A 288,358-nucleotide genomic window follows, 5' to 3' on the forward strand; every position below is an offset into this window, starting at 1 on the left:
AACGTGGGCATAGGCTAGCACCATTTGAGTGCTGCTAGTCCTCTAATGCCTTCCCGCAATCCCCACCATGTGCTCAGAAAGGGCCAGACTAGTTCTCCCGCAGTTTCCTGGTAAACAATTCATAGAGTGGCTCAGCTTATGCAGGGCTAGGCACCATGGGATGTGTATCTAAACGGCTTAGTGCCACATCTGAGTGAGTGCAGTGCCTATGGGCGGCAGGTATAATAGGCCAGAGGAAGCTAAGCCTCCCCTGGCACAGCCACTGCTGACTGGCTGCCAGGTGCCTGGGCGGTGTGGTGGTCCCGCCTGCACTCCTCCTCTCCACTCCACCCCTTCCCTGAGGCCCCCACTGCCTGCCCATGCCTGGTGAATCTCTCCTGTCCTCCACTCCGCCTCCTCTCTCTGGAAGTCCCAGCCACTCGCCACGTCCCTCCTCTCCTTCACCCCCCTCCCTGAGAGGTCTCCCTGCCCGCTACTTGCCCCATTCCTCCTCACTCCGCCCTCGGATGAGCAGATGTCCCGATTTTATAGGGACAGTCCCGATTTTGGGGTCTTTTTCTTATGTAGGCTCCTATTACCCTCCACCCCATCCCGATTTTTCACACTTGCTCTCTGGTCACCCTGCCCCCCTACCCCTCGATGTGGAGGACAATGGAGGAGAAGAGGAATGAGGGGAGTGGTGGGCGAGGAGAGGAGCAATGTGGTGAGTGGTGGTGGCCAATGGAGGGTGGAGTGGGGAGGGGGCAGAGGCCTAGGGCAGAGCAGGGGCAGGGACGGAGTGTGCGGGGGCATGGGAGGAAAGAGGCAGGACAGGGAACTATCCTCCCCCAGGGGAAGCTTCACCTGCCGCCCACGGCAGCTCCAGTATCGACCCAGGAGCTGGAGTTTTGTTTCACAGCATGGCCACTTTCACTAGAGCTAGGCAAACTTGAGAAGAGTAACTTGAGTGTAGATAACTTCAGTTAACTCTGCAATGAAGACATAGCCCTAGCTTCCTCTAACCAAAATAGGATTAACCCTTCCCTTGCCAACCTCTGATTGGAATCTATATACTTTGTCACAAAACCCATAAAAATACAACTGCAGCTCATATAGTGAAAGAAAACCATCACAGAAACTACGGTGTATATATCCTATGCACCTCAACTGTAAAAACAACGTGTCCCAGCTCAGCTTTGGATTGTCTGCATTCAACCAAAGTGGCATAGTCTGAACATTTAGGTCCCAAGAACAGTGTGAGGCGAAAGGGATAAATCTGACACACCTGCCCTATACTTCAGCCTTAGGCATCATAAAACTGCACCCCCCTCCCCACCTATTTGATCATTAAAATAACATGCTGGATTATTTTCCTAGTGTTAAGATGTCACTTCTATGGTTTGGGCATCTTTCTGACTTCCAAAAAACCCCTGCTACCATCCACTTTGGCATTGGATGAATGGAGCAACCACCTTTTTGATATGACAGCTTGAATGGATGGACTGTTAAATTTAAAGTGATACCTTGGTTTGCCTCCCTAACCGTCAGACTGACACAAGCTCCTTTTGCTTCCTCTTTAACTGACTTTGTTCAAAGGATTTCCAAACCAAGAAATAAACTCTTGTTAAAAAATTTGTCTTGAAATAAAGAAATCCCACCTGAAAGGCCAATTTGTCCATGCTGTTTAAATTTCCAAGTACTTGTGTGTCATGCTAGAGAGACTCATGGTGCTAGAACTGCAGTCTGGTTACATTGGCAGTACCTGCCTAGGACGGGGTCGAAAGTTCACAAGGAAATTGAAATATATGGAAGAAAGGAGAAATTCATTTCATTACATTTAGAATCATTTAAACTTAGGTTTTCTATTCATTATGTACATCGGTGGGGAGAGGGCTGACCTACCTACTGCTCTAGTGGCATTCAGAGAATACATCGACGAGGATGATATAAGATATTATAGAGAAGAGAAGAATATAATGGGAGGATGTGGAGCTCCAGGTACCACTCACCATCTCCCTGAGCTAGGACTGTTCCAGTGATAGTGTATATGCTGCTCTTTGAGAAGTTGCACTCCGTATTTCTCTTAGGGGCACTCCCTTCTAGCCAACCCAGGAGAAGTATTGATGTGCCTCAGAGTATTGATGTGCCTTCTTCGCTAGAAAGACATAGGCTTACAAAAGGGAATAAATGGAGGGAACTGACAGCCTCCCACTGCAAAAATTGAAAATAATCCAAAAAGAGATTTGCTGTGTGAACAGCAAAGACCATTTTTTGCTATGAAAAATGAAACTGCGTGCTATCAGTTTTCATTGAAGACAAATCAACAAAGGGTCTGAAATCAGTCATGTTTGATATGTTTGAATAAAACCATTAACATTTATTTGACCCTGTTCAGATGTTAGGATGATAGTGATCTGTCCAGCAACACAGGGCTTTAATGTTTCTCACATATTAGCTTCAACATGTGTAAATTGCAGCCTGGACTTAACGGTAGAATTGTCTCTAACAGTAATTCCTGCTTGCCTTACTCAAGTAGTCCCAGTGAAGTCAATGGGAGTAATCATGTGAATAAGGCAAGCACCATTTGGCCTGAAAATCCCTACCACTCTAATTTGTGGGTCAAAGTTTCTTTGCCTGAGGAAAGGCACAATGCAATGCCAACAGTGAATGGCCTTTACGTGGTCCATTTCCAAGAGATATAATGATACCACCAAACCAATGGGACTGTATCCACATAATGAAATGTGACAATGCATTCATTTGTGAAGGATAAAAGAGAGCCATGGTAGTTAGGACAGCATTTGCATAATCACATTAACTTCAAGGACCTACTTTAAGATTGACCTAACAATGCTTCCTACTGTTGAGAGCCACAGCTGTCCATGCTGATCTGGCAATATGCTGGGGCAACCTGTGTCGCAGCTATCATCTCCCTGAGGATTCAGAAACCCAAACGGAAAAATTGTGGGCTCAGAGATACCCTGTGAATATTTGGCTTCCCCTGGAGGTTTTAGTGTCCATAAAGCCCTGGGTTTTGAAGCTCCATTTATGTAGTATGTTCCTCTGTGAATTATGTGACCTCAAATACAATATTCTCTATTTTCCACAACCTTTCAGAGCACAAAGTGTGAAAGTACACACATGAGGCTGGAAATTACTTATTAAGAATGTTGGAATAGATAGATGTCAGATATGTTTGCGTAGCTGGGGGCATGTTGATTCTGGGCTTAAAAGAGATACAGAGATGATATAACGATTCAGAACAAATATTCTATATCTTATGGATCCTGGTGACATACATGTTGGCTTTAAAACATAGTTAGGGAAGGTTGGTTTGTATTCATTTTAAATGTTCCCTTGCACAATGGTTCCTGTACATAGATGTAGATGGCATTCTGTCCAAAAATGTATTTGGCAAGGACTATTTCATAGGAGAACTATTCACTTAAAGTATTGGTGAATTTCATGTTAACTGCTGATAAACAGAAGTACAATAATCTAAATTCTGATGAAACAACAGCATCGCAACAGCTAGTCCCAAAGGCTGCTTTTTGACAAAGACAACCTTGTCCAATCCAAAATGTGACATTTGTTTTAAATATATCCAGAATTCTGAGATAAGCAAGGTGTTTCAGGATTAGCTTCTGGGAACCTGAAGCTTTAGAGTGAGTCTTCTTTCACTAACACTAGCCATGTCACAATTAGTAAGAAGGTTAGTTCTATTGCAGGTAATGAAATTACTTAATGCTCCTTCTGTATTTGAAAACAAATAAAAGGGATCAATCAAAAAACAAAACAGTTTTAGCAAAAACGGTTCAGCCATTTCTGAGAATGAGGGTAGGGACTATTTTTTTATTTTAATTTTTGCTCACCTTAAAAAATAATAATCTTGCAACCATTTAACTGAGAAGTTCTGGTGCCTCCATGCTTGGGATCAGGGACTTAACATTTGGCAGAGTGATTGCTCTGCTGTCCGGGATGTGCCTTTTGTGAACCAAGTTTGGCCAAATTATAACACCTGAAAATCTGAGTTCACACATGCTCAGTAAAGATTTTTTGAGTTTGGTAGCTAAATTATCTGGAGATTCTGTCTGTACAGAGCATGCTCCATCCCAGGTTGCAGGGGCTGAGAAGGATATCCCGGAAAATGTTCCTCCCGCTACAGAGGGCCGTTGTGGTGCCAGGCATCAGAACTAAGAGAAAGAGGATTGGCTCTCCCGTGCTCAGAATGCTTCCTCTGATAGCCCCAAGGCAGTGTAGAGGAGAGGGAGGAAGCAACCTGACTCAACTACTGAGGGATGAAGAGCAAAGTGGGAACAAGGATAGGCTGAGAGTGGTAAGAACTGGTGGAAGTGATCCTGTAATTTAAGACTGTATCATAATGCATACACACCAGGGGGACCACAGCCAGGGCCGGCTCCAGGCACCAGCTTTCCAAGCAGGTGCTTGGGGCAGCATTTAGAATGGGGCGGCAGTCCGTGTCCCGTGGCGGCAATTCGGCGGCAGCTCCGCCGCTCTTCCTACCATGGCGGCTTTCGGCGGTGACTGCGACTGCTTGGGGCGGCAAAATTGGTAGAGCTGCCCCTGACCACAGCTGTGGTATCTCCTGAGTGCCTGGCTTTACAACCTCAATGATCTTTTAACATAGTTTTTGGGATGTAACTTTCTTTTTATGTAATCAAAAAAGGGGAATATTTTACACTAGAGTTCATTCAAGTTGAGAAGAGTAACTGAAAAGACGCAAATGGTAATCAAAGGTTATGCACTGTTTATATGTGAGCTAATTATTGGTAAAGTGTATAAGCACATTTACTTAACCGGGATGTTATTTATTTTGTGCAAATGTTTTACATCATTGGTGATAAGAAAAGGAGTACTTGTGGCACCTTAGAGACTAACCAATTTATTTGAGCATAAGCTTTCGTGAGCTACAGCTCACTTCATCGGATGCATACTGTGGAAAATACAGAAGATGTTTGTATACACACAGACCATGAAAAAATGGGTGTTTATCACTACAAAAGGTTTTCTCTCCCCCCACCGCACTCTCCTGTTGGTAATAACTTATCTAAAGTGATCACTCTCCTTACAGTGTGTATGATAATCAAAGTGGGCCATTTCCAGCACAAATCCAGGTTTTCTCCCCACCCCTTTTCCACACACGCAAACCCACTCTCCTGTTGGTAATAGCTTATCTAAAGTGATCACTCTCCTTACAATGTGTATGATAATCAAGGTGGGCCATTTCCCGCACAAATCCAGGGTTTAACAAGAACGTCTGAGGAACGGGGGCGGGGTGTAGGAAAAAACAAGGGGAAATAGGTTACCTTGCATAATGACTTAGCCACTCCCACTGTAGGGTGGAAGTGGAACTGGGAACAGACACGAAGGCAAGACAACTGACTATCAATTTTCATGTATATTTTAGTAGTGGATGGGTGGAGGAAGATACAGGTTATGGATGAGATTCGTTTGGCAGTTCTTAATAAAACTGCCCATTTGGGAACTGTTAATCCTATGAGGAGATGCAGCTTCAGATGGCTTAGATTTGAAACGAATCCTTGAGTTTGGTCCTTGGCTTCCTGGCAGTACCAAGGAGTGCTGCAAAGCAAACTCTGTAGGAAGGGGAGGTCTCAGTCACCCTGCAGTGACCCCTTGTAGTCCATTGAAGGAATAATTCTAACCTTCAACACACTCCTACAGCACTATCGGGATACATTGGGGCTATGTCTGCAAAACTTATGAATTTTGATTGATATTATGAAGTATACTGTGGAAAAACTGCTATATCATGAGTGCCTACATGTACGTGGATCCACTGTTGCCAAAAGGGCCTGGAGCAGGACACACCAAACAGGGACAATAAGAAATACTTATTAACAGTGGTACTTATTGCTCACAAAGGTTATGCTAAAAAGCAGCTGGCGCCTTAGAAATCCAGTTTTAGCACAACCCCTCTGAAGGGAGTGGGGAAGGCAGGAGCAACAGAAAGTTACCCAAAAGATAGAACAAAGGCTGCCAGGTAACCAGGAGGAGTTTGAATAAGGGAGCCACACAGGAATAGGGAGTCGGATAGGAAGAGGAAGTGCACAGCAGGAGAGAGCAAGGTCACAGCATCTGGGTAACAGGCTCCAGGAGGGAGAGACCACCCATCATGTAACAACCTCATGATGCAGAGGACACCCCCACTTGCCTTTCTGAACCCCAATAGTGCCACAGGACTCCCAAGGAAAGGGTGAGGTAGACAGGGAAATGTGAGTCCTGTTAATCAGTTTTGTATGATCTGTACTCTCTTGTGCTTTTGTGTGATTAAGAATAAAAGAGCATAAATGGGTTAGCTCTGTGCAAAGTGTGTGTTAGCTGCTTTACAACTACTGCATGCCCCTGAGAGTCTTAAACTAAACAAGAAACTTCACACCTTAGGGCAGAGTTCTGGGAAAGAGGTGGGGTTCAGCACTGGTCCTAGAGTCAGTGCCCAGGAAATATGCCAGAGAGGCTAAGGATAGAAATACAGCGGCAGCCTGCTGAGGCTTTAAGCTTAACACACCTCAGGGGATCCAGCTCATACAGGCTTGGATTCCCCCCACAGCAGTCCTAGTGGGTGGCCAGGATAGGTGCTCGCTAGGATTTGTGAGAATTATCATTTAATTTACCTTAATTCAGGTGCTACAATGGCGAGAGCCACAGAAATGCATGTGGATTCATTTATCAATATACGGCTAGATTATGTAACACTCATGTTGATTATCATTAACTCATGCAGCTAGCTCCAAGGATTTCAAGGAGAGTACTCCCCTGAGTAAACACTGCTCAGTGTGAGTGTGAATTGCAGAATCTGGCCCCATGTCAATTGATTAGATATTCTGCTCCTTAGAAAAATCTCACACATTTTACAGCTCTGGGAGGGGAACCAGGGAGATTGCAGGGAGCATATGAGAAGGAGAGGGACTTGTACACAAGAGCAATTTTAATGTATTCCCATGTAGAAATCAAAGTGTGAAAAGCCTACAAAGAGAGAAGGATTTATATTCAAATAAACTAGAGATTCCATTAACTTGCTCCATGGGCATAGTAGCTAATCAAACCCTTCCTAATATATAGCCATAAACCCAGGACTCACCACGCTCTATACCACTGCAGAGTACATTTCCACATTCACTACACAAAGACTGCGATCAGGGGTCATTCCCAACTAGCTCTCAGACACAGTCCATACACAATGGAGAGTCCTAACTCACCCCTTTCTGGAGAGTTGCTAACATAGAAATTAACAACAGTACAACACATGATTCAGCTCAAACCTTCTTCTCAGGCTTGGCTGCTCCTAGAGTTCCTACCTCAGGACTGCTCAGCCCTCCCCTCTCTTTAGAGCACCTCTCCCACCTTTTCACTTACGTCAGGCAGAGATAACGAGCCACCTGTTTTAGTCAGTGAGCGCAGAACCCAATACATTCCATGTCAGCAGCAGCAACATCTGCTAATCGGGTGGGCTGGTTCAAGTGACAATCCCAGCCTGCCCCACAGACAAGTTAATACCAGTTATCAAAATCTGTGCATGCAATGGGAGAAGATTTTGAAATTATTTCACTCATGCATGCATAGTCCAATGAAATGGCTGGTCTTATTTATTATCTTTAGAACAGTATAAGCATATTAGAGCAAATTAATCCTGGCTGTAACACCATTGAAGCCAGGATAAATCTGGCTCACAGAATAACCTGTCCAGAGCCTGCATGCAACAGCACCACCCAAGTCAAATATTTCTTTTAATACAATAGGTCATGTGCCTTAATGGCACTAGTAGTCTGCCAAGCATATGATAAAGCTGAAGGTCATTAATGGAAAGCTGGGCAGCTTGTTCATGCTTCAGGCAGTCCAGAGACATGTGTCAGGTAAGTGCTCATCTGCCATAGGTGGTGGAACAGTGACTCATTTACTGTATGCGGTGCACAGGAAAAGTAAGAGTTGTCCCATGACCACATATGAAACTAGTGTTGACGTTTGCCCATTGACAGACCCCTCCTACACGCGGGTCTGTGGCAGCATCCACAATACTGCATCAGAATGTCCAAATACCAGAAAATGCACAAGAGCATACAATTTACTAAACCAAATAAGACACTTGGTCCCTCTATCCTGGTATCTTGCCTTTCACAGCAGGCAACACCTGTTACTTCAGAGTAAGGTAAGCACCACCCATGATGCAACTAATTCCTTGTGGGTCCTTTCAGGGGAGATTTCGTTATCCTTACATGCAATAGGTGATGTTACCTAGATAACATTGTGATTATCATGGCATACCATGATGAATAGATTGACCTTCTAACATTTGTCTGCTATGTAGCCACTTCTAAAAGAAACCAACCCCCCCCCAACATACTTATTTTCAGCTGCTGTAACCCGTTGATCTCCATTTAGCAACTTCTGTATTTTTTCCTCTTTTTCTGTCACTTTGGAGGCGTGGGGTCATAGAGCAGTGATGTAAAACAACAACCTAAGAAAACAACCTAAATTAAGCAGCTGTTTGTGTGACTTAAAAAAAGAGCAAATGTCCCTTGCTCCTACTAGCATTTACAAAGCCCACTCCATTGGTGCATGGCTCTTTTACATTTAACCTTTCCATCAGAACTGATAGTTCTCTCCCCTCTTATTAATGGTTTTTTATGTAGATTCTTTATATTTCTTGTGACTTACTCACACTGAGTTCTTACATTGCTATCAGAGGATTATTATTTATTTCTATCACAGTCACACCTAAGCACTCCAGTCAGGACTGTAACCTGGTGCAAGCCACATAGTGTCTCTGTGCATCAGTTCCCCATCTGTAAAATGGGGATAAACCTCACAGTGGCGTTGATTGTGAAGTGCTTTGAGATCTACTGATGAAAAGCACTCTATAAGAGCTCAATATTATCATTATTACTAGGCAATACTCATAGCACAAAGGCAGTTGTTGCCCCAGAGAGCTCCCAGAGGATCAAGCGATTAGATAAATCTCAGTTAAAAGATTTACTTCACAATATTACTCTCACAATCTGAGAATAGGTCTAACCCCTTTGAAAAGTCTGGACGGTAGCTTGTTTTTCCACCACAGACAATGAAAGTGCCTCCAGGAGCAGGTAGGGCTGTTTATTATATGCCAGCACGTATGACTTGACTCTGTAGGGTCCCTCAGAGTTGCTTTGTCAGACATACACCATGCCATATACGTAGCGTTCCAGGGCACTTCATTTCCGTGTACTGGATTATTTGAACAAATACAACTCCTCCTTAGTGGAGGAAGTACGGTCCTGATACTGCCTGGCATTGATTTGAAGTGAATGCTTGTCCCTTCTGTGTATAGTTGCTCAGTTTGGGATTCCTTCCATGCATCCATTATGTCTTTCAAAAAGAAGAGGAATATCTCCCGCTATTTCTTTGAATAAAGTGTCCCTCACAGTAGCTAGGCATGTAGCCTGCAGCTTGTTCTGTGCTGCTTTGCCATGTTATGTAGCAATACAGTAACTTTGATCCCCTGGGAGGTGAAGCGGAAGTTGGTCTTCACCATTAAATTTTTTTATAGATAGCAAAGTCCATCCTTCCACCTGCATCCAAAGCACTGAGGCAGCTGGCAGAACAAAGCACTAGAGAAAAATAGCTGACCAGAATCTAGCTGAAATTGCCAGCATACAGGTGCAGTCTTGTTTTTCATCTCAGTTTAGTAGTCTCTAGTGACTGTCAATGTTTTACTGAGACTTATTAACCCTTTTTTCCCCAAGATGGACCAAAAAAAAAAGCTAGCTAAAAATTGCATAAATAAATAGCTAAACTAATGATATGACAGTCCAAAAACTGTCCCCCAGATTAATCATAGTACTTTTGCAGTTTCTTTTCATTTCCATAGTACTTTTCTTCTTCGGCTTTTAGAGCACTTTCCAACCATTAGCCAATTAATTACAAAACTTTCCTTAAATAGTTAAGCTATACCAAGGTCACTTCACCCTCCCCCCCCACTGAAATGCAGCCAACTCTGGGGTGGAAGGCAGCAGTCATTTAACAGAGGTCAGTAAAACTATGCAGTAGTTTCAGACAAGCACTTTGGGACAGGAAATGAAGAATATAAGCAATTGGAAATGAAGGTGGGATTTATGGAGCAGATTGGAATTCCCCAGACTGAAGGTTGATTGAGACATTAACATTAAAATAAAAAGTTCCATGGGGTCTTTAAGGAGCACAAGTGGTCAAGGAGACCTACAATTTATTATTCCTTCCAAAAAACAAAGCCCTGTTACCTCATCCAGTCCCTGGCCCTGCCAATGCAGGATTGTTCCCTAAGGTGCCATGGCTAGTGTTACTTTCCTGTCTCGTTTTCAGCGGCTCAAACAATGGGATGTCTATTACTCCCCTGGGGGCACTATTCCACAGTATCAAGGCCAGGATGTTCCCCCTGATAGTCTGCCTACCTTTTCCCTCTCTTAATTTCATCCAATTCTGGCTAATTATACCCCCAGCTATCATACAAAATCATAATTCTACATACTTGGTGTTTACACTCTTATACATTGCCATGCCCATCCCAGCCTAACGAGCTGTCACAATGCCAAGATATACATATTTAGCTCCTTTAAACTTCCCCCAGGGTCCTCCAACCCGTTGATCATTTTTGTGCTCTGTTCTAAACGCTCTCAAATTTTCCAGGTGTCTCTCTGGTAACACGGGTCTCAGAAATGAATTCAGCATTCCAGGTGAAGCTGCACCTGACCCATGCAGAGTGGGACTCTCACATCCCCGCGCAATGATGTGAGGCCGCTGCATAGGCAGCCCAAAATTGCACTGGCCCTTTTTGCTGCCATATCACGTGGTAAAATCTTGTCACATTTGCGCTTCGCTGTCACCCACACAGTTCCTCCCGCCCACTGAGTACATGTGGGCCAGATAATTTTTCCCTACATCCCTTTTTCCACACTGTCTCTCATTATTCTGATCTCTCACCAGTGGTCACATACTGAAAGCTTCTTCCTCGCTCTCTGGAGCCAGCAACCGGCATGATTTAAGGGGCTAAACAGCCAGACTCACTCTTACCTTCCTTCTTCAGTGTGACCAAGCCAGGAGGAGGGGCAGGAGGAAGGGGAGGAGGGGTGGGAGATAGCGTCTGTGTTTCCCAGCAGGCTGTACTCTGCATTGCTCCCTTGGGCACCCTAGCTTCATTTTCTATGTCTCTCGCTCTCCAGCCCGCTGGGTGGGAAGGGGAGGTGGGAAGGATGGGCTTGTGCTGCTCCCCAATCTTGTCTTCATTGATGAGAGCCAATCTTAGCCCCAGCCAAGCCTCATTAGCCACAATGAAGAGCGGATAATGCATGGGGAAATGTGGAGATCACCAGAGCTCTGAGAGGGCAAGACTGGGTACCTGAGTTGCAGTGGAGGGGGAATGTGGAATAATGTTATTATTGACTGAAGCTTGTACTAGCGTCAGGCAGGCAGAGTGTCAGCTAATTCACTTGGAATAATGAAATTAAAAATAACTTACCTCAGGCAGTTTGACCTTGCTAGCCTGCCGTTGTATTCCTGCCCCCAGCAATGCCCCCTTTTCCTTTCCCCTTTCTCCTGAGCGTCGCCATCGTCACGTAAAACAACGCCTGAGGTTTTGTGAGGTGGTAGCTGGCCATGCTGCTACAACTACTTGGGGACTCCGGAAAGCCGAACAAGGCTATGATGCCATTGTCTGCCACTAGCCTGGATATGCTACGTTCAAGCTGCAGCCCTGTGCCAGCTATGGCTTCAGTGGCCTTCATTTGGAATGCCCATGCACAAAGCCTCTCCATCGCGCAGCCAGGGAAGTGAAAACCATTTCATCTGCCGGCCAGCCTGTTTTTAACAGTGAGGCTTGGATGTTTTCTTGGTCATACTAATACATTCCCCACCTTATAAATTGGGGTGAGTTTTAATTCATCAGACACTTAGAAATCTTCCGCTGAAAGGTGCTATAAAATTGCAAAGTACTACTATTATTTTTGTATCCGTTATTAACAAATTGTAAATAATACTCTAATACTGCCGGCTCTTCGCTGGCTAAATTGGACTCTCACGGGTTAGAGTGGAATTCCATGGCGAAGGGAACGTTAGCCTTGTAAAACCATTTCCTCCCACTCTTAAATCAAATCATTTTGCATATATTTGTATGCCCGCACAGCCATGACATAATTGGCTGTTTCATTAACGGGGATAACAGCACATAGTGATTGTAGGTGAAGTAAAACTCCTTTATTGTGCATGGACGGCAGTCTTAGCACCATGACGACAATCTAATGATACAAAACTTGGCCGCCCTTCAGTGGCATCAGAACAATAGGTGCTGTCAGCATGACATAGCTAGGTACAAACAACGGAGAAACCAGAGTGGGAAGTTACACTCTCCCTCTCTATTTATGGACACTGTGTAAGTACAGTATCTTACTATTTACCAAGCAAAAGTTGTACAAAGAGAATGCTAATGACTAAGGGCCTGAGCCAATTCCCACTGAAGCCTAGTTATGGTAAAACTCCTACTGACATGGATCAGACTACATTAAAGATGTTGCATGGTAGATAAGCCTAGCAATCCCCATTGACTTCAGTGGGACTTGTAGTGTAATGAAATATTTAAATATTTATGCTTTCAAGCCCTTTACGCTTTGAAATCAATGGGCACTTGGTCTGGGTAAGGACTTGGAAAGTTTTTAGCATGGAAAATAATTGCAAAAGCTACTCCAGCACTTGAACTTGGATCCTGGAAGAACTTTACCTCTGGCCCAGCCCAAAGCTTATCCAAGTCAATGGAAAAAATTCCTACTGAATTAATTGGGCCTTGGATGGGGCCTGTAGGAAGCAATGTCTAGCTCTAGTGGTTTTCTATCAGGCACCAAGTTGTTTTAATGAAGTTTTGAATGGGGGAAAGTGGTTCAGTGGCTTTATTTGCAGTTCGCAGAGTCATATCGCTCTGCACTTAGTGCCGTGCAAGCACATTTTGCTTAGAGGCAAAATAAATAATAATAAATAAAATAAAATAATAATAATAATAATCTTGGACTCTAATCTAGTCTTTGGAATGGATTTGGCCATGGTCTGTGTTTTGTGGAAGTTGGAAAGTGTGGGAAATACCAACAATCAAAACATTGTGATCATTATTCCCCCCCACCCCTCCCCAAAAATGGTTGCATTCACTAACTACATTTTCTAAACAGAAATATCTTTGGGTCTGAAAGGTAGGATTGTTTTTTTTTTTCAAAATAGACAAAAATGTGATCTCATAATGTGTTCATTGACACTTTAAAAAAAAAGCTGGTTTCAAGTTACAAATGAACAAAAAGGAAGTTGTTAAAAAACGAAAGTAAGTCTTGCACTCCAATAGCAAAACATCTCAGACTGGATCAGTGTGTTTTTTATTTAATAAATTTGTTTAACGAATGAGTCAGTTGGAGTTGCACACGTCAGTACCGCTCAGGATTTGGGCCTACGATTACAATTGTATGTGACATATTTTAAAGAAACGACCTGCTAGGCGGAGCCTTTGTTAGCCATGTTCCAGCCCGAAGGAACTCCCATTCCTCTATTACAAAGCCCTGAAAATAGAGACTGATGCTGGAACGGCTGGATCATCCTTAGATCTTCTGATACCGCTTTCAGACCTGACATAACGAGCAGACCAGCTCTTTGCTCTTCATCACTTTTTTGTAAAATAAACACTTCATCCAGTGTCATATGCAGTGTCATTGTAGCCATGTTGGTCCCAGGATATTAGAGAGACAAGGCGGGTGAGGTAAAATCTTTTATTGGTTCCACCTTGTATCTAGCAATGACACTCTTGAGTTAGTTTCCCAGACCTGAAGAAGAGCTCTGAGTAAGTTCGAAAACTTGTTTCTCTCACCAACAGAAGTTGGTCCAATAAAAGTTATTACCTCACCACTTCATCCAGTGTGATATATAGACAGTCCCGTTTGTGGGGAACAACTGTCTTCTTCCCTGCCAGCATCTCCAGCATTCTCCTCTCCTTCTCTTGATCACTAATTTAGGAGTTCAAGAAAACCGGAGGGAAAAGGCAACCCCTTTGCCTTTAAATGGAACACGCTTCAGGGCTGTCAGCTGTTCTGTCCCAGCTGCATCCCAGACTTCAGGAGCTTCAGCGGGGCCTGCTCTGGAGTCTGTTGTGATTGCCAGGGGAGACTGTGTTGTAATAGTGGGATAGTCTCCAAGTACAGCTGAAAAATCCAAACTTGCAAAGTAATGGCTCTTGCAGTGCTGCTCTAGGATTTTTCATCCCATGTCCAGTTCTGCCAGCCCCAAGGGGACAAAAATTCAGTCAACCCTCCAAAATCATGAGACTGGTTTAAAAATCATGAGGTTTTTTAAAATTAACTAGTTCTGGGTTCTTTTTATTTGTCTTCTGGTTTTTGAGCCTTTTGGCTTCACTCTGGTCATGTTTTCTAGTCTCTCTGTAAGCATGAGGGCGAGAAACTATTTTTTTATATCAAAGTTGATATGTTCATGCAATCACTTGAATCAAGGAGCTGGGGCTTTATAAAAAAGCACCAAATATTGCAAGACTCACGATAAGCCTAAGAATGTTGGCATCACTGCTCGTCTGCAAGGGGCTTCACATGGCAATGCTCTGCAATCCCTGCAGATGTTTGTCGGGAAGGAGAGAGGACTCCACCAACAATTAAAATAGTAATAATGGGCACCATGTATTGTCAAAGTGCTGTATGCCCATCAACTAAACAGCCTTTCAGCCATACCCACGAGAGAAGTATTAGTGTCCCCACTTTAAGATTAGGGAAACTGAGGCGGAGACATTTGACTTACCCAAGGCCATGCAGAGAAGCAATGGAAGAGCAGGGATAGAACTCAGGAATTGCTGGCCTCTGAGTCCCTGAAAAAGTCTGAGGTGAAATCCTAGGTCCATTAAAGTCAATGGGAACTTTGCCATTGACTTCAAGGGGGTCAGAATTTCACTCCTGGCAATTAAGATGTGTTGAAATAATAGATTTATGACAAAGTCATGAAAAAACTCTCTTATCAGCATGCCCTAAGATTAGTGATTAAGCATCAAGATAGACTTGGTGGGAAATTATAGATCCTATTTTACAGTGTGAAAAAGGGTACTACATGGGAGACTGGAACATATAAGAGGAAAGGAAATAGGTAATCTGTAAACTGCCCCACAAGAGGCAGATTTAAGTATTCAGCGGAGATCAATATTTTTCAAACACAAACATTTTTTTCCATTGAAAAATGTCCTTTTTTTAAAAGAAACTTTCTGTAAAAAACTATTAACAGTATCAAAATTTTGGTGAAAGTTTTTATCCATATTTTATCGTCATTTTTAAAAGCACACTGGAAATTTTTCTCTTACCAAAAACTGCGTCAATAAGAAAACCTGGCTTTCGGTATAGAAAACAATGGGCATAATGATTTTAACAACAGTTAACAACAGCATGAAAAGCTTCATGAAAAACAGCTCAGGTTCAAACCCTGCAAAATGGAAACATCCTTTCAACATATTTTGTGACACTGCTGGTTTTCAACGAGCTCTAGGATTCTACAGAATAGCTTTAGGCTTTTATTCAACTGAATACTTTGCCTCCTGGTACACTATCATACTGCAGAAAGCCCTCTTCTGCATTCCTTTACCTGCTTCCAAAGATACAGTGACAAATAAAACAAAACACCCCCTCACATAAACAAAGCAGCAATATAGATATTTGCATAAATGCATCCCAGATTGAATAAATGACCTGTGTTACAGAAGGCATGAGCGTGTGAAGAAGCTTGTCAGCTCATGGATGCCTGGATGTCTGTCAAAGGGTGTTTGCTGCATGGATGCCTGGCATGTTGCCACCCATCGGCTTACACAATTGGAGTTTGGAATTTTAAAGAAGCTGCAAAAAAACTGAAAGCAGATGAGTGTGAAGGGGAGCAAAACGACAAAGTGCAGGTACCTCAGAGCACACTTGATTTAAGGTGATGCCCTTCACAAAGATATATATGTGTGTATATACACATATACACTCTGCTGCTCTGCATTTTGTGTAGTCGCTTACACCTGTGCAAAGTGGGTGTCAAAGGCAATGTCTGAATTGGTGGAGTTTCTACACTCACTTTGCCCAAGGTGAAGGGTAGTGGAGAATCAGGACCAAATTCTCTCTCCCCACCTCTTTGTACCCTTATTCATGTGGAGCCCAATCCTGCCACACGTACTCATGCAAGTAGTTCCACTGAAGTCAAGAGGACTATTTGTTTGAGTAAGGGTTACTCATGTGAACAAGTGTTGCAGGAACAAGAATGAGAAATGTATCGAACAGTATCCCTTTGTATTTGTTGTGCTGTTGTCACACTAACAGGCACCAGGGGGGTCTGTGTCTGGACTTGACTGATCTCAAGTCTGGTGGAGCAAGAAAGTCCTCTGGAGAACAATGCTAACTGTTTAAAGAGGAACAGGTATCCTGGATGGTGCCAGGACAAATTGCCAACATGCAGTACCATAAATCCAAAAAGAAAGTAAACAAGATACACAAAAATATACCCCCTTAGCAGGGTAAATCCGCATGGCTTTACTGACATCAATGGAACAACTTTGATTTACAACAGCTCCGGATCTGGCTGTGATGGTATTTGAAACATATACCAATCCCAATGTACTGAAGTAATCAGATCCTCCCCTCGCCCAACGCACTCCTTACTGTCGTAAGTAGACTGGGCTAAAAACCAGGCTTTATAGCCCTTGGCTGGGAGCTCATCAGGGGACTTTAGCCTTAAAACTTTCTTCCAGAAACCTCCCTGTTCTCCTCTGCCCTGAGGCAATCTCAGTTAGCAGTGGTGGGTCTGATCCAAACCATTTGAGAACAGAAATTGGTGTTTTATTGCTCTCAATTTTACTGGCACTAAAATCCCAGTGCTAAGTATCATCGGGGCAATACCACCCAAAAAGCCTCAATCAAGATAGGTTGCATCCAGATAAAAGTACCAACAAATACTTTGGGGGTAATGGTTAGAGCAGAGGACTGGAAGTCAAAACTCCTGTTCTACTCATGGCTGCTACTGCCTTGATTTGTGAATGTTGGCCCATCGCCTAGGTCCAGCTGTTAACCTTGGGTAAAATCAGACCACTTGTTTGTATATAGGGTGACCAGACAGCAAGTGTGAAAAATCAGGATGGGGGTGGGGGGGTAATAGGAGCCTATATAAGAAAAAGACCCCAAAATTGGGACTGTCCCTATAAAATCAGGACATCTGGTCACCCGATTTGTATAAATCGAGGGGGCCTAATTTTAGGCAGGCAAGTTTGTCAATTTTGGCCCAGGTGACTTATTTAGAGTGACATGGTGGCAGACCCAGGTCTCCTGACTCCCAGTCCCCACTGCTCTAATCATGACCCTATGCTGCCTCAATCAATAACTGCAACCAAAAATATTTGTTTGTACTTTCCTCACCCTGCACATGTGAATAGAAAATGTGTATTTAAATTCACCGTCAATTAAAGCCTGCGGTCATCAGCTATGTCCTCACTGGGTGGTTAGTCAAAAGGGAATACTGGCAGGGGCTGACTGGCTCCTTCTGCTGCACCTTCCACCCCCTGAGTTAGTCCATTAGATATGCAGAGTCCTGCACTTAGGATGCAAGAATCCCATGCACTGCTAAAGGCTGGGGACTGACTGGCTAAGCAGAAGTTCTGCAGAAAAGGACCTGGGGATTACAGTGGACGAGAAGCTGGATATAAGTCAACAGTGTGCCCTTGTTGCCAAGAAGGCTAACGGCATATTGGGCTGCATTAATAGGAGCACTGCCAGCAGATCAAGGGAAGTGATTATTCCCCTCTATTCGGCACTGGTGAGGTCACATCTGTAGTATTGCGTTCAGTTTTGGGGCCCCCACTACAGAAAGGAAGTGGACAAATTGGAGAGAGTCCAGAGGAGGGCAATGAAAATGATTAGGGGGCTGTGTCACATGACTTATGACGAGTGGCTGAGGGAACTGGGGTTATTTAGTCTGCAGAAGAGTGTAGGGGGATTTGATAGCAGCCTTCAACTACCTGAAGGGGGGTTCCAAACAGGATGGAGCTTGGCTGTTCTCAGTGGTGGCAGATGACAGGACAAGGAGCAATGGTTTCAAGTTGCAGTGGTGGAGGTCTAGATTGGATTTAGGAAACACTATTTCATGAGGAGGGTGGTGAAGCACTGGAATGGGTTACCTAGGGAGGTGGTGGAATCTCCATCCTTAGAGGTTTTTAAGGCCCGGCTTGACAAAGCCCTGGCTGGGATGATTTAGTTGGGGTTGGTCCTGCTTTGAGCAGGGGGTTGGACTAGATGACCTCCTGAGGTCCCTTCCAACCCTAATCTTCTATGATTCTATTATGTGGGGGAGGGGGAATGTTGATTTACCTCATTTCATGGACTTTTTGAATGTCACTTTCTCATTATGACATAACACCAAACCATAATGAGGATTAGCCACCCACTTTTATAAGCCTATTATAGGCTTATGCATGTTGTTATAGCTTAGCTTTAGACAGCATTTATTTTAATGAGTAGGAGGCTGATGTCATATACAACTAAAGCAGCCGTGAGTGTGTTGTGACAAGTTATCCCCAACAAGTGAAGATTAATGCCTTACACAGAATTAAGCGATTACAGACATTTATACAACGATGCTATTAAAATATGAAAGCCAGATATATTCGTGAAATTAACAGCTGATGGTATTCTGGTGAAATAAAAGCATCAATAATATTGTAGAACTATGCATTTAGGGCCCACTACAAATAACCAATGCTAGGCGAATATTAATATAAACACATGGTGGTAATCTTCATATAATAGGTTACATTTATTATGCATCTCTGGCTGCCTCACCTACACCCTGCCTATGAATGCATCTGTGCTGGGACTTACTCGACCACTTGAATCTATGAACAGATTCAAACTGCTGCCATTAAAACAATGAACCAACCAAGCAAAACAGCTGGCCAAGCAATTAAGCAAAACAGCTAAACATGTTATCACATGTTGTGAGGGGAAAAAGACTTCCCCTCAGATCACACACTTCTGAGGTGCAGGGTGGGCTGAATTTAGTTCTACACCAGTGACAGATTCAGGGTCTAATAGCTTGTGACCGATCGGCTCCAGCAATGGGATTTATAGCATCGGATTGAGGAGAGCCCCACGAGAAGACAAAGTTCAGTATTTCTTGGTTTAAATTGTGAACTGAGGTGAAGTCAGGAGGTGCAGTTGGATGAACAGAGAGCCTCTTCAGACCTTGTTTCTAAACTGGACCAGCCATACCCCCAAAAACCTTTTGTAGTTTTGAGTATTAATTTTTTTCATCTCTTGAAACAAAATAAATGGTGTCCTCTTCTAATATTATTGAACAAAACTGAATGTGTCCAGCATCCAGATGGACAAAAACATCCCCCCCCCCCCAGGCTGAGCCTGGCCTCACAAAACGTGTGGGGTACAGTTGCTTTTGTTGAACACGGTGTGGGGACTAGCTGACCTCTTGAAGTCCCTTCCAGCCCTACGTTTCTATGATTCTGCCCGGTCTATCACTTTGACTCCTTGTGGAGCAGGATCCAAGTCTGTATATTCTGGAGAATACTGTCTATATATACTTACCCAGGGCCATTCTGAGGGTTTGAAGATGTGGATCTGGGAAGGATTGATACCTCTGGAGAAATAATGTATCAATTTAATATTCCCCTGCTGTATTTTTTCAGCTATACCTGCACGTTATGTGACTACAGAGTTTTCAAACAGCTATATCATAACAGTCTGTTGCAAGTGTATTGGGTGTTTCAGTTTGCCAGACCTGTCATAATAAATTAATTACAGGATGTTGCAGAAATGGCTAAGTTCCAGCAGCATCTTGCACAGTTTAATATAGCCCCATTTCCCCATTTCAATGTATTTGTGGTTAGATAAATCCTCAGAAAATTTACAGCTGCTGCAGACTAGTTTGTTACCCTCCCTGCCTGTGCAGGAGATAGGAGGGTAACAAGAATTTGATGTCTTCTCAGTGCATAGATTTTACTGATATTTCTTTACCGGTGTGGAAACTTTTTTCCGCTAAAAGTGGCATCTGCAGTTTCTACTGAATATTCACCTCTGAGCATTAGACAGGAATTGTAAAACTGGTTGGCCACAGCCGACCCTAGTGCAAAGAGCACAGTGACAAAACATAGGTGGTGGGAGTTTGTCAGATGAAATACAAAGTTGCCATCCACATCTGTCAGAGCGAAATGGAAACGCAGCCTTTTGAACCTGAAGGATCACCAAATAACATGTAAACCATAGCCCCTCATTCTGAAGTTTTCCAGCCACGGTGAACCCTCTGCTCACACATTGATTCCCCCCGATTTCAATGGGCTTCTCCTTGGGCACAGGGGCCTGCTCACACAGAGTAGCTTGCATGGTCGGGGGGACATGTCAGGGGCAGGGCTGTGGCACCAGAGCATCAGCAGTTACTGGCGGCACCCATCGAAGTTATGACAGGTGCCTCTCCAGGGCCTGGAGCAGCCTAGGAGTGGGAGGGCACAAAGCCACCACAGCCCCTTCCCCCCTGGCCTGAGAGTTCCATGCTGAGCCTCTTAGAGGCCCGGCCCAGAATCTCCCTCTTGGTTTCTAAGGTTTAGTCTGAAGGACCCCAGTAAATAGCATGGAACTCAGCGTACACACCAGAGACGGATGAAGAGCTTGGTAGGATGATTAAAAGGTCTTAGCTCCGAAAGATTAAAACACATGACGGAAGCCACCAAAGCTCTGTTATAATGAGCCTTTCCACTCTCTCCTGTTCCTTCTTCTAAAGCTCCAATTCCTAGTTGCTACATTCTCCTAAATCTGCCCCAGACAGCAGTTTTCTTCTCAAGCTGCTCATTTACTTCTTTCAAACCTCCTCTCCCTTTTATTCCTTATGCTCAGTAGTTCTGTTCCAAATGCACACATTGCCACTTTTAAGCAATACAACCCTTTGAATTGATGCAGTATGTTTTTACAGGCACAGTTGCACATCCATAAATTATTTCCTCCAAAACATTCTGGGTCGTTTTAGGACAGAATGCTAAGCAAAAAAGGTGAAAGACCTGAAAATTAACCTCTCATCTCCTTTAACATTCAGCAAATGCTTCTCATTTTTCCCTCACTTCCAGACTACTACAAGTACTTTTTTTAAGACTGTACGATATGCATGGAAAGTGTGCCCAGTTTTATACTTTGTTACGGAGGTAACTTTTTCTGGCACTCTAGGTTACCCCTTCAATTGGAGAGAGTATGTATTTTATAAAATGAATAGTTAGGATAAGCACTAACTCGGCCTTTAAGTCAATGGTGGAAAACTAATTAAGCTGTTACATCAGCCCTGTGGAAAACTGAAACAGTTTAGTTGGGGATTCAATTTAAAAATTATAGCGGCTTTGTTTTAAGAAGTTGGAGGCAGTACACTTTTAAAAATATAATCCTACAGTACAACTAGGACTGTACTAACACCCATTGTACTTGGAGAGGAAACTTTGAACAGGCATACACGCTAACGCAAAGGTAAGTATGAAACTGAAGTTCATACTAATTTCACAGATGCTAGAAAAGAATCATTTAAAAAAAAAAAACTTCTGTGTTTACCAAACAAGTGTTTTTGCTTTAGCTTGTTCCCGCCTTAGATGAAGTATTTCCTATTCACCTTAGTAATTAGAGCAGAAAGATGTGGTGAATGAAGTGCCTCATTATCAAGTTTGCCTCCATGGTCTCTGCAGAATGGCTACCATGCCGGCTATTTTTCATAGCTGTCTGCTTTTGCTTGTGTTGGACCATTGTTAACCCTAAATGATACTGACATTCAATTCTTCATCAGACAATCAGGTCCAGCCGGCAGATTTAGTTCACTAGTCAGAGACTTTCAATTGTCATATTCTTCTGTGTTCTCATTAGCCCTTGTTTGACTGTGATCCATTGCCTATTGCCTTTTGAGTTAAGTGATGCTACAAATATACAACTTGCGTTTTATGATGTCCATTCCTTAAAACATTAAAAGAAAAAAGAAATGCAAGCTGATGGTTATGGGGGAATGCAAGGAAAAAATGAGTCGTCTCTTCCTTTCCATTTTAATTGTTCACATTTGTGTATTGTTCAACATGTCTTTGCTGACCCACACATACATGTTACAGATGGAGAAATGTATGTATCCACACAAAAACATATACAATAAAACCCCAAAACAACAAACCACTATACTCTCACTGGCCAGGTAGTTATAAACTTCTGTAATGTTTCATCTCCTTGTATAGATTTCTACCTGCTTTGTTCCACCAGTGATCGCCATTGTCATTATTCCACTGACACTATTTGTGCCACTAGATCAAAGTTAAGTCTGTGTTTCCTGTAGAAACCCCTCATTATAACGCTGCCACTCTGGGCTGTAACTTAGTGAAAAAGGTTTCAGCTCACTCACATTTGGGATGTTTAATGTGCAGCGCTAAAAAAAAATAAGGAGAGGGGAAAATGTTCAGATCATGTGTGCAGTATGCATTCTCAACCCTTCCCCCCCCTTAAATTAAAATTTCATCCCTCTAAATGTCTAGAAAGTTGCCACCAAGCGTGTGAAGTTCACCATTTTTAACAACTTTTTATGCGTGTGCTGCATTATCATGAAAAAGGCACCATGCTACACAAGGACACAAAGTTTCATTTCCAAGATTAGTTTACTAAACCATCCCCTTGCTACTACAAATTGACTTGACAAATAGAAAACTTATTCTTTTATGCTTGTTTGTATATTTAAAATAATCTGAATGCCGGTGGGGAAAAAAGCGTTGCCATTTCTCAGACTTCAACACCACTGAAAAGAAAAATGAGATTTTTTAAAATGAATGCATTGGCTACATTTCTAAACACAGGTAAAAACTACAAGTCCTTGATATTATCTCCTGATATGTACTAGTTTAAAAGGTTAATAATAATCTTAATCTGACTCTCCTAATTTGGATATTGAAAATGGCTCAGAAGAGTTGTTTTGTTAAATCCAGATCTTTGTTCTTTCTCATTTCCTCTGAAGTAAATGCAGTTCACTCTAACACTGCACTGAAGGAATACAAAGCAGTAAAAGAACCTAACCTTCATGAGGCAGGGAGAAAAGGATAATGCAAATAAAGCCAGTGATTCTGTAATAATGAGAATAGTAACAAAACAGTTTTTAAAAGTATATTTCCAACTCCATAAATTTTCATGTTGGGTCTTTTATTGGATTTCTCCGCTTAACTGTGAGTTGGAACCATGCCTTGGAAGACACGTCTTCTGCCTCTCCTCTCTCAATTTGGAAAGTGTGGCAAAGCAGCTCTGTTTAGCTTCAGAGCAGTGAACATAATTGGAGCCCTAGTTCCAAGCATGAAAGGAGGCACTGTGCCTTTGATTAGAACTACCATTTCTCTCTGGTGTGTATCTGAAGTGTTATTTTTATCTTCAGCATCCACAATGCCAAATCAACATTTTACTAGGCTTTCCAAAGGAGCACCCAGCTCTTGGCTACTGCTCTGCTCACCCTTACATCAGTGGTGTAGCCTGATGTCATGCTTTGCCCTTATCTTTAAATGTGACCAATGACATTTTTAAAGTCAGAAGATGCTGACATTTTCCTTTCATAAAGCATTAAATCCTACACACCTCACTGAAGTGGCAGCTGGGCTGTATTTCAACAGCAGCTTGACAAGAAGCCAGGCTAAAATATTAAGCAGTTTCACTACACAGGAATAATATGCTTTTATAATATATGGCTAGGGAAACACACACATAGGAGTTCATTATCACCCCAGTGCACACATGTAACTCCTGTTTAGGATAATATGGGATTTGCATACACACACACACACACACTGGGCAAACAGAGCATTTAACAATGCCCCTGAACAAAGGATTTTTTCCTGAGGAGTTTTACCCAACCGAAACATGTTTACATATTTTATGTCTTCAAAACATGTGCAGGGATGACACTATAATATATGGCAACTAGTCCTTTGCATCTGGGTGCATTTCACACATCAGTGCCCAACATGGTTATTCTCACTTCTTTTTTTAATGGAATCAAGTGCCCTGTCTACTAAATAAGGGTTTTCTAATTTTATATTATTTATTGCTTCAGAGGGGGAGGGGGAAGATTTTCCTAGCAGAGTAAAAATAAACTGGACACCATCAGTCAGAAAAAATACCAGCATTAACTGATGGAAAGTATTTCATTTAATGTCAAATGTAAAATGATAGTATTGTAAGAAGTTATTGAAATAATTAATAATGGTTCACAACATAGTGCCATTATTTTCAAAAATAAACTAAACATATAAAGGAAATAAATACTACACACAGCATAAAATAAACTACCCATTTTGATATGAAACCTTTCTTCAAAATAAAGTAAAATATATTTGGCAATGCTGCTCTCAGTGCAGCAAAAACTGAGTTTTACAAAGTTTTAGTGCACATTTATAGATGTATAAAAAGCCTTCATTTTAAAAATCAATGTACCAAAAAGATGAAGTTTCCAATCCTTACTCATGTTGGTGAGCTTTATTTGAAAGTTGTTCCACTGAAGTCAATTTACTTGCATGAGTAGGTGTTCACCAATAAAAACAAGGGTTGCAAAATCTAGTCCAAAGTGAATACTCAACAAAAGGAAGACATAAAAAGTGTGTTTTCATGTAGACCCGTGTAAGATTCTTTCAGAGTGGTCACATGCTACATACAGAATACCGTCTGTCTTTTTACTTGCAAAAAAATCAAAATTGCTAACACAAAACCTTCTATTGTGGTCAAGCTTGTTTAATTTTAGGTCACAGAGTACTAACAACTTTGGACTTCAGTCTATCACCTTTGCTCATGCTCAAAAATGGCCTGGATCCAACGCCCATTGAAGTCAATGGGAATTTTTCCAACAGTAAAATTCTAGTCAGCATGAGAAAGGTAGCAGAATCGGGATTTAGATTATTTCAGAATGCATCTGTAAATGCTGCTTTTGGGAAATATGAGAGCCAAACTTCAGGCTTGAACTGTCCAGGAGCCCAATCCTGTGAACTGCTGGATACTCCAATTTCGTTAACATCAGTAAGAGCTGGAGGTGCCAGGTTCCTTGCAGAATTAGGCTCTATATGACATGGCATGTCTTGAGAGGAGTATGGGGGAATTTTGTGTGTTTGTCTATGTTTAATGTTTTGGTTTTCAATGTTTTTTTATCCTGAAAGTGAGATCATCATTTCAGCATAAATCCCATTCAAATCCATTTTTTTGCATACAATATTCTGAATGCGACACCTATATCTGGAGTTAAATGATGACTACACTTCAACTGTCAGGCTCAAAGGCAACATTTGTCTTTCCACTTGTACTTGAGCTTTTCACTGCTCTTTTCTTCTTCTTCAGTTCTAACCCATGTGTTCTAGGATTGTTTTCAATGCTGTTAGCGGTAATTGATGATGCAAGGGTGTCAAGAGCCATTACATTTGGCTGACTCTCTATTGTTTCATTCTTCAGTATCCTTTTCTTCTTCTTCTTCGTAATTCTATTGGGGGAGGGGGAGAGAAGGAGGATAAGAAACATACAGAATTAGCTAAAGTTTAGAGCTATTTCCAACCACAGCTGACATGCTAAAACAATTGTCTGCCTTTCCCCCTTGAGTATAGTGGTGAAACAGCTGTAAGTACTACTTTGCTACTGCAGAACCAAAACAGACAAAAGCACTAGAACCAAGTATGGTAGTCTCTATTCCAAATCCATTGCAACATATGTTCTAACTGTCCTGTTTGATGACAGCTGCCCATGATTTTTAAAACTAACTAGAGCCTTGAGTAATCAATAAGTTTAATTATTTTAAAAGTGTCAAATTATCAATCCTCTGGCCCCCTCCAAAGAGCCATTACAGAATATTGGTCATCCTCCAACTTTGATTTCCACAATATTCCAGTCAAAGAGAGATTCCCGGTTTATTTATTCATTCACCCACTCTAGGAAAATCATGCAGAGTGGAATAACTCATCTGGTCATTTTAAGTATCTGAACTAGGACGTATTTACAGAAATACAAGCTGCTTTCATGTCCACTAATGTACTGGGCACTTCACATAAGCACCAAACACACCATGAATCAAGCCAGTTTTCTTATGTACCCTCCCCAACTGCTGCCACCCAATTACGGGTTGCGATGGCCATCTGCAGACCTGCAAATGGAGCAGGAATTTGAGTGCATTGTAGTGCTGCAACCCTCATCAAGGCAAAGTCATGGACCCTCTGTTCTGGGAAGAAGTTGATGTAACCTTACTTAAATAATGACTTAGTTTAGACTGTAAGTTCTTTGGGTCAGGGACCATCTCTTTGATCTGTGTTTGCATAGTGCTCAGCATTATGGGGTCTGGGTCCATGACCAGGTCTCCAAGTGCTACCACAGTACAAATGAATAAATAATAAGCGTGGATGACTGAAGTCCAAAGCACATAAAGAGCTTCATGTAGCTGCCCTGGAGGTTGCAAGGCAGAACAATAGTTGATGTTGGTGATACTGCTTTAGTGCAATAAGCTTTCATATGCAAGCCCTTCAAATGGTAATCTTGCTAAAGAAATGAAGGTTATTCTCCTGTAAACGCAGTTCTTTTGAGATGGACTGTGCACAGCCACACCCCGGGATGTGCTAGCAGTGCAGCTCCGAGCACAGGTGCTGACTTTTGTTTTTGCCAGTGGGTACTTTCCACCTTCCAGTTTCACTGTGCGCCATGTATATGCTCCTGCCACCTACTGGTGTCTTGTGGGTGCTCAGCACTCCCTTTTTTTTTTCAATGGGTACTTGAGCCCCAGAGCACCCAAAGAGTCGATGCCTATGGCTCTGAGCACGAAATATTTGACAGCAGTGCCTCGTGGAGAGCCCTCACCGTCACTGATCCTGAACATTCTGAGCAGGAGGCTATAAAAAAGGGGCAAGGCATTCTGGCCACCACAACTCTTTGTACCACCTCCTCCTCAGGTCCAAGATTACACTAGGACTTTGGAGAAAATAGGAAGGTAGGCAGGGACTGTGAACGTGCAGGGTCCATCTTTAAGATCTCTAGTTCCAGGTGAGTGACCTTCATTTTTAACTCTTCTTCAAGTGGCCTGTGTACATCCCCACTCATGGAATAATTTGATATGCAGTTCTGACATGTGCGGAAGGTGGGACATGGAGTCCTAATTATATAATGACTGAAGTACCATTGTACCAAAGTGAGCATCTGAATGGGAGGCTGGGTCTACTGCATAATGTTTTGTAAATATGTGGATAGAATTCCATGTAACATATCTTCACACTCCTGCAATTGAGAGCTGAAATCGAAGCCACTGTGACAAACAGTTCATGAAACTGAATGGCATCTTCTGATAGGGAAGATGCCGGAGCAACTTCTACGTTATCAGGAGAGGTCTCATCAGCAGGCTCTAGATGTGTGTCCTGGAATTCCATGGGTCCCATTGGTTCTTTCTCTGAAAGGGTTTCTGGGACTACTGATGGGAGGGGATCCTATAGCCCAGTGACGCAGATTGATATGGGAGCAGAAGATTCAATGTATGAAGCTTCCCCTGACCTATATGAGGGGACTGATCCCTGTAAGGACAAGTGTGTTCACCATCCCCATAACACCTAGGTGAGAACCAGTAAGGTCATCTGGCACAAGGAGGGAATTGCCAGTCCTGCCAATATTTTGCTTCAGGTTCCTTATCATAGTACTTACTAGGGTAAGAGCATGGTCTGTATCTATGTGAACTGTGTAGAGCATCAGTGTAGCATTTGCCCTGATATGCTTTCTTGGGAACCGCAGTGGTAATTTAACCTGTCTGTCACAATCTAATTCTACAATGTTACTACAATGTTAGACTGAGGATCTGATATCTGTTGATGGCACCAAGGAGTCAGAACCAAGATCCAGAACGGATATTGTTGTTGCATTAGTGGCATGACACTTCTATAGGCATTTTCACTGTGCCATAGCCTTAACCTTTTGCCCCAGGTGTTTTCACAACTGACCAAAGGATCCAAGAGGGATCTGGAATGGTGCTCAGCCCTGCTAACAGGTGCAATATCTCAAACCATAATCTTATCTGGAACAGAGGTGCTGGATGTGAAGGGGTGCTCCCACTAGGACTGGCTCTGCTAACACATATGGGGTTCCATTTGTGTCTCGAACTGGGATCTGATGGCTTAGGATTCCTTTGGTACTGAAGATTTTGCTGTCACTCAAGGAGCAGAGGACATTACTCAGCAGCATCTTGAGCTTTTTATTGCCTGAGGGGGTAGGGGCTGACACGGGCCTTTCTGCACTCACAGAGGTGGGTAGGGTTTGGCTGCTTGGGCCTCCTGAAGTACTAAGGCTTGGTGCTGGCTCTGACGCTCTTTGTGAGCTCTTGGGATGAAGGTGTTGCAGACTGCGCACCATGCAGGAGAGCATTCCTTCCCCTAAGCAAGCCAGACGCCTGGTATGGGCATCCAAAGTGGGAATACAGCACGACAAGTGGCACAACTCTTAAACCCTGGTCTCTTCATCTTCAGATCTGCCATGGATACCTGAACTGAGGCGTTGGTTCTAATAAACACTAAAAAAAGAAATACTCTTAATAAAGAAAACAAATAAGCTAAAATTTCTAATATTAATCCTAACTAAAAAAAAAAAATCTAACTAAGGCACCAAGTCCTCAAAGAGGATGGATCAATCTGGAGAGGTTCTTGGTTTTTCTGCTTCTGTGTTTGGAAGGAACTGAGGTGGCTGGAGTGCCATGACTCCTTTTAATAGCCTCCCTCTCAGAATATTCAGGAACAGTGAAGGCAGGAGAGGAGGGGGCATAAGAGCACTCTGGAGAAAACTTATGAAATGTTCCACCACCAGGAGCTGTACTCCAGAGCATCCCATGAGTGGGAAAGTGCAGGAGCTAGTCGAAGAACAATTAGAAATGCATGAATGACATCATCCTTCCATACTGTCTCAACAAGGTAGGCACTGCTGTCTTAAGAAATCATGAATCTTGGCATCCAGTCCAGATCATGTATTTTCAAGGACTCTGACCCACAGATCAATCTCCTGAATCCTGCCTGTGTTTTTATCTCTCATGGCTGAACTCTTGTCTAAGACATGAATTTTTGTGTGGAATAACGTCACAATCTCTTTCTTTGCAGCTATATTTACATGCACAACTGGCTGCTTTCCTGTTTCTTTCAAGATGGCACAGGAACTTGAGAAGAATGTTGTTTTAGGCTCAAAAGCAGCTCTCCCCATGATGTCAGAAAAGGCAAAAAGAAAAGGAGGACTTGTGGCACCTTAGAGACTAACAAATTTATGAGAGCACAAGCTTTCGTGAGCTACAGCTCACTTCATCAGATGCATGCAGTGGAAAATACAGTGGGGAGATTTTATATACACAGAAAACATGAAACAATGGGTGTTACTATACACACTGTAACAAGAGTGATCAGGAAAGGTGAGCTATTACCAGCAAGAGAGTGGGTGGCGGGGGACCTTTGAAATCATGGTGGAATTCCTCAAAGGCTTCTTTTCCATGGGTCCAGATGATGAAGATGTCATCAATGTAGCGCAATTAGAGTAGGGGCATTAGGGGACGAGAGCTGAGGAAGTGTTGTTCTAAGTCAGCCATAAAAATGTTGGCATACTGTGGGGCCATGCGGGTACCCATAGCAGTGCCGCTGATTTTGTAGTCCTACCAAGACTACAAAAAGAAGGATTCTGGGTGGACTCCTCCTGAAGGTCGAAACAGAGTGGATTTCTACATAGAGTGCTTCCGCCGACATGCACAGGCTGAAATTGTGGAAAAGCAGCATCACTTGCCCCATAACCTCAGCCATGCAGAACACAATGCCATCCACAGCCTCAGAAAAAACTCTGACATCATAATCAAAAAGGCTGACAAAGAAGGTGCTGTCGTCATCATGAATAGGTCGGAATATGAACAAGAGGCTGCTCAGCGGCTCTCAAACACCACTTTCTACAAGCCATTACCCTCTGATCCCACTAAGGGTTACCAAAAGAAACTACACCATCTGCTCAAGAAACTCCCTGAAAAAGCACAAGAACAAATCCTCACAGACACACCCCTAGAGCCCCGACCAGGGGTATTCTATCTGCTACCCAAGATCCATAAACCTGGAAATCCTGGAAGCCCCATCATCTCAGGCACTGGCACCCTGACAGCAGAATTAGTCACATAAACACCACCCTATACCGGAAACCTACTGACCGCTAAACTTACCTACATGCCTCCAGCTTTCATCCAGACTACACCACATGATCCATTGTCTACAGCCAAGCTCTACAATACAACCGCATGTGCTCCAACCCCTCAGACAGAGACAAACACCTACAAGATCTCTATCAAGCGTTCTTATAACTACAATACCCACCTGCTGAAGTGAAGAAACAGATTGACAGAGCCAGAAGAGTACCCAGAAGTTACCTACTACAGGACAGGCCCAACAAAGAAAATAACAGAATGCCACTAGCCATCACCTTCAGCCCCCAACTAAAACCTCTCCAACGCATCATCAAGAATCTACAACCTATCCTGAAGGATGACCCATCACTCTCACAGATCTTGGGAGACAGGCCAGTCCTTGCTCACAGACAGCCCCCCAACCTGAAGCAAATACTCACCAGCAGCCACACACCACAAAAAACACAACAAAAACACTAACCCAGGAACCTATCCTTGCAACAAAGCCCGTTGCCAACTGTGTCCACATATCTATTCAGGGGACACCATCATAGGGCCTAATCACATCAGCCACACTATCAGAGGCTTGTTCACCTGCGCATCTACCAATGTGATATATGCCATCATGTGCCAGCAATGCCCCTCTGCCATGTACATTGGCCAAACTGGACAGTCTCTACGTAAAAGAATGAATGGATCCAAATCAGACATCAAGAATTATAACATTCAAAAACCAGTCGGAGAACACTTCAATCTCTTTGGTCACTCGATTACAGACCTAAAAGTGGCAATTCTTCAATAAAAAAACTTTGAAAACAGACTCCAATGAGAGACTGCTGAATTGGAATTAATTTGCAAACTGGATACAAATAATTTAGGTTTGTATAAAGACTGGGAATAGATGTGTCATTACACAAAGTAAAACTATTTCCCCATGTTTATTTCCCCTCCTACTGTTCTTGTAAAGTGCTGGAAATGGCCCACCTTGATTATCACTACAAAAGGTCCCCCCCGCCCCCCCCGCCCCGCTCTCCTGCTGGTAATAGCTCACCTTTCCTGATCACTCTCATTACAGTGTGTATGGTAACACCCATTGTTTCATGTTCTCTGTGTATATAAAATCTCCCCACTGTATTTTCCATTGCATGCATCCGATGAAGTGAGCTGTAGCTCATGAAAGCTTACGCTCAAATAAATTTGTTAGTCTAAGGTGCCACAAGTCCTCCTTTTCTTTTTACGGATACAGACTAACACGGCTGCTACTCTGAAACCTGTTAGAAAAGGCAAAACATCAGGAAGAAAACTAAAGGTTTAAAAAAACCCTAATGTGTCCCTGAGAAACTAGCACTGTACAAAACTTGCCTGCTCATTTTTTAATGTAATCCCCTTCCCTTCTAAATTAGCTCCTTCCTGTCAAGGTGTAGCAGCAGATTTTGAGCCGGAGTGTCTCTCCCACTCCTATTATCACGTTCAAATGGCCTCAGCATCCTTAAAGCCTGAGAACTAACCCTCTCTGCAGCACTGCTGCCTGCCCAAACAGGACAGTAATGACACAGAATCACAGAACTGGAAGTGACCTTGTGCAGTCATCTAGTCCAGTCCCTTGCACTCAAGGCAGGACTAAGTATTATCTAGACCGTCCCTGACAGGTGTTTGTCCAACCTGCTCTTAAAAATCCCCAATGATGGAGATTCCACAATCTCCCCTAGGCAAATTATGCCAGTGTTTAACCAACCTGACAGCTAGGAAGTTTTTCCTAATGTCCAACCTAAACAGCTCTTGCTGCAATTTAAGCCCATTGCTTCTTGTCCTAGCCTCAGAGGTTAAGATTAACAATTTTTCTCCCTCCTCCTTATAACAACCTTTTATGTACTTGAAAACTGTTATATCCCCTCTCAGTCTTCTCTTCTCCAGACTAAACAAACCCAGTTTTTTCAATCTTCTCTCATAGGTCATGTTTTCTAGACCTTTAATCATTTTTGTTGCTCTTCTCTGGACTTTCTCCAATTTGTCCACATTCCTGAAATGTGGCACCCAGAACTAGACACAATGCTCCAGTTGAGGCCTAATAAGCGTTGAGTAGAGCAGAATTACTACTTCTCGTGTCTTGCTTACAATACTCCTGCTAATACATCCTGAAATGATGAGGTTTCCTTTTTTTGCAACAGCGTTCCACTGTTGACTCATATTTAGCTTGTGATCCACTATACCCCCAGATCCCTTTCCGCAGTACTCCCTCCTACGCAGTCATTTCCCATTTAGTATGTGTGCAACTGATTGTTCCTTCCTAAGTGGAGTACTTTGCATTTGTCCTTATTGAATTTCATCCTATTTACTTCAGACCATTTCTCCGGTTTGTCCAGATCATTTTGTATTTTAAACCTGTCCTCCAAAACACTTGCAACCCCTCCCAGCTTAGTATCATCCGCAAACTTCATAAGTGTACTCTCTATGCCATTATCTAAATCATTGATGAAGATATTGAACAGAACCGGACCCAGAACCGATCCCTGCAGGACCCCACTCATTATGACCTTCCAGCATGACTGCGAACCACTAATATCTACTCTCTGGGAATGATTTTCCAACCAGTTATGCACCCACCTTATAGTAGCTCCATCTAGGTTGTATTTCCCTAGTTTGTTTATGAGAAGATCATGTGAGATAGTATCAAAAGCTTTACTGAAGTCAAGATATACCACACCTACCACTTCCCCCCCACAAGGCTTGTTACTCTGTCAAAGAAAGCTGTCAGGTTGGTTTAAAACGATTTGTTCTTGACAAATCCATGCTGACTGTTATTTATCACCTTATTATCTTCTAGGTGTTTGCAAATTGATTTCTTAATTATTTGCTCCATTATCTTTCTGGATACAGAAGTTAAGCTGACTGGTCTGTAATTCCCCCAGTTATCCTTATTTCCCTTTTTATAGATGGACAGTATATTTGCCCTTTTCCAGTCTTCTGGAATGCCTTCCGTCCTCCATGACTTTTCAAAGATAATTGCTAATGGCTCAGATATCTCCTCAGTCAGCTCCTTGAGTATTCTAGGATGCATTTAATCAGGCCCTGGTGATTTGAAGACATCTAACTTTAAGTAATTTTTGACGTGTTCTTTCCCTATTTTAGATTCTGATCCTACCTCATTTTCACTGGCATTCACTATGTTAGACGTCCAATCGCCACCAACATTCTTGGTGAAAACCGAAACAAAGAAGTCATTACGCACCCCTGCCATTTCCACATTTTCTGTTATTGTCTTTCCCCCCTCACTGAGTAGCATGCCCTTCAGTCCCTCTCATGTTTGGAGTGGCATCTCTGTGACATGCCTACTCCCTGCTGCGCAGGAAGAGAGACTGCTAGAATTTAAAGTCTGATGACTCAGGCATCCAACACCTTTCTGAACTGCAGCTGAAAGGTTTCTTCGGCCTGGTCTACACTGGGGGGGGATCAATCTAAGTTACGTAGCTGAAGTCGACGTAGTTAGACCTACTCACCGTGGTGTCTTCACTGCGGTGAGACGACTGCTGCTGTTCCCCCGTCGACTCTGCTTGCGCCTCTCACGGCGGTGGAGTGCAGGAGTCGACGGGAGAGCGCTCGGGGATCGAGTTATCGCATCTAGACTAGATGCGATAAATCGACCCCCGCTGAATCAATTGCTGCCTGCCGATCCGGCGGGTAGTATACACATACCCTTAGGCTTTTTATTTCCCTCATATGATCCAGCATCTGAACCAGATTGCTAATGTGACCCTACTCTCATGATGTGTTTAGTTCTCTTTTAAATGAACATTTTATACCTAGTAATGCCCCCCAAACCCTGAATTAGATCATATTCTTTGTGAATTCCATATTTCATAAATCCCTGGTCCTACACTACTCTGCAGATGCTAAAAAAAAAATCACCTTTGCTGAATTTTTAACTATGCAGTCCTGTCATACCGTGGTCCGAGTCCTGTCTTTAAAAAACTGTATCAAGTTTGTTTGTACTCCTCCTAAACCATGTATTTTCTTCTTGAACACAATCCTTTTAATACAATTATGCTCAAAATGCAACCTCATATTGTGTCACGGTGCAGTTGTATAGCCCCTTTTCTTATGGCACATGAGTGTTAAGCAAACTTTCCCTTAACCATTTATTTCTGAATATAGACACAAAGATGGAGCCCTAGCAATGACGGTTTTGAGACATGGTTAAAATTAGAGATAAAAAACCATCTCTAACACTCAAGCATAGGTTATTATATGATCAGCTCTCCCTTTCAGTAGGTGGTTTGCATTTATGTATCGGCTAAAAAAGTTAATGACAAGGAACATAAGTATTTTCTAGGTATTCTTCAAAAATAAACGAATGCAGATACTTAAAATAACAGTTAGGATAACATGAAGATGACATGGAAAAGCAAGTATTTATGCATCCACAAGGAAAATCTTGTGCAAAATGTTTAGATCTTATTTATTTCAAAGTTTCACACATTGTGTAGCTACATATATATGTGTACACACACACACTTAAAATACAAATGTAATAATGAAAGATGCTGGTTTGTTTGTCTTCCTTACATGTGACAAACTCATTCAATTTACATTAATTAATTCTTAGAAGGTGCAGAAAGTAGTTGGCAGCTCATAACAATATGGGTTAATCAAAAGAGCTGAGGGATGTTTCAAGGCAATCCCGCACCTCTGGATTACAGCTCAACTCCCTTACACTATACTCCTTACAGTATCTCTGTAACATACCTATGCAAAAAAGTACAACAAACCATTATTTCCTTTTCACTTTATTTTTCTTAAACACTTCTCTAGACCAATTATCCTAATTTTAACTTCTTGTTTTGCTGTCTCGCTTAAAAGAACAAAGTAACCTCCCCTCCCCCCCGGACAATATCTCAGTTTCTTAAGAGGAGTTGTAGAAATAACACTGCAAATTGCTTTGAATGATTTGTTGCTTACTGTGTCACAGGTGAGTCTATATCTGTGTCATGCTCTGAGATAAATTTCAGGTCCCCTGACTCGGTGATGACTGCTGACATCTGCAAAAGAAAACAAGCAGGAAGGTAGAAAGAAGAAAGACAATGGGGCTAACACATGTACATTGAAAAGCCACCAGCTTCCTGAATAAGGAGAGAATATACCCAGTCTGAAAAAAGAATGTCTATCAGCCATGAAGTGTTCACTCCTATGTGGTTAAAAACAAGGAAACAGCCCCCTGCTTAACAACTCCTTGCAAACAAAGACAGTTTTCAGGTGTGTGGCAAAAACAACGGGTTATGAATCTTTGCTTGAATGAATCTTAAAATGCACATAGTCTGTAAGGGATTAAATTTATTTCAGCTACTGAATTAGTAACTGAAGAATGCTGAGGAGTCATCCCATCTCAGCCTTAACTAGTGCAAAAGCGGCCTGCTTCACTTCATAGCAGATTTTGTTCAAAGTGGTTCAAATCTCTTCTGGTTCGTTTGGAGGTTAGGGTTCGTACAGACTCAAAACGCAACGTGAATTCACGCAAAATTCTCTAGTTTCTTATGAAACCAGTGAGTGTCAGCCCAGTTTGCACTTCACATCCAAAAACCTCTTCTACTCCTAATAGGACTGGGACACTCCTTTACCACAAGAACTCCTCTTAGAAATAGGGAGGAATGGCTCAGTGTGGCTTGTAACTTCCTCCTCCCAAGGTCTGAAGTCTTCCAAGGCAGAGGACACTACTGCCTGCTCCTCCTCCTGGAGTCTTCACGGGCCTCTAGTGGCCGTTCCTTACTGTTGAATTTTCATGAAGGAGAGAAGAGGGCACAACTGGAAAGCCTGCTGCTTCACTCTCTCTCCCCAAATCTTACTCAGAACAGCTGTCCTGGAATGCAACACATACCTCTCACCATGCAGCACTTACTCCCACAACTGAAGTACTGAGTCTTAGGTTAAGTCTACACCGCAGCTGCGGGGTGTAATTCCCAGCTCAGGCAGATGTACACATGTTAGTTCTGATCAAGCTCATCTGCAAAAAATAGCAGCATGGCCATCGTAGCATGGCCAGCATCTTAGGCTAGCCACCTGAGTATGTACCGAGGATTTCAGATGGTACTTGAGCAGCTAGTTCAAGCCACTGCAGCCACACTGCTATTTTTAGCATGCTAGTTCAAACAGAGCTAGCACATGTACATCTACTGAGCTTCAAATGACCACTTTCAGCTGCACTATAGATGTACGCTTAGGGTAATTCCGCATGACCATCACAGGTGTGACTACAGCTTGAATAGGAATACCCTCACTAGCTTGAATCTAGCAGTGATGATGTACTGGCATGGACCCTGGCACAGGCTAGCAATGTGAGTACCTACCCAGGGTTCCAGGCGGGGCTGTACACAGTGAAGCTAGGGTGGGTATGTCTGCCTCAGCTGCAATTGCACCTCTGTTTGCAGTATAGACACATTTAGGCCTAAGAAGCTCCACAGTGCCTTACACGTTTAGCTAAAAAAACCATGCAAAGACGTTTGGGGCATCTCTTGTTCCATGCTTAACAACATAATGGTGGCAACAGGAAGCTTTCTTGTCTCTCTGCTGCAGATTGACAGGGCTCTGCACCCTAGAAAAATCTTTCTGGGATGAGACGGGTGGGCAGAAAGACAACAGGCCTAACAGGCGAATCTCTGAAAATTGGATAGTGCTCTCCATGGAGATTTTCAGACACCGGAGCCTGAAGGAGGGCAAGGGGTTAAGTTGAAAAAGAAGTTTTTCCAGGTAGCTTATGAGAAGCGTGGACTTAAAGTGAACTCATCCAATAAAACTTGGACCAAGCTTATGATTTAACAAAATCAAGTTATGTTTTGAGTTCAAAATGAAACTAAGCAAAACCCATTCCATTGTGTTTTATTATGGACATTTCAAACAACTCTAGTGCTTAAAATCACCCCACCACACCCAGTGATTTACATTAGAGATCATGATGGACCTACCCAGCTACTCTTATCTGCTCGTAAATCTCACATTTCACTCTCAACCCTCATCTCTCCAGGAAATAGCCGTGCCATTTTCTCTGACATTACTCTCTTTGAAATCCTCTCTCTAGAACCACCAATAGTATTGGGAGAGAAAATGCCCTTAAGATCCTCCTGAGTGGCTGACACAGTGATGTAACTACTGGAAATAGCACTCTCAAAGTCAGCAAGCACCTTCTGGGAGGATGTCAAGAAAGAAAGGACAACTTTTGATAGCCTGCCAACTGGTAATTAGCATTTGTATGGGCTAATAGGTGAGGTATACCATTGCCATGCCATCTCTAATTCAAACAAATAAGAGAAAACAAATATTGCCTTCAAGGCAATATGATCTTATTGTAAAGTACAACTTAGGCTTGCTTCACTATTATAGAATGAAATAATAATAATAATAATAATAACAACAACAACAACAACACTTTACTCTTCGATACTTTCATAGCATTTAAGGCAAGAAGAGAACATTATATCACCCAGTCTGACCTATTGTATATCACAGGCCCTTAAATATCACCCTGTAGTAAGCCCAATTACTAGTATTTGGCTAAAAGCATATCCTCTAGAAAAGGCATTCAGTTTTGATTTTAAGACATTAAGAAATGGAGAATCCACCCCTTCCCTTGGTAATTTGTTCCAGTGGTTAATCACCCTCAGTACTAAAAATCTGTGCCTTATTTCTAATTTGAATTTGTCTGGCTTCTGCTCACCATTGGCTCTTGTTATGCCTTTCTCCACTAGATTGAAGAGTCCTTTTGTAGTTAATATTTTCTCCCCCTATAGGTACTTATTCAGTGTAACCAAGTAACTTCTCAATCTTCTTTCTGATAAGATTAGCAGATTGAGCTCCTTTAAGTCTCTCACTTTGAGGCATTTTCTCCAGCCCCTGAATCATCTTTGTGTCTCTTTTCTGCACCCTCACCAATTTTTCAACATCCTTTTAAAATGTGGATATGAGAGCTGGATACAATAGTCTAGTCTCACTAGTGCTATACACAGGGTTAAAATCACCTCCCTACTCCTACTCTCCTGCTTATACATTCAAGGATCACACTAGCCCTTTTTGCCACAGCATTGCACTGGAAACTCTTGTCGAGTTGTTTGTCTTTTATGACTCCTAGATCCTGTTCAGAGTCACTGTTTTCCAAGACACAGTTCCCCATTCTATAGATCTGGTCTGCATTCCTTGTTCCTAGATGTATAACTGCATTTGGCTGCATTAAAATACATTTTATTTGAATGGGTCCAGTTTACCAAGTGATCCAGATGACTGTGCTGTTCTCACCATTATTTACCACTCTGCCAGTCTTTGTGTCATCCACAAATTTTATCAGCAGGGATAATAAAGCTTTCCATCAATGATCTTAAAGTCCTTCACAAACATTAATGAATGAAGCCTCACAACTTCCCAGTCAAGTATTATCACCCATATTCTGAAGCTGCGGAAACTGAGGCACGGATGTTAAATGACTGGTCTTACAGTAAGTCTGTGGCAGATCTCCTGGGTCCCAGTCCTGGACTTTAATCAAACTACTAGATCATGCTTCCCTATAACATTAATTAAAGCAAAGTAAACAAAGAGATGTGTAAGCTCCTAATTCTATGGCTGATTCTGCTCCCTTCATGTCAATGAGACTTTTATTACTGACTTAAATGGGAGCAGTATCAAGCCCCTAATGGCCAGAGAATTAATGTATACACATTGCTAACAAGGGCCATGTTCAGACATGAGCCATCACCACACATGACTTGTGAAGCGGTCCTAACAGTTTCCTTGGCCAGTGCAGACAGGATCACAGTGTTAGAAAATACCATACCCAGTCAGTGTATGAATGTGTAAGAGTACTGGTTATGACAGAAAAAAGCCTCTCTGTGTTGAATTTACACATAAATCTACATTAACATAATATAAAATTTGGGACTGCACACAAAAGAAGGAAACATACTGTCACTGTCTGATAACGATATACAATGGAGTGCATTAAAGGGAGTGCAACTATGAGTGATTACTACATTTTTCAATGTTCACACCCTCCTGATGTTTATTTTTTCCTTTTTACACTCCCTTTTCTTGTAGTCAGAACTGGGCCAAGTCACTCTCTTGGAGTTTCTCACATGAAAGAAGTTAAGGCTTTTCATCTTCCATATTTTCAAAAAAGGAAAACACAGACAATCTTTAATAATGGAATCTCTCTCCTAACTCTGTTAATATTGCAATCAAACATGTTGCTTTACAAGACAGGAGAACCTGACTAAACTGCACTGCAGCAAAATGCGAACCTAGTCCAAAAACGGATTGTTGAGTTTTTCAGAATGAAACACAGCCAAATGAGGTTCTGCCAGAGTCATGATTGGTGCGAGTAATATCTAGTTCTCCATGAGACATGGGGCAACACACCCATCACCTCCTGGTCACTCCCTGAAATACATTATAAATATATATTAATTCTAATTAGCCCTCAATGCTGATGTCTCTTCCCCAAACTCAAAACTCTCTAGTATAAAGCTTCACCAATCTACAGTGGGCCTTTCCCCCGGGTATTGATTAGTGACGCTCTATCATACTTCTGTCTGATACAGTATTCTTCATATTTTTAAAAATCACATTTTTGTTAAACTTAAAAGCTGAGTAATCTGCACGCGAATGGTCTTCCTGTCGTTCCTGGGGAATTAAAAGGGTTCTGTGCTGGTGAGGACCAGCTGATGATACAAAGAAAACAAATAAATCCCATGTTAGTAAAGATTATAATGATGGGATATGCAAATACACTCAGATACTCCCACTTGTCAGTGGAGTGATCCTGGATTTGTTTACAGAATCTCAGAAATTCTAAATGGAATGTAACACTAGAACAGTTCCTATTTTAGAAAGGAAGTTATTGGCCATGCAGAGGAAGACATAATGAAAACTTGTCTAAGGAATAAGCTATTTTTTATTCTTCTTATAGAAACAAGGGGGAAAGCATCAATAATTAATTAAAGCCTACTCCTTATCACAGACAATTCCAATAAGATACTTCTAAGTTTTTTTCTAGAAATAATAGTGAACACTATTAAGGTTGTAAAGTCAAGTACTCAAAGGTTAGGAAATGCTAGAATGAAGGTTTTAATTCCGCCCCCTTGTGCCTATGCATTCGGGTAGTTTTTCATTACATGCTCACATACGATATTTTCCAACAGGACCCCTGCCTCATTCAGTGCACAGGCTGGGCAGTGCTCACTTAATAAGCAGCTATTCAACATTTTGTTTTATCCTCATTGTTCAATATGTGGCCTTAGGCCTTATTTACTGCATATTATTCAAAGCCTGCTATAAAGTCAGAATGATTAATTTCCTCATTGGCTTTTCTATGGTTGTCATCACTATACGATCCAAGTGCCTCATAAACATTAATTTATTCATCTTCACCAAACCCCTTGAGATGAGATGGTGGTGTCCCCATTTTACAGATGGGCGCTGGGACACAGGGAGATTAAAGTATCAAAAGTATTCAATAATTTTGGGTGCCCAATTTGAGATGTCTATGACCTAATTTTTCAGAGATGTTACTGTTATATAGCACTTTATATATTCAAGCAGAGCTCCCATTGATTTCAGTTGCAATTGTGAGTGCTCAGCATGTCTGCAAATCAGACCCTGGAGCCTCAAGTCAGGCGCCCAGAAAATAAGGAACATGCATTGAGTGAACACCCATTGGAAAGTTTGGTTTAAGTGACTTGCTTAGCATCACAAAGGGACTCTGGCAGAGGCAGGGATAGAACCCAGTTCTCCCAGGGCAGCATTCAACTGCCTTAAGTCCCCTAAGGTAGGTTTTCCATTCCTCTGATCACCCTAGTAGCCCTTCTCTGCACATGTTCCAGTTTGATAGAAATAGGATGAATTTAGTTTAAGCCGACAGGAGAGAGCTCCCTTGTTGGTTTAATACTCCACCTTCACAGGAGGCGGTAGCTATGTCAGCTGGAGAAGCTCTCCCAACTACCTATCACTATCTACATGGGGGGTTACGGTCGGCATAATTATGTCACTCAGGGGTGTGGATTTTTCACACCCCTGAGCAATGTAATTATACCAAAGGTCTCACGAGTGTCTTGTAGAACGGTAATAACACTTTCCTATCTTAACTGGCAATACCTCACCTGATGCATCCTACGATTGCATTAGCTTGTTTCATGGTTGCATCACATCGGTGGCTCAGTCATCCTGTGATCAACCAAAACACCCAGGTCTTTCTCCTCCTCTGTCGCTTCCAACCGAGTCATCCCCAGTTTATAGGAAAAATTCTTGTCAATCCCTACCTGCATGACCTTTCACTTTGCACTATAAAAGTTCATCCTATTTCTATTACTCCAGTTTTTTGGACATTCAAATCTGCTTGTGATATTCCACTTCTCCTCCACATTGGCAATACCTCCCAACTTTGCATCATCTGCAAATTTTATTAGTACACTCCCACTTTTTGTGCCAAGATTAATTAATGAAAATGTTAAATAAGATTGGTCCTAAGACTGATCATTGAGGAGCTCTTCTAATAACCTCCCTCCAGTCTGACAGTTCACCTTTCAGTATGACTCATTGTAGTCTCTCTTTAACCAGTTCCTTACCCACCTCTTGATTCATATATTAATCCTCATCTTCTCCAATTTAACGAATAATTTCCTATGTGGAACTATATCAAATGCCTTACTGAAATTAAGGTAGATTAGATCTACTGCATTGCTTTTGTCTAAAAAAAATAAAATAAAAATCAATCCATCTTCTCAAAGAAAGAGATCAGGCTGGTCTGTCATGATCTACCTTTTGTAAAACCATTTGATATTTTATCCCACATACTGGTATGTTCTTAACTATTTTCTCTTTCAAAATTTGTTCCAATACCTTGCATACAACTGAGGTCAAACTAACCTCATGTAATTAAAGATCTTATTACTGTCACCACAAAATGCTTTCAAAACTGACAGGTTTCAGAGTAGCAGCCGTGTTAGTCTGTATCCGCAAAAAGAAAAGGAGTACTTGTGGCACCTTAGAGACCAACAAATTTATTTGAGCATAAGCTTTCGTGAGCTACAGCTAATCTGTAATCAGTCTCCCTGTTGCTCATGAGAAATTAATGAGCTTCTGTGTTGGTGTCCCATCCCCTCCAACCTGTCCTTGTCCCAAGTCTCTCTTCTCCATACCTGGCACCTTGTCCCACTCTCCACTACTCAGGCCTCTCATGCCACCCCAGTGCAAGTCTCCTTGCCCAGCAGACCCATTTCCCCCCTCTTGGCTCCTCATCCAATCTGTGTTTCCTCTCCCACTATCCAGACCCAGTCTTCCTTCCTGGGCTCCTCATCTAATCTCAGATTTTCCCCTGGCCTGACTCCATGTCTCAGTCTCTTTGCCCAGTCTGTGACAGTTCTGCCCCTATACTACAGCTCCTTGTCAGATTCTCCTTCCCCTGCCGCCACCTCCTTCCCACAACTGGTTCCTAGTCCCAGTCTTCACCTCTCCCCAGAACCTACTCTAATCTCCTCATCTGGCATCAGTGTTCCTCCTATCCCCCCCAAAAGCCAAATAGCTCCTGGTCCTACCCCCATTTCCTTCACTAGCTCCCAGTCTCCCCTAACACAGCTTCCAGTCCCAGCTGCTCCCCCCTTGGCTCACAGTCTCTTTGCCCAGCCAGTCCCAGTTGATCCTCCAGCTCCGAGTCCACTGCCCCAAGTCTAAATCACTGTTTCTCTCCCCCAATCATTTGGGAACATGGAATGCAGGCCAGACCCCTACTGATCAAATTTTCTGATGACACAAAGCTAGGAGAAACAACGAGGAGTCCTTGTGGCACCTTAGAGACTAACAAATTTATTTGGAGATTTGTTAGTTTCTAAGGTGCCACAAGGACTCCTCGTTGTTTTTGCTGATACAGACTAACACGGCTACCACTCTGAAAGCTAGGAGAATTGTCAACAGTTTTGAGGAGAGAGCTAAAGTTCAGAGGGATCTTGATAAGTTAGAGAACTGGGCTATAGACAACAAAACGAAATTCAACACACACAAATGTAGGGTGCTACACTTAGGGGAGAAAAATCAAATGCACAAATACAGAATGCGGGATAACTGGCTTGGCAGCAGCATTGCTGAGAACAATCTGGGAGTTGTGGTGGATCACAACCTCAACATGAGTTAGCAATGCGATGCTGTTGCAAAAAAAGCAAATGCAATTTTATGGTACATTAACAGAGCTCTAGCATTCAAGTAATGGGAGGTGATAATACCACTCTACTCAGTGCTGGTTAGACCTCAAATGAATTATTGTGTCCAGTTTTGGTCAGCAGTGTATAGAAAGGATGTGGAGAAACTGGAAAGGAGGTGAACAACAAAGATGATCAAAAGGATGGAATACAAGCCATATGAGCAAAGGCTGAAGGAAAAGACTGTTACCGACCTTTTCATAACTGTTGTTCTTTGAGATGCATTGTTCACGTCCATTACAATTAGGTGCACGCGCGCGCCGTGTGCACAAACATTGGAAACTTTTCCCCTTAGCAGCTCCCCTCTGGATGGCAGGGGAGCCCCCTAGAGTGGCTCCCTCATGGCAGTGTATATATTACCCTGCTGGCCCGACATCCCCCCTTGGTTCCTTCTTGCTGTTGACTCCAACAGAGGGGAAGGGGGGTGGGTATTGTAATGGATGTGAACAACACATCTCGAAGAACAACAGTTACGAAAAGATAGGTAACCGTCTTTTCTTTGAGTGTTTGTTCACGTCCATTCCAATTAGGTGACTTCCAAGCTTACCATAGGAGGAGGGTAGGAGTCATGGAATGAATGGAGAACAGCTCTGCCGATGGCCGCATCATCCGTGGCCTGTTGGTTAATAGCATAGTGGGCTGTAAATGTGTGTACTGAAGACCAGGTGGCAGCTTTGCGGATCTCATGGATAGGGACCTGAGCCAGAAAGGCTGTCGAAGATGCCTGTGGTCTGGTTGAATGGGCCATGATTGCTGGGGCTGGAATCTTGGCCAACTCATAGCACGTGCGAATGCAGTCTGTGATCCAGGACAAAACAGGAAGACCCTTCATTCTGTTGGCTATGGCGACAAACAATTGGGTCGACTTGAGGAAAGGTTTTGTTTGCTTTATGTAGAATGCCATGGCTCTCCAGACATCCAGGATGTGCAGGCTGAGGTGTCTCGGGCTCGTGTGCGGTTTTGGAAAGAACACCGGTAAGCAAATGTCCTGACCCATGTGGAATTGGGAGACCACCTTGGGGAGAAATTTAGGGTGAGGTCTATGCTGCACCTTGTCCTTATCAAACACTCTGTAAGGTGGTTCAGAGGTGGAGGGCCCTTAGCTCGGGCACCCTCCTCGCTGATGTAATGGCCACCAGGAACACCACCTTCCAAGAAAGGTAGAGGAGGGGGCAAGAGGCCAGGGGCTCAAATGGTGGGCTCATGAGTTTGGAGAGGACCAAGTTCAAGTTCCAGGTTGGGAAACAGGGGCGAGAATACAGGAACACCCTTTCAGGACCTTTGAAGAATCGTCCCACTATAGGATTAGAAAACACCGAGCGCCCAGAGTCCCCTGGATAGAAAGCTGAAATGGCTGCCAGGTGTACTCTGTTGGAGGAAGGGGCTAGACCTTGATGTTTAAGGTGTAGGAGGTATTCTAGAATAATTGGGATGGTAGCCTGGAGTGGTTGAAGGCGCTTGGGTTCACACCAACGGGAAAACCTTTTCCATTTCGCCAGGTAGGTCGCCCTAGTGGAAGGTTTCCTAGTGCCGAGGAGAATGTGCCTCACAGACTAAAAGCACTACCCTTCCGTGGAATTTAGCCACACAGTTTCCACGCCATGAGGTGCAGGGATTGCAGGTTCGGGCGAAGGAAGCACCCGTGGTCCTGTGTGATCAGGTCTCGGTGGATGGGCAGTGCAATCGGGGCCTCCACAGACAACTCTATAAGGGTTGTAAACCAATGCTGACGGGGCCAAGACGGGGTGATCATGATTACGTCGCCCTGTCTCTGTGAATTTTGAGGAGGACCCAGTGGACAAGCGGGATAGGAGGGAATGCATATTTCAGACTCCCGCCCCATGGTATTAAGAATGCATCGGCGGCTGAACCCAGACTGTGGTTTTGGAAAGAGCAGAACTGAGGGCACTGACTGTTGCTCTTGGTGGCGAACAGGTCTAGCTGGGGATAACCCCACTTCTGGAAGACTGACTGTATGAGTCCGACCTGATTGATCACTTGTGCATGTGGTAAGACCTGCTGAGGCAATGTGCAAGCTCGTTCTGCACTCCTGGGAGGTAGGATGCTTCGAGCTGAATGAAAGGCGAAAGTCTCTCTCTTTATTGGTGCGTGGCTTAAAGGCCTTGCAGATCTTGCAGCACTCAGCTTGGTGAGACTCTCCCAGACACCGGAGGCAGGAGTCAGGGGGGTCGCTGTTGGACACAGACTTCCGGCACATGCCGCAAGCTTTAAAACCCTGAGCTTGCAGCATGCCCCGCAGCCCAAGGCTGGTGCTGGAAATAGCTTCCAGACACCTGAAACAAAGGATTTCTAAACTACTGATAATTAACTGATAACTATGTACGAGGGAGAGAACGTTCCAACACCGCCATGGATGGTAAGAAGGAACTGAGAGGGGGTTGGGCCAGCAGGGTAATAGATACACCGCCATGAGGGCGCCACTCTAGGGGGCTCCCCCGCCATCCCGACGGGAGCTGCTAAGGGAAAAAGTTTCCGACATCCGTGCACACTGCACGCACACACCTAATTGGAATGGACGTGAACAATCACTCAAAGAAGAACTGGGTATGTTTCATTTGGAAAAGAGGAAATTGATAGCGGTTTTCAAACACTTGAAAGACTGCCATAAAAAGACGGAAAAAAATTGTTCTCTCTTGCCACAGAGGGCAGGACAAGGGGCAATGGGCTCAAACTACAGCACAGCAGATCTAGATTAGGAAAAACTTCCTAACTGTAAGAACAGTAGGACAATGGAACAGACTGCCTTGGGAGGTTGTGGAAACTCCTTCACTGGAGGTTTACAAAAGGAGGCTGGATAGCCATCTGTCTTGGATGGTTCAGGCACAACAAATCCTGTATCTTGGCAGGGGGTTGGATTAGAAACCCTTGTGGTCCCTTCTAACCCTATGATTCTGTCCCAGTCTTATCAGACTTCTTGTCCCAAACTATTTCCTCCCTCCACACAGTTTGGCTTTTGTCCCCTTTTCATTTGAATCAGACAGTTTTCTTTTTCTCATGGCCTACGTGCCAACAGAGGGTCACCGAGAGCACAGGATGCTTTTCAGTTCCAGTGCTCAACTCCACCATAGGTCAGAGCAGCGGGGAGCAGCCATTACAGGGAAAGTCCTTCTAAGCCTCCACAGCCCTGGGCTGGAGTATATTCTCTGTTGCTCTGTGGGGATAATGCATGCATAGGCTGGTCAGCACAAGGAGCTGTGAGCGTCTCAAGCATACTCAGTGAAGATGGAATCATCTGAGGTTTTAGCTGTTAAGCTCTAGCAAGTCTCTACTAAGCAATTTTTAACATGGGCAAAATAATATATTTTTCCTTAGCCTCATTCTCCTTGTTGGTAGAAATGACTGAACTGTGCTGGCTGAAGTAAAATGAATAAATAAATAAATAAAAAATTTCAGCCTGAAGAGGACATCCTCAGAAAATTTCAACCCAAACAGCTAAAGTTTGGCAAAGTCATAAACAACTGAAAACAAGGTCTTATAATGGGAACATAATAATGGCTATACTGGGTTAGACCAATTGTCCATCTACCTCATTATCCTGGCTTCTGACAGTTGCCAATGCTAGATGCTTCAGAGGGAATAAAGAGAACAGGGCAATTATGAGTAATCCATCCCTTGTTTTCTAGTCCCAGTGTCTGGCAGTCAGAAGTTCAGGGACACCCAGTGCATGGGATTGTGTTCCTGACCATCTTGGCTAATAGCCACTGATGTACCTATGCTCCATTAACTTATCTAACTTTTTTTGAAATCAGTTATACTTTTGGCCTTCACAACATCCCCTGGCAACGAGTTCCACAGGTTGACTGTGCGTTGTGTGATGAAGTACTTGCTTATGTTTGTTTTAAACCTGCTGCCTGTTAAATTCATTGGGAAGTTTTAGGCAACCTTAATAATAGGTGGTGCTACCAGCCCCGACTATAAGAAAGACTCCCTTCATTCGTCATAGGCCATTAAAAGCAATTTTCCTTCATAACTTGAAGTCAATTGAGACTCATTGTGTCCAACATTCTAACATACTTAGTATTAGTGATTCAAGGTAATCCAGATTCCAACAATCAAACGGCTAATTTGTAATTGCTAGGGCCGAGATTTTCTTGATGTCAGATTGGTAACACAGGTGTCTGAAGTTTTTCTATCCACAGAACACATACCATATGATACAGACAGCAAGTTCCCTCATTGTGCCCTTCCTCAACCAGTGTCTCCACGCCCTTTTAATCCTTTGCCTTTTGACAGAGATTGCCAATAGAACTGCCAATTAGTATCAACTGTAAAGGGGTATTTTTTCCTTTTATTTACTTTTTAATCTAATGATGTGGCCATTTGTTCACTAGCAGGTATATGAAGATCATCCCCAGTCTAGTATGATGGAATAATAATAAAAAAATACTTTGCACTTCTATAACACCTTCCATTCCAGGATCAAAAATGCCTTCCAATCTAATTGGCCTTGTAACATCTCTGTGGTAGGTATTTTTGTCCCAATAATGCAGATGGGGCAACAGAAGTAAGATACTTTCCCAAGGTCACACAGAAAGCCAGTAACACAGACTTAAATAAGAGGACCTAGGTCTCCTGGATCACAAACCTATACTCAATTATAAGACAATCCCTTCCTCCCCTAAACTACAGTTTAAGTTTTATGAGTTGCAGATTGTGACCTAGAGCATCTCCCAGAGATCTAAGTGTGTGCGGGGGTCCTCTGAGTGCAGATCCCTCCATGCCTGCTTGGAAGGGGAAGAAGTTTTTCTCTCCATGGCAATATACTCTTCCTGCCTAGAAGCATGTAGATGGCTCCTGTGGAAAATGCTGTCATGAGTTTTGGAGACAAGGTTGGGAGGAGTCCATGTCACCATTTCCTGCTAATTCTGCCTTATTTCTCCAAACACTTCCCCATTGAATGGACAATTGGCTGGAAACTCTGTAAGGTGAATCCTGTGGAGTTTTCTTTCCCCTCTGGTCTCTTTATTGGGATTTAGTATGGCCCAAAATTACTTTTATAGACAGCTGATGTTTTAAAATTAGACTTACCCTGGCATATATATTTCTGAAACTATCAGTTCAGTTTTGGATGTCTAGTAAAGCACAGGGCTTCAAACACAGTGGAGATGTGGAACTCTGTGTTAATCTAACTGGAAAAGTGCAAATTAAATGTTAGTAATAGTGGCTGCTTTTGAATAGAGACATTTCAGCATGACAAGAGAATTGAATAGCATCATAACAGATCAAAAACAAAAAGGTGGAGTATGTTAGGGTCTTATCTTGTCCATCAGAGAAATACCATTTACAGATAACAAAAAATGTCTGTCCTCTCTGGATGGATCTTAGTATAATTTCTTTCAGAAAACAGTATGACTATTTTCCCAAGAACAAGAGATGTAACTATTCTCTCAAGAACTGGATTTGCTGAGGTGTGTCTATCGTACACAATGTCTAGTGGTAATCTGTGTGCAAGATCACTCAGAAGCTTTGCAGATCTATTCTAGGGAAGCACTGTCTCTTTCAGTCCAGGAGGCGGCATTGCTTCTAGAAGAACAGAATTTTAAGAGTACTGGACAAGGCTGGACCTTGCATTATTGAAACACATTCTGATCTGATTGGATAACACATTTTTGTGGGGCTTCAGCCTCTTCTTTGGCTCTTCAAAATGCATGAACAACTTCCATGAACTTCCAAATCTTTTGTTCTGTTTAAAGATGAATGTTAGAAAGGCCATGAAGTTAAGTCATGGAGGTCCTTCCTTGTTCAGCTGAGAAAAGGCACAAGGGAGGGAGGATTATATTCTATTTTTGATGAAATTCAGTGAAAAACTCTAGCCATAATATGTCAAAATAGTCTTGAATAATGTTTCCAATCACTCTCAGTTAGGAGGCCTGATACACTAAGCCCTATCTGCAAATGCACCCAGGAGGATGGACCCTACACCATGAAGAGCCCCAGAGACTTCAGGGGTCAGCCCACATGGACTCAATTGCAAGACTGGGGCCTTAGAGAGTTGATGGCAATACCTGCTTCTGGTGGTGGGGAAGGGAAGAGTATTATTCATGTTTATTTAGATTTATAAACATAGAAAGTGCTTATCCTAGGCTCTGGTCAACCTCACATAATTAACTTTCAGAATAACACTAACATAGATTTAGAGAATGATTAGTACTGCCCCTCTCCTCCCACAAGAACAGAGCAAGTTCAAAAGTGTTTATAACAAAAGGGGCTCCTAACTAAATTTTAAACTTTGTTTGATAAAAAGAGCCCTGGAACTGTAGGCCATGAAGATTCTGATAGAATTTTATATTGGCAGTTAGATGTATGTTGTAAGTAAAGATGAATATGAGCTAATTTTGTGGCTCAGGAGTTAAGTAATTCAAAAGGCAGGAGAACAAAGTTTTGCATCAAGTTGTTAGATTATATATACAAAGTGAATAGTAGAAAGTGATGATACCCTCCCAAAAAACACTAGTGGATCGTAGACTGCAAAAAAATGGTCCGTATTCGCAGGACCCAAAGTGGTCTCTAAGAAGTAACATACTTTGCCACTGATGTGATTGTATTAGTTCATTATAAAAGTCTAGAGCTCAGACTGATGATTGTAATCAGGGCCGGCTCTAGGTTTTTTGCCGTCCCAAGCAAAAAAAAAAAAAAAAAAAAAAAAAAAAAGGATGGCTGGAATTGTGCCGCCCCAAGCATTTGCTCGTGCCTAGAGCTGGTCCTGATTGTAACCAAACCATCTCAACAGTATCTTTTTTTTGAAGGGTTTAGCCATATGTGCAATCTTGTGTGACCCAAACCACATTAATCGTCATCTGCTTTTTTTTGAAGGTTCAGCCAGTCAGTCAGTTAGGACTTAAAAATATCAGAGAACAATCACACGTATGACAACTCTCATATTCACGATACTTGTAATCAGAATTAACTTATATATTTGAGGCACCTTAGAGCATAAGCTTATGCTCAAATAAATTTGTTAGTCTCTAAGGTGCCACAAGTCCTCCTTTTCTTTTTGTGAATACAGACTAACACAGCTGCTACTCTGAAACCTTATATATTTGAGCATTTCTCAAAAAGCTCATAACAAAGCACATAAATGGTAGAGTTGGTCAAAACTCTGTCTAAACATTTTTTATCTTAGGTGGTTTTTTGGCCCCCCCCAATAGTTTTGATCATATTTTTCTAGTTTTCAGTGAAAAAAAAAATCAAAGCGTAACAAACATTTCAATGAATAGTCAAATGTCAAAAAATGTCACATAATGTTGGTAATTTTTTGTTTGTTAGTTTTTTGTTTTTATTTGTTTTGGGGTGAAATTCATAGAATATTTAAAAATACTTTTTTCCCAAAATTTCCCATGAAAAATAATTAGCACTATTTGATTTTCTCTAATAAAGGCTATATTTATTGACTTCTTTAGAAAGTTTAGGGGAAAAAATAAAAGTAGCAGCCAGAATAACTGCTGTGTACTTGCTATTATATCGGGATTTCCATACTAGTTCAGGACATCAAGCTGTGGACAATCTAGTCCAATATCCTCTCTCTGACAGCGGTCACTACCAAAGGCTTCAGAGGAGAGTGCAAAAAACTCCAGGAACAACAGTTAAAGCATAACCTGCCCATAAGGAAATTTCTTTCTAAGATTCCCTAGTTAGTGGTTGGCCGATGTCCTGAGGTATTATGGTTTAGGCCATATTTACAGGATGGGGGACTCTATTCTGGGAAGGAGTGACTCTGAAAAAGATTTGGGGGACTTGGTAGATACTCATCTGAATATGCTCACCTAGAGTGACGCTGTGGTCAAAAGGCCTAATTAAATCCTTGGATACATAAATGGGGGGATCTTGAGTAGAAGTAGAGCAGTGTTATTACCTTTTTTACCTCTTTTGAGATTACACTGAGCTCAGACCTAAACAAGAGCTCTATGTAAACTCGAAAGTTTGTCTCTTTCACCAACAGGATTAGCCCAATAAAAGATATTACCTCACCCGCCTTGTCTCTCAAATATTCCTGGGACCAACATGGCAACAACAACAATGCAAACAACCTTCTGAATAGTTTACACACTCTCCTAACTCATAATTTTCTCCATTTAACCAATTTTTAAATCTCTGAACGCCTTTTCTTTCTGCTGTATCATTTTTGAGATAGGATGACCAGAATGGAATGCAATGTTCCAGGGAGGGCATCAGATATATAATGGTTGTATAATATTCTCAATACTGTATTTTTATCCCATTCTTTATATGTATACACTAACATTTTTTTTTGACAGTCACTGAACATTGAATGGTCCACAATGAAGCCCTGTTCATTATTAGTACATGCTTGGTAAATTTAATTTTGGAGTAGAATCTAAAGATTAAACACACACAAAAATATTTTCCCCTAAAATATTACTGAAACTACTACTACAGAAGAAATTATTAGAAAGATATAAAAATGATTTCCTTTAAACAAAATGATCTTAAAAAGAAGTAAATGACCCTTCAGACTGTGGGTAGTGCTCCTTTACCAGGTTGGCTATTTGTTACAAATTAGTTGTGATTGATGTTCACTGTTATACCAAAAGGTTGTTGTTATTCATTCATCTAATTAGATTTACTCTGGATAAAAAAAAAATATCTCAAGACAAACACAAAAATAATCTTTATTAAGTCTAACTACGACAGATCTTTTCCCTTTCTAATTTCTGTGTGTCTTTGATAAACGGAATTTCTAAAGGTAACACTGATGATCTGATTAAGCTACCTACATCTGGAATAAGAAGATGGTGGGAATGGGCTAAGGCTTTCAAATGTCTATCGGTGTAATTAAGCAACAAAATGATAATGCAGATATTGGGAAAATTCACACTAGTCTAGACTATTATAGACTATATAAACAGAAATTACTCACTATTCAGTCATATAATACCTTTTACTATATTTGTGCCAGTATGCTTTAAAAGAGAGTATACATTTGTATTTAATTTGTTTACAATTTGGAATACTGTTTTGGCTATGCATTTCTCACAAAGTCTTATAGTGGAACAGCTATGAAGTAAAGCAGCAGCAGAAATATTTCAAATTATTATTTCTGGTCAATATAGTGATTAATTTTACAAAAATATAATTAGAAGTATTCAGTAAGTGGATTTATGATAATTGTTGGCTTCAGCAGAGCTGAGTGAATAATCTGTAATAAATAATTTGTTAGATTTCACTTCTCTCTTCCCCTACATGAAATGTTATTTCTACACGAGGAGGTTCCAAACAGCTCTTTGTGAATATCTGAACCTCAAAATTTGCAATATGTTGGTAACATAAGCTGCATGATATTTTCTTTGTTTAGATGATTTAGTTAACTAAGCAATACAGTATACATTTTGAATCTTACAATCAAACAAAATTTGAACTTCATTTTGGAAAAATATTTGAAATTTCTAAGTTAAAATTATTTTTTTCGTAAGTATTTGTTAGTGAAGTTTGATTACCTGAACATTTGTGGAAGCAAACAGAAGAGGGTTACAAACATGTTCAATTCAAAAATCATTTTAAAATTCTTACTAATATTAATTAAACTTGTTTCCTTTATTCATTATAAAAAGAAAAGGAGTACTTGTGGCACCTTAGAGACTAACAAATTTATTTGAGCAAAAGCTTTTGTGATGAGGTGAGCTGTAGCTCACGAAAGCTTTTGCTCAAATAAATTTGTTAGTCTCTAAGGTGCCACAAGTCCTCCTTTTCTTTTTGCGGATACAGGCTAACACGGCTGCTACTCTGAAAACTATTCATTATGTATGTTTACTTTTGCTAAAAAATTATCCTATAGTTTAAGACTGTAATTTTCACCCTTTCTTCAGAGGATGAGAATATCACTTATTAAAAGGTTCTAATCTACGTTGTATGGAGATGCGAAAGTCACACTGTCTGCTTTACACGTATCCTTCCCATATACTCTCATATCTTTTCTCTGTGCTAAACCAGTGCTGTATTTCTTTCCCCTCTTATACAATACATTTTCTCTACCTTGAGCTGGGACAGGTATTTGTGCCTTTGTTCTAGTTCCTACACCCTGAATTCACTTTGTCAAGCCTTAACATCGCGCAAAAGCATGGAAACAAGAATGCCACAACGAATCAAACATATAATAGAGAGTGCAATATATAGGCAATGATACACAACATGATGAGAACTTGCCAGTTGAACATACACCTTGGGAATGCTTATCTAATAGGTACAGGCAGGATCCTGAACATACCTCTATGGTAGGATATCTATATATTTGCTGGTGAACAATACAGAGTTATTTTACTTATAAAGTGGTTTAATGATTAAAAATTACTTCTATAAATGTAAATTTCAGAAATGTGTTAAATATTTTAAATAGAAAATAGGTTTCTTTGGAACAAAGAAAATGCGATGAACCTGCAGAAAGAGGAAGGGACCAGAAGAAACAGTATTCTGCTTCTGTTTATGGATTTCCCTGCATCTCTGTCCTTAACTCTCCCAAATTAGACATGTAATGTAATAGGCTGAGTTAGTGTAGATTCCTCTCCCCATATCACCTGTAGGGAGCAGGGACTGAGAGGAGGGACTTAACTCCTTTTGAATGAAAATGTTTGTTGCTCAAGTAAGGTTTGGATGTGGCATATTGCTCTGTTTGGTGAAGAGGCTTTATGGTACCAAACGTGTATGCTAATTAGGAAATTATTACATGGATTGAAAACTTCTTCCACCAGTTATATCATAGGTTTTATCTAAGCCATTTGATAAATAAGAAATTTTAAGAACAAGGAGTACAATTTTGAAGATATATATACACATGCATTGTGGATGTTGTGTTGCCCAAGACTAAAAGCTGAATGCCAATATCTAAAAAGTAACAAAGGGGGATAGTTCTCTATAAATTCATCTTCATACTCATGCTTCAATATCTATTTTCCTATGGTTATGTTCCTGGCCCCTTTGAAGTAAATGGGAGCTTTGTCATTCATTTCAATAATGCTTTGTTATTGACTTCAAAGGGAGCAGGAGCAGGCCCAGCATTTAATTGACAAATCATGGGGTAACTGGATCTAGGCAACAAATTTGCATAGAACATCATCTGAAAACACAGTTGTTTGCCTAGGGAAAGATTCTGAATGTTCTGTATTTTATCAAACAAGGCAGGAAAATTAAAATCCATATTCTACAGTTTATGGTCCCCTCCTCTCAAATAATTACCTCATGTGGAACTGGATATCTTACTTCTGCTTCTGTTTGTTCACTGTGTAGAAGAGGAGTAGAATCTGGTACTAATCCAGAAGACTGTTCCTTTTCATATTCAGCTAAAAATATAACACATGATTCAATTCACCATTATGTTTGTCATGAAAATTATGTAATAAAGAATGCAGTTAATAAAAATGTGAATGGCAGTGATATTATTATTATATAGTTAATACTGAGACATTAGCTTCACCAGTCAGAAAATATTTTTCACCAATTTTTTTCATTAGAACTTTTCCTTTTTTAATTAAAATTTTCCAATAAACACTAGTCTTTAGCATGATTATTTACTTTAGCATAGTTATGACCACTACAATCATAAATGCTCAGCAAATATTAAAAAAGGATTAAACGTTTAAATGAGTAAAAAGTAGCATGTGTGGTCATAACAACTATATTTCAAAGGCTATCAAAAAAGTACCATGCTCACTGCTAGTAATGTATAATACAACCGAATAGTATAAAAGAGGGTCACCCGATGAGGTAAGGACAGATCTCCTGAAGTTATTTTGCACAGCTCTCTAAGTTTTTTCTGAGATTTATTTTTCACCTTTCCCAAGCAGTAAAGGCCGCTGCTGAAGATTAGATCCCAGATATCAACCTTTGGGCTATTCTGGTTAGGGAATTTCTATGTTCCAAACACCAGTATCATCACTTATTTAGAAAAGAAAATTAGATAACTGTAATTCTTATTCTCTGAAGAGATAATCCCAGTGGATTTCTGCTCTTGAATCCATGCTTCCAGCACATAGACAGATATCCCATAATTGGAAAGTGCTGAACCGGCAGGGAACCTCTAGCAGCACGGTGTGCAACACTATGCCAGAGAGGCTCCCTAGGCTGCTCCCTGTGTTCTACAATTAGCTTTTAGTTTAGTTTTGTTTTGAGATTCAGGCTGCATCAGTGTTCTTTAGACGTGGTTTTTAATGGCTAGGACAGAGTGGCAAATTCAGAGTTTGTACCTGGGACTGCTGTTTTAACTGGCATTCCTCTTTTAAATCCTTAGAATGGAACTGAATTATTGGGGAATGAAACATCTCCACCAGAGTGGGGAAAAGTTGTATAACTTCAACAGGTAAGTTAATATTTAGGCGCCTGAGATGGCTGAGTCCAGGAACTATTACCAAGTGGAAGTCTCAGATGCTTGTGAACTATCTAGACGCTGTGGGAACCCCAAAGAGCTGCCAAGATACTATGTGAACCAGGTGGTTGTGTGCAGGGGGGCGGGGGGAGGCGGTGAGTGAGGAAGGAGGTGGTTGGTAACTGCAAAGATACTGTGTGAACTGGAACATGAGACTGCAGTGTTGATACTTTTGAAAAGTACAAAGTACTACATGTTAACATGCTATTTTATACATAATTTCTGCATCACAGTAAGTTCTTGATATGTCATGTGTATTGTATAAACATATGTATTCAGAGTAATAAAGCAGAATAGCATGGTAAAATCTTGGACCATCAGTTAAACCCATACTGGTATACCAGGAAGAGAACAGTAAACTTACTTTCACCAGCCACATAATTAGCTGGAAAATAGCCTTGCTGTCCATTTGCTAGGCTGCCAAACCACCAGTTATCATTATCTTTGTATAACACTTGGATAATGTCACTGCGATGGATGGTTAGCTCATCTGATCGATGCGCTGTGTAGTCATAAAGAGCCACTACCTAAAAGAGAGATAAGACCACCACATCTTTATCACAACTGTGCCACAGAGAAAAAAGCGCAACATTCACTTCCTCTTGCAGAAAAGCAGCTGAAACCAAAGCTGCACTTTGGTAAAAGCTGAGGCTGTCTCAATTTTTGCTAATGGGATCAGGGGTGGTGGGAACGCAGCAGGAGAAGCAAGATAAAGGACTGTGGGATTGTAGAAATGGTTAAGAACATTCAATACACTAAGATTAGCTTCAAAACAGCAGCTGCTAGTTTTATAAGCAATTGACTTGTTAAACAAAAACAAAAAAAAACAACACAACCCTTAGTACATTCACTTTCTCAGAATTGTTACACCACTTTCAGATCCAATTCTGTGTGTGCGTGTGTGTGTGTGCGCACACCAAACATATATGTTTGAATAAATACTTCAACAATGTGACTGTTTTACTAGATGGAAAACTCCAATGGAACAATTTCATTATAAAGCTTTATTTTGATCCTTTCATTTATTTGTAACGTTTTGTTTTGAAACAAATATCTGTTATAAACAATTTGTATATTGGGTCCACATATTATCTACATAATAAAGCCATTTGCCTTTGAAACATGCTACATCAATACTGCCACTAGAAAAAATTTTAATAGGCTTCTCCCACCTTTCATAATACATAGAATACACAACCACCAATCACAGCCTTTCCAACTGCCCTGAAAATAAAAATACCATGGATCATTTCTTATTTAGCTTCCACAACTATATGATCAGGGAGTGATTTCTGTCCCATTTTGGCCAACAGAGAGTAGAAAAGAGTAAAAACAATAGAGGAGGTATGAACAGATATGAATCTCCACCCTCCCCAAACATAATTATATTATATTTTACATAAACTATTTTTGCCACCAAAGCATATCCGTATATCACGAACAGCGACCAGGGATATTAAATAAATTGAAAAGGGGATGCTTCTATAATCTTAAGTTTAGTGTGGAACTGTGTGATTTGGCCAGCCTCAAAGCATTAAGATCAGCTCAGCTACTATTAGACAGGAATCTATCCAAACTTTCACTTAGCTGCCACTAACATATCTAAAGGACCAAAGAAACTGAGTAACTGAATACATCCCTCTCAATTATACCTCTCCTCTCCAAATCAGGAAACACAATAATATGATCAAAACCAACACTGCCAGTGTAAAATTTAGTTGGATGCAGCTTACACGATCACATCCAGCAAGCGGTGCTCTGAGAATACCAACTAATTGAGAAATGAAAGGACTCCTTGGAGATAATACTGTGAAAACCAATAGGTCACTTAAGGTAAAAGGAACATAAACTTGAGGTAAATATTCAACAAAATGCACAAAATGAAAGGCAGACCGGAAAGTGCTGTGTATTTTTGCAATCTCTTATAGTAAAATGTTCAGTGGATGTTCAATATCTGAAAAAAATTACAAAAATCTAATGACATGACAAACTTACAACAATCTTAAAAGAAAAGCAAGGCAAATCAAAATTTAGGTACCATTGTATTTTGTATTGTGATTGGTTTAGGGAAATTAGGGAATCACTGATTAAAAATAAAAGTGGAAGTTACTGGATATCTGGACTACAGCTGGGCAAATAACTGATTTTTTGGTTCACTGGCAGAAAAAAAAATATGATTTGGGTTGAACCAGACCCCAAAATTCCAAAAACTTTCAGGAAATCAAAAAAAATCTGTTCTGGATAAAACAAACAAACAAAAACATGTCCCTCACCCAAAATGTTTAGTTTCCAGGCATTTTTAAAGGGCTAGATTTACAAAACGGTCAGAGGAGGAAGAGTGATGGTGGTGTAGATTAATATTTCCAAAATTATAAATACAGTGTAGCAGGTATTGAAACAATAAACAATTGCATAATACGTACTCTCTCTTGCACTGGTGTAGAATTATTTGCTCCTCTCACACATGATGTAACCAGAAGGTCATCACTCTAAAAGAAGAAATTATTTTAACATTAGCATGCAATATTTTGGTAAGGATAGTTTTCAAAATAAGCATTTGTCATATACTGTAAACACAACAGTGTAATGTAATAAATATTAATTTTTGTTTTCCCAAGGGAAAATACAAGTGAGGTTGGAGAATATTCCTAGCAGTATTGATTAAAAGGTATTTAGGAGAAGATTTAATTAAAACTCCTTTGCTATATGCACCCCACTAAAGACAACTCCTTGTGGTAAGAAAAAAGGCTGTTAATGAGGACTCATTCTGAGCTTGCCTGCCTTACAAATTACACAATGGAGATGATGCAGTGAATTTCACCTCTGATTTATTATGCTCAAAGTGAATTTTTTTTTTAATATAATGGCTCACTTTTGGCTGATTTGAAACAATCAACCTTTTCACTGCTGGTTCTTAACAGCACTTTGCTGCCATTATTCATTATCTTTTCACTGAAATAAATGGAATAACATTAACATTTTAGCAATGCTACAAGTGTGCTCAAACTTGGATGTACCAGTACCTGGAAAGTTTGATGTAATTCAAATAGCAAAACTATAAACCTTTGGCAGGTTTCTCCAAATTTAGAAGCATTTGCTGACGGTAGATTTAGAATTGAATAATTATGATGAAACTATTTTTCTCCAGTATACCGAAAGCAGCTCCCTCAGAGTAACTGAACTGATACAAGGCATTTGTCAGTGCTACTGAAATAGTGAAGGTGTCAATTGCCTAATTTATTAAAGGAGAAACCAGATTCTCCTGGATTTTTTTGCATGCTGAAAAGTACATACTACAACTCAGAACAACTAGTGTGCACATATGCGCCGGCATATAACCAGTGTGAAAGGGACTAAGATATTTTAATGGGAGAATCAACTATGGGCATTTGGAAGTGACATTTTCACCCACAACAGATTGTGCTAAATTATAAAACAGTTTCAAACTTATGAGAAATCTCATTCAACCTCTATTTCTTTCATCTCACACTCACTTCAAATGTTTTTGGCATCTATAACTTTTTCCTCTTTCCTTCTCTCTTAAAAAAAGATATTTTAACTTTTTTTTTCAAGCAAATGAATGCACATCTTAAATTTGATGCTGCTTTTATTCTCCCAGTACTATTTCCATTAGACCCTCACCACGTCTTTTTCAAAGGACCATCATTATAGCACTCTGCAACAAGGAGAGCAGAATTTGTGGTCTCTTCTGAAATCTCAAGTGACCTGCATTCCTGCCCCTGCAGAAGTATACTGCACTTTCGCATGACTACTAATCTTAACTCATCTAGGAGAGGTATATTTGGTAACCATGAAACTTAAGCGTCTCTAAACTCATCTCCAACTCATTTATGAGATACAATATATAATATTCAATATGGCTTTTATCATATTAACCATACATTAGTAAAGTATCAAAGCAAATAGCTGCAGTCCATTCTTACATTTTACTAGCATATCTATTCCTACTACCAAAGTGCTACTGAATTTTTGTAAAGTATACACACAGTGATTAACCTTTAAGACTCATCTGACAAATATACAGGATCTGAACACCCCACATCTGTATTACAGTACAGTTTAAAGGGCTTGTAAATGGCATACTGGTAGTTAACAAAGCCATGCAGGTTTCAGCCTATTCCTCACCTTTCATTCTCTGAGCGGAGAGAACTCTGCAGGCAGTGTGCTTAGCCTGAAGGGTGGGAGTTGTTGCTCAACAGTGATTCATCAGGATTATTAATAATATTATTTAGGTAACTAGTTAAGGAACGTATATAGCTCCCCTTACAATACTGAATGTTTCTCTCTCCTTTTTGTAAGGTATTTGTATTCTAAAGAAGGTCTCATCAAGTTCTCCTTACAGTGAGGTGAGCGGTTAGGAAATAATATTCTCAAAGCCATGAGCCACCCCCCAGAATATTTTGAATGCTCTCAGATGTTGTGCTAAACTTTTATTACAACATGAACCCAAGGAGTTTCCACTTGAAGGAGTACATAGTATATTTTTAATTGGCGTACGTGTCAGTGTGTGTACAGAGCCCATCCAAGAGCTGGCAGAGTGAGCGTTCAAGCAGAGTTATGACCACAGCGGCATGCTCCAAACACAGGGACTTGTAGCAGGATAGGGTCTGATGTGGTGAATAAGTAATTTCCCCCGTACACTTACGCTCCCATCTAAATTTCCGAATAATACCATGGAGATATAACTGGCTCCTACAATACTTTTAAAACATGACTCCTTTTCACAGTGTCAATAAAACCTATTTTTTTCAGAAATGTCCTGAAGCCTTGGACATATCTAGCTCTAGCATGACTCTTAAGACATCTCCTCTTTGCTGTAAAGTGAAAACAATTCAGCCATGTTGTATTTAGATTCCATTCCATTGCTATTTTTGGAGTGTAGGATGGATGTGTTCAGAGTTGGAGCTAGCACGCTATGAGCCAGTCCACCTGAGAGAGACAGGATGAAAAAGCTAACTCGGAATGCCCTCTTTTGCCACATTAACCTTAGCTGAACAAAGCCTTTGTGACTGTTTAAGCCCTTCCATGGAAGAACCCCCATAGATGGAGTTCTGTTGGCGACATGGCTACCTAGGTGGTGTCAAGATTTTTAGGGTGAAGAGGAACAAAGGACCCCACTTAGCCCACTTTAGCAGCTTGTTGCTTGGGAAGTCCTTGCCTCTCTCCTGAGAGGTCCTGCCCTGCCTTCCTTAGACCATATAACTGGAGAAGGTGAGCGTAGCCGAGGCCCATGTACCTGAGGATTAGGGGAAGGTTTCTCTACCTAGACCCTGAAGATGGAACAGGTGCCCCAGCTGGGTATTTTCTCCACTACTACTGCTGCAGTTCCTTCAGATGGTTATGATACTTCCTAGATTTCTACCTCCCATTCAGTATGTGCATTTAAGATTACTCTTCCTCAGGTGTAATAAGCTAGTATTTTTCAAAACAGATAATTTTTGTTGTCTTCTACCCACGTTTCTGATCTGCAAATTGCATTACTTATGCTATTCACTCCCTCTCCTACATTAACAGATGTAAAATAAGGCTGGTTCTAACACCAGTCCTTTAGTATCCCACCGACAGTATTGCTAACCCTCAGGCATTTAAAAACCATGAGTCACACGTCCGTCCCCCCCATATTTTGATATTGGCTTAAAAATCATGAGATTTAAAAAAAAAAACCCACCACAATACATTTTGCGTTCTTTTTATTTTACTTGAGATTGCGGAGCCTCTAGGATGCATGCAAGTCACATTTTCCAATTTTTCTCCATAACCATGAGGACTAGAAACTTACCATACTTTAAAAAAAATGAAAATTTGTGATTTTAACATAATCACATGGATCCTGAAGCCTAAGAAAATATTGCAAGACATACAATAAAATAACAAGAATTGCCAACACTGCCAGACACTTCCTCCCACAACTCTTTTCTATCAAAACATCCCTTATATATTTTTTAATATGTTTTGTACACAACAGTATAGCAATCTAAACCAATTTGTATTCTATTTTCATGCCAGATTTTGTGAGACAGTATTAAATTACTAAATTCCAAATATAGTAAATTTTCTGCATTCCACAGGTACCTATACACTCCTTATGTATAACACACAGGGAAGTTCTCTTGAGTAAGGAGCCAGTACCCTCACACTGGGTGTATGTTTGTATCTGAGGTGATCCCGAGCCATAGGAGGAGCCAGAAGTAAAAAAACCTTAAACCTGTAATCTCTCAAAATACAGGGAGCAGATGCAAAAAGAGAAGTAACCTAAGTAGCAGTCTTGCAAGATAGGCAATGCACAACCAATTACTTAAGCTGAATAACCAAATTACACATCCAATGCTCCACAGAAATTCACATCCAAAGAGAAAAATACAGTGAAAGAAATGACTCTTTACCTGTATCTTTCATATAGTCTGGAATCTGGTACCTGGTTCTCCATTTTTATACAATGCTTGCTTTACAATGCATATTTCTGATAACTACGATGACGCTAACTCCCATTTCACATCTATGTAAGCAAGAGGAAAATCAGACCCTGGATGTCTTGCTGGGTGACTGTACTATTTCCATTTTTGCTGAATGGAAGAGCAACCAGTCTCCTTTCAAGATGACCCAAGAGGCCAAGGGAAATCAGCTTCAATAACTCCCACTTGTGTTTCCCCAGCTTAGAAGTCATTAAATTTTTTTTCTGGAGTTTCTGCCAGGAAAAAAAGATGGTTACCTACCTTTCCTAACTGTGTTCTTTGAGATGTGTTGCTCGAGTCCATTCCAACAGGTGTGTGCGCGTGTGCCGCGTGCACAATCATCGGAAGTTTTTACCCTAGCAGTACCCGTTGGGTTGGCTGTGAAGCCCCCTGGAGAGGTGCCCTTGTGGCGGTGTATATAGGTCCCTGCCGACCTGCCACTTGCTCAGTTCCTTCTTGCCAGAATACTCCGACAGAGGGGAGGCATGCAGGATTTGGAATGGACATGAACAACACATCTTGAAGAACAACAGTTACGAAAGGTAGATAACAGTCTTTTCTTCTTCGAGTGATTGCTCATGTCCATTCCAATAGGTGACTCTCAAGCAAATTCAATGGAGGAGGGGCTGGAGTTCACCGCGTTGCTGATTGCAGTAATGCCCTGCCGAATGCTGCATCATCCCTCGCCTGTTGGATGATGGCGTAGTGCGACATGAAGGTCTGGATGGAAGACCACATTGATGCCTTACATGTATCCTGAATGGAGACTTGTGCGAGGAACGCAGCGGAAGAGGCCTGTGCTCTTGTGGAGTGCACCATCAACACTGGGGCTAGGATCTTTGCCAGGTTATAGCACGTTCTGATGCAGGACATGATCCATTATGACATGCACTGGGATGAGATGGGAAGCCCTTTCATTCTCTCAGTGATTGCAATAAAAAGCGGTGGTGACTTAGGAAACAGCTTTGTGCGTTCAGTGTAGAAGGCTAGGGCACACCTGTCGTTCAGGGAAGGGAGTGCTCACTCTTTGTTGCTGGCATGAGGTTTAGGAAAGAATACTGGTAGAAATATGTACTGGTTAATGTGAAATTGGGATACTACCTTAGGTAGGAATGCTGGCTGAGGGCATAGCTGCACTGTGTCCTTGTAAAAGACCATGTGGGGGGCTTGGAAGTCAGCGGTCTGAGCTTGGAGACCGTTCTGGCCAAGGTTATGGCCACCAGAAAGGCCACCGTTCAGGAAAGGTAGGCTAAGGGTCAGGTTGCCAGGGACTTGAAAGGAGGACCCATGAGTCCTGAAAGGACCAGGTTAAGATCCCACTGAGGAACGGGCTGTCTCACCTGGGGGTTAAGCCTATCCAAGCCCTTAAGAAAATGGCCCACTATGGGATTGCTAAAGACTGACTTGCCCAACACACCCAGTGGAAGGCTGAGATGGCCGCTAGGTGTACCTTCATAGACGATATCGCCAACCCCCATTGCTTCAGGTAAAAGAGGTAGTCTAGCACAAGGGGAATAGAGGCTTGCTGTGGGGAGGTACCTTTCTGTGGGGACCAAATGGAGAAACACTTCCACTTTGCCAGGTACATTGTGCGAGTGGAGGGCTTCCTGCTCCCCAACAGAACTTCCCCAACAGAGTCTGAGCACTGCAGTTCAAGGTGGTTCAGCCATGAGTTTGAGGGACTCCAGGTTGGGATGTTGTAGTTGGCCATGATCCTGCGTGATGAGATCCTGGAGCATAGGAAGGGCCACTGCCCTGTCCACTAATAGGTTCAGCAGCGTGGTGAACCAGTGCTGTCGGGGCCACACTGGTGCTATGAGGATGACTGAAGCCCTGTCCTGCCAGATATTGAGGAGGACCTTGTGTATGAGGGGGAAGGGTGGGAATGCATATAGCAGGTGACTCATCCATGGTAGGTGAAAGGCATCCTCTATGTGGCTGTGGTTCTGAGAGGAGCAGAAAAGCTGACACTTTCTGTTGCTCCGCATCGCAAACAGGTCCATGTGGGGATAGCCCCACCTCTGGAAGATTGAAAGGGCGATGTACACTCTGAGTGCCCACTCGTGAGTGTTGAACGAGTGGCTGAGGTGGTCCGTTAGTTTGTTCTGTGCTCCCAGCAGATATGAAGCCTGTAGCTGGATGCAATGTGTGACGCAGAAGTCCCAGAGTCGGAGAGCTTCCTGGCACAGGGGAGGCGAGCAAGCACCACCCTATTTGTTTATATAGAACATCGCTGTGGTGTTATCCGTCAGTACTGAGACACATTTGCCCTGAAGATGGGCCTGGAATGTCTGGCAAACCAGGCAAACTGCTCTCAGCTCCCTAACGTTGAAATGCAGTGATAGTTCTGGTTGTGACCACATGCCTTGAGTTCTGATACTGCCCAGGTGCATTCCCCAGCCAGTCTGCGATGCGTCTGTGACCAGCGACAGTGAGGGCTGAGCTTTGGCGACGGGTACTCCCGCACAGACCACCTGAGGTTGAAGCTACCAGCTGAGGGACTCGAGAATCTTGGGCAGAAGGGTAACCAGTCTGTCCAGAGAGTCCCGGTTGGGTGTGTATACCCTCGCCAACCAAGCCTGGAGGGGGGCAAAGGTGCAACCTGGCGTGCTGCACTACATACGTGCAGGCCACCATATGCCCTACAAGCTTCATGCAGTTTCTGGCCGTGGTAGTTGGGAACCAGTGAAGGCTGTCGATGATGTCCCTGATGCTTTGGAACTGGGACTTGGGTAGGGAGGCTCTTGCCTGAGTGGAGTCCAGGAGAGCCCCGATGAACTCTATCTTCTGAGCTGGGACCAGAGTAGACTTGGGCAAACTCAGAATGAGCCCCAGCCTGCTGAAAGTGGTTTGTACCGTGGCCACATGCTCCAGCACTTTCACTTGGGAATTGCCCTTGATGAGCCCATCATCCAGGTACGGGAAGACCTGTACCCGGCATTTGCGCAGGAAGGCTGCCACAACTGCCATGCACTTCGTGAACATGTGCGGGGCTGTTGAAAGTCCGAATGGTAGTACAGTGAACTGATAGTACAGGCCGCTGACTATGAATCTCAGGAATCTCCTGTGTGGCGAAATAATCGATATATGAAAGTACGCGTCGTTCAAGTTGAGGGTGGCATACCAGTCCCCCGAACCCAGGGAAGGAATGATGGTGGCCAGAGAGATCATACAAAACTTCAGCTTTCTTATGTATGTGTTGAGGTTTCACAGATCCAGGATAGGGCTGAGCCCACCCTTGGCCTTGGGGATGAGGAAATATCGGGAGTAGAATCCACTGCCCCTGAACTCCTGAGGAACCTCCTCTATTGTGCCCAGCGTGAGGAGCGACTGCAACTCCTGTAGCAGGAGTTGCTTGTGAGAGGGGTCCCTGAAGAGGACTGAGGAAGGCGGGTAGGGCCAGAATTGGATAGAATATCCCACCCCTACTGTGCTCAGGACCCAGCGATCTGAAGTAATCTGGGCCCAGGCATGGCAGAAGTGGGACAGACAATTCACAAAGGGAGGGCAAGGATCCAGGATTTGGGCTGGTGCTCTGTCCCCGGGCGCACCTTCAAAAGTTGGGTGTAGAGCTGGGGGGCTGCTTGGAGGAGCCTGGACTGCAGGGAACACCTCCTGTTGTTTCTGTCCCTCCTTCAATTATAGTCCTGCCTGGGGGGACCTGGATAGAATTGTGAGGGGGGCTTGGATTTGAAGGATTTTCTCTGGGGTGCCGGTGTGAATTCCCAGAGACTTGAGGGTTGCTCTTGAGTCCTTGAGCCTGTGCAGTCTCGAGTCTGTTTTGTCAGCGAACAGCCCCTCACAGTCAAATGAGAAGTCCTGTATGCTATTCTGGACCTCTGCCAGGAGTCCCAAGACCTGTAGCAATGAGCTACGCCTCATTGTGATGCCTGTAGCCACGGTTCGCACCGCCGAGTCAGCTGAGTCCAGAGCAGCCTGGAGGGAGGTTCTAGCCACTACCCTGCCCTCTTCTGGGACTGCAGTGAATTCCTGTCAGGATTCCGGCGGAAGCAGTTCCTGAAATTTAGAGAGGGCATTCCACGAGTTGTACGCATAGCAGCTAAGTACCACTCCTGGTTGGAAATTCGAAGCTGGAGCCCCCCCGGTTAAGTACACTTTTTGACCAAAGAGGTCCAGCTTCTTAGCATCTTTATTCTTAGGGGTGGGCCCCGGCTGCCCCTGCCGCTCTTTGTGGTTTACTGCGTCCACTACCAAGGTCCCGGGTGGGTGGTGGGTGAAGAGGTGCTTGTACCCTTTCTGAGGGACAAAGTAACACCTCTCTACTCCTCTGGCCGTTGTTGGTATAGAGAGTGGGATTTGCCAGAGCACCTTCGTGGTGTTCTGAATGATTTTTATAAGTGGCAGTGCCACCTTGAAGGGACCCTCCAGGGCGAGTATGTCCACCATGCGATCTGAGTCTTCCACCACCTCCTCCGTCGTCATGTTGAGGTTCTGGACCACCCTCCTAAGGAGGTCCTGGTGGGCTTTCATGTCCATCGCCAGAAGGGACATGGTAGTGCTCGCCACTGCCTCATCCGGCGAGGAAGAAGACAAGGCTTGAAGTGGGATGAGGTCTTTCTGCCCCTCCGGTTTCCTGGTGACTTGCTCAGGGATATCCATCATTGCTGCTACTGGTGGTACAGGAGCCACCTTCACTGGTGTCGTCTCTGACCTTGCACTCGATACGGGAGGCCTGGGGTCTGAACTCCATGATGGGTCCTCAGGAGCCCTGGACTGATATGGGGCAATGGACATTGCAGAAGGTGGGGCATGGGCAATGGAGACTACCGATGCTGCCCTGGAACCATGCCTGTGGCCCTAGTGGTAGGCCCAAGGTGTCCAAAAGGGCCATTGTAATGGTCCCTGCCACTGGGGAGGCCAGGACACCATCGGTAACGAGTGTTCCTCCACCTTATGGTACCAAGACCGGTGCCAGGATCTTGACCAGTATCGGCTATGTTGGGACACATATGACTCCACCTCTGATTCCGATAATAGTCTGAGCCCGACCAGGAAGGGGCAGATCCCGACGGTGTCAGGGAGTGGTACTGCATCAAGGTGGGCTTGCCCCGGTGCTGGATAGGAGGTGCCGCCATCAGTGCCGCAGACTGTACCGGAAGTGTTGCAGCAGCCGCTTCTTGCGTCGCCTGCACCTGAGCTGGTGCACGGGAACAGGAGGCCAGGGACTGTGCCGTCATGGCAATTAAGTCCCGCAAGGCCTCAAAAAGAGTCTGGTATGGAGAGGAGGTCCAGGTCCTCCTCCAACACTTGCCGGACTGGAGAATCCACCGACACTGGACTCAATGGACCCCTCTTCGAAGTTGGAGTCGACAGTGCTGGGACTGATGGACCAGCCTTCTGGTGTCCCAAAGAGGGATGCACCATGCTGGAGTTCCCTCCACTCTTCTTGGTGCGGGAGTGGCCCCATTCTGCCTTCTTCTTATGCGGCACTGGGGATAGTGATCGGTGCTGCAGCGATGAGCGCAGGGAAGGGTGCCAATGCTCCTTATTCAGGTCCTTCCTCGGTGCCGAGATGTCCTGCACCTAGGTCGGTGAGCTGTGCACCGAGGCCGCTGGTGCTGGCTCTTGAGCTAGTTGGGGCTGGAGAGCGGACTCCATCAAGAAGAGCTTGAGGTGATAGTCTCTCTCCCTCTTAGTTCTGGGCTTGAAGCCTCTGCAGATGGTGCACTTGTCTTGCAAATGACCCTCCTCCCAGGCACTTCAGACAAGTAGAGTAAGGATCCCCTCCGGGCATAGGCTTATCGCACCTAAAGTTTGCTTATGCATTCAGGTGCCACTTTTCTTTGATTTGCAAACAGGCTCTTCACTGCAACAGAGTAAATATGTCGACTGTCTTCCTTTATCAATTAACTGTTACCTAACTCTTTTATACCTTCTGCCATTCTTTAGTTGGATAAGGAGCTTTCCTCTAATTAACCTCAGTCAGCCATTACATATATAATACCCTTGCCTCTGAACAAATGCATCTTGTCAGGATCCTGACAAGGGCAGTGGGGACCAAAGATAAGAGCAGGGCCAAATCTGAGGATGAGAGTAGTGGAGGAGTTTATGGTCAAGTTCCAGACCAGGGTTAATACCAGAGTCCAAGATAGGTTTCAGGGTCTGGGTCAGGAGGCAAGGTCGAAGCCAGGACTTTGAGAGCAGGAAGCAAAAATAGTTGTGGAAGTTACAGGAGATCCACACTGTTGTCTGGATGCTTTCTAGAATGCCCCTTAGATTTATATAGGGCAGGAAGCCAATCAGGAGCCATGAGGCTGCCGCCTGTTAGAGCCTGAGGGCAGGGACTTCTTGTGGTTTTTGCTTACAGCTAGTCATAGATAGTGTGTGAACCAGTTACAACTGCTGCTGTGTGGACGTGTTCCCCGCCTAGCAGCTCTGCAGGCCTGATTCAAGACCTGGTGGGCACTCTCTGCCGGCCCATATTTGTCTGGATGGACTGCCATAAGGTCGGGGCATGGATTTGGGATGCTGACTCCCAGGATTATCCTCTAGGGCGTAGTCCTCCAGCCTACAAGGTACCAGAGGGAGCTACATTTGATTTTCAATTCCAGTATTTCACAGACTTCATACTCGTTGTGCTCTTGAATCAGTTCCAAAGGAGGCAGTGGCTGGGCGCAGTGAGTGAAAGGGTTGTCAACGTAGATTTTTAGCAAGGATACGTGGAACACTGCGTAGTTATGAAGCCTCATGAACACTGGGTTGATTACCTGGCTGATGGAATGTGACCCAAGGTATTGGTAATCCAGTTATGACATAGCCAGTCAGTGCAGATGTGTTGGGCTGATATCCAGACTTTTTGCCTGATGGTGAATGCCAGGCCTTCCCTGCACAGGTGGTCAGCATACCACTTGTAATCTTCCTTGGCCTTGTCCATATGTGTCTTGAGTTCTTCTCGAACATCATGGATCAGACACACGCAGTCAGGGGCTACAGGATTGGTGGAGGTGACAGATGCAGCTGGGTGGAGATGGGGGTGGAGGCCTGAGGTTGCATAGAACAGATTCTGCATGGTGGATATATGATCAGCGTTGTTGTAAGCAAACTCTGTTTGGGGTAGGAAGCTCGACCAGTTCTCCTGAAGGAAATTAATAAAGCACCACAAGTATTGTTCTAATACTTGATTGCTCATTCAGACTGACCATCAGTTTGTGGGGGATAAACAATGGATGTGTAAGCACAGATCCTAAGGAATTGTAGGATTTTGTTCCAAAACCACAACACGAACTGCAGACCCTTATCAATCGTGACTCGCTCTGGGATTCCATGGAGACAGATCAGTGTGCTTGTTAGACACAGGGAGCTTGACTATGAAGTCCAGGGTAATGGCTGCCCAAAGCCTGGATGGGGTCTCAGAAGGCATTAGGGCGTTGAGGAGTTTTGAGCGTGATATCGGAGCGCAGGTATGTCTCACAGAAATCAACATACAAGTGGATTGTTGTGTGCATTCAGGGCCACCAGAAGGAGTGGATGGCCAAACAGAGAGTCTTGAAGCAACCCAAATGGCCTGCTAATGGCAAGTCATGACAGAACCATAGTACCTCTAACTGAGGGGGTTCTAGCAGAATGTACAAGTAGCCCTTGACAGAGAGCAAGCCATCCTGGACCTGGTGCTGCCCTTGGCTTGCTGCCTCAAATTCCTTGGGATGGGGATACTTCTCTGCAGCTGAGCGGCTCATGGACATGAAGTCCTGAGGTACTGCGGCATCCAGGAAGTTTGGAGGCTTAAGAATGGGGGGGCTCAGCACAGGGGGGCTCTTGGCTGGTGAGATATTCCCCTTTTTGGGACGAGGCATTGGCAGTCTTGTTCTGAGCTCCTGAGTGGTACATGATGGTGAAACTGAAGCGTGCAAAGAACAGGGCCCAGCGAAACTGCATCTGGTTAAGAGTCTTGGCTCAGCAGAGGTACTCTACATTTTTATGATCAAAGTAAACCTGTCCTGGGTACCAAGCACCCTCCAGATAGCAGCAACACTCTTCAAAAACTGCTTTGATGGCTAGAAGCTCCTTAACTAGATAATTCTGTTCAGCTGCAGCGAACTTCCATGAATAATACACGCAAAGCAAGAGTTGCTATTGGGGACCACCTCTTTGAGAGAGTATTGCCCTAATTGCCACATTGGAGGCATCAGTCCTGACAACAAAGGGTCATGTTGGGTTGGGATGAGCTAGGATTGGGGTGGGGATAAAGGTCATCTTGAGTAGGATGAATGCTCATTGGGCCTCTGGAGGCCAGCTGAAGGTGGTATTTTTAAGGAGAAGTGCTATTAATGGGGTGAAGTAGCCTGAAAATCCAGAGATGAACAGCCTATAAAAGTTGGTGAACCCCAGGAAGTATTGTAACTCCTTGATACTTCAGGTGGGCATGAGGGGACGTTAATTTTGTGTGGAATATAGGTGACTTTGGGATTAAAATGACTGATGTTCCTCAAAATGAAAAATGTCTGAGAAATATCATCCAAGTTAGGTTATTACCTTGAAAATGGAAAGCATCTTTAAATTAACACTTAATATTGAATCTTAATGTATACATTCCGTGTATATGCAAAGGAAAAAACACAAGGGAAAGTGTTAATAGTTACATTAAAATGCTATAAGCATAGAGAAAGTAGTAACATCTTAAAATACTGTAGTGGGCTTTGGTCTTAATTAATACATCTAATATCCTGAAACTACTGTAAATGTTACTTCCGTGGGTTTCAAATTAATATGATCCTTATTTGATTATAGTTCTTCAGCATTTAATGAGCATGGGAATCTATAATCTGCCTCAAGGAAAAACTGTGCCAGGCTGCACTTTATTGAATCCTACAATGTACAAACAGAAAACAGAAATGCAAACACAGCTGCCTCAGCAAAGCCTACAGGGATAAAGAAAGAAAAAAAAAGAAGATGAATTCAGAAGTATGTGAAATAAACCAACTCCTGAGATTAATCAAATACACAGCAAAACTATTTTGATCTATTTTGTCCTTATCTGGCAACATTTACTTTCTTTCTTTAAAGAATATCATTTCTATGCTATCTTGACTTTATTTATAACATCACTAGAAAAAGGGTTAAAGAAAATATATTCAATCCCACCAAGTTTAACAGAAAGCTGCTAATTTATTTATAAATCCCTTCCCAAAAATGAGTCAATACTATAGATACTTTTAAGGGTTGCTGTAGCAGGAAAGCACTGATATACATATTGAATAATTCATAATTTTTCCTAATAATTGGCTGATATCTAGAATTAAATATGTATAAAATATGCAGACAATAATAGTCACCTAGCCACAGAGAAAAAGATGAATGCAAAACTATATTTTCAGCGTTGTTTTTCAAGAGAAGTCTTATTTATTATATCAGCCAGATACAAAGACACATTAAAGGATTTTGTGAAGGAAAGGTCTAAATGAGATGGAAATAAAAGGTGGAACAGGTTCTGGGAATTAAGGGCACAATCTAATTTATGTCCCTTTCCGATGAACCCTCTGGAGGCCAGCAGCTGGCAAGCAATTACCATAGCACATTAGGTCAGGACATTTCGATTGCAGGCACCAGGGGGTTAACGTCCCAAGTGCAAGAGGCCCATTTTTTTAGGGGCCACACACAAAGTGTTAAGAACATTACTTCTTCTACAACTAGTCCCTCCCTGGTATTTTAAAAAACATATACTTTAATGATTGTATAGTCGTAGTTAACTAAGTTTATAGAGTTTGGGGGTTCTTTTGTGTTCGGAAAAAAGGATCAGGACGGAGTATACATCATCACCAACCTATATGCACAATAAAAGAAATACACAGAAGATATTAGTGATTTCACTTTGGTTACCATGAGCCAACTGGTACAAAGAGTGCTTGAAATAAGATATAGGTGAGTTAATGGTAAAAAACAGTTGCAATTGATCCAATAGCCAATTTTAAGTTACAACCACATTTTCCCCTCCTGACTTAGTACTGCCTATATTCCTGATAAATACCAAGAATACAGGAACGTAATTCTGACTTATTCATTTCTAAACAATTGAGAGAGAGAGAGAGAGAGAGCGCGCGAGAGAAGACGACTGTATTTTACCTTTTTTAAAAAAAAACCTCTGACCTCTATATCAACAACATGAGGTAAAAGCCTACACAGCCACAAAAGTTTCCTTAAAGATACCTCCTTTTATTCACAAAAGAAGAAGAAAGCTTTTCTACAAAGCAATTTGTGAAGAATGCCATTTTATAGTTTAACTTTATCAATTTTTTAAAATGCATAAATAGAATTCCTTACCGTCTGTAGTCTGACGGATGGTGTTCGGCTAAGAGGACTTCCTACTGGGCTGAAACTCCCTGTGAAAAGACAAAGCTGTGAATTTTTGCTTGTTACCCCGTTCTAATAAACCACTTTATTTTAATAACATTATGTTAGCAGGACATGTTTCACAAAACTCTAATGAAAAGCAGCACCATCTTTCAGTTGCAACTACACATCCTTCAGTCAGGAACAGTTGGAGGGTTTATTTAACTAATAGACCTGACACAAGGTTAGTTAATCCAATATTTCCATTCAAATGATTTGGAGCAATAGCACAAGCAATGTCCACATGCCACCTCGTGCTTAGAACAGACACTATTATCTAAACTACACTGCCTTTCTTTTCATTGTATTTCTGAGTAACGCATACAAAGTTTTCAGTCAGAAATGATCACAAAACCTCTCAAAGGAATTACTTATTCTTTCAGATAAAATAAGGATGTCTATTCAGTATCTCCCTTTGATCATCTGACTTCCCACCACAACACATCTTGATATTTATTTTATTCACTCTTTATAAACTGCATTTGAAAAAGTGCTACTTGTAAATGTGTTCCTTTTGAAATTATTTCATCGGCTAAGCTCAAGAAAATCCTTTCATCTATGGATTTATCTTTTTATTATTAGTTTCTTCTACTATATCTCTTCTAAGAAAACATCTTTAAAAGATAGAGATATCTGAAAATTGCTAAACATGACAATACTAAATGCTATAGCTTTGCTGAAATATTTCATCTCTCTTTTTCCCAAGCAGGTGGAGCAGAGGCAAGCCAAATATCACAGAGTTAAGCTCACCATCTTTTTGCCATGAGAGACAAGGGTTCAAATCCTAGTTTAGGTTTCAAGTGAAAATGAGTTATGAGGTCTCACTCTAGTTTCCAACCACAAAACCCAACTCAATTTAGCACAACAGGGAATATCTGCTCATAAGGAGCCCAGAGTTTGAATAATGGGGATTTTTCAGGTTAAGATTCAGATGCACTGGCACAGATCCTTGGGAAACCTTGTACAACCTCCACCTGCACTATACCCGTGTGAAGCCAGTGGTATTATTCATATTCATAAGTGATTTGACTGTAAATGTTTAACCACTGGAAGATATTTATATATGTAATTAAATGGTGCTGTGGCAAATTGCCGGCACTACTTTGATGGGTCTTGCGCTCTCTCTTCTTGGGGAGGGTTCAGGGATCTGTTTCTCGCCCCTGAACTGGGGTATTAACTGCCCCGCTAGTGTCCTAGAGGAGGGGAGTGGAGAGGGAGGGACCCAGACCCGCCCTCTACTCTGGGTCCCAGCCCAGGGACCCTAGGGATAGCAGTAAGCCGCTTGAACTAGCGGTTCCTTCCCCTGGGCTACTTCCCTCTCCTGCCCTTCAGCTTGTGGGACTTCCTGCCCTCCCTTTGCACAAACCAGGTGTCCCTTTACCTAGGGTCTTGATCTTCTTAGTCCACCACAGCACTTCTCCAAACTCTCCTCTGCTTCCCTCCAAACTGGTCTCTGCTCCACCACCAATCCACTCTGCTTCAACTCCTCCAAACTGCTCTCTACTCCAACACCAGTCCACTCTGCTTCAACTTCTTCCCTTGTCTGATTGAAGCAGGGGGGTTTTTAATCAGGTGACTGGCCTCAGGTGCTTTAATTGGTTTCAGGTGCTTTAATTAATCTACAGCAAACTTTCTTCCCTCTACAGGGAATAAGGCTCCCTTCTAACACTCTCCTGCTGCCCTCTGGCCATGCTGTATCACATATCCCTCCCCCCACCCCCGCTCAACACCATGGGGTTGGGCTACTTGGGACGAGAGGCAGTGCTGTCGTGATAGGCCATCAGCATTGCTGTGTTGGTTTCCAGCCCTATGCTGTACCCGGAAATGGAAGGGCTGCAGGGATAGGAACCACCTAGTCACTCTTGCATTCTTCTCCTTGTTTCTGTGCACCCACTGGAGTGGGGCGTGGTCTGTCACGAGGGTAAACCGCCTCCCCTAGTCTTGGGGACTAGAATGATAGAGCTGGACCACTGGCTGTGGGATTCTTCAATAACCCAGAATTCCAGCATCTTCTTCACTTCTGTCCTAATTTCTTCCCTTTTAGCTTCCGGTATTCGGAATGGTCTTATCACCCTTACTCCTCGACTGGTGACAATATGATGTTGGACCAGTGTCGTACAGCCCGGCTGTGTACAGAACACAACCTCTGTTCATTGTTCTGGAGTTAACTCAGAAGATATCTTCACCAGCGCCTGTGGGTTGTCTGTCTGGGGTGGAGCTTCCCGAATGACCAGGCACGTCTCTCAGTCATGCCAGGGCTTCAGTAAGTTGATGTGGTAGATTTGCTCTGACCTTCAGTGGTCTGGTTGTCTGACCTTATAGTCCACCTCCCCAATGGCTTCCACTATCTCACATGGTCCATGCCAGCTGGCTAGGAGTTTGCTTTCTGCTGTCGGTACTAGCACCGTTACCCATTCTCCCGGCTGAAATTTCTGTACTTTTGCCTGACAGTTGTAATATGCCCGCTGGGCCTCTTGTGCTTTTTCCAAATGTTCTCGTACTATAGGGGTTACTCGAGTTATTCACTCTCTCATCTGTGTCATGTGCTCAATTACATTCTTTCCTGGGTTGGGTTGTTCTTCTCAAACTTCCTTAGCAATATCTAATATTCTGCGTGGGTGGCGTCCGTATAGTAGTTCAAAGGGAGAGAAACCAGTGGATGCATGGGGGAATTCCCATATAGCAAACATTAGGTATGGTAGAAGGGTATCCCAGTCTTTTCCATCCTGTGCTACCACCTTCCGGATCATACTTTTAAGGGTTTGGTTAAACAGCTCAACTAGTCCTTCTGTTTGTGGATGGTAGACTGAGGTCCGTATGGCCTGGTTGCAGAGTAGGGTACATAAGTCTTTCATTAATTTTGATATGAACCAAGTTCCTTGGTCTGTCAGGGTCTCCTTAGCGATGCCTACTCTGGCAAAAACCTGGAGTAGTTCTTTTGCTATTGCCTTGGATGTGGGGTTTCTTAAAGGAATGACTTCTGGATACCGCGTGGCGTAGTCAAGGATGACTAGTACGTTTCGGTGGCCCCGTGCCAATTTTTCCAGTGGGCCCACTATGTCCATTGCTATCCTCTCGAAAGGGACTTCAATAATAGGCCCGCAAGTGAGGTCCGGAGCTATGCAACTGGCATTCAGGGCAGGAGGCACAATAGTGCTGGAACTCTGCACGTATTCCTGGCCAATAAAACCTTCTTAGGACTCTATCCAGTGTCTTGTCTACTCCTAGATGTCCCCCAAATAGATGACTGTAAGCTAACTCTAGTCCTGCCCTTGTGTGTTTCCGTGGGACTAAGAGTTGCTCTACTTCTTCCCCTCGTATTTGCGCTATCCTGAACAACAGATCAGGTTTGAGCACATAATATGGCCTTAGGCCTTTGGTCTTTCCTTCCATGGGTACGCCATTTACTTCCACTATCTCCTCCCTCACTTTCGCATATAGCAGGTTATTGGCTTGGTCCTGCCTGAAATCCTTACGTGCGGTACCAATCTGACCTAATTCCAGGGGGCCTGTTTCTACTCCGCCCCCTGGGTTGCCCCTACTTGGGCTAGGAATCGCCTCCAAGTCCTCACTGGCCTGAATTATCTCCTGGCCTCCTGAACGGGTTCGCCTACCAACAAGGGAGGTTTTCTGGTTCTCGGCTAGAATCCTGGTCCATAATCTTTTATCTGCCTTCCTTTCCTGCCTAGACTTTCGGGGTTTCCCGGGGGATGAAAATAACTCTGGGGCAAATTCAGCAAACATTGGGGTGAGGCTACCTGTAGGTACCTCTGTCTCAGCCCAGGGGTTGCTACCCTCCCCTAGCTCAATTGGGGGGAGTAAGCTCTCAAACCCGGGAAAGTCCCTACCAATTAAGACAGGGTACAGGAGCCTGGGGACCACCCCTGCTGTCACCCTGCTAGTATTCCTCTGGATCTCAATCCATACCAGGATTGTGGGGTAGAAATTTACGGTGCCATGAACGCACATTACCCTGTGTTTTTGGCCCGGGTTAGTTGTTCTTGCCCCACCAACTTCCCCAAGACCAGGGTGACAGCACTCCCGGAATCTACTAATGCTATGGTTTCGATTCCGTTCATTTTTACTGATCTTGTACACCCATGCGAGGTCATTGCAACCCCTACCAGGCTGATTAGGCCACATTGCTCCCCGTGATCCCCCAGATTACATTGCATAGACTCTTCCCTGTTGGGGCATTGAGCTACTATATGCCCATTTCCCCACACTCGTAACACCGCCCCCTTATTCCGGTTGCCACCCCCAGCCCTCTCCTCCCAATCCCCCAGGTCCCTTCTTGGCCTCGGGCCATTCCTCAGTGTCTTTCCTCCCAGTTATGGTTCTCCTAGAGTTCTCGACAGTCCGGCGCCTTGGGTTTGGGACTGGCTTCCTGTTTTGCCATGTCTCACCCCCTGGGGTCTGGAACAGTTCGCGGGCTGCCCGCTGTCTTTCCATGAGGGAGGCCAACTCATCATAAGTGGAGGGGTCATTCTGGCCAACCCAAGCCCAGAGGCCTGGTGGTAGCCCCCTCATATACCGGTCCAGTACCAGGAGCTCCATCATCTTCTCAGAGCTGAGGGCCTCAGGGCGCAGTCATTTCCAGGTCAGGTGGATCAGGTCAAACAATTGCGATCTGGGTTTCTTGTCCTCCATATACTGCCACTCATGGAACCTTTGGGCTCGCAACACCTTCGTTACTCCAGATCTGGCCAGGATCTCTGCCTTCAGCTGGGGGTAATCTGCTGCAGTCTCCGCAGCCATATCATAGTAGATCTTCTGGACCTCTCTACACAGGAACGGGGCGAGGATACCAGACCATTGAACTTGGGGCCAGGCCTCCTGCAGGGCTGCTCTTTCAAAAGCCAGGAGGTATGCCTCCACATCATCCTCCCGTGTCATTTTCTGTAGGCAGTGGCTGGTCTGTATGGTCCGGGTCCCGTCGTAGTTGCGGTTCAGCTCCATAAGGGCCTTCATCTGGTTCACCAGCTCTTGCAGCAGGGCTCAGTCCTGGGCAGCCTGACTCATCAACAGATGATTAATCCCGTGCTGCATCCGAGTCACCTCCTATTGGGTAGTTGCTTGGACCCGGGTAGCCTCCTGCTGGGCTGTGGTGGCTTTTATTAGGGCCTTGACCACGTCGTCCACCTTAGGGACGGGAGGGTTTTGGCTAACCCTAGTTTAAGTCCCCAGTGTGTAGATCCCACTGCTGACACCATGTGTGGCAAATTGCCGGCACTACTTTGATGGGTCTCGTGCTTTCTCTTCTTGGGGAGGGTTCAGGGCACTGTTTTTCACCCCTGAACTGGAGTATTAACTGCTCCATTATGTCCTAGAGGAAGGGAGCGGAGAGGGAGGGACCCGGGCCTGCCCTCTACTCCGGGTCCCAGCCCAGGGGCCCTAGGGATAGCAGTAAGCCACTTGAACTAGCGGTTCCTTCCCCTGGGCTACTTCCCTCTCCTGCCCTTCAGCTTGTGGGACTTCCTGCCCTCCCTCTGCACAAACCAGGTGTCCCTTTACCTAGGGTCTTGATCTTCTTAGCCCACCACAGCACTTCTCCAAACTCTCCTCTGCTTCCCTCCAAACTGGTCTCTGCTCCACCACCAATCCACTCTGCTTCAACTCCTCCAAACTGCTCTCTACTCCAACACCAGTCCACTCTGCTTCAACTTCTTCCCCTGTCTGATTGAAGCAGGGGGGGTTTCATCAAGTGACTGGCTTCAGGTGCTTTAATTAATCTATAGCAAACTTTCTTCCCTCTACAGAGAATAAGGCTCCCTTCTAACACTCTCCTGCTACCCTCTGGCCATGCTGTATCACAGGTGCAATTCAAGCTCAAAGAGTTACAATTTATTAGGCCCTGATCTTGCAAATGTAACCCACGTGCCTAATAGGAAGATAACTGTTTAAGAGATCTATCTGGGGAGGTGGGGAGGAATGGGTTGTGTCTGGGTCATTGTTAGGCAGATGCACAATTAGCACTCAGAATTTTCTGATATTGGGTGTGGTAGTTTTGGGTATGCTCAATGGGTTCCCAGTAGCTTGACTGAGACTCCATTAGTAAGGCTATGTTTTAGTCAGGGGTATTTTTAGTAAAAGTAACGGACAGGTCATGGGCAGTAAACAGGTCATGGGCCGTGAATTTCTGTCCATGACTTTTACTAAAAATACCCGTGACTAAAACTTGGGGGGAGGTGCCATGGGTGCTGGGGGAAGGTGGCTGGCAGGGTACGGCCTGGGACCCCCACTGGTGCTGGTGGGTGGGGTGGGTGGTGGTTGGCGGAGCTGGCAGGCTCCCTATCTGGCTCCGCACCCACCCACCCCCACCAGCAGCAGCAGAGTTTGGGTATGGGAGGGGGCAGGGGCATGGCATGGGTTGAGGTGGGCTCTGTGCAGTGCTTACCTGGGAGGCTCTCCAGAAGTGGCAACATCCCCCTCGCTTAGCTACTCCCAACCCACACAGTGAACCGCGGCCAATGGAAGCTGCGGGGGTGGTGCCTGCAGGCAGAGGCAGCACACAGGACTGCCTGGCCATTCCTGGACCTAGCAGCTGAGTCCGGGGGATGCTGCTACTTCTGGGGAGCCCCCCAGGTAAGCGCTGCCCACAGCTCGCATCACCCTGTCCCATGCCTGAATCCCCTGTCCCCTCCCACACCCAAAGTCTTCTGGGAGGTGGGCACACGATGGCCCAAGACTGCCCCAGCAGTGGCTGGTACGACGGGTGCCGGGGCTGCCCAAGCTGCCCAGGAGCCAGGTGCACAGGCCACTGCAGAAGTCATGGAAGTCACAGAATCCGTGACTTCCATGAAACCTTGCAGACTTATCCATGAGGGCAAATAGCCAGGGCAGCTGCTTTGCGAAAGGCCTTGTGCCCTCTGTGGGTTGGGAGAAGCTGAGTCACAGCAGTAGACAGCAGGCTGTTTCTCCCTAACTCTGAAGCATTTTGCAGCAGGTTAGTGATATTGTTAACCCTCCTGGCCGTGCTAATTATAGAAAGGGGAAACGGGAAGGAAAAACTAATTTTTTAATTTTAATTGTATACTTGGAATGTTTGATTTTAGCCAAACTGTTTTAGTTAAATTGTCTCAACTAGTATGATTCACCAACTTTTCTCTTATTTAAATGTGATGACAGGGAAAGAGTCACTTATATTTTGCTATTCTCAGTTTGTACTTTTCTTGTAACAGAGTTTTTTTCCCCCCTGTATACTTAAATTGAGTGGTTGGTTAATTAGCTAACTGAGTGATTTCACTAGAGGAGAAGGAAGAGTCTGCATGGATTCCATCTGAAGATTTCTACAAGCAAGTGGAGGGAAGATGTGGATGCAGTGCTTCCATTCAGCAGACTGTATAGATTTTGGTGATCAAAAACTGTAACTGAGACTCAGATGAACTCAACCTAAGCGTTTGAGAATTCAGAATTTCCTCTCACCGTGTTTCTGTGGGGACTGACCTGTTTAGATTTAATTTCTTTTCTTTATTTTTATGTATTACTATAAAGATTATGTGGATTATAAAATAGGTATGTTATGTTGTAGAAATTAAAGTTGTTAATAAAAATATTATGATAAGATTTTATAAAGTTGGTATTTAAGAATTAAGTTAATTCCTTTTGTTCTTTTTGGACTTGATTGTGGGGTGGTTGACCCTGTGGAATCCTTGCTGAAAATCCTTAATGACTGAATTCTGCGTCTCCACATGCTTTTCTATGAAGTTAGGTTTTTTTAGGCACTGGGGAAGGGCAGTAAAATAAACACTAGCCTACCCAAAGGTTACACAAACACTTACGCATGTGAGAAGCCCTCAAGTCAATGGGACTACTACATGAGGCAAAGTCATTCATGTGCTTATGTATTTGCAGGAGCAAGGCCTTAGTGTATCAAAAGTAAAATGTAATCACTATTACATACACAGTCCATGCAAAGAATTACATAGGATTTAAAGGGAAACTGTAAAGCCAAATTGACCAGTTTTGGTTTAAAACAAAAAACAAAAAAAAACTTGTGCAAAACTCAAGACCAACAGACATATTTTCATAATTAAATAATAAAAAAACTAATGAAAATAGCTTTTTTAAAAACTTTAATCTTTCTAATGCCATTTTTTCAAATCAAACACACCAACATTGTGCTAGTTTGTGAGAATCTGAAAGTCATATGAACTCAAAAGAGACTAAAAACAACTGAAATGTATTACTTTATTTTAATTTTCCAAGATAATAGAACTGCAGAATGTAAACATGAAAAGAAACAGATTTGAAAATTCTTTCAATTTTAGTAATTTAAGATTTTTTTATAACAGAGATATGAATTTTAATTACTTGTTTTTTTAATCTCACAGTGCCCTTTAAAGAAAATATATATTACTGGTCAGATTCTAAGACAAACCTCTTAGGGCCCGAACTGAACATCCTTACAAAAGGTGAGTAATCCTTTTCAGTTCATGTAAGTAAGTGTTTGCAGGATTAGGGATTTAGGGCCACACTAGCATCTTCCAATCCAGCTTGAATAGGGGGCAGCACGTAACTGCACTGCCTGAAGAGGAGGGCAGGGCTCAAATTATAACTCTGAAAGATTTTACTCCCTTATTTTAATGGATTTATTATAAATTTGCTGTATAACTAAAATAACTGGCTGAATCTTAGCTTTAAAAGTCTGAGACAAGGAGAAATTTTATTTAGAAAAATCCTTTTAAAACAAAGTTTTTTGGTTTAAAGTTATAAAGTTAAAAAAAATAAAGGGCAACAATATATATGCTTAATGCTTTTGTGATTCAAGAATAAATGAGTTAAAAATAAAATCTAGCTTGATTAATCCAAAAAATTATAGTAAAGTAGGACTCTGTTTTGAAATGTAGTGAACCAGATGCTTATTCAAGGTGATGGTTGGAGAGGCACAGCATATTGAAGCATGGAGGGAAAAGCCTGGTATATTAAAGTTTGTATTGATACTTTTTGATATAATTACAGGCCTATAAAAGGATAAATCTATTAAAGAAAAACAACAACACTTAGAGGCAATGAAAAATGGAATATTCAAAACTAATGTATCTACTTAAAAAATGTTACATGTAGCTTTATGGGCCGCCTAGTGACTGTATTCCTGGCTCAAGTGGGGAACTAAAGGGTTTCCTGCAGGAACTAAAATCAGGTGGGCAATTAATGTGAATCCCTACTGCAAGTAACATCTCTGGACATGCTTAGCCCTCTGGGGAGATAGCATATATTGCTTTGACCTGGTTCAAAAAGCCTGGCAAACTGAATTGTAAACTGTATAAAGTTTCTCACCCTGACACAGGGAGAAAAAAGAAAAGGAGTACTTGTGGCACCTTAGAGACTAACAAATTTATTAGAGCATAAGCTTTCATGAGCTACAGCTCACTTCATCGGATGCATACAGTGGAAAATATAGTGGGGAGATTTTATATACACAGAGAACATGAAACAATGGGTGTTACCAAACAGACTGAAGCAAGAGTGATCAGGAAAGGTGAGCTAAGTTGCTCATCATCAATCCAAGAACAGAGGTAAGACTGTGATGAAGAGGGACAGGTTCTGGGGAGGACCTGAAGTACTTTGGAACCAGAGTCTCCATGTGGAAGATGGGTGACACCTGATAAACTAGGCAGTTGTATAAGCAGTTTATTGCTTTTAAGGTGTTTTTTCTGTAACACCTTTGTTCTGAATAATTAGTTCTTTGCTTTATGAAAGCTGGTTGGTCACTGCTTAACCCTGTCATTGCCCCTGAGAAAACAGGACTGCAAGTGCTGATTGAAACTCAGATTCTGCTGAGATGAGTGATTTATAAGGGTCTGCAGCCCAGGTCTAGAGAAGAGACTCACAGGACTCTGCCCTGAGGGCAGCGATGACTAGAGGCCTGACACCTAATAGGGCACCTTCAAGGAGGCCATGAAGGGGTCAGACGTGCAGCTAGATCAAGAAATATGACACATGCCACAAAGAAATTTTCCTGCTGTTTTGTAACCTTTGAAGAGAAAGTCAAGGATTGAAACAAAGAAAAAATGATTACCTACCTTTTGTAACTGTTGTTCTTGGAGATGTGTTGCTCATGTCAATTCCATTCTAGGTGTGTGTACGTCCATGTGTATAATCGTTGGAGATTTTTGCCTTAGTGGTATCCGTAGGGTCAGCTGTGGTGCCCTCTTGAGTGTCGCACTCATGCGTCGGTATGTTAGGCGCTGCTGGCCCTACACCCTCTCAGTTCCTTCTTGCTGGCAACTCCGACAGAGGGGCAGGAAGGAGGGTAATGGAATGGACATGAGCAACATATCTCAAAGAACAGTTACGAAAGGTAGGTAAAAGTTACCTTTTCTGTAACTGGTGTTCTTTGAGATGTGTTGCTCATGTGTATTCCACAATAGGTGTGTGTGCTCGCCACGTGCACCGGTGCCGGAAGTTTTTCCCCTAGCAGTACCCGTACGGGGGAGCACCCCAGCGACCCCTAGAGTGGTGCCTCCATGGCACGGTATAAGGGGAGCTGCGTGCTCCCTCCACCCTCAGTTCCTTCTTGCCAGACAACTCCAACAGGTGGGAAGGAGGGTGGGATGTGGACTCTCTTTTCTTCTTTGAGTGATTTCTCATGTGTATTCCACAATAGGGGATTCCAAGCTATATCTGTTGGAGGTGGGTAGGAGTTCACAAGTTCTCAGGACGGAGGACAAGCTGGCCAAACCTGGCGTCATCCCTGGTTTAGGAGACGATCGCATAGTGCGAGGTGAACGTGTGAACTGAAGACCACGTGTCGGCCCTACAAATGTCCTGGATGGGGACGCGGGCCAAGAAGGCAGCCGACGAGGCCTGCGCTCAAGTCGAGTGTGCCTTCACAATTGGTGGCGGGGTGATACCCGCCAGCTCATAACAGGAACAGATGCATAAAGTGATCTGGTTGGAAAGCTGCTAAGTGGAGATAGACCGACCCCTCATGCACTCAACTGAGGCGATGAACAGTTGCGAGGATTTTCTGAATGGCCTGGTCCGTTCGAGGTAGAAAGCCAGAGCCCGCTGCACATTGAGTGTATGGAGATGGCACTCCTCACTGGACGCGTGGGGCTTGGGGCAGAGGACCAGCAGAAAAATGTCCTGACTCATGTGATAGGCAGAAACCACCTTCGGGAGGAACGCAGGGTGTGGGTGGAGCTGGACCTTGTCCTTATGAAAAACCATGTATGGAGGCTTGAAGGTCAGGTCCCTGAGTTCTGAGACCTGCCTGGCTGACGTGATCACAACCAGGAAGGCCACCTTCCACCAGAGGTGGGACCAGGAGCACGTGGCTAGCAGCTCGAAGGGGGGCCCCATGAGACAGGCCAACACCAGGCTCAGGTCCCACTGCTGGACCGGGGGCCTAGCATACGGAAAAAGATGGAAAAAGTCATAGCATGGGAGAATACTGTGTGGCTCTGCACCGGTGGATGGAAGGCCGATATGGCAGCCAGGTGCACCTTGACTGATGAGGGTGCCAGGCCCTGGACTCTCAGGTGGAGAAGGTAGTCAAGGATAAGGTGGATCGGGGCGGCCACCGGGGAAACACCCCGTTCACCTGCCCATCTAGAGAACTGGGACCACTTTGCCAAGTAGGCGCGGCACGTGGAGGGGTGTCTGCTTTCTAGGAGGATGTTTTGAACCCCTTCTGAGCATGTTTTCTCCTCCCTGCCTAGCCATTGAGCAGCCATGCCGTGAGGTGGAGAGCCACTAGGTTGGGGTGGAGAAGGCGGCCCTGGTCCTGGGAGAGCAGGTCCAGGCGGAACGGCAACGGCCACGGCGCAGCAACTGCCAGGCCCATGAGGGTCCCATACCAATGTTGCCTGGGTCACGCCAGGGCAATCAGGATGACCCAGGCCTTGTCTGTCTCTATCTTTTCCAGGACCTTACTAATCAGTGGGAACGGGGGGGAAGGCATAGAGAAACTGGCCTGAGCAGGACAGGAGGAAGGCATTGGAGATAGCGCCCCTTCCCAGTCCCCCCCAGAGCAGAACCGGGGACAGCGCTGGTTCTGCCGAGTCACGAACAGGTCCGAGTGTGGGGGACTCCCCAGGTGGAAAAGCCTGTGAACCACTTCCGCGTGGAGAGACCACTCACGTTGAGAGGACAAGTCCCTGCTCAAGCGATCTGCCTGTGTGTTCCAGGCCCCTGGTAGATGGAAGGCCTTCAGGCAGATGTTGTGGGCTATACAGAAATCCCACAGCCTGAGGGCTTCGCAGCAGAGGGCAGAGGAGCGGGCCCCGCCTTGCCTGTTGATATAGAACATTGAGGCCGTGTTGTCCATGAGGACCCTGATCATCCTGCCCTCCAGGTGCGAGCGGAAGGCCACGCACACCAGCCGTACCACCCTGAGTTCCTTGACGTTTATATATCGGGTCAGATCCTGAGCCAACCACAGGGCTTAGGTCTGAACGTTCCCCACATGGGTCCCCCAACCCAGGTCCAACGCATCGGACACCAGTTCCATTGACAGGGCCCTGTCCCTGAACGGGACCCCTTGGAGCATGTTGCTTGGGGCAGACCACCACCGTAGGGAGGCGATCACCAAGTCGGGTACGGTAAGGACTTTGTCCATCCTGTCCCTGGCCTAGGAGAACTCAGAGGCCAACCAGAGCTGGAGGGGCCTCATCCTGAGTCTGGCGTGATGGACCACGTATGTGCACACCGATATGTGACCCAAGAGCTGGAGGCATGCTCTGGCTGTTGTCACCAGGAATCTTGTGACCGTGTTGATGAGCCCCTTCAGAGTCTTGAAGCTGTCCGGTAGAAGGGAGTCTCTGGCCGACGAGGTATCCAGGAGCACCCCGATAAACTCTATGTGTTGAACCACGAATAATGTGGCTTTGGTGTTGTTTATGGTGCACGTGGACCAGAGGAGTGTCACGTGATCCCTCACCTGCGACCGCGAGCTGCCCTTGACCAGCCAATCGTCCAGATAGGGAAAGATCTGGACCCCCCCGACGCCTGTGAGAGGCCGCTACCACTGACATACATTTTGTAAATACCCTGGGGGCAGTGGACAGGCCAAACGGGAGGACTGTAAATTGGTAGTGATTCTGCCCCACCACAAAATGGAGGAAGTGTCTGTGTCCCTCCAATATATGAATGTGGAAGGACGCGTCCTGCAGATCGAGGGAAGCATACCAGTCCCTGGGATCCAGGAAGGGGATGATGGAGGCCAGGGAGACCATGTGGAACTTGAGCTTCACCATGTACTGGTTCAGACCTCGCAGGTCCAGGATGGGCCTTTGTCCCCCTTTGGCCTTCAGGCTAAGGAAATAGCGGGAGTAGTACCCCTTGCCTTTGAACTCCTCGGGCACCCCTTCCACTGCTCCTAGGCCCAAGAGCCGCCCCACCTCCTGCTTGAGCAGAGCTTTGTGCGAGGGGTCCCCCAGGAGGGACGGGGGTGAGGGATGGTTGGGCGGGGAGGAAGTAAACTGGAGGGTGTAGCCCCAGGAGATGGTGTTGAGGACCCATCGGTCCAAGGTCAGCTGTGACCACTCCGGGAGGAAAGCACACAACCGGTTGGAGAAGGGAAGCTTTATTGACGGTGATCCCTGATGAGAACTGGCAGGGCTCCCCCGAGCGTCCTGTCAAAAACGCCTTTTCCCCACCTGCTTGCCCTTGGAGGACCCAGGTCAGGGGGGCAGGCTGAGACTGTCTCTGAGGGCGCCTCTTATAGTCCCGTAACTTCTTATGGGCAGCCTCGTATTTCAGGTGGGTGGCCTGAGCGGGAGTCTGCTGTTGTTTGAGCTTAGATTTAGCCGGAGCTGGAACATAGACACCCAGAATCTGGAGAGTCGTGCGGGAGTCTTTCATGCCATGCAGTCTTGTATCCGTTTGTACTGCAAAGAGAGCTTTGCTGTCAAATGGGAGATCCTGCACAGAGGTCTGCGCCTCACTGGACAGCCCAGAGAGCAGGAGCCATGAAGCCCTTCTCATGGACACCGCGGAGGCATGGACCACACGGCTGTGTCTGCCGCATCCGAAGCTGCCTGCAGGGTTGCCCTGGCAGCTGCTGTACCTTCCTCCGCCAGCACTTTGAACTCCCTCCTATCGTGCTCTTGGAGGGAGTCCTCGAACTTGGGCAGGGAGCTGCACAGATTGAACTCATACCAGCTCAGGAGAGCCTGGTGGTTTGCCACTCGTAACAGGAAGCTTGAGGACGAATACATTTTTCTTCCAAAAGAGTCCAGCCTCCGTGAATCTTTATTTTTTGGGGTAGGGGCTGGCTGGCCGGCCCTGCTGTTCCCTGTGGTTGACCGACTCTACCACCAGGGAGTTATACACCCACCCAGCGCCCAAGTACACGTGTTCCTTGGTAGGCACAAAGTACTTGCGTTCTGCCCTCTTAGAGATGGGGGCCAACGAGGCCGGTGTTTGCCACAGAGCATTTGAAATTTTTGCCACCCCTTCATGGAGAGGCAAGGCTACCCTGCCCGGTGCCGAAGAGGAGAGCACATTAAACAGGGAGTCGGAGGGCTCTTCCATCTCCTCACCCTTTTTAAGAGTTCTTGGTGGGCCCTAAAGTCCTCCTGCAGGACGGAGTGGGGCGGGGCTGTAATCACCTCATCCGGGGAGGGTGAGGAGGCCAGTGCGGTACTCTGGGTGTCCGCCGGCACCGGAGGGTCCACCACCTGGTCGGTCTCTGGGCATGGTGCTGAGGATGTACGTCCCACTGACTCCTTCCTTGGAGGTCTGGAGAGGAAGGCCGATGGTGCTTCCGAGGCTCCAGCTACCGAGCAAGCCCCCATTGGGGGCTGCATCATGGGCCATGGTGCCCACTGATATCACTGGGCCAGCCACGGCGCCTGGTGTCACTGCGCCTGCTACGGCATCGGTGGGGCCTGCTGTTTGGCCTGACACATCGATGGATGACTACGAATGGAGACCAGGCTGACATACAACCTGCCGCCGTCCGCAGACCGGGAGGAGCAGCAGCGCCGGGAGCAACGCCGACCACGATCCCGACGGGGAGGATTGGTACCATCGGTAACAGCTGCTCTGCGATTGGCTCCGATGGGCAGACCCGAGACAGTGAGACGCTGGCGATGGACGCCCGGGGCTGCGGAGGCAATGCCTTGGCGGAGTCTTGGAGCAGGATTCCGAGTGGGAACGGCATCGAAGTCTGTGCCGTGACTGGCTGCGAAACCCCTCCGAGACAAGGACCTTTGGCGACACCTGCCCTGGTCCCATTGGTATTCACTCCTTGAGGTGGAGCGGTGCCGAGTGTCTTGGTCTGACGGAACCCAACCAGACAGTCTGGTGGGAGTCAAGGGCGATCCACATGGACTTTGCTCTGAACCGTCGCTGGGCAGCAAACGGCATCAGGAATGTTCCTTGGATCAAGATTGGTACCGAGCTGGGGGTGACAGTGGAGATCCCAGTGGCGCTTGCCCCTGGAGCGTGGGGCCAACATCTGCGGTGCTCCTGGTACCGGCATGGACATAACTTCCTGGACCGCCTGCATGACCTCCGGTGCAGATGACATCCGGACATCTGGGGAGGTCTGCTCCAAAGGGGCCGGGCTACTCCGCTCTACATGAGTCGGAGGCCTAGAGGCCAGTGGGGATCGAGGACTGCCCAACATGGGTCTTGCCTCTGTCCTGGGTTTCCCTCGGTGTCGCTGCGAGGAAGGCATCTTTCTGGCCTTCTTGGTGTGCCCTGTGAACAGGGAGCAGTGCCAACTGGTCGATGGCACTGGAAGGTCGCTGTACACTGACACCACGGTGCTGGCTCGGAGCAGCACGCCAGAGTTGGGGTCAGCTCTGACTCCATGAGAATGGCCCGGAGCCTGATGTCCCCTTCTTTCTTGGTCTGAGGCGTAAACGGACTTGCACATTTTGCAACAATCACCGATATGGGTTTCTCCCAAACAGCGCAGACAGTCTGCATGCAGGTCACTCCTTGGCACAGATCACCTACAAGTGCCGCACAACTTAAAACCCAGGGCACGGGGCATGCCCCAGCCTGGGTTCTCTGACAAACTGAACTAACTAAACAGCTAACTAATTACAGGTACCAACACTGAACAAACGAAGAGTTCTGGGGACGAGCTACAGCAAAGCTGAAGCAGAGTAGTTCCAACGCACCTTCACCAGCGGCAAGAAGGAACTGAGAGTGGGGGGAGTGTGCAGCTCCCCTTATACCACACCATGGAGGCGCCACTCCAGGGGTCACTGGGGCACTCCCCTCTACAGGTATTGCTAGGGGAAAAACTTCCGGCACCGGTGCATGTGGAGAGCGCGCACACCTATACATGAGCAATCACTCGAAGAACTGTTTTTTCTTTTTCGAGTGCTTGCTCATGTCGGTTCCATTCCAGATGACTCAAAAGCAGTATCTCTGGAGGTGAGCTCAGAGTTCACGGTAGTGTGGCTTGCAACACTGCTTTACTGAAGCCAGCATCGTCTCGGGCCTGCTGGGTAAGTGCGTAATGAAACGTAAATGTGTAGATTAGATGACCAGGTAGCAGCCCTGCAGATATCTTGAATTGGCAGCTGGTCCAGGAAGGCCGCTGGTCCAGGAAGACCAACTGTTCCCTAGTTGAGTGGGCAGTTATTGTTGCTGGTGGAGGCACTTTCACCAGATCATAGCAGTAACGGATGCAGGACGTGATCCAGGACAAAAGCCTCAAGGCAGACACTGGGTGGCCTTTCATCCTGTCTGCCACCACAGTGAACAACTGAGTTGACTTGTGAAATGGCTTGGTCCCGTTGATGTAGAAGGCAAGCGCCCTCCTGACATCCAGAGAGTGCACCTTTTCCGATCCTCTTCCGATTTACTAGGCTTCGGAAAGATGACAGGTAAGTATATGTCCTGGCTGGCATGAAACTGTGAAACTATCCTGGGTAGGAACGCTGGGTGCAGCCACAGCTGGACCTTGTCTTTGTAGAACACCATATAGGGTGGCTCCAAAGTAAGCGCCCTGATCTCAGACACCCTGAGGACAGATGTTACTGCGACCGGGAAAGAAACCTTCCAGGAGAGAAGGAGAAGGGAGCAGGAAGCCAGAGGCTTGAAGGGAGGACCCATGAGCCATGACAGCAAAAGATTCAGGTTTCAAGGAGGGACAGGGTTCCGGACATGGGAACAGAGCCACTCCAGACCTTTCAAAAACCAAACCATCATGTCGTGAGCGAAGACCGATCTGCCCTGGAGTGGAGGGTGGAAGGCTGAAATAGCAGCCAAGTGGACCTTAATTGATGACAGGGATAATCCCTGGAGCTTGAGGTGCAGAAGATAGTCCAGGATTGCTTGCAGCGAGTGAGACCTGTTCAGCCCAGATACCTTGGCCTGAGGTCCAGCATGTAAACCTTTTCCATTTGGCCAGGCAGGTTGCTCTGGTGGAGGGCTTTCTGCCACCCAACAAGACCTGTTGGACATGGGGCAAGCATTTAGCCATGCAGTAGCCATGCCATCAGGTGCAACGCTGCCAGGTTCGGGTGCAGAAGACTGCCGTGGTTCTGGGACAGCAGATCCAGCCTGTGAGGCAGCTGCAGTGGGGCAGCCACCGAAAGGTCCATCAGCGTGCCAAACCAGTGCTGTTGAGGCCATGCAGGGGCTATCAGGATCACCTTCACCCTGTCCTGTTTGATCTTCATGAGAACTCTGGATCAAGGGCACCTGTGGGAAGGCATACATCAGAGCCCCCGACTACGGGAGCAAAAGGACATCTGACAGGGAGCCCCTGTCCATCCTCCAGAATGAGCAGAACACTTGGCACTTCCTGTTCTGATGGGATGCAATGAGTCCACCTGGGGAGTTCCCCACCTCTAGAAGATCACACTGACTGCCTCCAGATGGAGTGACCACTCGTGATGAGACGAGACAGTCCTGCTGAGGCAATCCGCTAACATGTTCCTGGCCCCGGGCAGATGCATGGCTACCAGATGGATGGCATGCTGCACACAGAAGTCCCAAAGGCGGAGAGCTTCTTGGCAAAGGGCCGACAACCTGGCTCCACTCTGCCTGTTGATGTAACACATCATAGCAGTATTGTCCATCAGGATCTGCACCACCTTGCTCTCCAGGTGGGGCAGGAAAGCCTGTCACTCCAGACGAACCGCTTTGAGGTCCCTGAAGTTTATGTGAAGGGACAGATCGTCCCACAACCAGTGGCCTTGCACGCTGAGTTCACCCACGTGGGCTCCACAGCCCAGATCCGAGGCATCGGAAACCAGGGTCAGTGACAGGGACGGCGCTGCGAAGGAACTCCCTCCAATACTGATATGGAGCTCAACTATCAATCCAGGGTGCCTGGATGTGATCCAGAACCCTGACTACCCCGTCTAGATCATACCTACTGCAGATGTAGATGGACGCCAACCATGCTTGCAGTGGCCAGACATGGAGCCGGGCTTGATGGAACACGTACATACATGCTGCCATTTTGCCTAACAACCACAGGCACATGCGAGCAGTGGTGAGTGAGTGGTCTTTCACATGGGAGATCAGGCCCAACATGGCCTGGAAATGTGCCTCTGGAAGGAAGGCTCTGGCTCGTGTGGAGTTGAGACACGCCCCTATGAACTCTATCTGTTGCACCAGCCATAAGGTTATTTTTTTTTAGTTTATCAACAGGCCCAGGTCGTGGCAGGTGGAATGTAACAGATCGAGGATCCTTTGCACCTGTTCTGGAGATCTGCCCTTCATGAGCCAATCATCGAGATATGGGTAGACCTGGACCCCTTGCCTCAGGTAAGCAGCCACTGGCGCCATACATTTTGTGAACATCCTTGGGGCTGACGAGAGACCAAAGGGCAATGCCATGAACTGGAAATGGCACCTGCCCACTATAAAACAGAGGAATCATCTCTCCTTGGAAGATGGAGATATGGAAATAGGCATCCTTCAAGTCAAGGATGGAGTACCAGTCTTCCGGATCCAGGGAGGGGATGATGGAGACTAGGGAGACCATGCAAACTTCAACTTCTTGAGAGATCTTCTGAGGTATCACAGGTCCAGGATGGGTCTTGGGCCCCCTTTTGCTTTCAGGATTAGGAAATAATGGGAGTAGAAACCTTTTCCTCTCACTTCCCGAGGGACTTCCTCCACTGCCCCCAGCTGCAGGAGGTTCTCAACCTCTTAAACGAGAAGTTGATCGTGAGAAGGGTCCCTGAAGTGGGATGGGAAAGGGAGGGTAGAAGGGGGCGTGGCCGAGAATTGCAAGGTGTAGCCCAGAGATACAATTTCTCGCACCCAACAGTCCAAGCTCACTTACGACCAGGCTGAACGGTAGGGACAAAGACGGTTGAGGAAAGAAAGAAAGAATCCGGGGAGTTGACTGGGGTGTCGCTCTCGAGTGCACCCTCATAATGAGCTCTTCTGGTCCCCATGATGCTTTGCCTGGCCGGGTTGCGTGGGTGAGCGAGAGGAGGAAGGGTGGTGACGACTAAAACTCACATCTCTATCCCTTCTCCTTGCAGAACTCTGCTGAGGCTGCGAAGGGCTTGGCAGAGGGGGTGGAAGGAACTGCTTCCTCGCTGACTGCAGTGTATGCAGATCCAGCAAGTAAAGGGTGGCCTGAGTGTCCTTCAGTCCACGCAGCCTCGCATCTGTCTGTTCTGTAAAGAGTCCATTCTCATCAAACAGGAGGTCCTGGATTGAGGACTGCACTTCCTGGGACAGGACAACAGTCTGAAGCCAGGAACTGTGCCTCATGACCACTGCTGATATGGCCACCCTAGCTGCTGAATCAGCTGCATCCCACGCCATTTGGATGGAGCACCAGGGCCCCAAATTCCTGGGCTGAGTCCTGTGGCAGGGACTCCTTGAACTTACGGAGGGAGACCTATAAGTTAAAGATGCCTCTGCCCAAAAGAGCCTGGTGGTTAGCCATCCGGAACGGAAGGCTGACCATTGAATAAATATTTCTTCCAAAAAGGGCCAGCTTCTTGACCTCCTTATTTTTGGGGGTCGAACTGGTTTTGCCCGTCTCTCTTTCTTGTTGGCTGCAGAGACAACCAGCCAATGCAGAGGTGGATAGGTGTACATGAATTCAAAATCCTAGGCAGGAAAAAAATACTTTTTCCTCGGCCCTCTTGGAGATGGGAGGGATGATTTGCCAGAGGGCTTTCGCTATTTTTAAGACCTTATCGTGTATCAGTAGCACGACATGGGTAGGGGTAGATGCCGAGAGTACATTAAACAGGGTGTTTGCCTGTTCAGCCATCTCCTTTACCTCCAGGTCCAAGTTGGTGGCCAATTTCTGAAGCAGGGCCTGGTGTTCTTTAAAGTCATCTGGCCTGCTGGCATGAGAGGGCCTCACCACCGCCTCATCCAGGGACAAGAATGACGACTGGATCACCAAGGGAATAATCCCCTGTGGGAAAAGGGGACTTTGGGGCGGGCACTTGCTCCTCTACCCCGATGTTCAAAGAAGCTTTGCGTACCGAGCCCAGTGCTGCCGGTTGTTACTCTGAGGTGGCAGCCAAAGAATGGTGGGAAGAGGGCATCAACATCACGGGCATGTCCAATGCACTCCAGTAGGGTCACTGTGCCGGCCACTGGCCCTGCTGCCAAGATGACATTGTGGAGGTCGAGGCAGCCTCAGGGGCCCAGTCGCTCCAGTGCTGCCTCGGTGAGGGGCTGAACTCCCTTTCCATGCCAGAGGAATCCCTATCCGGTGACTATGGTTGGGCCGTCAAAGCCTGTGTCTGATGGCTAATGGTTGCCACAGGTGACCGGTGTCTTGAGTAGGTGGATCGGTGCCGGAGACAGGGAGTCCGGTACCGTGTTGGAGACCGTTCCCATGGTCTAGGAGATGGGGATTTGAGGAGATGGCTGGTGGGAGGGTAACTGATGCTGCAGATACGGTGACCAATGTCTTCCCTGGACAGAGGTGAAAGTAAGCCGGTACGCCCCAGTACAGTGTTCCGGCAAGAGCCAGTGCACCGTACTGGGGCAGCCCTACTTCCCCAGGGGGCAATTTAAAGGGCCTGGGGCTCCCAGCAGTGGCTGGAGCCCCAGGCTCTTTAAATTATCTCCAGAGCCCCGCTGCTGGAGCCCTGGGGTAGTGGCTGCAGGGCTCCGGGGGCTATTTAAAGGGCTGGGGTGGTAGAAGCAGGGAAGCCCCAGGCCCTTTAAACAGCCCCCAGAGTCCTGGGGGGGGGGCGCACTCCGGTGGGCTATTTAAAGGGCCGGGGCTCCAGCTGCCTCTGCCGCCCCAGTGCTTTAAATAGCTGCTGGAGTCCTGCCGCTTCCCCAGGGCTCCGGGGGCTATTTAAAGGGCCCACGGCTCCCCTGCTTCTACCTGGGGAAGTGGTGGGGCTCCAGCAGCTATTTAAAGGACCGGGGCGACAGAGGCAGCTGGAGCCCTGCTGCTACCCCAGGGCTCTGGAGGCTATTTAAAGGGCCAGGGTGGTAGAAGAGGGGAGCCCCAGGCCCTTTAAATAGCCCCCAGAGCCCCGGGCTGCTGCTGCTGCTACTCAGATATGTGTGTGTGTGGGGAGGGCACTTACATTACAGGGTGGGCTGGCTCTGACCCCCTCAACCCCGCCCCTTCTGCCCTAGGCCCCACCCCGTCTGGGGGCCACAGCTGGCCCCAGGGTACCGGTAAGTCACTCGACTTACTTTCACCCCTGCCCCTGGGAGATCCACGTTGAGAGGACAGACACCACGATCAGGGTGATGGCGACCTGGAACATCTTGTGGGAGACTTGGGCTGAGAAGCTGGAGATTTGGGGCATGGAGACAGAGAGTGTTGTCTTGGTTCCGGAGATCGGCAGCCATCACTTGCCCTCTGGGAGGTCTTTACGGCTAGCTTGCCCTCGTAGGGAACCCTTGCTGTTTCCTGCGACGCGCGTGGTGCCAGCAGCACTGGTAGAGGCCTTTGCCCTCTGGGCGCCAAGAGGGCCTGGGGAAGGTGTCGGTCCTGCCATGAGTCTGGGTCCCCTACTGCTCCACAGAGTCAGTGGTGGATCCCTCCGGGGGGTAGGGATCCCATCGGGGAGGCACCCCCCATAGCTCCAGAGTGGGTGAGCAGCCTGAACTGGATCCTTTACCCAATACCCCTTGGCCCTTCTTGCTCTGTGCCAGGGAGTTGTGCTTCTTCAACTTCTTCTTGGGCACCAGCGACAGCAAGCAGTGCTAGGTAGAGCCCGATGCTGGGAGTGCACTATGCACCGAGGCCGAAGTATTGGGACTACAGTCTGGCCGGGATGGCTCTGAGGCCAGGCAGAGAGCAGCCTCCATGAGAAGGGTCCTCAAACGAATATTGCACTCCTTCTGTATTCTGGGGCGAAAGTTCTTACAGATGTGACATTTGTCCTTCACATGTGATTCTCCCAAGTACTTCAGGCAGCTGCTATGGGAGTCACTAACAGGCATAGGCCTGTTACAATCAGAACAGGACATAAAATCCAGAGACGGGGGCATGCCCTGTCTGGGACAAAGTCCCCACTAGGACTCTAACTTCTAACTACACTACTTAACAACTACATACAAACAAACTTACTGTTCCAAGGTTCAAAGACAGGAGAGAGAAGGTAAGGGAAAAACATTCTCCAACCAAACGTTCTCTGACTAACCATCTCAGGCGGTAAGAAGGAACTGAGAGGGTGTAGGGCTGGCGGTGCCTGATATACCGACGCATGAGTGCGGCACTCAAGGGGGCGCCACAGCTGACCCTACGGATACTGCTAAGGCAAAAATCTCTGACAGCTGTGCACTTGGGTGTGCATATATCTTGAATGGAATCGTCATGAGCAAGCATTCAAAGAAGAAACTATTATATAAACAAAACCTTGGCTATTATTGATAGTTTTAATGTTGATACTTCATTTTAATCACAATACTGTGGCACCTGTCACCTCCAGTATCATCATTTTATATTTTAACAATAATGAAGTGAAGAGCATCTTTAAAAACAGTGTTTTAGCCTTCTAAGCAACATAAAACAATATTTAGGCTAATGAAATTGTCTTTTAATAAAGTTTGCCTTTTAATGAAAGTCAATACTACTAAGCTACTATAGGAGCATAAAACAATACACTGCCAAAAAAACATTTCCAATTACTCTGTGATTAAAAGCATTTTCTATGAGTTACTACAATCCTCTGCCAACGTAATCAGTTAATTCATGTCATTTTTGCTTCAGAAACAATGATAAACTGTACACTGCACTTTTGCAGTGCATTCACTACTCCATGGAGCCAACATTATTTGTTGGCAGTGGTCAGGGCTTGCTAAAGCTTCTGACACAATTATTCAATTTCCTCCATCTCATCTTTGGTCTCTTTGGCCACCTCCACCTCTTTTATCTAGATATGCCCTTTGGTTCTTTTCATCTGTTGTACATCTTATTAGTAATTTCATCCACAGGATTTTCTTCTACATCTATATTTAAAAATATGTTAAAAAGTCTGGTCCGTTAATAAAGAAAGGTCCATTCAGCAAGTAGGTGACTATCCAATTCCTTTTCCTCATATAGTGCTAAGCAGAAGCCTGATTATTTTTAAGCAGTTCTGTGCAGTGGCTGGGTCGACAGGGTTCCATTCTCGATGAAGCATGTAAACTACACTGAGCAGGTGTGTGACTATATCTCAGAAGGGCTTGGTTTGGTTGTCCCTGATCCCTGTACAAACTTTCCAATACTGTAGTTCAGTATTGGAATGTAGCAGTCAGAATTATGGAAGGACATTTTCTTTTTATCTGGTGACTTATAATGGAGAGACTGGAACATGTGCCACTGGATCTGTCATTTAGTCGGAGCCTGTATAATGGTCACTAAGTCTTTTATAGGGCTGAACATGAATAAATTGCTTAAACCAAGTTGCCTGTGCTAAACAATCTCTCAGACATTTCAGGATCACTCATAGAGAATAAGTTTTATAATTCCAGATGATCATCCACATGAGTTCGTCCCATCAATTTCCCTTCTCAGCAACTCCTGCTGCCTTCACCTTCAGATCCCTATATGCCTTGTGAAGCTAGTTTTCTCTGTGAAAGTACTATATCCTGGATTGCTGTGCTCTCTGTGGCTCTGCATTGGTTCTTCTAGGACCTTTTTTACATATATAATCTCACATGAGAGAAGTAAATAAATACAGTACATTCTTCAAGAGTATGTAGAGGCTAATGCCTAGAAATTATTACAGCCTCTCAAAATGAGATGTACTGCAGCTCCTTCTTGAACTACTAGGACTCCTCCTTGGCATATTTCCAACTCAGGAGCAGTATTCCTCTGTGTTCTGTTTAACCCTTATGTCTATTGATTACGCTAGCCATGAGAATAGGAAATCTAACTTTATGTTGCATAGCTTTCTTTAAGGTTTTTTGCTCACAAAGAGTATTTTTTCACTATTTATGGCAAAAAACAAAACACCCCAATCCCCCTGACAAAGTCCTCCAGTTATCCAAAAATTTGCTGAGTTTATGTAAATCATTTGGAAAGGATGGGCATCTTTTCATAAATATTTTAGTCACTTACTTTTTCAGACAGCCAGAAACCACACTACCCTATTCCTGATTGATTTTAGCACCAGAGTACTGAAAGTGTTTCTTTAGCCTTCTCGCTTCCTATTGGCTATAAATTATGTGGAGGGTATCCTCAATCAGCATAACCATAGCTGGAAAAATTAACTAGATTTTAGGCAGTTTTCCTACCTTCTAAAATATGTATCTGAACCACAGGAGCCCTGGATGGTCTTTCACCTCCTCATTCTTACCTAATTGCTTCTGTCTTCAGAGAGAGTTAGCGTCCGTGCGCCTACCATTCTACCAGAAACTGCCCTCTGTTCTGACTAATCCTGACACAGTTTGGTCACATTGAATTCCTCCATTGTACCTATATCCAGAGCGTCAAGCAGATTAACCAACGAAGAGAGCAACTTTTTTTTACAGCCACGATGACATTGCCACAAAATGGTATTCTCCATGACCAAATTTTAAAAAAACAGTCTTTGAAAGCCACTGCATACATATATTTTCAGGTGTGATTCATATATAATAAAAAGTTGGAATCACTCAGTTGACATCACCTAACAATTTATTTTATTATCAGAAAAGAGAGTGTACTCGAATGCCCAATCCTTACTACAGGTGGAGAGATCTGTTTGAAATAGTGGCAATATTCAAACCTAGTTTTCTTGTAACATGATTTTGGACATAGTAGTTTGTCTGGCCAGGACCAAACTATATTCAAAAACTGTTTCAACAAAATTTACCCTTCAATGTATTTTTTTCTTCAATTAGTTTTGATCACTGTTAGTCTTCTGCCACAACTGTTGGATTTCTGGGTTCAAAACTAATCTGTGGTTGAGGTGAGAGGTTAAGCTGCATTTTTAACCACTATTTTAAAGCGTTCCACATGTAGCAAGAACGAGGACAAAAACAGTTCCGGCAAACCATTTAAAACATGTTTGCTGAATTGTCGTCAAAGTCAATGGTACTCATATGCTCAATGTCCTTAACTGTGCATGCTTAAGTTCTTTGCTAGATCAGGACCCCAGCCTGACCTAAATAGATCTAGGTGCTACTTGCACTCAAAAAACCCAGAATATAGCCCTGTGAATTTGCAGAATTCGTTCTACCATTCTTAGGCTACCTCTACAGCAAGTAGTAGGTCAGTTCTCACCATTACTATCCCCTCCTCTATATTCTTCTTCCCTTTCATGTCCCTGGGAACCTCTACAGCAGTTTGAAAAGATTCCACTGTCTCCCCAAGGATGGCCATGGCTTTCTACTCTGGGTTCTAGTTTATCACATAAATCCCAGTCTGTCCACTAAAACAAAACACTCAAAATAAAAGACAAAAAACAAACTTTTTCTCTTATCTTCTGTACTAATTTGCATGAAATATACAGGGAAACTTTCCCTTCAATTATATTAGAAATCAGATCCCAGTGAGCTGCCTTAATGGTATATACATAATGAAAAAAACATAGCTGTCAGCCCCACTACTCCCAGTTGTCACAGCTCTAGCTCGAGCGTGGTCTGTCTGATCTGGCTGGCAGCCCCAGGAAAAATCCAATAAGCCAATGCAAGGCCCTACAGAAACTTAGTAAAACAGAATTTTACTCCTATTGTTTTCCCCTCAGCTTCCTGGCATCACAAAATCTTTAAAGAGCAAAGTTGACCGTTTATGTCAATTATATCAGATTGTTTTGGCTACTCAAGATATTAAACCAGTAAAAATCTACATCGGACGGTACAAACTTCCAGTAAAAGAAATCAGCAACACTTGCTTTGTCCAGCGGTTTATTAAAGTTAGATATTGGCTTCAGAAAGGGACTTGTGTGGGTCAACCTATGTATACACTTCAGCCACTACAGTGGCACAGTTGAAGTACTGCAGCTGTGCTGCTGTAGTGCTTCAGTGCCGACACTCACTATAGTGACTGGAGGGGTTCTTGCTGTAGTTAATCCACTTCCCTAGAATGCTTAAGTACATCGCTCAAGAGTGTGGTGAGTGACGTAGTGGGGTCAACTAACTTTTTTGTGTAAACCAGGCCTTAGGTAAAAAGGGATATGCAGTGGGAAATAACATCCGTATTGGCATATCAATGCTTCTACTACCAGCTCAACAAGCAATTTTCCATTGGATTCCCAAACACCAATGAATGGGACAACTTCCGGCCCCTCACAGATTAGATCTCTCAATCAGCCTGCAGTGACACCATAAAAAAAAAATTGTTATTGTGCCTTCCCCCAAAGGAGCCAGAAGTTGCCCCAGTCACTGGTGTTTGAGAAGCCAATGGAAAAGTGCTTGTTGAGCTGGTAGTAGAAGTATTAATATGCCTGAAGCTCTATAATATGGATGTTATTTCCCACTGCATGTCCCCCACTGATTATTACTACCATAAGTAGGGGAAATTCATGTAACGATGTAGGTCTACCCACTAACTTCCATTGCTGGATCAAAGGTATACATGCAAATATAAGCAGACTATGATCCGACCCCTAGGTTCCACACCACAGTAATCCTCCACAACAGAACCATGGAGAGCAATATTTGAGCCAGAAAACTTCAATCCTGTGCTTTCCCTTTTCTCATGGATTTACTGGCATTGTACACAGGCACAACCAATATACAGAATTTGGCCCAAAATATAACTAAGCTACGCCTGCAGTATCACAAATAAAAACAATACAAAATAATCCCAACATTTTAATTAGAGATTAAAATGAAATAGATTTAGTAGGCTACGCACCGAACCATTATTTCTTGGTAATCTTATCTAAATGTCAGCTAGTGAGATGTCGTTTCTTGCAGATGTAATTTCCCACAATATATAAACACTACAAGTAGTGACAGGTTTCAGAGTAGCAGCCGTGTTAGTCTGTATCCGCAAAAAGAAAAGGAGTACTTGTGGCACCTTAGAGACTAACCAATTTACTTGAGCATAAGTTTTCGTGAGCTACAGCTCACTTCATCGGATGCATTCAGTGGAGCTTATGCTCAAATAAATCTGTTAGTCTCTAAGGTGCCACAAGTCCTCCTTTTCTTTTTACTACTAGTAGTAGCTCAAGTCCAAGACACTGTTTTAAAGTAAAGAGCATGTACATAATACATGCTAATAAGATCAATCTGCACTACCCATGGCCAAACACAGACTGACCTGATAGGCAGCAGGCAGAAATTTGAGGGCTATTCAGCATATTTAATCATTCTAAGGGATCGCCTTCCTACCAACAGTAATAATTTTCCAAAAGAGTCGGGGGGATTGGATCATTAGGAAACTGGGAAACTGAAGGAGAGTGCCACAAAAAGACGCTCAGGTGATGTTTTCTGTAATATTTCTTCCCCTTCAGGAATGTGTGTGTTCAACATACACTACTGGACCCAGCCCTTTTTGACTTTACCTCTTTTAGGAGCTCTGAATTCCACTAGTGCACAAATAAAATGCACTATTTTTCCTCTCTCTCTCTCTCTTTTTTTTTTTTACACTTGCAGTTCTTGAAAAGTTATACCCCAAGTACTATCAGTTTCCCCACACTGACAGGGCATATTCTCCTTTTAGCTACATTCTGTTATTAAATAAAAAGGTCTTACAAAAATATATCCCATAAAATTCCTTCTTGCGAAAATATGTATCTGACATGTTTGCACAAATTCCTGTTATGTTACATAGGACAGTTACATCTCTGAAATGTCTCTCATTTCAAGGGATGTCACTCATTCATGTACCACACCAATGTGATGCTTTTCCAGTTTTACTGTTGTAAATTATTTGCATAAAAATGCAGAATCTTAAGTGAGGTTATGGAAAGTGTGCATAATGTGCCCTATGAAACTTTTAATGGGTCAGTTACTGTGCAACACATTGGTATGCTTCAGAATTCACATCCCTGTAGTGCACATTATTGCAAGGTGTACACAAGCCATTGAGGAATGTGTCTGACATTGTTTTAATCTTCCTGTGATAATAGTTTTTGTGTGACCCTTATTGTGGGTCTTTGTCACACACTAAGTTTCAAATTGGGCTAACCAGGTTATGAGGTATAAGTCATAAAACAAAATTAATTCAAGGAAGGAGAAAATTAAAATTAAGGAAGTACTGGTCGCTTTGATTTAGTTGTCATATAAATAGCTGAAGAGTAGCACTTAATTGTACATAATTTGTCATTGGTGATTAAATGCCATTAAGTTTAAAAAAAATCAAGAACATGTTAATTAATAGTCCATACCATTATGGCAACAGACACTATGATCCCTGTAGTTTTCAGTTGTTTCTTTCCACAAAGTGGATAAGGGAAAATGAATGCAGACCTAGTGTCAATAAGCCTGGGTAAGGGTGCTGAATAGATAACATCACTGTCATAAAGGCAATGGTTTTCACAAAAGGTTTAAAGAAAAACTGAAGCCACATAACTTATTTTTAAACAACTGAAAATTTCCCTTCAAAATTGCAAATATATCTTGAGAAAGCAATTATCCTTTTGCAAAGTTTATCAAGGTTAATAAAAAAGGGGAAAAGTATGTTAATATGTGAAGTAAAAGAAGAAGCTAGTTTTTTATTACACTGACAGTGCTTAGTATTACTGTGCTGAAGATGTGTTCAAGAGCTACACAGAGACTGTAGGTTTGGGGAGAGGAGATGCCTCACACAGAGGTTATAATTTCTGGGCGTGGTCATACTGTTTTCAGCTGCACTATTTTAAAGTACCCCCTACTGAAACTGAGTAAATGCCATTTACTGGAACCTTGAAACAAGCTTTGCTTGGCTATTACAAGAAGAATGTGACTGTGACCCAGATCCAGCAAAGTACTTAAGCACATACTTTAAGCATGCGAGAAGCCCTATTGATTTCAATAGGACGACTCACATACTTAAAATTAAGCACATACTTAAATTGTTTGTTGGATCAGGGATGAGATTAGGAAGAGATATGGAAGAATGAAAATTAAGTAGAAAAGAAAGTCCAAAATAATCTAGTTTATTGGTTCCACAACTGAAAAGAAAAAAATAAATGATAATGGGTAGGTAACATTTCAACTACTCGGTATCACGCTCACACTTATGATAAGCAGTTTATCATCTTGCTTTACAGATGAGAAGCTGTAACTAAAATCCAACACCATGCCTGAACTTAGACCACCTTGATCACTTTACAGATTCACCCATTAAAAAATTTGCAACGCAGTCCCCTCAGTAGAGAAACTGACCAGTCACTGCACGCAGTAAACTTGTACGTTTCTGTATTGCTCACCAGCTTTCGTTTGTGAATTGAGTGTTGACTAAAAACAAACAAAAATGATGAACCTTTCAACCAAAAGCACTTGAAGAACATATGCAGCATTTTCATCTCATCTCTGTTCAAGGAAAAGATTTCCAGCAAACCCACATGCAGTATTCTGGAAAATATAAATCAGCTTTATCTTTCAGATCTTTACTGTGACCACAATACCCACTGTTTGCACTTCAGCCTATTTTCCTTCTTGAGTTAGCACATTCAGCAAGTACAGAATATTCATTTCCAGACAACACTACCAGGAAATCCTATGACATCACAGCTTGCCAAAAAATCCAGACCAGTATTTTACTAAACCTAAAAAATGCAAGACCACAAATTGAGAACAAGTCAGCCATAAAATACTAATTGTAATATCTCCAAGAGTAACTGAATAACAAAATATCTGTGCACAGTAGATATGCCTTATTACTATATATTCAGAAAATAAGGCCACAATCTCAATTCTTAATGGACTTTTATCCATGTTATTTTCCAGTTTTTGAAGCTGTTAGGTTATTGGATATTTTGAGTACAGAAATGCAATGCAACTTGCATTATATACATGCATATGCAACAAGAAGCATGTTTTCAAAATTTAAGATGTTTGACAGACAAACTACGGCATTTTAAGGAGATCCATTCCCATCACTGAAGCATGCATAAAAAAAGGCGCTTTCTAATTCATTTCCTTCTATATTTGGAAATTCTATAGCAACTTTTTATAAGGAAATCTCAAAGCACTTTACCACCAAACTCACTGTGAAAGCCACCCTGTGAGCTATATTAGTATTGTTTCCCCCATCTTAGAGCAAAATGAAGCAGAGAAGTGAAATGGTTTGTGTCAAGGGTGTAGTCACAGGTGGAGTTAGGCTGGCCATAGCCCATCCCATTAGCTCCAGGCCCACCAAAATCTGAGCATGTGTGAACACCCCACCCTGCTCTGCAACAACAGCAGCAAATTGCTCCAGGGCTGGGGAAGGGGAGGGAGAATCTTCATTTCTGGGACTGTCTTCTCCACTTCCCACAGCTGTTGCAGATTAGTCAGTAACTGTTCTGTCCCTGTCTCCCTCCCCACACCAGCAACATGGAGGAAGGGTGCGCACAACTAGGGGCTAGGGGGAACACAATCCTCTGGAGGGACCTGTATGGGCTCCTCAGAACCCCCATAGATTGTGGTGGGGAGAAGGGAAGCAGCCCAGGGCTGCAAGGGTCAGAGCCAGGCCACTGCAGCTACAGGACAGAAGGGAACAGGAGCTGCTGCTTCTTCAGTGTAGGAAACAGCACATTACACAAGAGGTACTGGAAAAACTGGGTAGCTGGGACAGGAAATGGGGCAAGGTGCCAGAGCCAAAGAAGGGCCCAGCCAAGCTCTCAGGTCATTGCCTGTCCACCATAAGCTGGGGCCCACCCAAATTTCCATTCCTAGCTATGCCACTCATTTGTCTAATGTCAAAGCAGCAGGTTATTGGCAGACCTGGGAATAGATTCCAGGGATTTTTATTTCCAATCCTTTTATCTAGTTACAAGTCCATGATGCCTCCCAACACTACCTCAGTGGCCCCTTTTGACCTTGGGATCTATGAAGTTGAGGCTGAAGGCAAGGATGGATGTTCTTCCCTTTCTAGAACTTAGGTTTTTAAAACTGTGAATCTTTAGTATACCCCGTGAAAGGGAAGAACAGTCTTTTGTTGAACCACTTTGTTACATCCACCAAAAGGGAAGATCTGGAGTTTAGTTTTGAGGAGGAAAGTCTGCACTGTAATAACGTGGTGCCAGAGAAATGGCATGTCGAAAGCTCTGTCAACAAAGAGAGACCAAGGAGGAAAGCTTGCCTTATAGTACCACAGCAAGCTGTGGTGTAGGATCAACAGAAGCGGTTGCCCTGCTTCAACTAATGTACATACAGCCCCATTGAACAGTAAGCTCAGACAGCTGCACAGCAGATGCAATGGTTTTAGCCTTTCAAGACTCAAGTCCAAACCTGTCAGCCAATCTAATGCCATCTGGCAATTTCACTAGTGGCTCTGGCCCCATTCCAACCAGGGCCATCTATACCTGTCTCTATTTTTCACTAGAAAAGGTCACGTTTCTTACCAAGTCCTGAATGAAGAAGAGTTGAAGGACTATAGTTTTGTGAAGTTTGCCATCCCTGAATGGCTTGAAATAGTGGAAGAACTCTATCATCAATCATCATTATCATCAGACCAAGTCCATTTCTGGGCTCAAGGATTATACGACATTGTTGCTTACACTTATAGACTTTAAAGACAGAAGGGCCTTCATGATAGTCTAGTCTGACCTCCCGCACTTTGCAGGCCACAGAACCTCACCGACTCACTCCTGCAATAGACCCATAACCTCTAGCTGAGTTACTGAAATCCTCAAATCTTGAAGATTTCAACTCTGTAACTTGAAATCTTTAAATCAAACCAGCAAGAAACCCCTACCCAGGGCCGGATTAAGACCTTTAGAGGCCCTAAGCACTGAAAAGATTATGGTGCCCCCTCCATATGTAATTCACAATAAAAACAATATCGTAAAATAAAATTTTATTTTTCGAAATGAGACAAAACTTACATGTATGCTGAAATTAAAATAGCTTATTTCTAGATATTCTGATTGCAAAATTCTGGATAAGTTCATTGAAGCTGACTCGACGAAGCATGTCCGCTTCCATACACAATAGGGAAAGTGAATCAAGTCTGTCCTGACACATTGTTGTTCTCTGAGAGTTTTTTATTCTTTTCAGCTGAGAAAGAGAGCGTTCTGCGGAACAGTTAATCATCATCAATGTTAGAAAAATACATAGTGCGATCTCTACATTTGAAAATGCACATTGTATTCCATCTTTCAATATTGTGTCATGAAGATGAATGTGACTGAATTGAATTTTTCCTGTTTCATTAAACTTTGCGCACATATAACAGTGGAACTGCCGTACTTCTCCACAGAGATTCATGTTCAAGTCAACAGGGTAGGAGTCAACTAGCTTTTGGGAACCTTGTGAATATTGTTCGTCAGATAAGTCCATATCATTTAGAAGAGAAAATCTACTTGATACTTCTTTGTACACTTCACCTCTCCTCTTCATATGAGCTTCAAGTGTATCAATTATAGCGTAGTAAGTAGATACGTGAAATTTGTCTCTAGGATTCAATGCTGTTTCTGTTGCACTGCTATCATTTGCTTGTTTTTTCCTGATTCGCTTGTGGGACTGGGCTTCTTTGTAGTTATATCAAAAGATATCTTGCCTGATACTATCTTCAAATCTTTCAAAATCATTTCTCAAAGTGTGTAAGTGGTCTGCTAATGATTGACAGAGGTCTGCACATGTTTTCAAATCCAATTCTTTTTCCTGGAGAGCTTGACTTGTGTGGTAAAAGTGTTGTAAAATTTCATTCCACATGGTCAACATGAATACAAACTCTAGTTCTTGCATCTTGTTTGCAATGTTTTCTGCCTCTTGTATAGTTTCTCCCTTTTGTGACTGGTCTTCAGCTGTACTTTCTAATGCACCCACAATCTTTGAGTAGGACTCCAGAATTGCTCTTTTTGCCACTGCATGTGCCTCCCAGCGAGTATTAGAAAGAGATTTCAACACATGATCGTTGCTCAAATATGTTTTATTGGTGTGTGGAGGCAGAGAAAAATGTATAAAGTAACTGGACTGTTGAGAAAAAAAAATCTTACTGCCACCGGACAACAATCAACAGCACTGTGGCCAGCAAGACAGAGAGTGTGCAGCAAATGCAGCGGCGTATTATCGCCTAGGCCGACAAGGCCTAGGCCTAGCGCGGCAAATTTGCAGGGGCGGCAAATTTATAATAGCCATAGGTACTGACTTTACCCAGTGCTGGTGGGTGCTTGCGCCCCCCCCCGCCTCAACTCTGCCCCCCAAATATCCAGCCCCGCCTCCTTCCCCCTCTCTCCCAGGCTTGCTGCAAGAAAGCGCTGGGAGGGAGGAGAAGCGGACTGGTGGCACGCTCAGGGGAGGAGGTGGAGAGTAGGTGAGCTGGGGGAGCGGGGAGGGCCACAGCAAGTAACCCGGGGCAGGGGATTCAGAGGAACCGCTCCTTGCCCCAGCTCACCTCCACTCCACTGCCGCCTCCTCCACCGAGCGCACAGCCATTCTGCTTCTACCCCCTCCCTCCTAGGCTTGTCACATGAAACAGCTGCAGGCGGGTTCAAATGAAATTGTACAAAAACTAAAACAAATTCATATGGGGCCGGGGGCAGCAATTATTTCAGGGCCTAGGGGCAGCAAAATCATGAATCCACCACTGAGCACATGGTATGAATATGGCATATTTGTTCTGTTCTAAAAGCTTCTTCTCCATTCCTTGGAAACGCCCTGACATGTTGGCAGTGTTGTCATAAGACTGACTTCTGCGCTTTGAGAAATCTAGTTTACAAACTTGGCACAGATAATGCAGTACTTGATTTGCCATTTCTTCACCAGTGTGGCTTTTCAAATTGAGGAACGTTATAAATTGTTCAACTGGTTTTCCATCTGTGGGAGACACATATCTTAGTACAATACTCAATTGATCAATATGTGAAAGATCAGGTGTAGAATTGACAGATAAACTGAAGTACCCAGCAGTACTTATTTCATCCACAATAGCTGAACGAATTTTGTCACTCATTAGACCAATGAGTTCATCACATATTGTCTTGGATCAGTATGATGAGTTACCTTTGCCAGCACTCTCATATTTTGAGATATGGCCTGCTAAAAATGGGTCAAACTGAGCCACAAGCTCCAACAATTCCAAGAAATTTCCATTCTGCAATGATCCAAATGTGTCATTTGATCCCCAGAAAGGCAGACCACATTCAGCTGATGTTTGAATAACAGCTAGAACACGCTGCAAGACGTTGCCAGTATTCACGCTCCCCTTTAATTTGTTCTTCCAATTTTTGTGTCAATCCAAAGCCCTCTTTTCGATTTAAATATGTCAACATTGAATCTCTGTGAGTACTATTTTCTGTTCAATTAAAATAGTATTCCACCAGTCACTAAATCCATCTGCAGCAAACTGGGATGTTGAAGGTTTATATGCAAAAAGTTTGCAAACAAAACAGTACATAGACCCTGTTGATGGTGAGGGTAGCCATTCTCGAGTGTATTGGTCACCATTCGCTTTCATGCCAAAAAATATTTTTTTGTGAACAATATCTTGTTTGTTTGCCATTGGTAAAAGTCCAACGTGATTTCTCAAATGGCCCAGTGTGGTGCTGACAGTCATTTGGTCCACGATCTATCCAGTAAGCTATATCATCGGTACTGAAATTAACCCACATATCAGGTCTTTTCTCCTATTATTTACAGCATGAGCAGGTTCAGTCTCTGACACATCCACACCTTCTAGAACAATGTCTGTTTTACCACCAGGAGTAGGATGATCAGTTACAGTCTCTGACACATCCACATGTTCTGGAATCATGTTTGTTTCACCAATAGAAGAAGGGTTAGTCTCAAACACCTATAGGTTTTGGAACGATGTCTATGCTACTGAGAGAAGATGTTGCTTCTGATGGATTTGCTTTGAAAAATGATGTCAGCTTTGGAAGATTTTGGAAAATTTCACTAGTTTTTTGTTTCTTTTCTTCCGCCAGTTTACGTTTCTGTGCTCCACTCAGTTGGTTACATTTCATCCTGCCCCTTATCTCAGTTATCTAAACTTAAAAAAAAAAATTACACAACATACACTATTTTTATGTGTATATACACACACACACAAAAATAGTGTATATATATATATGAAATAAAAGAAGAATCAAGTACATATAACTCAGAAGAATATATCAATAATAAAATAAATTTATTGCAATACATGACAGGATCTGATTTTCACGCATTATTTCGATCTACTTTAGTAGGACGCCCCCCCTGGTTTAAGTGGGGTAAGTAATAAAAAGAGAACAGAAAAACGGGGGAAAAGTGTGTAGTGGAGTGTAAGGAAGTCTAACAAAGTTCTGATTTTTCCCATGATGACTACTTCAATGCTTTTTTTGAAATATTAAATATCAATTTTAAATCTTTTTTTTTTTTTGGTGCCCCCTGGTTTGCTGGTGCCCTAAGCATGTGCTTCGTCTGCCTATTGGGTAATCCAGCCCTGCCCCTACCCCATGCTGCAAAGGGAGGTGAAAAACTTCAGGGTCTCTGTCATTCTGACCTGTTGGAAAATTCCTTCCTGACCCCAAATATGGTTTCCACCCAGTTAGACCCTGAGCATGTGGGTGAGACCCACCAACTCAAAACCCTCCCCATCTGGTGTCCCATCTCCGGCAGTTGAAGATATTTGCTAATAGCAGATGCAGATGGGCCATATGCCATTGAAGGCGATCTCATCATGCCATCCCCTCCATAAATTTATCAAGCGAAGTCTTGAGACAAGTTAGGCTTTTTGCTTCCAGTACTCACCTTGGAAAGCTGTTCCAGAACCTCACTCCTCTGATGGTTAGAAATCTTCATCTTTAGAAAGCCTAAACTTGTTAATGGCCAGTTTACATCCATTCGTTCCTGTGCCAACATTAGCCCTTAATTTAAATAACTCCTCTCCCTCCCCGGTGTTCTCTATTAATACATCAGAGGGATAATCATATCCCCTCGCAGCCTTTGTTTTGTTAGGCTAAACAAACCAAGATCCTTGAGTCACCTCTCTTAAGGCAAGTTCTCCATTCCTCTGATCATCCTAGCAGCCCTTCTCTGTACCGGTTCCAGTTTGAATTCATCTTTCTTAAACACTGGAAACCAAAACTGCACACAGCATTCCACAGGCAGTCTCACCAGTGCCTTGTACAATGGTAATAACACTTCCCTATCTCTACTGGAAATACCTCGCCTGATGTATCCTAGGATTGCTTTAGCCTTTTTCACAGCCACATCACATCGGCATCTCACAGTAATCCCGTGTTCGACCTATACACCCAGGCATTTCTCCTCCTCTGCCACTTCCAACTGGTAAATCCCCAACTTATAGCTAAAATTTTTGTTGTTAGTCCCTAACTGCATGACTTTGCACTATAAAATTTCATCCTATTTCTATTTCCCCAGTTTTCAAGGTCATCCAAATCTTCATGTCTGATATTCCACTCCTCCCCCACATTGGCAATACCTCCCAACTTTGTGTCATCTGCAAATTTTATTAACACACTTCCACTTTTTGTGCCAAGGTCATTAATAAAAATGTTAAAATAAGTTTGATCTTAAGACAGATACTTGAGGGTCTCCTCTAGTAACCTCCCTCCACCCTGACAGTTCATCTTTCAGTATGACCTGTTGTAGTCTTCCCTTTAACCAGTTCCTTATCCATCTTTTGATTCATGTATTAATCCCCATCTTCTCCAGTTTCATGAATAATTTCCTTGCCAGTCATTGAGCTAGGGGAATACAAGGACCCCACAATGCCTGAGGTAGGCCACGATGATGGAGAAAACCTTGGTGAAGACCCTTGGAGCAGTGGTGAGTCCAAATGAAAGGACTCTGTATTGAAAATGGTGTAAGCTGATGGTGAACCTCAGGAACCATCTGACAGTCAGATGAATGTCTGTGAAAACAAGCATCCTGCATATCAAGAGCTGTAAACAACTTGCCTTCTAATGATGGGATGTTTGCTGCTAATGTGACCATATGAAACTTGGGTTTGTGGCTGAAGCGATTATGATGGTGGAGGTCCAGAATTGGCTTCCATCCGCATTTCCTGACACTCAAAAAGGAAGAAGTTGAATAGAATCCCATCCCTGGGTATTCCAAAGGAACCCACTCTATTGCTCCTCTTTGTAGTAAGGAGTTCATCTCTAGGTCAGGATGCTGTTGTGAGAGGGGTCCCTGAGGAGAGATCGGGGAGTGGGCTCTGGATGAGGTACCATGATGAACTCTATCATATGACATTTAGCAAGCACTCGTCTATCGCTATTAGATTCCAGCCTGGTAAGAAGAGTGCTAGATGACCCTGGAAGAGAGTGGGGTGGTTGTATAGCAGTAGGCAAGGCGGTGACTGCTCTCTAGAGTTCCTCAGAAATTTCTCTCCTGTGGGGGTTGCATCTGGAAGGAGGAAGGCTGTGAGGGTGGACCCCGAGGATGAGATCTTTGAGTCTTTTGATGCTTCCATGGTTTTTCATAAGGCCTCTGATGGAAAAATTGGGAGATTCTGTAATGCTGTGTGGGTGGTAGAATTTACATTACAGCGCAGGTGCGTAAATACCCAAAGAACAAAGTGTAGCTCTTGAATAATTGAGGGTTTGAAGGGAATCATCCATTTTCTGTTTAAAAAGATGGGATTCATCGAAAGGGTGGTTTTCACTGGTATTTTATATCTCCCTGGGAAAACCAGAAGAATGGAGCCACGATTTCCTCTGCATGACTATGCCTGTAGCCAGAGAGTGCAATGAGGTATCAGCCGCATCCACTGCTGATTGAAGCGATGTCCTTGCAACTAATTTCCGCTTTTCTATTATTGCCTGGAAGTGGGCACAGTCTTCTTGTGGCAGTTTTTCAACAAAGTCCTCCAGTTTGCTGTAATTCAGCAAATTGTATTTTGCAAATAATGCCTGATAATTTGAAACCCTGAACTGAAAACTGGCTGAGAAGATCTTGCGGCTCAAAAGGTCTAACTGCTTGCCCTCCTTATTGAATGCGGTGGAGCATGGGGTGCTGTTGTCTAGCCCATTTCATTGTCACTTGGACAGGTGAATTGGGAGGGAGGGAGGGTGAGAAAAGAAACTCAGCCTATTAAGCTGGTACAGAGTAGTATTTTTCTGCCCTCTTGGGGGTAGGCATACATGGGGCCGACATATGTCAAATCATTCTAGCTGGCTCAAGGATGGCATTGTTGATTGGCAGAGCAACTCTACATGGCACCGATGAGTGAAGTATGTCCAGCAGCTTATGCTGAGTGTCTTAGATTAGCTCCAGGGGAATGTGCAGCTGCCACTCTATGCAGGAGATCTTGGCATTGGCGGTAGTCCTCAGGGGGTGGGGGAGATGTCCAAGCCACTGCCACATCAGGTGAGGACGATGGGAATCTTTCCTACTCCAGTGGCACTGTCAGAACCAGACTGGGCAGCTCTTCTTTATCACTGGTTCCAAGCATCTACCTGAAGGCACCTGAGACAGGGAGATAGGCAAAGTTTCCCTCACAGAACAGATGGGTTCTGAGGGTGGGTATTGGGGCCAGGGTGCCCAACAGGGCTGAATGACGGATCAAGAGGTTGTAGCGGGCCGTATGGTGTGGGGAATCAGTGACTCCACGGCAACTGGAGTGGAGCATATTGTTATGATATAGAAGACCTCCACTGGTACTCATACGGACGGGAGGGGATAGACGGTCCCTGCCCCTCATCCAACTCCTCCGAATACAAAAATCCGGAGACCAGTTCCATCGGTATTACCAGCAGAGCTGGTGGAAGCAAGTACCATCACAGGAACAGGGGGCAAGGAGTGCTTCAGCTTTGGCATGTCCTGAGCAGGAGATATAGTCTCTTGGAAATAGAAGGTTCCAGAAGGTGTGAGGACTTCGGCTTTCCCACGGCAAACAATTCCTGGGGCTCTGGCCCTTTTTCTGACCTCCCTGGAGTGAAGGGTATTCTTTCTGTCCCTGGAATCGGTACAGGAGGGTCATCTTCCCCAGAGTGGGTGGATTTCAAACTCTGAGAGACGCTGATGTTGATGGTGTGTGTGATCTGGTACCTGATACTGGTGGATCTGTTAGTTTGTGGGGTCTCTTTTTGTGTTTGTGTGTTTTAGAGCACACTCCCTCCCCATGACTGGAACTCATCAAAGGAGCATCCTCTTTGTTAGGTTTGGAGGAATAGTTACTGCCAAGCTTATTTCAGAGTAGCAGCCGTGTTAGTCTGTATTTGCAAAAAGAAAAGGAGTACTTGTGGCACCTGAGAGACTAACAAATTTATTTGAGCATAAGCTTTCGTGAGCTACAGCTCCGATGAAGTGAGCATGCATTTTTCAAGCACTCACATAAAAGAGCAAATGGGTTTTACATATGAAAAGATCATCTTGGCACACTGATAAAAGAATCCATAAAATGCATATACAAATGTTAGGGTTTGAAAAATGTGTGCACAGGCATGTGTGTATACCAGGGACAGATGAAGCCCCTTTAAAACCAGGCCCCTATTGTAGGTGTACTTTGCTGTTTGCCCAATTTCCAAAATGAAGGGCCAAATCCAGGGATCCAGCATGCAGCCCAAATGGTAGGTATCTCCATGTTAGGAAAAAGAGGAAAGAATGGAAAGAATCATTCCCCATACCAGTGTGACCACAGCCCTAATATACTCTGCCTCAGGAGGTGGAGGTGGTGGTGGTAGTAAGATTGGAGGGAGCCATGCAGAAATGCATCCTCTTCCCCCATCCACCTTATGCTCATTCCCATGAAGGGAGTCCCCCTTAAAACCTGAACTTTATACTGTGCAGAGGGTGTGTACTCCATTGCAGAGCCCCTGGGCAGTGAAACTTCAAGGTTCCACTGCCAAGAGCAGCTGGATTTGTCTCAAAATATTAACTTGCAAGCATTTCCTGCCTCATGGCTCTCTGTCTTTAGAAAATGTATAGTGGATCTATTTTCAAAGGACTAAAAGTAGTTAACAGGATCTCTCAGTTAAGACTGAATTAAATTTGGTTCTTTTAGAATAGCATATAATTGAAAAAATAAGGGCATTTTCAGGCCAAATCATTTTTGGCAGATTAGTTTTACAATGCTACGTCATACCCTGATTTCGCAACTTACATCCATTGCTGCCAAACAGAGTAATGCTTCATTTAATCCGCACCCTTATATAATTTTGGCCGAGAGTACTTCCTTTACCCTGAAGGCAGAGCAGTAATTATCCTAACATATACCAATTTCACATAAATATAAATGATGTTCTCTTGATAAAGTTTTTGGAATCTTCAAAGACTGCTGTTATTGTGCTCTGTATTTAGTGTAGTTTTCAGTCAAAGATTGTAATTAATATGCCTAGGAGTAACAAGAAAAAGAACACATAATAGAGGAACGTGCATACCCTTGATCTCAGTATAAACAAATACACCAAGCTACACTGAGCTGAACTAGAAAATGTGAACTATTCTGACATTTATATTTATAACATCTAATCAATCAGCCAGAGGAAACTGAATGAGCAACTTTTAGAAACAGAATAAATAGATTGTTCTCATTAGTAAAGTAACAGACACAAAAATAATTAACTTTATTCTTATTGTATGTCAAAACATTTTTGTGGTTAGATGAGTCTACTTATGAAGATCTTAGGTTTTCAAATTAAATATTATATAATTCATTTTTACTATTCCTTTTATACTTTGAAACACTTATAGTTATAATACTCCAGAGGTAGGGCCTGTATTCATGCCCTAACCTACGTCAGATCCTGGACCCCAATATAGCTATTTTGTGCTGCTCCAGTGGCCACAGAGCAGGCTTATTTGGCTCCCTAGAGACACTCGCTCTTGGTCATTCCCACTCATAGCCCCTGGGATCGGAGGCATGGCGGGGAAGAGGGGCGTAGTCAGAGCATTTGTACAGACAAATTCTTGGGAGCCATTAAAGCTGGATATAATTCAAAGAATCCCAGAGGCTGCTCTAAATTACACCAGGAGCTGATCCAGCCCTCAGCAGCTTTAATATCAGGGTACCATAAATAGAGCTGTCTGCAGTTGAGGATTAAATCCAGGTGTTTAATTCCCCCTGAAATCAATGAGAGTTTTGTGTACAAAAATTCTGCAGGATGTTGCCCCCAAAATGTAAATGGTATGGAAAAAAATGGTCTAGACATACACTAAAGGTGGGAAGTAGTATGTGGGCGGGGGGAGATTTTAAGAAAATTAAGTTTTCTTTTTGTTCAACATTTTCAGTTTTTTTCTTTTTGATGAAACATTCAAAACAATTTTTTTTACTGAACCAAAAAATTTCATATATTTAGGGGATGGAGTGGGGTGTGTCTCCTTTCTCTTACTTCTTTTCCTGACAGGAAAAGTGAGAGAAAAGTAAAAATGTGAAATAAAATAACACTTCAACAAAGAGCCTGATCTTCAGCTGATGATATTAGCCTTTTAATAAGTGCTTGATGGCTCTACTCAATTCTTTTTATAAAAACATAAGAAAAAAAGACCATTTTTTTTTGGAAGACACATCAAATTTCTTTCCCAAATCCTTTTTGAATGTATAGTTTAAAGTGACTTAGTGCAGTTGTACAGTTAAAATTAAAACCCAGTCTATGTAAAGAGTTGGACAAGGATATTATCTAAAATAGCTTGTAAATCAGGGGCAAATAAGCAACTGGAGTAATATTAACAAAAGCATAGAGACTAAAAAGGAAATATATGCTTACTAACATAATGTGATTCCTTTCTAATTAGCCTCTCTGATATCAGGGCTGTATTTATTTATGTTTAAACCCTGAAAAGGAAGAAGAGACAGAAAGACACCATGAAATCAAGTAGGGACTTCACCATTGCTACTGGTTTTATGTGGAAGGCGCTCACACACTACAGAGATGGTTCTAAAAAACTCTAAGAGAGGATAAAATCGTGAGAGCTGGCAACACTGCAATAATCATCAAGGATTCTAAAATACATATTAGTTATGAATGGTAAGCATATTTGCATAGGTGTGGGATTTTGTAACAAAGCTTTTGCTTTCCCCCTACAAGAAAGAGAAAATTTGAGATTTCGTGGTTATTTAATCAATGTAGAATCTGAATGTCCTTTTTTGGTATCCTTTATATCTGTAAGATTTTGACATTACCGTTTATCTGAGACCATAATAAAAATATATTTTAAGTAGTCCATCAAATATAATAGAGGGTTTAACGACAATTGTCAGCTCTGCTAATATCTTCAGAGAGAAAGAAAGACTCTTTTGAAGTTGCTTTCACTTTCTTTAGTTGGAAAACCCCTTGACTATCAGCTGTGTTAACTGAGAGAAACATTCTAATTGTTTTCTCATCTTTGCCAACATTTTTTTTTTTAAAATACAAGAACCATCACGTTCCTAACACAGATGTAATTTATTTTTAAGAGCAGGTTTAATCCATTGTTTTCAATGAAGTCAGTATTTTAGTGAAACTAGCTGGGCAGTATTTGCAGTCAAACAGTGATCTTTCACAAAACCAGTGTTAATTATTAGGCTAATTACTAATTGTAATTGGCCCAATTTTGATGTTCTTATATAGTCTTTGCTCAGCAAACCTCTGAACTCAATGGAAGGTACAGAATTCAATGGGGGATACCTGAGAATCTCAAGATTGGGCCCATTTTTTATTTTTAAAATTGTGCTATAGACATAAAAGGTATTTTAGAGGTCAATAGGACGGTGAAGTCTCTGTCCAGAGATGCTTACAATTTAAAATGAGATAGGTAAATAAAAACGATTAGGGAGTTAATTGTTCTCCAGGGAGTGAAAGTTTAAAAGCCAGGGGCATTGTTGTTTCTTTATTAGTTAGTTTTTAAAAAGTAATGACCAAGATAATGGGGTAGCATGAAAGACAGTACAAAGATGAGAACATTATAAGGAAATGAAGGGTGTGATTAAGAGGGAAGGGCTTGGATAGTACAAAGTGCAGGAAGGTGGGATGAGATAATATCAACACTGAAATGTGCGGAGGAGCAGAGTTGTGCAGAGTGAGGAAGGCAAATAAAAGGAGTCTGCACTTGACTGCAAAAGGCAAGCATTAAAGAAGTTCTTTAAAGTTTTCATGTACATCTAGCATAGATCATGGAATCTCTCTCCTATTACTCAACAAGGAAATTCCATTTACTCTGCACACAGCAAAGGCACAAGAACAATAAGGGGCTTTACTCCATTGCTACTCTGTGGATTTGGAGTTGGGGAAATTCCCTTCAATTCAGGCTACTTGCGCCTGGTAAGAACAGAATTTAGCCCTGAAAAAGCAGCTGCTTTAGTAGTGTGCACATCTTCTAGGGGCTCTTATAAAGAGTTTACCCTCAGCATTTTGGCAAACATGTTTAAGTGCATGGTTTTTTTTTTTTTTTTTTAAAAAGATAATTCACAGGCCACTGGAATAGCCATCCATGAAAAAGTCAGAATTACTGTGCAACACACCTTAGTCCCCCAAAAGATTAGCATGATATGGCCAGATAAATCACAAATCAGAGAACTTAATCTGACTGCTGCATTTTCCACGGCATGCATCCGATGAAGTGAGCTGTAGCTCACGAAAGCTCATGCTCAAATAAATTGGTTAGTCTCTAAGGTGCCACAAGTACTCCTTTTCTTTTTATGGGGAAGGAAGAAAGTCACAGCTAAAGTACAGGACAGGGAGTCAGGAAATCTATGTTCTTTTCCAGCGGTTCTCAAACTGTGGGTCCAGGACCCCAAAGTGAGTTGCGACCCTGTTTTAATGGGGTCACCAGGGCTGGCTTAGACTGGCCCAGGGCCAAAACCCTAGCCCCACTGCCCCTGACCAAAGCCCACGGGCTTCAGACCTGGGCAGTGGGGCTCAGGATACAGGCCTCCGGGCTTCGGCTTGCCCAGGCAGGGTAGTGGAGCTTGGGCAGGCTCAGGCTTCGGACCCCGCTTCTGGGGTCGTGTAGCAATTTTTGTTGTCAGAAAGGGGTAGCGGTGCAATGAAGTTTGAGAACCCCTGTTCTATTCCTATCTCTGACAAGCTTCCTGTTGAATGTAGGGAAATTGCTTAATCTCTCAGTGCCTCTGTTACCCCATCTGTAAAATGGAATCAAAGAATCAGAGGACTGGAAGGGACCACGAGAGGTCATCTAGTCCAGTCCCCTGCACTCATGGCAGGACTAAGTATTATCTAGACCAGTGGTTCCCAAACTTGTTCCGACACTTGTGCAGGGAAAGCCCCTGGCGGGCCGGGCCGGTTTGCTTACCTGCCGCATCCGCAGGTTCATCCGATTGCGGCTCCCAGTGGCCACGGTTCACTGCTCCAGGCCAACCAGCCTGGCCCGCTAGGGGCTTTCCCTGCACAAGCAGTGGAACAAGTTTGGGAATGACTGATCTAGACCACCCTTGACAGGTGATTAACCAACCTACTCTTAAAAATCCCCAGTGATGGAGATTCCACCACATCCCTAGGCAATTTATTCCAATGCTTACCCACCCTGACAGTTAGGAAGTTTTTCCTAATGTCCAACCTAAACCTCCCTTGCTGCAATTTAAGCCCACTGTTTCTTGTCCCAGCCTCAGAGGTTAAGAAGCACATCTGTTCTTCCTCCTCCTTGTAACCACCTTTTATGTACTTGAAAACCGTTATGTCCCCTCTCAGACTTCTCTTCTCCAGACTAAACAAACCCAATTTTTTCCCAATCTTCCCTCAGAGGTCATGTTTTCCCCTTTAATAATGTTTGTTGCTCTTCTCTGGACTTTCTCCAATTTGTCCACATCTTTCCTGAAATGTGGTACCCAGAACTGGACACAATACTCCAGTTGAGGCCTAATCAGCGCAGGTGTTGAGCGGAAGAATTACTTCTCGTGTCTTGCTTACAACACTTCTACTAACACATCCCAGAATGATGTTCGCTTTTTTTGCAACAGTATTACACTGTTGACTCATTTAGCTTTTGGTCCACTATGACCCCCAGATCTCTTTCCGCAGTACTCCTTCCTAGGCAGTCATTTCTCATTTTGTATGTGTGCAACTGATTGTTCCTTCCTAAGTGGAGCACTTTGCATTTGTCCTTATTGAATTTCATCCTATTTACTTCAGACCATTACTCCAGTTTGTCCCAATTTCCTCCAAAGCATTTGCAACCCCTCACACCTCGGTATTGTCCACAAACTTTATAAGTGTACTCTCTACGCCATTATGTAAATCACTGATGAAGATATTGAACAGAACCAGATCCAGAACTGATCCCTGTGGGACCCTACTTGTTATGGGAATAAGAACATTTACATACACCATATAGGCGCTGTGACATTTATTACGTTAGTGTTTGTGAAGATCCACAAATATTAAACATTACTTAGGAGTCAAGTACATTACATTATATGTGAGGACAGAGGAGAGAAACTCTCTAATACTGTATTTGCTGGCTGATCAACAGATGGATTACCTTTGAATGAGACCTTTCTATCTGGCCCTATGACTATCATATCCATGATACAGGTAAGGGACAAAAGACCGTAATCAAGGAAAGTCTCTAAAATGGTTACAAGGACAAAAATTATTATTATTATTATTATTGGTTTGAAATTTTTAGCAATGCATTGTCTGAGAATGTTTAACCTAAGATATGACACTAATTGCTTCTTTTTCAACTGTTATGCTCTGTTTAGGGAATCAGGAGCAATTTCACAAATTTTTGACCAATATGTGCAAGAAAGAGCTACTGCACAAAAGGAAATCCCCAATTAATGTAAAATAATAAAGAGAAGGAAAAAGTCTGTGACGGAAAAAAAACTGGCAAATACAAGAAAGGGATCTTTCCTCTTCATTTAAGAAATGTTCAGGAAGGTATGAACACAAGACAAGCTTATGTGAAATTTCTAATAGTCCAAGTTAGCTCTTATAGCAGTAGATTTAGTAAAGGAAAAGGTTTCAGAGTGGAAGCCGTATCAGCAAAAAGAACGAGTAGTAGTTGTGGCACCTTAGAGACTAACCAATTTATATGAGCATAAGCTTTCGTGGGCTAAAACGCACTTCACCGGATGCATGCAGTGGAAAATACAGTAGGAAGATATATTTCAGCCCACGAAAGCTTATGCTCAAATAAATTTGTTAGTCTCTAAGATGCCACAAGTACTCCTCATTCTTAAAGAAAAAGGGATATTTCAGAAGGATAAACTGCGTTGAACAATATTTTCAGTGTCTTATGAACAAAGACTTGCCTTCAATGGTAGAGACATATATCCTTTCTGTGCATCTCATTGTTCTTACAGGAACATATTTACCATGGCCAATTCAAAAACAGACTTGTTAAGTTTTTGTACAAAAGAAGAATTTATGCAGCTTCTCAACATTTTGACAAAATATGAGATGATCTGTGTGATGGGGTATACAAACCCCACATGGGGCTGGAAAGGGCTAAAGGACAGTACTGGGCCCAGGTAGCCCCATCCCTCTAGCCCTGCAGAGCATGCTCCAACCGAAGACGTGGTTGAAAATGGAACAACCCAGCTCAGAAGTGAGAGGTGGGAGAGAAAGACAGACCTACCCTGAAGGCTCCTGGCAAAAGGTGCCTAAGAAGCCTCCCTGTGGGAACAGGACTATATGCTGAGGCTGATTGGGGCTGATGGTTTGGCTTCTATTTCCTTTTTCTTATCTGGGACCAGAAGCTGAGGGAGAAAAGCAAAAGTAGGATGTAACCCAGGAAGGGTAACTCAGAGGGCCCCCTCGGAGGCCAAACACTGCTGACCCTCCTAGGGTTCTGGGTCGGAGCCCGGTGGAGTAGGCAGGCCCAGGCTCCCATACTACTGCCATCACAACAGGGTGAGCGTTAACCACTAGGCCATCTAGCCCACAAGGAGCCTATTACAACATCACATACTCATGTCACTATATCCATGACACAGAATATGTGGTAGGGGTTACTGATATTCTCGGTTAGTGTGATTTTTGGAGGAGAAGAGAGGAGGGAGACTAATGCATATTTTTATTCTTATCGTGGCTTGTAAAAAGCTTCAGAGTGTCCTCTTTTGCCTCAGCTCCTGAATCTAAACAAACATGACATCAAGTATGGTAGCACTAGAAGCTCCATCATGTCAATTATTTCCAGAGCAATAATGTAAACACTACAAAAAAAAGGACATTCCACACAGAAGGGTATTAGGGTTTGTGTCAGAAAAGGCTTGACCAAATGCATGTGGAAAAAAAGCTGAAATTGCTACATGTTTGGTAACTTGTGGAGTACATCTACTCAAATTGCTAGGGGACATTTGGAAAAAAAACTGTAGCAGTACTAGTTTCCTTTTTGCAGCAATAAAAAAGAATATTCATAGCTACTTCTTCAAGATCTTGCAAGCTCAAGACAAATCCTTAGTATTACCTCCATTGTCACTAACCACAAGGTGGAACACCCAGCTGTTTTATACTATCGGGAGCAACTGGATGGTCTTCAAAATAAAGATGGCTGCATGTGCCAATGCTGCAATTTGGTCTTCATCACAAAACATTAGAACAACATTACACAGGTAGTATAACATACAGTTACACTAACCAAATCTTAAAAATAACTCTTTATCGATGTATTTAAGTGCTTTGTTGCACTGAGGCTATAGTGACCATCAGGAATTTTGCTTTGAGGATTACATCCCCACTGGCTCAAAAGGGAGAGTCCCCCTCAGTATTCTCAGTACTAAATTCAAATCTCATGAAGGTCTGTTTGTCAAGGAGTTCTGGTGGAAAGAGGAATACTGGAGGGGAAACAGGGACTAGGCCCTTGAGCAAACTTTTCATAGTCAATGAACACTAAGGATCCCTGATATAAAAGGATGATTTGCTGCTCCAAATGCCAGATGAATTTGAGTAGCCAGAGTAGATCCCGACTTTTAAAAAGATAGTACACAGTCAGGAATACAAGGTAATCAGGGAAACACGGGTTCGATGAGCCTGTTGTAAGCTCATATCTCCATTTTAGTCCAAATTCCATAATATTCAAAACTAAAACTAAACTAACAGTAAGAGCTACTGAAAGACACCAGTATCTTTCTTCATACTTGCTAGCTGGTGATGAAAAATAAACTACATGAGTGAAACTTTTTCCTTATATTTCTATGAAAACAATTCTAGCACAGTGCTACAAACATAGTAGTGCAGCTTAGAAACTGAAAATATGACAAGTGGTGTCACTTAGGATTCTCACAAATTTTCTCATGGGAAACCCCATTTTGTCTGTGCATCCCATAATCTTTCTAATGTGGTTTTTCCAAAAATCTTGATTTTTTGGTTGTTCCATTGTATATTTGAAAGATACTTTAGAAGCATATCTTCTGTAGTGTTGTATTTTCTCAGCTTTATTTGCCTCACAAAGAACATTCTGCATTTAAGGAAGGTGCTGAAGCGTAGTCGTTTTTGGCAACAATGGGACTGTAGACAAACATGCATGCACAGTGGTAGCACACATTCATGGTTTATCGTTCTATGTAAGAAGACATCGTCAACACATTTATCTTGTGTTTCTGTCTAAAGGAAGATACAGGACAGTATAGTTTGGGAGCTATGTACCGAGTTAATTACAGCGTAGATTTAAAGTATATGCTCATTTTCTTGAAAGGGCCATTCTACTAAATTTAAATGTATGTTCATTCTGTGAGATGAAATATGAATACTTACTGCTTTTATGAGATCTTCACACTTGCAAAGCACTGAACAAATATTAATTAGCCTCACCATATACCTGTGAAGGGGGTAGTTATTGCTAAGGTACTGTTATCACCGTTTTACTGATAAGGAAACTGAAGCCCAGAAAGCTTAACTGACACAGTCAAAGTCACACAGTAAATCAGTGGCAGAGGCAAATTAGAACTTCATCTCCCAGTTCCTACACCTGTGGTCAGCCCTTTAGCTCACACTAGAAAAAAGCATATCAATCAATATTCTGACTGGAAAATCTTTCTGATTCAAGCCATAATTATTAGTGCCTCTTTTTTAGCTAATTTTATATAATAACAGAACCCATTTATCTTTTTCTACCAAACTATATTATACATTTTTTTAAAAAAGCTCAATTTCCTGTTTCTATCTCATTATATGGTACCCTTTTTTTTCCTCTCTCTTGCTCTCTCCCAAAGTTACAAAATAAAATCCTTTAAACGAACATACTTTGTGTTTGTACAGTACCTAGCACAACTGGACCACATTCTTGGTTAGTGCTTTAAACAGAAATAATAACAACAACCACCACCACCTAGCAGTTTTATATATCATTCTAACAGGCACTCCAAACAAACATCAAATATGCTGTTTTGCAATAAATTATTATTTTGATCACAATTGCAATTTGAAACCAAGATGTAAGAATTTCAGAAAACATACAATTCTGTTGCTACTAGTCTTTTTTCTGAAGGCTGTGGATTCATTTAAGCATTTTTAAAAAATGCTGGTTTTAAGCCTAATGATAGGGTTTGTATTAATACCCTTGTAAATAGTCCATTCCCAATTTGAAGACCAACTGTTTTTCTCCCTTTTCTTTTTTCAACAATTATGCATTTTAAACTGTGATTGCTTATTTAATAGTGTTTGCTGTGTTTAAAGTATTTTGACACAAAAGCTGATAAAAACTAAGAAAATCTAGAGCTAACTCTTTTTACTAAAAACTTAGCATAACAACAATAAGTATCTAACTGAAGAAAAAACAGTTTGAGGTAATGGTTTAAATATTGCATTGTATAAGCAATGGTACATATGACATCTTGACTACTCCATGAAGTGCTGCATACTAAACTTGATTAATATAACAACAAAGGAAAAAAGACTCATCAACTAAAACAGCATACGTACATTAGACACAGTAATCAAATTAGGAAAGAGGCTCACCGTTTTGAGCAGTGAAAGGATACGGGGGAATCAGTGAAGTGCCCAGAGAACTTGGCAGCCTTAACTTGGAGTGTGGCGAGAGCAGTGATGGAGCCGGAAGCATGAGATTTGAGCTGGTCTGTAATAGGAAAGGCAAATCAGAAAGTAAGTTGTAATTTCCTGGGTTACTTACTGATGCAAGAACTGGATGAGAAGTATTTACTTACCATAAATAATTATTAAATTCTAGACAGAATGAGTGTCACATTGAGGGCAAAAGAGCAATTTAAATTGTTTGCTTTTTTGGGGAAACATATTTGGGAACAGAAAGTTGAAAACCTATTGGTGGTTTGAAATGTAAATGAAAGCTTAAATGCTTAACAAAAAATTGAGTAGTGAAAAACTAATAGAATAAAAATCCTCCACAATACAGAAAGAAATATAATGTACAGTTTATATGGGTAATACTCTAATTCATATTGGCCTATCAAACTATTTGTATGCTAGACCAAATTCAGATATGAAAAAGAACACTTAATTTTAGTATTTTAAATTATAGTGTGTCTAAAGAGAGTACTTATGAGGAAAGGGTTAAAACTTAGTCATAGAGAAATTTATTCTTTGCAAATTGTGCAACATATTTAGACCAAAACACCAGATACTTCCTTTATGAAGACTACACAAAAGCCATCTGTAGTATACATGCTTATTTCCATAATGACAGATAACATGGCTGAAATCTGATTTGCTATAGAGGTTCTTTGCATACATGCAGTTACCACAAATACAAACCCTTCTCAAATTATTCCTAATGAGTTATCCTAGATAACACATATAAAATATATTAAGACAATTTGAGGCATTTACATGATCAAACAAAACATTTTCTTACAAATTACACCTATTGTCACTGACTGCCTTTGATCATACTGTCAAACTGGTGGGAAAATATAGTCATAAAATATCTGCAACAAAATTCATTGAGTTGCCTTTAAATAAAATCAGCGTAATTAGCTGAAATTGTTTTTTTCCCCAGTAACATATATAAAAAGAAAAAGCAAAAAGCCAAGAAGTATGTTATCAAGCATGTTCACGTAAGGTTTAATCCAAAGCCCACACAGGTCAATGGAAATCTTTCTTGTGACTTCTGTGGGTTTTAGATCAGGCCCTCAAACTTTAGTTGTGGAGAATAATTATGACATATTTAAGCCTACTTCTATTTTATTAGTCTCTAAATTCTATTTAAAGAAATGAAGCCAGTTACAAGAAAGGGCAAGCTTTCACTTGCTTTCACAAGTAGTACAGTGACATAAACACTGGTTGTATAAATTACAATATATGTTCAACAATTCCCTAGGCCTCGATCCTGAAAAAAAAAATGTATGCTTGAATTTAACTTTGGACTTGTCTATACAAACAATTAATTTGCAGCAAGCTGGGGTGTAAATGTATCTTGCACTAGCCTGCTGTGCACTAAGTGCCCACGAGGTAGGGATTATCTTTTATTATTTGTCTGTACAGCACCAATGAAAATGGGGCCTTGACTTGGCAACTACATACTACTGTAATAATAAATATTTTCCCAAACAGGCTAATTTGTTTTGCTCAGTTTTGGGTTAAGTGCAACACACAGTGCAAAAAAATCAGACCAACCAATGAGCATTATCCAAGAACACTAAAGCATCTGCATTTTTCTGCAGTATGAGAATTCAATTGTGTGTACATTTTAAGTAATAGTCCTGAAATCTAAGCAGAATGAAGACAAGTTCTCCCCTCCTTACAACCTGACTTCTCTCCTACATACACACCTTCTTCTTCTTCCAAATGAGCCATTTCCAATATCATGGATCTTTTTTCTAAACTTCACAAATATTTTGTAAATTCATAACCTAATGTGTGTAATAAATCACACAAACAACAAATAAAACTATTCAAAATTGGGACTTTCTATAATCCCTTGTTTTGTACATCACAGGAAAAATTAAGAGAAATTGATTTAAAAATTTCAGGTATCAGAGATGTTTCAATAACCTGTCTCAGTTGTGGTGACCCTACATGGAATTTTAAAGATGAAGTGAAATAGGTCACATGTAAATTTATTTCAGTACAGTATTTAATTCACTTCTCTTTCTAAATTCATGTTTCCTTCAGTATGCCCAACAACCTTTGTACATACCACAATGTATTGCTTTGAAATCCAGGCCACAAGACTGTATTTCTTTAATATATATCCATTCTCCCTTTCAATTTTTCTCTTAAGAAAAATGGTCCTTATTTAAAATACAAACAAAAACACAAAACAATTCATGCCCCCACTCATGTCCTCCTTCCAAAAAACCTTAAAGCAAGGCATTTTTTGTAAAAGATTGACATTCTTTGTTAATTTAAAGGCTTTCATTTGAAAATAAATCTTATAGCAATGGTCCCAATTCTGCAACTGACTCCATGTGGGAAGAGCGCCTGCACAGAGCCCCTAGAAGTCAACAGAGCTCTATGCAGGCATAAGAGCTCCCCACATGAAGTAACTGCATAATCAGAGCCTGCATTTTCTTCCACTCCATTAGGTTTCTGATGTTATTTTAAATCCCTTTTTAAAAACTTATTAAATAGTGAAGAACAGCACTACAAAAGGGCTAGAGAAGTCAAATGTGGATACATGATAATGACTTTTTTATTAGTGTTGTTTGAAATTTGAGGTATGAATGTGTTAATAAAATATATTTTAAAAAGCACATTAATACTTATGTATTTTCTCTACTTTTTCCGATAGACAAACATGTAATAATACCTATGGAACAAATAGAGTGAAGCAATCACTATTTTTGAAATGCATGCTGTGGGAAGGAATTGCTAAATACCTTTATAACCACAAGTAAGGTTGGCTAAGATAACCAACACCAATCTACTCATTTTTCACAACATACTTTGCTTGCTTCATGCAAAAACCACAGCTTTATCAAAGACACAGTTTACTACCACCCCTGAGTTGAGTAAAGCTAAAAGTTATAAAACTCAGTTTTTGCAGAGGTAAAAAGAAACCCACAATTTTTGCCAAGTTTAAACAATGCTACTTTGCATTCTCTTTTTTGTGTTAGGGCAGCTCTATGCAAATTATGCAAATATACATTTTTAATGGTACTAGTTTTCATGTTAAAAAAAGTGAACTGCATGTGACAAAAAGAAAAAATACTGCAAGATTTGACAATTTCTTTTTTTCCCTGACAACTCAGTTTTATGAACTTTGCAACTGATAAATTAAAATTTCCATATGTACTTGCAAGTCAAATTAAGTTGGCCAGGTCTGTTTTATTTCTTATCCGTTTAGGTTTTCTTTCCAGGTTTTGTGCCTTTAGGACACTATTTTTAAAGAAGACTTTTAAAGTAGTTTTTAAATCATGATTTTGTGGGTCTAAGAAGTTGACAATGCAATCAAGTAAAAAAATTTTTTTACCATCTATTTTGTTCAATAGTAGAATTGATCCATATGCAATAACACTTCCGTATAAATAAAAATATACTGCCACAATTTTTATGTGAATTCTGAATCTCAAGTTTACATATGATATACAATTTTTTTTATTATTTGTATTACAGCAGCACATAGTGTCCTCAGCTGAGATCAGGGCTCCATTGTATTAGGCATTGTACAAACACATAGTAAGAGCTTCCTTTTCTTGTCTAAGTAGACAAGACAGACATAAGGTGGGTGAAATGAATTATCTTCCCTGGTATACAGATCAGGCTTTGAGATACAGAAAGATCACCTGACTTTCCTAAAGTCACACAGGAAGTTTATGGTAGAACCAGGAATTGAACAAATCTCTCTCAAGTTCCAGTTCAATGCCTAAACATCAAGGCCATTTCTCCTCTCTGTGTTCTGTTAAAACATAAACATTTCTATAACTATCTGAACTAACAGGCTTCTTCCTTGGAGCCATAAGAACTTGTGATTCCCTTTACGAGGCATACAGAGAAACAGTGATCTTTCTTGGATGAGGTTTAAGACAGATGTTGTTTCTACATAATAAAATGCAGAGGTACTGCCATTTTAATGGGATTGGTCAATGCCATCACCAACAGCAGTGGGAAGTATATTTGTCTTGCTTAATAAAGGCTATGAGGATTATGTGACCTTTGTCTCCCCAGAGGTTGGTTATTTTTCTTCCTATTGAAGGGTATATGGGGGAAAGTACATTACATTTTCTTCACCAATTATGGGATAAAGCTTCCATTGGCTCTAGTCCAGTTTCTTGCAATGAGATATGGCAAACAGAGCATTCAAAGTTGTGTTCCACTTGAACATCTCAATCCAGAGGGGTTTTTGTTTTTAACTGACTCAGTGAACCTTTCCTGTGATTGCATTTCCCCTCCTAACTGATGGGATATGGTGCTCTTGCATACCTCAGGGACTTCCAGACAAATAATGCAAAACCCTATTCCTGGTTCCTCCCTACCTGTTGACAGAAAACATTGTGGCATGATTGTCTGTTTTAATTTAAATACATTTTCAGGAAAGCAAACAAAAGCCTGAAATGCATACACAAAACCCTCTTCCTCCAAGACATTTATTTAGCACCTGCATTTCACCCCACATATAAAAACCTCTCTGAGTGCCATAAGCCAGACCAGGCAGCTTAATAGTGGTCATGTTAAACGAAAAAAAACAAAAACAAAAAAAAACAACAGAATGACATTTTTGTGAAATTCAATTAGAAATCAGTTTAAGCTAAACCAATATAAGTCAGTGTCCACACAAGAGTCTGTATTGGTTTAATTAAATTGGTTTACAAAAATCACATTTTCAGTTAAACCAGTGCAACTTTCTTATGTAGACAAGGCCTCAATTGCCTTGCCTGCTGATTCATTACAAGACAGCTTGGAATTGGAAGAAAGTTAAAATAAACTACCCAGATTCACACAGAATGAGCTACACATTTCATTTTTGGATGCAAAATATGCAAAATTCTTTCTAGTGGGTTGTTTTGGTTTTTACTTTAATGAGAGAATCATTTCAGGTTATTTCTTTTGTTTCAAGTGAATGTATAAACACGAAAAGAAAACTGTGAAACAGTGTTACCAAAATCTGTAAACATTTTCAATCTTATCTGCTCTTCCTTTACTTTTAATCTACAGCACCTTCAGCATATGGGTGGGCCATGACCAAATTCACACATGGACTCTGCAGCAGGAACAGATGGAATCGAGTAGCATGAGATGCCCACAATTTTCCTTTACATCAGGGGGCTAACACGTGCCTAGTGCAGCCCCAATAAAATAAAAAACAACGAGTGGGTAGCATTGGCTGGGGGCACTGCTAATGTACTAATGCAATCCATCTCCTAGCCATCTCCTGTAGGAAGAGTTCCCATGGGTTCATATTGTAGATTAAAACTGCCCTCCCCCAACAGAAACACCACTGCATGCCCTCCCATGGGAAACTTTCCCCACAGCCAGATGACACACAGATATAATTTGTTCCTCCTTGCACCTGCAAGAGTGACTCTGGCCTCTCTGCTTTAAATATGACATAATCAAATATAGCCTTTTTCAGATGCCACAGTTCACTTTGTTCAGGAGAGAGAAAACAAACAGTGAAGAACTTTTCTTTGTTAATCTTGTACAAACATGTACATGGAGAAACAAGAAAGAAGACAAACAAACAAAGAAATAAAATGACAATACCAATCTGTAATATGCATTGATTAGTGAGGTTGTCCTCAAAGACAGAAATATTCCTTGGATCTTCTTTAGTAAAATATAGTATTTGTATGGGTTACAGGACTATGCTAGAGTATGGCACTACTGCAATACATTCCTCACACTGAGGTAACCTCGATTTAAACACAAAGCACAGAGAGAAAGAAATAATAAGACAACAAAAAGGAACAAGAACTCAACCAAACTTATGGGTTTATAGAAATGAGACAAAACCTCTAGTTACAGTACTTAGTTCTAACTTATAATGAATTAAAATTCTGCTCATATAGTGGTGTCACAAAGGCTAAATACAAACAGGAACCCATACCCTTCACACAGTTTGATCTCCAGTTAGGCTACACTCAAACACCAAGGAGCTTCCTTTCTTCTTCATGGCTCTGATCCTACAAGTGAATCCACACGGGTCAACTGAGCTCTATAGGGGTGCCAGGGAATGCCCATGAAGATTAAATTCCAGATTCAGGACCCATATGCATAACTCCTGTTGATGATAATGGGAGTTAGGTGATCCTGCAAGGGGAATACAACTCCTTGGAAACTATTTTGATATTACAGAAACACCATCGTAATAGTGGAGGAAGAGTTGCTTAATGGCTAGAGCACCAAAATGGGAGTCAGGAATTCTGGATTCTGTTATCAGCTCTGATACTGACTCACTGTTTGAGTCTGGCTAAGTCACATATCTATGCCCCAGTTTCTCCATTTTCAAAATAATGATAATGTTTTTCTACTTCTCAAATTTGCTTTCATAAGCTTTAAAACAACATTTATTGATGTGTGTAAGGCATTTGGAAATGCACATATAAAATATTTTGTTTAAGTGCAAGTTATTAATTATTATTATAGGAAAAACAGTTTAGACTTCAAGGATCTGATTTTCAGGAAGATGAGACTCAAAGTTCCCTCACTTTCTGCATACACATAGAAATTGTTAATTAAATTGCTTTCGGATGGAGGTTTTCATAAGACAAAAACGATAGGAAAAGCAGAAATTTGGTCAGCTCTTTGCTAATATGGTTAACCAAATATAAAAGCAATTTATAATCCTGCCCCCGCTGTGGGTGGTAAAGTATCTTGGAGTTAAACCTGGACATACTTAATGAACTGGCAAGAAAAATAACTACATAACCATTTCCAAAAAGCCTTTCTTTTATTACACACTATTTCTTTAGGAAATATAATGGAAAATTCTAGTAAAGCATTCTTATACTGTTAAATATTTTACTGATCAACAGGTTTTAATGATTTTTCAAGCATTTTATGTTAGTGATCATATTTTGCGCAATGTTGACTGCTCAACACTATTTACTGGCAAATGGAGGCAATAAGGTTTATATGAAGTATATACTGCTTTGCTTTGCATTTTAGAATTCAGAGCCCAAAGTCCTTACGATGTGGCTCATACAACATAGCCTTACATTATTCTTCTTTGGGCAGCTTGGTCAAAAGTTATCATCTGAATAGAATGCCATTTGTGTTCTAGAAAGAAAATTGTCTGCCTCAAAGCAAGTAACATTTTCAAAAACCTAAGGAGCCTCAATCCCATTGACTTTCAGTTAGCCTGCAAAACGTGGTATCTCAAACAAATATCTGCATGTGCCTCTATCTATTTCTTTATATCATGCCTTCCCTATGGTATCCAAACACCAATAAAACCCTCAAAACAACACCTATACCATATAGTTGGACACATGGCAACTAAGGCAGGCAGGCTTTAAAGGAGGAGATATAGGACAAGAAGCTCCAATACATTTTATTAAAAGCACTTAACATTTCTAACAAAAATGTTTATAAATACAGTGTGGTATAATGTAAAGGTTTTAGTGGCAGTTGTTTAGAATTACCTGCACCACGCACTATGAGTAATGTGGCCATCCCCAACGCAGATCAATATAACTTTTATACGGTGACACATATTCCCTAGATTTTATGGCCAGAATGGGCTGCTGTGATCTCCTGACCTTTTGCATTGTGCAGGTCCTACAACTTCCCTTAAACAATTCCTGTTTGAACTAGAACATATCTTGTAGAAAAAAAATCCAACCCTGATTTCAAAATTACCAGTTACAGAAAGTCCACCACAACTCTTGGTAAATTGTTCAATGACTAATTACCCTTACTGTTAAAAACATATACCTTATTTCCAATCTGAATTTGTCAAGCATCAATTTCCAGCCATTGGGTCGTGTTATACCTTTTTCTGCTAGATTAAGGAGCCTGTTATCAACGTTTTGTTCCCCATGTAGGTACTTACAGACTGTGATCAAGTTACCCGTAACATTCTCCTTGTCACAATGAACAGATTGAGGTCCTTGAATCTCTCACTTAAGGCAGGTTTTCTAACCCTTTAACCATTCTTGTGGCTCTTCTCTGAACCTTCTCCAATTTATCAAAATCCTCCTTGAATTGTGGACACCAGAACTGGACACAGTATTCCAGCAGCAGTCGCACCAGTGCCAAATACGGAGGTTATAACACCTATCACCGCCTACTCAATGATCCCTGTTTATACATCCAAGAATCACATTAGCCCTTTTGAATAGCCCATAGAATCATAGAATATCAGGGTTGGAAGGGACCCCTGAAGGTCATCTAGTCCAACCCCCTGCTCGAAGCAGGACCAATTCCCAGTTAAATCATCCCAGCCAGGGCTTTGTCAAGCCTGACCTTAAAAACCTCTAAGGAAGGAGATTCTACCACCTCCCTAGGTAACGCATTCCAGTGTTTCACCACCCTCTTAGTGAAAAAGTTTTTCCTAATATCCAATCTAAACCTCCCCCACTGCAACTTGAGACCATTACTCCTCGTTCTGTCATCTGCTACCATTGAGAACAGTCTAGAGCCATCCTCTTTGGAACCCCCTTTCAGGTAGTTGAAAGCAGCTATCAAATCCCCCCTCATTCTTCTCTTCTGCAGGCTAAACAATCCCAGCTCCCTCAGCCTCTCCTCATAAGTCATGTGTTCTAGACCCCTAATCATTTTTGTTGCCCTTCACTGGACTCTCTCCAATTTATCCACATCCTTCTTGAAGTGTGGGGCCCAAAACTGGACACAGTACTCCAGATGAGGCCTCACCAATGTCGAATAGAGGGGAACGATCACGTCCCTCGATCTGCTCGCTATGCCCCTACTTATACATCCCAAAATGCCATTGGCCTTCTTGGCAACAAGGGCACACTGCTGACTCATATCCAGCTTCTCGTCCTCTGTCACCCCTAGGTCCTTTTCCGCAGAACTGCTGCCTAGCCATTCGGTCCCTAGTCTGTAGCGGTGCATTGGATTCTTCCATCCTAAGTGCAGGACCCTGCACTTATCCTTTCTTTGTTCCTGTGTATACTTTTACGTTTGGCTCTATTAAAACACATTGTTAGTCTGCGCCTAGCTTTACAAACAATCCATATCACTCTGTATCAGTAACTGTCCTCTTCATCATTTGTTACTCCCCCAATTTTTGTGTCATCTGCAAATTTTATCAGTAATGACTTTATGCTTTCTTCCATGTCACTGATAAAAATGCTAAATAGCATAAGGCCAAGAACTGATTCCTACAGGAACTAGTCAAAGATGATTTCCCATTTATAATTACACTTTGAGACCTGTCAGTTAGCCTGTTTATAATTCACTTAACATGTGACATGTTAATTTTGTATCTTCCAGTATACAAGCCACAAACAAGGGGCTATTGCATTGCAAACCATTAAATAATGGAAAGCATATCCAAAAAACCTCTCCAAACTACAACCAAACCACATCATATTTTCAGCACAACTGTATCCTACCAAGGTTAGCTTTCTAACAACGTAACCTGTGAAAACAAGTTCATATTCTTGTGCATGTACCTCTAACACAATGCTGCTCTGCTCTTTGCCCCCCAAACCCTTGTGGATAGCTGCAAGCAGACCTACTTTGTCTGGGACAGTTTCGGGTTTGCAAAAATCCCTCTCTGGTAATTGGTGTCTCAACCAAAATCCCTACAGCAGGACTATAGCAGCACAGGAGATTTTTTCTCTGAGCTGTTCCTCTCCCAGCAGCTCAGTGGCCCCCCAACAGTCTGACTTGTCCAAGCCCCCTTTCTGCCTCTCAGCAGCAATTAGTTCTGTTCTCTGCAGCTACCTATCAGTTGTTTACAGAAGGATGACAGAGCTGGAGCCAGCTGCTGCTGAGAGTGACAGCCAGAGAGCAAAGGAGGGGAAACAATGAGCTGCCAGAAGAAGAGCCTACAAGAGATAGAAATCAATCCCATCCCATGGGGAGGAAAGAATTGGGGGAAAGCAACCATGGGACGGAGGATAACTTTTTCAAGGAACAACTTTTCAAGTAAGTTGAGGGACTGTGGAGGGTTGTGTATGTCCCCTCTCTTCTCTCATTCTTCTAAAGGTTAGGTTTATGTAAAGTAAAATCCACCAGAGTGGGAATACAACCCTTTGGTGGTCTCAGTCCTTTGGTTTGTTTGGAGAACTTTCTCTGGCAGATTTCCATGACATTCGAACATTTATGTTTCTGCTGGCATGCAGGGACCAAAAGCAGTTGTGCTATTATTGTTTTACTGCACACAGAAGGGCAGGCTGTGAAAAGCCTACACAGGAGAATTAACAATCCACAGGCATGCTCCTGAGCTGTGCGACGTTAAGATCATAAAGGGGATGGATAACAGAAGAGATGGAGACAGTGGATCTACTTGTCAAAATACCCCCCCATCCTAATGGAAACCACCTTGATCACTTGGCATTCATAGCATCTCTAGCATAGTCTCTGTCCATCAACCCACAGGACAATTTCAATCCTCTTCCTCTAACTTCAATAGAGGATGACAGAGCCCATTTATTCAAGCTTTGAACAGAGAGGAGGATTTGGCCCTCAGTGCACTACCCTAGTAATCACTGTTACTGTGTTTTACAAGCACTTAAATCCTAGGTACAACAGATCAGAGTACAATTCAAATTCTGATAGCTATAATGTAGCAGAGATAACATTAAAGACCCGCTTCTTTCTCTCTCGCTCTCACACATACACTCCCTGTAATTTCAATTTTCAACTGAAAACATATTCCTCACTTTTTCTACCCAATTTAGCTTTCCTTCTGCTCTTATTTTACATTTTATAGTGATATTATTTAAGAAGCATTTTCTCTTCTATGCCGATATATACTTGGCACAGGAGAGTGGGGAAATGGAGAACTGGTTACAGTTTACAGATTCTGCAGGCTGATTTGCGCTAGTCTCAGTAGGAGCTACAGCAATCTACGCAGCACACAGGAGCCAGATCAGAGATAAAAATCTAGACCTTACTGGGATATAGTTGGTAGGAAAAACAAAGTAAAGATGCACCATGTTGCACTGTACTTTATGGTAACATGCAATGAGGAGATGTCAAACCAACTTATGCTTTCACTTTTATTTATTTAGTTGTTAAATTAAACACATTGTTTTAAAATATGTTTGTGCCTTTGTGCCATTTTTGTACAGTTACTATTCCAGAATTACATTTGGCTGGCATCTTAAAAAAAGAACATGATGCTTACAGAATCTTGTAGCTATAAGATATATAAAAGTCCTGTATATCTCTCATATTGACTAGTTAAAAATAAATTTAATCTTATTATAGTCAGAACATATCTTTCCTGTGAATATTAATAGTGTGGGGTTCTATTAAATCCTATATTAGCACAATAAATTATATTGTAATAAACTGTTTAATTTTTTTTCTAATACAATATTTCTTTTCAGTTTACTTTAGCACTTCAATTCATGTTTGAAGTGCATTGCCTTCTCTGCACTGCATTGCATTCTTTTGCTTAATGGAGACTTTTTTGGGAAAGAGAAGTTTATGTCATATCCTATGTGGTGTTCCCCCTTAGTTGAAAGAAACATTTTCATCTTGTTTAGGGCTCCAAAAATTTTATTACATATCACAGATTGTGTGGACAACAGCCGCAGCTGGTGGGAAAAAAGGTATATATACTCTATTTTCATACACACACCCCTTATCAATGTTACTCTTCAAAGTGCTTCTGCACCCTGTTGACAATTGGAAACATGCAGATTAGAAATCGAACTAGTAAATGACAAAACACAACAACCTGAAGTCACAACTAACAAACAATGCCTACATAGTGTCACAGTCAGTACCTTTATGTTAATCCTTTTTCCAGGACTATGATAAATTTTGTACAATGTATGCCTTGTGAGATATCATTTGAAAACTTGTAATCTGCTGAACTTTACTGTCCTGGTAAAATATGTGCGTCACCATTGTATGTAAAATTATAAAATTTTGCTGTGTAAAACATGTTCCAAGTCTACGAAAACAGCTTCAAACCAGTTCCCCAGAGACTAAAGGCTAGCCAGCACCTCAGCCAGGTGTCAGTGTAATCAAATGGACTATCACCTGGTTAAGGGGCCATTCTTGTCAGGAAAAAGGGTGTGAGGGAGAAGTGTACATGTTGGTAAATAAACAGCTGGAGGTTCCCATCCCACAGACTCTCTTTCTCCTGAAACTCAGATGATGATGATTTTCAAATAGGAAAATAACTATAAGAAGTGAGAACAGAGGACACAAATCATCTCTCTGCCCTTTCTCTCTGCCCACAACATCCACAATGCCTGAAGGACAAGGTAAGAAGCACGGGACTGGGGGAGGGGTTTTTGCTAAAAGGCATCCAGACAGTAAGACTGCAAAAAAAACAGGTGATGAGAAAGACCCTTTTGTTTTAAGTTCACTTAGTTTATTAAGTTAGGTATTAGTTTGTGTTTTATTTTATATTTCTTCAAAACCAATTCTAACTTTTATGCCTCATTACTTGCAATCACTTAAAATCTAACTTTCTGTTAATAAACTTGTTTGTTTTAACTAAACCAGTGTGTATTTGGATTGAAGTGTTTGGGAAACTCAATTTGAGATAACAAGGTTTGTGATTATAATTTTCTAATAATGAAATAAACTTCCTATGAGCTTGTGTTGTCCAGGAGAATACTGGGCAGTACAAGACACACATTTCTAGGGACAGGTCTGGGACTGGGAATTTGCTGGTGTTACTCTGTAATATAATTCAGGAGTCACTGGCTAGAGCACTTATATATAATACAGCTGGGAGTAATTTACAAGTTAGAGTCTGTTTGAGAGCAGACCAGTAATGGTCACTTTCACAGCACAGCAGTGTAAAAAAGGTACCCCAGGTTGGAGAATTGAGGGATACAGCTGTTCAACACATAGAATGTCACACATAGAAATGCTTTCCCTCTCCAACCTATTATCAATTACAAAAAGTCTAATTATAAATAAACTCTGCAAGTCTCTCATAAGTCTTTTCTATGTCTTTTTGTTTTAATACCTCAGGCTTTCCCCTCTACCTATATTTATTTTTACTAATTTAGGCATTTGATTGTTTGCAGGCTATATGCAGTGTGTTTGTAGAGAATTATCTTGTAATTAGATTGGGTGCCAAGAGAACCTATTAAGGCAGAGTTGTCCCATTACAGTGTTTGTGTGTCTAGGTAAAATAAATTTAATAAATGTGTGCATTAATCCTTTTAGGTGTGGGAATCTATTGAAATCCATTTTACATCCTGTTCTCTACTGAGGGAGCACTTATAGTATTTAAAATATGTAGAAGAAACATTTTTGTAAAATTAAAAGACAAACACATCTTTACAGTAGGATTCCTCATCCATACCTATTTACACCCTTATCTAGCAAAACAGAAACTTAGAAATAAAACATATGAATTTAGAACATAGTTCTCATAATGCATTATAAACATGAGTTTAATCCAAGATCTAGCATGTTGTTCAATTACCTTTAATAAGTAGGTAGGGTACTATTTTTATATTGTACCATTTTTGTGGATTTAAATGTTTTAAATTTGGAGTGAAAACAGTTTATTATTTCTAATTACAAACAGCATTAGATTTATTGTCCTACTTCAAACATGGGAAGTCAGGTTTAATAAAAATGGCTCACTAGAAATTGTGCATGCAAGGTTATTTTGGAGGAAAGCTAAAGCTTCTTTGGGAAGAGAAAGGGGGCAACTTCAGCATAGATTACAGAATATCAGTACTACATTTAAGAGGTGGCAGATGAAGATTTTCTAATACAGAACTGACTGAGTTCAGGGATCCCACTCCTTCTGCCTATACCGGTACTAAAATATCCACAAGACTAACACTGCTTTTACAACGTTTCGATCATTTGGTGTATACTCATCTTGAGATTTTCTGTTTCTCCATGGAAACCTGTAATAGCTGTTATGGGAACCCCTATCTTTCTGACCTGAATTCAAAGCCAAAGTTGTTACGCAAGGTATTCCAGGATGTACTAAATTAGAGAAGGCCTTGAGGGGAGAGGGTGTGGAGGGAGATCCTCAGTACATTGGCAATGGAGCTATGATAATTTACACAAGCTGAGGATCTGCCTCTTAGTCTTTAATGCAGACAAAAAGGACAAGTTGCCAGCTTCTTCTACTTGATCACTTAGATCAATGGTTTTCAACCTGTGAACCCATGGGAGTCCGCAGACTTTGTCTATGGGGTCCACAAAAGGTTGTCATTACCATAGAACAGTGGTCCATGGACCCCGGGAGCCTGCAGACTATGTTCAGTATTTCCAAAGGGGTCCGCATCTCCATTTGAATTTTTTTTAGGGGTCTGCAAATGAGAAAAGGTTGAAAACCACTGGTTTAGATATTATCAGTATCATGTTTCACCAGTGCTTCAAATTTTTGTCGAAAAGGCTGCATACTCTTTCAGAGGCACAGTGGCACAAGTTCTGTAAATTTCTGGTTTTTACCAGTAGGGAGATATTTTACATCTCCAGTATATTCTATAAGGGGACAATTTGAAGGATTTTCCAAAATCAGATTTTGTAGTCAGATAGAATAATGCTATGAATTAGCACATTATAAGTGATTAGAAGTCACCTGAAGTAAAAAGCTCCTAGTTTCTCTCATACTAAAGGTTCTCTGAGGTAAGTATATGCTGGAAGACCACAAAAACCACAGTGATTTTTACAGTTTGTACAAAAGGTGAGATCTCTTAATTTTAAATCCTAACCTTCTGTTGTCGCTGCTCTTAAAAGCCTTCACACCTATACTGGTTGCAGGTTTTCAATAAATGAAAATTTTCAGTTATCACTTTAACAATTTTTTTCAATAAAAATTTCCAAAAAAAAGTATTGAGAAAAGTACATGAAAAAATTGAAGAAAAAAAAGGGGTGTGTGTAATATTGCTCAGGAGTAGTTTGGCATCCGAGATAACTCAGCCAATACATGGCTGACTCCAGCACTAAGAAGGAAAAATGGACTTGTTACAAGCGCTGTAAAATACTAGGCTTTTCTTACTTCTAAAATGATAGCAATTAAGTTAGTAGTTTAATTCTGGATATTTCAAAAGTGTCATTTCACAGTCCTAATGTAACAGTATGAAATCTCCTCCCCACAACCACATAATGAGAAATACTACACAATCTTCTGATAATGAAAAAGCTAAATTGGTATTTTTGCCGCTAATGGATAGTGGGAATTTTACTATACAAATAGAGAAATCCAATACAAAGAATTTTTTAGTGACTTGCTATGTTAGGCGAACACTTAGGCATTAAATGTTTTGTCACTGAAGTTTATTTTAAATTGAGAGAATTATCAAGATTAATCCCCTGAAGCACAGATAAATAGGAAGTGCTGCCAAGATTTACTATAGTGTATATCAATCCAATTTCTCTGAGAGGCAGAGGCCAATCAACAACACTTGATTCACAAAGAAAATTCTGGCATCTCTTTTAAGCTTAAGATAATATACAGTAACTCATTTTACTAAATATAGCCTGGCTTGATCTCCTAGTACTAGTGCTGTGCACTGCTAAAGCAGAGACCAAGATTCAGTTCTTTGCTCTAGTCTCCCATTCTCTGGGCTAACAAAGGATAGGAATGCTTCCAAGGCTGCATGCTTTACCATGGAGAAAAGGGGAGAAAAGGAAGCTTCTTGCTTTATTCACGAATGCCCCCCTCCTGACAAGAGAGAAGCAAGGTTGACTGGGTACAAAGAGTGGCACAGAAGGTAGTGGCCACAACTTGACTGAAAATGATTCTTCATTGCTCAAGCAGAAGCTATTCCAGGAATGGAGAAGACACATAAAGGAATAAAAAGGATATATGCTTATATATAATCAGATCAACATTGAGCCCAAATGGTTAATTTTTTCAATGTAGATGCCAAATTTGCACAGGCAAAATGCAGGTGTGTGCAAGTTATGTATGGAAAGCTCATTGATGTATGAAAAATGGGTAGTTTTGTGTATGCTTCTGCAAAAGTTGTAGATACAATTCAGACATATGGTAAAAAATTTAGCCTTTAATGCATAGATAAACTAGATTATCAGGATACACGTGGACCTAATCACATTTAATTATATTGATTTAAAGAATGAAATTTAATGATAAAATAATTGTGGTTGGATGTTTCCTAACTACCTATCACTCAAGTAAACATGATCTTATGTGCAAATATATAATTGAACAAGTTTCTTCAATTTAATGATTACTAAAAGAAAAAGCAGGTGAGATAACAGTAAATTTTCTATAACAAGCAATTATTTTAAAATTTAAATACTAGTGAGGTCAAACCAACAAATGCATTTTAATTAAAAAATGAAACCTCCATAAAACTATTTAGTAATTGCATGAATATTTCTGAATTAGTATTATAGTCATGTGAGTTTACTGTCTTGAAAGATATAGCATAACTATGTAACTTACCAGAGACATAAACGTTTGTCATTTTTAAGCAATGCCAAAAATTTTAATTGTGTGTGTTCATTCAAGACTTGCAAAGTTCTTTTCTTGATTCTGATATAAGGATGTTGTTCGCTTTTCACAGAGATGTATGGTGGCTGTATAATTTGGTTTTTTGCCTCCAATTACATCAGAAATATTTATTTATCAGTAAAACTTTGTTTTTCAGATTTAATTATTGATCTCTTATTAACCATAGTTGAGTAGAACTATGTCATATATATGTATCAAGGCACAGTACTAGATTAAAATCTGAAGGCACTGTTATCCCATACAAGGTTAGGTATTGTGTGTCTTGAAACATATCAAGCACACAAGAATTTCCTCTAATTAGTATTAATACTCCTTGTGTAACTTAGAGACAGGACTATTTTTTGCCTATACTTTAAGTGGAAATATTATTATTACTACCGAGGTGAGGAAAGAATTTTCAGGGGGTGCTGTACATCTTAGACATGACTAGCTGAATTGTGAATGCCACCAAATTTTATCTTCTAAAAAGCAAAAATATGATGAAGATGGATCCCTTAAAAACAGTCAGGATATGTAGGTATGTAATTCACATTAATGCTAATGGGTGTTGCCAAAAGAACCTCTGGTCACTGATGGGTGGTAAAAAACAGATATCGAAAATAACTTATATTTACATGATCTAGTCTCTGAACAGGCACAATAAGTGCATTGACAATAATGGGAGTTATATTCATTTATCAAAAGGAGAATAGACCTACAAACAATATACAGATGTTTTGTAATATGTGCTTGTGCTATATAGAATATAGGCATTGTATGAGAGGACTTTACAATTTTCTTGGAAATATAAATAAATTTGACATACCATAACAGAGTCAAGTTTCTGCTTCACTTTCTGCATTCTCATAGATACTCTTGCAACACTGACAAATTGATTTGCTGGAGACATTGTTGAATCTTTCTGTGCAGAAATATGAGAAGAATTGCTAAGAATTTGTGGCCCTCTGGATGTTGTTGATGCGAGTGACCCATTGAGATCTTTTACTATTTCAGCCTCCTGCTGTGCAACTGCAGAAATAATCAACATTAACATTTTAAGTCAAGTCTTAATAGTTCCGTGAAACAAACCACACTGAGTTCATAGGTCATATTAAATTCTAAGACTTTGCTGAACAAGATAAAGATAAATTATATATAAAAACCCTACATTAAAAGAAAGTTATTTAGGTTACATAGTTGAGTTAAGAAAGGCCAGTTTTACAATTGCCTAGGCAACCTTAATTCTGTCCCCATGTCCATGTAATGAGGCAGAGATCTTGTGCCAAAGAATAGGATGTGATTATTGCCATTAAAGACTGTATCATAATGCATACAACAAGGCCGCAATACTAAAGTTGCATGGGCATAAATCTCTGTTGACTTTGAAATCTAAATGACTTATCTTAGGGTTGTTTGTATGTAATTTAGGGTTTTTGTATTTTTAAAGGAATATAATAAAACTAAATCTCATTATGTCTCACTATGTAACAAACCCTATATCACATATCACTAGAATATCAAGGCTGAAACCTGAACTTTCACTACTGGACAGACTTATCACTTGAGCTACAGGTCTAATTACAGTAGCGGTTAAAAGGATAGGTTGTTCTCTCCGGGAAGGGAGAAGCATTGATGACCTGATGGCACCATGAGCTGGGTCCAAGAGAAGCCTGGCCCAACTTAGCACTCTCTAATACTCCCTGCATCCAATGTGGTGGGAATTGTTGTCCAACATGGTACTCCCAGAAAGGCGGACAGGCTGCCAGGGCAATGTGCTGGGTCCCTGGGATAATCAAAGGAGGTAACCCCACCCAGCCAGAGTCTCTCACCACCCCATTTCTACTGCTGTGGTGGCAGCTCCCTGGTGTTCCCACTACCAATCTGCTACTGCTGTTTTACCAGAGTGTGGGCCTAGTTCTTTAGAAAATTAAGGTTCAGTTATTTTGGTATGCTGTGAAAGTTCTTGAGGAACATAAGCAAGAAAAGGGAATTGACAACTTTAAACAGTTTGTAACTCAGCAAAACCCAAATGGGATTTCATGGGACAAAGAAAAGGAACTTTTCTAGCCTGAGGGCTTTCTCCCTGTCAAATTTCAAAGTCCTTCTGCAAACAATGGAGATGTTAGGAGCGTCTCAAAAAAGAATCATAGGAATCTTTAACAATGGAAAGTGTTAAGGACCCTAAATATAAGGGTCACTACCAGCTCCCCCTAGAAATACAGGGCATCAGTGCATACAACATATGAACAAGAAAAGAGTAAATTATATAAAACCCTCGGCAAAATAATTTAAAAGTTAGGTGCAGTATTCTGAACATGCCAATAGTATGGATGTGATGAATCTACAATTTAAGTTCAGTTAGTCTAGGAATATAAGGAATAGTGCAGTATTAGTATTCAGTGACCAAAACACAAAGAATTCAGCTGACAATTGTCACGTGTGCCTGCTCTGGTTCCACTGAATCTCTATCAAAATGTATGATAAAGGTGCTATCAAGAAAGCCAAATGTAAAGTTTAGAGAAAATCCCCTCGTTCCATGCTTAACAGTGCAAAAGACTTTGGCCTTATGTGCCAGGTTCCCTCCTGCCACCCTTTCCCAGTGCTTCCTTTTCCAGAGTACACTTCTGTAGGTCTGACTCCCTTCTGCCACTCTTCTCCCTCTCTCTGCTGGTCCATCTCCCTCCTGCCATATCATCCCTGTTCAAGGATCTCCAAAAAGAGCAGCTTCTCTCATGTCTTGATTCCAGAATTCCCTCTTTCTTCTCTCCCCACACAGAAGTCTGATTTCCTCCCACTGTTAGTATTCACCATCCTCTAACACTGAGCTGATTCATCACAACCTTTAATCAGCAGTAGTTTTCCCTTGATAAAAATATTAGTAAAATATTACCTTAATAAGTCTATCCTACACAAGTCAAAAAAGTAGGTGACTGGCATTGAATTCAAGCAAATCATACATTTTCTAACTTCCGATTCTTATTTATTTTTACACAAATAAAATAGATTACAACTGATTAACGTAACTGCAAGTAGCAATATGGAAGAATACTGTTTTTCCAAATGGAAAGAGGGGGATTAAATTTATTCAAATAAACCCAGGTTGAGATAAAGGAGAGATTATGTACCAGTAATTAATTCATGTCTAGGAAACTACCAAGATACATGAAAAAGACTGTTTTCAGAAATGGGTTTGGATAAACAAGGGCTCTATTGCAGACCATTTTTATTTTAAAAAGGTCAATTTTCCATACAATTAAGGAAAAGTAAAATTGAAAACACCAAGTACATTTGGAAACACAAACTAAAGGATGAAGTATGACGACTAAATTAAAATGCAGGCTTCTAGTTCAGTTGAGGTTAGTAACTTGCTGGGTCCAGTCCAGCAGGTGCTCAAGGAAGTCACCAAGTGGTACCGATGGGTAACTTGGACTGAAGACCCTGAGCTTGTATTTCAGTTACTTCTTTCTGCTACCAGACGCTGCTACTTCTTTCTCTCTGTAGCCTCACTGCTTCTTCTACTAAGGTTGCCCGGAGGTTCTTCCAGCCCAGCAGCACTGAGCTCATTTAGAGAACTGTCTTTGAGAAAAATATCTAAAGTTGACAACTGAACACATTTAGGCACAGGAGATATCCTACAGGAGCAGGCCTAGTCATGCAGAGTGAGATATTCAGCAAAACAGCTCAGGGGCTGGGAACCTCAGGTTTTGGGAAAAGGCTTTTGGCAATATCCATTGCAGGGCCATTAGGGTCCAATTAGACAATCACATGGGCTAGCTGCCAGGTACCAGCGTTAACAGGTATTATCTTGATAAAAGTTGAGCCCAGCTGCCTTTTAACCACACACTTGGCTTTTACAGTTTCTAGATTGTGGCATCAGGAAGACAAAGGATTTCAGCATTCCTTATTTAAAATTTGCCCATTGTAAACATTAGAGGGTATTTTTAAACCAGCTGATCTAAGTCAAACTATGGAAATCCTAAAAAATGGTACTAGTGACTAAAATTAATATTACTGTATGATTAACTCCTTAACACCAATGCAATAAAATCATCTTCTGAAAGCAAAGCAAATATTTTTAACCAAAAACGAAGAAAAAGTTAGTAGCAGACTGTGTCAGAATGTACCCGTGTCCACACCCGACACATTATTGTAATAATCTTTGTTCAATATCTGCCTTGTGAGGTATTATCTGAAAACTCATAATTTGCTGGTCATTATTGTTCTGGGAAAATGTCTGTGGCAGCATTGTGTGTGAAGTTATACGATTCCACTGTATGCTGTTCTTCACACATGTTCCAAACTGAGGTTGGCAAACAGGTCTGTCTCAAAGAAATATGTGCTACTTAATTTGCATTTAAGCAGTAAACAGAGTCATCAAGCAGGAAGAGAAACAAAAGAAGCTCCAACACGTTAGGAAAAAGCAGCAGGGAATGTCCTTCCCTATAGACTCTGTGTCCTGAATCTCACTTAGAAATGTTTTTCAGGAGAGGGGCTAACACTATAAAAAGGAAGGACAAACATTCCTCCACTCCCTCTGTCCTTCAATTCACTGCACCAGAAAGGACAAAGGAAGCAGCCATTGAACTTGAAAAGTTGTCCTAACCTAAGAAGTTTGGTCAGTAAGACTGCTTAGTGCATGTGATGAGAAAACTCTGCTTTGAATTTAACATAGCTTGTTAAGTTAGGCACCAGTTGCATTTCATCTTTATTTTCCCTGTAACCATTTCTGACTTTTATGCCCCTCATTACTTGTATTCACTTAAAATCTCTCTTTATAGTTTATAAACTTGTTTCATTGTTTATCTAATCCAGTGTGTTTACACTGAAGTATCTGTGAGACTCCATTTGGGGGTAACAAGGTGCATGCATATTATTTCTAGTAAAGCAATAACAGATCTTATATAAACCTGTATTGTCCAGGAGAGGGCTGGGAAGTACAGAACACACACATATCTAGGGGGAATTCGAAGACTGTGGATGTGCTGGGTCACCCTGCAGTATTATCAAGGCTGGTAAGAGCAAAGGTGTGGCTGGCTGCAGCACATACACAGCTGGGAGTGACTTGCATGCTGGAAGCTTTTTGTGAGCAGACTGTAGGCTATAGTAGCAAAGCATTTTAAAGGGCACCCAAGGTTCGAGAGCAGAGGTGACATGGCTACTCAGTCTGGATTGTACCTTGGTATGTCATACAGATTATGCCCGAAAGACCACAACCTATGAAATGGCTTACTGATGACAAAAGATCAGTAACTTTGTTAAAACAACAGATGACTTTAACTATCAATATAACCTCAGTGTGATCCTGTTTGATTGTTCAAGATTCAACCATGTTTTCCATTAAATAGAAAATGAATTTCCAGGAGGTACATAGTTAAACAGCTATGAAATCTGTCTAATTCAAGAATGTAATTTTGTTTAGTGATTTCAAATAGCTAATTTTCTTCACTTTTATTAATATAATTTATATGCATATTAACAAATATCTATGTAGCCATACTGCAAATTAGTTCTCAGCTTTAATTTGACATGATAAATATGTATTACTTGCAGGAAATAATAGTTTGTTTCTTTGCAGAGTGCTTTCCAGAACTGTGATGGGCCCCAATTTAGGAAAGCATCCCTGTTGAAGAAAATACTAACACACATGCTTAAATGCTCTCCTGAACAGGGACAGATTTGAGAATATGCTTAAGTATTTTCCTGAGTCAGGCCTACAATCAGTTTTTAATAAAAGAGACAATTATCTGTGGTTCTCTAGTTAAACAGCTAAACAGAATAGATTTATTAGTAGACTAAAAGTTAGCATTTAATATTGACCATTAATTCTTTCACTTTAATTAGTTCAATAAAATCATGTCTGTACAGTAGACGGAGGATTTGAACCTTAATATAAAGTTAGTAGGAGTGTTGCTTTTTTTGTTTTAATTATTCACTCTATATTATCAAGACAGCAACTAAATGGAAAATGTAATATTTTGCATTAACTATTCATCTTTATCAGCACAAAATGCAATTACTTTACAGCAGATGTAAACAGGAAAAAAAGTAAATATATATACATATATCTTCTTAATATATTATATATACACACCTTTGTCATATCTGCCATTAAGATGAAACATGACAACTGAAACAACATCCGCAACAAAGAAAAGAGTGATGCTACTGAATAATAACCAACAAAATTTAAAAATCAAGAAACCTACCAGTTTAAAAGACTAATTAAGTCTACAATTAACTCTATGTTAGAGATAGCCGGGGATCTCATTTTCTGTGATAAAAAATCCCAAAATTCTCCAATAAAAACCCACAAAAATCCATGTTTTTCTGCAAACTGAACTTTTAGCTTCCCTAGCCACAATAGGGGGTCCCATTGCCGGGGTTGGCTGCCCAAACCCCACCACCCAGGGCTGACAGCCCCAGTTTGCTTAATACAGTGAGCTGGATAATGGAGGCTTGGATAAACATGGTTCTATTGTATATGGTTTTTTGGTTATTTTTTTTCCCTCCACAAAATGTAAAATCTCAAAGATTCTCTGTAAAAACATAAATTCCATGTTTTTCCAAAACAAATAGATTTCTAGGATCCCTGATGATAACTCAGTTGCTATGGAATTCCACTGCAGATGTGAGTTTGCCTACAGAGGACCAAGAGAGCCTAGATTTTCCTCAACAATTAAACCATTTGTATACAGCTTTTAAAAATTATTTTATATCCCATCAAGCATAAAACATTAAGGTTTTCATTAAACTATGTGTACTTTGCGAAAATGTAAATTTGCCTGACTCCATAATCCAGCCAAAGACTGAAATATGGTTCTAATGATTGACATGATATCACTAGCACAACATAGATTGCTGAGGGTATGATCTGGAGAGAGAAGTGAGGACAAGTCTGGAATTCAGTCATGCAAAATCATGACAGAAAGGTAAATTGGAAGCTATTTCTGTGCTGATCTTAAACTGGTTTAGAGATTTCAGCACAATTCTTGCACGGCAGGTTTTGATGTTCTGTTTTGTTTGTTTGTTTTTAAAAAAGAACCTTTGCAAGTCGCTTCTAAAAAGTGAAACAAACAGCTACCAAGATTCTTATGCATCAAGAAATGCTCTACAGTACCTTTATAATCATAAATGTATACAAGTATTGGCTGGTTTTGACCAAAGGCACAAAATGACACCATGTGTTCATGTGGATGAAAGGCAACATCTCGAACTGGAAATGTGAAGGAGAGGTCAGAATACATGGCTACTTGATCACCTATAAAAGGAAAAATAGAGTTCTTAATTTGTCATAAAAATTTGACGTGATAACGTTGCAACTTTTTATAATATCCACTCATCTCTCTATATTATATTTATGTTACAAAAACCTTAGAGAGGACTTCAACCTTTGTATTTTAAACTAGTTTGTAACTTGGAAAGCACTATCCACTTAACAAATATTAAATGGCACATAACCATAATATGTGTTTGTATCTTTCTGGGAAAATACTTGCTATCTTAGTCATGGGCTTCAGTCATACTGACCAATGGAAACGGAAGTTTTGCACACCACTATTTCATAAAAGTTTTGGCCCTGATCCTGAACTCAATGGAACATCTTATGTCTTGTGACAAAGTTCCTCCTCTACCTTGGTGGGTCCTGTGCTTATTGGAGGATTTTGCTTGCCTCAGAGATTTGCAGTAGCCCTCAGGGGCTCAAATCCGCCATTCACTCAGATAACCTCATCACTGGCCAGCATGGGGGAAAGGAAGGAGAACAATCCCCACGGTCTCTGCTGGTCCACCTAGTGGGTCGGGGGACAGGCCAGGGACCTTCCCCTCTGGTGGGACCTACAGTCCAAGTCAACTCCTCCTGTACCCAATAGGGAGTTGGGGGGATGGGGGGAACTCAGGCCCGCCCTCTACTCCAGGTTCCAGCCCAGGGCCCTGTGGATCACAGCTGTCTATAGTGTTTTGTGTAACACCTGTGTGACAGCTACAACTCCCTGGGCTACTTCCCATGGCCTCCTCCCACACCTTCTGTATCCTCACCACAAGACCTTCCTCCTGATGCCAGATAGCGTTTGTACTCCTCAGTCCTCCAGCACCACACCCTCTCACTCTCAGCTCCTTGCGCGCCCCTCACTAACTGGAGTCAGAGCCTTTTTAAACCAGGTGTCCTGATTAGCCTTAATTAATTCTAGCAGCTTCCCAATTGGCTACAGGTGTCCTAATTAGCCTGCCTGCCTTAATTTTTTCTAGAAAGTTTCTGAGTGTTCTGGAATAGTCCCTGTTATTTTACCCAGGGAAAAGGGACCTCCTTAACCTGGAACTAATGTGTCTAATGTGTCTTCGACCACTCTTTCGTAGCCATCTGGCCTGACCCTGTCCAGTCTATAAAGTTAAACACATGCATAAGTCTTTTTAGGCTCAGTGCTTTTATCTACAAATTCTCTCTTCCTACATTCCACCTATTTTTGATAGACACTGGGAAAGTCGTGCAATGATGTGCAGGTAGTTTTGAACCCTGGTTGATGAAGATGCCTTAAAAAAAACCAAAATCTTTAGAACAGACCTGCCTGCCTAAATACCAGTTTTTAAATGTTTAATGTTTTAAATATCTAGGTTGTTATCTGATATAAAAGAACAAAGCAGAAAGGCAACAAAACCAAATTTTTGTTATGAACCACTGCATTTAATTTCCTCTCTGCTATACACAGTACAATAAGGTTAATTTAGACAACAAATTCTCTAGCTCTTAGTTGTGCTTTGCTTGCGCTTTGTCCAGCAGGGTCCTTTTGTATTTTAGTGGTTATATGGGAATTATCCAATTTTGAGGGCAATTTATGAGGAAGCCTAGTACTCCTACATCCAGGCGGCTATGTATACTGATCATACACTTATTAGAGGTCTTCAGTCAGTCAACTGTGCAAGTAAAATAAACAGCTCTTAACAGCCTGATCCAAAGCCACTGATGTTAACAGAAAGACACTCATTGACTTCAGTTGGCTTTGGAACAGGGTCTTAATCTGCATACACAAATACTTTGGTATCATATATGGAAAGGATAACTGAACAAAAGACCAAATTAGAAATGTTTAATTACTACTAGAAATCTGAAATACTACCTGTGATTGAGATTTATTCCCATATGAATATAATTGTTAACTCAGAGCATATAACTAATAACACTGATATAAAAGGTGGACCTTACATTTACAGACTTAAGGACATCAGCCTAAATTTTTATTTTGCACCAATGTTATTAAATGAAAAAGAAAAAGTTTTGTTTTTGTTTTTTTAAAAAGAAGGCTCTTCCAGAGAGCTTAACAACCTGGCCTAATATTGTAAAATAATTGATTGGTTACCTGTTTCTGGATTCCAAACATATGCTATACCATCTTCACTTCCAGAAAAAAGAAATGTCCCACATGGTGTTAAGGTACTGTGAATCTTCTCTCTATAGTTTGTGGCACCTATGTATTTCTTTGTAGCCAAGCTAAAAATAAAGAATAGTCTAAGTGTGGCAATTGCTTTCATAACAGACAAAATCTCCCATACCTCACATATGAATTTTCTGCTGAATAAACAATACTAGCTCAATATCTTGTATCTAAAGTAGGCATCAGTGCACTTACCTACTTAAGCCCATACCTTTGGAAATGGCAAAGGAATACCAGATCTGGACAGTGGGTACAAAAGTTGTCTTTGCATTTCTTTAATTCTGGGCTGATTGTTTGCTGGGCCAAGGGGGTTGGACTGGAAAAAAAAAAGTGGTGGTACTTTTCCCACCTCTGCCAACAAAATACACTCCACCCATGTAAACTGCCAAAATGAGGTGCCCCTTACAGTAGTATGTGTAGATATTCAAAATATAATTGTGTAGCTCTCTGAGCTCAGCTCCTCCTCGCCTCAGTGAGGCTTAAATATGCCCAGGGGATTTGCTGGATTCCTTGGACTTGGCTCCTTCTTGACTGGGGGAGGGGTGGGAAAGAGGTGGTACTCCGAAACATCATCCATGTATGGCACCAAAATTAGATTTTTTTTAAAAAAAAATTGTATCACCATAGCACCTAGGAATCCTAGTCATGGACCAGGACCCAATTGTGCTAGGGGCTGTAAGAACAAAGAACCAAAAGCCGGTCCCTGTCCCAAGGAGATTATAATAGAAGGCCATGCCTACAAAACAAACTTTGCTCGATTCAAGTTATATTGGCACACAGTCACCAAAGTTTGTATATCGCTTTGGCACATGCATACTTGGCTACTTGCGTCGGCACTGCACATACTCAGCAGGAGTGCCTGTGTTGATGCAACGTATGGTCTCCTGCAGGTAGGTATCCCAGTGTGCTACACAGTGCTGTCTGGTCCAATGCCTTTTGGGACATTTTTGCAATGTGTTATGGGGTAGAAATTACTCACTCAGGGATCTTTGGGAGCTAGAGGTCAAGTTCCCAGCATGTACCTTTCTCCATTCCATAATGCCATCCATAGTCCATAAATTATCACAACTTTTTTTAAAAAGTCCCACAAATCCAGGTGGCACTTTTCAGTGTCTGCCACCTCTGACTAAAGCACAGAGCTCTACACTATTCCCATGAATGTTGCAAATACAGAACATGTGATCCTCTGGTATTTGCAGACCCGCAGAAAGTACCACAACAACGGGGGACATGACAGTTTCTTCTAGGACAGATTGCTATGGGACACAGTGAGAACCAAGTCGAGGTTGTTGATGGCATTCATGGAGCAGCAGCTGACAGTGGAGCACCGTTTCCGGCCCCAAGAAACGAGCACTGATGGGTGAGACTGCAACATAGGCAGGTTTGGGACGACGAGTAGTGGCTGCAGAGCTTCAGAATGCAAAAGGCCACATTCCTGGATCTGTGTGCCAATCTTGCCCCAGCCCTCCATTGCATGGAAACCAGAATGAGAGCTGCGCTGACAGTTGAAAAGCAAGTGGTGATCACATTTTAGAAGACTGCAACACCAAACTGCGGCCAGTCAGAGGGTAATCATTTTGGAGTTGGACAATCCACAGTGGGAGTCATCATGCAAGTATGCAGGGCCATTAATGGTCTCCTGCAGTGGAGGACTGTGCAAGATGTAGCGGATGGATCTGTAGCAATGGGGTTTCCAAGCTGTGGTAGGAAGACAGATGGCATGCACACTCCTATTTTGCTACAGAGCATATCAACAGAAAGATCACCAGGGATGCTTCACCAATATCAACGTGAGCTGGTCAGGGAAGGTACATGACGCTTACACCTTCAAAAACACAGGACTATTCAGAAAGCTGCAAGCAGGGACTTTCTTTCCCAACCAGCAGATTACCACTGGCAATGCTGAAATGCCATTAGTGACACAGGGGGACCCACCAAACACCTTGCTCATGAAGTCACACACTGGCCACCTTGACAGCACCAAGGAAAGACAACACCCAGCTCACCTGGTGCAGAATGACAGCTGAATGTGAAAAGATGATGTGGTATTTACTCATATGATTGGATCTCAGTGAGAAAAATATCTCAATGGCTACAGCTCTCTGTGGTGTCCTGCATAATATCTGTGATGGTGAAAAGGTTGAAAAGCAATCACCACGGTGGACAAAGGTAGAGCGGCTGTTTGCTGACTGTGAACAGCCAGACACCTGGGCCATTACAAGAGCTAGTGTGGGGCTATGCAGTTGAGGGAATCTTTGAAAGAGCATTTTAACAGTCAGCCACAGTAGCATCCTGTGCTGGACTGTTCTCTGGGCCTGGAGCTTTGAGTGCAGCAAGCACCACACAATTCCTAGCAGGACATTTATAAACAAGGACTACTCGTTTTGCTGAAGCTATGAGCTATGTGCTGTTTGCGGTACATTTACAAGGACAATGTGCTTTGAGTACCACTATGCATTCTACAATGTGTGTTGGTAACCAGATCAGTCACTGTTGCAGAGATGGGATCATTGTGGAATAGCTTTTTTGTAGGCATTATGGAAACGGAGAATTTTAAGGAGGATAATGAAATAGCTTTGAAGATGTTTATGGGGAGCTTCTCACACATGAGGGGCACATGAGAGAAAGCACAAAGATGCTTGATTGAGAACTTAACAAGTGAGCGATGGAGACTGGCATCATGGTCAACTGGAGTCAGAAGCAGACATCTTCATAGTGAATGAAAGTTGACAGGTAGGCCTGGATAGGTCTTGCAAGTGAAGACAAATAGTTTATGTTTGATACACTCGAGAAGGGGAGTAATTTTCCTAGCCTGTGACGAGGCTAGGAAAGAGAAGGGTGACTTGGTCAAAGCAACAGGCTAGGAAAATTAGCTTTGCTGCACCATTCTGAATGGACATGAGCAGGGCAAGAATGCACTCATGAAGGCCAGAGAGAAGGATGTTGCAGCAGTACTTGAGACATGAGATGATGAGAGTCTTAACTGCATAGACTGATGACACAGGCTGTATCTTAGAGATGTTAAGCAGAAAAAGTTGGCAAGATTGAGACATATAGACGTGAGGACCTAGAGAGAGAGGTCCAAGTCAAAGAGGATGCCCACATTTCAGACCTGAATGACATGCAGAATGGTGGGGATGTCTAGTGATCAAAGTAGTGGTGGGGGGAACTTGGGGGTAAGATTAAGAGCTTTGTTTTAGCTTTAGGTGTCACTCACAGCAAATTGTCCAGATCTGTGATCCCCTCTCTCTCTCCTTTCTTACGTGAGGATTCAAATGGTTAACAGTGTTGACATTTAAAAGTATAATTGCTGGGAATCCGAATTAACACCTCATGGAGATTAACAGAGCAGTTCAAACCTCTCAGAGCTACTATTTCATGCTCTCTGCAGACTCACACAGACAACTTCATATTGGTGACACTCAGCTCACATTTCTGAAGTTTGCTTCAGTCACAATAACTAGAAACTTTTTAGTCAGAGTAGAGATTCTGAACACAATAATAGTTCCAGGGGGGTCCACTACAGCACATGGTACATACCCGCTGTTTCTAAGTCTTGGCTGGGTGGTTTTCCAATGTAAGGTTCTTTGGCTGCTAGTGGCTCCAGGAGTATGTGGGGAAACCTTAGCAATGCCCACTTTCCTCTTCCCCCCCAAACACACTGCCATGCCAGTAGCAGGAAGGGTTGTAGTATAGGAACTATAATACTGGCTCTACACCTCTGTAGGATCCCCCTACATTCATATGACCCTCAAAGGGCCCATTACAATGACTCCACACACAGATTCTGTGGACGGTTCAATGAAAAGCAACCACACTGCACCGAGGTTCTGAGCTTTGGCCTCTCCATCAAGACCATTCCAAGGATCCTCTCCCTTCTGGCAAGAGGAAAAGTGCTGTAAAAGAGCTAAGTCTTTTGATAGCCCAAAACATGACAGGGTCAAAGAAATTTAAACAGAGTGATATGGGGAGAGAACTACATTATAAATAAATGTATATTCTGAAAAAATGTCCCTAGACCTCAGATACTTCCTTGTGCTGTCAGTGTTTGGAAGGTATTTTCCCCCAAGCATCTTTTCTTAAAACACTGGGGAAACTTTGAGTGTCTGTGTTTGGGAGGGGGAGGGAGAAGAGGGAAATTAAGAACAAAACATCAGCACAGATTTTATGCTTTAACACTACATTCCCTTGTTTTTCTGGATTTAAGTTTTAGCCTTAGCGGTATATTCACTTAGGGCGGTTTTGCTTTTCGTAGTTTAAGTTCTTTATTTTTATACTAATAGTTTAAATATATTAATAATAAAGGGGAAAATAACAATCACAGATTATATTTGAATGTCTCTCCACCCATCCATCGCATGTACTTGTGTGGCCCCTGTGACCATAGTATCCGAGCACCTCACAATCTTGAATGTATTTACCTTGTGAGGGAGTGAAGTGCTATTAGCCCCATTTTACTGAAGGGGAACTGAGGAACAGAGAGACTAAGGGCTTGTACCCACTAGCGCTTACTTCTGTATAACTTAAATCGCTCAGGGGTGTGAAAAAGCCCCCCCCTCCCCGCCCCAAGTGACGTATGTTACACTGACTTAAGTGCTGGTGTGGACAGCATTATGTCGGCGTGAGAAGCTCTCTCCCTTCGGCATAGATCATCTGCACTAGTAGCGCTACAGCAGCACAGCTACATTGGTACAGCTGCGCCGCTGTTGCAATTCTAGTGTAGACTAGCCCTAAGGCACTTACGTTGGTATAGCTACATCATTCAGGGTATGACAAATCACAGTGTAGACAGTGTTAGGTTGATAGAAGAATTCTTCTGTCAACCTCCCTATCACCTCTTGGGGAGATGGATTGCCACGCCAATGGGAGAATGTAGGTGTAGGTGCAGGTAGTGTCTACGCTGAAGCGTTACAGTGGCACTGCTGTAGCGTTTTAAAATGTAGACATACCCAAAGAGTAAAATTTCCAAAGGTGCCTAAGTGACTCAGGCTCCTAAGTCCCACTGAAAGTCAATGAACCAAGCTAAGTAACTAAATAATTTTTTTAAAGGGATTTGGGAGATCTGGATTAAAATCCCTGATCTGCTGCAGACTTTCTGTACGAGGTTGGACTTCCTGAGTGACATTGAAAAGTCAATGACATAGGGTAAGTGGCTAAATCATTTTTGTAAATGGGACTTAGGCACTTTTGGAAATTCTAACTTACAGGATATGTCCAATGTCACAAAGGAAGCCTGTGGCAGAGCAAGGATTTGTATTGAGGTGTCCAAAGTCCCAGTCTAGCACTGTAACTATTGGACCATCCTTCCTCTTTTAAGTATCTATTTAATAATTTTAAAACATTTTACTATCACAATGAGTCAACTTGAGACACAGAAATCTATGCATTGACTACAAAAACCTACTTACATTCTGAGATCCATAATTCTCAGAACACTGTCTTTGGCATGGATTAATAAACGTCTTCCATTCGGATGTACCTCTAGATGATTTATTGGAGTCCCTTTAATATCATTTTCTTTTATTTCCTACCATGAAAAAATGAAGTTTATTGTAATGCAAGACTAATTTGATAGGAAACAAAGGTAAAGATGTCACTATGGTATTAACTTATGAAATTGGTGGGGGGCAGTGCAAGGAGAGATTAAACGCAGTTTAAAAAAAACCAAGGCCATTTTAAAAAGCAAACACTGGTTCCTAGACAAGATACTATATCCCAAATCAACAAGTTTTAGCCCATATCAAGTTTCCACAACCATTTAAGTGACAGATCCTATTATAATGATGAAATTCTGAAAACCAGAGTTGATAACAGAAAGGCTGACAAGACGTTAACCATAGAAGTGTGAATAAAGCTACTTTGACAAGATACACAGTCTGTTATTTTAATTCTATCTATGGAAGTACAAACAACACGTTACTGTGTGCAATTACAATGCTACCAATTCTCAAACATCTGTTGTAGAAGCTGGTGCTAAGAATAAGCATTTACGTTCTCTACTTACAGTATCATATCTAAAAACTGACAAAAAAAAAAATCTAGAAATTCCCAGTGAATCACAGCATGTTTTATCAGGCGTTTGCAAAGTGTTAACAAGACATTTAGGGGAAATTTACTTTCCAACCACACAAAAGTGACATGAAAAAGTAATTAAATGCAAATTAGATGGCTAGATTTGAAACTGCTTTACATAAAAGTTATCGTGCTAATTAAAATATTTGTATACCTTATTTATACCCCAATGTTGGACTGGATGTTGAGAACTTCCTTTGATAAAGGTATTCCAAACTATAATCAGCCCTGAGCTGTCTCCTGAGAACATGTGAAGTCCTGTAAAATAATAATTGCACTTAAGTAGTATTAACAGCAAGATTTTGAAACCATACTAAATGAACAACAGGGGATATGTGAGCAAGAGATATCCCCAAAATTAAATATACATTGGAAACTCTGTCTTATCAGTGCTATTAACAGTTTTATAGTAATTTCCACATTCATGGATATATTACAAACTGAATTATTAAAGCCAATATTTGAACAGCAATATTTTGCTTCCATTTTCTCCAATTAATGCAGGGTAGTCAAAAAGCCTAAATTTTGCTTATAATACATCACAGAAGTCAATATCATAAATTCCAAACAGAATAAAAATGTAAATACTGTAATACTTACAATTAAATACTTTGACGGTTTTTCACTTAGATGCTAAGTTGGTTTTATTCAATATCTTTGCTTTTTAGTATTGTCTTCTAGGGTGTGATCCAAAGGTCACTGAAATCAATGGAAGTCTTTCCACTGACTTCAGTGGGCCTTAGATTAGACCCCTAGTGCATAACTATCCAGTGAAGACCCCCACTGAGAACAGGTTGGGCAAGAGCAAATGCAAATTTCCCTCCAATTGCTGCCTTTCAATAGCTGCTCTTAAACCAACAGTATGCACATCATTGTAAACAACGAAGTAGAAAGTTCTTTATTTTCTGTGGTCAGCTGCCATGCCTATCACAGAAATAACGCATCTACATTTTCATGAAATACCTATCTGAAAAACCCAGATTCCAAAATACAAATGTTCCATCTTTGGGGAGCTCCTCTACTCACACAGCAACAACGCACATCTCCATCCAGTTATGCATTTTAGAATGTTTCTCCAACACCTCTTCCTGGATCTCTTGCCACCAACACAGTCTTAATACTGCCAAAACTGAACTCCTTATCTCTCCTTCCAAACCCTCTCCATTCACTGACATGGTTGAAAAATTCACCATCCTCCCAGTTCCCCAGGCTGTAACTTAAGACCTTGTCTACACTACGGGTTACTTTGGTATAACTTATGTTACTCAGGGGTTTGAATAACCCACACCCCTGAGTGAAATAAGTTATACTGACCAAAGTGCTGGTCTAGACAGCACTATGTTGGCGAGAGAGCTCCTCTCATAGTTAAAATTAATCGTGATTAATTGCAGTTTTAATCACACTGTTAAACAATAATAGAATACCAATTCAAATTTATTATACATTTTTTTTATTTTTTTCTACATTTTCAAATACATTGATTTCAATTACAACACAGAATACAAAGTGTACAGTGCTCACTTTATATTATTTTTATTGCAAATACTTGCACTGGAAAAATACTATTTTATCTTTTTAAATTCACCTCATACAAGTACTGTAGTGCAATCTCTTTATCATGAAAGTGCAAATTACAGTGTAGTTTTTTTGTTACATAACTGCACTCAAAAATAAAACAAAGTGAGATTTTAGAGTAGAGGTGGGCAAACTACGGCCCGCAGGACTGTCCTGCCCAGCCCCTGAGCTCCCAGTCGGGAAGGCTAACCCCCGGCCCCTCCTCCTCTGTCCCTCCTCCCCCGCAGCCACATGGGCAGCACCGCTTGCACCCGCCCATTTCCCAGGCTTTCCAATAAGCCTATCCTGCTGCTCTGAATGGCATGGTAAGTGGGGGGGTTGGATAAGGGGCAGGAGGTCCTGGGGGATAGTCAGGGGATGGTTGGATGGGGCGGAGGGCAGTCAGGAGACAGGGAACGGGGGGGAGTGGATAGGGGGTAGGGTCACGGGGGCTCGGGTCGGTCACGGGGGGACAGGAACCAGGTGGGGTCGGATAGGGGTGGGGTCCGGGGGGGGCAGTTACAGACGGGGGTCCCGGGAGGGGGTGGTCAGGGGACAAGGAGTGTGGCAGGGGGTTGGATGGGGCGGGGGGCCTGTCAGGGGGCGGGGCAGTCAGTGGACAGTGAGTGGAGGGGTTTGATAGGGGGTGGAAAGTGGGAGGGGGCGGATAGGGGACAGGGCCAGGCTGTTTGCAGAGGCACAGCCTTCTCTACCCGGCCCTCCATACCATTTCGCAACCCCGATGTGGCCCTCTGGCCAAAACGTTTGCCCACCCCTGTGTTAGGGCCTACAAATCCATTCAGTCCTACTTCTTGTTCAGCCAATCTCTAAGACAAACAAGCATGTTTACATTTATGTAAGATAATGCTGCATGGAAGCATGTCCTCTGGAATGGTGGTCAAAGCATGAAGGGGCATACAAATGCTTAGCATATCTGGCATGTAAATACCTTGCAATGCCGGCTGCAAAAATGCCATGAAAATGCCTATTCTCGCTTTCTGGCGACACTGTAAATAAGAATAGGGCAGCACTATCTCCCGTAAATGTAAACAGATTTGTTTGTCTTAGTGTTTGGCTGAACAAGAAGTAGGACGTAGTGGACTTGTAGGCTCTAAAGTTTTACTTTGTTTTGTTTTTGAGTGCAGTTACGCCACAAAAAAAATCTACATTTCTAAGTTGTACTTTCATGATAAAGAGATTGCTTTAAGGTATTGTATGAAGTGAACTGAAAAATACTATTTCTTTTGTTTATCATTTTACAGTGCAAATATTTGTAATAAAAATAATAATTTAAATTGAGCACTGTATACTTTGTATTCTGTGTTGTAGTTGAAATCAATATATTTGAAAATGTAGAAAACATCCAAAAATATATAAATACATTGTTTTCTGTTATTGTTTAACCCTGTAATTAAAACTGCGATTAATAGCAATTAATGTTGTAATCATTTCACAGCCCTACTTTTTTCTACATTGCCTCCCCACATCTCTGCTCAGCTCATAATACCAGCCTTGGCACACCATTTGCCTGTTTCTCCCACAATAGTCTCTGTTCTTTATTCCATACCAATTTCTGCAATGACACTGACAAGAAAAAAGAAAAGGAGTACTTACTTGTGGGACCTTAGAGACTAACCAATTTATCTGAGCATAAGCTTTCGTGAGCTACAGCTCACTTCATCAGATGCATACTGTGGAGTGAGCTGTAGCTCACGAAAGCTCATGCTCAAATAAATTGGTTAGTCTCTAAGGTGCCACAAGTACTCCTTTTCTTTTTGCGAATACAAACTAACACGGCTGTTACTCTGAAAACTGACAAGAAACTAGCCAACTAAAACTAGTTAGGAAGAGGGTCAATTGTGGATAATCTATATATCTAATTTAAAAAAACTGTATCATAAAGACCTGGCTAGTTATCACCTTGACCCTTTTACATCTGTTATATCCTTCTTTCCTGTCTTTTGCCTGCTTATTTATCTTTTCAGCCCAGGCTATGTCTTCCTAAATGTTTGTACAGTGCCCAGCATATTGTAGACATGCCCAAATTACAGACAGTAAATAATAATTGAATACATCAACACACTGGATAGTAGTAGATCTGAGTGAGACATTTTAATAAAATAACAATTGTAACAAAATAAAAACATCCTGTTTTTTAACAACTATCTCAGTGAAATACACCAAACTGAACAGGCTTGAACTGCTCTTTGTTTGAGATGCAATTATAACATATTGAACATACCTTCTGCATCAAAACACAGTGTATTGATGAAACTTTTGTGACCATCAAACTCCTGTATTAACTGACCATAGATCTCTTTCACTTTTGTATTCCATACCCTAATCACAGAGTCATAACAGCCTGTCACCACAAGATAGTCAGCAACTGGATGGTACTTTGCAGTGTAAACAAATGAAGGATGAGGGAAAACTCTCACAGAAGTTGTAGTCTGGGTCTCAATTTTCCACATTCTTTTAAAAACAAAAAACAGAACAAAAAGTTAGGATAACTGTCTCATAACGTGACGCTTTCTAGTAAATATTACCATATAAATTAATACCAAATTTTGTGCTAATGGTTCTAGACGTAAATACATGCAAATACTTAAGGGTCTAATTGAATCTACTGAATTTTTGCAGCTATACTCAAAAGTTTGATGTGGAACGTTCCAACGGGAATTAAGCTTCACATGAGAGACAGGTTTTGAACTCCGGAAATTTATTTCCACCCTGTTTCTAGCATCCCTGTACAGGCACGGGGCGCTAGCCTAAACTGAAACTTATTTAAGAAAAAAAATATTTTTAACTATCTAATTACATGAACAAACTAACTAGTAACTAGGCAGTAAGACTACTAACTAGCTACACAAACACCGTGGAGAGAAGAAGGACACTGCAAGGATTCCATCTTGCTGCTACAAGAGGTAAGATAGAACCAAGGGGCAGCTGGCCCACTCTGCCTTTTATGCCCTCAGGCTTGGATGAATGGTGCAAAGACGTCCAAGGCAAAGGCATGACCCCAATGTACACAGCTGGCCAAAAAAACCTGATCTCATACCCAAGCATACCAAGAGTGGAAACGATGTGGACAATCACTTGAAGAACTTTATATTTATTTCCCCTCTACCCCATAGTAAAACCAATTAAATTAACACTTTCAACACATATAATGTGGCAATCACAATTCTTTGGGGATTTTAATTATGCAGCTGCCTGTAGCACTATGTAGTTGCCCAACAAAGGCAATAGCTAGGTTTTTGTGCATCTACACATCAGTGAAGATTAAAACCTATGAAGTTACCCATAACACATTTGTGGAATACTATGGCCATATTTTTTCTTGCTGTGTTTTAAGTGTTCTGGGTTGGTTTTTTTTGGAGGGATGAGGGAGCTTTAAGTACCTCAAGATTTGCTGCTTAAATACTGCATTAATGTAACTTTTTAAATTTATACACAAGAGGGGAAAAATTTCAGAGTTAAGATTTTATATTCCAGATACAGTGATTTGCCTTGAGTTACACATTTAACAGCGAGGCCAAGAATTCAAACTACTATATACAATTGCAACGTGGTAAAGTTAAAGTTGCTACTGAATTCTAAATTTTCAATTTCCTGCCTGGTGTGTTCAAATTTGCAGCCTTAATATAGCATTAAGATTGGCTTTTGCATCTAGAATATGGTAATTTTTGGAAGGATTAAATGTTCCAAAAGTCCTATTGATTTCTGTAATAGCTGCTGGTGCTGAGCACTTTTGAAAAATAAGACCACTTATTTAGGCGGCTAAATATGGTTTTAAGAGCCTATACTTAGGCAACTACATTTTAAAATCTTGGACCAAAAACACCGTATATTTTAAACCAAACATAATAAAATTATTCCTAAAAAGCTATCATTCTATCATAGCTTTCCAATAACATTAACAAATAACTCAAATTACACTCAAATCCATGGTTAAAAGTTGTCCAGCACAGTTTATGATAAAGACACAGCTGGGTTCACTAAGCCTACTTATCATTTTGACAACAGTTGCTATAACATTTCACTCATACTGACCTGACAGTGCCATCAGAGGATGCAGTAAGGAGGTACTCATTATCTTTTGACCAACAAAGATCATATACAATATTAAGGTGGCCATAAAATTCTCTTAAGTATTGTCCAGAAGGAATCTCATATACTAATGAAAATGTAAATAAAAAGATTAAATTTGGAAACATTTGAAACTGCTTTTCCAATAATAAAGCATCGATACTCAAAAGAAAACGATTTAGGGCCAAGATTTTATATATAAGACTTATAACTGCATATTCCGATACAAATTCAATCTTCAAATATGGAAGATGTTGATGCAACCAACATCTGGAATATAATTACTACAAAGCTAGATATATTACTAGGGCCAAGTCATTGCTTGCATAAGTGAATTCAACTCCACTAGCTCCTAATTTCCATAATTCAAAATCAAATAGCTACTTGGTATGCATTGTTAATAATTTAACACAAGTTTGCAAGCATCTACTTCCATCTAGTGGTTCATGGATATGTCACAAGTGCATTAACCCCTTTAAAAATTAGACTAGACAGTTTAAGTTTTCAGGGATGAACCTAGGACATTAAGTAAATACTCTATTTTATTTTTTTTAAAACTTTGATTGCCACTTGGCCAGCTACATAAGAATATTAATGGTGAGGTCAATTTTTTGGTGATCAGCAAGTTTTGTAGAGAAGCAATATAACCGTGATAGCTACTCTTTAAGTACTTGCATTTATAGGTTTTGCCTTTTATTGTGTGTGGAGATGGAACATTGTTCCCAAGAATCTAAAAAAATCGATTATATTCTGTTTCAAAATGCAGCAAGTGACATTTTCTTGCACAGAAGCAGCCCAGGATATGAATAGTATTGCTAGTCATTAGTGAGTTGTATTGGGAGATTTTTGTGAAGACGACTGCCTGCGTTATGCCTGGCTCTAGTAAGTATTATTGGTTAGCCACTTTAATGAAAACTAAATTCATTCACAAATTCCCTTTCCCCTGTCAAAAAAAAAAATCTAAGAAAGGGGCAAGTTATTTCACTTAAAAACTTATTATCAGAACTTATATTCCTGGCACATTTCAGACTCTCAGATTTCTACTGGATGCTGAAATATTGTAATATCAAGTCCTTAAACTGGACATATACATTACCACATATGAAAAGCCATACTGTCTTCAATCAGCAGACACTTTGCTAAAGATGCCTTATAGCTAAGAATATTTACAGTGCTGAATTACTAAATAAATCTACTAAAAGAACATAACTGTTAATATAAAACCTCTATACTCCAAAAAGTAACACTTTTTTTTTTTAAAGTCCAATCGACACACTCTTCAAAATAAAAAACTAAAGGGGAAAAAAAGAGCTCTTTGCATATGTTATAGCTCTATGTTAAAACAGAAGTAATAAATTCATAACTTACAAATAATGGGATAACCATCTCTCCCTGCACATGCTGCTGCTAATGTTTTTCCATCTTGAGAAAAACGAATACAGAAACATCCCATATCTCCTGCTCTCAGTGAAAAGAGATGCTTGTTTGGTATACGACAAGCCTACATTTCCAAATAAAAATAGTTATTGCACAGCTGTGAATGTTAACAAATACACAAAACTTAAAAGACATTATGTATTTAACAAACTTTTCCACAAGCCAAAAAAATCAGCAAAATAAGTTGTTAGTACCTGGATCTCTCAAAAACACAACTTCTACAGTGTTTACATGGACAAGTTTAATAATAAATAATTTAATATTTGAGGATGTCTAGACAATATTCTCAAGATTATAATTCACTTAATTTGGCTCATGCATTTATTTGCCTTTCTGCAAAAAGGCAAAAATTCGTCATAAAACATTTTGAAAAAGAATTTAATCTAAATTTACACAATTTTTATTCATCCTAAACATGTCAAACATAAACTTATTTCCATACCCTTTTCATCTTTGGACAATTTGCTATTTTAAAACAATTTGTTGATTTTTCTAACATTTCCTTGTTACTACTTAAATCACTGGCTGTTATTAAATATGAAAGAAATAAAACCACTGGCAGTTTTTAAGACAAATTATATAATATCACAAAATCGAGGTACATAAACAAAAGCCATTTACATCTAAGATTAAATTGGGATTTTCTTTTGAACAAATGCACTCTGTGTATTAGTTGTGTTTCTTACATGGCATCCAGCAGGGAAATAAACCCCATTCCCATTTGGAGAATAAACTGAATGATTATATGGACAATAATAGCCTCACAGAAGGTCCCCTTTCTGACGTGTGGTGGGGATCCATAACTGAGGAATGGGCAGGACCAGAAGCACCAAGAGTGGAGCTGCACTAACTCCTCTCCATCCCCACTAAGCTGGTGAAACATCCTTTGAATGAGGAGTCCCAAGAATCATGTTGTCAAGGAACTGACTGCACGGGTCCCAAAGCTAGGATGGGAGCTTAGGACCTCCATGGAAAGAGTCCTGCCCTCCAGCAGGTTCTTGAGACCCACCCACACCCTCAAAACCAGACTTGTTTCACAAACTTATACCATAAAATAACCTTATTAGCAGATAGTGGATTTTTTTGGTACTTTTAAAAAAAAACCTTCACCTGTCCAGGCAGTCTCATCCATTTAAATTGCTCCTTTTTCTCATGTGGACTATATACACTAGCTTTTTTTGATACCTCATTCTGGAGCTCACAGAATGACGTGCTACCTTGTTCCTGCTGAACAGCCATCATAGAACGGAAAGAAGGATATACCTAAAGGCAGACAAAATATCAATAGCAAAATCAATTATTTCAGGAAAACACAAAACGTTTTAAGTACAGTAACATATTTCACAAAATTGAAATAAGTCTAAAAATTGTAGGATGTAAATGTATTTTGTGTAAACACTGAAAGAAAATTAAATGGGGGCAATCCTTGTATATGAAAAAATACCTGGTAGTACAGTGATACATGCTGTTAACCAGTAATACGTAATACTTCCATAAGAAATAAGTGAAATTCATCATCAAATACAAATGAGGTGCAATGAAAGTAGCCAACAAGCCTACACTGGTGAAAAGTAAATTGGGGTGGTAAAATTCTGTCAGATGGCTGATAAATCTTTTACTTACACAACTGATTCATGCTTTTGTTTTATTAGCCTTTTCCACAATAGAGCCCAATTCAGTTTAAGCATGAGTTCTCCCACTTAAGTCAAGTTAATCTCCCCACCCCAAATCTAGCAGACACCGCTCTTTACTGAAATTCACACCTAGTGCCAAGGGCCAGCATAGGCTCTCTGCATTAATTAAACCCTACTGTTTAAAAAAAAAAAAAAAAAAAGTGCTGCACAAGTGGATTGCACCATGTGTGGAATTAATTGTGGAGGGAGATTGAAGTTGTAAGTGATTGAAAAATCTCTGCTAAGTGTGCTTAATGAACTTCTCCTAATATTTGAGCAGAACCTAATAATTTCACAAAGGAGACAGAACATCATATAGTGCAGGGGTCAGCAACCGACGGCACGTGAGCCGATTTTTAATGGCACACTGCTGCCTGCTGGGTCCCAGACGCCAGCCCCACTCAGCAGGCTGCCGAACCCAGGCCGGGACCCCCAGCCTGCTCTTCTCCGCCTCCTCCCTTCACCCCTCCCCACGGGGGCAGGGTGAAGAAGCTTGGTCCTGCCGGAGGTTGCTGCAGAGCAGGCAAGCTCCCCACTCTCCCGCCTCTTCCCCCAATGTGCTGGGTTCCTGCCCCTCCTCCACTCCCTCCCTGCCCCCGATCAGCTGATGGCCCTTGAGAGGGAGGGGGAGAAGCAGAGCTGCAGCGAGCTTGCTGCTCCGGGGAGGAGGTGGAGAAGAGGTGGGGACAGGGCCTTGAGGAAGGGGGTGGAATCAGGCTGGAATCACCAGCCTGCTGCTGTGAGCCACTCAGGGCAGGGGGCTGGGAGCACCCTCATGACCCCAGCCCATAACCCTAGCCTCCTGCCCTGACCCTGCACCCCCCTCACACCCGCAACCCTGACTCCTGCACCCCCCTCACACCCGCAACTCTGACTCCTGCACCCCCACTCACACCCCCCCAGCCCCCCCATGTCCTGACTCTTGCACCCCCCACATTCCCATCCCCACCCTGAGCACCAAACAGGAGCTCCTGCACCCCACCCCCACCCCACATTCCCACCTGCACCCTTCGCACCAAATGGGAGTGGGGTAAGCACTCCACCCCCAAACCTCCTGCCCTGACCCTGAGCCACTTCCCTCATTCTAGCTCCTGGCCAGACCCTACACTCCAACCCCCAGCCTGCTCCTTCACCCCCAGCCCTGAGCTCAGTGCACTCCCACCCTCAACTCAGTGCAGAGAGAGAGGAAGAGAATGGGCTAGAACCAGGGAGAAGGTAGGTACCCACTCTATGTGGGAAGGGGTGGGATCCCAGACCGGCAGCAGGCTGAGTGGCAGCGAGCTGAGCTGCTCAGCCCACTGACAGTCTGGGGTCCCAGCCGCCAGCCCCGCTCAGCCCGCTGCCAGTCTAGGGTTCTGGCTGACAGTCTAGGGTTCTGGCTACCAGCCGCTTGCCCCGCTCAGCCTGCTGCCGGCCTAGGTGAATGGAACACCAGGCTGGAAGCGGGCTGAGCGGGCCGGTGGCATAAAATCAGCATTTTAGTTTAATTTTAAATGAAGCTTCTTAAACATTTTGAAAACCTTGTTTACTTTACATACGACAATAGTTTAGTTATATAATATATAGACAGACAGAGACCTTCTAAAAACTTTAAAATGTATTACTGGCACGCGAAACCTTAAATTAAAGCGAATAAATGAAGATTCTGCACACCACTTCTGAAAGGTTGCCAACCCCTAATATAGCCCATGAGAGCAACCTACGTGATCTCTGTGCAGCCTGACTGCCACATTGGCTACTGAACTCAGGCTCCCTCTTTTGATAAGGAAAACCGTAAATATCTTAATGAAATGCACACTAAATACCTCCAAGAACATGCCTTAATATCAGGGAGAAGCAAGTCACTTCTATTCTCTGTGCCTCTGTTTTCCTTCCACTGGCATTATAGTTCAGGTCAAGGACCAACTCCTACTCTATGTTTGTATGGTGCCTAGCACACCAATGCATATGTTACCAATGCATATGTTATTCCACATATAGCAAACAGTTACTATTGCACATGCAATAGCTACTATTGCACTTAGACCCATAGATTTCAGGAGGAATATGTGCAGGAATAGAGATTATGGAGCAGTGACTATCTGCAGGATCAGTCACTAAAGTCAGAAAGTCAGGAAAGACAGAAGTTAAGAGCATTTAAGAAGAACAAAAATGTAAAAATACTATAAGTATGCAAAGGATTAAATTCACCTGTGGTTCAGAGGGCCAGTACAAGACACTCTACACAATTTAGAGCCTATATGGGGCCATGCAAAGAGACTGTGGGTGGACTGGCCAGCCATGTGGAGGTGCCTATCCACTCATATTCTATGGAAAGGGTCAGTGTACTAGAATGGCATCATAGGAATGGGGCAAGGCAGGCAAGGGGTAAAGTCCAGTGGATCTAACAATACATGTAACTAGTGCAGAAGGTCTGTAGCTGCTATTCCAATCTATAGGCTTAAATAGTGATCTGAGAGAGCTACACAACAGCCTTACACGCTGGCCTTGGATTGGGAATGTGGATTTCATTGCCCCAACCCCACTACACTTCACCCATGTCAGTATTAAACAAAGATAAGAAATCTGTCAAGATTATAGATAAAGAAGCCAGTAATAAAACAATATATATAGTATTTAACAAAATTTTATTTTTAAGTCCCCATCTGGGTGGTGTTGGAGCAAATAATCATAGCTATTCTGATTTTAAGATTTCACCTCCTTTAAAAGGTGTTAAATCTGATAAAAAGTACATTTTCTTATATAGTTTTTAGAACAAAAATAAAAGTTAGGGGCCAAATTCTCCTCTCACTTGCACTAATTGTATACCAGTTCAATTCAATTAACTTTAATGATGTTTGGCCCAGTTTTCACCAATATGAGAGGACAGAGAGGGCCAAGATGATACATGACTGTTCTATGGAAAACATTGGCTAAATAGCAGGAAATTCAGAGTAGTTGGGGAAACTGATTTGAACATTTTTACGAGAAGTTGTAAAGTGCTAAGCAGATTAAAAAAAAAAAAAGAGGGGGCATGTTAAGATGTAGTAGGCTTAGTATAGCAAGTTATAAAGGACAGTTACAGAAAAAAACATAAAAATGTAAATTGTCATCTGATTTCGGTTAAAAATAAATAGCTTGAATGGATCTTAAGTATTTCTGTTTATATATAAATATGTAAATGTACTTAACTTACATGATCTGGTAGTTTTATGCCTTTTATAGTTACATATAATGTTGATGGGTAACGATTCCTAGGACCCTTTTCCCACCAATCAAAAACCTCAACAACATTTGACTGTGTCCTGGTCCTTGGAGGTGGATAATACAATTGCAGACGTAGTTTCCCATCAATGTTTAGGACTCTGTTTGCACCTACAAGCTAAAAGAGTAATTTAAAAAAATTAAAGAAAATTGCTACTTTTGTTCAAAATTCATACAAGCCATTGATGACACTGACACTTTTGACCAACGAGGGGCTCAACTTACTACTGGGGATAGTTATTATTCCCATGAGTGATGTCCCCACTCTACTCAATGGATTACTCTTGAGAGTAAGCAAGCACTACCCTAGTATGTTTGCAGGATCAAACCCTACTATAATTCAGAAAGCACTACCATTTTTTATGTCTCTCTTCAAACTGGCATTCTTGTGTAATCTTTTTCTTGCATCGATTGAGGCATTACAAGTTACATTTTGTTGAAATAATTCAGAGAAATAAGAATTTGCAATAAATATTTTATCTGTATCATACTGCCACAAAAAGAGAGAAAATTTGTTAAAATAAATTTTGCAAATTAAAAAAAAATTGGTAAAAGATCATATAGCATTTAAGAGAAACTAAATATTTCTGTTAATTTACTCCTATCTGGCCTCAGTCTTAAATGGTGCAGACCTACAATACCTTTAAGTGACATAGACCCAAGAAACATCTACTTCCTGAACAGACACAAAAAACAAATCATCATACCAAGAGGACTCACCATCTATAACCCTCTGACCACTGCATAAAACTCCAAATATGATGAACAGCTCTACAGAAGGACCTCAGAAAAACTGAGGAACCACCTCCTCCACCTTATTCCAGAAGGGCCAACCTCAAACAATAAATCACCACATGCTCCCACACACTGGAATAAAAAAAATAAGGAAAAACATACCTGGAGATTATGCAGGAAACCCAAAACAACTATTAAAAAGCCCTCTTCTCTGATGACAGCCATCCAACATAAAAACAAAAAATAAAACTAACGACAACAACTCCACAACTGATACCACCTTTGAGAGAAACCATGACACCAAGACCCACTAAATGGACACTACTCAACACCCCATCATCAAAGTGCAAGCTGGTCTCCATATTGGAAGAGAAGGTTCAAGGTCTGGAGAAACAAGTATCAACCCTGCATTGCATAAGAAAAACTGAAGATTTCCTGGGCATACGTCAGGATATGCTTCTACAGACACAATGTTCTGAAGAGTCAGAGCAGACTGCGCAGCGGGGACAGGAGGACGGTGAAGAAATCTGGCAGCACGTGACGTCCAGAGGAAGAAAGGGGAGCGTTCACGTACCAGCAACACAGATACAGGTGAGCAACCGTTTTCATGTTCTCTCCCCAGGTACTAATGTGGAAAGTGGACCAGATGATACATCTGAGGGAAGGGAACAGAAGGAGACTCTGCCGATTGGAAGGCATGAGATGCACTGTCCTAGGGATGGGGGTTCCACGACCACTGCTCCCAAGAGAAGGAGGCGGGTGGTGGTGGTCAGGGACTCTCTCCTCAGGGGGACTGAGTCATCTATCTGCCGCCCCGACCGGGAAAACCGAGAAGTCTGTGCTTGCCAGGAGCTAGGATTCACGATGTGACAGAGAGACTGCCGAGACTCATCAAGCCCTCGGATCAGTACCCCTTCCTGCTTCTCCACGTGGGCATCAATGATACTGCCAAAAATGACCATGAGTGGATCACTGTAGACTACGTGGCTCTGGGAAGAAGGATAAAAGAGTTTGAGGTGCAAGTGGTGTTCTCGTCCATCCTCCCCGTGAACGGAAAAGGCCTGAGTAGAAACTGTCGAATCGTGGAAGTCAACGAATGGTTACGCAGGTGGCGTCAGAGAGAAGGCTTTGGATTCTTTGATCATGGGATGGTGTTTCAAGAAGGAGGAGTGCTAGGCTAGATGGGCTCCACCTAACGAAGAGAGGGAAGAGCATCTTCGCAAGCAGGCTGGCTAACCTAGAGAGAAGGGCTTTCAACTAGGTTCACCGGGGGAAGGAGACCAAAGCCCTGAGGTAAGTGGGGACGTGGGATTCCAGGAGGAAGCACGAGCAGGAGAGTGTGACGGGGAGGGCCCCTGCCTCATACTAAGAAAGCAGGACAAACAGCAAGTTATCTCAAGTGCCTATACACAAACGCAAGAAGCCTGGGAAACAAGCAGGGAGAATGGGAAGTCCTGGGATGAGGTGGACAAGGCTTTCTTCCAGCAGCGAACAGAAGTTACTAGATCGCAGGCCCTGGTTCTCACGGGAGCCTTCAATCACCCTGATATCTGCAGAGGGAGAGGAATACAGCAGTGCACAGACAATCCAGGAAGTTTTTGGAAAGTGTAGGGGACAATTTCCTGGTGCAAGTGCTGGAGAAACCAACTAGGAGCAGAGCTCTTCTTGACCTGCTGCTCACAAACTGGGAAGAATTAGTAGGGGAAGCAAAAGTGGATGGGAACCTGGGAGGCAGTGACCATGAGATGGTCGAATTCAGGATCCTGACACAAGGAAGAAAGGAGAGCAGCAGAATACGGACCCTCGACTTCAGAAAAGCAGACTTTGACAACCTCAGGGAACTGATGGGCAGGATCCCCTGGGAGAACAACATGACGGGGAAAGGAGTCCAGGAGAGCTGGCTGTATTTTAAAGAATCCTTATTGAGGTTACAGGGACAAACCACCCCGATGTGTAGAAAGAATAGTAAATATGGCAGGTGACCAGCTTGGCTTAACAGTGAAATCCTTGCTGATCTTAAGCACAAAAAAGAAGCTTACAAGAAGTGGAAGATTAGACAAATGACCAGCGAAGACTACAAAAATATTGCTCGGGCATGCAGGAATGAAATCAGGAAGGCCAAATCACACCTGGAGTTGCAGCTAGCAAGAGATGTGAAGAGTAACAAGAAGGGTTTCTTCAGGTATGTTAGCAACAAGAAGGGGCCCCTTACTGAATGAGGGAGGCAACCTAGTGACAGAGGATGTGGAAAAAGCTAATGTACTCAATGCCTTTTTTGCCTCCGTCTTCACAAACAAGGTCAGCTCCCAGACTACTGCACTGGGCAGCACAGCATGGGGAGGAGGTAACCAGCGCTCTATGGAAAAAGAAGTGGTTTGGGACTATTTAGAAAAGCTGGACGAGCACAAGTCTATGGGGCCAGATGCGCTGCATCCGAGAGTGCTAAAGGAATTGGTGGATGTGATTACAGAGCCATTGGCCATTATCTTTGAAAACTCATGGCGATCGGGGGAGGACCTGGACGACTGGAAAAAGGCTAATGTAGTGCCCGTCTTTAAAAAAGGGAAGAAGGAGGATCCTGGGAACTACAGGCCAGTCAGCCTCACCTCAGTTCCTGGAAAAATCATGGAGCAGGTCCTCAAGGAATCATTTCTGAAGCACTTAGAGGAGAGGAAAGTGATCAGGAACAGTCAGCATGGATTCACCAAGGGCAAGTCATGCCTGACTAATCTAATTGCCTTCAATGATGAGATAACTGGCTCTGTGGATGAGGGGAAAGCAGTGGACATGTTGTTCATTGACTTCAGCAAAGCTTTTGACACGGTCTCCCACAGTGTTCTTGCCAGCAAGTTAAAGAAGAATGGGCTGGATGAATGGACGATAAGGTGGATAGAAAGCCGGCTAGACTGTCGGGCTCAACAGGTAGTTGTCAATGGCTCCATGTCTAGTTGGCAGCCGATATCAAGTGGCATGCCCCAAGGGTCAGTCCTTGGGCCAGTTTTGTTCAATATCCTCATTAATGATCTGGAGGATGGTGCGGATTGCACCCTCAGCAAGTTTGCAGATGACACTAAACTGGGAGGAGAGGTAGATACACTGGAGGGTAGGGACAGGATACAGAGGGACCTAGACAAATTAGAGGATTGGGCCAAAAGAAATCTGATGAGGTTCAACAAGGACAAGTGCAGAGTCCTGCACTTAGGACGGAAGAATCCCAGGCACCGCTACAGACTGGGGACCAAATGGCTTGGCAGCAGTTCTGCAGAAAAGGACCTAGGGGTTACAGTGGACGAGAAGCTGGATATGAGTCAACAGTGTGCCCTTGTTGCCAAGAAGGCCAATGGCATTTTGGGATGTATAAGTAGGAGCATTGCCAACAGATCGAAGGATGTGATCATTCCCCTCTATTCGACATTGGTGAGGCCTCATCTGGAGTACTGTGTCCAGTTTTGGGCCCCACGCTACAAGAAGGATGTGGAAAAATTGGAAAGAGTCCAGTGGAGGGCAACAAAAATGATTAGGGGACTGGAACACATGACTAATGAGGAGTGGCTGAGGGAAGTGGGATTGTTTAATCTGCAGAAGAGAAGAATGAGGGGGGATTTGATAGCTGCTTTTCACTACCTGAAAGGGGGTTCCAAAGAGGATGGATTTAGACTGTTCTCAGTGGTAGTAGATGACAGAACGAGGAGTAATGGTCTCAAGTTGCAGTGGGGGAGGTTTAGGTTGGATATTAGGAAAAGCTTTTTCACTAGGAGGGTGGTGAAACACTGGAATGCATTACCTAGGGAGGTGGTGGAATCTCCTTCCTTTGAAGTCTTTAAGGTCAGGCTTGACAAAGCCGTGGCTGGGATGATTTAGTTGGGGATTGGTCCTGCTTTGAGCAGTGGGTTGGACTAGATGATCTCCTGAGGTCCCTTCCAACCCTGATAGTCTATGATTCTATGAACTCCTTCATAGATTTCTACCACAACTTCAACCACCATCACCCATCTATCAAACTCTCTCTAGAGTACTCCATACCTGCATCTGCTTCCTGGATACCATGATGAGCTTCAGCAATGGAACCCTACAAACAACTATATACAAGAAATTCACAGATCACCTTTACCACCCCAGGCACGCTAAGAAATCTGTTATTTATATCCAGACACTCAGATACCACAGAATTTGCTCCAAAGAGAAAGTCCAGGATACACACCTAAAGATCCTTAGAACTGCCTTCACTAAACAAGAACACTCCACCAGAGAAGTAGATCACATCATGGAAAGGGCCACCATAATACTTGTGGAGAACCTGATTCCATTCAGAAAAAAAAAAGAAAAGACAACCTACTGACTGCACAACCCTAGTTGTCACCTGTCACCCCACACTGGAACTCATACAAAGTATCATCAAATAATTACAACCCATATGTTATGCATATAAGAAGCACACAGAATCTTTTTCAAGGGGATAAGGCAATACGTCCCATCTATTGAGAGTACAATTTAAACATTAAAATCAGCACGTGCTTCCATTCACACACACAGACACCCCAAAAGGTTCTGCAGCTGGATCTTATAGTTACCAGTCCTTAGTGTTGCTCGGTCAGTTCCAGTGGCCAGCTGAAACTGCACACGAGGGAGGGGAGGAGCTGGAGCTGGGTCTCTGTCGGACGCATCTGAAACTCTGATGTTGATGCAGAACAAACCCAGAGTCCCATAGGAATACACCCTTCTTTTACAGTAATAAGTTCCCATAAAAGTCTATGGACCTTGCTGTGTCACACCGGAGCTGTTAATCACGAGGTAGTCAAGATTGCTGCCAATCAGCATTATTTTGGGTTGTTACTGGGAGTATCCGCAGATGTTTCTTATCTCGTCCCTTTGGCTCCACTCTTTATCTTGTCCTTGGGGCATATGCCTTTGCTTTAGGGTTGTCAGCCTGCCATCCGGGTGATTCTGATAATAAGGTTGGTGCCTCTTGACTTCTCCACTCCTCTCTTGACCATCTGGCCCATCAGTACTGGTGCCTCATGTGTCTTCTCTGTTAGCATGCCATACATTCTTCACTCACACACAAAACAGTAAATAATTTCAAAAGAAAGAACTGTAGCCATAACACTTCTATCCTTCTAAAAACAAACAAACAATCATTAACACATAAAGCAAAGAATAAAACCAAAACAATTTCTTCTTACTAATTCAAAGCTAACAAAATAAGCAAAGTTTCCTCGAAGACAATTTCTCCCCATTAGGCTTTTGTAGTGGATTTTATTAAAGATACAGCAGCTCCTGTGTCAATTAGAGCTAGCATAGGAGCATATCTACCCAGCTGGACATAAATACATGGTCGCCCCCCCGGGATCCCAGGTGATTTTACCTATGAACCTCCACTGCTGTGCTCCTACATAATGTGGGGGTTCCCTATCCAGCAGGCCTCCCTCGTTGTCTTCTGGAGGAGGAGGGATAGGAGGAGCGTTGGGGGTTATGCTTGCTACCTCCTTCTGCTGCAATTGTAATTTAAGGGCCTCCCAGTCCGTGCTTCATCCCACTTTTCCTGGCTCTCCCCAAGCTGCATTAGGGTCTGTCAGGCTAGCTGGGGAGCTTTGTCTTAATGGAGTTGTATTCCTTCTCCCCCTCTTGTTGGCACTGCTTAGTGCCCTCTGGGAGGTATCAGGGATCTGGGTATGACCACCCTCCTGGTCCCAAGTTACCCAGTCTATGAGAGCAGCCTCGTGTGAAACCTCCACGGGGTTCTGATATCCCCTTGAAAAAGATTCCATGTGCTTCTTATAAGCATAACACATTTGATGGGGACCACACCCTGAAAGAAATCTTTCCCAGACCCATTCTTCTGGCCTTCAAACAATCCCCCAACCTTGCTAAGTTCATCATCAGAAGCAAGCTCCCCATAGACCAAAACACAGAACTCAAAGCAGCACCAGAACCTGCCAGAACAGATGCAAAACCCACAGACATGTCTCCATCACTACAATCATCAATACTCCCCACAATACAACTTTCAAGATTCATGGGTCCTACACATGCCTATCTCAAAGTGTGGTGTACCTCATCAAATGCACTAACAACAACTATGGAGGTAAAACCAGACACACAATCTCTAAGCTCTCAAATAAACTCATACAGAAAAATGATAAGACAAAAACACCTTATCACGTCTGGATGAATACTTTTCACAAAGCAATCACTCCATATCTGATCTTTCAATACTTGTCCTCAAAGGAAACCTGCACAGCATCTTCAAAAGGTGAGCCTAGGAAATTAAATTCGTATCTCTAATAGACACCACAAACCATGGACTCAACAAGGTTCATAGTTCATTATGCCAAGTTGTAACACACCTCACTGCCTGCTAACCTGTAACTGACCACTTCATTTTAAGTGGTCTCCTACAATGTGTGAATCCCTTAACTATCTGTTCCAGCTTATATTTAGCTTAGACTCTCTGGTTACCTTCCCCAGACCTGAAGAAGAGCTCTGTGAAACTCAAACCCTCCACCAACAGAAGTTGGTCCAATAAAACAGATCACCTCACCTACTTTGTCTTTCCCAAGAGAAAAAGGCATTCATTAATTTATTATAATTTTTCACAAGAAGTAGTTATGTAATATATTGTACTTGGGAAAGAATCCCTATTTGCAACATCACTTTCCTTTGCAACTCCTTTCCAAAGGGAAAAGTCAAAAAAAGATTTAGTTTTAATGTGGTTGTTAAGACAAAATATTATATTTTTAATGTTATTAACAGTTGCACTGTCCATTGAAAAAAGAAAAGGAGTACTTGTGGCACCTTAGAGACTAACCAATTTATTTGAGCATGAGCTTTCGTGAGTTACAGCTCACTTCATCGGATGCATCTGATGAAGTGAGCTGTAACTCACGAAAGCTCATGCTCAAATAAATTGGTTAGTCTCTAAGGTGCCACAAGTACTCCTTTTCTTTTTGCGAATACAGACTAACACGGCTGTTACTCTGAAAACTGTCCATTGAGACTCATTGGATTTCTGCCACAAAGAGCAGCTAGGTCCCTGCTCTTGCCCCCACTTTTTTCATGTCCCAATGAAGGCGCTTCTACAGTCTTCTGGTGGAGGACAGAAGGTGCAGCAGAAGTAGCAACTCTCCCATCTTCCCCAAAGTGAAAAATTCATAACTGAGAGATGAAGTTAAGCCAATCTAAGCCTCTACATAGACACCACTACGTCAGAATTCTTCAATCAACCTAGTTGCCTAGCCTCTCAAGGAAATGGATTTATTATAGTGACAGAAAACCCCTGTCACTGTAGCAAGTATCTATGCTACTGCATTACAATGGGGCAGCTGCAAAGCCACAGGCATACCACTGTAGCGCCTGTAAACATCCCCGAGTAGCATAGCATGACTCAGGGTAAGAGAAAATAAGTGAGCTCTGGAACTTATCCCTTCCATAAGTTAGTTTTTTGCCTACTAGGGGCAGGAGATAGACCACTGTTTGTCAGGATGATTCCCCTTTTGTAGGATTAAGGCGAGTCATGACAATTTCATTATTTTAAGTGGGGGGGGACTCACAGTGCCCCCTCAATATCTGGATTTAACTAAAAGGTCTACTAGAATTTTGAATAGCACTTAAACAGAAGACACTAACTGCTCTTCAGGTAGTACTTCTGGTCCCAGGTGTACAGAGAAGACACCCATGACATTTATCAATTGATTAGCCTTTATTCAGAAGCTTCTGTTTTTTCTGCCAAGTGCTGCACTTGAAAAAGAAAATGTATTTTTTCATGCATTTTGTACATTTAGTTGAGAAATATCCATTTTCTCTATTGCCATACCTATTTTCTCTGTATATCTACATGATCTTTTAATAGCATGAGCGCTCTCTGTCAGAATCTGTCTCTATACCTGTGGTTTAAAATACTTCGTTTGTTTTAAAAAAGTTTCCCAACAAGTAATATGTTTCTTTGAAAAGCTGGCTTTGCCAATTTCTTTTAGATACTTTATGCAGGCTTTTTATTCTACTTTTGGTTGTTGTTTTTTTGTATTTTTAAGTTCACAATACCTTCAGAAATGCCCAAGAGATTTTGTGAAAACCACTTTCCTGAATTTGCACTTCAGAGTTGGCTCTTGCTTCATCCATGCTTAAGAAATCAAGGATCTGCAGATATTAAATTAGAATATATACATACATTACCATTGAGAATGCACTTCTCTGAAGTAATAATTACTACTGACGGTATTTTAGACAGGATTCATGGATTTAAACAAAATTCTCATTTTACTTAATATTATAAAAATATAATTTATGAACTATCCAGTGTCCATATCTACCACAAGTGATATTTAAACACACATACCACCACATCAGTGTTATGATCTTCAAGAACGTAAATCTCTCTCTTTTTTTTTTTTTTTACAAAGTTTCTTATTTCACATCAGTCTCTTTATATTTTTTATAAAAACAATACAAAAGCAATTCTTCACAAACCCTTTATATGTCAAAAAGATCATTTTGGTATACAAATTCTCTTGATTTTCATGGTCTGCAACCAGAATCTCCTCATATCCGACCACTTCTGCAACTTTACACGGCATGCATGTAAAGAAGGCTAACAGCATTTTGGGCTGTATAAGTAGGAGCATTGCCAGCAGATCGAGGGATGTGATCATTCCCTCGATTTTGCATTGGTGAGGCCTTATCTGGAGTACTGTGTCCAGTTTTGGGCCCCACGCTACAAGAAGGATGTGGAAAAATTGGAAAGAGTCCATCAGAGGGCAACAAAAATTATTAGAGGGATGGAACACATAATTTATGAGGAGAGATTGAGGGAACTGGGATATTTAGTCTGCAGAAGAGAATAATGAGAGGGGATTTGATAACTGCTTTCAGCTACCTGAAAGGGGGTTCCAAAGAGGATGGATTTAGACTGTTCTCAGTGGTACTAGATGATAGAACGAGGAGTAATGGTCTCAAGTTGCAGTGGGGGAGGTTTAGGTTGGATATTAGGAAAAACTTTTTCACCAGGAGGGTGGTGAAGCACTGGAATGGGTTACCTAGGGAGGTGGTGGAATCTCCTTCCTTACAAGTTTTCAAGGCCAGGCTTGACAAAGCCCTGGCTGGGATGATTTAGCTGGGGATTGGTCCTGCTTTGAGCAGGGGGTTGGACTAGATGACCTCCTGAGGTCCCTCCCAACCCTGATATTCTATGATTCTATGCATAATATTAGAGTTACAATTGATCTTCAGATTTGTGCCTAAGTAATGCCAGTGAAAACAACAGAAACTGCAGGCTTTCATTTGACAAAGATTTTGTCTCAAACTTTAAAACTGTTTCCATGAAGAGCCTCTATACGCTACTGGAATCACTTCTGTGATAAGCCACCAGGATCCTCTCTCAGTACTTTGAATGTAGTTATTTTATGAAAATTGCAGACCATAAAGGAATATCTGGCACTGTTATCAGATTGCATATGCACAATGTATTTAGAAAAATATATGACAGGGGTATGAAAAAATTATTGATTGTACTAGGTTTCCATTTCCACATTAACACTATATAAACTCTCTTGTATATAGCTATCTATAAATACCGGCTACAGTTACGCTCAAAAACATGTTCGGAACATGCTTTACAATTTTTCCTATAAACATAAATGTATTTGAGGCTGAGGTAGTTATTGCTGTTTGAGTAATGATGAAGGAGAAACAGATGTCTACTTTTTTTTTTAATGGCAAACATGCAAAAAAGTCTGTGGGCTACATGTTGGCTAGCCTTGCTTATGTATACAAGTAGGAGGTGACAGCACTAAGGGGGCAGCCACTATCAGCCTCTGAACTGCTGGTGTTAGGAACCCAAAAAAAGGACAGTGACCCTACCTATTCTTCTGTCAGCAAGAAGTGCCAGTGCAATGAGAGGAGGGTATGCTACACCCTTTTCAAAGGGTACCATAGCTCCCAGTCTGGCGTGCCCCTTTCAGTCCTTTCTGGAAGCATTTTGATTGTGTCAATAAGACACATTCGCCAAAGTATTTATTTATTACCCAGAACAGAATCCTGCTGGGGGAGGGATTTTCAAAACTCCTTAGTATTGGCCTAATTTTACTCCCATTGGCTTCAATGAGAGAACAGCTGGCCAATGTTGAGTGTTTTTTAAAATCTTCACCATAATATATATTCTCTTAAAAAAACTATGGTATTCCAGCAATATAACTGTAAATCATAAATAAAGTGCTGCCAGAAATACACAGTCAGAAAATTGCAACTTGAAAAATTTACTGTAAAATATTTCATCTGTACCTCAAAAAACAGGACTACTTTGGGGCTTTCTTCCGTATCTTGAAGAAAATAACTAAAACGTTCATTAAATATGATTTGTTCCTCCCATTCTGGAAGTGTTGATTTAAATTGTCGGAAATCATAAGGCTGGGTCATAATAGGAAGAATGTGCTCCACTCGCTCTTGTTCATAAAAAGATGAAACCGCCCGGCTGCTGTTTAAAAACAACCAACTGCAATTGTCAATATTTTTCAAAAAAGTAAGCAAAGAACAAAATACTATGACTACTTCAACAACTGTAAACAAAAAAATGTACAAGATATCCATTCTCTTTATTTTAGAAAGAATATTCAATAACCACTGCAGATCCTACTGCAACTGATGAAGTCCAGGGCAATAAGCATAGCTGGAGTTCCAAATCCCAATAATCAAGCATTTTGATTGGGCCTGATCCATAGCCCATTGAAGCCAATACAAATCCCACTGACTTCAGTGGGCTTTGAATCAGGCCCCTCATGGGAATAGGTAAGTGAAACAGAGCTGTAGCTCACGAAAGCTTATGCTCAAATAAATTGGTTAGTCTCTAAGGTGCCACAAGTACTCCTTTTCTTTTTGCAAATATAGACTAACACGACTGCTACTCTGAAACCGGTAAGAAGAATGGAGAACTCACCTTCATTTCAATACTCTTATAGATGTTTTGCCAATAAGCAAAAAGAAATCTCTTATTCAGGCCTCAATATGTTTGTTTGCTTATTCTCAATGAGGCTTCTAAAGATTCTGCCATCTCTCTCTTTGTTTTGGGAGAAGAGTCAATCAGTCACATTGCAAATGTGTGTGTCTGACCAGATACACTGCTACTCTGATAATACATGTGCTCCAAATGTGAAAGAAAACAATAGCGCCATTCCTGCAAACACTTACACATGTACTTTATTTTAAGTATGCAAGTTGTGTGAGGATTTGCAGTGAATAAGACTATATTTATTCTTATAGTTAAACATGTATGTATATGCTTATTTAAGTAATTATTTCCAGCAGAAGCAGGAACATGAAGGTTTTTTTTGGTGGGGTTGGGGGTGGGGGAAAAAAAATCAGTAAAATCACCTATGCTCTTTCTTGACATACAAACCAGTTTTCTGATCAATCACATGAATCTTGACCATGGGATGTGAAACCATGAGATCAGTTTTAAGTCTATCAGTTCGATGGATGTAAACCCCTAACACAAGGCTGTCATCAAAAGCAAGTTTGGATTGAGTACAAACTTCTGGACTGTTCATTTCCTGTATATTTTCTCTAGCAATTTCTGTGTTTTCTTCTAATGCTAAAAGCAAAGAAACAAACAAAAAGATCTTTAAGCAGAGATTAGTGACAAATTATAAGAATTAAAAATCTATTACATTTTCACAGCAAACTTGACATTCGGCTCATTATATTTAGTTCTGTTCTTTATGCAATAGAGTATCATAATACATATATTAACACAAGCATTCTCTACCACTGATTATCAAATAAAAATTAATGAACCACAACTCTTGCTCTTGATTTGCATCAGCTCTTCCCTGAGACTTCAATATACATGTAGCCAGCTACACTAATAAACGACAGTATGTATACCTGTTGTCTTTTATGATTTCAATAGCTACACAATATGCTGTTGAATGGTTATATAATGTGATTAAAAATACCTTACTATCCAAATTGCAAGACTAGCACAAGATCATTTAGCACAATTAGCTGAATCCCCTAGACTACAATAGGCACTTATGGCTTTGCACCCATCTAATTTTCCATGAATTCAGCCCAAAACTAGGAACAGAAAATATGCCATATGCCTCCTTAGCTATTTTATAGTATTATAATGGCATAGGAGCACCACTACAGTTAAGGCTGCATCGTATCATTTGTTTAAAGGTTGACCTTTCTAAGTCCTGTAGAGCAGTGGTTCTCAAACTGTGGGTCAGGACCTCAAAGTGGGTCTCAATCCTGTTTTAATGGGGTTGCGAGGACTGGCTTAGACTTGCTGGGGCCCGGAGCCAAAGCTGGAGCCCGAGGGGCTCAGGTTACAGGCCCCCTGCGTGAGGCTGAAGTCCTTGGGCTTCAGCTTTGGCTCCCCCTTCCCAGGGTGGTGGGGGTTGGGCTTTGGCCGCTCCTGCCCAAGGGCAGCAGGGCTTGGCGGGGGTGGGAGGGGAGCACACAGGCTTCAGTTCCCCCTCCTGGAGGCATGTAGTTAATTTTTGTCATCAGAAGGGAGTCATATGCAATGAAGTTTGAGAACCCCTGCTCTAGATTGAACATGCTTAGTCGGATTTCTTTGAAATTTGGTGTGCCTCATGTGGGTGCGTGGTAGAGTTAGTGACCCAAATTTGGGATCATTTGAGACAGGGATTCTGGAGATGTATGCTCTGGGGAAAATAGCCGTTTTAAAAAAAATTTCTAGGTGGGTATTTCTTTTTCCCAGAGCTAGAGATTAAACAATTGATGTCATGCAGAGCAAAATGGTCTCAATCTGTTCAGTTTTACCTAAAGCAGTGCACAGCACCCACTAAATCTTTGGGGGACCCAAACTGAGAACAGCATTTAAGAAAAATGTACATTTTTTACACTGCGCATGCACCAATACAGAAAAACAGCTAGAGGTTTTCCAGTCCCACCATTTTACATGCTTTGAAGCTCAATTCTTGTAAATGGTCTAACATCTGAATAGCTAATCAGACTATTTTTAAATTGATTATGCCTTACAAGGTGCAGGGTAATGGTAGAGACCACATTTGGGGTCATTTGAAGGGGGTGGCTTCTGAGTTACAGGCCCTCCCAAGAAACTGGTTTCCTTTTGCTGCCTTGTACTGTTAAACTGAGAGACAATTATGACTGGATGAACCACAGACCTCATTGAGACCCATGGCTGTGAACTCACACTTCAGTTTAACATAACTGAGGATATATTAATCACAAGCCCCTACCTAAGACAAAAGGAGTTTTAGACTGAGGGGCTGGAGGTTGCTACAATTTGTGAGAGTCATGGGTGCCAAAATTATTTTGAGGGAACGTAATTAAAGTCTACAGGGCGGGGAGAGAGATGACGTGTGAATGCTTCCTGGAAGGGAATGGGAGGGGCATTAGGGGATGGAGGAGTGGGAGACTGGGGGAGAGATATGGACATTGGGTTTAGGGCTGTAGTGAGGGAAAAGGGGTCATGGTGATGGATGGTAGGGGAGGCAAGAGAGGCTGGGGGCTCAGATAAAGCCAACCCCCACAACGGCCTCAGCTCTGTCAGTGCAGCCCAAACCTCTGGAACTCAACCCCTCTGCATCCCACTGCTTAATAGTCTAAGCCACCTTTGTCTCATTGATAGGAACAAGCAACAGCAAAGGAACTTAGCAGCAGCAAAGTCTTCCAATATGAAAAACTTTGACTATAATATTTTGATTACAAAAACCTTTTTTAGATTTCTTTTTTGCTTTCTTTATTTTAGGTTTCAGTTTTTCCACATCTTCCTCCTCGTGTTCCTCTGTGTTCATTTCATCTTTAAAGTATGATACAAGCAGTCTTCCTGATGACTTCTTTTTTGTGGTATCATCTTCTACTGGGTTATGCTGTAGTTCAGCGAGGGACATTGCACTGTAACGCAACACACATCACTGTCAGCAAATACGTACTATTTCTGTTAATCCATTAAAAAGACTCTTCCTGTTTCTCAAATTCATTAGCTCTCATTCTTCAAAATCCTATCAAAAATATAATTTTGTCTTGTTTAGCTATTACAGTGATAACGGTGGCACACATTCTTGAATGGTCTATCCTTAATTTCTCTCTCCATTTTATTATCCTAAGTCTTACCTTCTAAAATATTTTCATGTGGGGATTTGCACATGAGTAGTCCTGTGACTACTCATGTGCATAAATTTAAACAAGATCTTTGCAGGATCAGAGCCACAGTTCACATGAAATAAAATATACTAAAGAATGATGCATTCTGTTAGCTGAGTGGATAAGTAGTTTTGACTTGAGACAATATTTCATAAATGCCGAATTTTAATCAGGCTTGACCCAAAGGCCACAGTCAGGGAGTTGGGTCCTCAGTGAAGAATTGGCAGATTACATGTAGTATTGCAACATTAAAAAAAATGCATTCAATTTTGTAACTTCTTACAAATTAGTAAGGATCTTGGCAACATTTTTAGATATAATGTGGTAGAAGAGTTATTTGTGTATATAGGGGAAGAGGTTCCCTCCCCTCAACATAAAATCATCTGGCTCGTTCACACTTAACAACAAAAAACAAAAAAACCTTGCAGCTCTATCACAGGATTCTTTCCCCATCTTAAAAATCAAACAGTTTGTTTAAGATGTATACATGCACAGATTACAATTTACCACTATACCTTGTTTCAGCTTCAGATGCAACTGGCACTTCTTTCTTCTTTTTCTTCTTTTTGCCCACTTCATTGTTCAATACAACTTTTTGGCTTTGAACACTGGAGGTGAATTCAGACATCTGTTCTGTAAGTTTTTTTCTTATTTTCTCCTTAATTGCATTTGCCTCATCCTCAGCCACTTGCAGCTGATAGGCTTGAATTAGCTGTTCTTCCTCTTCTAATTCAGTTACGTCTCTCACTTCATTCAAGGTACTTTTTATCTTGTTGTTACCTTTTTGACGAGATGCATCTGTTTGTGATTTACTTTTTGTTTTTTTCTCTGGAAAATCAGTAATCTGTTTTTCAAAACTCTCCAATTTAGTTTCATATACATTTTCCTCCTCATTAAATTGTTCTTGTAACACTGCTTTCTTTTTCTTCTTGTTAGACTTTGGTTGCTTGTTTTCTTCTCCACTAACAACATCATTGTTTATTTTTTCTGCAACTGAGGCTTTGTCTCTTTGTTTGTTTTTTGTAAACCGGGGGCTCTTTTCCTCAGGATTATAAGTGTTGTTTATAATTACCTCATCATTTCCACTTTCTTTAGCTAGATCAAGATTATTTCTAAAGGTGTCAAGCTTGAAATAAAAACACAGAACATAATTTTAAGTATAAATCATATGCAATGTTAAAATAATAAAAATAGCTCAGTACATTATCAGTTTACACTATTTGGTGAAATATAAAAATTAAATTAGTCATCTAATCATTGTTTTGTTTAAACCTAGCAAGTACCAGATGGAACAGAAACAGATCATTCATGCTTAAAATATGTTTTTGTATTTGGACAGCTTTAAATCTGTACTTTCAACGTTCTTTTTCAACAAACACCTTACATATATATTCACCACATAGTAAAATTCAAAACTACCTCAATGAACAGAACTACTCCATAATAATATGATATGTCAATGTAATACATTTTGAAAGATCTGGAGAAATGAAATGCAGAACCAAAACACGTCTCAAACGGATATTAATATTAATGTTAGAGGTGCCAATGCCTGTCCTTTTTACCATGAGCAGTGTGCCAAATTTTGGCAATGAAAATCACTTTCCAAAAGACAGACTTAATAAAATGTAAGAACTGACAACTCTTAAGATGACAGTTATAAAACTATGGAAAAAAAATCTATTAATAAACTACTCTTATTAAAGGGACCAAGTCAACCTGAGATCTAGTCCACTTCAAAAACGTAGCTGAAAGTATTTTCAGATAATACACCCACCTTTGAACCCCTCTGTCAATTTTTGTGGTTTTGCAAAATACTTTTGTAAAGGTTTCTCTCCCTTTATGGATGAATGAAAAATCCACACAGACAACACAGCAAACTTACTACAGGCCTGATCCAGCAATGAGCTCCACACAGATATGTCCTTAAGCTTGTGTGGGGCTCCTATTAAGTCAGTGGGGCTCCATGTGGGCTCAGGGGGTTGCCAAAGTGAAGCTCATTGCAGGATTGGGGTGTTACTGACTACACAGGGGGAAACAGTAAAACTAACTATACAGACAGAGCTTTCAGATACACACCCACAAGAAACCCCAATAACTAAAATATATCTTTTCCCCTCTGACTTCTTCCAGTACAAATATTTTATTTCTGTTACTCTTCAGCTTTTTCCTTGCCATTACCCTATTTTTCAATAGCAAGACAATCCTGGGATTCACTTCCCATCTAGCTAGGAAGGGCACAGTGGCCAAAGAACTCTTGATACCTTTACACAAACCCCAGGTTGAGAACCCCTACCACGGGTGTTACTTGTAAGAATAGCAGATAAAAAAAATCTAAGACAAACCAATTTTAGATTGATAGGGTTCCTTTAAGTAATCTTATAGTTTTTGTATTTCTCTTTTGGGTTCTTGGTTTTTTGTTTTGTGGGGTTTTTTTTGTTTGTTTGTTTTTTGTTTTTTTTTTAATACTCAAGGACATTATATAAGAACCTGATATTTAAATATTCACCTGGTCTGTCTAGATAATGCCACTAAATGTCATCCTGAGGGGTTGGGGAAGGAAGCAGGCAGGTCCAATCCTAAACGTGGGCAAAGCATGTAGCTACAAAGGCGCACACACTTTTGGAATCTCTGATTTCTAGAGATCCATCTCTGAAGAGTGAGAGAAGGATATGGTTGACCTTTCATGTGACTAACCAAGAAAAGTTGATCATTCCCTATCTGCCAACCAGCTGCCTCCATCACAAGTTTCACCTCAGCTTACTTAGCTGCCAAACCTTCCTCTCTACCCTTGAGATGAGGAGGAAGCCTGGTTTAGCCATGATGGACATGGGGGTGAGGGAGATTACAAAAGGAGGTAGAAAAGCATTGGAGATGTTGAAGAAAGAAGGGACGGGGAGAGAGAGCGAGAGAATTATTATTCTTACTAGAAAAATAAATTGGACAGATAAACAGAGTGGGAGAAAAAATGCACCAACACAGAGTCAACATAAAGAAAAATGACAGGTTTCAGAGTAACAGCCGTGTTAGTCTGTATTCGCAAAAAGAAAAGGAGTACTTGTGGCACCTTAGAGACTAACCAATTTATTAGAGCATAAGCTTTCGTGAGCTACAGCTCACTTTCACGAAAGCTTATGCTCTAATAAATTGGTTAGTCTCTAAGGTGCCACAAGTACTCCTTTTCTTTTTTCATAAAGAAAAAGGGAGTGAGGGAAAGGAAAGAGAAACATAAACCCAGACATAGTAATGTAAAAAACACATGCTAAAATATTAAATTAAATAATTCTATTAAATGTGGGATGTAAATGTATGGAAGAATAGGGAATAGGACTCCATGCAATGATGTTCATCTAGGGTAGCAAAAAACCTAAGGCCAGCCCTGTATTCACACACCTTTTGAGTATTTTTAATTACATAGAGTGTACTTAAAATTATGTAGTATTTAATCATGAAAATACTCATCATCATATGAATTTAACCTTTTCCTGCTTAGTTAGTCCAACAACATTCTTTCCATACAAAAGCCAACAATCCAAAAGGATGTGGCAGATTATGTACAGGTAATTTTAAGAGTGACAGATAAAGGAAAGAAAGGAAAAATATTTTTTACAGTGGCTAAAAAAATGCAGCAGATTATATACAAAATGAAAAAAGGCAAAGCATACAGAAACATCAACTGATTTTGGATGGATTATCCCACCTCCTTATCTGCATTTTTACTGAGCAGGTTTTACCCATGAAGTATAATGGATGAAATTATTTATCAGACAAATAATTATAGAGGAACAATAGTGACACCATAGTCAAGGTTATGTCACTCTTTTGTCTTTGACAGAACCTTACTCCTTCTCTGTAGCTGAGAAAGCACTGGTTTTCTTTCAGAAAATAACTTGGAATTAATCATTTACATGTCAGTGATTTTCTGAATTTATCCTGATCTGTAAAAAGTGTTCCACTGAAGAAATCTCAAAAATCACACCTGAGATATTTTGACTGGTGTGTTACATTTTTTGTAAACTTTGTGCAGTTCATCATCTACAGCACCCACACACACATATATATCCCTAATTTGAACAAACCCCTTTGTACACTTAAATTTAGCCACAACTCTTAGCAAAACAGACGCTCCTCCTAACTATATCAAACACTGCCCCCAAAAAGCTGGCAAATTACAGGAACATCAACACATTTGATCGGTAGCACAAAAAGCTGCCTGTGACTAGGCTCAGACCTTAGTTCCTCAGACAGCAGCAGTCTGTACAACCTTAATTCATGCCACTGGTACATATGCATTATGATACAGACTTTTATTACATGATCACATACTATTCTATTCACAGGACCCCTGCCTCATTCAGTAAGAAGGAAGGATGGTGCTTTGGGGCTGGAACAGGACTATGCAGTGAAGGAAATTGTTGTCTGTAGGGCCTCTGCCTCATTTGTTGTAGAAGTTGGAAGGTATGTAATAAAAAGATGGTGTCATGGTTAAGACACATAATTGCCATACTGGTTAAATGGATTCTATTCCTGCCTCTGCCACAGAGTTCCTGTGTGACGCTGGGCAAGTCACTTGTGTGTTCCTAATTTTCCTCAGTGATCAACTTTAGACTTCTAAGGCCTACAACTGAAGTCAATGCGAGCCATACTCTAAACCAGGGATGGGCAAACTTTTTGGCCTGAGGGCCACATTGGTTTTTCCGAAGTTGTATGGAGGGCCAGTTAGAGGAGGCTGTGCCTCCCCAAACAGCCAGGCGTGGCCCGGTCCCTGCCCCTTATCTGACCCCCCGCTTCTCACCCCCTGACGGCTCCTCCGGGACCCCTGCCCCATCCCCTGTCCCTTGACGGCCCCCCTGGGAATCCTGCTCCATCCATCCCTCCCTGTCCCCTGACTGCCCTCTGCCGCCCCATCCAACCCCCCCCTCCTTCCTGACTGCCCCCCTGGAACCGCTTCCCCCATTCAACCACCCTGTTCCTCGCCCTCAGACCGCCCCGACCCCTATCCATACTCCCACCCCCGACCACCACCCCGAATTCCCCTGCCCTCTCTCCAACCCCCCTGCTCCATGCCCCCTTACCACACTGCCTGGAGCACCGGCAACTGGCGCCACTACAGCCGCACCACCCGGAGCACCAGGACAGGCAGCCATGCTGTGTGGCTGAAGCCAGCCATGCCACCACACAGCACAGACCGCGGCTCTGCAGCTGTGCTGCTCGGCAAGAGTTAGCAGCCCCGCCGCTCAGAGCATTGTGCTGGTGGCGCAGTGAGCTGAGGCAGCGGGGGAACAACAGGGGAGGATCCGGGGGCTAGCCTCCCAGGCCAGGAGCTCGGGGCCGGGCAGGAGGGTCCCACAGGCTGAATGTGGCCCACGGGCCGTAGTTTTCCCACCTCTGCTCTAAACAGATAAACGGCTATAAAATGCTAAGTACTCTGAAAAAAATCAGTCCCTAGGGCTTATTGGTAGATGAATTCCAGTTGCTGGGCACTCAAGTTGGTCACCCAAAATTAGTGGACACTTCTGATGTGAATCTCTCTTTGCTCTAGTCCCCATCTGTAAAATGGGGATGATAACTTACCTCACAGGAGTATTTTGAAAATAAATTAATTTATATTTGTGAAGCACTCTGATTCCATGGTGATAAGCACTATGGTGTGTGACAGGGTCGGGCCAGAAGGCAAAAGGAGAGTAATAGAAGGCAAATATATTAGCCCCAGGCTAAGTAGGTCCCTTTTCCCTGGGTAAGGTAACAGGGAAGGTTTGTTTGTTTGTTTTTTGAAACAGAAAGAGAGTTTATTGGTAACACTTACAAGAATTACCAAGGAAAACAAAAACAAAACAATGCAAACAGAAGGTATAACACAGCAGCTTTCAGGAGGGAGAAGTGTTCAGGCTAGCCTGGGCCCAGAGCGGGGGGGCTTCCTCGACACTCGTGGTCTTCCACCCTCCTGAGTTACCTTGTGGCCTAGAGCGGGGGGGCTTCCTCGACACTCGTGGTCTTCCACCCCCTCGAGTTACCTAGTGCCGCGCCCAGTGTCACCGATCCTCCCTCTCCTGAGATTGCCCGGTAAGATGGGCACGGCTGCGGGGTGCGCGGTTTAGGGGTGTGGGGGGGTAAACACCCATGTATTATAGGACCCCTCCTAGATGACATTAATGATGGTATCCATAGCGGCAACGGCTGGGGCTGGCGTCTCTCGCTCTTCCCCTCAATCAAAGGGTCAGATGGAGGGAACCGGACGGGGTCACTGAGCAGAGAACCCCAGACAGCGCTCACCGCTTCTCGAAAGCGTGAAGGGAGTCGGTGGACGCCGCCCAGAGGAACTCCGCCCGGATACGTGAATGTACTGAGGATCGGAAAAAGGCCCTACAATCGCAGGACGTTCATGGGCCAACCTCCTCTCTCTGGTTTTATAAATGGCTGTTTTAGCCAAGGCTAGGAGGAGGTTGACCAGGAGATCCCGCGATTTTGTGGGGCCACGGATGGGAAGTGTATAGATAAAAAGGTGAGGGGAGAAATGAAGCCAGAAGCGCAATAGAATATTTGTGAGGAGCCGGAAAAGGGGCTGCAATCTGGCACACTCTAAATATACGTGTGCCAGGGTTTCCCTCACATTACAAAAAGGGCAAGTATCCGGAATGGGGGTAAACCGTGTCAGAAACACGCCCGTGCTCACAGCTCCGTGAAGGAGCCGCCAACTGATGTCCCCGACGGGCCTCGGGACCAAGGTGGAATACAGGCTGGCCCATCAAGGTTGCTCATCCTCCAAAGGTGGCAGGAGGTCCCGCCACTTTGTATCGGGGCGGGACACCAGGGTGTGGGCGTGAAGGGTGTGAAGCGTGAGTGTATATAAATATTTCCATGGTGCAATTTGAAAACTGACCGGCTGCAGCTCAGGCAGCCGGCTTGCAGTGAAAGGGTGAGGGGTTTGTTGGGATCTACGGGGTAGGGGCCCAATGGAAAGGTCCGGCGGGCCTGGAGTAGAGGATGGACGGGGTGCGCCCTCGCGCAAGGCTCGGTTGACATAAGCCCGAGCAGCGGGGGTCAAGGTGGCCTTCACCTCCTGAAGTACGCGCCGGGGGGTGCGGGGGCTGGAGAGCCCCATGCGCCGAGCAAGCGTCAGGGGATCCAGCCAGTCTCTCCGGTCGTAGTCCAGGAGGTCTCCGACCCTCGTGACTTCCGCCAGGACCAACCTCTGGCGCACGGAGCGGGACTCCGCCACCTGCACACGGAGCTGGGGGTTGTGTAGCAGGGGCTCCGTGAGGAGATCTGCTCCCACGGTGGCTGCCACGGACCTGGTCGTTAAAAACAGTTTCCAGGTCCGGAGGAGGTCCTGGTAGAAGACTGGCAGCCCAGAGAGGTCTCGTGGAAAACCCCTCGGACAAAGATAAAAGAGCTGCCGGTCGTATCGGAGCCCTTGGAAGCGGCGCAGGAAGGCGTGCGCCAGTATGCTCCACGCCGAACTACTTGCACTATAAAAGAGCCTCTGCAGGGCCTGGAGGCGGAAAACGCGGACCTGAGTGTACAGACACTTCAGGCCCTGCCCTCCTTCCTTCAGGGGTAGATGAAGAACTCCAACAGGGGCGCAGTGCATTCCTGACCAGAAGAACTCTAGAATCAATCTCCGGAGGTGGGTCAGGAAACCCGGGGCCGGGGCCAGGGTGTTGAGCCGGTACCAGAGCGTGGACAGGACTAGTTGGTTAAGCACCAGTGCTCTCCCTCGGAGGGAGAGACATCGGAGTAGCCTCGTCCATCTCCGGATCCGCTCTATCACCCCGCCCTCTAAATTTTGCCAGTTCTCCGGCGGGGAAGGGTGCGTGGCGGAAAGGTAAACGCCGAGATAGAGCAGTGGACCCGCACTCCACCGGATGGTCTGAAGCGCGGGTGGGAGGGAGCTTACCTGCCGCCAGTCCCCCACCGCCAAGCCAGAGCTCTTGACCCAGCTGACTCGGGCGGAGGAGGCTGCCGAATAGATGGCCTGGCATGCCTCCACTCGCGCCAAGTCGCCCGGGTCCTGGACCATGAGGAGTACATCATCGGCGTACGCCAACAGGACCAGCCGCAGCTCCGGTTCCCGCAGCACCAACCCTGTCATCCTCCTGAGGAGGAGACAGAGGAAAGGCTCGATCGCCAGAGCATACAACTGGCCCGAGAGGGGGCACCCCTGCCACACTCCTCGCCCGAAGGTGACCGGTTCAGTCATGGTCCAGTTGAGCCTAACCAAACACTCCATGGAGGCATACAGCACCTGGAGAAAACTCACAAACTGAGGTCCGAATCCAAATGCCTGCAGAGTGCTCAGGAGGTACCCATGGTCTACTCTATCGAACGCCTTCTCCTGATCAAGAGACAGGAGGGCGAACGACAGACCATCTCTCCGCCCGAATTCCAAAAGGTCTCGGACTAGAAAGAGGTTGTCGAAAATGCTGCCACCCGGGACAGCATAGGTCTGGTCTGGGTGGATCACGTCCGCCATCACGGACCCTAGCCGTAGCGAGATTGCTTTCGCTACGATTTTGTAATCCGTGCTAAGGAGTGAGACGGGACGCCAGTTTCGTAAATCGCGGAGGTCCCCCTTCTTCGGCAGCAAGGCGAGCACCGCTCGCCTGCACGACAGAGGGAGGACCCCGCTTTGCAAGGACTCAGTCCAGACGGTGACTAGGTCTGGGCTGAGGATGTCCCAGAACGCGCGGTAAAACTCCACGGTCAGCCCGTCCATGCCCGGAGATTTATTGGTGGGCATGCGACGGAGGGCTTCCGAGAACTCGGCCAGGGTGAGAGGCAGCTCTAGTCGGTCTCAGTCCGCCTACGCTGACCGTGGGGAGTTCCTCCCAGAGCACCCCGCAAGCGCCAAGATTGGTCGGATCTGGGGAGAAAAGGCTTGTGTAGAAGTCACAGGCCCTCCCACACATCTCCTCCGGATCCATGAGGGGGGTGCCGTCTTCCGCAAGAAGGCAGGTGACGTGTTTCTTAGCCCCCCTCGTTTTCTCCAGGGCATAGAAGAAGCGGGAGCCGCGGTCCATCTCCCGAAGGAGGTGGATGCGGGACTGAACGAAGGCACCTCGGGCCCGGTGGTCCTCGAGGGCCCGGAGCTCCTCCCGCTTCTCCTGGCACGCTCCACAGAGGGACGGGTCCTCGGGATCGGCGGCCAGGCGCCTCTCCATCTCTAAGACCTCCCATTCCAACTGCTCTATCGCCGCATTTCGCCGTCGGCTGGTGCCCCGAGTGTAGTCACGGCAGAACAGCTTGGCGCGCACCTTCCCGAGATCCCACCATCGCCGCACCGAGGGAAAGGCACGCCACTGCTCTCGCCAGGCCAGCCAAAACTCCCGGAAGGACATCACGAAGCTCTCGTCCTCCAACAGGCTGTTGTTAAAGTGCCAATAGGCCGGCCCCAGTCTCTCTGCACAGAGGGAGACCGTTACGGTGACTAAATGATGATCGGAGAATGGGGCCGGCCGAATGGCGGAGGAGTGGGCCTGTGAAAGATGGAAACGGGATAAGTAAATATGGTCCAACCGAGAGTGGTGTAACCGATGGGCCTCCACCCGGACAAAGGTGAACGTGGAAGTGTCATCTGTGTGATGGTCACGCCAGACGTCCACTAGAGAGTGATGTTCAACTATCCCTCGGAGAATATTCGCGGCGGCCGGGCTTGGCTCGGCCCCTGAGCGGTCCCGTTCCTCGAGGGTGGTGTTAAAGTTCCCTCCCAGGACCACGCACTCGTGCAAATCCAGGGTGCCAAGAAAGTCGGACACCCGCTGATAGAATTGTGGCCGCCTGGAGCTCATTTGCGGGGCATAGATGTTAACAAGATTGACCACGAGCCCCTCCATACGGACTCGAAGGTGCAGCAGGTGGCCCGGCATGGCCTCATTGACCCCTAGCACCTCGGGCTGTAGGTTGGGGGAGAACAGGGTCGCCACTCCAGCTTGCCAAGTCACGAAGTGGCTAAAGTATACCCCGTCCCCCCACTCCAGCCGCCACCTGTCCTCGGCGGCCGGGTCCGTATGGGTCTCCTGCAGGAAAACTACAGAGTACCCCCCTTCCCAAAGGTAAGAGAGCACCTGGGACCTGCGGAGAGCCATCCTACAGCCCCTGGTATTCAGGGTCGCAATAATAAGAGGCGTCATGCGGAGGGCTGGAAGGGTGGGGGTTTCTTGTTGGCGGGGGTGTTCAGGGCCCCCGGCGGGTTGCGCAGCAACCCGTGACCCATCCCGTGGATGAGTAGATCGAAGCTGCGGGCTCGCTCGTAGGCCGCAGCACCACGCCTTCCTTGCCCCCTGCCCTCCTTTATAAGGGCCCTTGTGGCCTGGAGGATTTGGTCAAAGTCCCCCCATAGCTGAAGAGCCAGCTGTACCCTATTGCGGGCACCACGGGTGTGTTCTAGGAACTTCCGTAGTGCATGCCGCAGCTCATGGCGGGGTGGGGTTACAATTTCCGGGGTGTTCCCTGGTGGGACTCTTAATACACCCTCATGGTCCGCTAAGGCGGGTAGACAGGGTGCAGACCACCAACGGGGCGTCTGACAGGCTGGGGTTATTAAATTCATTTCACACCTTGGGGTGGAGGGGGATGGCAGGGAAAAAACTGCCACTCCTAATGGGTCACAACTAGAAAGTGCAAAGACTGCTCCCTGGGGGGAATCTGCGAAAGGCAGGAAGGAAATAACCCCAGGGGTGGCATTAGCATTGCAGGAGGAGGGGACTTGGGCAGGGACAGGGGTGGGGGCAGGAGCAGGGGTAAGGCTCTGGGGTTCAGGAGGCAAGCAGCTAAAGGAAAGTGCCTCCTGAGCAGAGTCAAGGGGTAAGGGAGGGGACTCCCAATAATGCTAGGCACTGGCTCCATGGTGGTCTTAGCAGCCATGGCATCAGGTGGTGGACCACCTTCTGCAGGGTGCTCGCCCGGGAAGGCAATCAGGGGGAGGGAGCATGGGGAAAGGGAGGCTGAGGTAAGGTTGCCCAGCTCAAGGCCAGCCGGCAGTAGATCATCCTCTCCCTGGGTGACCGGGGTCAAATCTAGGGCCTCAATCTCCGCATACATGGGGGAGAGGCCAGCTCCTGCTACCCCGGGGGCCTCTCCTCTAGGGCCCGCCTCAACGGTCGCCTCGGGGTCCGCGGGGGGTTCGGGTGGTATCCAGGCAGAAGGGGCGTCCTCAGGAGTCTCGGAGGGGAAGGTCTCCCGTGGAGGGGGGATTCTGCCCTCCAATGCCAGTCCTTCTTCCCCTCCCGACACCAGCGGATGGATCTCACTCGTGGCCGTGGCGGGAGGCTCAATATCAGTGCCTCCTTTCCTGGTCTTCTGGGGGGCTTCTGCGTCGGATGGATGCAGTGGAGCTCGAGCTTTCCGCTTGCCTCGCTTCCCCTGGACTAGGGTCCAGCCCTCCATAGCGTCATCTGGGGGTTGGTTAGCAGGGGTCATGTCGGGGGGGCGGAGGCGATGGTTCAGGGGTTCGGGGGGGTAGCGGTGAGGCAGCATGAGGGGCGGGGGTTTCTCCTTGGGGCGGGCCCTCTCCTATACCCGGTAATATCCTTGCCACACCCTCCTCCATAGGCTCTGCTGGATTGGTAATAGCAAGGGTGGAACTCCCTTGCTCGCCCGGGCGTTGTAGGGAAGGTATCTCTTGGGCCCGGACGGGAGCAGCGATGGGTCGAGTAGGAGGAGGGTTGGTTTCAGGTGCCGGGCATCCAGGGGCGTCAGCAGCGATGGGGCTGATGTCCTGCCGGGTCTCGGGGGTTTCGGGTGCCCCTCCCCCCCAGGCCAAAGGGCAGTCTCTGCGGACATGCCCCGCTGAGCGGCAGAGGTAGCACCGGGCCTCTCTGGTGGAGTAAAAGACCCGATAGCGGGCTCCCTGGTAGGGGACTAGGAAAGACCTCTCGAGCGCCTCTCCGTCACGCGCCCCCGCCGGCGGTAGAAGCTGCACTTGCTGGCGGAACGAAAGGACGTGACAGAGGGTGGGGTCCTTGCAGCTCAACGGGAGAGGGCTGATGACAGAGACAAGTTTCCCCAGAGTGGAGAGAGTGGGTAACAGGGCAACATTGGGTAAGAAGGGAGGAACGGAGGTGAGGACGAGGTGAACGCCCAGGTCTTCTAGCGGCTCTAGGGGGACAAACACCCCCCCCCCCGCCAGGCCCCTCTCCACCGCCTCCTGGGCGGCAGCCTCCGAAGCTAAGAAAAAAACGACCTTCCCATACATCTTGGAGGCCACCACAATAGCCGTGGGTCCTACCACCTTCGCCAACGCCTGCACGTATGTCTCCACGTGGGGCGAGGTGGGCACCAGGAGGCAACGGACACCGTGCCTCCTGGTCAAGGCAGGGAAAGGGCCCCGGCCGCTGGTGATGGTGGCGGAGGCGGGGGGGGGCGAGATGACGAGGCGGCAGGCAGGGGGGAGCCCGTCACCTCCCGGGCATACGTCCTGGGGGCCGGGGGAGGGACAATCGCAGAGCTGGTGGAGGGAAACACAGGGAGGGGTGCCACGGTTGATGACGAGGCCACAGCGGTGGGGGCAGCCCCTGCCATGGAGGGCTTAGTGGTTTTAGCAGGGCCCTTTCCTTTCATCCCGCCCTGGCCCTTCCGGCCAGCTGGGGGGGGTTTCCTAGAATCTGGGGGGGCGGTGGGCGCAGCAGCAGCAATCGCCCCGGTGCCTCCTGCTGCCGGTGCCCCAGCGGGGGGGGGGGTGGCAAGTATCTTAACAATAGTGGGGGGGGGACCTTGGGGGTCGGGCAGGGGTGGTGGTGGGGGAGGGACAACTGATTTTGTTAAAGGGGCCTCGCCCCTCTCTTTCCCCGCCATTGTGAGCAGGGAGAGACGGGGAGACACCGGAAGGAGGAGGAGGGAGGGGGAAGCAAAGTAACCGCTCCTCCCCGCTGGGCTGCAGGCGGGGGGGGGAATGCCGAGGGGGTTGGACTGGGGGCGGGGGGAAAAAACAAAATCGGGGTCCAGTAATAGGGACAAGCTGTGGGCTAAGCAATTGGGGGGGGGTGCAGACCCACACACGTTTGTCCAAAGAGTCTCGGTGGGTCGGCTGTTATGTCCGGTCCGAAAGGCAAAGTTCAAAGCGAACAGCTGGATCCGAAGGGAGATGGCAGGTTGCCAGCAGGGACGGACGGCGGGGGGGGCTGTGACAGTTGTAGTAATGGTGGGGGGGTTAGGGACACCGATGGACCGGGGGGGGGCTCCGCGCCACACCCCCTGTGCCGCCACAAACGCAAGTAACCACAGTCAAACTCCCCCCCACGAGAGTATAATTCAGAAAATTACTCAGTCTTACGGCCCCCTTCACGATGATTTATAGCTTCCCCGGATTATTTCTCCTGTCTTCTGAAATCTTCTTCTCCAGCTGTGTTGGCTGTGTTCCAAGGCTTCCGGCATGCTGAGAATGTTGTAAAGTCCGAGCTGCCAGCAAAACGGCTGGGTCTGGGGGTTTCCACTCCCCACCTCCAGACAGCAAAATCGGCAATCTTCCCCCCCCTCCTCCGGGGGGCCCAGCTGAGGCAAATAGCTGCGCCCGAAAGCAGGCGTGGGAGGGGCGGGTGCTGGCGGCAAGCTGAGAGCCGACCAGCACGTAGACGGCAAGAAGAAAAAAAAAACAAAGAATCAAAACAAAGCAAAAAAAAGCATCTGGCCCGGTCGCGGGGGGGACTAAGGCAGGTTCAAAAAGTAAGAAAAATCCAGGCTAGGGGGCTTTAGGAAAGAATAGAAAGCAGATAGCTGAGGAGCAAGCAAAGGACGTTCCGTTTCCCAACAGGGAAGGTTTCAGAACAATCAGGAACCTTCTGCGGACAATTAAGACAGGCTGATTAGAACACCTGTAGCCAATCACGAAGCTGCTAGAATCAATTAAGGAAGGCTAACCAGGGCACCTGGGTTTTAAAAAGGAGCTCACTTCAGTTTGTGGTGTGTGTGTGTGTGTGAGGAGCTGGGAGCGAGAATGCGGACTGTTGGAGGACTGAGGTTTACAAGCATTATCAGATAACAGGAGGAAGGTCCTATGGTGAGAATGAAGAAGGTGTTGGGAGGAGGCCATGGGGAAGTAGCCCAGGAAGTTTAATGTCACACAGCTGTTCCAGGAGGCACTCTAGACACCTGCATTCCACAGGGCCCTGGGCTGGAACCCGGCGTAGAGGGCGGGCCCAGGTTCCCCCCAAATCCTCCCAACTCCTGGTCAGACACAGGAGGAGTCGACTTGGACTGTGAATTCAGAAAAACGGCCAAGCTCAGGGCTGCCGTGAAACTCCGAGGCGAGCAAATCCGCCAATAAGCGCAAGACCCACCAAGGTAGAGCAGGAACTTTGTCACAGATGATAAGCACCACGAGGAAATTAATAATTTTGTATTCAGAACAGGCTCTGAAAGGTATGCAATAAGGTCTGAGACCACACATGGAGTGCTGAGAATGAAATGAAATATTGACCGGCTACCAACTGAGAGAGTACCATCCATGCTGTGCACTGAATGAAGCAAAGGTCCTGTGGAAAAAATAATATGTGATTATGTAATTAAAGACGGTATCATAATGCATACGTACCAGTGGCATGAATTAAGGTTGTACAGGCTGGAGCTGTCTAAGGAACTAAGCCACAGGCAGCTTTTTGGGCCACCAATAGAGTGTGTTGATGTTCCTGTAATCTGCCAGCTTTTACTGGCTGGATGGGGAACTCAGCAACAGAGAGATAAATGAGAGCAGTGGTTGGTGGAGTCCAAGTCAAACGAGTGGCCATTTTGGTGAGTGGACTATTGACCAGGGTTGCAAGTTGAATGAAGACGTGATGGCGAGTGGTTTTCAACCTGTGGTCTATGGACCCCTGGGGATCCGCAGACTATATCTAAGGGCTCTGTGAAAGGTTGTCATTACCATAAAACAGTGGTTTTCACCCTGCGGGTCCACAGACTAGGTCTAAGATTTCTATTCAAAATTTTTTTAGGGGTCCGCAAATGAAAAAACGTTGAAAACTACTGAGCTTAGGGGTCGGATGGGTCATCACCATGGAACCTGAAGTCACCACAAATGAGTGAGGGAGATTGTGAGGCAAGGAAGATAGACAGCCATGAATCAAAATCAAGAGAGGAAGGCTGATGGAAAGAGGTTGGGTGGATGTTAGATGACAATTCCTGGAGGGTGCGAGGAGAGAAGAGTCATATTCAGTGCTGTTCAGAAGCAGAGAAATGAGTGGGAAAGAGGAGAGGGAGTTCTAGTTTGATTTAGTTTTGTTTTAATAATCTTATTTTCATGATACTAGCTTTGGAAAACTTAATAAAGTTGACATTTACCTTTGTTACCAACTAGACAACTGATAAGCATCTGTAAAACTCACAGACATGAGCTATTTGCTCTAAGAGCTAACTACTAGTATTACTGTGGGAATGATCCTGCAAGCCCTTCACACACGACACTCCAACTGAAGTTAATGTGAATCTGGAAAGCTTAAAGGATGGCCTCCAAAATTCTACTGAAAAATGTGGTGGATAAGAATAGGTTGACACAATTTTAACTGTAGGCATGCCTGTAGGCATCCTTGAACATTAACCTCGAATTACATGACTAGTATCACTAGGTCACTGTAGGTTGTAAACTACTGGCGTTTACTCTTATTGTTCAGTATGGACATCAATAATGAATAAAAGTAATACATTAAAAATGGAAGTTTTCTATTATGAAGCAAACACCATGTTTTCTTTTCATAGTGCTTGCTGAAGCTTACAGCAACTCCTTTCTGCTGGGAGGGAGAAAGCATACTTCCTTTGCTGAGAGATATGGGATTTTTTCCATGAAGGCAAGCAGAATCACTGTTCTCAGGTTAACAAACTCACCATAATATTCTCATGAGAGTGAAATTTTTGCTTCTTTGATTTCTTTTTTTCTGTTAGCCCAGAATGACTCCTGAATATTTCCTCAAAGCGAACTTTGGTTTTTGCCTTTGCCTCACTCTCTGCTAGAAAAAAAGTTAAAATAAGGTTAATTGGCTCAAATAATTAGGTTCATTACAACAGCACCTGATTACACTTTTAGGCATAGAGGGCAGCATTTTCACCAGAGATGAATTACACTAATCAAGACTTTTATTTTACCTTGTGAAACTGAGAAAAAGTTTCCATTTACAATGGCAACCAGATGAACATAACTCAAAGAAGCAATATACGTAGAATCATCTATTGTACACAGCAAGACAATTCTCAAATACATTGTTTCACATATTAACTATCAATTTTATAAATCCTGCAAATGTTAAATAAAAAAGTTCAAATAAAACAAAACAAAATCAGCTGTAAGCATTGACCAAGAATTAATCCAAGGCAGCACTAAAGATCAATTGATGGAAGTAACTGAACATTAATACCCAATTCTAAGAATAAAATGCATTTTGGAAATTAAAAATATAGAAGTTCTCACCTGGTGGCATTTTCAGTCCTATATTAAGAATGGCTCAATACACTACACCTTTCTTTCTTAAAGTTCAACATTCTGCAAAACACACACCAACATTCAGAATATTTTAATTAACAAAACTAAGTTACAAAATGTATAGTATAAATTTATGCCAGCCTGAATGACTGGGTTAGTAATACTGAGACTAAAAAAAACCAAACCAGATCAGAATAAATCTAAAATGCAATTCAATTTATATGGAACAATGCAAGAAATACTTCTCACCATATAAACAGAGTCAATGAAATAGAATCCATTTCTCTTTAATTTGTGGCATGCTCTAAAGAGAGATTTTACAGATTCATGCTTTAAAAAAAAACCAAAAAACAATTAAGACTCAATCCTGCACACCCTCTTCACTCAGACGATACTCCAAATGAAGTCAACATTAGCTTTGGTGGAGTAAAGATGATAGGACAGGGTCCTAAATTCCTTCTTACAAAATGTGAGGTATATTAGTTCTAAAAGAAACTTGAGTGGATATGCCAAGCATAAGTTCTAGCAATTACTGAACTGTCATAATGTACTAAATAGGGTTGGGTGAAATTTATTGGCCAACCCCCCCACACACACACACACACCCATCAAATATGCACATTCAGCAACACCAAAACACTTAATTTTTTTTATTGAAACAATTATAAAAAAAAGTCTGAAAAATATCAAAGCATTTTGTTTTGACATTTTCTAAATAAAGTGTTTTGATTTTTCAGTTTGAAACAACTTTTCATTTCAATATTTATTTTTATTAATAAAAATATAAAATGATCATCAAACTGAAATGAAATTTGACTTTTTGATACACCAAAAAAATTTGTTGTTTTTTTAAAATTATTTTATTTTTCAGAACTGCCAACGAACCAAAATTCCAATATTTGCACAGCTCTAGAAACCAAAAAGAGAGAAACAGAAGCTACGCATTAACATCTAGTTATACCATTTCTACCTCTTGCTGCTAGGCAGTCTTTTGAGGTAGAAACCATACCAACTTTATATTCTGAAAGGTGTTTGAAATTAGCAGGTATGACCAAAAGTGGCTTTACATGGGAGGCTGCAGGGAGCATCTTTTATTGTAGAAATGTAACTTGTCATTTCACAGCTAACAACAATATTTTTCCCCCCAACAGAAATATCATTTATTTCTAGCTCAGAAACAAAACTACTTCAGTGTCATTGTTAAACTATGCATCCCTATGGTCATAACACTTAAAAGAAATGAAAAAAGAGAAAATGTATTTTTAAATAATCATGTCTTAGGGTTTTTTTTTTAGTTACATAAAATCAATTTGAATATTTCTAAAGTTAGATTTATTGTCACTATAAGGCACTATAAAGTATGTGTCTCAACAGGATACCACTGCTTTACACACAATTCAAATTCAGACTCAGATAGAAATAGAAAACATTTACTACTTTAAGGTAGAAACCAAAACACTGTTAAATTATAATACCCTGCAGTTTACCAATTACTTTTGTCTTTTGGAGAGTAGGGAAGAATACATTTTGTGATTGATTTTATTCTCTCAAGAGACTGAGCATGAAGAAAGCAGGGTACTCTCAAGTTTATAAAAAGGAACAGGACAAAAAACAAATAAAATATGCGTAGCGCATACCTGCTTCCAATCTAATGGTTGAAATATCTTCATTAGTATCCAAATATACACAACAAAAGAGGGCCACTAGCAAATAAATTTTGTCCACAGCTGATCATCTTCTCTACAGGCTAGGCTAGTATTCTCACTGCCACTTTTTTGTTTTGAGTGCTATAAATTGCACAGATCCACCAGGCTTGACTGAAGACCACTGAGCTCTCTACACACCACTCTTCTCTTGCTGAATAAATTATCCCTTTCATGACAACAAAATTAAAACCCATAATATTAATAGTTATTTTTATCCACTGTAATCGGAAGGAAGAATTACATAACATTTGACACACAGCCTTTAATTAACAGTATCAGAAGTCTAAATATAGCCTATTAATCAACATGGATAAGAACAAGGATGTTCCCCCTAGATAATCTCATTTTAAAATAGGAGAGATTTAATCTTGTGTTAAAGTTCAACAATCAGAGAATCCCAAAATGACTAAAGCTAGAGTTTTCCTTAATCTATTATTTTTCTAGCATACTGATTAATAAAGCAGTTTTCCTCCAGCAATGACAAACACACATAATACAGTACAGGGTTATATTCCAGACACCAGGATATAATCTGGGAAACAGAAATCTGCAGCCAGAGATTTTAAAAATTTTCTGTATATCTTCCTGCAGATTCTCATTTTCTCTATCTAAGCTATCATTTTTTAAACTGTATTTTTCAAATTCATCAAGTAGCAAAAATAATCTTCAGAATGGCAACTAATGTACTGTCCATCATTGTCTTTTGTGTCTATAAACAGACAGTGTAGTATTGCTGCTTCAGTATTTTATACTTCTGTAACATTTTCTGTCCTGAAAGATCCCAGGGGCTGTATAGGTTATGCTGCAAAGAAAAAAAATACCCCAGCCACCACAGCAAAGCAGCCACACGTAGTATATAACAAAGCAGAAGTGTGTGTCTACTGTTAAATGCTACACTACAGGAACTGAAGAATTCCTCATCCAATATGAGCCACAGAAGAATTTAGGTAGGTGGACCTTATTACACAATTTAGAATTTGATCAGACTAGCTCCCTTACTCTCTTGCAAAAAGTGAAATGAAATTTTTAGTGATCACAAACGGCCATGACTCCAGATTTTGTTTGCTTACATCTCACCTGAAAGATAGCATCTGCACAGCAAAATGCTTCCCAACACTGAACTTGGACACTGACTGGCCAAGCTGCTGAATCTCCAGCACCATCTTGAGGCACCCATGTTTTCCTTGGAGGTTTCCCATCCAAGGATTCACTGCTTAGTGTAACTTAGATGTAACTGCTTAGCTTGAGATCTCACAAGACTGCAATCCAGAATTACTTGACAAAATGGCACAAAAATACAAACTATTCCTATTCATCACCATTTATTATTTATGCAAAAACAAAAAGTGTGTTAGGTTTTTATTCATTCGTCTCAATGGGGTACTTTAGTCAAGAGAGTGATTAACTAGGCATCATTTCTGAAGCCTTATTAATACCTTGTAAATGCTAACTTGGCAACACCAGCTAACATAACTCTCCATGTCAAAGAAAGCACAGAATTAAATATAGTAAAATATCTTAAATGAATCAAACTGTACCACAGAATCTCTATGGATAGAAATTTTAAAATTTCATGCTTGAATAATCAGAGTACAGCAGCAGAAACATACTACCTACAGCTGACCAGGTGATTGTGCAATGCTCAGGGAGATTTGAGAGGCTACAAAATTGAACACCCAATGATAAAGGAGGCTTTCAATTATCCCCATATTGACTGGGAACATGTCACTTCAGGAGGAGATACAGAAATAAAATTTCTAGACACCATTAATGACTACTTCTTGGAACAGATAGTCCTGGAACCCAAAAGGGGAGAGGCAATTCTTGATTTAGTCCTAAATGAAACACATGAGCACATCCAAGAGATGAATATAGCTGCACTACTCAGTAACAGTGACCATAATGTAATTAAATTTAACATCCTTGTAGAAGGAAAAATACCAAAGAAACACACAATAGCATTTAACTTCAAAGGAGGAAACTAGACAAAAAATGAGAATGGTTTTTGGGTTAGAGGCTGTCTTTTTGTTCTATATTTGTACAGTGCATAGCAAATGGGGTCCAGGTTCTCTAGGTGCTATGATAATACACATTTATAATAAATAAAATAAATAATAAATAATAATAATAATAATATGGACAAATGTAGTCATACATCTAGGAACAAAGAATGTAGTCTTACTTACAGGATGGGGGGATTCAATCCTAGGAAACAGTGACTCTGAAAAAGACTTGGGGTTCATGGTGGAGAATCCCTTGAACATGAGCTCCTAGTGCGATGCCATTGCCAAAAGGGCTAAAGCAATCCTTGGATGTATAAACAGTGAAATATCAGTATTGAGATTACATTACCTTTTTATTTGGCACTGGTGCAGACCATCATTAGAATACTGTGTCCAGTTCTGATGTCCACAAGTCAAGAAAAATGCTGATAACTGGAGAGAGTTCAAAGAAGAGCCATGAGTACGATTAAAGGATTGGAAAACATGCCTTATAGTAAGAGAGGCAAGGAGCTCAATCTACTAAATGTCAAAACACTTTGTTAAAGCAGAGTTAAGGTTGCCTGGTAGTAGCTCATGCCCTTCCAGAACATTAAGTTCAGCAAAACTCAAACTTCTGAAAGCCAGTAAGCATACAGTTAAGGTAAATGCCTATGCAACCTTAACTCTACATCCACGGAGGTGACAATAGCACTGAGAATGATCTACATGCACTCCTGCTACATTCACTGTGTTAGGTGTAGATTCAGTGGAAGAGAAATAAGGTGGAAGAGCTGTGACAGTGATATTAGGAGACCTGGGGATTAGTTTGAGGAGCATCACAGAGCTGTGACTGCCATACTAGAAGATGTGGTTCTGAGTCCTCTCCCCCACACGTGTTTTTATGAAAGGAAAGAGGTGTATATATACCTTGAGTTTCCACTCTACATCATTTCAATACAGAATGGTACAGGTTGTGTCAGTGGCAGGGCACTGATACTGTCAGTAGAAAGGCCAGATATGAGAGCAGTCTGTGGCTTTAATGATGCGTAGGGGAAAGTAGAGATTTAGGTGGTATCTTACGTGCAAGAGTGAAGGGGCTACAAAAAGAGTGAAGTAGTTTTTAAATATTACAAGTGTTGTATTCTGTTGAGGCAGCAGGCAGGGTGTTTGATTATACAGCAAATGCAGCTGTCCATTACAGTGAAAAGGGAGAATGGGCGTATGTGTGTTATGGACATATTGGGACATTGCTCAAAGAGGGCAAAATTAAGGTTGCATGAGTTTACCTTAACTCTGCACTTCCTGACTTTCAGAAGTCTGAGACTTTACTGAAATCGATGTTCTAAAAGGGCAGGAGCTATCACTGGGCAAATGTAACTCTGAGCTAATGAATTATTTTGCCATTTAATTTCCTAGGTTTCTTTAAACAGAAAGTGAAATGTTTGCTGGTAGGAGTTAATGGTCATTTCAACAGGTGTAGTTCTCACCTAGGTTTGCTGTTTATATGCTTCCATGTCTAGATAATAATTAGGCTTGGCACAATTAAATTTTTTTTTACATAAATAATTTTGAGCAAGTATCAATATTTATTTTAGGTATTTTTTCTGTTTTAATTGATTTAATTTCCTGCAACTGTGTAAATTTAGGGGGGGAGTTGTCAGACAGTAATTATTCAATGACAGTAGACCTTGAGATTCAAAATGTTAAAGGTTTAAAACAATTAAAACACCAATCACCAACATCACATGTCAAAATATAGAGCAAATATCTTTAAATCAGACTCTAATAATTTCTCAAGCAGCATTTCTCTCTCTGCCTATTTGTAAATTTCCATTATTCTCAATGGATATATTTTTTCATCTGTTTGTGTGTGTGTGTATGGTGAAATTAACATTTACCAATAAAAACCTAATCCTTCCAAGCCAAGTAATAATTAAAGACATAACATTTATATCATACTTTTCATTGGTATAACTTAAAGAACGCTACATTATTATCCTCATATTACAGGTGGGAAACTGAGGCACAGAAAGGTGAAGTGATTTCCCCAAGATCATCCAGCAGGCCCAGTGGCAAAGTAAGGAACAGTTTCAATCCAGTGGTCTTTTCGCTAGACCATAGAGTCACTACATAATTCCTCAGTGCTTCTTCTTCACTGCTACACATTTTGTTATAGTAGATGTGATGTTGCACCCCATAATGCTTTATAGAAATATGCTCATGAATGTAAATATAACATAACTGGAATACGTTTTATGCTACAAATGCCATGTAACATATCTCTCCAAAGGTTATGATCTACTGAATATATTCATCCTATTTGTATGCATGTATCATTTTTGTATTCAAAGTTATGAATATTGGCTGTGTATTTGTTTGATTTTAAGTAGCCTCAGTGAAACATTTGGTCAGCTTCTTGAGAAAAGACTATTCTCAGTAAGTGCCCAATCAAGAAACACTTAATCTGACAATAGACTTTGACAGATGCCAATCCACATCTGAGCTTTCCTGGAAACATTCCTGTAAAGTTCTGAGTCATGCCTGGACATGTGACTCCAAAACTCCATTTTGTAGCTGTAATTCTACACAGGCGGAGAGGGGGGTTTCCACCCAGAAGAGAGAAACTATACAAAGTCCTGAGAGACCACACCTTTTTGTCTTCAGTTTTGTCTTCAGTTCAGCTCAAGAGGTAGCCTCTCCACCCCAAAAGGATGCCTGAAAGAAACTGGAACAAAGGACAGTATCCACAGGGGTGTGAGTGATTGCTGGACCCAGACTAGAAGGCGGCTAGTCTGTAAAAGAAACTTATTGGAACATCTCTGAGGGTGAGATTTCATCTGTAATCACTTTCTTACTGTATTAGGCTTAGACTTGCGTGTTATATTTTTATTTTGCATGGTAACTCACTTTGTTCTGTCTGTTATTACTCAGAACCACTTAAATTCTACTTTTTATATTTAATAAATTCACTTTTTACTTATTAACCAACCCAGAGTATGTATTAATACCTGGTGCGGGGGGGAGGCAAACAGCTGTGCATATCTCTCTATCAGTGTTATGTAGGGTGAACAATTTATGAGTTTATCCTGTATAAACTTTATACAGGGTAAAATGGATTTATTTGGGATTTGGACCCCCTGGGAGCAGGGTACCTGAGTGTTGGAGATAGGAACACTTCTTAAGCTGTTTTCAGTTAAGCCCTGCAGCTTGTGGGGGGCATGGTTCAGACCTGAGTCTGTGTTTGTAGCAGGCTAGCATGTCTGAAGTCCCAAGCTGCCAGGGAAAATGGGCTCAAAGGTAGTCTCAGCAATCAGATGGCAGGTCCCAAAGGGGGTTTCTGTGATCCAACCCGTCACTGTAGAATTAACATAATAGTTTCACTTGGAAATGTTTGTAATGTGTAGTTGCTAACAGGGCCAGTGAGAGAAATCTCATACATGGTCTATGTCCCAAAACCTTCAGTTTTATTACATGGTTGTTAGAGTGCCACTAAACATGTGACAGAAGATTAGTGTGTGTCTGCCCCACCATTCTGTCACTGAGTTTGGAAGTGCAATCCAGACCAGTAAAGAGTTGTGTCACCACTTGCCCTGCAACCCTGGGTGCCTTACAATGCTTTGCTGCTATAGCTACCAGCCTTGAATGCTCAAGCTAGCCTACAAGAATGCAGGTCACATTCTGTGCCTATGTGCTATGAAGCCCTAGTTCAGCAGCTCTGACCCTCAGCAACCTATCTACACCTCCGTTCTACCTCCTGCCAGCCCTGATTATAACCAGCAAGATGACCCTACCGCACTTCCAGTCCTAAATTTCCCCCCAAACCTTGTGCCCTGGAGTGTCCAGTCCTCTCCTGGACAGCTCAGAGAAATAATGTTTGTTGTGCCTTTAAAGAGAGAAAAGCATATTACAGTTTATTAACTTAACTGGGGTAAAGACACCTTTCCCCTCAAACACAACACTGAATTGGTTTATATTAAAATAAAACAAATTTATTAATAGGACATAGCTTAAGTCAGGGATGGGCAAACTTTTTGGCCTGAGGGCCCCATCTGGGTGGGTAAATTGTATGCAGGGCCATGAATGTAGGGCTCAGGGGAAGGGCTTGGGGTGCAGGAGGGGTGCGGGGTGTAACAGTAGCTCAGGACACGGGGTTGGTGGTGCAGGAGGGGTACAGGGCCATGAATGTAGGGCTGGGGCAGGGGGTTGGGGTGCGGGAGAGAGTGCAGGAAGGGGTTCAGGGCAGAGGGTTGGGATGCAGGAAGAGTTGTGAAGTGCAGGAGGGGGCTCAGGGCAGAGCGTTGGGGTGCAGGAAGGTGCAGCAGGAGGCTAAGGGACTCAGGACAGGGGTTTGGGGTGCAGGGGTATATCTCTAGCAGCTCCAGGGTGGCAGCAGCATGCCTGCCTGCCCTGGCCCTGCACCACTCCCAGAAGTGGCCATCATGTCTGGCAGTGGCTCCTGGAGGTGGGGTGGGGCAAATGGCCTGAGCACTGCACCCCCTCTGCTGGTGAGGGGGAAACTGCACTCAAGAGCTGCAAGGGCAGAAGCTGTGGGGGGCAGCAGCAGGACAGGGAGGCCTAGGACAGTGCGAGGGATTAGCGGGGGGCCTGGTGCGGGCAACAGGAGTCAGACCTGCCCCCCTGCGTATTCATCAGTCGCAGCGGGGAGCAGAGCTACCTGGCCCCAGCCTGCTCCGCTCCCCCAGTTCCCAGCCCTGTTGCTTGTGGGAGGGGGCTTGGAGGAAGGGGTCAGGCCCGCCCCCACACTCACCAGCGGCAGCAGTGGGAAGTGGAACAGAGCAGAGCAGGCTGGGGCTGGGTAGTTCTGCTTCCCGCCACCGCTAGGGAGTGCGGGAGCGACCCCTTCTGCCAGCTCCAGTACCCACATTAATCCCAGGCTGCGTCACTCGGGAGAGGGGGCTGTCGGGAAGGGGTGGAATGGGGGTGGGGTGGGGCCGGAGCAGAGGCGGGAAGAGGTGGGGCTGGCGGCTGGAGCCAGTGCCGCATATGCACCATGCAGCTGTCTGGGGCACCATGAAATTTGCAGTGCCCTACGCAGTTGCGTATTCTGCGTATGCCTAAGGACGGCCATGTTGATTACCTTCAGTCCCTCTTCACTCCGGATCTGATTTCAGCTCACATGGAGGGGCTGGGAGAGAGGGTCAGACCCCTGCAGAGAGGTAGGGCTCCCCTAGATCCCAGTACACACACAGAAGGGGAAAATTCAGGAGGATCAGGGGATGGGAACTATGTTGAGTGGGGGTGGACCACTGGGAAACTTGATAGAGGCAAGTTTTTTCCCAAACATTGACAGATCGTTCTCAGATTTCTGCCCATGGTGGGTTTAAAACAACACCTCTGTGACCTCACAGATTCTAAAGTGGCCCATTCATTTCAGTGAAATGTTCCCACCTGAAAGAGATGACTACAGCCTGGAACAATAGGTCTGAGACATGTGAACTGCTCCACTCATATCAGTGGGTTTTTCCATCCCCCTCCCAAGTGCTGGAGAGTTTCTCATGTGTGTAAAGCCTCCTCACCCCAGTCTCAGTCAGCAGTGTGTTCTTGGTGCATGCTCCAAGCACGCCTGTTTTAAACCCTCCAAACAGAGGAGCAGTGGCCATACTGGGTTAGACCAATGGTCCCTCCAGCCCAGTATCCCATAGTGGCTAATGCCATATGCTTCAAAGGGAATGAGCAGAACAGGGCAATCAACAAGTGATGCATCCCTTGTCGTCCAGTCTCAGCATCTGGCAGTCAAAGATTTAAAGACACTCAGAGCATGATTGCATCCTTGATCATCCTGGCTAATAGCCACTGATGGACCTATCCTCCATTAACTTATCTAATTCTTTTTTGAACCCTGTTATACTTTTTGTCTGCACAGCATCCCCTGGTAATGAGTTCTAGAGGTTGACCACATATTGAGTGAAGTACTTCCGTTTGTTTTAAATCTGCTGCCTATTAATTTCATTGGGTGACCCATGGTTCTTGCATTATGTGAAGGGGTAAACAACACTTCCTTATTCACTTTCTCCACATTATTCATGATTTTATAGTCCTCTATCATATCCCTGCTTAGCACTGTAATCTCTTTTCTAAGCTGAAGAGTCCCAGTCTTTTTAGTCTCTCCTCATATGGAAGTTGTTCCATACCCTTAATCATTTTTGTTGCTCTTCTCTACCTTTTCCATTTCTAATATATCTTTCTGAAGATGGGACAACCAGAACTGCGTGCAGTATGCATTTATATAGTGGCATTATGACATATACTTTCTTACTATGTCTTTCGTAATCGTTCCTGCACACTGGGCAGATGTTTTCTGAGAACTATCCACAATGACTCCAAGATCTGTTTCCTGAGTCATAACTAATTTAGACCACATCATTTTGGATATATAGTTAGGATTATGTTTTCTAATATGCATTACTTGCATTTATCAACACTCAACTTCATCTCCTATTTTCTTGCCCCGCCATCCAGTTTTGTGAGATCCCTTTGTAACTCTTCTACTTTGAACTTAACTATCTTGAGCAATTTTGTATCATCTGCAAACTTCGCTACCTCACTATTTTCCCTTTTTTTCAGATCTTTTATGAAGACGTTGAACAGCACTGGTCCCAGTACAGATCTTTAGGAGACCCCACTACATACCTTCCTCCATTCTGAAAACTGACCATTTATTCCTACCCTTTGTTTCCTATCTTTTGACCAGTTACTGGTCCCTAAAAGGACCTCACCTCTTTTCTGATGACTGGCTACTTTGCTTAAGAGTCTTTGGTGAGGGACCGCCTCAAAGGCTTTCTGAAAATCCAAATACACTGTATCTACCAGATCATTCTTGTCCATGTCTGTTGCCACACTTCAAAGAATTCTGATAGATTGGCGAGACATGATTTTCCTTTACAAAAGCCATGTTGATTCTTACCCAACAAATAGCATTCACCTGTGTGTCCCATAATTTTGTTCTGTACTACAGTTTCAATCAATTTCCCTGGTACTGAACTTTGGCTTACCGGCCTGTACCAGCCAGGATAGTCTCTGGAACCTTTTTAAAAAACTGGCTCTGCAGTACAACCTGTGTTGCCAGCCATTCTCAGTTTTGTACACTCATCTCAACTTCACCAGCAATTATTTGGGACCAGCACTGTTCTGGGCGGCACAGCCTCATGACACCGGGGGAGACATCCCTAATCTCTTTTCCTCCAAAGTGCCAAGGCAGGCTTCTGTGGGGAAGAACAGGTAGGTCTGCGCTGGCGGGCTGAGTGAATTTCACTCCCTGTAGGGCAGGCAAACACCCCTCCTCAGACACCTGTCCCGAGGGCTGAGAAAGCAGCAGGGCTCAGGTAAGGCAGGTGGGATGGGAAACTGCCTACAGCATAGCAGTTCTCCTTGCCTTCCGTGCTGCAGCCGCTCTGCCCCCACTACTCCAAGGAGAATTCTGCACCACTGTGCATGCACATAATTAATGTGTCATGCATAATTTTTTTCCCCTGCAGAAAAATAACTTCTACTGGAAAGTTACTGCAGTTCTGCCTTTTGTCCCCCAGGGACTGCTGTGGCACTAGAACAGAGCAGCCACTCCAAGGCAGGAGTAGCCCCAGCTGCTGATATGGAAGGGAAGAGGTTGCCTGCCCAGCGCTGTGCCTGTGGGGCCAGGTCAGCAGACAGGGCATACGGGGGAACAGACAGTGCGGGGTTGGAGGATCACAGACTGGGGTTCATAAGGGCTGGTGGGGGAGAACAGACTAGGGCAGGGGATGAATGGGAGTGGAGGTGCTGAGCCACATGGGCACGGGGGGGGGGTGCACAGCCACATAGGGGAAGGGTGGTGGCTGAGTGGGGGCACATATGGGGACAGGGTGCAGAGTCACATGGGGGGAGGGGGCTGGCTGAGGGAGTGCAAGGCTACATGGGGATGGGCGAAAGAGTACAGACACACATGGGCACGGGGGAGGGGGGTGTCTCAGTGGGGGTGGAGGGACACATGGGGACCGGGGAAAGGGTGCAAGGACAGGAGGGTACAGGGACACATGGGGACAGGGGCAGATGTAGCTGACTGAATGGGAGAGGCTAGAGGTCAGCCAGGATCTGCATAGGGGAGGCTCCCCTAACAATCCCTTCCTGCCCCCCCCAAAAACCTGTTTCATATTTCTCCCACCCATACCCATCAACCCTCCAGGTTCACTCCCAGGCTCCTACCCTCTCCCTCAGCTCCTCTGTTTACCCCTGACTCCCCCAAACTTTTGCACTGCTTCTGAGGGGGGCGGGAAATACAGTTCTGCACTGCAGTTTAAATTAATTATTCAAAGTTCTGTATTTATATGCCTAGTAAGGAATCTATTTGACAAAAAACATTTCCTAGTCTTATTCGTTGTCTGTACTGTTACAGACATACTTGCTGACAGATATTTTGAAATAAATTACCAAAATAATTGAAATTTGTGTGATTATATTGTGTTATTTTGGCCAGTAAAATATGGAGAATATTGCAGAATTTTAAAATATGTGCAGAATCTTTAATTTTTTCACACAGAATTCCCACAAGAGTAGCCTCCACTCAGGAGCCTGCCCAAGTTTGCCTGAGCCCAAATCCAGCGGCCAGTACCCAGGCAGCTGCTGGCAAGTGGGGTTAGCGACTCATGTCACAGCACTACACGTCCCTCCCCTGCAGTCTCAGCCCCCCTCAAACCCCAAGGTAGGGCAGTGGTCAGCATAGGGTTGCCAGGTGTCTGGTTTTCGACCGGAACGTCTGGTTGAAAAGGGACCCTGGCAGCTCCAGTCAGCACTGTTGATCGAGCTGCTAAAAGTCTTGTCAGCGGTGCAGCAAGGCCAAGGCAGGCTCCCTGCAGCTCCCAGAAGCAGATACCATGTCCAGGTCCTAGATGTGTGGGCGGCCAGGGAGGCTCCATGAGCTGCACCCACCCCAAGTGCTGGCTCCACACTCCCATTGGCCAGGAACCGCAGGCAATGGGAGCTGTGGGGGTGGCGCCTGCGGGGGCAGGCGATCCACAGAGCCCCTTGTCCCCTCTGCCTAGGAGCCGGATATGCTGTCTGCTTCCAGCAGCTGCCTGAGGTAAGCGCTGCCCAGCTGGAGCCCACAGCCCGACCCCCTGCCCCGAATCCCCTGCTGTGCTGTAACTGAGCCTCCACCCCTCCCCTCCCAAACCCCTGCCCCAGGCCCGAACCCCCTGCTGTGCTGTAACTGAGCCCCCACCCCCCCAAACCCCTGCCCCAGGCCCAAACCCCCTGCTGTCCTGTAACTGAGCCCCCACCCCCTCCCAAACCCCGGCCCGAACCCCCTGCTGTGCTGTAACTGAGCCCCCACCCCCCCCAAACCCCGTCCCGAACCCCCTGCTGTGCTGTAACTGAGCCCCCACCCCCCCCAAACCCCTGCCCCAGGCTCAGCCCCCCCATCCCAGAGCCTGCACACCCGCCCACGCACTCCACCCCGCCCCGCTGCAGGGCGGGGAGAGCGAGTGAGGGTGGGGGAGAGCGCGAGGAAGGGGCGGGGCAAGGGCGTTGGGTTTTGTGGGATTAGAAAGTTGGCAACGCGAGACGAGCAGCGCGCGGCCAGTGTCACCAGCAGTCAGGGACCCAGTGTGCAGTTACCGGGGCAGAGCCTAGCGGGTGGAGACCCACTCCCCCGGCCCCGCCCCCCGAGCCCCGGCTCCCTCTTACCCCGCTCCCCATCCCGGTGCCTCCGCAAACGGCAGAGCGCGCGGGGCAGGGGCTCTCACTCACTTTGACCGGATCTCCGGCACGGCCTCGAACTAGGGCTGCGACTGCCGCGGCTGCCCCTTCTCCCCCCCGCCACTTGGTTTCTTCCTCATCCCCCTCCGCGGCCTCTCACGCTCGTTTGGCCGAAAACAAACAACAGCTGCCAAGGAAACAACGCTCCGCAGAATGCGCATGCGCGTAAAGCGGGGCGAACGCTGGGAGTGGAGAGGCACCCGGGACTTCTTCGCAGGCTTCCCACCTCAACGACAACGGAAACACATGCTCCACTACTGAGTCCCGAAGACGAAACGCGCGCAGGCGCGCGCGCTCCTTAGAATTAAGGGGGAGAAAAGGCGCTTGCGCTAGAAAGTGATGCAGTACACGCCATTCGGGGAGAGGCGGGCAAGACGTGATGCGCATGACGTTGGCGCTGATGGTGCCAGCCGCCCAGCCCGGCAGCGTTCAGGGCGGGACGTTGTTGGAGGATGCGTTTTAGGAACGCGCGTAAACGGCTTCTCCTGCACTGGTTTAATGCCCCCGCAGCCGGCTCCTGGTAGCGTTGGCGATTGGCCGCGGCAGGGGCCTGCTCGGGGCATTGTGGGCCTGCCCCAAAGCTCAGGGAGGTGGCGGGGAAGCCTCCTGCTGGCGCCAGAGGGCCAGTCAGCCGGTCCTGTGTCCCCATTCCCCGCAGTGGCGATCCTGCCAGGCTGCCCCACGCCTGTGGGGGCTGATCAGGTTCACCTCCGCGCTCCTTGCTGCAACGCCCAGGGGCTCGGGACTGGGGTAGGGGAGCCTCACATCCCCGATCCCTCAAGTGATCTCTTCTGGGAAGCCGAGGAGCCCGCTGGGCATGGGATGGGGTAGTGTATGGCCCTCTGCCCCAGCTGGCCCAGGCCCTAACCCCACCAGCTATCCTGTTGTTATTTGGGAAGCCCCAAATCGGTTTCTGTTGTTGCCCTTGTAGTGCGTGATGGCCCAGTAAAATTCAAATTCCAAAGCTTGAAACTGGAAGTCAAGCAAACTAACAGAAAAACATTTGGAAAAAAAAAGCAGAGAACAGACAGTTTTTTCAATATTAAGTCATTTGTTGATTGGGGGGGGGGGAAGTTAACTTTTTTACAAGTTGTGTGTGTGCAATTAACTTGAAAAATGAAAGTCTGAATGAAATCATGGACCCCACTGAAGTCAGTGGGAATTTTGCTATTGACTTCAGTGAGGACACAATTTCAGTTTTTGCCTCAGTTATAAATGGCAGCACAAATAGACTCACATATGTCAGTAAATGCCAGAGTTTTTCAGTGTACCTACACTGGTAGTCTGGAAACTCCATTCTCATTAGAACTACTCACATGAGTAGTAAGGGTAGCATGATCAAGTCCATAAGATTTCTGAAAGCTGATGCCCTACATTTGTCAAAATTATATGCAACTAATAAAACATGTTTTGTTAATCTTAGTACAATTATGACACTGTGACATTACCCAGAGTACAATCTGGACCGATGAACAGTTCCCTCAGTTCTTCAATCTGGGGTGCTTTTTACATTGCTTCACAGTTAGAGTTACCACTCCTGGTCTGTTCACAAAACCTCCAACATGTTATAGTTATATGAGTGCTATAGCCAGCCACTCTTGAATTACACTGCAGAGCAACACCAGCCAATTCCCAGTCCCAGACTTTCCTCAGAAGTGCAGGTTGTGTACTGCCCAGCTCTCTCCTGAACAATACAAACTCAAAGTCTGCCATTTTATTAATAGAAAATGATATGCACAAATCCTATTATCCCAAATAGATAATTTAAAGTGATTACCAGTAATGAGGCATAAAAGGCAGATTTGGTTACAAGAAAATAAAAGTAAAACACAGCTAATACCCAACTTAACAAGCTAAGTAAATTTAAAGCAAAGGTCTCTCTCACCACGTTTCAACAGTTCTGCTGGCTGAATTTCTCTCAGTCAGGATCCCTCCCCCAGTCCAGAGCTGTTTCCTTTGTTCTTCAGGTATTGTGGATGCTTTAGCATCACGGGTCATGCATTCCTCATCCCCCTATGGGATGGGGCAAAGGTCATTATAGGCCCACGGTCAAGTCTACACGCCCCACCCCCCCCCGAGTCCCGGGGTAGTGTGGTCCAACAGCCAAAGTCAATATACTCACCCTCAAGATCAGGGCTGCGTGACCTAGTGGCCAGAGTCAGTAGAGCTGCTCTCACGATCAGGGCTGGGCAGCCTAGCAGCCAGAATCAATAGGGTTGGTGAGGTGGGCCACCACCTCAGGGTGGGCGGTGGCAAGGATAGGGGGACCCGGCAGAGTCAAGGGGGCATGGACTCCTTGGCCCAAAGAGAGGAATTAACTCCTGCAGTCCCAGTGCAGGCATGCATGTCCCATCACACATGGGTAGAGAGAAAGGGAGAGATAATTTGGGGCATCTGCCTCTTCTTATAGCTCTTTCTTTTCTTTAAGAATCATCTCCAGCTGAGGTTCAGGAGACGGAAAGTATGTCTAAACGTGAACCCCCAACTTGTTATGGTGTAGATTTTTGCCCACATCCTCTTTCCTCCCCAGGTCTGGGATTCCAAACGATTGTGCGGGACAACTAAAGATATAACAGGAACGGGAGTGAGATCACAGGGCTAAACAAAGGGAACCTGATGGGGACACAGAGCGGAGAACCCCAGACAGCACCCACTGCTCCTTGCAGGTGTCAAAGGAGCCAGCAGACGCCGCCCAGAAGAACTCTGCCCGGATACGTGAACGGACTGAGGAGCGGAAATAGGCCCAACAGTCACAGGAAACCCCGTCGGCCAACCTCCTCTCCCTAGTTTTGTAGGTGGCCATTTTGGCCAGGGCTAGGAGGAGGTTGACAGGGGGGTCCCGTGACTTTGTGGGGTTCTGGTAGGACTGTGTTTCTGCCCTGCCTTCTAAGAGCTAAAATCACTGAGAGCTGAAATCAGCTGTGATGGGGCAGTATTTCTGCCCAGCCTGCAAAAGAGCTGAAAATTACTGAGAGACTGATGTGCAGAAGTCACAGCAGAGAGGCAGAAGGTGACTGACAGTCAGCTGGTGAATGAGCGACCAGCAGGGCGGCAGCGGAGAGGTGTGAGGAGCGGCTAGCAGGGTGGCGGAGGAGAGGCGCAACGAGCAGCCAGCTGGTGGAGGGGCATGGTGAGAGCGGTGAGCAGGTGGCCGGTGAGCGGCCAGCAGAGTGAGTAAGATGCCTTTTTACCCCCAACCCCCAGGGTAAGAAGTGAACTCTGCAGATGCACCTCTGAACTCTTGGTCTGCACTGACTAAGGACAGCAACTGTGAGTGGGGTGCAGAGAAGGGTCGTGCATGTGAAAGGGACTTTTGGGTTGGATTAAGAACTTGAGGGGAAAAGGGCACTGCCCAACCTACTTGGGGGTGGGTCTTTTACTCATGGTATATGTTCATGAACCCTGTTTGTGGTGTTTTCCCAAATTAACTCTGAGTTACTTCCCTCCTTTTATTAAAAGTTTATTTTCTACACTTGGACTCTGTGCTTACGAGTGGGAAAGTATTGCCTCTCATAAGCCCCCAGGGGTGGTGTGTAATTTTCCCAGGTTACTGGGTGGGGACTTGAGCCAGTTCTGTGTTGTATCGATGGAAAGGAACCCCTGGATATTGAACCCGTCCCTGGTTGCTGCTGGCTCCACGTGGCAGAAGGGTTACACAGTTTTTCCATACGAGGCCTCTGTGGGGAAAAGAGCTTTTTTCCCTAAAAGTTTACAGGGTTTTTCTGGACCTTCGCATCTCTAGTCTGAGTGCCACAGAGATAATCTGCCTAAAAGCTTATCCCCACCCTTCTTACATTCATAGGGCTCTGACATTCAAGCCTTTGCTTAATAAGGTTCTTTCAACTGAGGGTGCCCCCCCTCATTTGGGACAGGTTAAGCACAGTCCTGCTTTCCTGTATTCCTACGATAATTACAAAATTGGTAACCATATTTCAGTACCCCTGCATTCAGTACTAAGGTCATTTGTACCCAACACCAGACAAAGTTGATCCTTTGACACAGCTGTAAATGATGAATATGTAAACAGCACAGGAGCAAACTGTATTTACATAAACACACCCATAGTCTCTTCTCCTCCCAGCTAGCTGTCAGGGAAGCATTCATTCAGATCCTGTTTACATTTGGAAAGTTTGGGAAAAACTGAAAAGAAACTTGTGTGAAATATTTTCTCTCAGAATGAACAGTGAAAGAAATTTTAGAGTAATATTTAAAATATTACTGCTGCACTTCAGTCCTTCAAAATGATGTCTAAAAACTAATAAGTATTTCAAATGAAGTTACTATAATTCAATTTATAGTATTAAGCAATTACTATTCCTACACACAAGTAGACCGATATACCATAGTTATCTATGTAATCCCCTGGGGCACATTATTACAGTTCCCAGTCAGCAAACTGTGCAAGAAAAAAATAAATGAAGCGCTTCATCTAGTAGTACTTATAGATAGATGGACAAATGTATAGGGAGAAAGAATCATAAAATTTGTGATAACACCTAAACCAGGTTTTTTAAAAAAGCATTGAAAGAGGAGAACAGAGTATATTAGTAGTGAAATATGTGAAGTACTAGAGAAGATTGGAAGTGGGAAAGTATTTGCTCTGCTGAGTCAAAATGCCAGTAATATGATAGCAGCATGGCACATCATAGTGGACAAATATCCACATATTACTGCAACAGGATGTGCTTCCCATGGCCTAAAACAGCTTTTTAATGATTTCATGTAGTTGGGCACACTGGAAAAGATCTATAAAAAGAACAAAACGAGTTATAAAAGGTGAAAATATGTTCATATTGTAGCTGCGGTCTTTAAAGAAGAAGCAGGAAGAAAAGCCTGATAAGAATAAAATGGTAACACTGAAACTATCTAGCAAAATGAGATGGAGAAAAACGATGATGTCATTTGAAAGTTTTTTTAAAACAAAAAATGCTCTTCCAGAAAAAGTCATAATTGAAGATCTTAAAGGTGTACTTGATGAGGCTATCTTCTGGGTTCACATGCAGAACTCTCTGAAGATTCTACAGCCAATTGTTTCTGCAATCACTAGATGAATCAGACAGAGCACTTTCGTCAAACATTCATCATCTTCTGGCCAAGATAAAGTCAACTGTTTTTTGAGAATCTAAGTGCATCTCCACCCACAAGTCAGGAAGGAGTAAAAGTGAAGGACTTCATTTGTAGATGGGAAGAATTTTGTTGCAAGCCAGTATATGTTGCTGCAAACCTCATAGATCCAAGGTTCAAAGGTAGTAATGTTAGTGATGTTACAGCATTGACTGGACTGCTAAACAACCAAACACACTTAGCACTGGATATTGGAAAAGTACTTTCAAATGTTGCAGAGTACAGAACATCTTCAGATAGTTGGTCCAGGAATGCAATCTGGGAATTCGCCAAGCGTATTGCTCCTACAACACGGTGACAAGACTTTTGTACAACACAACCTCTGACTTCTCATCTGCTTCGGATTCCTCCATTTTCTGCAGCATTTGAAAGAAACTGGTCCATATTTGGAAATATACACACAAAATCAAGAAATAGGCTAATGTGAAAGAGTTCAGAAGCTTGCTTCATTTGGTAAATCTTCAGTTTGCTGAAATACTTGAAGATCATTGTGAAAGTTCAGAATCAGAAGTTGTGGATCTTTCAGAAATAGATTCTGATTAGAGGAATCACAAGGAAAAACTTGAACTATGCTAGCGTTTCAAAGATTATATTAGTAACTAAATTGTTTATATTATTCTTGTTTATTTATAAGATGGCTTTTTTGCCTACAGCTATGTCATTTACTGTGTAATGATAATGCACTATTAAGGAGTCAGGTGTTTACTATAAAGTTTGGATAGATACTAGGGCTGTCAAGTGATTAAAAAATTTAATCGCGATTAATCATATGATTAATTGCACTGTTAAACAATAATAGAATACCATTTATTTAAATATTTTTGGATGTTTTCTACATTTTCAAATATATTGATTTCAGTTACAACAGAGAATAAAAAGTCTACAGTGCTCACTCTTTATTTATTTTTGTTTACAAATATTTGCACTGTAAAAAAACAAAAGAAATAATATTTTTCAATTCACTTAATACAAATACTGCAGTAAAATCGCTTTATCATGAAAGTTAAACTTACAGATGTAGAATTGTGTAAAAAAAAACCTGCATTCAAAAATAAAACATAAAATTTTAGAGCCTGCAAGTCCACTCAGTCCTGCTCCTTGTTCAGTCAATAGCTCAGACAAACAAGTTTGTCTACATTTGCAGGAGATAATGCTTCTTGATTACAATGTCACCTGAAAGTGAGAACAGGTGTTCTCACGACACTGTTGTAGCCGGCGTCGCAAGATATTTACGTGCCAGATGTGCTAAAGATTCATATGTTCCTTCATGCTTCAACCACCATTCCAGGAGACATGCATCCATGCTGATGACGGGTTCTGCTCAATAACAATCCAAAGCAGTGCGCACCGACGCATGTTCATTTTCATTATCTGAGTCAGATGCCATAAGCATAAGGTTGATTTTCTTTTTTGGTGGTTTGGGTTCTGTAGTTTCTGCATCGGAGTGTTGCTCTTTTAAGACTTTTGAAAGCATGCTCCACACCCCGTACCCCTCAGATTTGGAAGGCACTTCAGATTCTTAAATCTTGGGTCGAGTGCTGTACCTATCTTTAGAAATCTCACATTGGTACCTTCTTTGCGTTTTGTCAAATCTGCAGTGAAAATGTTCTTAAAATGAACAACATGTGCTGGGTCATCATCCGAGACTGCTATAACATGAAGTATATGGCAGAATGTGGGTAAAACAGAGTAGGGGGCATACAATTTTCCCCCAAGGAGTTCAGTCACAAATTTAATTAACACATTTTTTTAACAAGCATCATCAGCATGGAAGCATGTCCTCTGGAATGGTGGCTGAAGCATGAAGGGGTATACGAATGTTTAGCATATCTGGCACATATACCTTGCAATGCACAAAAGTACAATGCAAATGCCTTGTTCTCACTTTCTAGTGACGTAAATAAGAAGAGGGTAGCATTATCAACTGTAAATGTAAACAAACTTGTTTGTCTCAGCAATTGGCTGAACAAGAAGTAGGACTGAGTGGACTTGTAGGCTCTGAAGTTTTACGTTGTTTTGTTTTTGAGTGAAGTTATGTAACAAAAAAAAGTCTACATTTGTAAGTTGCACTTTCACGACAAAGAGATTGCACTGCAGTACTTATATGAGGTGAACTGAAAAATACCGTTTGTTTATCATTTTTACAATGCATATATTTGTAATAAAAATAACATACACTTTGATTTCAATTACAACACACAATATAATATATATGAAAATAAAGAAAAACATCCAAAATATTTAATAAATTTCAATTGGTATTCTATTGTTTAACAGTGTGATTAAAACTGCAATTAATTTTTTTAATCACGATTAATTTTTTTGAATTGATCGTGTGAGTTAACTGCAATTAATCAACAGCCCTAATATATATATATATACCCAAATTTACTGATGTTGCATAATGTTGTTCTGTGTTAATGATATTATAAAGAATATGTATAGGAATGTTCATTTTCCAACCTTTTACTCTAGAAACATGCGTTTCTTCTGTATCTGTATTATAACATCAGATCTCTCTTTACATACTATTTCTACAGATATAAATTTCCTTTTTGTTTACAGTTCAACAATATTGATGCTTTTAATTTTCAACATTTTAATTATTTTTCTTATTTTAGAGATATGTCAACAGGCAAAAAATATATTCTTAAGTACCTTCCCATGCAGTTCCATCTCTGACACTTGGTATATTTGTCATTATTCAAACGTAAAGAATTTATACTTATTTCATAAATATACCTAGCAGTACTTTTTAATGGGCTAACTAAATTCACATAATACATTTCTCATTCTTAATGAAGTAAATAAAGTTTAGTGTCAATGAGTTTTCAATTTCCCCCAAAACTTTTCCCCAAAATTTCTGGGGGGTGTTCGTGGGGGGAATGGGGCTTTTCCCCATGCCTGCAAAATTTCTGGAAATTTTACGTCTCTAACTGTGGCTTCAGAGAAAATCAGTGCAGTGGTAAAGTATCCTGACAGAAGCTTTTATTATTTAACATAATTACATAATAGATTATTTTACCTTGATAGTAATTTATTCTTTTTCTTTATAAAGTGTGCAGGTTTACAATGCCCAACCAGCGTGATTTATATGGCAATAGTCACAGAGGAATTTGTTAGTGACACTGGCCTTTTGAAGTAATATGCCAAGGAGAAAAAAATATAAGAAAAAATGTTTTAGCTTTTCCCCTACCATATTATACAGTTGTAATTTGAAAATGAATTTATAAGAGCAATGAAAGCCTTTAAAAGCCTAAGATTATCACAGAATTATGGTAAATTTAGGGCCCAATCTTGCAAAGTGCTGAGCATCGTCCCCTTCTTGTACTGTGCTCTGCAGGGTCAGGTTTCTAGTGCTATGAAAGGAGCAGTCCTGGTCTCTGGCAGTCTTGTAAACTGAAGTCTCTTAAAGAAGAACAAGTACAGAACAGTAATTAGCAGTGCAAGCTCACATACATCTTCCTACCCATGTGCTTCAATGCCTAGGGGTGAAAAGGTAGGTTAGTTTCCATACCAGTTCAATCTTTGTGGAGATGCCAATGTTAGTGATTGCAATTCAGGAAGGCATGTAAGCACTTTCCTGAGTAGGGATGAAATTAAGTATATGCTTATGCATGCATAACTTTATGGACATGCTTAAAACCCATTGACTTCTATTGGACTTAAGCATATACTTAAATGTAAATACATGCGTATGTGTTCCTGAATAAGGGCAAGTATCATTTATAATGTGTGTTTTTGTTTTTGTCTTCTTAATGTGGACACCTTTTCTCCAGGAGTTAAAATTACTAAGATCCAGAAGCCCTTCAAAATTTGCTACAGTCTTTCACCTCAGCCAAAGCCATATAAGCTACCTTTGAAATAGTTTCTTGTATTGAAAACTTGAGAAACAAACATCTGAAAAAACTCAAGTCCATTTGAAAGCCTTTTCTAGAGTCTATCCAATTTCTGGCTTTCAAGTGCTTTAAGAAGTTCAAGCCAGGACTGCTTTAAGGGTACAAGTTGTGGAGTGCTGGACTGAAGCTGAAACCAGAAGTTAGCAAACCACTGAGATCTAGTATTTTTAGGGATTTTAAGGCTTCTAGAATTTTAATTGGTAATTTTATTATTCATTTTAAATGGACTGTAAATAAAGAAAGAAAAGTTGTGAAAAATCCCTTATATCAGTTTGTATTGCAGTATGTTAGACTGTCTACATAAGCAGTGTATGGCAAGACATAATATATACAACTTGAACATAAGGAATTAGTTAAATCTATTTGTTTAATTGCCAGAGAACTGGGGTTCAGGTCCTGCCTGAGTCTGACAGTCTTACTGGCCCTGTTGAAGTCAGTGGAGGTTTTTCCATTGACTTCAGTACAGTCAGGATTTCATCCACTGTGTCTCCTGCGGCATGTATTGTAACCTCTGTGCCTCACTGTCCTCATCAGTAAAATAAGACTAATATACATTAGCTCAGGAGGCTGTTGTGATACTAAATTAATTAATATATGTAAAGCAGTTTGATGTCTCAGATGCAAGGTTTTAAGTGGCAAGTACAAGTATCCACGTCAACACTAGGTGGCAGTGTAGCAACACATCTCACCTAATTTCTCACCTATTACCATAACACTGGCTCTTAAATTTTCTGACAGTAGGTATACAATTACTATGTTTGATCTTTTTAGCATATTACTGTTTCATTTATACAATTAACATGTCATACTGCCAGTGTGGATACATTTTAATTATTTTCATTTTACACTCCTTATGATACCATCATAAGGGAGACGAATTATGAAGAAAGTTTTTTATCTCCCTATTGTCTACTGTAATTAACGTTTCCTTTACAGATTACTTTCCACTGCACAGTCTTTCCTTAGAAAATCCTAAGAAAGATATTCTTTTATTCTGTTATATTTGTTTCTTTTGTTTTATTTGCCAGACATCTTCATTTTTTTTTAATCCTCTTGTAACTGGGATGCATTTGGAGTTGTTAGTTCTTATGTCTACACTACGAAATTAGGTCGAATTTATAGAAGTCAGTTTTTTAGAAATCGTTTTTATATATTCGAGTGTGTGTCCCCACAGAAAATGCTCTAAGCGCATTAAGTGCATTAACTCGGTGGAGTTCTTCCACAGTACGGAGGCAAGTGTTGACTTCCGGAGTGTTGCACTGTGGGTAGCTATCCCACAGTTCCCGCAGTCTCCGCTGCCCATTGGAATTCTGGGTTGAGATCCCAATGCCTGATAGGGCTAAAACATTGTCGCTGGTGGTTCTGGGTACATATCATCAGGCCCCCGTTCCCTCCCTCCCTCCGTAAAAGCAGCAGCAGACAATCGTTTCGCGCCTTTTTTCTTGAGTTACCTGCGCAGATGCCATACCACGGCAAGCATGGAACCCGCTCAGGTAACCGTCACCGTGTGTCTCCTGGGTGCTGGCAGACGTGGTACTGCATTGCTACACAGCAGCATCAACCCATTGCCTTGTGGCAGCAGACGGTACAGTAGGACTGGTAGCCATCATCGCCATGTCCAAGGTGCTCCTGGTCGCCTCTGTGAGGTCGATCAGGAGCGCCTGGGCAAACAGGGGCGCAGGGACTAAATTTGGAGTGACTTGACCAGGTCATTCTCTTTAGTCCTGCAGTCAGTCCTATTGAACCATCTTATGGTGAGCAGGCAGGCGATACGGATTGCTAGCAGTCCTACTGTACCATCTTCTGCCAGGCAGGCAAGAGATGAGGATGGCTAGCAGTCCTACTGCACCATCTTCTGCCGAGCAGCCATGAGATGTGGATGGCTTACAGTCCTTCTGCACCGTCTGCTGCCAGCCAAAGATGTAAAAGATAGATGAAGTGGATCAAAACAAGAAATAGACCAGATTTGTTTTGTACTCATTTGCTTCCCTCCCTCCCCAATCTAGGGGACTCATTCCTCTAGGTCACACTGCAGTCACTCACAGAGAAGGTGCAGCGAGGTAAATCTAGCCATGTATCAATCAGAGGCCAGATCAACCTGCTTGTTCCAATAAGAACAATTACTTAGGTGCACCATTTCTTATTGGAACCCTCCGTGAAGTCCTGCCTGAAATACTCCTTGATGTAAAGCCACCCCCTTTGTTGATTTTAATTCCCTGTAAGCCAACCCTGTAAGCCATGTCGTCAGTCGCCCCTCCCTCCGTCAGAGCAACGGCAGACAATCGTTCCGCGCCTTTTTTCTGTGTGGACGCCATACCAAGGCAAGCATGGAGGCCGCTCAGCTCACTTTGGCAATTAGGAGCACATTAACCACCACACGCATTATCCAGCAGTATATGCAGCACCAGAACCTGGCAGAGTGATACCGGGCGAGGAGGCGACGTGAGTGTGGTCACATGAGTGATCAGGACATGGACACAGATTTCTCTGAAGGCATGGGCCCTGCCAATGCATGCATCATGGTGCTAATCGGGGAGGTTCATGCTGTGGAACGCTGATTCTGGGCTCAGGAAACAAGCACAGACTGGTGGGACTGCATAGTGTTGCAGGTCTGGAACGATTCCCAGTGGCTGCGAAACTTTCGCATGCATAAGGGCACTTTCATGGAACTTTGTGACTTGCTTTCCCCTGCCCTGAAGCACATGAATACCAAGATGAGAGCAGCCCTCACAGTTGAGAAGCGAGTGGCGATAGCCCTGTGGAAGCTTGCAACACCAGACAGCTACCGGTCAGCTGGGAATCAATTTGGAGTGGGCAAATCTACTGTGGGGGCTGCTGTGATGCAAGTAGCCCACGCAGTCAAAGATCTGCTGATATCAAGGGTAGTGACCCTGGGAAATGTGCAGGTCATAGTGGATGGCTTTGCTGCAATGGGATTCCCTAACTCTGGTGGGGCCATAGACGGAACCCATATCCCTGTCTTGGCACCGGAGCACCAAGCCGGCGAGTACATAAACCGCAAGGAGGACTTTTCAATAGTGCTGCAAGCTCTGGTGGATCACAAGGGACATTTCACCAACATCAACGTGGGATGGCTGGGAAGGGTACATGACGCTCGCATCTTCAGGAACTCTGGTCTGTTTCAGAAGCTGCAGGAAGGGACTTTATTCCCAGACCAGAAAATAACTGTTGGGGATGTTGAAATGCCTATAGTTATCCTTGAGGACCCAGCCTACCCCTTAATGCCATGGCTTATGAAGCTGTACACAGGCAGCCTGGACAGTAGTCAGGAGCTGTTCAACTACAGGCTGTGCAAGTGCAGAATAGTGGTAGAATGTGCATTTGGACGTTTAAAGGCGCGCTGGCGCAGTTTACTGACTCGCTTAGACCTCAGCGAAACCAATATTCCCACTGTTATTACTGCTTGCTGTGGCTCCACAATATCTGTGAGAGTAAGGGGGAGACTTTATGGAGGGGTGGGAGGTTGAGGCAAATCGCCTGGCTGCTGATTACGCGCAGCCAGACACCAGGGCAGTTAGAAGAGCACAGGAGGGCGCGGTACGCATCAGAGAAGCTTTGAAAACCAGTTTCATGACTGGCCAGGCTACAGTGTGAAAGGTCTGTTTGTTTCTCCTTGATGAAACCCGCCGTCCCTTGGTTCACTCTACTTCCCTGTAAGCTAACCATCCTCCCCTCCTCCCTTCAATCACTGTTTGCAGAGGCAATAAAGTCATTGTTGCTTCACATTCATGCATTCTTTATTCATTCATCACACAAATAGGGGGATGACTACCAAGGTAGCCCAGGAGGGGTGATGGAGGAGGGAAGGAAAATGCCACACAGCACTTCAAAAGTTTACAACTTTAAAATTTATTGAATGCCAGCCTTCTGTTTTTTGGGCAATCCTCTGTGGTGGAGTGGCTGGTTGGCCGGAGGCCCCCCCACCGCGTTCTTGGGCGTCTGGGTGTGGAGGCTATGGAACTTGGGGAGGAGGGCGGTTGGTTACACAGAGGCTGTAGTGGCAGTCTGTGCTCCAGCTGCCTTTGCTGCAGCTCAACCATACACTGGAGCATACTGGTTTGATCCTCCAGCAGCCTCAGCATTGAATCCTGCCTCCTCTCATCACGCTGCCGCCACATTTGAGCTTCAGCCCTGTCTTCAGCCCGCCACTTACTCTCTTCAGCCCGCCACCTCTCCTCCCGGTCATTTTGCGCTTTGCACTCTGACATTATTTGCCTCCACGCATTCGTCTGTGCTCTGTCAGTATGGGAGGACAGCATGAGCTCAGAGAATATTTCATCACGAGTGTGTTTTTTTTCTTTCTAATCTTCACTAGCCTCTAGGAAGGAGAAGATCCTGTGATCATTCAAACACATGCAGCTGGTGGAGAAAAAAAAGGGACAGCGGTATTTAAAAAGACACATTTTATAAAACAGTGGCTACACTCTTTCAGCAAGTAAACCTTGCTGTTAACATTACATACATAGCACATGTGCTTTCGTTACAAGATCGCATTTTGCCTCCCCGCACCGCGTGGCTACCCCCTCAACCCTCCCCCTCCCCGTGGCTAACAGCGGGGAACATTTCTGTTCAGCCACAGGCAAACAGCCCAGCAGGAACGGGCACCTCTGAGTGTCCCCTGAAGAAAAGCACCCTATTTCAACCTGGTGACCATGAATGATATCTCACTCTCCTGAGGATAACACAGAGAGATAAAGAACGGATGTTGTTTGAACGCCACCAAACATACACTGCAATGCTTTGTTGTACAATGATTCCCAAGTACGTGTTACTGGCCTGGAGTGGTAAAGTGTCCTACCATGGAGGACGCAATAAGGCTGCCCTCCCCAGAAACCTTTTGCAAAGGCTTTGGGAGTACATCCAGGAGAGCCGCGAATGCCAGGGCAAATTAATCCTTTCACATGCTTGCTTTTAAACCATGTATAGTATTTTAAAAGGTACACTCACCGGAGGTCTCTTCTCCGCCTGCCGGGTCCAGGAGGCAGTCTTGGGTGGGTTCAGGGGCTACTGGCTCCTGGTCCAGGGTGAGAAACAGTTCCTGGCTGTCGGGAAAACTGGTTTCTCCGCTTGCTTGCTGTGAGCTATCTACAACCTCCTCCTCATCATCATCTTCTTCGTCCTCAAACCCTGCTTCCGTGTTGCCTCCATCTCCATTGAAGGAGTCAAACAACACGGCTGGGGTAGTGGTGACTGAACCCCTAAAATGGCATGCAGCTCATCATAGAAGCGGCATGTTTGGGGCTCTGACCCGGAGCGGCCGTTCGCCTCTCTGGTTTTCTGGTAGGCTTGCCTCAGCTCCTTAAGTTTCACGCGGCACTGCTTCGGGTCCCTGTTATGGCCTCTGTCCTTCATGCCCTGGGAGATTTTGACAAAGGCTTTGGCGTTTCGAAAACTGGAACGGAGTTGTGATAGCACGGATTCCTCTCCCCATACAGCAATCAGATCCCCTACCTCCCGTTCAGTCCATGCTGGAGCTCTTTTGCGATTCTGGGACTCCATCATGGTCACCTCTGCTGATGAGCTCTGCATGGTCACCTCTGCTGATGAGCTCTGCATGGTCACCTGCTGCTTGCCACACTGGCCAAACAGGAAATGAGATTCAAAAGTTCGCGGTTCTTTTCCTGTCTACCTGGCCAGTGCATCTGAGTTGAGAGTGCTGTCCAGAGCGGTCACAATGGAGCACTCTGGGATAGCTCCCGGAGGCCAATACCGTCTAATTGTGTCCACAGTACCCCAAATTCGACCCGGCAAGGCCGATTTAAGCGCTAATCCACTTGTCAGGGGTGGAGTAAGGAAATCGATTTTAAGAGCCCTTTAAGTCGAAAAAAAGGGCTTCATCATGTGGACGGGTGCAGGTTTACATTGATTTAACGCTGCTAAATTCGACCTAAAGTCCTAGTTTAGACCAGGGCTTAGGGAGTTTTTTCTTTTCTTTTTTTTAAACAGGTATTCTTTACTATAGTCCCCCAAACCTTCAATCCTGTCTGTTAATCACATGTTGGCTATTGCACTGGAATATTTTATTCTTTTGTATTTCAGTAAGATGTGTTTTAAGTTGCCACCTGCATCAGAATGACTATATGCCCAAACAGGGGTCCCAGTATTTAAGTTTGAAAGCCCTTTCGCATTTCTGTTGTAATGCAGTCCTGTCTTTGTTGGATTCTTATTAATTTTTGGTCAAGTCTGATTAGAGCTTCACAAAAAGAGTGAATGATGACACCTAACCCTGTGAATATACTTGATTTCATTATGATCTCTATTCTCAGCCCACATTTGTTGGAAGGTATACTTATTGTCTATGATTTATGGTTTCACACTGAAACCATTAAAAATGCTATGATTTGATACTGACAAGGGAGTAATGAACTTTTGGACCTAGCCTGTTAACAGTTGTTCCACCTGGGAAAATCTGAGTCCCACTGATTTTCTTGCAGGTGACTCAAGAACTCCATCTGGGTACAACAAGGTGAGAATAGTCAGTACCAGCACTCCCAGCTATCTTCGAGACATCACTGACTTCCTGAGGAAACTACAATACTTTGGTGGTCTTCCAGAAAACACCATCCTAGCCACTATGGATGTAGAAGCTCTCTACACCAACATTACTCACAAAGATGGACTACAAGCCATCAGGAACAGTATCCCCAATAATGTCATGGCAAACCTGGTGGCTGAACTTTGTGACTTTGTCCTCACCCACAACTATTTCACATTTGGGGAAAATTTATACCTTCAAGTCAGTGGGACTGCTGTGGGTACCCACATGGCCCCACAGTATGCCAACATTTTTATAGCTGACTTAGAACAACCCTCTCCTTAGCTCTCGTCCCCTAATACCCCAACTCTACGTGCGCTTCATTGATGACATCTTCATCACCTGGACCCATGGGAAGGAGGCCCTTGAGGAATTCCACAAGGATTTCAACAATTTCCACCCTACCATCAACCTCAGCTTGGACCAGTCCACACAAGAGATCCATTTCCTAGACACTACAGTACAAATAAGCGATGGTCACATAAACACCACCCTACACCGGAAACCTACTGACCGCTATACTTACCTAAATGACTTCAGCTTTTATCCAGACCACATCGCACAATCCATTGTCTACAGCCAAGCTCTAAGATACAACCACATTTGCTCAAATCCCTCAGACAGAGACAAACACCTACAGGATCTCTATCAAGCATTCTTAAAACTACAGTACCCACCTGGTGAAGTGAAGAAACAGATTGACAGAGCCAGAAGGGTACCCAGAAGTCACCTACTACAGGACAGGCCCAACAAAGAAAGTAACATAACGTCACTAGCTGTCACCTACAGCCCCCAACTAAAACCTCTGCATCATATCGTCAAGGATCTACAATCTATCCTGAAGGACGATCCCTCACTCTCACAAGACCTTGGGAGACAGACCAGTCCTTGCTTACAGACAGCCCCCTCCCAACCTGAAGCAAATACTCACCAGCAACTACACACCACACAACAAAAACACTAACCCAGGAACCAAACCTCCAACAAACCCCGATGCCAACTCTGTCCACATATCTATTCAAGGGATACCATCATAGGACCTAACCGCATCAGCCACACCATTAGGGGCTCATTCACCTACACATCTATATATGCCATCATGTGCCAGCAATCCCCCTCTGCCATGTATATTGGCCAAACCAGACAGTCTCTACGCAAAAGAATAAATGGACACAAGTCTGATGTCAAGAATTATAACATTCAAAAGCCAGTAGGAGAACACTTCAATCTCCCTGGACACTCAATAACAGACTTAAAAGTGACCATTCTTCAACAAAAAAACTTCAAAAACAGACTCCAACGAGAAACTGCAGAACTGGAATTAACGCCCCCCCCCGCTTGGTGAGGCAACTACCATCTTTTCATATGCTATGTATTTATACCTCTCTACTGTATTTTCCACTCCATGAATCTGATGAAGTGGGTTTTAGCCCACGAAAGCTTATGTCTAAATAAATTTGTCAGTCTCTAAGCTGCCAAAAGGACTCCTCATTGTTTTTGCTGATACAAACTAACACGGCTACCACTCTGAAACCTTTATAGACAGTAATCTGGGTTTGAACAGGTCTGAGGTCGGAAGCACCAAGTTTGGGGAGAAGGCTTGGGCTTGAGATTATGCTGTGTTTTTATATTAACTTGTTAGTACAGCCAAACCCCCAAAAAGTCAGGGTAAGTTTTGGCTGGGCTTCATGGTATTTTGGAGCAGGCTGGGAAACCAGGTGAAACTCAGCAACTTGAACCAAGTTCACTTTGAGATGTTGAGTTCATTTAAATCTGAAACCAAGAGTGAAAATTGAACTCCGAACTTCATGTGGCCAGGCTGAACTGTGACTCCAGTGGTGCAACTTACCTCTACAGGATGTGGGGTGAGTTAAACCTGTGCAGCAGAGAGCTTTTACTGGCATTGTCTACATCAGCGGGTTTGGGGTGGCACCATACTCTGGTGTCTGGCCATGAAATTTGAAAACCACAGTTTAGCCAAGGCTTCATTTCACAAGTGATTTACTTAAAACAACTGATCCTGCTAAAGAAACATAAGAGAATTGTGAGGATGTGTATTCTGTGATTTCAGGCAGTGTCGTTTGGCACCAGTTCAAATTGAATCAAAATCTCGAAGTAAAACTTGGTGAAGATTGCATCCAATTTACCAGAGGACTTTTTTTAAAAAAAGAACCAGTTAGATGAAACAAAGACTCAGTGAGTATAGAACTGAATAAAATGCATCTTTTTTAAGGGAAAGCATTTTTGATAATGCTTATTGCCTTAGCCCCCACGCCACAACCAGTGCACATCCCCACTGTAGAGAAGATACACTCTCTTTCTCTCCTCCTCCTCCTCCTCTTTCTTTATCATTTTGAGCAAAAAACTCACGTGGTTGGAAACATACTTATCTAACTGCTCACTTTTCATTCTTTTTCAGAAGCTTTACAACTTCCCATCCCCTTCTCCTCTATGTACAGCTTCAAGTCTCTACCCTTGGCAGGCTTCTCTATATATCTGGCCCTCTGTAACATCTTTATCACTAGTATCTATGGTGTACATCATCTGTGTGCAGATATTGCTCAATTCCATAACTCTTTCAGCATTTTCTATCACCCACTCATGTCTTGCTTGATTGTCATCTCCTGAATGCAACCATAATTTCCTATTATTTAATCCTTCATAGAATTAAATCCTTCATGGCAAAAAAGAAAAAACTTCTCTTTTCCAGTCTCTGATTTCACTGTTCCCTATGCTAAGTCAGACTGCTTCTAAAACCAGGAATCTAGGAGGCATCCTTGATCTTCCCACCTCTCTTTATCTTCTACATTCCATTTGTCTGTAAAACTCTCTCTAACCGTTTTTGGATGACTGTCTAAATTTGTCCTTGCCCCTTCTGAAATTCTTAGCCTTGCCATTACCACTTTCCTTCTTGACTAACACAGCTTCTTTTTTTCCCTAAATCTCCACTTTGTAACACCAGAGATTCTTATAGGAGCAAGAGAATAGTGACTGAAGTGAGAATAGCATTGAAGACTTCTCACTGCAGGAAGCAGAATCTTATTACCACTGTCCTCTGTCACTGTTTCCATGTCAATACAAAGCAGGGGGGAAACAAAAGAAAACAAACAAACAAACAAAACCAGTGTGGGACAAAGACACAGCAAGTAAACCACAAAGACAAAAGTATAGGATTTAAAAACATTGTGACCAAAACCCTATATGTTGTGACAGACCCAGACCTGTGCAATACAGGAGTCTGGTCGAAGGCAAATATATTGGCCACTAGATGAACAGTTTTCTGTTCCCTGAGTGACCAGAGCAGGGGCTGCCCTAGAGCAATCAGGAGCCTGCCAGAACCAATTAAGACAGGCAAGCTAATCAAGACACCTGGAGCCAATTAAGAACTTTCTAGATTCAATTATGGCAGGCAGGGTAATCTGGACACCTGGTTTAAAAAGGACCTCCCATCAGTAAGTAGGGGGGTGTGCCAGGAGCAGGGAGTAAGAAAGTGTACTGCTGGAGGAGTGAAGCGTTCAAGCGTGATCAGGCTTAAGGAGGAAGATCCTGCAGTGAGGATAAAGAAGGTGCTGGGGGGAAGGCAATGGGGAAGTAGCCCAGGGAGTTGTAGGTGTCATGCAGCTGATACAGGGAACATTGTGGACAGCTGCTATCCACAGGGCCCTGGGCTGGAACCTGGTGTAGAGGGTGAGCCTGGGTTCCCCTGCAACTCCTGATCGGACACAGGAGGAGTTGACCTGATCTGTGAGAAACACCACAAGGGAAGGTCTAAATTGGAAAGGGATCTGTCCTGTCCCCGACCCACTAGGTGGGATACAGAGACTGCGGGGATTGTTTTCCGTTTCCCCCATGCTGGCCAGCGATGAGGTTAGCTGAGTGAACGGCAGGTTTGAGCCACTAGCAAGAGTGGCCAAACTGAGGGCTGCCGTGAATCTCTGAGGCAAGCAAATCTGCCAATAAGCGCAGGACCCACCAAGGCGGAGGAGGAACTTTGTCACAATATGCAAAAACAATGCAAGTGGAAAACTTGGTTTGCAAAAGCATCACCAACCATAGTATTGGAAAAGAGAAAATAGCAACATGCATTGACTTATAGATTAACTCAGTAATTATATTTTCTTTTACTAGTTTATCTACTAGATGTTTCTATTGGCAATGTTTCTGCAAGTATGTATGATTTTATATGCTTTGTGTCTTTGCTATGTTTTGGTTCCTACACTCTTTTTTTGGCAAATGTGTTTTTCCCCTTGCTTTGTACTTAGCTCTTGTGAACTAACTGGCAAGGGGGTGACAGGAATTTCCTGATTCTATGTACATTCTGGCTCAAAGAATGTCATGTGCGGTCTTAAAAGAAAGCTGGGGTCACAATGGTCATGAATATTGTTGTGAAATGTATGTGCAGATACTATGTAAGGAGTTTCATATATACACTGAAAATACATTCTCAGAGTCTGTATCAAGGTATGAGTCACCAGCAGAGGTGACAAAACAGGTTTTCTGTGAGACAAATGCTTATTCAACTATCTCTTGGTAAGGATGTAAATTAAGCATTATAAGCTTACACAATGGATGCTCTTTTGCATACAAAGTTAACAAAGAAGTGAAGTCAGCGGGAAAGTAGCACACAGGAAAAACAGCCACAGATGGTTATCCTGTCTCTGAGTAAAGACAGTTAACTTTGGGGGTATAAGTAGAAGGCAAAGAAGACACCCCCTCATCCTGCACCTAGAAAATAAGGAGGTAGTGTGTTTACATCCATGAAAACGGCATCTCAGCCAACCTTGGTTGAAAAGCTGCAAAAGGTTTTGGGTGAGCAACTTTTTTAGACTGGAGGGTAACGTATAGTTTAGTCTATCTATAGAAAGCATGTTATGATTTAGTTTTATATCTAACATTTGTTCCAATATCCTTCCTCACTATCATTTGAACCTTAAATCTTTGATAATAAACCTATTTTTGTTTTCATTGTAAATATAGTGAAGGGCTGTGATATTAAGGAAAGTGCTTAACAGGAGTACCTGTGTTAGAGACTAACAAATTTATTAGAGCATAAGCTTTCATGGGCTAAAGCCCTCTTCATCGGATGCATATAGAATGGAATATATAGTAAGAATATTTTCATATACATACAAAGAAGATGGAAGTTGCCATACAAATTGTAAGAGGCTAATTAATTAAGATGACCTACTATCAGCAGGATACAATCAATTGATAATCAACATGGCCCATTTAGACAGTTGACAAGAAGATGTGAGGATACTTAACATTGGGAGTGGCTGGGTCATTACACATATTGAATCTATTTCCCCGTCTCTATTCTAACCCAAGTTAATGGTATCTAGTTTGCATATTAATTCAAGCTCAGCAGTTTCTCATTGGAGTCTGTTTTTGAAGCTTTTCTGTTGCAAAATTGCCACCCTTAAGTCTTTTACTGAGTGGCCAGAGAGGTTGAAGTGTTCTCCTACCGGTTTTTGAATGTTATGTTTCCTGATGTCAGATTTGTGTCCATTTATTCTTTTGCATAGAGACTGTCCGGTTTCGCCAATGTACATGGCAGAAGGGCATTGCTGGCACATGATGGCATCTATCACACTGGTAGATGTGCAGGTGAACGAGCCCCCGATGGTGTGGCTAATGTGATTAGGTCCTACGATGGTGTCACTTGAATAAATATGTGGACAGAGTTGGCATCAGACTTTATTGCAAGGATAGGTTCCTGGGTTAATGTTTTTGTTGTGTGGTGTGTAGTTGCTGGAGAGTATTTGCTTCAGGTTGGGGGGCTGTCTGTAAGTGAGGACTAGTCTGTCTCCCAAGATCTGTGAGAGTGAGGGATCATTTTTCAGGATAGGTTGTAGATCTTTGATGTGCTGGAGAGGTTTTAGTTGGGGGCTGAAGGTGACAGCTAGTGGTGTTCTCTTGTTTTCTTTGGGCCTGTCCTGTAGTAGGTGACTTCTGGGTACTCTTCTGGCTCTGTCAATCTGTTTTTCACTTCAGCAGGTGGGTATTGTAGTTTAAAGAATGCTTGATAGAGATCTTGATAGAGACATAAAAGTTTGCCTCTGTCTGAGGGATTTGCGCAAATGTGCTTGTATCTTAGAGCTTGGCTGTAGACAGTGGATCGTGTGGTGTGTCCTGGATGGAAGTTGGAGGCATGTAGGTAAGTATAGCCGTCAGTAGGTTTCCGGTATAGAGTGGTGTTTATGTGACTATCGCTTATTAGCACAGTAGTTTCCAGTAAATGGACTGCTTGTGTGGATTGGTCTAGGTTGATGGTGGGATGGAAATTGTTGAAATCATGGTGGAATTCCTCAAGGGCTTCTTTTCCATGGGTCCAGACATTGAAGATGTCATCAATGTAGCGCAAGTAGAGTTGGGGCATTAGGGGACGAGAGCTAAGGAAGCGTTGTTCTAAGTCAGCTGTAAAAATGTTGGCATACTGTGGGGCCATGTGGGTACCCATAGCAGTGCCGCTGACTTGAAGATATATATTGTCCCCAAATGTGAAATAGTTGTGGGTGAGGACAAAGTCACAAAGTTCAGCCACCAGGTTTGCCGTGACATCGGGGATACTGTTCCTGATAGCTTGTAGTCCATCTTTGTGTGGAATTTTGGTGTTGAGCGTTTCTACATCCATAGTGGCCAGGATGGTGTTTTCTAGAAGATCAGCAATGGATTGTAGTTTCCTCAGGAAGTCAGTGATGTCTCGAAGATAGCTGGGAGTGCTGAGGATAGCATAGGGCCTGAGGAGAGAGTCCACATAGCCAGACAGTCCTGCTGTTAGGGTGCCAATGCCGGAGATGATGGCGTGTTCAGGATTTCCAGGTTTATGGATCTTGGGTAGCAAATAGAATACCCCTGGTCGGGGTTCTAGGCAAGTTTCTCCACAGATCTGTTCCTGTGCTTTTTCAGGGAGTTTCTTGAGCAGATGGTGTTGTTTCTTTTGGTAATCTTCAGTGGGATCAGAGGAAAATGGCCTGTAGAACGTGGAGTTAGAAAGCTGCCTAGCAGCCTCTTGTTCATATTCCAACTTATTCATGGTGACGACAGCACCTCCTTTGTCAGCCTTTTTGATTATGATGTCAAAGTTGTTCCTGAGGTGGCTGATGGCATTATGTTCAGCATGGCTGAGGTTATGGGGCAAGTGATGCTGCTTTTCCACAATTTCAGCCCCTGCACATAGTCCTTTTGGCCACTTCTCACTTTCCCCAATTTTTTTTAACAGTTTGGATTCTCTTGCCACTTTCTCCTTTTCAACAATCCATGTTGTCTTCCCTGCTAAATGATTTACTTGTGAATTTTTGGGTGATTCTAAAGAATATCTGAATCCTCACTCACATGTAACTCTGGAATTCCTATTATAAATGATGGCTATGATATGACTTATTTTTCACTCTTCAGTGTACATTGTCATGAATGGTATCAGTGATTTTACATGTCTTTTGCCATTTGATTGTATTGCTTGAATTTAGCCCTTTGTGACATGGAAGAGCCTGACTAGCGCATCCCAACCACTAATCAAGTGAGTTATAGAACGAAAAGACTATTGCTATATATATATCACAACATCTGGCAACCACTTCTACGGCTGTCTGAAATCGTATTCTCCTTGTTATCAAACACAAAAGAGAAAATGGTATTTGGGACCCGATTCTCCTCTGCATTGCACCTTGTGTAGACATTTACACCAGTGTAAAATGCTATTAGATCAGAAGAGTAGCATTTATACCCACTTTGCACAAGTGTAAATGACTATACAAGGTGCATTGTAGTGGAGAATCAAGCTCTTTAGTTTCTGGATAAATTATAATTTGAGGAAATATCTAGAATAATCTCTCATGAAACAATCCTTCAGATTTTCTGTTTTCTTTGCTTTTCAGCATACATAAAAGTGTGCTTCCTCTGATAATCTTAGTCCAAGTTAAGATTGTTAATATAAACTTCATACAGTTGTTGCCGGCACAGAGTGCCCAAGGCAAGCAACAGTTGGGTTCGTTGCCTGGTGTGCATCGCACCAATGACCACAACGGGGTGGAGAAGCAGAGTTTTATTTGAAGCTTCAGACAGGGCTCAGGGAGACTGAACTGTCTCAAATCCTGCAGCCCTGAATGCAGATTACAGTATACAATTTATACCTGTTGCCTACTTCACTGCACAGGCTTATGCAACCAATTACCTGTTGCCCCGTACAATCCTGTAGCCAATCAGCTAAAGCAGCCAGTTATGTTTTTTCTCATTAGCATTGCCCGGGCCTTGCCTTATTTGGTTCCATTTGTTACTGGTTTTTGCTAAACATTTCTGCCTTATCTATACGTTTCCCAGGCCGAAGCTGGCCTTGGCTAGCGAGCCGTGTGCAAACCTGTCTGTGTGCTAGCTTCCTCATAGTTGTGCAGGGTCGCAGAAAGTTCAAGGAACGGAGGGGTGTCAGTTTGCCTGGGCCTAGAGCAAGAGGGCTTCATCGACACTCATGGTCTTCCACCCTCCCGAGTTACCTAGAGTAGTGCCCAGTGTCACCAACAACTCCCTCCTTTGAGAACACTCAACAAGCTTGTAACTGAGTTTTCTCCTATTCCAAGGACAATAAGTGATTAAGCGCTGAGGAGTTAGAATCCTCAACAAGAGGATATAATGGAGTTTCTGTGGAGCGGGAGGCACATATTTTATATATGAGTGCTTTACAACAGCCAAGCAAGAGGAGAATGATAATACACAACACAGCACCTGTGAGCAGGAGACAAACAATGCCTCCCCCCAGGTCGGGCAGCCATCCCCAGAGTGAGTCAAAGATAGTGGGCTCTCTTTCCTGGGCTTTCCACTGGTTAAGAGCCTGTTCGGCTGACAGGATGTGCTTGTTAATATCCTGTGAATCTTCTGGGACATACATACAGCATTCATCCCCAATCAGGGCACAATCTCACAATCCCCAAGCATTCATCCCCAATCCCCGCCCTGTGCAGCCAGAACGTAATCTAGGGCCTGGCGGTTTTGCAGGGACAACAACCAGAGTTGATACAGTTCCGTGTTGAGGCTCCTCTCTATGGCCAAGGTATCATTGGCGAACTTGGTGAGGAATACAGAGAGCTGGCAATAGAGCTTGGCCAATCTACCCCCCCCCCCATATGCTGGGAGAAGGATCATATCGAATCTATCTTCCTCGCTAATGGGTTCAGGAGTGGCATACAGGGACCGCTGATACAGGGGCTGGCCCGATGGGAGTTGGGCCATGACCCGAAGGGGAGGGGTAAGGTATCCCAAATAACAGTTTCTGTGCCATCGGTGGGGTAGCCATTTATAGGCTGAGTTACCGCAGACAAAAAGGACTGTCCATTGGCTACCTTGCCATTGTGGCCCAATTTGTTGACTGTGGCTTCTACGGGGGTGTAATATTGAAGCCCTTCGCCTGTGTCTTGGCCAGCACTATTAAATAGAGGAATAGTGGTATTTGCGGAAGGGGACAAATAATACTGACAGGTACTATTACCAGCAAACCAGGTATGGTTAGCAGTGGCTTCCTGGTGATAACAAAGGAGATCCATGGGGATGGAGAGTAGCTGGATGGGTTTGGGGGCATGGGTCGCATTCCAGTAGGGTTCCCAGGGATCAATGTTGCTGCTAAACTTGGCCTCTTTAGTACAGTTTTCTGTTAAGGTGGGCTGCATTCGCAACTGAGTGGCGTTTGCTTTTATCCACCCGTCATAGAGGTCTGACCAGTTGTGGCAGGGGTCGCCCTCCAAGGGAAGCTGGCCGCATGGTAGGGGATCTGGGAATATATCCAGCAGCTGGAAAGATTAAATTCACGAGCAAAGGCTATTTTGAGGGCCTCATAGGTATTTACATTCAGATTAACGGTTCCCATCCATCCCTTCTTTAGAGAGAGATATGGGGAGTACTAGGCAAATGACCCCCACTATGAGGGACCTCATGGTGTATATGCCCTTGTAGGCCCCCCCCCATGCTTATGTCTTTTTAAACAATAATTTCAGTCCAAGATCGTCGGAGGGTGATGTGGTGATAGGCTGGACGGTCCACCATTCCGCTGGTGGAGGAGTAGGCACCACCTTCAGGCGAGAGTGATGGATCCAGTTTTTGTGTCCCTCGACCTTTGCTGCTGTGTGGGAAACCAGCAGGACAGTGGGGAGTCCCTTCCACTTTTCGTGGAGAGCCTCGTTCTTCCAGGTACGAACAAGCACGGAGTCACCTGCCTGCAAGGAGTGGACAGGGGCATCCAATGGAAGAGGCTGGAAGTCTTTGGCATACCTGTGGAGAGAAGAGAGAACAGCAGACAGAGAGCACATATACTGAGACAAAAAACCACACCCCATTTCCGACTCCCCTGCCAGAACCGGTGTCCCATTCATATGCCATGCCCTTCCAAACATAATCTCAAAGGGACTAAGCCCTAATCTACCCTTCGAGAGAGCACAGACGTGGAGCAGAACAAGGGGCAGAGCATCGGGCCATCGCAGGGAAGCTTCTTGGCACACTTTTGAGAGGTGTCACTTAAGGGTTTGATTGGTACGCTCCACTACATCACTGGCCTGCGGTCTCCATGGCATATGGAGTTTCCAGGGGATCTGTAAGGCATCTGAGATGTTTTGAATGATCTTTGATGTGAAGTGCGTCCCATTGTCAGATTCCATCCATTGGGAGAGTCCGAAGTGGGGAATAATTTCCCTAACGAACTTGAGGGCCACTGTTTTGGCAGTGCAGTTATGGCATGGGAAGGCTTCAGGCCATCCGGTGAATCGATCCACCAAGACGAGGAGATCTCTGAACCCTTGAGTTCGGGGAAACTCAGTAAAATCTATTTGCCACACCAGTCTGGGGCCTGGAGTGGTTCCAGGGTAGCTGGTGTTACTGGATGTCCTGGCCGAGGGTTATTCTTTTGGCAGACTAAACAGTCAGCTTGTGTCTGGGTCGCCAGGGGTCGGAGTCCAGAAGTCAAGAAGTATTTTCCCATTAGCTGGATAAGGGCCTCCCTGCCGGCGTGAGTGGTTTGGTGTAGCTGCTGCAGTACTGGCTGGATTAAGCCCTTCGGAAGGAGGATCTTCCCTTCCGGGGAATGAAGCCATCCCTCTTTCTCCTGAAGACTGAGTTTGTCAGCTAGCTTCCTCTCTTCCCCAGAGTTCTGAGGGGTCGGAAGCTCCCCCACTGATGGGATGAGGGTATGCATGTGGGCATCCTCAGCTTCTGGTGGAGTCAAGGTGGTGGCATGCTTGGCTTCTCTGTCCGCCCTGGCGTTGTCCCTGGCCACGTCTTGATTTTCCCTTTAATGGGCCCTACAGTGCACCACCGCTACTTCCGAGGGGAGTTGTACAGCTTCTAGGAGCCGGAGAATTTGGGGCCCGTACTTGACTGCGGAGCCTTGGGCCATTAGCATTCCCCTTTGCTTCCACAGGCCAGCATGAGCATGTAGCATCCCAAAGGCATATTTTGAATCCGTGAAAATGTTGACCCACTTTCCCTTTGACAGTTTGAGCACACGGGTCAGGGCTACTAGCTCAGCCAGCTGGGCAGAGGTTCTGGTGGGCAACCTCTCGGCCTCTACGGTATCATGGAAGGTTACAACAGTATAACCCGCCCTCCTTTGCCCATCCATGACAATGCTGCTACCATCAGTCTACCACTCATAATCTGCATTTGGGAGCGGCTGATCCTTTAAGTCCTGGCGGCTGGAGTATTGGGTATCTGTGATCTCTGAAAAGTCGTGTTCCTGTTCCTCTGTTTCTGGCAAGAGGGTGGCTGGGTTAAGGGAGGGGCAAGACTGCAGGGTGACCTCGGGGTTCTCTAACAGCTTAGCCTGATACCAAGCTATCCGAGCCTGGGTGAGCCAGAAACCACCCTTGGTGTCCAGCAGGGCTCGGACCATATGGGGAACGTAGATTTGCATAACCCCTCCCAATGTTAGCTTCTCGGCTTCCTCAAGTACTAGGGCAGTAGCCGCGACCGCCCGTAAACATGACAGCCAACCCTTTGCAATCTGATCCAGTTGTTTGGAAAAATAAGCCACAAGACGTTTCCAGGTCCCCAACAACTGGGTTAGCACTCCCAAGGCCACCCCTTTCTCGTTCATGTATATACAATTGAAATGGCTTAGAGAGATCCGGCAGACCCAGGGCTGGAGCTTCCATCAGCTTCCTTTTTAAGATTTTAAATGCCTTGTCGGCTTCTGGGGACCAGTGAAAGGGGTCGTGATCCGTTCCCTTGACACAGTCATATAACGGTTTAGCCCATAGTCCAAACTCTGGGATCCAGATCCTGCAAAAGCCCGCCATACCCAGAAAGGCCCTGAGCCGTTTACGAGTGCTTGGGGTAGGGACTTGACAGATAGCTTCCTTTCTTTCGTTTGAAAGCTGGCGCTTCCCTTGCCGTATGTGAAACCCTAGGTACTGTACTTCTGGGAGGGCGATTTGAGCCTTACTCTGTGCAACCTGATATCCTCGGAGCCCAATATGGTTCAGGAGGCTCACGGTGGCTTCAAGGCAGGGGGATAGGCCCACAGTGGCGAGTAACAAATCGTCTACATAGTGCAGAAGGAGGGCCTCCCCCTTATTGTCCCACTCCTCCAGATCCCTGGCCAAAGAGGGTGGGGGAATTTTTAAATCCCTGGGCCAACACTGTCCAGCGAAGTTGCTTTTTAACCCTCTTCTGGTCCTCCCACTCGAAGGAGAAGATCTCCTGAGAGGGGGTGTCAACTGGAATGGTAAAGAAAGTGTCTTTCAGATCAAGAACCGAAAAATGGGTATACTGTCCCCCTATAGAAGCCAGTAATGTATACGGGTTCGGGACAAGGGGGTGCAGAGTCTTAACCCATTCATTTACCACCCTTAGGTCCTGTACCAATCGATACATGCCATCAGGCTTTTGTACGGGCAGAATGGGAGTGTTCCAGGCTGACTGGCATTCTCGCAGGATGCCGTACGTTAGGAACCAATCTATAGTCTCCTGCAGACCTTCTCTGGCTTCCCTCTTGCTTGGATACTGCTTGATTTGCACTGGGCCCTTCCCTGGCATGAGCTGAACATTGACGGGGGTTTGGTGGGTGGCCTTTCCTGGGTCCCCTGCTGCCCACACTAGGGGGTACACCTGGTCTTCCCACTGGCTCCATTCTGGGGCTTGCATAGCCGAGGGTTCAACTGCAAGGGACATGATCCATGCATTCTCGAGGGGTAAGGTAAGGGTTATTTCATCCTCAGTACAATGCAGGGTGGCCACAACAGTCTCGGTAATCAAAGGATAGAGTCCCACCGAGGGGGCAATCTCTGTAACCTGAGGCATCCTACCCTCATAAGGTGGGGGTGTGGGGGCTGAAGGGGACACCGACTCTGCCATTACAACTCTGTGGGGGTTCTGGGGGCTAACATTAGCTACTACTGGTCCTGTTGGAGTCAAATTACATCTCTGTAGAATGTCTGTTCTGTCTCTTAAAGTCATAAACGCTTGCGCATAGAATCATAGAATATCAGGGTTGGAAGGGACCTCAGGAGGTCATCTAGTCCAACCCCCTGCTCAAAGCATACAGATGTTCATTCCATTTACCCGTCCGCTGACAAAACAGAACTAATTGGAGAATCGTATTATAATTGATTGACCCTCCCGGTGGCCACCGTTCCTGGTCCTCTAGCCGATATTGAGGCCAGTCTACTGTACAAAACCTTTTTAATTTGCTCTTTGTCATTGGATCTGATCCAGACACTTTCCAGTTTGCTAGCATGCATTCTAGGGGCATGCACTGGGCCCTGCCTGTAGTACTCTGTCCCTGTCCCATATTCCTGGACGACTCTGGGCATCCCCAGGTCTTAACAGAGAAAGTCCAGACCACTGGACTGTTCCTACCTTTTCCAAGGGACCGGTTTCCCACCGTCGCCTGCAGTTGCTTCTCCACTATAGGGGCGCATTGCACCATTGTGCCCTCCGGGGTCGAGCAAATTGCGTCTCCTCCAAGGCCTCCCAATGAACTCACTTGTGTGTGCTGGGCGTCAGTTGTCGCCGCAATCCGTCAACCGCCAGGAGGGGTCCGGGCAAGGCTAAATAGCAGCGCCAAGAACTATTGCCAGCACAGAGTGCCCGAGGCAAGCAACAGTTGGGTTCGTTGCCCGGTGTGCATCACGCCAATGACCACAACAGGGTGGAGAAGCAGAGAGTTTTATTTGAAGCTTCAGATAGGGCACAGGGAGACTGAACTGTCTCAGATCCTGCAGCCCCGAATGCAGATTACAGTATACAATTTATACCTGTTGCCTACTTCACTACACAAGCTTATACAACCAATTACCTGTTGCCCCGTACAATACCGTAGCCAATCAGCTAAAGCAGCCAGTTATGTTTTTTCTCATTAGCATTGCCCAGGCCTTGCCTTATTTGGTTCTATTTGTTACTGGTTTTTGCTAAACATTTCTGCCTTATCTATACGTTTCCCAGGCCGAAGCTGGCCTTGGCTAGCGAGCCGTGTGCAAACCTGTCTGTTTGCTAGCTTCCTCATAGTTGTGCAGGGTCGCAGAAAGTTCAAGGAACAGAGGGGCGTCAGTTTGCCTGGGCCTAGAGCAAGAGGGCTTCATCGACACTCATGGTCTTCCACCCTCCCGAGTTACCTAGAGTAGTGCCCAGTGTCACCAACACAGTAACGACAAACACTTAACTATAGCCTCCTAAATTGAGCTGTAAGCTGGTTGAATAGTCATCTTGTGTACAAGCAAATTGCTGATTTGAAAATTCCTTCCATAGCTCCCTACAACACACATGTTATAGGCAGAGAAGAATTTAGATTGACTTTTGCTGCTCCACAGTCAATTGGGGGACATGTCTGTTGATCTTTCTAAAATATCTATTTAGCCCAGATGTTTTTCACTTAAAAAAAAAAAGTACAATACAATCACTGAATGACATAGTAAAATATAATTGGACTAGTTGTAAAAATACACACAAAATAATAATAAAGGTTCCTAGGCAGTCTAAGTGCAGTAGTATCTTCAATGTAGATGAAAGCTATTCCATTTGTTTCCATCTACTAGACTATGTTTGATCAGATTTGCTGACCAAAGCCTGTCAAAAGCATTCACTTCCATCTAGTAATGACTGCACTGCAGCTGTGAACTTCAAAACCCTGTTTGGAGAGGAAGAGAGATGGCCTGATCTCCTTTTAGAATCACCTTGTGAAAGAAGACTTGTGCCAAAAGCACTTTATGATATATAAGAATAAAACAGTGATTTTCCTGTCTGAAATGTCTGCCCTTATTAGTGGATTGACTATCACCTATAACCTAATAAAGATAGGATACTTCAATTTCATATATTATCAAGGGTCAGAGTTCTGATTTCCTTTTTTAAAAAACACCAGTACATATTTACAATGTCACCGTACCCCTTAGCCAGAAAGGAGGAAAAAGCTCTTTGCTACCATATACCTGTTGTTCTTAGGGCCCATATATGTAAGGTGCTGTGCAATAATCACTGGAATCTATGGAAGCTGAGAGTGCTCAATATTTATCTCTCTGTGGGAAAATATCAGTCTCTTCTTTTGAATGGAAGCATTGCTGGACAATTCAAAAAGGAAAGTTTAACAAAGAATGATAAAGGTCTACTAGGAAAATATTTTGTCATAGCATAAAACACTGTATTCTTTTTTACGCTGATTCCCTCATCATGTTTTTTGCCTTACTGTTTTTTAAAGAGTATCTGTATATTTGGAGGTCATGTCTTTCTCACTTTACTCACTCAAACAGTCCATTGCCCTCAGTAAGGCTACTCGAATGACAGACATGGAAGATTTGGCCCTTTATGCCAGATTGGTTACATTGGTAACGTTCTCACATTTGATCTAGAATTTCATAGCATGTACAAACAGTGCCCTGGACCAGGGCTGGAAGGGTTCATGATCTGACCTGCAGTCATCTGTATTCAATGTCACCTGCCAGAAATACTCCATCTGGAAGGAATGAACAGGAGGGAAACAGCAAATATAAGGGAGGAAGTAGGCTTTAGTGGGCTGGCTGCTTTGGCAGAGAGAGGATCTTTAGTTTGTGTGACTGAGGAGCATGGCACCTGAGGAGCAAAGCCTGACTGGAGAAGTGGAAAGGAGCAACAGAGCTTCCCTGAGGGGAAAGGAACCACCATTATCTGTCCATTTCATAAGTGGGAAGATTAGTCTGGTTTCCTTGGGGCAAGGAAAAGCCTAGTGATTGGCTGCATGTGGATTTTCCCCTCTGCTGTGTGTACAAAATTTTTATAAAAACCTGAGGGACATGAAGGGCCTAAGAATGAACTAGAAAGGGAAGGATTTCTCTTCCATATCTCCAGCTGAACTATGTTTGTTTGTGACTCCTATGATGGCTTGTTGCTCCTCTACATATAGGGTGCAATGCAGCTTCTTAACTCTTGCTGCTTCAGTTGATGGATTCGTGCAAGCCTTTTTCTCCAGTTTTGGCTCATGTAGTTTTTATCCCCGGTGTTTTGATTTGAACTCCCTGTTCAAACAAACTGCAAAGTTAAAATTACCTGAAGATATAGAGTCTTTGCCTCAGGGTCAAAGTTATACAAAGCCAATGAGTTTCATGTGGCTTTTACCCCAAACTGTAATTGCCTAAGTTTGTGAGCCCTTATGAGCCTTGCTTAAGTTCTGGGCTTGCAAGGCTGTTTTCATTTACACTAAGGTTCCTTTACACCACTCTGGCAGTGTAAATTACATTTGTTCCCAGCACTGCCAGAGTGGTGTAAAGGAACCTTAGTGTAAATAAGAACCAAGCTTTGTAAAGTTCAGAGTTTTAGGGTAGCTTTGTATAGCTCCATCCACAAACCAGTACTAATGGTGATCCAGTAGAGGACTAAAGGGAGTGCTGCATTGTTAAAGGTGTTTTCCTTCAGGTTAGTCTCTGATGGCTGTGTTGTATATGGATGTTAAAGGTCCAAAGCCACTCTTTGACAGGAGTAGGCAATTATCTCGGATATGACTCTCCATAGTTCTCTCAGATTTTTTTCCTCATAGAATATCAGGGTTGGAAGGGACCTCAGGAGGTCATCTAGTCCAACCCCCTGCTCAAAGCAGGACCAATCCCCAATTTTTACCCTTAGACCCCTAAATGGCCCCCTCAAGGATTGACCTCACAACCCTAGGTTTAGCAGGGCAATGCTCAAACCACTGAGCTACCCCTCCATGTCCAGAACTGTGCTGACCATGTTTTAAAATAGTCTGTTTTTCAAAAGGTTTATGTCCAGAAATGCATCTGTGTAGCTAACGTGCACACACATTGATCAGTTATTGCATTTGCACATGCAAATGCCTGCACAAATTGAGCATGAGTGCATAAGTATCTAGCATGTGCTTGAGCATCTATAACATTGAATGAATGCTAGATGACTTTTAGAAATCAAAATTTTTAAGACTAAAACTTCGGAATCATTTCTGCCTGCAGTCACTTCACTATTGATTTCTAACTCACTACCATTTAGAACACTATAAAATATAATTAAGTATGAAAGTCCTTACAGAAATCAAAGTAGTCTGTTTTTATTTAAAAATGTCACTTTACTGCTTTCTTCCTACACCATTTGGAATACCATATTGTAGAACAAACAAGCTCTTTTTCTTCCCTGGTTTAGGACACTTGATATAAGTTAAACTAACAAAGTGCCAGATTTTTTTATGCTGTGTATGGAACATGTATATTTTCAATTTAAGAATGTCACTAATTTTTCTCCACCTTTCCAGATCTTAGTTGGGATTGGGTCTTCATTATCCTAGACTAGGGAGCACTGGTGCTGCGAATCAATCTGACTCTATCCTTCCTGCAAGTTACTCATTAGATTTGTCATATCAGCTGTGTCACTTTGTTATTTCAGAGGTCACACACAAGATTTTGGCTTGCATGAAACTGCTGAGGATTTTTATTCTGAAGTGAAATATCTATTTATACAAAAGAGAAAGCACTTGGCTTTAAATGACTAACATTTAAAATCTGCAGTACCTCTTGAAGCAGATATTGAATCCAGTTTTGTATGAATGGGGATTATATAAATGGTGTGGTGAATTTTATTTTCACCTTGAAAGGAGAAATACTTAATTTTTGATGCAAGAATCAAATTGTTGCACAGCACAATAAATGTGCTCTTTCAATATTCTCAGTGTATAACCAGACATACAAAATAGATACTCTTGAATCAGAAAAGAGAATAACATGTTGCATGTACAACAGGGTTTGTATTTTTTTCCCTAATGTTATCTCAGACTTGTCAAATTAGACTTCCTCACTTGTCAAGTTTAAATTTTGAAAACAAAGCCATTTGTGACCTAGACACATACAAAAAATATTTCTGAACTTCCTTTTAAATTTTGAAGACAACTTCCACCCCTCTGCCCCCATGCTCAGATAACTATAACATGGCCAAATTAAATGTCCATGTTAAATATTAACAAAACAAAACCTTCTGGCAAGAATCAGTAGGAAGATTTCCTTCTCTATGGGACTCTTGGATACTTATAAGAACTTGAAAAGAGTCTGTTGCAAAGGTGTCCTGTTCCTTACAGTTATATAAAATTCTACATGTTAAACAGTGAGCCAAACTAGAAAACTTCAATATTGTTTGCACTTTCAATGAGATTTACAAATAGTAGTTCCCAACCCAGTTTAGTGCACTGGGAATTTGTCTAATTCACATGGCCTTCAAAGGTCAGATGAGCTGTCAATACTCTGACTACAGGGAACAAACCAAATATTGAGACCAAGACTCAAATAAAACAGAGGACTGCTCCTGGGACAAGGCTTGCACACTCTATAGTGACTGAAATCCTCTTTTTTTCCAGAAGTGAGTGTATTATGCTCAAATCTCATGGTGAAACATTTTGTATAAATACATATCCTCTGAAACACACTTGTCCAATGAACCACACTTGTCCAATGAACCCACCCTGCAGTCACACTGAACTCTTGCTAAAATAGAAAGGAAATGTAAAAGTGGGGATGGAACAGCTGTAATATTTAGCTAAACCCATACAGCCCAAATTCTTTTTTCAAATTGGGTGATGTCTAAATATTACAGTAACCAGAGCATTATAAATGGATGGATGTGTTTGTAACTGGGCCTATTTATTAGGGATATGATTACAACCCACATACAGGTAACATTTAACCGTCCACTCTGCCTCCTGGAGCTCCTTAGCATACAATCAGTGGGCCAGCTACTATATTCCTTTGTGAATGGTTAGTTTACTACTCATGTAACCAGCTAGCTCCATTGGCTGGTTGGTGCACAGGGAGTGAGGCTGAAGGAGTAAAGATGGAGCAACCCAGAACACAAGGACGGTGATTCTGGCTGGCTCTTGTGGGGTGCACAGGAGGGTGGGATGAAGGCTCCTTACACTTTGCCTGCATACACTGCATGTCTATATAAGGGCAATGCAGAATCTGGCCCATAATCATTATCCATCCTGCCTGAAGGCTGTCTCTTATGTTGCCAGTCATCTTACTGACAGCATAATGGATTTTCAAAAGTGCTTAGCCTATTTACAATGGATAGTAAAGTTCCTATTTAAAATGAATAGTAAAATTCTCACTGACTCCTGTGGAACAGAGTTAAGCCAAGAGTGAGTGCTTCTGAAAATTACACCCAATGTGTGTAATTAATTTCTCATTTAAAACATTAATAAAACAATAAAATTACTTCATATGACCACTGTTTAGCAATAGTATAATTCTTGTTAACTAAACTGAAGAATACTGGCTGTTCAGAACCACCTAAGGAGATAATGGCATATGCTATGACTATCTCCTCTATGTTCAATTACTGATTACAGTTTGTCTGCAAAATTTTGTTTCTCAAGTTTGACAACAAGGACAAATTTTCAGCTGTTGTATTTTGTGAAAGCAAGCAGATATTTGCGTGTGGAAACTGAGTAGTTAGGTACCCTGCTTCTCAATTTGTTCATCAGGAAAGTAATTATGGCACAGATGAAAAATTGAAGGCCATGGCTAAGACTGATTAAAAATATGGACCACCACAAAACTTAGGCCGCGTCTATGCTGCAGCTTATAGATTCACTAAGGTCAGAAGGGACCATTATGATCATCTAGTCTGACCTCCTGCACAACGCAGGCCACAGAATCTCACCCACTCCTGCGAAAAACCTCACCAATGTCTGATCTATTGAAGTCCTCAAATCGTGGTTTAAAGACTTCAAGGAGCAGAGAATCCTCCAGCAAGTGACCTATACCCCATGCTACAGAGGAAGGCGAAAAACCGCCAAGGCCTCTTCCAATCTGCCCTGGAGGAAAATTTCTTCCTGACCCCAAATATGGCAATCAGCTAAACCCTGAGCATATGGGCAAGATTCACCAGCCAGATACTACAGAAAATTCTGTCCTGGGTAACTCAGATCCCACCCCATCTAACATCCCATTACAGGCCATTAGGCCTATTTACCATGAATATTTAAAGATCAATTAATTACCAAAATCATGTTATCCCATCATACCATCTCCTCCATAAACTTATCGAGTTTAATCTTAAAGCCAGACAGATCTTTTGCCCCCACTGCTTCCCTTGGAAGGCTATTCCAAAACTTCACTCCTCTGATGGTTAGAAACCTTCGTCTAATTTCAACTCTAAGCTTCCTGATGGCCAGTTTATATCCATTTGTTCTTTCATCCACATTGGTACTGAGTTTAAATAATTCCTCTCCCTCTCTGGTATATATCCCTCTGATATATTCATAGAGAGCAATCATATCTCCCCTCAACCTTCTTTTAGTTAGGCTAAACAAGCCAAGCTCCCTGAGTCTCCTTTCATAAGACAAGTTTTCCATTCCTCTGATCATCCTAGTAGCCCTTCTCTGTACCTATTCCAGTTTGAATTCACCCTTCTTAAACATGGGAGACCAGAACTGCACACAGTATTCCAGGTGAGGTCTCACCAGTGCCTTGTATAACGGTACTAAAACCTCCTTATCCCTACTGGAATTACCTCTCCTGATGCATCCCAAGACCGCATTAGCTTTTTTCACAGCCATATCACATTGGTGGCTCATAGTCATCCTATGATCAACCAATATTCCAAGGTCCTTCTCCTCCTCCATTACTTCTAATTGATGCGTGCCTAGCTTATAACTAAAATTCTTGTTGTTAATCCCAAAATGCATAACCTTGCACTTCTCACTATTAAATTTCATCCGATTACTATTACTCCAGTTTACAAGGTCATCCAGATCCTCCTGTATGATATCCCGGTCCTTCTCTAAATTGGCAATACCTCCCAGCTTTGTATCATCCGCAAACTTTATTAGCACACTCCCACTTTTTGTGCCAAGGTCAGTAATAAAAACGATCCTTGAGGAACTCCACTGGTAACCTCCCTCCAGCCTGACAGTTCACCTTTCAGTAGGACCCGTTGTAGTCTTCCCTTTAACCAATTCCCTATCCACCTTTCAATGTTCATATTGATCCCCATCTTTTCCAATTTAACTAATAATTCCCCATGTGGCACCGTATCAAATGCCTTACTGAAATCTAAGTAAATTAGATCCACTGCGTTTCCTTTGTCTAAAAAAATCTGTCCCTTTCTCAAAGAAGGAGATCAGGTTGGTTTGGCACGATCTACCTTTTGTAAAACCATGTTGTATTTTGTCCCATTTACCATTGACTTCAATGTCCTTAACTACTTTCTCCTTCAAAATTTTTTCCAAGACCTTGCATACTACAAATGTCAAACTAACAGGCCTGTAGTTACCCGAATCACTTTTTTTCCCTTTCTTAAAAATAGGAACTATGTTAGCAATTCTCCAGCTGGGAGAGTGCTTACCAGTGTGGGTAGACAGACATATCCTAGCTCTGCACTAGCTGGTGCACTAAAAATAGCATGGGCAGTAGGCTGTGCCTCAGGCTAGTTACCTGAATACAAACACACCCAGACTACCAAGCTACATACACAGGCAGCTAGCCCAAGCTGCCATCATGCTGCACCCAGCTATGTGGCTGGCTTTTAGCATGCTAGCTTGATCAGAGTTAGTGGTTGTCTGCCTACCCACACTAGGAAACACACTCACAGCTGCAGTGTAGGTGTATCCTTAGAGCTTCAGAACCAGAAGTAGGGTTGCCAGGTGTCCAGTTTTTGACCGGAACGCCCAGTCGAAAAGGGACCCTGGCGGCTCTAGTCAGCACTGCTGACCAGGCTGCTAAAAGTCCGGTCAGCAGGGCTAAGGCAGGCTCCCTGCCTGCCCTGGCTCCGCATGACTCCCGGAAGTGGCCGGCATGTCCAGCTTCTAGGTACAGTGGCGGCCATAGGGGCTCTGCATGCTGCTCTCGCCCTGAGCGCCAGCTCTGCAGCTCCCATTGGCTGGGAACCGTGGCCAATGGAAGCTGCAGGGGTGGCACCGTGGGCAGCATGCAGAGCCCTCAGCCCCTCCACCTGGGAGCCGGACATGCCAGCTGCTTCCAGGAGCCACTTAAGGTAAGCACCACCCAGCCAGAGCCCACACCCCAACCCCCTACCTGAGGTCAGAACCCCCTGCCACAACCTAACTCCTTCCCAGAGCCCACACCCCCTCCTGCACCCCAACCCCCTGCCTCATTCCTGAGCCCCCTCCTGCACCCTGAATCCCTTTTTGTGGCCCCACCCCGGAGCCCTCACACTCAGCCGTATCCCTCACCCTCTCCCATACCCCAACCTTCTGCCCTAGCCCAGTGAAAGTGAAGACGGTGGGGGAGAGTGAGCGATGAAGGGACGGGGATGGAGTGAATGGTAGGCGGGGCCTCAGAAGGGGCAGAGGGCAGAGCAATCGTGTTTGGTTTTGTATGATTAGAAAGTTGGCAACCCTAATCAGAAAGTCAGTCATCATTCCAGACTCCAGAAAGATATAACTGTCTTTCTAGAATAAAAACAAAATAGAGCTGCAGAACACTACTTTGCTTATGTTTCATATTTATTATATATACATAGAGAGAGAGGAAATATTTGTGGAAGTTGACCACACAAAATCTTTTGGCTTAATTTCTGCAACATGAATCTTAGCATTTAATCTGCTATACTTTCAGGATCTCTTGTTTCCATCAAACCACCTGAAAACCAATTATACATTCTCAAATAACTTTAAAAATAAAGGTTATCATCTTGTATCTAAGTTACTATAAGGCATTTATACCAATGGTTCTCAAAGCCGGTCCGCCACTTGTTCAGGGAAAGCCCCTGGCGGGCTGGAGCAGTTTGTTTACCTGCTGCGTCCGCAGGTTCGGCCGATCGTGGCTCCAACTGGCTGTGGTTCGCCGCTCCAGGCCAATGGGGGCTGTGGGAAGTGGCTCGTGCCAAGGGACATGCTGGCCGCCCTTCCCGCAGCCCCCATTGGCCTAGAGTGGTGAACCACGGCCAGTTGCAGCCACGATCGGCCGAACCTGCGGACGCAGCAGGTAAACAAACTGCTCCAGCCCGCCAGGGACTTTCCCTGAACAAGCGGCGGACTGGCTTTGAGAACCACTGATTTATATTATAACATGTTTCATTAGACAGCAAATGCTGGTCATGAAGGTTTTATTCTATAGCTTTGATTACTGAACCCATTAAATACTATTGACTGAGCTCCTTTAGTACTAACTTTAAAATGCTGATTTATTGAAATCTGAAAAGATTTGAGAACAGGAAAGAAGCCTTGCAGATCACTGATGTCATCTGGGTAGGCAAAATTAGACAAGTTGCACTGAGGCTGCATTATCCTGTGGATTTGGTTTCTGTCTCTGTTTATATAGAGACTTTTATGGGAAAAATATTGCATCTAATCACAAATACAAGAGCCCTTGGGGAAACTATTCCCAAAGTCAGATAGAATGACTGTATTTGTCATCTTTCAGGTGAATTTTCAAGTTAATTATAGTTAATAAATGGATATAATGGCAACATATGCTTTTAAATCACTAAGTACTTACTAATTCACTCATTACAGGACAGAAATGGTATAAATGTGTATGAAGCAATCATTGTCAGTTTGCTGCATTTTAAATAATACCTCTCAGGAAATCATGGACAGTTGGATGTTGCTTAACTTCTTTCCTTTGGTAAATACAAGTTAAAATGCAAGCTGGGACTTATAGACTGAATTCTGAAGGACTTAATGCAAGCAATGTTTTTAAGGACCCTTAGAGTCAGTGAAAGGGAGTGTAACCTATACTGGAGGGAAGATATAGATAGATAGCTGTATTTAGACTGTTTACCAGTTGGCAACTCCGGATCATGTCTCTTCCTTTGTGGGATTTTTCTCTCAACTTTAGAATATATTATTCCCCTACTCCCCTAAACCCCAAATAAAGTTGCACATTACTTATAAACCAGCCTCTGCAAGGTAGACTGTAATAGACAAAGCTGTGTAACTGCTTTGTGCTGACAGGCTAACATTCCCCAAAAGAGCTGAGACAGCGGAGTGCAAAAAGTTTCCAGGAGCAGTATTGCTCAAAGAATCTCTCAAAGTCAGTATGTTCCCTAGCACTCATAGGAAGTATGGGTTTTGTTTTCTCTTCTCCCCTCCCCCACCTACCTACTTATTCAGGTTTTGAGAAACTCATTACGTGCCTTAGGGTCAGGGCTTCCACTTTGCAAGGCAATGGCTTTCATCCAATTGTACTGGGCATTAGGAGATGTCACAGACTTGGTCAAGCTCCCTTTGCTGGACAATGACTGGGCTCCTGTGTTAGGTTCCATCTTTCCCAGCCCACTTAGTCTGACCAGCATCGAGGCTCTGGTTTCCCAGGGAGCAGACTGCCTGTTGGGTAACCCTTGTAAGTGGGACCCAATGGCCCAGCTGCTCTGGGCCCCAAGACTAGTGAACTGCTCTCCCACCACCCACCCAGCCCAATTCTCCCCAGGAGCTTAAGCACACCCTTTCACAGATCTTCACCCTCGCAAATACTCTGGTTTCCAGTTTCACTCTTTGGGGATGTCTGAGATTTACAACAAGGAACCTAGAGGCTTTACAAAGTAAACACACACACTTTATTCACAGAAACTTGCAGATCTTGCAAAACAAAACAAAATGTTCATGCAAAACCCCTTCCTCAAGTGTTCTCATCACTCCAGGAGACCTTTGAGTTTTTAGACACTCCTTTCAGAGTCCCCAGACCATCCTCTCCTCTTGCTCAGCCTTCAGGTTTGCTCTCTGCCCCTGCAACAAGCTTTCCTTCTCTCATTCAGGTCTGGCTGTCAAAAGGTTCCTGGTAGCTCACAAAATATACCTCTGTGTTTTACTAACTTCCCAGAGTCTGAGGTTTTTAAAAGGTCAGTTCTATCACCTTTTGACAGCAGAAAGTCCACCTTTCTTTACTGAGATTCAACCATCTCATCGCAAACTTTCTGGTTTTGGACTAACAAATTGTGCATAATCCAGGGTTTGTTTACTTTGCAAACACTTGTCATTGTGTGTTTTGTACACTTTGTATGGACACTTTATTGATGATTATGTCAAAAGTCTTGATACCCTTCATGTACAACTAATATGAAACAAATATCACAATGCTAACCAAGGTATCTGTTCCAGCAAGACCAAGTTCCCATTCTGTTTTGGCTCTGACTCCTCTACTTCCTGGACTTTCATATTTTTTTTTCTATTTACTAGTGTATTTTAGTGTTGATGAAGTGTGGGACTACTGTTTCTATCTGGAGCCAAGAAAGCATCTCTACCCAACTCGTATTGTGCAGACCCTAGACTCAGATGGCATATGCCCAAGTGTTCAGAAGAATTTAAGAAAAAAGTAGGTAAGCAGCTGACAAAACTATGCAATTTCATTAAAATCAGCTGCTATATTAAATGACTGGAGAGTAACAAATATTGTACCTATCCCCAATAAAAAAAAAAAAAAAAGGAAAGGTGCCAGAGCATGTCTTTCTGGGAATGAAAGAACAGTAAGCCTTACTCCAGTAGCAGAGAAACTGGTTTGAAATAACTAAATGTAAACTATAAAACAACTAGGTGATTGTGACAAAGGAAGGGCAAACTCACACAGCTTCCGTACAGGAAGAGGACGCCTCTCCAAAGTACTTGCATTCTTCAGACATGTCAACAGAACAGTGCATAAAGGAGACTCCATAACAACAATTTAAAAACAGATACAGACCAATTGCAAGGGCCTGTTGAGGAGCCTATGGCTATGTCTCCAGTTCAACTGCAGTGTAATCAAAGGTCTGAGAGCAGCTCGGTTAGGCATACCGTCTTACTGACTTCTTTACATTTCCCCAACAGGTGTAGGAGCAGGATTTTATAACTCTACTATAAGAATAGAGGTACTAATGAACGTCTTGATATCATTTTACCAGCCACCCTTTTTGAATAGCAGAAAGGAATGACCCTATGGGACATTGGTAGGAATGCATCTGCCAGTGTCTGTACTGATGTTAAGGCAGGGACAGACCAGAACAATCCTTATGACTGATTATGCTCACCCTTTTGTTTTAGAATAAGTTATAATGTCTACTATGGTTTCCTATATGTATTACAAATTAGGCACTCTACCTAAATATAGGTTTCAGAGTAACAGCCATGTTAGTCTGTATTCGCAAAAAGAAAAGGAGTACTTGTGGCACCTTAGAGACTAACCAATTTTTCTGAGCATAAGCTTTCGTGAGCTACAGCTCACTTCATCGGATGCATGCTGTGGAAAGCCGATGAAGTGAGCTGTAGCTCACGAAAGCTTATGCTCAGAAAAATTGGTTAGTCTCTAAGGTGCCACAAGTACTCCTTTTCTTTTAGTTAAATATACATTTCTTTGTTTTAAGGTTTAGTAAGTAAATGACAGGAACTTGTATTGTGTCTGTTAAGGAGATTCAGAATAAACTGATACTGTTTGTATTCTCAACGGTCTCTATAAAAAGACTGTTTGTGTGAATGCGGAATGTATGCACCAGGAAAAGATAAGGTGTGAAGGCCATTGTTATAGCCAGATGGTCAAGGAAAAAGGAGTAAAGAGACTTAATGACACCAAAAAATCAACGCGCATCCATAATGAAGGAAGGGCAAATTGATGACCCTGAGGTGAAGGCTGGCACCCCTTAAGACAGGACAATTGATTAAATCAGAACCAGGACAGGATAACCCTCTCGGAAGTGTATTGGAATATTTACATCAAAAGATACACCAATTAAGATGTAACCGGTCACAAACTGACACAGCAAAATCCATAGACTTCAACTGAGAAAAAGACTATAAGAACAGGGTGCTTGGCCATGGGACTTTGGGTTCGTCTTGCCACACTCCAGGAGCATCGGATCGCAACCGACAGAGCCCTGCTCCCCTCTGTGACCAATCTGGCTGGTCATTAGATTGATCCAGACTCTGGACTGGTAACTATAAACATCAACTGGCAGGACTGTGTGCATGGTGTGTGTGAAATTGAAAAGCGTATGCTAACTGTTGTATTCTCAATAAATGCGGCATGTTGCCTTCTTCCTGATAAAGATCCCATGTGCTTCTTATAAGTATAACACAGGGTAGTGAATTCCAGCTGGCAATTGTTGCATACAATGAAATTCTGGACAAATGGCCATTTAAAAAAATCTAGCCCTGGGGTAGATTTATGTAATAAAACAATACTTAATTTTCTAGTTATTTCTTTCCTATATCTCTACCATGTCAACTACTTAAAATTAAGTGGCAATACTCAGACTTTTTTATACACGCCCCTGGTTATTTTAGAAGTACCCTAGTTATCAAATGTAAAAATGAAGTACATTTGCATATTTTAAACTGTATCTGAATCTTAAAATAAATTTAAAAAATTCAGTGGCTGAAGAAACAAAATTACTACAATACCAGATCTCACATTATTATGGCTTGAGACTTTGAAGAAGTCCAAGATATTCCACTTTGTGTGTTCCAGAATTCTATTTTTTAGCTGTATTTGGGACCCTACAGTCAGAGTGACCCCTTAAAAATGTTTGGGTAACATCATTGTAACTATAGCTATATTGTTTACACTTGTCGTTTTTATTAGTCTCTGACTCTTGCTTTAGCAGTGGTGTTCTGAACAGGTGCTAGCAATAGGGACTGGAGAATTCATGGGCGGGGAGAGATGGATTGACAAGTGGTGTTTTTACTTCTATGTTGTCTAGCCCTGCTAAAGCAGTCAAGGTGGCCTGGGGCTAAAAATGCCAGTAGTCCATTTGTACTAGTGCTCCCATTTTTATTGAGCTACACTGGTTACTAGCCCAGGGGCATGAGGATTTCAGAAAAACCTTCTTTACCAAGAATAGTTTAATGTCAGAGCCCCAGAGATTAATTTCTGTCTTCGCTATTGTTATAGCTATAAAACTTATGATTTTTGATTGATATTGTGAAGCTGTATTATGAAAAACGGCTGTATAAAGAGTGCTTATATGCATGTGGATCCACCATTGCTGACAGGCCACACCAGTCAGGGACAATAGGAAATACTTAAGGTTAACAATGTCCTTGGCCCTAGCAAAGAGTATGCTTAAAAAGTAGCTCAAGCCTTGCAAGTCCAGTCTAGCTTACCCACCTGATGGAAGGAGGAGAGGGAACAGCAGTGGAAACTTTACCACAAGTAGAACAAAAGACATCAAGTTACCAGGAGGAGTTTAAATAAAGAAACACAGAGGAACAGGGAAACCAGACAGGAAGAGGAAGCATGAGGCAAGAGAGCAAGGTCACAGAAGCCGGGCAAGTCATCCAGCATGTAATAGCCTCATGGGGCCGGGAGGCCCTGTCCACTTTTCTGAGCCTGGATGGTCCAAGGAGTATGGGACTTGGACCTCAGTCCAGAGAATTCCCTGGAGTGGTAAGGAAAGTGAGACAAGGACCTTTGTGTAGTGTTTTCGTATGACCTAGATTCATGTATTTTTACATGAGTAGGTATAAAAAAACATAAATGTGTTCAACACTGAGCAAAGTGTGTGTTATATGCTTTACAAATACTGCATGCTCCTGAGAGACTTAAACTGTAAACCAGAAGTTTCACACATGTGGGACGGAGTTCTGGGAGAGGTGTATGTTTGAGTAACTGGGTATCTTGGGTCAGCAGACTGCAGACTCAGTAATCAGCCAGATGGCTATAGTGGTTTGGTGGGGGGGCTTTGGGTGAAGGGGTGGAGTCAGGGTGGGCCAGGGGGTCAAGCACCCCCCGGCACTTTGAAAATTCAGCGCCTGTGATGCCAAGCATTGATTTCAGATTTTACCATGGTCACTTTGCCTTCCTATGCAGATGTGCAGAAGGGAGTACACACAGTAAATATTCTTGTACTCTCCTTTTTGTGGCTGCCATGATGACACGCAGAGAGGTGTGAAAATGCATAAACTAGATGTTATACTAAATGAAAAGCCCTTTCCTCTTGTTTTAAATGGCAGCCTTTAACCAGCAATGAAAATTGTCTCCAAGGTTTGACAGTTCTTTTTGTTATGTTGGAAAAGTATAGCATAATAACCACATTGGGTTATTTACTCCAAAATGCAATCCAAATAAACCGTTTCTAGATTCCAGGTAATCTGTTCTCCTCTCATGCAATGTCTTCCAACACTTCTTTCTTTCAGGTCTATAAATTGTTCTACTATGTCCCTAATATGCCATGGGGCACTCTTTTCTTGAGTGCCTCTTGCTCTGTCATTTTAAATAAACCTACATTGATTAAAAATATCAGTTGAGACTATCTTAGTGGATGCAAATTTGGATTTCAAGCTGAGAATCTGCCCCCAGAAGCCCTTCCCTGTGCTCATTCTTATCGACTATGTGACATCTGAAGTAGAAGCTGCAAGAAGACTCCATTTAAAAGTGCTTGCATGTGTAAAAAATGTTCAAATAGGCATTTCATTAAGCATATAAATAGCAGCCATCTTAAACAAGGGCACATAGCCTAAAAATTAATCATAGCTTCTGTTGCATGTGCATCCTGGAGTATTGTGAATATTTCACAAAATTTGTGTCTTACAATTCAACTGCCTAAAGTATGTGGTACTCCTGGACAATAAACAAGCCAAATTTTCCAGTTGAAATATTCAGTGACTTTTGGGACTGAAGTTAATTATAGTGATTGCTCCAAATTTAAAAATCAAACCTCATTGCACTTTGTGGGGGGAGAGGGGGATGCACACAAGGGAGCCCTCTTTATCTAAAAGAATCCAGACTGGTCAACATCATGCAGATATCTATTTCCCTTAGCTGTCTTCAGGAACTTGCTAGGGTTGTGTGTGTGTGTGAGAGAGTGAGAGTGCAACAGTGGGGTATGCTAGGTGATCTCAATATGCTGAGCTGTTGTGGTGACTTTCTTCATGCACTGGGGTGTCCACTGGGCCACCGACATGACCACAAAGCCAACCCAATGACGCAAATCAGCAGCTGATATAAACAAGTTGACACAAACCAGAAACTAAGCTAGCAATGAACCTCAAGGGACTATAACAAAAAATAAAGAAAAGAAAACATCTTATTTTATAACGGTAAAAATGCAATTGAAAGTCAGTGCGTCCAATTTCATAAACAACTTAAACACATGCCCTGTAATATGTGTGTTTAAGAGTGAAATGGTCCTATTTGTACAAAAGGTGTGTCCAAAGCCTAGCACGTGGGTTGACATACTATTTAAAAGTACCTGAGGGTGTGGTATGTAGGGTGACCAGATAGCGAGTGTAAAAAATTGGGATGGGGGTGGGGGGTAAAGGTACCTATATAAGAAAAAGCCCCCAGAATCGGGACTATCCCTATAAAATCGGCACATCTAGTCAGCCTAGTGGTATGGGAGAATTGCTCCTTTGTTTATCATTCTGTCTTTCATTTAGATAGGCCATGAAGATGCATGGCAGCAGGTACCCCCACTGAACTAGAAGGTAACTATCTCTCCATCTCTTGATTGTTAACCAAATTCTATCCTTCTGTAAAGATGGGCTCACTTGCTTTTGTTACTGAATTCCATCCCTCAGTCTGTTCTTTTCTCTTCCAAACTCCATCCTTCTGTCAGGACATGTTACTTTATTGTTATGGTTCAGTCCTAGATCTTTCCAAGCACAAGCACATTCTCTCTTAGGCCAGGTGTACACTAGGAGCCCCTGCCCTCCCCCTGCAACTGAAGTAAACTAAGGCAAAGTTTTACCAGTATAGCTGCATCTGCACTATGGCTTTTGCTGGTACAGTTATCTCGGTCAGAGATCACACCCCTGACCAATGTAGCTATGCTGACCAAAGTTTGTAGTGTAGATCTGGCCCTAGTTAATGAACCCTATCCTTCTGCTAGGATGAGTTAGTCCCCTGATTGCTAGATCAATTTAATTTTCTTTCTTGATACTATTGCTTTATTAATGAATCCTAACCAGTCACAATATTAGCTATACTTGTCTCATAACCATAAAACCACTACAGAAAATATAAATGAGAAACATTTAAATTATTTTCCTCATATGATTCCTATAGATTCTAGTTCACTATGTCACATTTCATCTGTCTTGTTTGTTTGTTTTTTGGCCCTACACATTATGGGTAGCAATGAAGAGTGCAGCATTGCATTAGCAGTATAATTTGTCATCCTAATAGTGTTCTATCATGGGAGCCTATAAAAGGATTATAAAAAGTGTTCACAATCTTATTTTTGGTCAGTGCTTGATTTCATAATAAAGTGACAACAGAAAAATCTATTAAAAATCCGGATATGTACTTTGCAGAATGTAAATAATGACAAAAGGTTAAACTATCAAACATGTGGGAAAGGGTTGAAAAACAAAAAGAACCAAAGACATCTGAGAGGGGAGAAAGAAAAGGAAAAAGTCTCGGATGGTGACACGGAGGGAAACAATGAGTCTTAGAGCTTCTATTCTGATAGGCAGCCAATATTTCCAGTGCATCTTTGAACGTGACCCAAATTATCTGAAACTTTTGGGTCTGGAAACTTGAGCTAGAGGTCTCATGAGAACAAGCTTTCTCGTAATTTTCAGTGATTCTTGTTTCTGGTCAAGCCAAAGATTCTGTGGGAACAGTCTTTTTTCCATATTGACACATGCATCTGACCAGAGCTAAAAAGTAGAGATATGGATGAAAATCATTTGGTGAAATAAAACAATTTCATGCAATCTTTCAAACTTTATAAGGCTCGGTTCTAGTTTTGGGTGAAAACTTATTAGATTACAAACAAGTTTAGGTAAATGGCAAATCAAGTGCTCCTATAGGCTGTCTTTCATAATGCAAGAACATGGGCACATTAAAATGGTATTTTAAGGCAGTAAACTTAAAACTAAGAAAAGAAATGTTTCATAGTCCATAGTTTTCATGTGAAACTCCCTGCCACAAGAGATCAGAGGCTAAGAGCTTATGAGGATTCCAAAAAGGCCAGACGCTTATAGAGCATAGTTATACTAGATAGGACTTCTAACAGTTTGATGTAAATCCTCATACTAACTGTAACACTACCCCCCCCATTCTTGATAGAGATATGGTTATGATATGATTACGGCATAACTAAGATGTGTTTTATGCAAGATAGGTCATGTGAGATATCCTTAGAAAGGTTATGATTTACTGAATATGGTTATGCTATTTGTATGCATGCATCATTTTTGTATCTGAAGTTAGGAATATTGTCTATGCATCTATTACAAATATGTTTATACCTGGAGAAGGTCCACTAGACAGAATGCAATCAGTCTGGATGGCCAGTTGGGAAGGGCCATTAGGGAAAACTATAGATCATTGAAGATGCTAATTTCCTGCTGGGAAGCCTCTGAGTTATAGCTGCAGGGACATGTGATCAAGTCACCTGATACTAGGCTCCATGATAATACTAGTATTTTTCCACTGACCAGGTGGTGGGAATCACACTGGGAGACAAAGGATTCCTGCCATATGCAAAAACTACTTAAGGCAAGGGAGTGACATCACTGAGGTTGGTTCTTCATTGACTCCCTGCCCAAGAAAGAGGAGGACTGCTGGAAACACCTGAGAACAAAAAGATTGGACTAGGGGAGAAGGGCTGATCCCAGGCTGGAGGGTTGTCTGGCCTGTGAAAGAAATATCTGGAGCACAGTTGCCAACTTTCACGTGGTAAATAAGCCCCCGTCTTTCACAATAAGCCAAAAATCAAGCTAATTCCATTTCAAAACAAGGCCAAAACAAGCCAATCCTTAAGAACCCCAACACTCTATGTGACTAGATTTCCCCCTCCCCCCCCAACCCACCCAGCATGCAGTCTGGGACTGTGGTGGGCCCACTGTACAACCCTGACTCTCTTTCCCCTTTGCCCCTGCTTTCCCCCCATGCTCCTGCTTGCCAGGAGATGATCAAAAAAAGAAGTAACAAGCTTCAACAAACTACAAGCAAAAAACTAGCCAACAAGCAACTCACAAGCCAATTAAGCCAAAAACAAGCCCAATTTCTGCGTTTGGGTTTTTTTTTTTTTTTGGCACGTTTGGCATGTCTGATCTGGAGTTTTAAGCTGCAACCAAGTGCAGCTTCCCTTCAAGACTCTCTGCAAACTGCCTAGAACAACATTTAAGGTGAGAATTTGCTGCTTATATCCAATTTCATTAGTATATTAAGCTTAGATTGCTTTATTGGTTTTCTTTTATTTGCTAGGTAATCTGCTTTAATCTGTTTGTCCCTTATAATCACTTAAAATCTATCTTTTGTAGTTAATAAACTTGTTTTTGTTTTGTCTAAAACCTGTGTGTGTGGAAATCATAACTTGGGGCAGAAAGCTGTGTATATTCCTCTCCACGTTGATAGAGGGGGCGAATTTCCTGAGCTTACACTGTACAGTTCTCTGTGCAGCGTAAGACGGTATAATTTTGAGTTTACCCTCTAGAGGGCGGTGTGTACCGGAGTACTAGGCAATTCCTTAGCTGAGCCTTCCCATTCAGAGCTGATCTCAGCATCTGTGTGTATAGCTCCAGCTGGATGGGTCCCTACCTGTATGTGTGCTGGTAAAGTGCAATCTGAAGCCTGAGGGAGGGCTTGGCTGGCTTGCCTCAGTAATACAGTGTAAAGGGAGCCCAGGCTGGTGGGTCAGGTGGGTCCAGTGGTTCCCTGATTGGCACCCTGTGGGGCGGGAGCCCATCACACTAACCTATAGCTAAGGAGGCTAGGAAAAAATTTCCCCATGGCTATTTTCCCCCATGGCTAGTTTATTTTATAATTGTTTATTACAACATCTCTTGCTCCTTCCTTGGAAAAATCCGGTATTGGCCATTTGTCAGACAGGATACTGATTATAGATAGTAGATGTAGCACTAGTCTGATCTGGTATGGCAAATTCTATGTTCCTGTTCCAAAACTTGATATTAGGGCTCGCCAAACTGGTATTTACAAGGGCCAGTTTGAACCTTAGCCCAATTCCAAACTAAAGATGATGGTATCAAGGTTTGGGATCATTTCAGTTAAGGAGCAACCCTTTTGTGATGTGTGAACCTATAGAGATACCATTCAGGTGGCCACGAGGGAACACAAAGTAAGGAGGCAAGAGACAGTAAAAACAGGCAATAAAGGCAGTCTTGCATTCACCCTGACCACTGTGTCCTGGGTTTCTTATCTCTACTTCCCCAGCTAAGGTCTTGGTTCTTCCTCACAACCTTACACCGATCCCACACTGCTTTTATCTCCTCTCATACTGGCATCTCTACAACCAACCACTCTAGGCTTCTCCACATGCCTAACACTCTCCCATTCCTCCAGGGCTCTCACTCCCTGTGCCATCTCTCAGTCCATGGCACCAGCTCCTCTTATTCCATTAAGTTATCTCTTAGATCTGCAACTCTCCTTTTTAAGAGCCAGTCTAGCAGCCTTTCTGCTAGACTTGCTCTCCTTCATATTGTATAACTTTAGAACCCCCTCCTGATGTGCTGCCTATGAGGAACCTAGTTGATTAGTCTTATATCTAGACCAGCGTTTCCCAAACTTTTTTGGCCATGGAACACTTTTTAGCCTATTATGGAACACTTATAATATTATTTTGTAGTCGTTTGGTTTTCAAATAAAAAATTGCTTTATTTATGCTCAAATATATTTTATTTTATTTTATAAAACAAAGCCAAAATAAAAATTTAAAATAACTTGAACTAACAATTTCTAACTGGAAAGCGTGTATAAAGTAATACAAAAATCAAGTACAAGAGTCAAAATTAAATTCCAGATTCTTTCATGGAACACCTATTCACATCATGCGGAACACCAGTGTTCCGCAGAACACAGTTTGGGAAGTGCTGATCTAGACCATAGTGTGGCCATGCACCACCTTGAATACTCTGCTTACTGTATATTTTGAAGCCCTTTCCCGTAACCTTTGTCCCTCTAGCTTTTAAAATCACTTCTCATCTGCCACCAGAAATGGATAATGACAATAGTAATATATGCAAAAGAGGACAGAGTTAAGGCTGCACACACAACCTTAGCTTTGCTGTCTCATGACTTTGAGTGTTTTACTTTGTAACCTTAACATTTTGCATGTAATCTGTTTTTTGGAAACAGTATACATATAGTGCTGGATATTTCATACCAATAAAGTGGTGATGTAATGGGCTTCACTTGGGGCCAGCAGGCCTAGAAGGCCATCCCAAGACTCAGATCCAAAAAAAGAATCACATTTGTCAAACCAGCTCCTGTAGTATCATCAATGTCAATAAATTCTAGAAAATGCTCTCTGACAGTCACCATTGCAGGGACATTTTCACTAGGTTCTGTTGTTGTTACAAAACGCACCATTAAAGTCATTTGTTCTGTATGGCTGATGTCAGGTGTGCAGTCCAGAATAACAGAGTAATATCTTGCTGACTTCAGATTTGCCACAATCTTCTGTTTGACTTTTGTTGCCAGTACCTGATCTCATTTTGAATTGTTTTTCCAAGGTAGTGGTGTGTCTACATTTCTTGGACGGTGACTCTTCTTAAATGCTCCTGGAGTGCAGAATCAAACTCAGCCAGCAGCTCCACAATTGTAAGGAAGTTTCCACTGTTTGGCACATACAGCTGATCTGAAGTGCCACGCAGTGCTAGGTTTTGGGTAGCAAGCATTCTCACAATGGCAATGAGCCTTTTCAGAACATTTTGCCAGTAAAGAAACTCTGATGCAATCTTCCCTTCATGCTGATCATCTATGGTGGCCTTTAACCTTAGTCTCATCTCAAGCTCTCTCCACCTAAGGAATGCTCTCTGGTGATTTGCTGCCTTCTCATGACATGCCAGATTTCTAGCCAGATTTTTCCAGGCCTTTGTTCCTGTAGAACCCACTGTGGCTGGAACATTAGACTGGAAGAGTTTACAACAGAAACAGTATGCAGCATTCTGGGCTTTTGAGTACATAAGCCATGGCCTCTCCACTTTGTCACCATTTGGGATTTCACGCCAGTAATGTGTTGGATGGAAACTTCTATTTTCACTGTCTTTGGGGAACATGAATTTTTTTGCTTGCTGTGGCCCATGCAGTACAAGGAAGTCCCTCAGGCTATTGCTCAAGTGGATCCACAGTCCTGGATCATCTAGACTTAAGGAACTAAACCAGGGGTCTCAAACTCAAATGACCATGAGGGCCACATGAGGATGAGTACATTGGCCCGAGGGCCACACCACTGACCACCCCTCCACCTGCTGCCCTAGCCCTACCCCTGCCCCGCCTCTTCCCACTCCTTCCCTGTCCCCATTCCAACCCCTTCCCTGAAATCCCCACCCCAACTCCAACCCTCCCTGCCCCCAGGGGGTGCAGGAGGGGTGCGGGGTGCAGCAGGGGGCACAGAGCAGGAGGCTGGGGTGCAGGAGGGGTGCAGAGTGCGTCAGGGGGCTCAGGGCAGGGGGGTGGGGTGCAGGAGGGGTCTCAGAGCACGTCTCAGGAGGCAGGTCTGGCCCAGCACGCACCGAGGGTAAGGCCAGGACCTGGGATGGGGGGTGGGGGTACGGGGGTGGGGGCACAGGGGTCCGTGTGTTGCCCTGGCTGCACCTCCAGGTACCTCTCTCAAAGCTCCCATTGGCCAGGAATGGGGAACCACGGCCAATGGGAGCTTCGGAGGAGGTACCAAGAGGAGCAGCCAGGGCAACAAACAGATCCCTATTCCCCTCTCCCCCCCCCAGGTCCCAGCCGCTTCCCGGATCGGCGCAGGGGCAGGGCGGGAGCCTGCCCTGCCCCCAGTGTGTGCCAGGCCAGAGCCGCTCTAGGTAAATGTTGGGGGGGGGCGCGGGAAGCTGGCGGGCTGCAGAAAATAACTCCATGGACCGTGTATTTGAGACCCCTGAACTAAACTCAGCAGCAGCTGTTTCTTGCACCTCCACCACACTCTTCACTGCTCTACACTTTTCTTCAGGAATGTGCAGGGTTACATCCATTTGAAACGGAGATATGGATGCTGCAGTAGCTGCCAGGTCACCTGCACTCTGACTAACTGGAAGATCAGGCATCTCCTCACCACTCATGTCCTCACTGGAGCCAGAAGGCTCGCCGTGAACATTTGTGTCTATGTATCTCAGGAGAGCTCCTTCCTGCTTAGATAGAAAAGCTTCCTTTGCTTTCTTTCTTTTTTCTGAATGCTGCCCCAGAGGGGCATTTTCTTCTTTCACTTGTAACCCTTCTGCCAGGCCAAGTTGATAGCAGCAAGGGCCGGGTTCAGTACACAGGGGTTCCCTCTCATCAAAGCAAATGCAAAACTGGCTCGAGCCCCCACCCAGTGACCTGGGAAAATCTTACACACCCCTGGGCACCTCAAAGAGGCAATACTTCCCCTCTCGCAAGCACAGAGTCTTGGTGTAGCAGAGAATCTTTAATAACATGAGGTAAATGACATCAGCATTAAATTGGGGAAACACCACAACTAGTGTTCATTAACCAAACCATAAGCAAAGACCCACCCCAGCAAATTGGGCCACATCCTTTCCCTCAGGTTCTTGAGTCTCAGAACCCAAACGTCTCTTGAGTCCAGCAATCCACAAATCACCCAAAGTCCAAAAAGTCCAGCCCCAGAGTTCAAAAGTTCATCTGCAGAGTATTACTCCCCAGTCTGGCTAAAATGTGCCTGTGTGGGGGGGAAAGAGGTAAGGGGCACCTTACGTGTCCTGAAGCTGACTGCCCCACAGGGCTCTGTTCTGCTCCACTGTCTCACGACCAGCTCCGCTCTGCACAGCTCGCCGTCTCACGAACAGCTCTGCTCAGCTCGCCTCACCATCTCACGAACACTCCCCTGTCTCACGAATGGCTCCGCTCTGCACAACTCACCTCACCATCTCACAAACACTCCGCCAGCCTATCCACGAACAGCACCATTGCACTCTAGATCTTCTGGCTCCCCACTACTTGACACAGCGCTCAGTGATTTCAGCTCTCAGTGATTGCAGCTCAGAGTAGTGGGAGCCTTAGTGCTGGTGCACCATAAGGCCAAAGTGAATTCAGCACAGCACCTGTAGCAAGACTCTTAATAGACCCAAAATTAGCTCTGACATTCTACAGTGGAGAGAGACAGAGGTGCAATTGGTGTTTCAGGGCCCACACCATCAGGTACTAATACCTATCTCAAGCCTCTCTCAATTCACAGAGTTTTGGAACCCATGTCCCTTGCCTAGCAAGTGCTACTTAGTTGATGGTGAGTCCCTCCATCATAACAAAAGGCCAAGTACAGTTCCAAGCACAGTTCCCATAATCAGGGTAATAACAATTTATTCTTCCCGCCCCAATAATAGAGACACTGGGGATCCCACAACAGCCAAAGTGACCATTTGGGCAGTTATGGCCTCATTCTAGGTGGGGTGGGTGTGCCTATGCAAATGAGATCAGCCCCTGAAGTTCTTTTCCACAACTTGCCACACCTCACCACCAGATGTCCGGGTGGAGCTCATCTTGACTCTGCTTACACACTTATGACTGCTGTTTTGTGCCAGCTATAGTGGCTCTCAACATTCAACTGAAGGGGACAAATAAGCAGGCTGGTAGCAGGGCCTGAATGAGGGAAGATATCAGCATCTTAAGGGCCTAACTGGCTCCTACTACTTCAGTTGACTGCCTGTTCTCCTCCAGTGGGTTCAGGGAAGCAGCAGGAAACAGGAAGCTTTTTGAGAAGCTGGTGTTAATCAGTCCAGGCTCCTGGGGGTGCTAGACAGGTACATAGGAGGCTCCTTCTCCTCTCTCTCCATGCAGCTCTTGCTGCTTTCTGTTATTGCCTCTCACCTTTTCTCCTGCCTGCCTCTTTTGTCTCTTGTGCCCTCCTTCCTCTAGCACAGCACTCCACCATCTCTGTGCATCTAGAGCAGAGAGAATACATATGCACCAGCAGCAGACACAATTTTCTACACTCTGGGTCCTAGGGGTGCCCCCCGCACAGTCTGGCACCTGAGTTCGCCTCATGGTAAGGCCAGACGTGACCCCCAGCCCACTCCTGCACCCTAACTCCCTCCCAGTCCCTAAACCCCCAGCCCTGAGCCCCAGGAGGAGAACACAGAAAAAAAAATGAAAAACAGGGGGAGGGGGAAGATAAGAGAGAATGCTCCCCCTGTGGGAGGGGGGGTTGCCCAAAATGAAGCTGAGCACAGGGCCCCACTAACTCTAAATCCGCCACTACTCTCGTTAATTCTATCTGGAGTAACATAAGATACAGACGTGGGTTAATTTAAAAATATAAGATATAGTGATATGTGAATTGGGATTTTTTAACCATGTAAGAGTAATAAAGCTTCAAAATGTATGGTAACTAGGTTATAATTCTATTCTGTAGTATTAGTGGCCAGGACTTCACTATGACTTGATATTATCCAAACCCCTGGTTGAAATTTCAGCCTTATGTCTAGTTTAGGGTACACCACTCCTTTATGTTATGATACAAATCACAGATCACTGCAATGGATGAAAACATTAGTGAGTTATTCAGATTAAAGTTATTTCTTCATCAAAGCCTTAGAACCTACACTTGAGCTAACTAAAACTTTCAGTTTTAATTTTGACTTGGTCCTCTGTGAATCCGTAACAATAAGCTTCATATACATCAAAGCTGATATGCCTGTCAACTTTACCAGCCATTCACTAGCCTGAATAATTTATCTGCACTTTCCTTTCACTGTAACCTTGCTGTTGGCATGCCCTCCTGGTCTAGCAGACACCTTTCTAAAGGCCTAATCCATAGGAACTTGGAGAGTACAAAAGAGCCTGCATACATTCCTCTCTAAAAATATACAGATTAGTCTGGTTTACCTCTTTAATTCCATTGCATGAAGCTTTATTAAATCTGTAGTTGAAACCCTTGTGCTTTCACACAGCTCTAAATGACAAAAAGAATGACTGAGAGAATCTGTCTCCATTGACAATGCATCTCTAACTCATGCTGCCAGATAAGGCAAACCTGCTAACCCAGCTAATGAAATCTATGTGCAATCTAGATGCAGCCTATGCTTGCCACAGCGTAATGCACATAGGACCATGAACACAGGGATTCTAGAAAAAATCTTCTCCACACCTCCAGCTCAGTTCTCTCTGGCAACATAACTGAAATTACAGTATTTTCTTTTTAATCCTTATTACCTTTTAGGAATTTCTAGTTTAACAACTTCGACAAGAAAATAGCTTAAATTTCATTTCACAGGGATGTTTTTTAATGCAACAGTATTCATAAACAAAAAGTAGTGTCTCTTAAGCAAGGAGATCTAGGGTCTGATCCAGCTTCTGTTGTAGTCTATGGAGCAGGATTCAGCCCTAGGTTACATTCGCTAATCATAAGGGATTGATCACTTGTTCTGCTTTCCACAGTTTGGTTCCTTCCCACTCCTTATCTATCCCCAAAACCCCATGCTTCTTCACTCAGCCCAAGCTGCTTCTCTGATTCCCTTTTGGGGCCTCATCAAAACCCCACTGAAGATAATGGCTTTGTATCTAGGGTCCTTTTTGCCCTCAAGCTTTCTCTGATACAACCTCTATGCCTGGGACTGCCTTCCTGATCCCGTCTGTCACCTTCTCCCCCTTTAAGCTTTTTCAGAAAACACTTCTTCAATTACACTTCCATTACAATCTACATATCACACAGACTATGCTGAGAAATTGTGCCATAAACTCTCAAAGAAACTGCGAAACCACCTGATCAACATCCTGTACAGCAAACAGGGAAAGATTAAAAATGAGCTCTCAAAACTGTATACTCTCATAAAAAAACAACCTTCCACACAAACTTCCTCATGGATAGATTTTACAAAAACTAGACAAGCCATTTACAACACACACTTTGCTTTTCTACAAAGGAAAAAGGACACTAAGCTATCTAAACTACTACATGCCACAAGGAGCCACAACAGTGGTTCCCTTAACCCACCCAACAATTTTGTTAATCTTTCCAGCTATACTCTTAGCCCGGCAGAAGAGTCTGTCCTATCTCGGGTCTCTCCTTTTGTCCCTCCAGGCCCACGAACATGATACAGTTCTGTGGTGACCTAGAATCCTATTTTCAACATCTCCGACTCAAAGAATATTTCCAACACACCTCTGAACAACATACTAACCCACAAAATCCTTCCTAACAACACTACAGAAGAAGGATTCTGTGTGGACTCCTCCTGAAGGTCGAAACAACAGACTGGACTTCTACATAGATTGCTTCCGTTGACGTGCATGGGCTGAAATCGTGGAAAAGCAGCATCACTTGCCCCATAACCTCAGCTGTGCTGAACGCAATGCCATCAACAGCCTCAGGAACAACTCTGACATCATAATATCAAAAAGGCTGACAAAGGAGGTGCTGTCGTCATCATGAATAAGTTGGAATATGAACAAGAAGCTGCTAGGCAGCTCTCTAACTCCACATTCTACAGGTCATTATCCTCTGATCCCACTGAGGATTACCAAAAGAAACTACACCATCTGCTCAAGAAACTCCCTGAAAAAGCACAGGAACAGATCTGTGCAGACATATGCCTAGAACCCCAACCAGGGGTATTCTATTTGCTACCCAAGATCCATAAATCTGGAAATCCTGGACGCCCCATCATCTCTGGCATTGGCACCCTAACAGCAGGATCGTCTGGCTGTGTGGACTCTCTCCTCAGGCCCTACACTACCAGCACTCCCAGCTATCTTTGAGACACCACTGACTTCCTGAGGAAACTACAATCCATCAGTGATCTTCCAGGCCACTATGGATGTAGAAGCCCTCTACACCAACACTCCACACAAAGAAGGACTACAAGCTATCAGGAACAGTATCCCCGATAATGTCATGGCAAACCTGGTGGCTGAACTTTGTGACTTTGTCCTCACCCACAACTATTTCACATTTAGGGACAATATATACCTTCACGTCAGCGGCACTGCTATGGGTACCCACATGGCTTCACAGTATGCCAACATGTTTATGGCTGACTTAGAACAACACTTCCTTAGCTCTCGTTCCCTGACACCCCAGCTCTACTTGTGCTGCATTGATGACATCTTCATCATCTGGACCCATGGAAAAGAAGCCCTTGAGGAATTCCACCATGATTTCAACAATTTCCATCCCACCCTCAACCTCAGCCTAGACCAATCCACACAAGCGGTCCATTTCCTGGACACTACTGTGCTAATAAGTGATGGTCATATAAACGCCACCCTATACCAGAAACCTACTGACCACTATACTTACCTACATGCCTGCAGTTTCCATCCAGGACACACCACACAATCCATTGTCTACAGCCAAGCTCTAAGATACAACTGCATTTGCTCCAGCCCCTCAGATAGGACAAACACCTACAAGATCTCTATCAAGCATGCTTAAAAATACAATACCTGCCTGATGAAGTGAAAAAACAGATTGACAGAGCCAGAAGAGTAGCCAGAAGTCACCTACTACAGGACAGGCCCAACAAAGAAAATAACAGAACGCCACTAGCTGTCACCTTCAGCCCCCAACTAAAACCTTTCCAGTGCATCATCAAAGATTTACAACCTATCCTGAAAAATGATCCCTCACTGTCACAGATCTTGGGAGACAGACCAGTCCTCACTTAAAGACAGCAAATACTCACCAGCAACCACACACCACACAACAAAAACACTAACCCAGAAACCTATCCTTGCAAGAAAGCCTGATGCCAACTCTGTCCACATATTTATTCAGGTGACACATCATAGGACCTAATCACATTAGCCACGCTATCAGGGGCTCGTTCACCTGTACAGCTACCAATGTGATATATGCCATCATGTGCCACCAATGCCCCTCTGCCATGTACATTGGCCAAACCAGACAGTCTCTATGCAAAAGAATAGTTGGACACAAATCTGACATCAGGAAACATAACATTCGAAAACCAGTAGGAGAACACTTCAACCTCTCTGGCCACTCAGTAAAAGATTTAAGGGTGGCAATTTTGCAACAGAAAAGCTTCAAAAGCAGACTCCAGCGAGAAACTTCTGAGCTTGAATTAATATGCAAAACTAGATACCATTAACTTGGGTTTGAATAGAGACTGGGAGTGGCTGGGTCATTACACATATTGAATCTATTTCCTTAAGTTAAGTATCCTCACACCTTCTTGTCAACTGTCTAAATGGGCCATCTTGATTATCATTACAAAAGTTTTTTTCTCCTGCTGATAATAGCTCATCTTAACTAATTAGCCTCTCGCAGTTTGTATGGTAACTTCCAACTTATCTGTATGTGTGTGTGTATATATATATATATATATATCTATCTTACTATATGTTCCATTCTATGCATCCGATGAAGAGGGCTGTAGCCCACAAAAGCTTATGCATTGATAAATGTGTTAGTCTCTAAGGTGCCACAAGTCCTCCTGTTCTTTTTGCAGATACAGACTAACATGGCTGCTACTCTGAAACTTCTTCAAGGATTCTTGTATATGTACATATGACAGTAAAAGAAGCAGTTGCTTGGGAGAGTAGTACATGTGTATTGAGGATTACATAGGGTATGTGATAATGAAGGCGTGGGCGGGTAGCTCCCTTTGATGGACACCCAGCCAGCCAGTTAGCTGTAAAATCCCTCTTGGTAGATGTTCTCTACTTGCTTTACCTGTAAAAGGTTAAAAAGTCCCCCAGGTAAAGAAAAAAATGGGCACCTGACCAAAAGAGCCAATGGGAAGGCTAAAACTTTTTAAAATTGGGAAAGAAACTTTCCCTTTGTCTCTTGTTCCCTGGGCTGGAGGGACATGGAGCAGTAATGTTATGTAAGGTTTGAACCAGGTATGAAAAAGTATCTTCCATACCTAGAAGAAATTATTTGGGTAGGGAATGTTTAGTTACATACAATCAGGTTTATTTCTTATTTTGGCTTGTAGATCTCCTCTGTGCTAACCCCTGATGCTTTTTTTGCTTGTAACCTTTAAGCTGAACTCCCAAGAAAGCTAGTTTGGGTGTTTAATTTTTAGAATTTCTCTTTTAAAATCTAGCAAAAGCCTAAGTTCCAGATGTATTTTTTTTCCTTTTTGTTTTTAATAAAATTTACCTTTTTTAAGAACAGGATTGGATTTTTGGTATCCTAAGAGGTTTGTGCATGTCTTTTGATTAGCTGGTAGCAACAGCTCATTTCCTTTGTTTTCTTTCTCAGCTCCTCCACAGGGGTGGGAGGTGGAGATGAAAGGGCTTGAGGATACCCCACAGGGAGCCAAGTGTTCCTTCCTGGGTCCAAGGGTTGGGGTTTTTTTGTTTTTGTTTTTTTGTTTTTTTTTTGCATTAGGGTGGTGGTAGCGTTTACCAAGCCAAGGTCAGAGAAAAGCTGTAAACTTGGGAGTTTAATACAAGCCTGGAGTGGCACGTATTAATTTTTTTGAATCCTTGCAGGCCCCTACCTTCTGCACTCAAAGTGCCAGAGTGGGGATTCAGCCTTGACAGGGTATCTTCGGAAAAAAATATGTATCTGTGTCTTTGTTTTAATTCTTCCCATACCGATCCCTCCTTGCATTATCTTCTCTTGTTGTTGTTGACTTAATTTAAATGGTAAACTCTGGTGGTGGGGAGAGAGGATTCTGGCCAAAATTTTCAAAAGGAGTGACTCCAGGTGTCTGAAGTTTTGGGTGCCCAATTTGAGAGTCTCTAAAGGTGCCTGATTTTTTTCAGAGAGCGCTGAGCACCTGCCCTCTGAAAATACAGCCCCTTTAAAGTATCTCAAATTGGGCATCCAAAACGGAGGCACCCAAAATTGTGAGTCACTTCTGAAAATCTTCACTTTGAGCTTTGTTTTGTAAAGGGCCAGGTATGTTGTGGCCTTTCTATAAGTGTCACCAACCATTGTCGTTCAGCATTTGTCAAGTGTGTCCTTGCTGCAGGGAGCTCTGTCAAGCAATAGTGGTTATAACCGTAACTGAATCATGCTATATTTTTAATGATCAAGCTGCTGAATTCCTGCAATGATTTTCATCTTCCCATTAGCAATGGGCAAACCTCACAAGGTTCTGACTTTCAGCTGGGTTCCTATAATCATCCAAAATTGGGCTAGAGATCTTCTGAGAACAGATACTGTCATGAGACTCCTGGTATTTCCTGTTGCTCATCAGGCCAGCAATACAGTACCAGAGGAACAGCCTTTCTCTTCGTACTGTATTATGATATTTCTGCTTATGGCTGAAACCAGGAAGTGCCACAGTGCATAAAAATGAAAACAAACAAACAAAGTTAATGGAACCTTTTCAAACCTCAGAAAAGGTTCATATTTGGTTTGAGTTGTGGGCGAAGGCTTGGGTCAAGTGCCTCTTGATTTATTTAAACCACTTCACCCCTCCCTAGTCCTGTGGTGTATTTTTGTGCACAATTAAAGACTAACGTGCCGTTTTTTGAAGTCAAGCCCATGTTTTTTATAAAGCTCTCCCTTATAAAACTCTGACATATACTCTGTTATATTGGTTCTCAACAAAATAATCATAATCCAACACCTCTTTGTAGGACTAAAAATACTTGCATCCCCTTGAGGATAGTGGTAAAAAAAAATGAAGTGTCCTGTAGGTTAAACTGGGGCCTACAACTTTCTCTTGAAAACTATTTTAGTGATTTTTATTGAAAACCGTTTCCAACTTCATAAGCTGGATACACGTAAAGAATTTAATAGACCAAATGACAAAAGTCAAAGATCCCAATCTCAAGCCTACTAAAAATACTTTTAGACATACAATAGCACTCTACTTGTGTGTGTGTGTGTGTGTGTATAATACACATTTATAAACTTTACATTGAAATGTATTTAAAAATGGCTACCAAAAAGTGCTTCTAGGGGTGTCTGTTTTTTTAAGGAGCAGAGTTTCTCTGGCTATTTATATAGCAAGTGTATTCCAGCTGTATCAGTCTGTTATTTCCACCTTGCTGCTCACGTGGTTTTGCTGTGGTGAATATGTGCGTAAATGAGGTTTCTCTTGTGGCTTTCCTGCAGATACTGGTAAGTTACAGATTATGCAAAGGTAGCAAGACAGTTTGCATTCCGGATGTAGCGAGAACGAGATGACCTCTGAAATGCACTGTTAAAATCTGATCTCTCCCAGTTGCAGAAGATCAGAGTCATAGAGAAAACCTAGTGTGAGTCCCAAGAACCTTGCCCCCAAAGAATTTTGTCCTTGAGTGTATGTTTTGCTACACTGTATAAAGCTTTCCTGTAAGAAAGATCATCAAATAGAATCATACCCATAGCCTAATCTGCTGCTGCTAACTTGAAATTGCAAATTTAAGAGACGCGCATTCAACCCTATCCCCAAATAAAATCTAAATGATATTTACCAATCTTGTCTCTGACTTCTAGTGCTCTTCACTAGTTTTGTGAGCTTGGATCCTTTCTCACACTGAGTCTACTGCTGTTGGTGGGAAAACTTTAAGGTCTGTGTGAGAATTACATTTGTCAGAAAGCAAAAGAAGGGGTTTACCATACCTAATAAGCCTGCTGCAGCTCCTGCTTGGACCATTGATGTCAGTGGCAAAACTTGCTCTGGCCCAAGGAGACAAATGCAATGAGGAAAGGAAATTTAGATAAATCTAGTGAACAATATACACTTTGGTAAGATTCTAGGCTGCATTAAGGCAGATTTGTCCCACTCCCCTGGTGCAAAATTGCTCTTTTCTATAGTGTAGCACCTTCAGTGGTGTAAAGCCACTTTGATTAGCTTCTACTTGGTTTTCTTTGCAATCTGCTCCTGTTCTAACAAGAACTTTTTTTTTCTTTTAGGCCCCAGTCTCACAAGGACTTATGAACATGCTCATCTTTAAGCACACAACTAGTCCCATTCTAAGACAATGGAGACTACTTACTTTGCTTAAAGTTAAGTGTGTGAATAAGTCTTTGCAGGATTGGGCCCTTAGATTGTATCAGTCTCCTCCTCATCACCGAGGCCCAGATCCACAAAGGGACTTAGGTGTTACAACTCTAAAAGTTAAGTGCCTAGAAAAATCACAGGAACAATATTGCAATCCCCAAAGTCCAAGTTCAGTACCTAGGCTCCCTATACAATGAATGGGGAGAAATAGGCACCTTAGAATAGGGTTACCATATTTGAACATTCAAAAAAGAGGACACTCCATGGGGGGGGGGTATTTGCTCGCGCCCCCCCATCCCAACTCCACCCCTTCCCTGCCTCTTCCCTGCCCCCATTCCAACCCGTTCCCCAAAGTCCCCGCCCCAACTCCGCCCCCTCCCTGCCCCATTGGACCCCTTCCCCAAATCCCCGCCCCAGCCCCGCCTCCTCCCCTGAGCGCACCACGTTCCCCCTCCTCCCCCCTTCCAGCCACACGAAACAGCTGTTTCATGGCACAAGCGCTGGGAGCTAGGGGGAAAAAGTGGGCACTCTCTCGGGTGATCAACATTCACTTTCTTTCTTGAACGATCAACTCTTCTTTGGGGAAAAATAATAACGGCAAAATCCCAGACATTTTTAGATATTTAAAAATTCCTCACGGATGGCGATTTAAGAACCAAAAAGCTGGACATGTCTGGGAAAATATGGACGTATGGTAATCCTACCTTAGAATGTGATCTACAAAGCCAGGACACTGCATGGGAAGCCACCTAAGCTAGCCAATGGGAGATGCTAACAACAGGGTGTGTACTGAGCCTTGCCCTCTTACTGAGATAGGCATCTCCCTGCAGACTTAAGCGCTTATCTCTGCTAGAGATCCACAAACAGAAACCCCTCTCACAGAATCAGATGGCTTATCTGCCGAAGTAGTTTCTTGTAGGAATGAGTTAGGCATCTGCCTCGCTCCAAACGAAACCTCCAAAGGAGGTGGTGGTGGTGCTCACCTTATAACTTTTGTCTCAGAGGTTAAAGAATTCACCTGGGAAGTGAGAGACCTGGGCTCCCTCAATCTCTCCTGCTGAAGCTGTTCCATTGTGGATAAATAAGCAGGAGAGACTGAGGGCACCCCACATCTGAATATCCCATAGCTCAGTAGATAGAGAGCTCTCCTGCGAGGTGGGAGATTCATGTTCAAATCCTTTTCTTCCCTTCACTGCAGCTAAGGGTGGAACCGAACCTGGGTCTACCATGTCCTATACTTTAACCACTGGTCTACAAGTCATAAGGTGGGGTAGTGGCAGTGGATCCATCCCCTAGGCATCCTCCCCTGCTGAGCCACCTCTCTGGCCAGGTTACTGAAGCCCTTGCAGTCAGGTTCCCTGGGCCCTGGTGCACAATGCATCCTTAGGGCTTAACTCCTTCCTGCCCATGCTGTAGGCAGGGGACAGGAGGTGGCTGGGTTATGTTGGTGGCCAGCAGTAGCCTGGAGGTGTTAGCTGCCTTTCGACACTCTGTGGGCAGGAAGGTATGAGCTGTTTCCAGCCACAGGGGAGCGGGGGTGGAGTGGGGGTGGGGAAGAGATGAGCTCTGCAAAGCTCCCCTCCCTCCCCGCAGCTGGAAGCAGCTCCCATCCCTTCTCTCCTGCATAGTGCTGAAAAGCTGCTGCTAGCCACATTCTGCTATGAACCCTGGCACAAATCTGGGGAGGGGGAGTATGTGACTTTGCCTGCCTTCCCCACGTGTTGCCTTGGGAAGATGCGGTGCCAGATACTAGGAGAGGCGGGTCTGTCCTGGGGGCCAGCCAGACATAGAGGGTGAAGAGCTCTAGGCAGGGAGGGTCGGGTCAGTCAGTCACCCCCCTGTGTGACAGAGGTGTATGGGAGTGCGTGTGTGTCACCTCTCCCCATGTGAGCCCTAAAGCCTTAAAGATAAGAAGGTAAATAAAAAGAATCCAACTATGCAGGGTCCCAGTTAACAGGGTCTCAGTCAACTTGATGTTAATTTGCACGTTTGTACTGCATAGTTCTGATTGATTGCAGTTGAACTCACTTGAATATGAGTAATTTTACCAGGTGTCCTGTATTCAGCATAGAGAAATATTGTCACCCTAATTCAGTGGAGTTTTGTGGATCACAGTGGAGCCAAAACTGGGACTAAGGTGCCTAAGTCTGGGATTTAGGCACCTAATTACCTTTGTGGATCTGGGCCATAGAGACTGAATTAATTAGCATGCAAGCAATATATATCTTACAGAGTTTTTTTATGTGAGCATATTTTAATGCACCAGCAGATTTAGGCAGATGCCTGAATACTTCACTTGACTCTTTGGTGATGGCCCTAGTAATTTTCATAGGATGTTTTTAGACTATAGTGCTACGGGAGTGGGAGGTTTCAGGACTGGAGTCCTGAACAAACTTGAGAGGCTATTAGCCACAATCATCTGAAACATATGAAATAATAAACGTTTATGTAATTGAGAAAAATATTTTTAAAAGAATTCAGTTACAATTCACAATTAGACATCTTTTGTGAATCTTGCCAGTCTGACATGGATCATTGCTGATTACCTGATAACCAGCTGTAGATTTTTGGCTCTAACTTCAGTGACTCTACATTTGGCATCCCATATAAATTGCATATTGGTGGAATGATGTGGCTTCCTATTATGGAAAAACCATTTCAAAATTGGGTGGTATCCAAATGGCAATCACTTTAGTCAGCATTTCCTAGGACGGATGGATAAAGTGCTAATCCATAACATTCATTTTTTTGCTGGGGCTCTGTGTGTGTGAGCTAGGGAAAATATACAATCATTCCCTTTAAAGCGGCAACAAGAAATTGATTAGTATAACTTGCTTTTCCATGTTGTGTCTCCATAGTTATTAAGAAAGGTACTGTAGCTAGGCAGCGAAGTGCAATAGTGACTTTTTTAACCACTAGAATAAAACATAGCTTCTTTTTACTGAACGTTTTAAAGCCCCTTCGCTGTATTTTAAGTTTGTCACAGACATTAAATAAAGTTAGTTTTCCAACCTTACGTTTGGGAAACTTAGTCTTCTGTTACTGTTTGGGGTTTTTTGTTCTGTTTTGGTTTGTTTGTTTTTAAAACCTATCTCAGAATCCTGTTAAAATGCTAAATCTTTCTCATTCCTTTGTGATCTTCATTTTCTATCTCCAATAGCAGAGCAGCATATGTCCCAGTTATACTTTGCCTTTTTTAAGCTGAGAAAATCAAACTGTCCCAACACTTATCTGTGTTTTGTGGTATGCTGCCAGTTCAAATTCATCCAGATTGATACTAACTAAAAGTTATTACAGTCCACAGCTTCTGTGCAAGGCAGGAAGGGGTTAATGAGCTACTGAAGGCCAGTCAGCCCAAATCAAGAGGCCTGGAGCAGGTGGTAGGCATTCCCAGGAGGGGCTTAAAAGGAAGAGCTCTGCTTAGTTGTTGGCAATGTTTGCTTGCTGACATGGGACAAGACTGGTATATAGCAGGGCTCCTGGGGGAAGAGTTTGTTTGTGTTGCTTCACACTTGTGTTAGACCTGGAGTGCCCTTGGAAGGGGTAGAAGTGTAAGTAAGACAGTTGGGGGGCTTATCCTCTGCTACCCAGAAGGCACTGGAGGCTGGGTGGAGCAGTGGAAGACCAGCTAGGAAACTGAAGCTGAGTAGTGGCTTCCCAGCACAACAGTGCAAGGAGGTGCTCCAGTAAGGATGTGCTCCAACATCATTGCTCTTGGGGTACTTTGCCATACTTCCCAGTGGGTAAGCAGCAAGCTGAAAGTAAGGGGCCTTTTCAGGAAAGATATGTGAGGGGTTCTGCTGAAGGCTAAGCGTTTGGAAGGTAGAGTGTTTCCCACTCCCCTGCCCCATACTCTCCCTGCTGGAAGAAACTTCCTTCACCCAAAGGAAGAATTCCAAAGACAATGTCCTTGTGCTAGCTGAACAACTTTCCTGTATCTCACTATCTCGTTGGGTTTCCTATCTCCATTAAAAATGTAGTTGAAAGCATATTTTCCACCTTCTATTATACCTCTTAATTTCTCTCATGCTCTCTTGTTGAGGTTTGTCAAGTGTCTTGAGATAGTCTATGCAACATAAGGCTGTAGTGTATGTGTGAAAAATTCTCTCTCTAAAGATAGAAAGGACTGAGCAGAAAGTCCAAGGGCCATAAACTGGCGTCACACTGTTAGAGAATGAAACTGAGTGAATCTCTCGTCTCAGCCTGCTTGTAGACTAACAAGTGTGTTCTTAACAATGAATCAAAAAGTGTGTGTGTGTGGTGAGGGGGTGGGGGGAAGACTGGAGAGAGAACATGGATAAAGTTCAGTGACAAAACATTACTGCAACAACATTAACCAACAGTGACTATTTCACTGTAAACAAATACCAGAACAGCATCCACAGTAATTAGAGAAAACTTCTGCTGGCTTATTCGTGTGCCTACCTATCTTCAACCTCATCAGTACTTTACCTCTTTACATGTTTCATCTTTCTTTATCCTTCCTTCCATATCCTGAAGTGTGCTTCTGGTCTGAAAAGAGACTATAAAAGTGGCTTCTTAATCAGCAGATCTTTTCCCTCTGTGTATTCAGAGTCACACATACTCATTTTAGTGACACAAATGTGTTTGTTTTATTATAACTAGTCTCTCAAATTCCTGTAATAGTGTAGAACCAACACTGCTATAAGAGAGTAAGCTGAATTCTGTTCTGCTTGATTCAACATCAGCAGTGGATGCAGCTTTATCTGGTATGGCAAGGAATCTCTGGGTGTACAGAGTAGCCGTCCATGCAGGATGGCATCTCTAGGGCATTAAAATACTACCCCTACAACATACAAAGGTTAGATTGTCATCAGTCCTGTGCAAGTGAGTCAGGGGAAAAGGTCATTTAAAAAAACAACATCTTTCCTTCCTCCTTGCACTTCTAAGCAGGATCTAGTAATTATTCTAGTCCTGGTGCTCAAAGGACTACTCTTGGCTAACACCAAAGAGGAAGAAGGTGATAGGGCCATGTTTATGATATGCAGGTCTGCACCCTGCACAGGTTGTTCCACCATAGCTTTGGTGTAAATTGGGTGACACTTCACTAAAATTGGTGGTGTTACACTGGCATGAATGAGTGAAGAATTAGGTCTATTGAGCCTATATCTGAGACGCTGCTTCCTGAAGGTCCCACTGACTTGTTGGGCCTGTATGTTATCCTGTACTGAAAGCTACAACTTAAAGCCACAGGCTCAAGTCTCACCTGCATCTGAACTCAGTTTGCTGTAGGGGAGTGGAAGGCTCATTGGGAGACAATTACATCTTCCTGATTCTGCACTAGCCCAGCCTCCAGAATTAGAGTAGCCCTTGAACTATTATAACTAATTCTTACCATTAGAACAAGGTCCCTAAGGAAGAAAACAAAACAATTAGTGAAAGTTTGCAGATGACCCAAAGACTGGGGGAGTGATAGGCAATGAAGAGCACAAGTCACTGATACCAAGCGATTGGGACCACTTAGTGAGCTGGGCACAAGCAAACACTATGTTTCAGTAAGGGTGTTATGCACAGGCCTCAAATCTGGGTCTGCAGGGTTCACAGGAGCAGCCATGCTTCAACCCTCTACTTGACAGAACGCTGCCAATTGTTTATCCAGGACCCATGAAGCCCAGACCCAGTTTCAGGCTCTGCCCTTCAGTTCCTATTGGTGGAGTTCCAAAGCAGCCGATTGGCCTGCTGGCCCTACTTAAGCCAGCAGCATTCTGGAACCAGCCCATGTTCTCAAGTCCCATAACTTCCCCAACATGCCCAATTGGTAGCACCTATTGATGCTCATCGGCTCTGCCTCTGTCTCTGGAATTCCACCCGACGAGATGGCCATTATTGACCAGAGCCACACAACACCCAGGAGGGAATCGTGTTCATAAGGAACTACATCTGTGTTTCCCCTAGATCTGCAAAAGTTGGAGTTCTTCAGTTGTGCCATGACTCTACCCTGGCAGGACATGTGGGGTGATATAAACCCCAATGATTAACATCCAGGTTCATCTGGTGGCCCCATATGTGCCCCACAATAGAGACTTTTGTTGCTTCCTGCCAGGGGTGTGCCTGCACCAAGATCCCATGCCAGAAAACCTGTGGTCTCCTCCAACCTCTGGACACCCTATCTCGGCCTTGGTAGACCATTTCCTTGGCCTTTATAGTAGAACTATCAGAATCCAGTGGTTTCACAACCATCCTGACAGCGGTGGATTGCTTTTCAAAAATGACCCATTCCATTCCCTGCATGGATTTACCCTCCTCAGGAGAAACTGCCTGGCTCTGGATAAACAATATAGTCTGTCTTCATGGCCTCCTGGATCATGTCTGACCAGGAGCCCCAGTTCAGTGCCTCCTTCTGGCAAAAGGCCCTATGTCTATTACGGGTCTATGAGCACCTTTTCTGCATACCATCCTCAGTCAAATGGCCAACTGGAAAGAATCAACCAAATCCTAGAGCAATATCTACAATGCTACACTGACTACCATCAGAATGACTGATCTACATTATTACCATATACTGAATTCTTGTACAATAATTCAGACCACGCATCCACAGGCCAAATCCCCTTCTTTTTCAACTATGGATGCCACCCCTGATTTCACCCACAACTGCAGACATTCTCTCCCAATCCATTGGCCTTGGACCTAATACAAAACATCCATTACATCCAAGAAGAGGTGAAGGGACAGCTTGAGAAGATAAAGGAGGACTATTAAAATTTTGCAGACGAGTATAAGCAACAAGGCCCCACTACTCTAGAGGGCAAAAAGTAAAGTTTTCTACAGAACACCTCCATGTAGACAGACCCTGGAAACTAGGCCACCAGTTCCTTGGCCTGTTCTGGATTTGGCAACAAATCAACTTTGTCATCTTTGAGCTCCAGCTCCCTTGGAGTCCACCCCATATTCCATGTCACACTCTTAAAACTCTACACTCAGAACATTTCCCAGTACAGCCCAATCACCTCCCCCATCTGGTCAAGTAAAAGGTCAGGAGGAATACACACTCTACAAAGTCCTTGATTCCAAAGTCAAGTAGCGTAAATGTGGTACCTGATTGACTGGGAAGTTTATAGCTCTCAGAAACACACTTCAGAACTAGCTGAGAATGTTCACTCCAGCCCTGGTGTAGGTCTTCTGTAGGAGCCACCCTGGACCTATGTTGCTTAGAGGGTGCTCCTAGGGGAGGAGGTTATGTCATGACCCATGGACCTCAAACCCGGGTTCACAGGAGGAGCCATGGACCAACTCTCCACTTGGCAGCCTGCTGACAACTGCTTACCCAGGACCCATGAATCCCAAACCCAGTTTGAAGCTCTGACCTTAAGGTCTTATTAGAGGAGTCTCAGAGCAGCCAATTGGTCCTCTGGCCCTATTTAAGCCGGGAACAGGAAGCTGTCTGAACAACTGGTCTCCACCGTGCTCTGGACTGTGTGCCTGTACTTCCTGCTCTTCCCGGTCGACTTCCTGGCATCCCAACCCGGCTTGACTCCTACTGTCTGACTTGCGGTTCTGATCTCCAGTTTGTTTCCTGCTTCTGATTTCTTGACCCCCCCCAGCTGACTCTTGATTCCTGTCTCATGACTGTGAACTCTAGCTTTGACCACTAGGTCTAGCTGCCAGGGACCCAGCCATGACAAAGGGCAAATGTTAAGGTATATATCAAGAAATAAAGAATGTTGGCCATACTTACAGGATGGGGGACTCTGAAAGACTTAAGGGTCATAAGGGAAAAAGGGCTGAACATGAGCGTCCAGCATGGCATTGTGTCCAAAAGAGCTAATATAATCCTTGGATGTATAAATGAGGGAATATCCAGTAGGAATAAATGTTGTTTCCTCTTTATTTGGCATCGGTGTGACCACTGCTGGAATACTGTGTCCAGTTTTGATATCAACAGTTCAAGAAAGATGTTAATAAATTGGACAAGGTTCAGAAAAGAGCCATGAGAATGATTAAAGAATTAAAAAACATGCCTTTCTAGTGAAAGACTCACAGAGCTCAATCTACTTACCTTACCAAAGAGGAGGTTAAAGGGTGTCTGAATGGTGAACAGAAATGTAATAATAAAGGGCTCTTCAGTCTAGCAGACCAAGGTATAACAGGATCCAATGGCTAGAAGCTGAAGTGAGACACTTTCAGATTAGAAATAAGGTACAACTTTTTAACAAGGGTAATTAACCATTGGAACAATTTAACAAGGAGTGTGATGGATTCTCTATCATCTGAAGTCTTTAAATCTAGATGGATCTTTGTCTAAAAGATATGCTCTAATTCAAACAAGAATTAATTCAGGGAAGTCCTATGGCCTGTGTTAAGCAGGAGCTCAGACTAGACGATCTGACCTTTATAATTTATGAATTTACACTAGTGAAGAGCCAATGTGACATTTGTGCCCTGCCCTGCCCCAGCCTACCCCCGACATACACTGGAGTAGGTGGCTGGCACAAGGAGGCAGGTCTGCTATCTCCACCCGCTTTATACCAGTAGGGAGTTCCCTTCCGTAAGAGGATCTCTCCACAGACCATTTGCAGCCTGAATCTATCTACTTTGCACTATAAATGAATGGATCATAAGGCAGACTCTGAGTCACTGTATTTCCCATAAGATTGTTAATGACTGCTTAACATCAAAACACTAGTCACAAAATATTAAAGCTCACTTAAAAACTTCATATTTTGAAAATGTTCAATGACAAGGAACGTTTTTCTAAATTAGTAAAACTTCACCCACAATTTAACCCCTTTTCAACCAGCTCTAAACATTACACATAGATCTACCCAAAAAGGATATTTTACAAGCCACTGTAAAGCTGCATAGTATGATGCAAAAACATGTATCTGAGCAGAGCAATGCTTACTCATTACAGGAAAGCCTAATGGTTTACCTTCTTTCTGTAATGGAAATTTGTCTTCAAGCAGGCTTTCTTCCTGCTGCAAAATGAAATTCAGAAAAGAGAGTCTGTTTTAATGCAAGTGTAATTCTCATACACTCCACATTCTCTCTAATACTGTAAAGCATATTTGTATCTTGTTGGTGACTTCCTTAGGAGTGGGGGGTGGGGGCAAATGGGGATCCCCTGTGACACAAAATATACCAGGAGCTGAAGGGAAAGAGCTTCCAATTTTGTTTTGTCCTGTCTACGTACTTTCTTTCTATTCCTGGCTAGAACCTGGAAGTGCAGATGTGTGAGGCGATGAAAACAACCGAACAATCTTACTACACTTCAGTTTGGAATCTCTAAAAGGTTGGGCTCACTTTCAGTCCATTCCCCACTAATAAAAAGCTTTGCTCTGTGTGTGTGTGGATATATTTATAAATATTTTGGTGAAGTGTTTTTTTTTTTTTTTTACCCATGAAAGCTTATGCCCAAATAAATCTATTAGTCTTTAAGGTGCCACCAGACTCCTTGTTGTTTTTGTGGCTACAGACTAACATGGCTATCCCCCGATACAAGACTATAAGGTCAGCTTGATCCTGCCTGCAGTAGAGCTCCCCTCAATGGATTTTGTGAGAGGAAATCTCTCTTGGGGGACTCCTGTGTGGATTTCACAATATTGTCCAAGTGGGGGTGGAATGGGGTTGGTGGAAAAAGGGTGCAACACCTTATTCTCAAACCTAGCAGTGAGCACAAGGAGTGGCTTTTTCAGCCTGCCAGGTCCCCACCTCTCCCCTGTGCAACTCCCCAGACAAGCAGAGAGAGGTCTCCGTGTGGCAGGGGGGTGATGGTGTAGAGGTGACTGAAACCTCCTTTCATGCAGGGTGGGGTGATCCATGCACAGAGGTCTCCCCCATTATGGCTATGAGCACCACGGTTCCTCACATTATTCTTTTAGAAGTGGTCTAACTGGGAAGACTAAAATATAAGCGTGGGGGTATGTGAGAGAGAAGTGAGGGAAACCTAGTGGAGTGAGTGTGTTCAGTCTCCTGTGTGTGTGAGAGAGCGCGTACATGTCACTTGTGAAGCTAAAGACACAGGATAAGAGTGATATTTTTAGCATTCCTAGAAGAGTTTTTTTTCAGCAGGAGCATCAGTCTGCAGAGTACGCAACTTTCCTAAGATCAGTTAACTGTACCCACACCCAGCTCATCCACCTCAGGAGATTGTGAGTGAATAGAAGGATTTCCTGGAATAAATTTACTGAATGAGCATTGACCAAAATGTTAAAAAATGACTGCAGGGCAGTTATTGAACATATATCAGCTGTCAAAGTCCTCATCAGCCCTGTTCATTGTGCAGTAGGTCAATTATAAAGGTTCGTATACATTTGTGTTCTTTTTATGGAGGGGAGGGGACAGAGGTACAATAAAGAGGAAGTTTCAGAGAGAGGTCTAGAGTTCAAACAACATAGGCTAGATTAGGATGTTAGCTGCAGCTTGTATTCCATCACTGTGGATCTCCATATACCATAATATTAAAAAGGCGGAAGAGCAATATGGGTCTAGTGGACAGAGCACTGGCCTGGGACCCAGCACACCAAAGTTCTATTCCCAGCTCTCCCACCAGCCTGTTGTGTGATGTTAGGCTCAGAGATAAAGTGACTTGCTGTTTTTTCCCCTCCATCTTTTTTTTCCTTGTCTGTCTAGACTATAAGATCTTTGGGGAGGGATTGTCACTTACTATGTGTCAGTTAGCACCCAGTACAGTGCTATGTTAGTTCTGGTTGTGGTCTCTGAGCACTAGTGCAGTATAACCCCTACATAATAATACACAGCAGCATGGAGATTTGTTAACATTACTTCCTTTCCTCCAAAGAAAGGAGAGGCCCCAATAAACTCTGCCTCCTATAGGGTAATATTGCTTTTTTAGATTTTAAAAATAAATAACATTTGGGAAAGCGGTCACTTCACTAATACATAATGATCTGTCTAGTTTTTTACCTGAATGATGATTCATGGTAAATATATTGCATTTGCTATATGTCATTGCATCTTAACCCATTTTCCCCCGGAATAACTTCACAAGAAGCTGAAAAGGCTTTTGATCAGCCACAGTGGATCTATCTACCTGAAATATTGCAGCAATACAAACAATTTGTATTGTGACATGGTTTATTAACAAAAATTACTTTTTCCTTAAGAAAAACTATAGATGCTTTCTGAGGGCTCAGCAAATGCCTTAAAAATACAAGTTCACTTTTAAACTTCAAACTATCAGGGAATGCATCCTTTCTGAGAACAAGTACCATTGCTGTGTTTGCAGTGGGGATGGGCAAATGATTTACAGAATACCCAAAGTATGTAATTGGTAAGAAACATACGGAACCCACAGAACATTTCTGGCACTCTTTTATTAGAGTACAATTGAATTGTCAGTGAAGACTACAAAACTGTTCTCTTGAATATGTATTTTTGTGTAGTATCTTTCTAATAGCAGATTTGAGGGTGCTTTTCAATCTCTGAGCCTAACATCCCACAACAGGCTGGTGGGAGAGCTGGGAATAGAACTTTGGGTTGCTGGGTCCCAGGCCAGTGCTCTGTCCACTAGACCCATACTGCTCTTCAAACCCCCTGCCATCCCAAGTGAGTGAGGAATCTAAAGCCTAATCTACATGGGAATTTTTGGTATAACCTAAGGTGTGAATTTAAACTGGTGCAGTTCTCTCTCTCTCTGGTGGGAAAATTCCTATTCTGGCTTTTAACATATATCTCTTAAGAAGTGGGGGAAAAGCCACTCTTACACTGGAATGAGAGTGCCTATGTGGGGGAGCGGGGGTTATATCTGTAACAATATCATTATACCTGGGAAACTTTCCCATGGAAACAAGGGCTTCTTCCCATTGAAAGTCAATGAGACTTAGGATAAAACTTTCAAAAGCACTGAAGTGCTTTAGGAGCCTAATAGGCTTAGTAGGTCACATTTACCCATATTCTGAAAATATGGTACAAAAAAAGTAGTTTCCTATGTGCATGGTATGCACAATAATAGATTGCCCCAAGAAAGTAACAGAAGCAACCCAAACGCTACTGTTGTCAATAACTGAGCACTAAGGATAAGATTCTCCTTTGTGCAGAGGGCAATCACAAGGCCCATAGCCTACTTAAGTAGGATTTAAGTTTGATGTCAAAAATTATACTGGTACGATTTAGTAATTGCATATAATGGTCCAAATTCTGCTTTGTTACACTTGCACTATCCCCACCTATTTCAGTGGGGTTGCATAATTCCTGTTGATATCAGTGGTTCAGGATGTCACACCATGAGTTACATTCTTATCTATACATTTTGAAATTCATATTGTCTCAGTGGTGGGCACTGGTATGACTATGTGGGGAGCATCACCTCTTCTCCCTTCATACCCCCAAAGCAAAATTTGGTCATTATGCTTCCTATCTGACATTAATAACCCAGGCATCTGGGGTTAAGTTTAGGTGGGACATAAGTCAATGGAAAGGGTCTTGCAAAACCTAGGGTCAATTCTGGTGAGGCAAAGCATTTTGTGACTGAAGATCTGTGAACATCAAAAATATGTCTGACAAGATTGGGGGATGGTAGTAAGGGTCAAAAAACCATAATTGACCTACAATAGGATAAAAAGATACTCACACAAGATATGCATTGCTGAGACTCTTGGCTAGTGGATATATACCTGGAACAGTATTTATGTACTGTACCTTTTTAATGCTAGCCTCAATGCAGATTGATGTTGCCATTTTGTATCTGTCCTGAGTGTGGGGGTGTATATTAGTACATCCGGCGTGGCTCCTTGAAATAATTGAAACCAACCTGCAAAAACACGCAATCAGTAGAATAGGAAGCTAGCCTAAAGCATATCTAAGTGCAACTGTCACTTAATGCAAACATAATTAGAAATACTATAAATAAGATATAGGACTTACTTAGTCTCCCATAATGTCAGTTGCAGCAGAAACCTTTATAGTACAGGTAGAGTAAAATATTCCTGCACAACCCTAGTATGAAGAGGGAGCAGACTTTTGATGGTAAGTTTACATAATGAGCATTTGAAAACCTTTCAAGAAGAAGTTCAAAGGGGCTGGCTCATTGGCCTTTGGGAAATTTGAGGTCGGGTCCTGAACTTGTTTTTTACTCCCTGGCTAGCAGCACTTCCCATTTTTGATAGGATGTGGAAAAGAATGGGAGGTGCAGGCTTTTTAGAAGGTGAATAAAAGACTAGAAAAGAGGATAGGAAGAGAGATCTGGAGGTTGCCTATTCTTTCCCCCTCTCCCGTCCAAAAAACCCCCCAACCAAACAAAACCCCCCACCAAACAAAGCAGTTCCCTGGGTCTGCAAGATTCATGATATATCAGGATTCTTTAGAGTTTAATCCTTTCTGGTTCTCAATAGTACATTTCTAGCCACACAGTAGTGATTTATATTTCCTTGAAGAATAGTAAAAATGATCTGAGAAATGCATTATCTGCTTCTGGGAGAAACCCATGAGATAGACTCCTCTTCTGTTTCATTACACTAGGGTTTTGTCCACTCTCTTATTTTGAATTCACTTCTATAAGAATAGACATCCTTCATATATGCAAAGCAGAATTAAAATTGTATTGCTAACTACTTTCACTTGCCTTAGCATAGTCACACAGTCAGATTACCATCTTCAAACGTAGATGATAAAACCTGACACTATCTAATAACTTCCTTTCTGTCAAGTATCATGTTCCCAGTGATCTCTAATTGAACATAGCATGGGTACATCATCAAACATCCGAATAACAGACCAGCAGACTGAGTTACACAATAACACTATCACAGCTGTCCTCAGCACACCAGCTTTGAAACAACAAACGTCAAATTTACAACTGTGGATTTGGATAAATTTTAAGCCCAGGGTGTGAAAGAAAGCACAGTTAATGAAAATGTTAGATGTATTTTAGAAAAGAAGCAGACTCTTCATAGTCATGATTGCAACTAACTTCCATTAAAGCTCTGTTTAGCAATCCTATAACTTTGGCTTGGAAAAATGTGTTTATCCTGAAAACTGCAAGACTTCTTCTGAAGGTAAAGAAGAATGTTTTTGCAAAGTCTGATGGAAATGTATCAATTTCTTTGAGTTGGGTCACTATAAAAAAAATTACCTCCATTCTGAATTCTGTCTAACATTTCTTTGTGTGCTTCCCCCCCTCCAAAACAAACAAACAAACAAACCCAAACACACACAAAAACAGCTTGTGTGAATTTTCCCTTGGTTCTAAGGATATGAGAGTGGATGTCCCTTCTAA

At 43.2% G+C, this 288,358-nt stretch overlaps 1 protein-coding gene across 8 annotated transcripts; it reads right to left on the minus strand.

The window, feature by feature from the left end:
• Positions 1 to 23,299: 23,299 nt before the first annotated feature.
• On the minus strand, positions 23,300 to 211,829 carry AHI1 (Abelson helper integration site 1). Of its 8 annotated transcripts, none has more exons than XM_073337383.2 (27): positions 211,452 to 211,828; positions 204,361 to 204,435; positions 202,081 to 202,163; positions 198,011 to 198,082; positions 197,431 to 197,552; positions 182,136 to 182,746; positions 181,190 to 181,371; positions 178,855 to 179,074; positions 177,769 to 177,958; positions 175,534 to 175,629; positions 166,691 to 166,876; positions 162,953 to 163,105; positions 161,774 to 161,906; positions 160,370 to 160,493; positions 158,559 to 158,788; positions 154,917 to 155,020; positions 154,099 to 154,217; positions 148,616 to 148,746; positions 146,383 to 146,523; positions 140,092 to 140,294; positions 122,774 to 122,891; positions 72,558 to 72,616; positions 58,230 to 58,295; positions 56,171 to 56,333; positions 54,621 to 54,724; positions 35,149 to 35,228; positions 23,300 to 25,518 (listed from the first exon to the last, which is right to left on the minus strand). In XM_073337383.2, the coding sequence occupies exons 4-27, from the start codon at positions 198,018 to 198,020 to the stop codon at positions 25,302 to 25,304; spliced, it is 3,762 nt and encodes a 1,253-aa protein (XP_073193484.1). In that variant the 5' UTR covers positions 198,021 to 198,082; positions 202,081 to 202,163; positions 204,361 to 204,435; positions 211,452 to 211,828; the 3' UTR covers positions 23,300 to 25,301. The 8 variants fall into 8 exon arrangements, with proteins under 8 accessions (XP_073193484.1, XP_073193483.1, XP_073193481.1 ...); XM_073337382.2 differs by having other exon boundaries at positions 177,769 to 177,961; positions 197,431 to 197,549; positions 211,452 to 211,827; XM_073337380.2 differs by having other exon boundaries at positions 177,769 to 177,961; positions 211,452 to 211,827.
• Positions 211,830 to 288,358: the final 76,529 nt, after the last annotated feature.

This window comes from Lepidochelys kempii, chromosome 3, assembly GCF_965140285.1.
Source record: "Lepidochelys kempii isolate rLepKem1 chromosome 3, rLepKem1.hap1, whole genome shotgun sequence".
NCBI lineage: Eukaryota > Metazoa > Chordata > Testudines > Cheloniidae > Lepidochelys > Lepidochelys kempii.

What these genes read in the sequence shown, in the direction of transcription:
- AHI1 (XM_073337381.2), bottom strand. An exon ending in AGAAACTTGACTCTGTTATG is followed by an intron (nt 122,892 to 140,091) that starts GTATGTCAAATT and finishes TTCCTATTACAG; the next exon opens with ACCAGCTCAAATCTCATGCT. An exon ending in TAATTATGTGGCTGGTGAAA is followed by an intron (nt 54,725 to 56,170) that starts GTAAGTTTACTG and finishes TTATATTTTTAG; the next exon opens with CTGAATATGAAAAGGAACAG.